General features: G+C 37.9%; 10 protein-coding genes and 3 pseudogenes across 14 annotated transcripts; 4 read left to right on the top strand and 9 right to left on the bottom strand.

Moving 5' to 3' along the window:
* Positions 1-10,795: 10,795 nt before the first annotated feature.
* On the bottom strand, positions 10,796-20,841 carry UGLYAH (ureidoglycine aminohydrolase). Its single transcript, XM_089159162.1, has 13 exons — positions 20,609-20,841; positions 20,394-20,519; positions 20,146-20,233; positions 18,771-18,847; positions 17,557-17,596; positions 17,321-17,387; positions 16,095-16,180; positions 14,870-14,951; positions 13,748-13,804; positions 12,997-13,035; positions 12,787-12,857; positions 11,252-11,305; positions 10,796-11,136 (listed from the first exon to the last, which is right to left on the bottom strand). The coding sequence occupies exons 1-13, from the start codon at positions 20,664-20,666 to the stop codon at positions 11,067-11,069; spliced, it is 915 nt and encodes a 304-aa protein (XP_089015288.1). The 5' UTR covers positions 20,667-20,841; the 3' UTR covers positions 10,796-11,066.
* A 2,806-nt stretch (positions 20,842-23,647) lies between these two features.
* LOC149013125 (tRNA/rRNA methyltransferase (SpoU) family protein) lies at positions 23,648-118,377 on the top strand. Its single transcript, XM_089158767.1, has 35 exons — positions 23,648-24,025; positions 24,124-24,223; positions 25,986-26,077; positions 26,184-26,689; positions 26,776-26,953; positions 27,064-27,375; positions 34,351-34,504; positions 34,599-34,736; positions 43,315-43,396; positions 46,999-47,288; positions 47,402-47,515; positions 48,532-48,794; positions 64,475-64,717; positions 64,820-64,975; positions 67,039-67,173; positions 67,341-67,583; positions 68,199-68,326; positions 68,956-69,079; positions 72,821-72,985; positions 73,738-73,885; positions 74,001-74,101; positions 75,452-75,613; positions 94,756-94,803; positions 94,906-95,013; positions 96,007-96,081; positions 101,822-101,872; positions 101,993-102,139; positions 102,273-102,403; positions 108,284-108,371; positions 108,466-108,525; positions 108,593-108,845; positions 112,119-112,270; positions 112,384-112,454; positions 113,483-113,639; positions 118,050-118,377. The coding sequence occupies exons 1-35, from the start codon at positions 23,849-23,851 to the stop codon at positions 118,212-118,214; spliced, it is 5,517 nt and encodes a 1,838-aa protein (XP_089014893.1). The 5' UTR covers positions 23,648-23,848; the 3' UTR covers positions 118,215-118,377.
* Positions 118,378-120,199: 1,822 nt separating this feature from the next.
* On the top strand, positions 120,200-121,820 carry LOC149013124 (ankyrin repeat-containing protein BDA1-like; annotated as a pseudogene).
* On the bottom strand, positions 120,455-128,146 carry MED31 (SOH1 family protein). Its single transcript, XM_089159469.1, has 7 exons — positions 127,972-128,146; positions 127,344-127,472; positions 124,067-124,164; positions 123,742-123,838; positions 123,522-123,600; positions 122,241-122,512; positions 120,455-122,159 (listed from the first exon to the last, which is right to left on the bottom strand). Exons 2-7 carry the CDS (start codon positions 127,388-127,390, stop codon positions 122,147-122,149), a joined length of 606 nt encoding a protein of 201 aa, XP_089015595.1. The 5' UTR covers positions 127,391-127,472; positions 127,972-128,146; the 3' UTR covers positions 120,455-122,146.
* A 4,414-nt stretch (positions 128,147-132,560) lies between these two features.
* LOC149013122 (glutamate dehydrogenase 2) lies at positions 132,561-138,488 on the top strand. The gene is made up of 9 exons (XM_089158468.1): positions 132,561-132,993; positions 133,090-133,203; positions 136,405-136,626; positions 136,729-136,803; positions 136,882-136,998; positions 137,101-137,351; positions 137,635-137,710; positions 137,797-137,883; positions 138,015-138,488. Exons 1-9 carry the CDS (start codon positions 132,886-132,888, stop codon positions 138,198-138,200), a joined length of 1,236 nt encoding a protein of 411 aa, XP_089014594.1. The 5' UTR covers positions 132,561-132,885; the 3' UTR covers positions 138,201-138,488.
* Positions 138,489-138,676: 188 nt separating this feature from the next.
* Positions 138,677-142,748, bottom strand: LOC149013121 (uncharacterized). Of its 3 annotated transcripts, none has more exons than XM_089158469.1 (3): positions 142,455-142,748; positions 141,647-141,830; positions 138,677-141,083 (listed from the first exon to the last, which is right to left on the bottom strand). In XM_089158469.1, exons 2-3 carry the CDS (start codon positions 141,782-141,784, stop codon positions 140,034-140,036), a joined length of 1,188 nt encoding a protein of 395 aa, XP_089014595.1. In that variant the 5' UTR covers positions 141,785-141,830; positions 142,455-142,748; the 3' UTR covers positions 138,677-140,033. The 3 variants fall into 3 exon arrangements, with proteins under 3 accessions (XP_089014595.1, XP_089014597.1, XP_089014596.1); XM_089158471.1 differs by having other exon boundaries at positions 141,647-141,815; XM_089158470.1 differs by having other exon boundaries at positions 142,459-142,748.
* An 8,155-nt stretch (positions 142,749-150,903) lies between these two features.
* Positions 150,904-164,037, top strand: LOC149013120 (Mitochondrial import inner membrane translocase subunit Tim17/Tim22/Tim23 family protein). Its single transcript, XM_089158557.1, has 8 exons — positions 150,904-151,348; positions 153,032-153,171; positions 153,326-153,425; positions 153,531-153,629; positions 154,154-154,501; positions 161,104-161,196; positions 161,276-161,482; positions 162,591-164,037. Exons 1-8 carry the CDS (start codon positions 151,010-151,012, stop codon positions 162,846-162,848), a joined length of 1,584 nt encoding a protein of 527 aa, XP_089014683.1. The 5' UTR covers positions 150,904-151,009; the 3' UTR covers positions 162,849-164,037.
* Positions 164,038-166,175: 2,138 nt separating this feature from the next.
* Positions 166,176-167,680, bottom strand: LOC149013119 (ankyrin repeat-containing protein BDA1-like). The gene is made up of 2 exons (XM_089160063.1): positions 167,062-167,680; positions 166,176-166,943 (listed from the first exon to the last, which is right to left on the bottom strand). The coding sequence occupies exons 1-2, from the start codon at positions 167,647-167,649 to the stop codon at positions 166,251-166,253; spliced, it is 1,281 nt and encodes a 426-aa protein (XP_089016189.1). The 5' UTR covers positions 167,650-167,680; the 3' UTR covers positions 166,176-166,250.
* A 1,843-nt stretch (positions 167,681-169,523) lies between these two features.
* Positions 169,524-171,199, bottom strand: LOC149013118 (uncharacterized). Of its 2 annotated transcripts, none has more exons than XM_089160148.1 (2): positions 170,577-171,199; positions 169,524-170,465 (listed from the first exon to the last, which is right to left on the bottom strand). In XM_089160148.1, the coding sequence occupies exons 1-2, from the start codon at positions 171,197-171,199 to the stop codon at positions 169,826-169,828; spliced, it is 1,263 nt and encodes a 420-aa protein (XP_089016274.1). In that variant the 3' UTR covers positions 169,524-169,825. The 2 variants fall into 2 exon arrangements, with proteins under 2 accessions (XP_089016274.1, XP_089016275.1); XM_089160149.1 differs by having other exon boundaries at positions 169,524-170,419; positions 170,612-170,923.
* A 1,823-nt stretch (positions 171,200-173,022) lies between these two features.
* LOC149013117 (uncharacterized) lies at positions 173,023-174,621 on the bottom strand (annotated as a pseudogene).
* A 1,394-nt stretch (positions 174,622-176,015) lies between these two features.
* LOC149013116 (uncharacterized) lies at positions 176,016-178,843 on the bottom strand (annotated as a pseudogene).
* Positions 178,844-181,371: 2,528 nt separating this feature from the next.
* LOC149013115 (transcriptional repressor ILP1-like) lies at positions 181,372-199,626 on the bottom strand. Its single transcript, XM_089158424.1, has 6 exons — positions 198,298-199,626; positions 197,770-197,937; positions 188,178-188,857; positions 187,523-187,805; positions 187,135-187,424; positions 181,372-182,373 (listed from the first exon to the last, which is right to left on the bottom strand). The coding sequence occupies exons 1-6, from the start codon at positions 199,516-199,518 to the stop codon at positions 182,181-182,183; spliced, it is 2,835 nt and encodes a 944-aa protein (XP_089014550.1). The 5' UTR covers positions 199,519-199,626; the 3' UTR covers positions 181,372-182,180.
* A 1,892-nt stretch (positions 199,627-201,518) lies between these two features.
* LOC149013114 (protein ORANGE, chloroplastic-like) lies at positions 201,519-213,065 on the bottom strand. 2 transcript variants are annotated; one of them, XR_016173974.1, is made up of 9 exons: positions 212,670-213,065; positions 210,553-210,667; positions 208,427-208,543; positions 208,171-208,257; positions 207,143-207,219; positions 206,651-206,778; positions 203,331-203,467; positions 202,658-202,881; positions 201,519-202,167 (listed from the first exon to the last, which is right to left on the bottom strand). XR_016173974.1 is itself a non-coding variant. In XM_089158823.1 (8 exons), the coding sequence occupies exons 1-8, from the start codon at positions 212,870-212,872 to the stop codon at positions 202,804-202,806; spliced, it is 942 nt and encodes a 313-aa protein (XP_089014949.1). In that variant the 5' UTR covers positions 212,873-213,065; the 3' UTR covers positions 202,174-202,803. The 2 variants fall into 2 exon arrangements, 1 of the variants encoding a protein (XP_089014949.1); XM_089158823.1 differs by lacking the exon at positions 201,519-202,167 and having other exon boundaries at positions 202,174-202,881.
* Positions 213,066-213,267: the final 202 nt, after the last annotated feature.

Genomic DNA, 213,267 nt, shown 5'->3' with positions numbered 1-213,267 from the left:
TCTTTGTAGCACTGTAAACGAACGTTCTTCCTCCAAAGAAACAAAGGGCATCAAACATTCATGGATAAGCTCATAAGAAGAATAAACATGGAGATCAAAGAGGACCACTGACCAAATTCTTTTGGTATTATACCTTTTAAAAAAACAAAAAAAAAACACAAGAAGAATTAGGTACTTTGTTAAATACAATTAGAATAATTTCTTTCTTCCAATCTTCCAAGAATAGTTGGACTTGAATCTTTGACTGAGAATATCATATTTCTAGTATGGTTTACCAGAAAAAAATGAAGTTCAGGGAAGAGAACCAATTAAAAGTTTTTGAAATTATAGTAAGTCCATTACATTATTCTTGAGAGTATCAATCCAAGGGTCCTCATCCTGTAATCCTGTGTCTTTTAAATTCTCAAGATCTCCAAGGATTTCTTTTGAGCCTTATACTTTGAAATCCTAGGGATCTCCAAATTTTCTAGAAATTTGAACATAATTTGGATGTAGCTACTGTCATGACCCTATACTTGGGCAGATTCTAAGCAGAAAGGTTACAACTCTCATTCCCTAACTTTAGGAACCACAACTTTGCACATAGGGGTCTGTGGATTTTGAAGTTCAACTTTCTCAAAGCCTAGTCCAGCCATTAATGATACAAGCTTTCAGAAGTTAATAATTTGATCATTCATTACACAGTAGACTATGTTTTTCTCTTTCCTAAGTGAGACAGTGGAAATGTTTAATTGAGCTAATCATCTAGTTTCATAATGGGTATTTTAGTTGCTTGAATCATGAGCTTCTATTATAAAGTGATCAAAAACATAAAAGGGTTGGTTGATTATTCATCAAATGTCTTGTCAATCACTTGATTTCCATTGTCTTAATAATTTCAGTAATTATTTATCTTATTTTGATTGACACTGGCCTTCTACAATCTTAAAGACAAACCACAATTGTCTCTTTTCATCATTTCACTTAATATTGTAAGGTCACTAAATCATGTGTGATTTATTTTACTTTTGGTAAATAATGTATGTCCCCTTTGCTTTAGTAGCATCAGTATATAATTATCTTGTATTTCACTCTATTATCTTGGCAATATACATATATCTGCCTTGCAATTTCATAACATAAGGCTTAATTTCTAGTGGCTTACTGTGGGAAATCCTCTAGCTCCCTCTACACCATTTTGATAAAGTGAATGATGATTTAACACAACTATCAGGGAATCAAATTAAGTTGCTTAAGATGCATTTGGTAATGAATCTATGAAGCATCTCTAAATCAAATCATTTCGTGGGTATCTATCTACTAGCAACTGGTGCTTGAGAATGATATATACCTTGCTTGTTTATACTTATCAAGACCAGTTCGATGAAGCTAATCAAGTTTCGATTTTCTTTTCTATAATAATTATGCTTACATGCTTTGCTCATCCATATTCCTAATGCAAAGAGGATCCCAGGAGATCCTTTAGTTAACATTGGGCGGGTTGTTTACCTTTTAAGGGTGGCCATTGAGAATACTGAACCTTAAAACAGTGTGACAAGGCCTAAAAACTGTTCAATGTTGTTGGGAGTAATTGAATTATTCTGTTTTGGTCAGCACATTCAATAAAGGAATTCAATGTTCTTCCCAACTAGCTAGGCCAAATGAATCTTCAGTATTTTTTTTTTCCAGTAACTTATGGCACAAGATAAGCTCATCTCTTTACACAATTAGGTTACTGAAAGTCCACACATTCATGTGCCTTTACTTTTTTTCTTTCTTCATTATTTTTTCTTTTCACTCCCCCCCCCCCCCAAAAAAAAAAACAAACAAACAGACAAAAAAAAAAAAGAATATAAATATAGTGAAATGTGCTATTACAAACCAAAAGAATAAAAACTATGAAAAAAGGTTGAAATCTAGTGGTCCATGTTGCATATATGACCCCCAAAGAGTATCCAATGGTTTGCTTTTTGCCTGGTTGAACAGCTTGGCTTTGGATCAATGCGCATCTAAATACTAACAATGCATGATTTCAAAATGGAATCTTGAATGTTGAAACAAAGTGAAACCTGGACTTACCCAATAACGATGTGAAGGGAACTCAATTCTGTTTTTTTAGGAACTTTGGTTGAAATAGTGGAGATTAAAAAAACTAAAGTCCGAGTAAGATTCTGACTCAATATGTTTGATTTGAGGTCAAATACTGGTAAAGTTTCTGACTTCACAGCTTGTGCCATTTTAATGGGAAAACCAAATTAACCATGATATCCTACTTTAGAATACAGCAGTACTAGCTGCACTAAGATACAACTTTAGATGATTGAGGTAGGGTCACTACTATCATTAAGATTCAGTTAGTTAAAGATATTAACATAAATCATTGAGCATAGTCACAGTTTCATACTTCAAGAATAAGAAAAGCAAAAGACATGCAGTGGAAACTTATATATATATGCCTTGCAGTATAATTGGTAGCAGTGGGTGACTTATGTTTTGGGTATCTTAATCAATGGGAAGCCCAAAATTTCTTAGACCTCAGTTTCCCCCTACTCTTCTCCTCGCCTTACCTTCATGGTTCAATGCTGATTCTGCTAGGAGGTTGTACCGGCCCATTTAATTATGTTTTCTTTTGCCAAAGCAGTGAGTCCATTGGAAAAGGGATGTTATCATATCATATCATGTCATCAGTTGAAAAGTGCTTTGCTTTGTTGTATATTATTGAAGGATGAAAGACAGGGAACAATCAAATGGAAAGACTTATCACCTGAGAAGGAGCTAAGGCCTTTGTTTTGGTCCGGAAGAGAATAAGCTGGACAAACCAAACAAACCCTGTTAACCTCCAAAAGGGCAGAATAGGATCATGGACAAACCTTAAATTATGGAAGAAATAAACTAATGAGATGTATACCAAACCTTCCTAATTGACTAAAGTAGCCTCATTGATATATCAGGTGTCTTCTATCATCAGTTTGTCATGTAAACCCTTTGTATAGATTCTAATCTCCTTTTACAACCCAGTCCATGTTTTTAAGTTGTTGGTGATTATGCAAGCAATCCATGCAAAGCTCCACTTATAACGGTCCAACCTTTCTAATCGCTCTCTCAGTATAACCATTTATAAAACCATTAACAAAGAGCCCAGCTTCATTTGCCCTTGAACTTGGACACCTGTTAGTGCAAATGAATCTCTCTTTCCAATCCCAACTGGTAATCTTTCTAAGCCTAATATACCTGCACCCCAAATCCATTATAGCTTCCAACTAAAAGTGTGGCTACAATAATATATAAGACAACCAGTTGTCTTTATTTTTATTCTTTTATATTTAATTATAACAACTTTGAACGCCAAAGAAAGGCCTCTCGCAACAATGAAAGAGAAACTTTTGTTCTTCAAATAGAATAGGTGATTTGGAATAATTATGCAAAAAAGGATGATTACCAAAGAAAGTAATGGCAGGTTGGATGCAAATCAACATGCGAAACTAGGTTCAGCTGCTTTCAGATGAAAAAAATAATAGAATGAGTTCAAACAAATAGTCATTGGTTTAACTGCAGTGTTAATAAACATATTAAATCCAAGAAAGTGTCATCAAAAGCAGTTTGATGGCCATATCAGTGATCATTATCCCACAAGAGCAAAAGAAAAACTACCAATAATAAGAATAGGGTTAGGCTTTTTGTCCTCAATGAATGGCCTATAGATGCATGAAGAGCTGCAACTTTTAAGAATTTAATAATAATGATTGATAAAGATGATATGTTAGGGTCTTTTTGGCATCAATTTTCATTCTCTATTTTACCTATACTTAAAGGAAATGATCGAATACAAGAATTCATTTTTGCTGAAAAATAAAATTGATTTGGTAACTTTTGTCTGGAATAAGTTATGGAATGAAAAAACAGTTTGTTATGTCAAAATGAAAGACCAATAAAAAATAATAATCATTAGGGTTTGGGAGTGAGAAAAAGGAGAACGCATAAATTTTTTATAAAAAAATGTATCTTTATTATTGTACCCTGAATTTATATTTAAATTTTAAGTGTCTTGTGCAAAAATAAATAAAACGAGTTTTTTACCTAGAATCTACAATAGACAAAGAGTCTAATATGGATTTTGGAGGGTTTTCTAGTTTTTTAAACAAAAATAGGATTTAAAATAGATACCAACTACATCAAAAAATGAAAAATGTTAGAAAGGGAGAATAAAAATTGATGCGAAAAAGATTCTTTAAGAAGAAGTGATGTCTATCATACTTGCCAACTTTACCACTGTTGCTAACAAAATTCCTCACTTGCTTATAATTTCCAATTGAAATAATTAATTATGCATTTGGCAAGTTATGCTAATCCTCCAATAATGCATGAAATGATAACTACTTCATATTGCAAGTTATCTCACAATCATTGACAGAAATATCATTTTCAGGCTTCTAAATGCTAACAGTCCTAAGTTTTATTTTATTTTTCAGTGAATAAAAACTTATTAGCAAAGAAAGAAGGGATCAATCAAAAAATGAGAGCATGCCTCATGAACAAGGAAATTCAAGGAACCCACAAAACAAAGTAGAGCAACCACTCAAATAACAGCAAACAAAAGAAGCCAAGGGAAGGGACTGGAAAAATACCATCAGACTCCATATGTAAGACCAAGGTAAACTGTATACTAGAAGGTCCCAAAATGAAACAATGTGCCTGTTCACTTTTTTTTTTTTTTTTCTCTGCAAGGGGAGAGAAAAGACTGTACTTACTGCCAAACCAAAGACTGTGGCCTTAGTTAAATATATCATATGGAAGCAGGGAAGAGGATAATTATGGGGGTTACCAAAAAAAAAAGAGGATAATTATGGGATATTTCATATTTAATTAAATGGGTGCATCTTGATGTCATCAAGTATGTAAGCTAAGAAGTAATAATTTTACTTTCTTCCCCTCTGTCTTATATGTAATTAATATAAGAGCAATGTTGTCATTTCATTTAGATAATAACAGTTTTTTAAAAACATAAATGACAACTGCTTTCAAGTTTCAACTGATTTGAAATTCTGATTACATATGATTAAAATACTTGTAGAAATACAATGGAATAAGAGCAATGTTGTCATTTCATTTAGATAATATCAGTTCTTAAAAAAACATAAATGACAACTACTTTCAAGTTTCAACTGATTTGAAATTCTGATTACATATGATTAAAATACTTATAGAAATACAATGCAAAGCAAAGAAAAAGAGAATTCAAACCATTGTTTGCCCAATTCTATAAAATCTTTTTAGATTTATTATGGAATCTCCATGCCATTATAGGATATTCAACAACCATCTACAAAGTTTCACCTTTTTTTTTTTTTCATTAGAGATGAGGTCTCAATTTTAACTTTGTAAAATTCACTCTTTTCATGTTTGTCATGTTTGATATTTAAATTGTTTAACATTTAAACCTTTAATCTTACCAATTACCCCCTCCCCCAAAAAAAAATTCAAAAGAAATTGATTTTACCATCACACTTACATATAAACATAATGTGATCCTCATGCAACCATTTTGTGCATCTTAAATCAGTATATTTCGTGAATCTTAACAAAAGAGGATGTATGTTTAATCATTTTCACTCCTACATTGAATGGAAAATGACTCATTGCTTTAGGGACGTGAACATTGTTGCTACTTTGCTTATTAAGAAGACTATCGTATTGCATATGTCTCTTCTTTTTATCTTCTCATTGTCGACTGTCCTATGATAATATTTTATGAGATGTTCTAGAGAGAAATTGAGATTTTGGTTTGTACGTTTTTGTTTGATATGTAATATTGTATAGAGCTTCTAATTGATGACAATATAAAAGGTAGATTATCCAATTAATTAATGGTGTTTAAGTACCTTACTGATGACAATGCCGAAGGTGGAGCATCAAGATTTATTTTGTATTTATATCCATCCAAGTATACTTGGACTCTAGTATTATACATCCTTTTGGTTTTTAGATTATTCTTTTATTAACCTTTAAAAAAAACACATTAAATCCGAGAAATATGCAATATGAAAATGCCATGAAAAAAGAAGTTCCAGTAATGTTCTTTTGCTCAGTAATGCACAAGACCAAAGGTATAGCTGCCAATAGAATAGGGTTTGGCCTTTTTTGTCCTTAATGAATGGGCTTTTAGGTTCCTGGAGAGGTGCAATTTTCAAGAAATCAAGAATGATTGATAAACATGCTTAATCAAAAGATAAGGAAAAGAGTAATCTACAACTGTTAATTACTAACAAAAGGCTACATCAGATCATTTAATAAAACAATTCATAGGCTACTTTTGACGATTTTGATCATACCTTCCACTCTTATGATAACCAATAAAAAGTAAATCAGTCTCTGCACTCGGCTCGGAACTTTGATCCTCGAGTAATGCATGCGAGGATAATTATTGCATGCTTCCAATTAATATTTACATGCCTTTTTTTTGTCTAGCTTCTAAATATGCTTACAAGCTTTATTGATCTTTATCAGTTACAGCAGAAGAAAGTTTATAGGCTTAATAATATTATATGGTAGCTTATGGGCAATTCATGAGCGGCGGCTCTTACGTTGAAATAGAGAGTTTCGAACCCAGAACAAGTGTGTCTCAACTCCAACTCAACAATCATCTTCAAAGTTTCAGTATTACTAGAGATCAACGAGACTAAATGAACCAGATTCTACTGCAAATTTCCTCCATGTTTGATGTTAAACCTTTGAAAACCTAAATCTCAAACTCTATCCCTTAACCAAGATTTTTCTCACGCCAAACTGATTCATGATCTTTTTATTGTTACAGAAAAAGAAAGAAACCACACCTTCTCCGTTCATAACATGTCCAGGAATTATTAGGTAAGCAAAGTTGATTGCTAACATAACTAACAGTCATTAGGGTTTGGGTGGTAATTAAGTAGCTAAATTTATTACTAACTGGCAGATACTAAATCCAAGAGAAGTGATATGAAAAAGTAGTTTCATAAATATTTGAGTGCTTAGTATCCCAGAAGACTAAAATTACAGCTAACTAATCAGAATGGATTTTGTCTTCTTTTCCTTGATGAATGGCTTATAGATTCATGAAGAGATAAAACTTTTAAGAATTTAATTATGATTGATTAACATGGCCTCTGAAAAGACAACGGAAACCTATCATTACTACTAACCTAATACTGCATTGACACATGAAACTCCATGATTAATGGGCTGCTTGTGCTCGTAGCTATCATCTCCCCCTTGTGATTACCAATATAGAAAATAATCAATTTTGTCCTCAAATAACACATCGCATGATAATTTAACCTGATTTAGATTAGCTTACAATCATTTACATTCATAATATTTTCAGTTTTGGGTTACCAAAAAATATTAATTTTCAACAGTGGCTCTTTGTTATTCTACATCTGTTTTTATATTTCATGGAAGATAGCTCATTGTTACAGAAAAGCTATCCAGCTGCGGAGTCTTATCATTATTCTTTCAGTCTGATCTTTCATCCTTTTGTCAGATGTGAAACCTCCTCTAGGTCAATATTCTGCTTGTGGGGTTTCATTGTTAAAATGCTTGATAAAGTGCAGAGATCGAATAGCATCAAATCTCTACAGTACCACTTTTAGGTAGAGTTTTTATTCTTTCTATTTTTCTTATTCTTTTGGCAAAGCTGAAGAAGTACCACTTTAGTTAGGCTTCTCTCTAAGAATAAGTACTGGGTTTCAACCCGATATGTTTTAACATTTAATGGAAAGCTATGAACTTACAGAAAGGTTGTAAAGATAGCCTATTACGACAAAAACAAGTGATTCAATTGGGGTTTTTCTTTGAACTAAATTAATGCTTTTTTAATCTAAATGTAACAATAGGTCATGGAAGAAGAAAACCTATGAAACAGTGTACTTAAAATAGTATCTTTTGTTGGTGAATAAGTACCAGAGGCTCCATTAATTTTCTCCTTTTCAAAAGATGATGAAGCTGCACTGGGTTGTTTCTATAAACCAATGCTGGTGTTTAATTTATACTGCAAATGAAGCCAAAATAACTTCAACTAGTTTTTTCATATCTAGTTTTTTTTCCTAGTAATGGACCGTGAATTGGAGCCATGACTCAAAGCAACTTGCTTCACATTTTCTCTAGGGTTCAAGGTATTAGTGATGTATAATCTCAAGTGCTAAGCACACTTGTAGAATGTGGCAAATGGAGTGTTAAAGCCTATCCGACAAAGGATCTTCTGGGTTCAAGCCACTTGTTAACATTTTTTCTTCCTCCTCATAGATTAAAATAGAATAAGAAGTATAAAAAAATAAAATAAAAAATCTCCCCTTATAAGAAGATAAGAGTAGGATTTTTGAAAAGAATTCAAATATACAATGTTGATCTCAGTGCCTACCCCATTAATGGATCAGTCAAGTCCCAACAATCTCAACCTTTTCCTACTATTACAATGCAACAGTATATAATATGAGCTTCTCATCAGAATATTGATTAAAATTATGACTTTATGGATTAGATTAAGACTGGGTTCCAAAATTATTAACAAGGTCAATGTAGATTATATCATCCAAACATGATTCATAAATTTTTGAATTCTAAACTTGGAAAATTGTTATACAGCAAAGCTAGCTCAATCAAGTTGACGCAATTACCTGACCTAGAACTTTCTTATTGGCTGCTTTAAATGAAAAGTAGGAAAAAGATTTGGCTGGTAGGAGCATAGAGATGATTCTAGCTTAGGGAGAAAAGATAGGTACCCAAGCAAGGCAAGATGGTGCCTAATACGTGTAATACTATATATTGTCTGCAAGCAGTTTTTATTGTAGCAATGGGAGGTTGATTAAAAGGAAGTCAAAATCTTTAGTAAGGGAATTTAGCTGACCTGTTCTTAATGGCACACTGATTAGCTTTAAAGAAACTGGATTAATGTCTATCTCATCATTATTTCCAATCAGATTTTGGGTTAGAGGAAGTCCAAAGGGAAAATATGAAATGCATCACAGAAAGCAAAATAGTAGATGCAGAAAGGGTTGATATTGCCTTTAATGGTGCTCTCTTCCTTAGTTCCTTGTATTTTATACATGTTGCTTCATCATCTTTAGCGTTGGCCACTACCCACAGGTACTCTATAATAAGAAAACTCTTACACGTTTCACAATTTATAGAGCTGAGGTGAGCTTGTGGCGTCAGGAGTCTCTTTTTCTGCTAAGATCTGGAGAACAACTTAATGGGTTTCTATCCATTTCATACAGATTTTCAAGTCATTTTCTGAGGCACGCGTGGTCATGGAAGTTTACATAAGAGATTGATTAGACTCCATTTGATAGAGTAAGTTAAGAGAAGTTAAATCAACTAAGATCTCATGAGAGTAATGTGAAGTGACCTGGGTGGAATGATCTAATATCTTGTATTGACATGGCAGTGGAAGCATAGAATAAAAAGTTTTATGGTCTAATGGAAATGTTCAAGGGGCAAATTGTATTAAAAGATTGCATTTGGTACCATTTCTATGATAATATATACGTTTAATTTCTTTTGATATATATTGCAACGGAAAAACTTTTCCATGATGTCACATTTTATAAGTTGATATGATTCTGAAAACTAAAAGAAAAACTAAAAAGTTGATCTTAATTCTAGTTTTACATCTTAGTGTCTAACTCTTTGTGGAATTGGTCATTTAGTAGTGCGGTGACATTTTCTTTTTCGTTTTCCTTATCCAGATTTCAGTGAATTAGAAAATGTCTAACACGCAATTTATCTCTTGTAACTTTTTTTTTTTTTTTTTTTGAGCGGGGAGAGGTGTAGGAATTGGAGTTTTTCTGTGACCAATTTAAGCGAACCTTGACTAATCCTGACGGATAACTTTATATATAGAATGTCAAATTTTTTTATATACATAGCTTCACTTCATCCCCAATGAGACTTGAGTCTTGTAATCTGATTGTCCAAGGTGAAGGTGTGGATAGCTCCACTTTTCTTGAGGTTATTTACAAATCTAGTCTTTCCTGGAAAAAGATGATTTTCGAGTCTACAGTTGATGGAGCAAGTGGCCTTGCTGCCCAAGTCCATCCAGTTGCAAAAGAGGCTGTCTTGCGAATCCAAATCCTCTCCGCCCAAAGACAGTATCGGCCCAGGCCTCTAGATGGACAATACGTCGTTATTTGGTATTTGCACATGCCACACATTGCCCATCCAGAGTCCTGGATGGATGGGCAGACACCATCCTTGGCCGGAGAGAATAATTATTGGCTACGCTGAGGTATCTTGGTGTTTAGGACAGGTCAACGTTGTGTACTTCCAATACTAAGGGTTAGGCACCAAGGCTTAATTCTCTAGATCGAAGCAGTCCAGGATGGAGCCCTATTTGCCTCATGTTGGACCTATAAAAGGTTATCGTTTTTTCTGATTGTTGTACAGCAGTTGCAACTCGGATTAATATCCAGTCCATTTGACCATCAATCTCCTTGTAGATGTGAAACATGTCCCAATATCACATCAGAAGGTTGAAGTCCATTTACAAGCCACATCATTTTTTTTTTTAATTTAATCACAACTCTTTGATTTAACTTATAAATGGATTTTAACCATTTGATATGATGTTGGGACACATGTCATACATCTACAAGAACAGGATAAATTTTGGTTGCAGCTCACCATGACATTTATACCTCTATGGACTGGGAGGCTATTGATTATGACAAGTGCAAAGGCCTTAGTCCTTTTTACTCAGTGATCTGCTCCTATAGAAATAGAATAGATAAAAACCCAACCCCGAAAAGGAAGAAGCCAATAGAAGAGGGGAAGTAAACAAAAAGCGAGAGCCACAAGGATGCAGTAAAGCAAATTTTCACATCGATCTGAGAAAATTATACACATTGGATGGTAGAGTTATTCACTGGTTAACTTAAAAGGTAATTTGGCAATGGAATTCCAGTTCAGGAGAAAGGATATACTCAGAGCAACCTTTTCCTGGAAATTGCACTTCTATGGTTGTACAAGTTCATAATTTTTTTGAACACAAGTTGGGGTTGTCCTAAGAATTATATCACGAAATAAAACTGTCTTGCAATTTGCGGATTTTGCAAGCTTTACAGTGGGTTCCTGTTTACATCCTTGTATATCATATATCGGGACCTAGTTTTCCCAAGTGCTGCATACCTGAAAACATAAGCAGAAATTATGAATTTCTCCCCGAAAACAACAAAAGTGCAGATATCATGGTTTGCAATTTAACCATTCCATAGACTTTACAGACTGTAAGGTTGCTACTTACCACTGTGGAACAAATGGTGCCATCCAAATTACATCACCCGTTTGTACAGGGTACCTGTATCAAAACAAATAGAGAACTGTTAGGGATGAAAGCAACAACCATATCAATACAATTAAGTAGAAGAGTCAATTTCAAATGTAAACAAAGATTTCCCTCGGCAGATATATCAATCGATGAATGGGATTAGGAATTAAGAAGAAACAGAGAACTTTTAGTAAGAGGAGCAGGATAAAACAGATATATGAACACAAAAAGATAAATTGCATGAAGATTAGCCTACATCCTTTAATTTACATGAAATTTTATCAAGGATGAGTAAAATAGGGTCTTCTTTTGTCAGTTTGGCGTGCAATAACACAAGATCTTTAAATGTGCAAGGAGACAGGGTGAAGAGGAGTCTAAAGATGTGATATCCCACCCCCACACCGATAGCACACAAAGATGCCTTACTGATGTGCCCATTGGTAAATCTTCTCTAGCCTCCTCAATTGCAATTCCACCACTCAATTGGCTATGGGTCCAACAAGAACAAGGTCATTGTCCATTCCCCAGCATGGTCAGGTGCATGTTTCAGTGTATTGGACATTCTAGACATTTCCATAGAGCATCAGAAATGCTTGTCCAAATGGAAATAATGAACACTGAAACATTTGCTTGGCCACAACAACGTGGCCATTCCCCGGAGCTTCCATATTATATTATTAGGACTGAATTTTGGCTGGAAGATCCTTGTGTAAAAATTAACGGAGATATATAACATGGCCAACCAGAACAAAAATCTAGTAGTACCTTTTGATTAACAAGACAAACTTTTATATCACTCATCCAGAATAACTAGTATGATGAGAAGGAAACTATCATCAAATCTGTTAACAAAGTTGGCAGTGCAATTCCAAATCTGAGATCAAGATATACTAACTGGACATATTGGAATGAGATCTTGCTTCCTATTTCATAATTGCCTCTCTTAATCAATTTTCAGAAATGACTCCATTTTGGTAAATTAAGTAACCTACCCAGCAGAAGGGACTCAGGAACTAGAAGAAGATGAGAAACATGAAAATGGCTGCTGCTCCATTGTCACCAAGTGGTTGTGAGTTCAAGTATGGAAACAGCCTCTTTGCCTTATAAGGGTAAGAATGTCTACTTTGTGACCCTCCCAAGTCCTGCAGTCACAGAAGTCTTGCGCACCGGATACACTTTTTTTTCTCTTTTCTTTTAATGGGACAGGAACTAGGAGAGGCCATTGGCAATATATTCTCAATGATTGCATGTTTTTCCATCAGGTTCAATTATTGGCTCCTAAATCCCCCATTGTAGAAGATTAATGTGACGGATTAGTTTTTCCTTCAGGCTCCATCATTGGCTGATATAAGTATTTCTTAAAGTAATAAGGTAAGGGACCCCTTTCTTCCACCCTCCTAGGTAAGGATTAAACCAGTTAGACATTTGACTGCCAAAGAATTTGCAATGTAGAAACAGATAGTTGTACATCATTATCACAACTAGTGCCCTCTCTCGGATGACAATCTTACCAGGAATCACCCAAGCGGTAGATGCCTTGTCCCTCCAAAAGCAACAAGCCATGCTGATTATAATGGACCTCCTGCAAAGAATTAGAAAACCAAAGTCATAATATCTATTTTAGTTCCTCTTCCTGGCAAACATAAATATTAATGATGTGGAAATGAATTCAGAAAAAACCATTCAAAAAGCATCTCATCTAGCCAGAAAGAAAAGCATACCTTCACATTAAGATACTCTCCAGGTTGAAAATCCATGATCTGGGCACAAACAGAGAATTTTCAGGGGCATAAAAGGAGTCATGAGGTTCTGATGAGGTGTAATCTTCAATTTATTCAGTCAAAGCAAGTCTAATCTTACTGAGTATACAGCAGAAACTTGCAACAAGAAATTGATTTCTCAGAGTCACAGTATAATGCTGACCAGCACCCCCAAAAAAACATGGAGAACATCCCACTAAAATTTTGTACCCAGCCGCTGTTGTCACTCTCTTTTCTCTTACAGTTATTTGGCCAACTAACTGGTATCTGATAGTAGCCATGCTGTCACTACTTCAAATCACCCACTATCCACCACAGTTCCAGAATATCTATCTACATTTTTAAGGCACTGAACAGAACTTATATTCCTGCATCTAATTTCATCATTCAGATTGGGGGACACAAATGACCTCCAGAATAATACCATTGTCATTGGTAATAACTTTTCCAAAACCAAACAGGATTTCTGATTAGCCACAAATAAAATTTGAATCAGGCCAATTACTCGCTAAAACAATATATGATTCAATTTTTTTTATTTTATTTTTTTAAGTTTCTTGTCTTGTGTAGTGTTTAAGCTAGATGAGCAAACAAAGACCTAAAAGTTACATGTTGAAGGATTTGATATTAAGATAGCCAACCATGATTGTACAAAATGCAGAAAAATTAAAATATCTAAGGAAATAATCATGTTAGGAATAAAGTAGCTTACATGGATATTGAAGTCATAAGGAGCTGACATAGGCAGTAGTTTCCTGAGCTCAAAGACCTGAGGCAGTCAATGTCAAGAGCAAACAATAGCATATTATAACTGACAAAAAAGGTAATTATCTGGGCAAAAATTTGGAAGGAAAGAAAAAAAAGATTCTAAAAAAGATGAGATTCTAAAAAAGATGCTCAAACAAAAAATCAGGGTTTGAAATGTTGAATTGTTAGTTGATATGAAACTTTCACAATATTATTACTTCTTTTTTTTTAATTGGTAGGACAATATTATTACTCGATTCAGGAAAAAGTAGATATGAAAGAGGGGATTTCAAAATCTCATACAGAAATATCTATGAATGAAACCTACTCTCCAAGTTTTTTTTATTAATTTCCAGTCCATAAAAGAGGTAACCTACTGCATTTTGTGGATAAAATCAACACCTGAGCTTCCAATCTAGGTGTAGTTGACAAAGTCCACCATCCATGTTTTGGCGCATACAATTGTAAGTTGCTTCATAATTGAGCCAACACAGCCCTCGAAGATGGGGAATTACCCCTTGACAACGTAATTAATTGGTCAAGCAGATACCTATTCCCAATCCAGACATAAACTGATGAAGTCCAATCATCGAATCAGGGCATGATCCTATAATCCACCATACACTGACTCACCATGGATCTGTATATGTTTCTAGCTTTTAGCATAAGAAACATAGAATTTTCTTCAGAAAATTGGATTCAATTTATCCAAGTCTTCTGACTGTATGAGATCTACTAACATTACAACATGTAGCCCTTATGAAGTCCACATCTTTCTTGTGCAAAATGAGGGCCCACCTCTGTACAGTCTAGTAAAGACCACAATAGATGGTGTAGACATCAATTTTGTTGCAGCATTTTCTTATTTATGGAGGAAGTTCTCAAGAAATCCAAATGGGAAACCTTTTAGTATGACAGACAGAAAGCTGGCCAATGCAAGAGAATGATCCACTCTCTTGCTAATTTTTTTAGTAAGCACTTTCTCTCTAATCAAGCATGTGCAAAGGGGACATTTCTTACAAGTACAACGCCTCAGATAAACCTCATGTTAACAGAATGAAGTCTAAAAGCAAAGGAGAAATCATACCTCTCCTGGAGTCTCCAGAAGTGGCTGCGTGTCCGTTGAACCAACAACAGGCTCAGGGGTAAAACTTTCCAGATAAGCATACCTAAGTGTACGACAGACTAACATGTCACTCCATGTCAACAAACATAATAGTAGAACAGCAAAACAGAAAAGTGATGAAATGGAAACCACTGACAAAAGATGCACTGAATAAATCCAAAAGACAGTAAATACACAAGGAAAGTAAGGGCTAATAAACTTCACAGTGAGGGATGAGGAGACTGTCTGTCCCACCAAAGTTGGAAGAGAAACAGCAGCCATATCTGAATCAGACTTACCTAGAACCAAACTTCCACCCAGGTAAGCCCTGCCATACCTTATGGTGTTTTAAGTTTGAAAACAAACTAACTTTGGCACAAGGCAAAGCAAACTAGCAAAACATGTGAAACCAGTGGGAAACGATACTGTTCTGAAAACACACAACAGATGAAAATGGAAGGGGAAAATGCCCCAAAACTTTGGGGATTTTGGTTCAGATGTTACAGTAAATTTGACAAGTTGCCAATCCTGGGTACCTTATCTGATAAAGGTTCAGCATGTCCATATGACCCTTAATAAGGCTCAAGTCACATTGTCAGGCCTACTAAATCTTGAACGAAATAATCCTGTGTTCATACCATATTACAACATCTTCATAAACCGGGCAGCATATTAAGCAACAAACATGCTTTCAAAAAAAAACAAAAAATCAAAAAAGAAGGGGAAAGAAAACACTAGTTTCATTAACAATCGTTGAAGTATATGCAAGCGGACTATTTTATTGTTCATGTTACTTCACGTGAAAGTAACAACTGCATAGTTTCTACTTCTAATGTAGGAGTCTTGCTACGTAAGTTTTGGGAGTTTTTAGAAAGCATAGTTTCTATTTTGGTGGTAGTTTCTATTTTCAGAATTTTCTATTTTAGAAGCTAGGAAGTTACTAAAGTTGTAATTTTTTGTTTCCTTTTCTAGAAAACAATTAGTTTTTTTTTTTTTTTTTTTTTTTTTTTAAAAAGATAAAAAAAAAAGGGCTCTGTGATTCTAGACTTGCATATACTTCAACAATAATTAAGGAGCACAAAGGCCAAAGAGGACCATTTAATCCAAGTGAAAAATAACTTTTGCTCCCCACAGGAACATTACCAGATGTGTCAACTTCAGCAATGATGAAAGTACATTTAGAATAATAAGAGAAAAGAAACAAAACCTTCGCTCATATACCACCAGGGTGGCTGATGTGTCACAGATAAGAGAATGCTCAAAACCAGCAGGAAGGTATGCATATGAATCCACCTAGATTGAAACATATAACATCAGATATCTTTGGATCTTTATTCTGAAAAATAAGAGAACATCTGAAAATTGTTTAAATTGACAATTCAATGCATAAGAAACTCTTAACAGAATGTGCTAATTCACAAGAACATCTACTGATGCTTTCCATGCCTTGAGACTTGTGGAGCCTGGAGACATTAATTGATTTCAGACGAATGAAGAATTTATTTCACACTCTGACCATGAAGCCTTCAAATTTCACAATGCCCAAAAGAAGTTGAAAGCAGACATGCAAAATGGTTTCATTTTAGCCAAAGTATAAGAATCATACTTAGCGCCCCCCCCCCCCCCCCCCCCCCCCGCCCCCCCAAAAAAAAAAAAAAAAAAAGAAAGAAAAAAAAGAAAGGAAGAAGGAACAAAAGGCTGATGCACTAAGCAGAAGGCTTTTCACTTTTAGGATCTGCATCCTTACCAACTGATATTGACTGGCCAGTTTTCTTTTGAAAATGGCTTACTGTCAACTGGTACTTAGGCTTTAAGGTAAAGGCTTCCCGGACACATATACTATAGAATCTTCAGAAGGTCCAACTTGTTGAGGCATGTAGAAGGTTAATGGTAAGGTGCAGTTGCATATTTAGGAATGTGGCCATACATAACATATTTACCCAAATTCAGCTATATACCCCCCCCAATACTGGCATTTCCTCCCAGTGTTTTCAGTTGTTCATTTCTTTCCAATACATAGAAGGTTGATTTGTCAATGGATTGAAACTTGACAAATGAGGAGTTGACATTGTGGTCTACCTTCCACAAAATTTCTGACCCCACACAACTTGGTATGTGATGGATATTTATGCTGTCAATGGATTCATATTGTCCAAGAAAACATCTTCCAAAGAATTCATGAAGAAATATGAAACAGTTTTCCATGTCAGCTATCAGAAAAAACATGCTGCAGCACATAGATAAGTTTGAAAGATCCCCAAATTCAGAAATCTGACAAGTGTTGTACACAAGCCAGTTAGGTCCCTTTAAACATTCAGATCATCACTGAAGATAATTTATCTCGTAAGGCATACAGTATTTGACACAGGGTTACAGGTAAGACTCCACAAGAAAGATCTGCATAAAAGAAACAAACCAATCAAGAAATCTCACCACCAGCTTGTGGACCAAGCCTGACATATTTGTGAATGTCACCACACCCTGAACCACGAATATGAACCTGAATTATTCATTTACAGTACCGATAATCAAAGTTAGGCTATAGAGAATAAGAAGATACAAAATACTGATGATCTGAAAATAATAGTTAACCACCTAAAACATTTTATGACAAGTATAGTAAGCAAATGAACAGGCATTCTGCAAATATGAATTGTGGAAAGTGTTACCTCTCAACATCTTTTGGAGGTAGTCCTGATTTTGAATTTGCTGCATGGTTGAAGATATAAATTCAAATCATACAATAGGGGGAAGGAACAACTTCATTTTGTATAACTAAGAGAATGACACAACATTTACCCAGAAAAACAAAAAGAATGATAAAACATTCATATTTTCAACCGTCACATACTGAACTGTCTTGGAGGCGACCAAAAAGACATTAACCACAATTAGGGATTCTTGTCATGGAATTATAAATGCTTAAACACAGAAGATGCTCAAGATCTTCTGAGGGCAATTTAATTTCCATTGGATTCTCTTAGTTTCTAATAAAAACAAAACAAAATCAAGTGTCAACCCTTGACTGCAGTGCTGTACTTAAGAGGTCTTCTTGTTCAGCATGGAAAAGATGCCAATGATCTTATATTCAATCTTTAATAGTCATTTTGGATGCACACAGATATACACTGAACAATCTTAGATGGTGTGAACAAAAAGTGCTTTCTTAGAAGTTCTAAGAGGTTATTGTCCAGTATAGGGGGAAAAGATGCAAATGATCTTGCATGCAATCTTTAATAGTCACTTTGGATAGCCACAGATGTATACTGAACAATCTAGGAAGGAGTGGACAGAAGTGCTTCATTAGAAGTTGGGACAACAAGAGTCCTAGAACTTTTCCCTGGAAAGACCTAAGACCATCTGGTGCTGCATCCTGCCACCAAACACAACCTTCATATCACTGAAACACACCTTCATGAAGAAGAATGAAAGAGGAAGAAAACCAAAATTTTGAAAAGAAGGTAATTATTGAAAAATAATAATAAAGAAAACCACAATGAAGGAGAAACAGGAATAAGCATTCATTTTGTGAGGAGCCAAGGGCAATGAAAAAGGTATCTAGATATATAAAGTCGAACATAGCGATATGCAGTCTGGATTGCGTCAGTTTCAGCAGAAAGCCTGCACTTCATGACACAAGCTCACATTTCAAGAATTATTAAAGTGAAGAGACATCACTCCAGAAATTCAGTTTTTTGGAACACTGAGAGCAATTATGTCTCATGAAAAATGTATAGAATATATATAGTCTACAGATACATTTAATTGTATGAATTTATTTGATAATTCTCAGGATGATCACCTACTGAACATCCATCCAACAGACCAGATAACACAGAACATTTGTGACAGAAATAACTAGCAGAGAGAGGCAATACAAAACCTTGCATGTTTGCTAAGTACATGACAAATTGTGAGCCCATGGCTGGGGTGATCAGATATGCTCCTAGTGTATTAGTCCTGCCAAAGCCATGATGACAAGATAATGTCGGAAACAAGTGCATCAAATCCATATTTATATTGTTTATTATTATTATTGATTCAAAAGCAAATCAAGTGAGCATATTTTTCTCCTTGGAACCTAAAAATGTTCACAACTAGGGATAGAATTGGACATTTTATTCACATGACATTGATCTCAGGAATGGTCATTCTCAGACAAAAGTGTAGGTATACATATAAGTGTGCATCTAAATGGATAACTGCTAACAATGCAAGATTCTCATTAATAGATGTTAATTGGTAGCTAAACCAAACGGTCCTTATTTTTAGTTGACCACTATGGTTCCAATTATTGATTCCTCTTGGGCTCTATCAATGATCTTGAGTCATGGTATTCGTATGTGAAACAATAGATATGTTCAACATCGAATACACTTCCTGCACAGGATGACTATCAAGAAAGAGAATGCCTGGCTATGATTGGACAAAATATCGAACCAAGTGGCATGCTTTGTAAAATAACTTAAGAAAGAATGGAAACTTTTATATTACTGATTAATTTTTAAATGTTCAAGAAAATATGTGTTCAATCAATGGTTCGGATTCTCTCTGTGAGAAACTCCAACACTCTAGGTCATGACAACAATAATTTCCATGCTTGTAAGTTTCACACGTGATATTGCTAAGTCGAGGGACTTGATTGTATTCAATATACTTTGATTGGGAGCATATGTGTTATATTTACTAAGAAGCAGGATTGGACTCCTCTTCTCACCAACTCTCTCCAACCTCACGGAGGATGGGCAGCCTTTGTCTAGGGTGGGGTCTATCCATTCGTGGGAGAGGTTGGACGGAGTTGAGAAGTGCAGGAAGTTTGAGAAGAGTCGGATATAGAGTAAGGTAAACCATGCATAGACACACTTTCTTCCCATGGTGCAACCTAGGACCTCTCCTTCCTCCCAAAATCACAGGCAACTTCTCTCTTTTTTGCTCTTTCTTATAGGGTTTTGGCTCCTTCTTATAGGGTTGTGAACCCCAAGATTTGTGGAAGATAGTCCTATTCATTGTTTTGCACAAGGGGTTTCTACAAGGAAAGTTGTGATCCCAAGTTAACCTACCCCCTTCCATGTGATGGATCAATGGAAAATTAAGCGTGCATGAAAGTGATCAGGGTATCCATTAAAGGAAGATTTTTGTTTCCTTTTTTTTTTCTCCCCCAGAAGAACATAATATCAAAGATAAATCCAGAAATAAGTGATCCACTATACAAGATACGCATATAAGACCAAACTTAATCCTCTTATCAAAGGAATTACCAGTCAGGTAGAGGGCTGAAGACATGACTTTCAGGAGTAATAACAGCATGATCCCTCTTATACACGCTACGAGTAAAACCCGGTAAGTCTGATCAGCAACAAAGCAAATTACACATACGTTCAGTTTACGATAGGATGAACGTTAATTAAGATGAAACTATATCCACAAACGTTAATTAGACTCATCAGATTTTAATGAACATAAATGCACAACTCAAAAGTAGAAAGCATTGAAACGAGGAAGTGACCTTGAAGATGAACAGGGGAAAGTGTAGGATTGGTAACTTTCCAATAGAGAGGTCGCGAGCTAGAATCGGTGTATGCAGCAGAGTCAGAACAGAATCCTTCTTCACCAACAACGCATTTTAGCATGCCTGCAGGAGTATTACAGCGAAAAAGGAATTGACCAACCATCCCATTCCCAAATAATGATTAATAAACAAACAGGAAGGAAAAATGTTACCCAAGGAAAGAACCAGAGCGTGAAGAACATAAATTGAAACTATTAACGGTTTCTGCATTCTGTAATCTGCGTTTAAGCTCTTCGTCTTCTTTTCCCTCTGAACCTTCCCTTCTCGAGTATATTGGGAATCTGGAACCTGTGAAGCACTTCCTTTTTCGATTGGCGCAGGAAGGGGAGGGAAGTAGTGAAAGAGCTCGAGTGAAGACAACAAGTGGTGACTCGGACTATTCCGGTGACTGCTGACCTGGCGACACACAATGAGCTTTAAGAATTATATATTAAAAAAAATATATATATATATATATATATATAACAATAAAAAATAATAAAGATAAAATATATATATTGGAGGTGAAGTTTCTTTAGCTGGTGCTTACTCAACGTCGAACGTGGGATGAGGAAAGGCGGGCGTGAGTAGGCATCCACCAACACAAACCCTAGCTTTGACACGGACCAAATGAAGAAAATTGCTTGGGTGCTGCGCAATTAGCATTTGCAGCGAATGGTGGAGATCTTGGTTTCAATCGAAATTTTGATTTGGACTGTTGATTTTTGAAAATTTCATTTTTAAAAAATCATGTTTTCTCACTTTTTTCAGTACAAAAAGCGCTTTTATATACAAAGAAATTAAGAATATTATATATGCTGTCAGTAATGGTAGGATTAAATCCACAACCTTTCCACTAAGAAGCCACGTCTTAACCATTATACTAACCCTCCATTGGTTGTTTTCCCACTTTTGAGAAATGGACGGTCGAGATCAAGATCCGTCCGCACATTAATTGTGTTGCATTGAAGCGAACCCCAAAATGAGAATCTTAAATTGCAATGGGGTTCACTTTCTCCCTCCCCAAACTTGGAACACACCTAACTTTGAAAAAAAAAAAAATCTATGATATTGTGAATGAGGCAAATAAGAATAAATCCTATGATATATTTTTAGGAAAATCAATCTTGTGGTTGATTTCCTTGGCCGGAAATTGTTTTCTTGGTAAAAGTATTTGGCAAAATTCCAATACACATTGAAGTCAGACTTTTTAGCTTTGCGAATGAATTGAAAAATTAAATCCTCCAGTCATAATGTTTTAATTATTTTTATTTTTATTTTGGAGAGATTTTGTTGAGTTGGAAATTATTTTTCTGAGTGATAGACATGGTTCACAAAATTTTGGCTGCATTCAACATGCATGGAACATGCTAGATATTTTGTAGCATCTATCATTTGATTACAATTATCAAATATTATAGTAAATAGTATTTACATAAAGAGCTAGGAATATCTATCTATTTTGCCTTCTTTTTAAATCGGAGAAGAGTCATCTCAATATAGAAAAAACCTGTTATTTGGTTACAATTATCAAATATTCCAATGGACAATGTTTACATAAACAGCTAGGAATATTTATTTCTTTTGCCTTATTTTTAAAATGGAAATGAGCCATCTTAATAAGGAAAAGCATGTCAAACTTATAGGGCGCTAACTTATTACACAGTTGGCTTTCACGTATTTTTTTTTTTTATAATCAACGTAGAATAAGATATCGATATTTTCTATACATGATAATCTCACCCACTCTTGTAAACATAATTGTTGAGTCTCAACAATTATTTATGGAATTTCATCTACCCCCGAGGTTTGATCCGTCCTTTTAGTTAGTTTTCTCTTGGCTCCCCTTTTTAGATATTAATCACCTTACAAATAGCTATTTATATTTTTGCAGTCCCTTCTTTCCTTTGGCTTCTTTTTTTATTTTAATTTTATTTTTATAGATATTCCAAATACCCTTCCCCTCTTCCCTCTCTCTTCTCCTCTTCCCCTCCTTCCCCACCACCATCACTTGCAACTCCAATTGATGAACTGACAACACCAAAATCACCTTCATGGTTCCTAGAAGCAGTAGCACCACTTGAATTCCCTGACGAATCAGAAATCATCTTTTGTTCGTCCTTCTTCCCCCGAAGTTATAAAACCCTCATAATTTGATTTGCAAAACGGGTCGTATCTAATTTTGTTGCGGAAATCGTTTATTTAATCTCGGACGTGTGGTCTTTAGCGAGCCTATTCTTCCCCTCGTATGGATGCAAAGAATATTCTCCGCCTAAAACCCCTTTCTCGCATCTTAGGAGAAGAGACCTCGTTCATAGAAAGACTATCGGAGGCCCGTGGCATTTCTCGGGAGTTTTTTTTCTTCTTTGCCTTCTTGGCCGTTTTAACTTTATTAGGGTTCTTGAATTATAGGTTCATGCACTTATAGGTGGTTTGGCGCCATGCCTCCGATCAACAACGTTCGTTCTCTCGACGGACAAAGAAAAGGCAAGAATTATTAACGAGTTCCTCTTGAGTTTTGATTTAGGTTTTACCTATGCCGAATTATGGTTTTTCGCTAAATGTATGGCTTCGGATGGTTTTGAACGGGGGGCTTGTTGGGGAAAACTAAAATTAAAAGAATAAAAGAATTCCAAAGGATAAGGGGTATTTTGTCATAAAATTTATTAAACTACCTATTTTTGTTAGTGTGTCATTATTTAATCATTTCTTAAACCACGGGGCCATATGCAAAGAAAACTTCTGCTAAGTGACATTGACCAAACCTCAGGGGGTCCAGATGAAAATTACCCATTATTTATTATTTGAACAACATAGCAAATAAATAGTTTTTTTTTTTTAACAATACAACGTGACTTTTGTTGACAAATTTCGCAGCATGTATTTTTAGCACAATAGTGATAACTTATTATATAGAGACAGTAAATTCAAAGAGGTCATGGATCTTTGTCCCTCATATTAAGACATGTAAACCTCTAACCACTATGACCGACAAAATTTGGAGGTGTGCCATGGTAGTTGGTGCATTGGTATCGAATAAATATATATTTTATATATATATATATATATATATATATATATATATATATATATATATATATATATATATATATATATATACACCCAGCTAGGGTTAATTGGGAAAGAAGAGAGAGAGATAAATAGTTGGCGCCTTGGCGGTGTAGCCTTCGTTGGCGGTCCGAAAGAAACCAAAGAACGAACCGGGACCAGGTTCACTCGAAGACCATTCCCTCTAGGGTTTAGGGGCAGTCGCTTGAACACAAACTCCCGGGCTTTTTAGTTTTATTTCGAAAATCCTTTTTTTTTTACGTTGTGCGCGTTGTTCAGTTACCAAGAAAAGTTGCTCGTTCTTCATCTCTGGGGCGCTCATCGATTCTGCAACTCTGCTGAAGATGATAGCCTCAGATGGTGATTCCATAGCTACACATGTTGCTTCACTAACGAAGAGCTTCGCTGTAGTTCCGCCGGCATCAATCCCTGCCGTTATCGACTGTGTTTTAGCTTCCACTGGAGTGTGTTCTTCATCACTCTTCTACTCGCTTCTTGATGCCGTATCGAATCTCATTAAGGTATTCGTGATATCGGAATTCATTCTTCCTTCTCCTCTGTTTGGACATACTCCTCATTTCTGCACTTATATCTTGCAAATGAAATTCTGATCGAGTAGGATAATGCCAAGGGGGAGAGTGATAAGCCAGATGCTATTCATTCAGGTCATACTGTATCCTTCGCTAGCGCTCTCTGTTATCTCTTACGGAAGTCGATCGGTGAGTTACTATCCCAGTTACAAGGACCTGGGTTATGCTTCCTTATGTTCATTTTGCAAGAAATGTGTTGTGATCTCAAATGCTTCTTCAGTTGTGAGGTTCTCATAGTACCAGGAATTTTCAACATTTTCCCTGGCGAACAAAATGCGAGAGGGTATTTCTGTTGGCTTGCCTTAACCGTCCACGAATCTAGGCCACGTGGGATTTCATCTCCCCAATTCCAACCATTCAATTGGTAGAATATCTCCTAGTTTGTTGGCCATGTGAACAAGTTGTGGGCTTCACCTCAATCATAGTTTACACTTTGTATTGAATTTTTTCCTTATATAATCTGTAATAATTAATCGTGATATCCAAAGCTGAGTTTTCAATCGTTGTCTAAATTTTAATATTATATCTTCATGTAGACTTAGTTTCTGGGCTGCAACTTTCTCGATGATAGATCCATCATGTGGAAAATGTCCACAACATCTGAGCACCAACCTGCTGCTGTATGTAGACAGGTGTATCATCATGGAGTAGAAGTATTCTTACCTATAATGCCAGGCGTAGTACTGAGTCCCCTCCCCCCTTTATTTCATTGCTCATATTGATTGAAAGGCTCTTCAGGATTGGTCAAGCACTTACTTGAACACGAAGGGCATGATTTAAAATAGAAAAGAAGGCAATAGGTGAACCTTTAACTTAAAAGAAAAGAAACAAGGTGGGTTACCCCTTGGTTGCCTCTTCTAGTACATGGAACATATATGTGCACACTACTTTCCCTTTGGAGGAAGTGCTGGTTTTTCTTTTTCCTTTACCACCAATGATAACTCATCAGGGAAGGATGAGTGCTATTCACGTTCCTATGGGATCGGAAGGATATGGTATTCAAATCTCGACCAGATTCATTTTCTCAAAAAAGAAGGGTCTGACCGCAGAATGATAACGTTTGATGCTATTCAGAAAAGAAGACTTCATTTGTAGGACTTTCCACTTGCTTGCATGATGCTTCTAGCATCAGGTACTTGCAAGTTGCAAATGCCATTTGCCTCTGCACCGTCACATAGCATTGTCTACTTCCAATGGTGACACAATGACATTCGAAGTTGTGAAGAACAATTTTTAATATATTATTATTTTACTTTGAAATAAGAGAACTGCATTTTGCATCCTAGGCATCTGCCTCTTAAAAACACTTACTAATTTTTATTTTTTAGGAAATAACAAAATGTGATTGGTCAATTGCTAAAGAGAGCTGTAAAATTAAACAATATGTGTAACACCCATAGCCTGTCTCTGCTGTCCTTGGATATGGCACTCTCTACCACCTCCTTTCTAGTCAGGGCATCTGCTTGAAGTAGTGGATATGACCTCTAGAGAATGAGAACCTCCCCTGTTTGCAAGAGGATTTACTCTCCTGATTATTAGCATTTATATTATGTGTGACATCTCCTATAGATGAACTGATTATTAGCATTTATACAACATTTGATGTCTCCTATAGATGAACTCAAAAGAAATGCTGAGATCTGCCCAAGAAGATCTATAGCCTTCCATGAAATTCTAGCCTCCTTTTTCTTTTGGGGGGAGGGGGTGGTTTTGTGTGGGGATGGGAGTTTGGTTGGGACCCTCTCAATTGGACTTTGACAGTCACACATATCACAGATTTCATTTTTTCCATTTTGCAGCAAACTTTTGTCTTAGGGTTCTCTGTTCTCTTTATATGTAGCACATGCAGGAGTGCCTCCAATTTGGAATATTCACAAGCTTGTCTTTGCAGGGACTAACCCTGATCTGTTAGAGTCATTTATTTGGAGAGCTTTTTTTCCTCTAATGAAGATAAATGCAGATGATTATGAATCACTTAACAAGGTAAATTTCATATTTTGCGTGTTTATAAAGTTTGTTTTTCTTATTCCTAACTGATTGCTGCTTTCTTCTTGTCACCATTGTTGTTTATTACATGCCTTTGGTTTAGATTGTGGAGCTGTTCTGTAATGTTGTGGTGGAAACAAACAGTTGGAGGCCCATAGAAGCAAGCTTGGTTCCTTTTTCACTAAGGTCTGTTGGCGTTTTCATGGGCATGTCTCAGAGTGAGGATTCAGCCATATACCAGTGGGACACATACTCGATCATTCATGGGCCAAAAGAACTGATGAGTTTGGATCCAGGGCAGGAGTTCATGTTGTCGTTGCCATTGCCTATCTCATGCCATATTTTGGCTTCACTATTATATGCAGCCCTAAGATATTGTGAACAGACTCAAAGCACATTAGAACCAATGACAAGTGAGTATTATTTTGCAGAAAGATTTGCTGGAAATTTGCTTTGGGATCTATGTGAGATGACGACTCAAGTGGCTTCACAATGTTCGGAAAACCGGTCTTGTCTGATTCGCTTACTCCTTCCATTCATTTTCAAGGCATTTGTTTCTTGTAGTTCTTTTGATATCTCAGTCAATGGGTATGCACATATATTGTCCAGGTAAACCAGGAGCATGCTTTTCTTACTAGCATAACGTGATTTATTTTCTCTTCTGGTGCTATGTCATGTGCTTCTCTTGTTTTTAGGGAATACTTCTTTAGGAAAGTATGGAAATTCTGTAGAAGACTCTTTTCTCTTGGACCTCTGGAGCGAAAGGATGCATATAACGTGCTATCTCTGTATTTCTCTTTCCATACTGAAAGGTGTGAAGAATTTGACGTCAGATCTGAGCAAGAATTTTGGGATGAAATCAAAAGAGGCTTGGTACATACTCTATTTATTTTTTCAATAAAAATTTTCAGATCAACTATGGTGTTGTAATGAAGCAGTAATTTCAGGCAATTGTATTTTGTTGTTCCCTGTTTGCGTTTTAGGTTGATGAGGAGGGTTTTGTGAGGAAACAATCATTACATATACTGAAAATATCATTAGGAAGAACTGATGGACAGCCGTGTGACTTTGGCATTTCAGAGAGAAATTTGCATGAGAAAAAACCAGCCTCCCATGGTTTGACAAAAAAGGGGAGGTGGTTTGAAAAAGAAGCCAAGTCTTTGGGTGTAGGGAAAATTTGGGGTCCTGCTGATCCCTTTTTAACTGGTCAACAGAGATGGGAAGCATTCCTACTTCTATATGAAATGCTTGAGGAGTACGGAACACACTTAGTCGAAGCAGCTTGGACCCATCAGGTGAGTATCATGTTTTATTCTTTAATTAAATAAATTATTCTACATGATTTCTTATGGAACATTGTGTTGGAATTCTATAGAGATTGTTTCTGTTGGGAAATGATTTTAACTTTTAAGTAACTAATAAGAGCTATTGGAGATCCAGAGAGGTTTAAGGATGGTAAAAGACTTAATTAACTACTGGAGAATTCGGTGAGTAGCTCAGTGTGTTCTGGAATGGTTGTTTGTTGGGATAGGATGCAGGCTTCTTTATGATGGAGTTGGTAGAACTTTGCTGGGGATTAGTTAGTCAACATGTTTTGTCCATTTTGTGGATATAGCCTCAGGGAACCCTATTAGTTTTGGTGTACTGATTGCATATGCTTGTGAAAAAGAAACATGAGGTGTTCATGTCATGTGTTGCCTTCTAGTGAATATTTTTTCTTCTGGCTGCCTGCCCAGAAAGTGAGAAAAGGTGAAGTCAATTTCTCCATCCTGGATATTAAAATAACTGGCCAAGTTCCTCCACTTTCAATTGGATATTACTATGAACCATGGAGAGAAGTAACATAATCACCTTTGTCACTTCTTCTAACAATTGTTGCTGAGACCAGTAATGAATTCTTGAAAATGCAAAATTTACCCAAACAGAACTGTAGACCTATCATGTTGCAGTATCAGAAGCTTGATTAGAAGCCAGCACATTGAGTCCAGGAGGTTAAGGGTCTCTGAGAAGAAGTCTGTGTTTTATTTATTTATTTGGGTAAATCCTTATTTGTTATTATAATATTCTTTGCTTTTATGTGCTGATATTAGCAGGGTAAGAGATGGAGTTCAAGTTGGTTCCAGCTTCTGTTTCAGGATACTATTTTTTTTTTCTCTTCTCTCTTTCTCTCTCTTTTCTTTTTCTTCTACTTTTTTTTCTTCTCCCAACTGTAAGCACCCACTCCATTGAATAGACGATTTTATGAAATACTGAGTTTTCTCATGGTTGAATGCTCTGACTGTTGAAGACCAAACTTGGTTTCTTCTTCTTCCTACCTGTTTGATTCAGATTTGTTCCCCTATCTCTTCAAAGCTGTAATGGTGTCTAGGTAACTTGATGCATGGGAGGGGGAAGAGGTGGGGGGAATGGATGCAGGTGATGCTAAGAGCTGACTGACGCTCCTAGACATCTGTTCTTCTTAATTACTCTTTCCTCTATTTTTGTTAATGTTTAATCTTATTTCTTCCTCCCATTTTTCTGTTTGTGACTCAAAACTTTACCTGCATTGCCCTGGTTCTGGTAGTACTCTCAGCCCCCAAAATTCACTTCAAACTTCTTTTATTCTTAATGATTCAGGTCAAAATTTAAGAGACATTCCCATGCTAGAAACAATTTCAAATTTTGTAGCTCGAGTTGGTTTGAGACTTGTCTAGTTCTGTTTTTCCTCTCTAGATTCAGTTTCAATAATATTCTTTCCTCATTTGTTGTATTAGGTGTCCATTAGCAGTTTGTGAGTCTACCTGTATGTGATTTCATTATGGGATTATACCTTTAAAGTTTCGGTTTGAATGCAGTTAACTTGATTGAGATGCTTCTCCTTAAATCTGCAGTTGTCTACCTGTATGTGATTTCAATTGAGAATTATGAGGACAGTCTTGAAATCTCACTTCAGTACAGATTCTTCCTGTTATTGTTATTATTATAATTATTCCCACTTCTAATTGTTTCTGCTTTAACCTTGAGTATTTTTGAAATTGTACAAAAGTGTGTTCCCTTCAAATTTTATTTATTTTTTGGTCAGATTCTATTTACCTTACTTAAATGGGCCCTGAACTGCTATGAAAGCTACAAAAGTATCACTGTTCACTTTATTTTCTCTTCTGTGGGTAGTGTCCCATACTGTTAGTGACCTAATAAGGGTTGTGGAGGTTGTGCCAACTCTCTGCCCCCTCAAACCAATCTTTAAATAGTGGCTGCAAAGTTATAATATAACGATAAAATAGTTGGCTAAGGACTTACGGTATTCTTCTTGAGGGGGAGTGGGGTAAGCAACAAGAGAACCTTTTTACTAATGAAATGAAGTGCAATGGCTAAGTGAGGTATAAGTGATTATTTCACTTCTCCTTAAGTGTCCTAGTAATTTATTTCCGAGTGATGGAGGTTTAGTCAACTAAATTCTTATGATGGAGATACAGGCTGTTTTCCCACCAAGATAGTAAAGAAGGTGGGAAGGGATTGGGTGATAATTTTTCCAAACTGTAGTTTTTTGTTGTATAGAAATTGCTGAAGAGGAATAGAGTGAGGTTGGTGGCTGCAAATTTTATTTTGAATAGATAGAGCTTTATAAAATGGAATATTGGAGGAAAGACGGAGCTGCTGATCTCCACGAATTGTTTCTTTGTACTCTTGGACTCGAAATTGGTGAGCCCAAATTATCTTTGGTTTAAAAAATTGATGAGTTGTTTGCTTAGTGGATGTTCAGATGTGGGATGGTGTGAAGTTATGGAATTGTTTACTCTTAGTGAGCAGATGTTCACCATCTAGAGAAAATGAACTTTTGGATCTTGCGAGATCTTTTTTTGGATGAATGAAGAATTCATTACCAAAGCCCCAAAGGGGAAGAAAGAGAGGGACATACAAGATAGGGGAAAGAGTGTGGGGGGAGGTTACAACCAATGAGGAGGCTGTAAGGAGGAACCTAAACCAGGAAACAACAATATGCCTATTCCTTGGGGTGTCCAAAACTAGGGGATAGGGGGTGGGGAAGTGCTTGTAGCCTAGCAGATACATAAAAGCAGATGGCTTTCCAAATCAAGTCTGGGGATCTAAAGTTTGAGGTCCATCTACTAAGGTTCCGCTCCCACCATAAGTGAGAGAGATCATGATACCAAAAAACAACTTGCCAGCCAAATCACAAATAGAGGTGCCAGAGTAGGATCTCAGAAGCCATAACCAATCTAAAGAGAACCCAAAGGAGTGTCTACAGTGGGGCCAAATGGAAGCAATGGCTTTCCCCCAAAGGGAGCGAACTTGCTAGATTCATTTGCCTTGATCTGTGTCAATATCTATCAACGAAGTTTGAGCTGCATAAAGGTCCTAATATTCTTTTTGTTTTGTCCTTCCTTCCCACAAACAGACAAAAAAATGGGAAGGCAGATTAAAAAAGGAGCACCTATTAACTATAACTTCAGTGATTGCTTGAAAAAGAGCTTCTGTGAAGACATTAAGAATCTGAACATAATTCAGGTTCTCCTTTTCCTATTCAGTTGAGCTGAGCTCTAGGTGTTGTTTTTATGGGCAGCATTTTAATTTTGTAATTTGTAAATTCTAGAAATGTTGGAGGGCATTGCACTTTTGGCCAAGCTCCAAGAAAGTGAAAGCTGCCCTTGAGTTAGTGAGAAAAACCAGATCCTAAAGAACCCCATGGCTGATGAGTCAATGACATATGCTACCAACCTCAAGCTCCACTCTTCCCAACCCCTCCTCTCTCTCTCTCTCTTCTCTCCATACAGAACACATCAGCCCAGCCCTCTTTTTTTAATTCCATCCCCCGATGTGGCAACGATAGCCTACACCACGATTATAGCATGCAATGAGACTTTTCTTATCTTCAAGGAGAAATGTTCACTATTATGGTGACTGTCAAAGAGAGAAAATAAAGCATGAAAGAGAAGGAAAAAACAAAGTGATAAAGGACATGGTGTGTTAGGGGACCCTAAGGGTGACATGCATGTTGATATCTCCTCCAGAGTGAAGCTATGTAGCTCAGAATATTGTCTCCTTGTACAGTTGACTGGATGTGGTTCCAGAATTATGGTATTTGCTAGATTCTTAAAGAACGGGCAACTTCCAGGTTAATCTTGCTGGAGGTGAAAGAAGTGACGTGTTTGCACTGACCTGTAAGGACTGATATGTATTTGGGAAACTCATGATGTACTTACTCTGGGTCAGTATCTTGATGTCCCTTTTTCTGATAATATAAACTTTCTTAATCTTCCCCTACTCCATTTAATTTGCACAGGGGGCTTCTAAGTTTTGAACTCTAAGCTGAAAACAGCCAGTTGGATGTACAGTATTTTGTTGTCATAGATAACAGGTGTTTTGGAACACTTGGACCTCTTGGAGCCACAAGATCTGACTATTGCAAAAGGGATAGATCAAGCTTATCAGTTGAAGCATGAATTTAAGGAAATCTGGTGTAGTGGCAGTGATATCCTTGACCTACTTCTAAGTTCTAACGTCTTCCTTAACTGCTTGGACATGGAATAACTCGAAGGGATTTCCTTGTCTATGATCTGGGACACAAGACATCTGAACTTTTTCAGCTACCTGTCTAATCACTTTTTGTTTAGTGGAAATACTTACTAATATACATGTCTGTAATGTCACAAACCTTCTTAATTTAATATAATTTTTGGTTCCACGTAGAAGAAAAACTTAGTAACCAGTTGAGGGCATCAAATAACTCATTGTCCAATACTCCACTGGGACTGAAAGTTTAATACAATAAGAAATTACATCCTTATATGTTTGCAGTAACTTGGGAAGATGAAGAAAGAAAGAAGAAAGAAAATAAGGGTGTGACTTTGGGATCACCACCAAAGCCTGTGGGATTTGCATTACCACCAATGGCTGTAGCTTCATCACCTCAGTCCAAGGACAACCAGATCACTAACAAAAGAGTGAAAAACCCAATTTCTTAATAAATCATTCAGCAGGAGGCTTTGCAAAGCCTCCTTGCTTTATTTAAAATATGTGCTGCATTACTGAATACTAATTTCTTCCTACTTGGCTGCTAAGTATCAAGAATAATGAACCCTAAAGATGGTATCTCTACTGAGAAGAAGATTTAATTGCTATTACACAGAAATAAACTGAAATAGCAACTTCTAGATTGCTATTTTTCCTTGAGTGAATGTTACTACTATTATTAACTGAAAAAAGAAACCAATTAATATTTCCCAAGATTGGCACTATCAACTTTAACAAATAAAAGAGCTTCACAAGCCGCACCAGTCTTTACGTTCCTGATCCCTTACATTTGTCAAAGACAAACCACTATGCATTCTTAGCCGACATTTGATCTCAAAAGAAATATTCTCCCAGATCTGGTCACAAGTTCTAGACTTTGCAACCCATTTTCTCATATTCCTTTCTCTCCAAATATGATAAACTACAATAGAAAAAGCCAACTTCCCACCTTATCACTTTTCAGCAAAAGCGTTTCCTAGGAACTCCCATTTCTATTTACTTAACAATCAAATCTATTACTAATTAGAATTTAGAAACTAGAATAAAGGAACTATCACAAAATAGAAAACTAAAAGAATATTCCAACCAGCAATATTCAAGATTAATTCCTCTCCATGCACATGGGGTCCTCTCAAATCTTCATTCACATTTCCAGAAGATTATCAAAGTGTTGGTTATGGGGCATACTAGAACCAAAACTAGGTCTGATTTTAGGTTTTTCTTTGTCCTCCCACATTGGTATTGCGTGAAGTCTGTGTCAACTCTTCTGGACTTGAAGAAACTTGTGCTCAAGTTTTAATAAATTCTAGCATTCTACTTCTTGTGGTGTAAGCCCAGTTTCATCCTTTAAGGATTTTCTGGTCACTAATGATAAGTAGGAATGGGATCTTCAAGGAATGACTCTCCTTGAAGAACTTTAGCGTCATGATGAACATTACATGTTCAATATCTGGATCAATCTCAGTTGTCTATCATACCGTCATACTACTTTTTCCACCTCAGCTTCAGTTGCAGTGCCACGTTCCTTATCGTGACCTCTTTGTCCACTGTTTTGACCTCTTATGGTAGGCTTCTACAGTGGAATCTTCAACCGCTCTCTTCCTTGGTATTGTCATTTGTTGGATTCTCCTTCAGCTTTAACCTTGGCCATCGGTTCCTGTTCTTTGATTGGTGGGCTCTTCTCTTCTTGTGGATGTGCAAAGTGTAGTATGTAACTTAGAGGTGATTCTTGTATACTATTTCTATGCTGGAATAGCTGAATTAGAGTGAATTGGTCTTCCAGTTTCCCTGGGTCCCCATCTCCTCAAGAACTTGGTTATTTTTCATTTGGATGTTGGCAATGTGGGACAAAATTCACTGTGCCTCATTGTTTTACTTATTTGTGTACTGTATTACAAAATCAGTAACTTTCCCTCCTTGGTACTGAATATCTTAAGAAATAGAAACTCTAAAAAATAGCTACTCTTTTTGAAAGAAGATCTAATTGGTATTACCCAAATATAAAACCCAAAATATCAATTCCTAGACTGCTATTGACTTACTTTAAAAATGAACTACTAACAAGAAACTAAAGTAGTTGTAGATCTAGCAGAATCTTCTGGCCAGCTATCTTGTAGATATCTCATTATTCAAATCATACATGGCCCCTCACATCTTTATTCAATCTTCTGAAAGAACAATCTCAAGTGTCGGTTGTGGGGCTTACTAGAATTAGAACCAGGTCTAGTTTCAGCACTGTTTCTTTGTGCTCCTAAGGTGGATTGTTTACACTCTGCACAAGGAAGACTTTTACATGCACGAGCTAACTCAGACTTCAATGCATATAGAGTGGCTTCCTATTTGGCTTGTCCGGCACATTTAAATGCCTTAAGACTCAATGATTTAGTCTCAACTTCTGGGGATGAAGGTCCCAGCTGCTTTCCAACATCATTAGCTGAAATAATGCCATTTCCTCGCAGCTGAGAAGTTGTTTCTGTTTCCTCCTGATGAGCATCCTTGTCTTTCTCTGGTGCTGGATGCCATTGTCAAAGATGAAGAATAGGATCCTTATCTGGAGAACCTATGGTGTCTGCAATCTTTCTCTGCACAACCATCACCTATTTTAATGTTTCACTGTTGATGGGAGATACATCTTAGTAATCGAACTCAACACTTGTTTCAAGTTCTTCAATTTAGTAATTTTATTCTCGTGTCACTATGGTCTTCTTTCTGTTTGTTGTTTGCTGAACATGATGAATTGACCTAGTCATTTCTTTCAGGTAACATTTCTGCTTCAGCTTCCTTCCCCACAAGATTTTTCTCTGAATACTGTTGGTGGACGAGCTGATCAAATTCAAATGGAAACTTTAGAAGGAATCTTTAGCTGGCTAGCAATTTTATGGGAACGGGGATTTTTTCATGAAAACCCTCAAGGTATTTCAGTCAATTAGTTCGTAACACCATGGTATGATGATTATGATCTTTGTCATTTTTGACATTCTTCTTGGGTTGTATCTCAATTTTGCAGTTAGGTGCTTGATCATGCAGTCATTTTTAGGTATTGATTGGACAAATCATCATGATTGGGCTAAGCAAGTGCCGAAAAGTTTTGTACTTGGTCCTTTAATAAAAGGGCTGAATGACACAGTGCACCACAGAGATTTTGGTTTGTTCTTGACTGAACTTCTTATCCTATTAGCCAGTGCTTTCCCAAATCTTCCATCATTGTGTGGTAATTTAGGCTTACCATTTAATCTACTACTAGTATGTCTGAATGACTTCTCATTGCTTTTTTGCTGGTAATTGCATAATCATTGCGCTGTCCATGACAACACCGTGATTGCTATTGTGCCAATTGCTGCCAAAGACCAATAATATTGTAGGTGCCACGGTCAATGCTGTGACAACAAACGAGGCAATGCCATTGTTGCATAGCTAGTCACTGATTGTTGTTTCTGTGCATCATAAAATATATGATATGCTAGCTGAAGGAAATTCAGACTGGTTATATATGGGTTCACTGCTGGTGCAAACACAAGTTAATGCCTTTGAGGCCCATTAATTTTGGGACTGCCGGTGCAAATGACCACAACTAATTCTTCTGTTGCTGCTTTGACCGATGATTATGGTCTCTGATAAGACCCCGATCTCAAAAACGATGAATAAATTCACTCACAACGATAATAGCAACATTGAATCAAATGATCTCCAGACAAAACACACTACTAGCAGTAGGTGAATCCTATGACTACCCAAGAGCAATAGCTCTCACCTAATCTTCCCCAATAACTCCAAAAAACTGTCCCCTCTACTATTCCTTCCCCCTATTTATAGCAATTACGTTCCTACAGTATTAATTAACAGAATCATCCCAATTCGAATAGGACTCTTCAATTCTAATCCTAAAAAGTAATTCGAATAGGACTCTTCGAATCTAATCCTATTTGTAATATGACTCTTTCCTTCCCTAGATTTTAGGGATTTGCTTTCCACGCTGTCGAGTGTAGACTCGTGATACAAGGGGCTTATCAGTCTCTTAGAAACTTTTTCATACAAACTATTAATCCAGTCAATGGCCTATGTTTATTCAAAAGGCCTGGGACTAGAGCAAAACAGACTGCTGTTGGGAGAACTGGGAATACTTGTGTTAGTTTATGTGGCTGTCAACCTATTGGAAGTTTTTATACAAAATCAATGTTAGACTTGATAAAAGAGGAAAACCTGAGCAACTGTTAGAAATCAAGCTCTTGAGAACCTAAACAGTGGCTAAATCAATGAAGAGAACAGGAGAGAAGAAGAAGATAGGAGAAGAACCCAGCAGCAAGAGCCTGTGATTCTATATAGAACTCCTAGAATCGCAGGCTGTCTCTATTTATAGATTCCAAGGATCATGATACAACTTGAGAGACAAGAATACTTGTCCTCTGAAAAGGAAAGAAAAATACAACTCATGGACATAATATACTACTCATGAATCTGTCCAAAATAGAAAGAACCAAGAAAGGAAAGTATATGAAATTAGAAAGAAACTAGAAAATAGAAACTGTGCAATCCAACTCTCCCAAACCTTGTGGCACCAAGGAATCTTCTCCAAGAAAGGAAACGATATAACTCATGAACACACCAAGCTAGATGTCCTAGGCTTGTGCACCAAGGCAGCAGCCTTGGACCATGCGCACTAAGCTTATGCAACTCTCAACACTCCCCTGCAAGTTTGAGCATACAAGTCTCTCATGCCAAGCTTGCAACAGATAGATTGAAAACTAGGCTTGAACAGAGCTTTAGTCAACAAGTTAGCTAGCTAATCAGCAGAACCCACAAAGGTAGTCTCGATAATTCTCTTCTTGACCGCATCACGAACAAAGTGATAGTCCACCTCTATATGATTTGTCCTCTCATGGAACACTAGGTTGTTGACAATATAAGTTGCAGCCTAATTATCACAAAACATCTTCATAAGGGTGGGGATTTGAGAACCCATCTCCTCCAATAAGGAATGGGGTTAGATCAACTTGGCAGTCGTGTGGGCCATAGCTCCACTAAATTGGGCAACAATGGACTGTTTGTTACTCCTCCAAGTCACAAGATTCCCACCAAGGAAGGTACAATAACCTGTAGTAGATCAGCGATTAGCTGCAGATCCTGCCCAATCTGCCTTAGAAAAGGCCACCAAATATATTCTCCGATTTGGTCGATAAACAAGCCCTTTACCATACACACTCTTGAATTACTGAAGTACTCCCATTACTGCATCCCAATGAGCCTTTCTAGGAGATTGCATAGATTGACTTAACACACCTATAGAATAGGAAATATTAGGACGAGTAACAATGAGATAAATAAACTTTCCAATAAGACTCCTGTAGCAATGGACATCATCCAACAAGTCACCATCATCCAGTCCCAACTTCAACTAAGGATCCATGGGAATGTCAGTATGTTTAGTGACAATTTATGTCAAAAGATCCAAAATGTATTTTCTTCGTGACTAACTAACTCCTTTCTTATTGTGAATTACCTCAATGCCCAAGAAATACGGTAGCTTACTCAAGTCCTTGGTACAAAAATATTTATGTAAGTGTGCCTTGACTATATTGATAGCTGCAACATCCCTGCTTGAAAGAACAATATCATCAATGTAAACTGCCATAATGACAACTCTGCCATCCTGTCATCTAATAAAAATAGAATGATTAGAATAGCACTGGACAAATCCAAAAGATTCCATAGTTTTGCTAAATTTCTCAAACTAAGTCCGCGGAGATTGTTTTGAGTCCATAAATTGCTCTAATGGAGCTTACAAACATGGGCACTGTCCTCCTCCCGAGCAACATATCTTGGAGGTTGCTCCATATAAACCTCTTTATTGAGATCACCATACAAAAAGGAATTTTTGATATCAGTCTGAAAAAGAGACCTATTCCCAGGATAAAAAGAGGACTCTCATTTATAGTATTTATGAAAAGTTATTTTAGTTTCAGTAGGCTGACAAATCTTTGCAGGTCATTTGATTAACTTAATGCCTATGGCTTTGCTTTCTGACAAATCTCTGTTTTCAATTATTTTTTCCAAATGGAGTCCCGTTTTTAGTTACCATATTAGAAATCAAGCTCTTGAGAACCTAAATAGTGGCTGAATTGGTGAAGAGAACAGGAGAGAAGAAGAGAAGAAGAAGAAAGGAGAAGAACCAGCAGCAGGAGCTTGCAGTTCTAGATAGAACTCCTAGGATTGCAGGCTGTCTCTATATATAGATTCCAAGGATCATGATACAACTTGAGAGACAAGAATACTTGTCCTCTAAAAAGGAGACAAAAATACAATTCATGTACAAAATATACAACTCATGAATCTGTCCAAAATAGAAAGAATGAAAGAAAGTAAGTATATGAAATTAAAAAGAAACTAGAAAATAGAAACTATGCAATCCAACTCTCCCAAACCTTGTGCACCGAGGAATCTTCTCCAAGAAAGGAAACAATGTAAGTCATGAACACACCAAGCCAGCTGTCCAAGGCTTGCATACCAAGGCAGCAGCCTTGGACCATGCACACTAAGCCTTCGCAACTCTCTACAAATACAGTGGCCATTTTTGCAGGCACTTGTCAGTTTGGCACATCTCTCATGTACATGAGTAATCTGAGCTCCATACAGCTTAGGTCTTGAGAATGAAAAAGACTTTGTTCCTAATACTTAATGATAAGTTGTACAACAAGCCTTGGAAAATCATTCTCGTCACCCAATACTCTCGCCAAGTGGGACAACAGAAAATTTCCTCTAACAAATTTTATCTAGTGAAAGTGAATGAGTACTGTAACGCCAAGCCCAGGATAAGGATGCAGTTACTGCCCTCACAGATCACTATCAAATTAGGTTGAAGAAGATTATAAATATTCTGTGTACAGAACTTTGATAATTCATCAATATACTTGAGCATCAGAGATATCAAACTATTACAGTGGAAGACCATACAATGTCTGGTATTGAAGACTGCACTAAATCATTGACTTTTTTAAAATTACAATAACTGCTATTCAAAAATCGAAGATCATTTATAGGAGTACATCCCATAATGTAATTCTCCAAAAGGACAAATGAGTATTAGATACATCTGAACCTTTTCTCTGGTTTGCCTTTCTCTAGAAGGACTACAACCTTTTCCTTTGTGATCTACACACTCACATTTGATGTGGTCATGCTCCATAAAGTTAGTTGTAATCTCTTGGGTCAGCCCAAGTAGCCCATGGAGAAAGAATGTAAACATTTCAAGCTAATAGCATGCTGTGAAATTCACTAAGGACATGCTACTATTTGATCAAACTATGTTGTGTGTTGTTTTCTGACTTTACTTTGGTTGTGTCATTCTTTGTCTTTGCTTTTTCTATTATTCTTTGACTCTATTTCGCTTTTTATGTGGTCTACTTTGTTTGAGCTTTGGGTCGTATGCCACCTAGCTTATATGGAGGATCAAAGAACTCTACCGTGGGGATCTGGGAAGGTCCAACTATGGGACTAGGGAGGATCCATACTATATGTATATGCAAGAGTCAGCACCACTACAGAATTTTGGACATGCTCTCATGGGAACACTGAATATTCATGTGTCTGCTACATGCCTACATCAATAAAGATTCAACTATGGGAATCAGTGTAGATTTGGCTATGTTTGTGTATTTTAGCCAACACCTAGACCCTTTGGTGAAAGGGTGGATAGTAGTCAAGTTCTTTACTCAGCTTTTCTGTGTTTTTTAGTGCTCCCTTGATTTGTCTTTAATGATCTTTACCTCAATTCTTGGACAAGCTGGACAATGATGGAATCCTTAAAAAATTGGGAAACAGTAGTATCTCTGTCATTCTCTTTTGTTGAACTAGCCACTGTCCAAACCTTCAGCGTTGATTGTGCTTTGTCTTGTACTCTTCTTTTGCTGTGCTTTACTATATTATACTGATCTGTGCAGTGGTTTTCTTTTCTTTTTCTCTGTGCTATATTGTTCTTTACTATGCTTTACTTTTCTGTACTTGTTTTGTCTTATCATGCCTTACTTTGTGTGCAATCATTTATAAAACATCATAAAGGCAATGATTGTATGTTTCGTGGATGAGAAATCATGCAAAAATATGATAGAATTCCCCTCTTTTTTCTTTACTGAGTCTATGTTGTGCCTAACAGTAACTTTGCTACCTCTCTACTGCACTTTACCAGTGTATTTGGTGCTTCACAGTGAATTGTGGGCTGGCTGGATCCCTGCGTAACCATTTCAACATCAATAGTCTCCTATTTGATACTCTTGGAATGGTGGGATTGATTACCAACCAAACATAACTAAACTTGTCCTAATAGTGACTTGGGCATCTAAGCGACACTTGATGATCCAAAGTTGAACAAATAGCCAATTTGGCAAAACCTAAACCCCAAATTAGTGTTTTTTCTTGTTTTCCCGTACAACTTTGTGGAAATTCATCCACTTGCTATTTTTGTTTGTATGGCATCATCACAACAATATGGATCTTTCCAACCAATCGATTTCTCCAAAAACAAGAAATAAACCAAAAAAGAAGAAGTTATATTTCATCTTTTCCATGCTTGAAACATTAAGAAATCTCAAACCTTTGATCCTCAAAGCCCAAGGAGCGATTCCCCCTAGTTTGCAACTCAATCCCATGTCCAAGAAGTGTTCTTACTTCAATCCTCCTCGTTCCCCTTTCATTCCTCTCTCTTTCCTTTCTTTCTAATTTTGGGTGAGAATTGAACATTTGAAGCCTGTACCTTTAAAGTCATTCTTGCAGTTACTGTCAACCTCATTCAAACTTGCTGGATGGGATCCGAGACCTCTGGATGCTTTATGGAGTTTGGTTGAAAGCAAACCATATAATCTGCACTCGCCTGTTGGGGCAAATTCAGACTTAGTTGCCTTTCTGTAGTTAATCTTTGTCTCCTGCTTTGACCACTACTTGGCCGATACTTATTGAGATAGCATTCATTTTGTGTTGGAAACTAGACTTAATGGCTACGTTTCATGTGAACCAATTGAAGTCTTTTTCTCTATATTTGGTTCAAATCTGACTGATGTCCATAGACAGCTTACTCACTTACTGTATGCCATCTTGTAATTTTCTCGCCTTAACTTAGTTTTACCTGATTCTTTTTTCACAATACATGCAACTCAAGTATATTACATTTTTCATGTTTTGGGATTCCCCTAGGGCTCACTTAAGTCCTTTAGGGCATTCCCTATTCCCTTTTTGGCCCCCACTCAGTTTATGATACCCGCATCCCCAAATCCACCCCCTTGTCCGCCTTCATTTCCGATGGTTCTTGGACACCCGTTCTCACATAGGTTTGATACTCCCTTCCCACCCTCTCCAACTCCCCCAATGACTAACCATTTGGCTTTCATCCCCTACCAAAACCTTCTCCATGCCCATAACCCAAAACCTTGTTGGCCTCCACTGGTTTGGTTCAAAGGCCACATTCCCCGGCACTCCCTTACCTTTTGGAGGGACCTTAACCTTGCCCTCCCCATCCAATCCTTCCTTATTGGCTGCCATATCCCTATAAACCCAAATTGTATCCTTTGTTGGAATGGATCGGAGGACCTTGATCACCTATTCTTTTCATGCCCTTTTTTCAGATCTATCTGGGAGAAAGCCCTATCTTTCATTTGGCCTTGCTCGAGGTCCTCCTTTGGTTTTGCTAGTGATTGGTATTGGATTCCGAGAAACTTTACAGGTTCTACCATTTGTGATCGGGTTGGTAAGCTCGTGTTCTGTGCCACTATCTATCATCTTTGGTGGGAGCACAATCTCAGAAGATGGACTTCCAAATCCCACTCCAAAGATATGATTTGTAATGCCATCTTCTTTGATGTTTCTTCTAAACTTGTAATTTCTCCCCACCCCCTGATTGATGATACCCCAAGGAACATGTTTGTTGTTGCCTCTTGGGGTCTTAACTCTTCTTTTTGGTCTTCCTCTTAAAGGCCGCTTTGTTTTCCTCTTTCGTGATTTAATTATTTATTCATCCAAAAAAAAAAGAAGACAATTTCTACTTTTGGTATTTGTCCATATGGTCCACACCCAATTTTGGGTCCTTCTAAATTATAAACAAATCTCATTCAACTTTGCTTTGTGATATCCTTTTGTTGGGATAATTCTCACAGGAATTTTTGAAGACGAACCCTGTTTTATACCTTATAGACAACAATGATCATATTAATTTTCCTTTTGTGGGTATTCTTTCGCAAACAGGGGAAAAAAATACAATGAAGTTTCATTTATCCGATTTTTTCCTCCATATTGTGTTGATCTTGGCTGCAAAAGATCTCACTGGTTCTTCCCTAGTTTGATGCCATTTTTCACATTATTTGGTGTCAAAGTTAAGAAATTTAAGAAGAGGTGGTTCAACATTAACGGTGGTTCTGTTCTACTTGAAGATTCATTATGCAAGTTGCATTTGGCATCGTACCTAACTCAAGAAAGACCTTTTTTCTTTTCAAGATCAGAAGTGTTGATGTAGATTGAAACTCGAAGAGAAAACTCCAAATACCATCGATGTTACTGTTCACATAAACAGTGTCACAGACCATATGTGCCTTGTCTGGGGAAGCTTTTTAGAATTTCTTGTGGGCCCATTAAGTGCAGATAGCTTATATTCTAATGCTGCCAAAGTTTAATTTCATTTTAATATTTTCATAGTAGGCTTTAAGTTTCTATTCTTAGTTTATTTCCTTTTGTTGTTAAGTTTCTAATTTTCACCTACTCGTAAGGGAAGCATAGCTGCCCATAAATATGTACAAGCTCTTAGGAGCACCCCACTGATTTCATAAATGAAAGATTGAATGTTGCTTTTATGCAAGAATCCTTGTCCTTGGGTTCCTTGTTGGGATGCAAGGCTGACAAACCTGGATGGTGAGAGCTTAATTCACTTATCCTCCTTTATTTGCTTCCTCCCCTGCTCTACTCTATCTCCCCATGAAAGTGCACATCTGAGACCACAATCCATCCTCAACACTTCTTGAAGTCTGCTGTTGACTGCTATTTGCTACAATATGGATTGAAGGCTGTTGCACTCTTGTGAGTTCTTTTACTGCTGCAATTTGTGAATGTCATAATTTGACAACCCTTGGTCAGAATTGGTGGAGATGGAGGGTTGAATCACCTAACCAAGGGCTACACTTTATCACTGGATTAGATCTCAACAGACTTGCTAAGTTTCTAGTTTGTTCCATTTTTGAGTTGTTAGCCATTGTAAATGACTAATTTTTGGATCACATATTCCCCTCAATTCCCTCTGCTGGTTGTATGAACTTGTCTAGTTTCTATTTTGATGTTCTGGCAGTTCTGCTGCATCCTATTATTGATCCTACTGTAGAGTGGTTCTTTGTGAGCTAGTACATTATGTGATTATGTCAACTTTGCAATTGGCACAGTTTTGAAGCTTGTCCTTAATTTGGAATTACAAATTTGAATGTGCCCATTGCAAAATTTGATCGACTTTTTGGTTTTTGCAAAAGCAGTTAAGTCGCAGTGTTTGTATTTATGTCATTGACCAAATTAAAATATTGTCAATATTTTGATAGGGAATATCTTGCTTAAGTTACTTTTCCTTGGATGATATGATTGTCCCAGAAATGGTGTATTGCATATTCTGATTTATGCATTACAAAATTGCTTATTTCATGTAATCTGTTTTCAAAGAAGTAATATTTGTTTAAAGTTATATATCTGAAGAGTGTATTATTTTCTAGGTGTCAAAGGAGTATACTCTTCAAAAACAATTGAAGGTGCATCCAATTTTTTTGGCCAGTTCTCCACTTATTTCTCTGGGGGGTAAGCTGTCATCTTATTTCATGATTATGATACTTGTGAAATTTGGTCGAGTTTCAAATTCTCAACAAAGCATAGCAGAGTTCACTTTTGGCAACTCAGTACCATCTTGGACATTTTGTTTCGGATGTTTATCATTGTTAGTGTTTCAACTAATAACATAATTCAGTATGTTGGTTTTTTAGTGAAGCTAAACTGTATATACTGCACTTTATGTCTTTATCCTTGCTATTTGCGATTGGCTGCATCTCCCCTTTTGAGATGATACCTAATTTATCCACTAATGCAATCAAATATCCAATTTTGAGAGCTTCATGGTAGGAAGATTCAACTAGCAAACACTCCAATATTATTGGGGAGTTCTTTGACCTTTGCCTCCCAATCCAATCATTTTTTATCCATAGACACTTTACTATCAACCTCAACTGTATCCTTAGTGGGAATGGCCCTAAAGATGTGAACCATCTCTCGTTCTCTTGCTCTATATGGGGGAAAGGCACCCCAGTTCAGGCCTGCTCTAGATGCTCTTTTGTGTTCTTGAGGGATTGGTTGTGGCTCTTTTGGGACCCTTTTCTGGCACATCTATTTGTGATAGGGTTGGTGAGTTGGTGCTTGGTACTAGAATATCTCACTTATGGTGGGAACGTAACCTCAGAAAATGGGCCTCTAACTCTAGATTGCTGGACTTGATTTGGAAAGGCTGAAAGGCATATGCTTTGATATCTTTGCTAGACTTCAGTTGTTTCCGCAGTCACCAGTTTTGGATACCCCAAGAAACAGGCTGGTTGTTGTTACTTGGGTTTTTGTTCCCCCCTTATTGCTGCCTAGTTGCTGGTAGTGCCCCCTTTTTTCCTTGTACATTCTTTTCCTCTCCCCCCTTTCCGAGCTTCTTTGGTAATGATAATTTCATCCATAAAAGAAAAGAATATTACTAGGGAGTTGATTATGAAATCATTGACGAAGATGTTAAAAATGGATATGAACTTTGTATATAGACAACAATGTTGCTGAAAGGTCTTCTTAGGTAAAGACTTCCAACTGGACTATGATTTTTATCTGGCAAGGCATCTTCATGTATGCGGTTTCAGCCTTATGCATATTAGAATTTGACCTTGGTAATCTTTGATGGTGGAAGATGGAGATTCTTTAGGTTGGGATTACTGGCTTACGGTCCAACTGTCTCTCCTAGAGTAGAGCAGGAATGAGTCTTCAATCATGGTTGAGAAGTGACCTCTATGCGTGAGCTTTGTTTCTTCTCTTATAAACTTGATGCAATTGTATCAAAGGTCTAATTAGGGATAATAATGTAAATGTTCCTTTTCTCCTCTGGTTAAAGTTGCCAGTAGCATTTTTAGGGTCCAAAATGTGTTTCGGGTTTTCAGTTCATGATATAGTCAAAACCTATTCTTGTTTCAAGATAGAATTAGGATTAGGTGCTCAATTCCATTTAATTTCTTGGCTGTACCCAATGATGGAGAATCGGAGATTTAGTGTTTTGGGAATGAAATTTTGCTTGGTTAGTCAGTTACACTGAGTCACTGATGGCTTCCATGAGCTGTGTGTACCTCCCTCCCTTCTGATTCTTGTTCTTTGAGTGTCTTCCCCTTATGGTACTCTGTCCACTGCTACTATCTTCCCTCTGTCCAATCTCAGGTGGGGGGGGGGTGTTTATACTTGCCTACCGGATGTAACTTCAACTCCAGGAGTTCATGTCTTCAAGCCCTTGTTGAAGAAAGAATCAGGTCTGGTTCATCTACTAGAATTGTCATCAATATGAGACCCTGATTTCAGATTTCACTGATTGATTGCAAGCAGAATGTTGAGACTAGTTCTTGGGATCAGCTGACCTTGGCACTGCTGATTTTGTTTCCGAAATTGCAAGGAGAATTATCTTCATGTGAGGGAGTTCCCCATCTCTCTTCTATTGAAATCTGCACTTGCACCATGTGTAGTTCGAAGCTTGTATGAGGATTGAGATAAAGGAGAATTTTTTTCATTCAGGGGGGGGGGGGGTTTCTTTCCAACCAAACGAAAAACAAATTCTTTCGAAAAATGGTATAATTAGTATGGACTTTACTGCTTCTCACCCGATATATTAGCGAAACAAATCCTGTTACTGAAATTGTACTGAGATTTCACCAATGAAACCTTTACTATGTTTATGGGCCTCCCTTGAGGTGTCGGATTCAAAAGAAATGTTGCACTCTTAACTGCAAACACCAATATTGTGTTAGACTAAAGTACTTAAGGCTCTGTTGATGTGATTTTTGGAATTACAGCAGATGCTCCCCCCCCCCCCCCTTTTTTTTTTTTTTAATGGGGGACAGAATATGGAGAAGAAAGAAGGATAAAAAGATGGGGAAGAAGGAGAAAACCTAAGAAGATTCAGAGTTGTAGCAGCGGAAGAGGGAGAAGAGGACTCATAAGAAGAGAAAAAAGGGGGTGGGGTGTCAGGGAGGGGTTTAACGCACAAAGTTCAAGCTTTAATTCATGTTTTAAGCTGATACAAGCATTTAAATGATAAAGAAACATATTCCAATCAAATTAGGATTCTTACTGATTTAAGTTAACTAAATTTATGTTGAAAGTATGGGCTGAGGTTTTTCTAATTAGGGTAGGATTCCGTTTCCTAACAAGTCTAGAGTTAGTTTCTTATTTCTATTTGTTTTGTATTTTCTTTTCCTACTCAGAGTGGGACTCAAGTCACTCAACTAGATTTTAACTATAAATGCCCTATTGGAGCCTAGGAATCAAATAACTTTGAGCAATATCTCTCCAAATTACATCAATTTATTCCTAGATAACCTACCCAAACTGAAACTTTGGTTACATAATTATCCCAATAAATAAATAATAAATCCCAAATATCTTTATAACTCTCATGCAAGCCAACATCTCCTTTTTTCTTGTAAGCTGGACTTGGGGCCCACCAAATCTGAAGAATATCTCGTAGGTTAGCTATGCACGTTGCATGTTACGGTAGGGTGAACAGTGACTTATGATGGTTGTCCTGCATCAATTATCCTAGAGTTCGAAAAAACTCGACGATTAGTTCCATTTAAAAAAGATCTGCATCTCTGGAGTGGCATCTACAAAATTCTATTTTGGTGAGTTTTCGTGTTTATTATAAACTATCAGATCTGGTTGTGTACACATGTCAAAGAGGGAAAGATTAAGGTGAGACCAAGAAGGCACCAATTTAGGCAAAGCCATCCGGACACCTTGATAATTATGTTGGATACAAATGCCTTAGCTGGATCGTATCCTCGCTCTACCAATTCTGTCTTTACTTGTACTGTTTTATCATAATATGTTAGCACAGATAATGTTTTGCTTAATGTAATTCTATGTTCTTTCATCTTTTTAACAAAAGGAACATATTGTTGTTGTATGTTAGTGTAGGAACATTCTACTGGGATTTGAGTATATTTTAAGTTTTTAACTGCCATTTTTCCTTGATCAACTGGTAGACTATGCTGTCTTTAAGCTGAGTGGATTTTAATTGGCGTAGTTGCCAGAGTAGCCCTAGCCAATCAATAGACTAGTTGCTTGAAAAAATAATTTTGGAAATGGATGCGGATAAACCACGTCATATGTCTGTACAGGGAACGGATTGCATTCCTCTGCAATCTAGCATCTGTTGCTAAACAAGAATCTTTTTGCCGAGCGGGATTGATGGCTTTTACTGTCTGCATTGCTTCAGCTGCTGTTGCAGCTGAACCACCTTGGGAAAGTGAAGCACAATGTCATGGAGGTGGTGGTTTTTGTGAGATGCCTCAAGCAGAATCCTCTCAAGAAAATCTTCTCTGCAATAGCAAGGCAGAACTATTGGATATTCTGAGACTTATTATAGAAGACAGCAAACAGCATTTCAATCCTAATTATCGTCTTCAAGGTTTTTGATTTGTGAGCTGATTATATATTGGTGTATCACACAATTCTTCTTTTTATCAAATTGAACTTCCATTCTTTGATAATAAAATTGTCTCTACTTATTATGACTTTCAGTTTCTAAGGAAATCTTCAAGGCTGCTTCTTCAGTGATGTGCCCCACTGATGTGACCCTTGAGATGCTTCTACACTTCTTTTCAATGCTGCCACGAGAATTTTCTGATTATGGTGGTATGTGAAATTATTGGGCATATATTAATAAATTGTTTTATTTATTTGCCTGTACCCTATTATTGGGATTTAGATTTGAAAAAGGATTTGAGTTGATTTTGTTTATTTGAAGCCTGTGTGGCCCAGGTAGATTGGCTCATCCTTGTTTTCCACCCTCTTTCTTTGCTCTTCTCCTATGAGACCTCTTTTCTTGTTAATATTTCCTTGCAGTCCTACTCTTTTTGGGTGGTACTTGTAGCCCATCTGATTTGAAGAGGACTCCTTTAATTCTGTCCCTTTTGATATGATATTGTTGGTTTTGCTCACAAACTCATAGGTGACCAAGCTACCAAATTTGGATGCCACCTGGATTGTGAAGAACAACTTTAGACTTGGCTCTTCTTGTACTGACAGGTTGTGATTTTAGATTAACCACTATATAGCAAGTTGATTTATGGGGCTATTTCTTGCTGGAATTAAAAGGTTGATCCGTTGATGTTGAGGTACTGTACTTGGAAATTTCAGTTTGGACCATTACCGTATGGAGAGCTTCCTCTATAGGAATATCTTTGGTTTACTGCTTGATTCTGATGTTGTAGACAACCTCATTTTCTTCTCTTCTATCTCTTTGATATATCTTTAAGTATTAACCAATTATTTCTGTTCGCTTTACCACCCTTCTAATTCTTTTATTCTAAGATTTTATTCCTTTTGTTATTTTCTGGAAACCTCAAGTAGTTGTCTCCTTTTGTGTTATACCTCCATTTCTATTTACTTGGTTGCATCTGAAATTCAAGAAGATTACAGTATTGCTGTATATCTTTGATTTGATCTTTCTATGAGTTTGATGGGCCCCATAGAGATTCCAAATAGGGTTTTTGAACACAGGATTGTGCCAGTCTGTTCTCTAGATCTGCATGTCATGTTGAATTAATTTTTTCTTTACTTCCTTACATTTTTTGATTTATTAGCCATCATCTGTCACAGGCAGTTTAGTCTGGATGTTTCAAAATAATGCAATGATGTCTTGTTTCCAGGTTCCCTGAGAGGAAAAGCGCAAGAATGGTTTTCTGGAATTAATAGAAAGTGTTCGATTTCCAATTCCTCCACCACTAAAATGCAGGTTCTGAGTAGTCTTTATGATTTCCCTGAAAAGTTCATAAAGCATCATTACTGCCTTGATGCCTGTGTGACTTATGATGATGAAGATTTGGATGCATGGGGACTAGAAGTTCAGAGATGGATAAGGCTTCTTTTTCTTTTAGTCACAGAGGAGCACCATTTGGAACCTATATTCAGGGTTTGGCTACCTAGCCTTGCTGGCTTTTACTAGTTCATTCAGTTGTCTCTTTATAATTCCTCAACTATCTGATATTTAATCCCTATATATATTATGTTTGTTAATCACGTTGTTATATAGCAAGAAAGCTTAATCACTGGAATACGTGCATGATTGCACTTGCCTGGTCCAACTATTTTGACCAGAATACCATGGACTAATTTATGAATTATCTTCTCTCTTGTGTTGCTCATTGATATAATATCAAGTCTCTCTCCGATCTTTGGATGGTCTGGTGCTGAAAATTATATTCTTTTGATTCATTACATATTGCCATGAAGAAGAGGCAAGGTGTGGTGGAACTGTGGAAGAATCTTAGGCTGAGCATTATGAAACTTCCGTTAGATTCCAAATACTATTCCTCCAGCAGGACTTAATCTGAGCATTATAGAATACCCATTGGTTTTTTTTAGTAAAATTTATCTAACTCCAAATGGGTTAGATTTGTACAAAAGAAAAGTGGAATAGAGTCAATCAACATCAAGTCTATGTTTTGATGTTATCTGTTGGAGGCCAAGGGAAGGAAATTCCCAATTACGATTTGGTTCCACCAAGGCTCAGCTCTAAGCCGTAATCTGTTTCAACTTTTGATGGATGAGTGAACCAAGAGCATCCAAGACAGGCTACTGTGATGTATGCTCTTCTCTGATGATAATATTTTGGTAAGGCTGCATACAAATATTAGGAGACTTTCTGATATCTGAGTTCCATGACATAGTTGTTTTTTTGTCACAAAGAAATAAAGTGGGATGGGTGAGATTCAGAGATGAGACCAGAGTACTGTGTAGCCAACTCATTCCTATAATTTGAAGGAAGTTCTACAGGACTGTTGCCCAACCAGCTTTGATGTATGGGATGGATTGTTTAGCAGTTAAGAAGTGCCTTATAGCAAAGTTATGCATGGTAGGGAGGGAATGTTTAGAAGGATTTGTTGCAAAACCAGGAAGAGGACAGGCATATTAGAGCTGGTGTGGGAGATTCTCCACAATGATTAGCTCCAAGAATGTCATCTGAGATGGTTCAGTCATGTACAATGGAGGCCTGAGGATGTCCTGGACCTCCTGGTAAGGAGGAGTGTCTGGTTCTAATTGAAGGAGCTTAAAGAGCTAGGGCAGGCCTAAAATGATCATAGGAGAGGTTGTTAGGAATGACATGGATAATGGATTACCTGGGTTTTGTACAAAGTATGTCCACAGATAGAGCCTATTAGAGGGCAAGGGTCAATGTTGCCTGTGCAGTGTAGCTTAAACTTAAAGAAGTTTGTTGGGCTATTCTTTTTCCTCTTACCTCCCTGATTTTATTTATATCTTTTTCATTTTTGATTTTCCATTTCACACTTCTCTTATTTCATCCTTTCTTTTTAATCTTCATTCTCTTCCATTTTACTTTCTAAATGCCTTAGCTTTCTACTTAGTTGAATGGATCCTTGTGATCCTTGTAGCTGACCTTATTTATTTGGGACAAGGCTGAGTGTTGTTGCAGAGTTGATCAACACCAAGGGGCTCAAAATAAGATCCTAGGAACTGACTCACAGGAAAAGACGAACTAATTCAATGATTATAGTTTATAATGTCTGCCAATTCTCACCTTTTTATGGACGCTAGCAAAATTTCACGTGTAGACGCACGTGGTTTTAGTTATGTTGGTTGAGTCCTACTAGGAGTCCAACTCTATAAGAGTTTTTTTTCATGTAATTTTTTATTTTCTTGTTACCCAAGTAAGGGTATTTATGTAGCCGTGTTGCAAAAATCTCTCTCGAAGACCTACCTCCACCGCCACTGCAACTGTTCCATCACAGAAACTCATCGCAAACCCGTCAACCAAAATCTTCTTCTTCTTCGGAAACCATCGTAGAAACCCATTGCAAACCCATCTGCTCCATCGCAGAAACCCATCACAAACCCATCAACCAAAATCTTCTTCTTCTGATTTTTTTCTTTCTTTCTTCTTCTTCTGAAACCATTGCAAAAACCTATCTCTCGACCCATCTTTGCTCCTCTTCCTTCCGCCTTCTACTTCTGGTTTTTTTCCTCTTTTCTTCTTCCTGAAATGAAAGCTCAAAACTTTTATAACCCTTGAACCATTGAACTAAAATCATAGACCAAACTAGACCGGGGGTTTAATTGTAATTGCATATATATGAAAGGGTCTCTTTGAGAATTCAAAGATTTGTAGGGATCTATATGGAATTATCAATATTTTTAGGGGGCTATTTGTAATTATCCATATTTTTAGGGGCCTATTTGCAATTATCCATATTTCTAAGGGGCTATCTGCAATTATCCACATTTTTAGGGGCCTATCTATCTATCTATATATATATATATATATATATATATATATATATATTTCCATATGCAATTATACATATCTCTAGGGGTCTAATTGCACTTTTAGTATATCTATTTGTGCTTTCTCATATATTCAAGGGTCTCTTTTGAAAAAAAAATTAATGGTGTTACTTATACTATAGACCCTATTACTCCCTAAATTTGTTTTGGTGGTCCACCTATTCCATTCTGCGACATTCCAATTGTTTTGAAAGGGTGAAGATTGAAGAACTGCAGACATTTTTTAGGCATGGCAACCACCGAAGGTACTACTGCCTCCACTGGCTCTGAACATTACCCCACTCTTCATCCTCTTTCGGTAAGGTTCAATGGAACAAATTATTTTGATTTGATCTCGATCTGCCTACTTAACTATTGCCAGAAGAGGACTTGTTAGACACATTACGGGCGCCACTATCAAACCTACCACCATAGGTGTTTTACATGATAAATAGATCTCGAATGACTCTTTTATTATGTCATTCCTTTTGAATTCAAAAAATCCAAATATTGCTTGTGGATACCTATTACTTGATAATGTAGCCCAAATCGGAAGGCTACTACCTGAAACATAAGGACAATTGGGGAATGATACACAGGTTTATAAGCTATGGAAGAAACTTCACGAGACTACGCAAAAGAAATTGATTGTGGCCCAATATTATGCTTAGTCGCAATCTCTTTGGTCGGAATTGGATCATTATGGGGACTATCACCCCACTTAATCCGGATGATGTGGCTATTTGTAGGAAGCATGTTGATAATATTCGGGTATATGACTTCTTGGCTGGTTTGAATGTAGAATATGATCAGATCAGAGTGCAAATATTGAGTCGTTCTACCTTTCCTATACTAGAACAGTCTTATGCCTTTGTTCAATGTGAGGAAAACCGTCGATTAGCCATGCTTCATGCTCCTATTGTGGAGAAATTTGCCTTATAGTCTGTTAGCATTAAATCTGATTTGGCTAAGGAGATTGTCAAGTGTGAGCACTGTCACAAACCACGTTATACCAAGGCCTATTGTTGGAAGCTGCATGGGAAACCTGCTGATTTTGAGCAAAAAAGGACACAAAGAAAGGGAAAACCGAAGGCTAATCTTTCTAAGATAGTTTCCACAACACCCTCTATAAACGTTTGTTTTTCACAAGAGGAGTTAGCTACTCTGCGACGTATTCTGCAGTCTTCTACTGCTAGTATAGCCTTTACCGCTGCTTCCTTTACTACCCATACCAACTCCTACCTTGCTGCTTCAAATAAAACTTTTACAAGCTTTCATGTTTCTTCAGTTTCTGCTCCTTAGATCATTGATACATGAGCCACAGATTATATGACAGGTTTATCCTCCTTTTTCTTACATTATTCTCCAACTTTTGGAAGGATAAAGTTCGAATTACTGATGGCTCCTATTCTTCCATTGCTTAAAAAGGGACCGTCCAACATTTTCCGTCACTTTCTTTGTCCAAAGTTTTACATGTTCCCTCTTTCTCTACTAACTTGCTCTTTATCGGTAGTCTTACACATGACTTGAATTATAAAGTGACCTTTTTCCCATCTTACTATGTCTTCCAAGAACTGGTCACGGGGAAGGAGATTAGATGTGATAAACTAGACAATGGACTTTATTTGCTCGAGCCAATTGGAGGATCTACTTTTGCTCTAACTGCATCTTCTAATTAGGCCCATTCAGTAACATCAGACCTTCATCAGTGGCATTGTAGGCTAGGTTACCCCCTACAGGAACTCTTAAGAAAGTTATTCCTTATTTAGTTTCTTCTTGTAACAAGGATGAATTTTTTTTTGGAAGGCTGCATTTTGGCGAAGCAGACTCGTTCTACTTATTTACCTTCTCTTCATAATAGAAAATCTATTCATTTTTTGCCAATTCATACTGATGTGTGGGGCCCCTACCGACGTGTCTATTACTAACCATAGGTACTTTCTTACTTATATTGATTGTCACTCTCGTTCTATATGAATTTATCTTTTAAAAAAAAAAGAGGTTTTTTTATGTTTTCGTGATTTTTATAATATGATTAAAACCCAGTTCAATGCCACTAGTGAAGATCCTTTGCAGTGACAATGGCACATAGTATATTGATGGTGAATTTCAAAGATATCTCTCTGACTTTGGCATAATACACCAAATCATTTGTGTTGATATGGTTGCCCAAAATGGGGTTGCCGAAAGGAAGAATCGACATCTTTTGAGATAGCCCGTTCAATTGTGATTGCTATGACTGTCCCTAACCAATACTGGAGTGATGCTATACTTCTTATTACCGTATGAATAGGATGCCCAGTGAGATACTTGGTTTTAAATGTCCTAATGAGATTCTCCAAGGAGCCTCCTTTTTTGTTATTCCCTCAAAGATTTTTGGATGTGTGTTATGCCAGAATCATAACCCACCAGAGTATGTTGGCCCCCCACGGTGTATGATGCATATTTTTGGGGTATTTTGCTACTCATAAAGGGTATAAATTTTATCATCCTCCTTCCAGGAAAACCATTGTGTCCATGGATGTAATATTTAATGAGTCTTGCCCTTACTATACATTTCTCCAGGGGTAGAGTCCTAGAGGAGAGGTGTTCCTTCCAACTCTGGACCCTACCACACACATAGACTCCCACACACCACCAACACAACTTAGAGTTCAGGACGAGATTCCTGACTAGGGGGAGACTTTGGCTAGTATACCTGAGGACTCTAAGTCTCCCCCCTCATTTTTTGTACCATGTGAAGAACCTGGTTAGGGGGAGACCACTCCTGTGAGGCACACTATTGAGGTCTTTCAAAACTAGATTGACCAGAATAAGGAGGTGTAGACTTATCAGAGGAAGAATTACAACCAGCCAAAGCAGGTGGAGAAAGGTGACACGTTTCCACTTCAGTCTCATTGCACTAAAATCAGATTCTACTGTTCTCCCTGAGGTATCTTCTTCTAATCTTCCTATTGCTGTTAGAAAAGGAGTCAGATCTTGTACTCAACATCCCATAGCTAAATATGTTTTTTATGACTCTTTGTCTAACTCTTACCATGCTTTTATATCCTCTTTATTATTTATATCTGTTCCTAAAAGTTGGCAAGAAGCCTATGCTGATAAGAGATGGAAGGCAGCTATGGCAGAGGAAATACAGGCAATGAATAAAAATGATACTTGGGAGCTGGTTATACTTCCTTCAGGAAAAAACCCGTGGGCTATAAATGAGTGTTTGTGATTAAACAAAATATGGATAGATCAGTCAATAGGTTGAAGGCTATATTAGTTGCAAAGGGGTTTACCCAAACCTATGGGATTGGTTATCATGAGGCTTTTGCCTTTGTTGCTAAACTGAACACTGTTAGAGTTTTGTTGTCTGTAGCGGTGAACAAAGACTGGAACTTGCACCAACTAGACGTAAAGAATGCCTTCTTACATGGGGAGTTAGAGGAAGAAGTCTATATGGAAATCCCACATGGTTTCTCCAATGATAATACTACAAGGAAAGTTTGTCGGTTGAAGAGATCAATTTATGGGTGAAAACAATCTCCTTGATGCTGGTTTGGACGCCTCCTGAAGGCAATGACTTCTATTGGGTACATGCAAAGCAATGTTGATCATACACTGTTTGTCAAGAAGTCAGGTATTAATATCACACTTCCCATTGTTTATGTGGATGATATTGTTATCATAGGGAATGATGGTGAGGAAATTCAAAGGTTGAAGGACTTTCTTGGTAGAGAGTTTGAGATTAAAGATCTAGGGAAGTTACAGTACTTTTTAGGGATTGAGGTGGCTCGATCAAAGAAGGGTATATACCTATCCCAAAGAAAGTATGTCCTATTTGTATTATCACAAGTGGTAATGTTGGGGTGTAAAGCAGTTGATACTCTTATTGAAGTTGGAGCTAAACTTAAGGAAAAATATGTATTATCAGAAGTGGGAATGTTGGGGGTGTAAAGCAGTTGATACTCCTATTGAAGTTGGAGCTAAACTTAAGGAAAAAGAGGGAGAACCAGTGGACAAAGAAAGATACCAAAGGCTAGTAGGGAAGCTTATTTAGTTGGCCCACACTGCTAGACATCACTTATGCCATGGGGATAATAAACCAGTTTTATGTATGATCCATATTTAGCTCATATGAAGGCTATTACCAGAATACCGTAATATTTGAAGGGAATTCCTAGAAAAGGAATACTTTTGTCACCCACTAATAATCTAAGAATAGAAGCATACACTAATGCAGACTGGGTTGGATCTCCTGACAGGAAGTAAATTTCAGGTTATTGTATCTTTGTTTGGAGGTAATCTAGTTACTTGGAGAAGTAAAAAACAGAATGTGGTAGCTTTATCTAGTACTAAAGCTAAATATAGAGCTATGGTTCATGGAATTTGTGAGCTATTATGGTTGAACGGCTTGCTAGAAGATATTGGAGTTCAAGTTCCAAACCCTATGATGCTATATTGTGACAAGGCTGCCATTAGTATTGCCAATAATCCTGTACAATATGATCGAACTAAGCATATTGAAATTGACAAGTTTTTTGTCAAAGGAAAGCTAGAACATGGGCTCATCTGCATGCCTTTTGTGAGGTCTGGAGACCAAGTGACAGATATTTTCACTAAGGGTTTGAAGGAAGGAGATTTTTTTCCTATTGTAGGCAAGTTGGACATGACTAACATTTATGCCTCAACTTGAGGGGGAGTGTTGGTTGAGTCCTACTAGGAGTTCAACTATATTAGAGTTTTTGTTCATGTAATTTTCTGTTTTCTTGTTACTCAAGTAAAGGTATTTATGTAATAGTGTTATTTCCACTTTATTATAAATAGAGGGCTTGAGATCACATTAATCAATTCAAGGCATTCTATCAACATTGTGTTTCCTAACAAGTTATTTCCTGAAATAATTTAAATATATAAACCTTTTCTTTTAGGAGAACGGAAAAAGGGTCAATGTTAATTATCACTTTTTCTTTTATGGATTTTAAACTTTTGAACGGTTAGGAGTTATTAACGTTGATTGATCATTGATGTGGTAAGTGGTAATTGTTTAGGGGTTACCTTTTTGTCTTCCTTCTTTAAAGGTTGTAAAGGATAAGCCTCTGAATTCAAATTCAAATTCAATCCACCGTAATCAACCCTATCCTCAATTGATCTTATCTCCAATTGATCAAGAAGAGCTTAAGTTATGGTTAAAGTGTCAACAAGTTGTAGAGTTTGATTGTAAACAAGTTGTAATTCAAATATTCGAATTGTAATTCAAATAATATTAATATACATCTCCCACTCACGAATTTGAGGGTGGAAGAATTCTCTCTTAAACGAAATTCTAACTTGGTATCAGTTTTTCAGCCTCTAACCACCGTCCACACGATCCTCAGGACCAGCTCCACCACTACCATGGTTTCTCCTCTGATTTTACCTACCAACATCGTTTCTCTCCTACCTGGAAAGCTTGATTGAAGCAACTATCTCCTTTGGAAATCGCAAATTTCTCCCTTTACTTCATGCACATGACCTTTATGGCCATGTCGATGGAATCAATCCAGCTCCTCCTCAGACCATACCCAATCCCTCCACCACATCACCCACACCAACCTCCATTCCTAACCTTGCATATTCTCAATGGCGTAAGCAAGATCAGATGATTTTATCTTGGATCATCTCCTCCCTTTCTGAAAGTGCTCTTTCTCAAATCGTTGGTCTCACCACTTCCCACGTTGCTTGGAGTTCCCTTGAATGGACTTATGCCTCCCAATCTCAAGCCTGCATAATGCAACCAAAATACCAACTCTTGCAAATTCGCAAAGGCCACTATTCTATGGCCAAGTATGTTTAGAAGATTAAATCTATTGTTGACCATCTCGCCGCCGTTGGTCACTCAATTTCTGATGCTGATATTATCCTCACAATGCTTCGTGGCCTAGGCCATGAATATGAAACCTTTGCCACCTCTATTACCTCCCGTCTTGACCCTCTTCTCCTTGATGATTTCATAGGCCTTTTATTGAATCAAGAAATCTTCAAAGATCAAACAAGACAACAACTTGACTTGCCTTCATCAAAAGTTAATCTACCCACCAGATCAACCCCCCACCCCCTAATCGAAATCATGGCCCCTCTCACAGCTATGGCAGAGGATGAGCTCGATGTTACTCCAATCATGGTTGACATGCAACGCATCTTCCACCTCTCCTCCTTACCCCTACGGTTGCTTGTCAGATTTGCAACAAAACTAATCATACAGCGGTGCGATGTTATTTTCGCTATGCACCAAGTGCTAATGCCTCCAAGCTGAATTCTTCCGTAGAAGCTTTCTTAGCAGCACCCACGACTTCATTTGATCCTTCTTAGTACCTTGACTTAGGTGCCACTCATCATGTTACATCCAGTGTAACCCACATGGATACATCAATGCCTTACCATGGTACTGATCAACTTCACATTGGTAATGGCTTAAGTTTGCATATAAAAAATATTGGAAGTACTTCTCTATCAACCCCTTGAAAAATTCTTACTTTATCTAAAGTGTTACATGTTCCTTCTATTACTAAAAATTTGCTCTATGTGAGTAAATTTACACTTGATAATGATGTTTATGTGGAATTTCATCCAAGTTCTTGCTTTGTGAAGGATCTCAAAACGGAGACTGTTCTACTTTAAGGATCAATTGAAGCTAGACTCTATCGCTTCCATCTACCATCCGCATGTCCCTCTGTTCATCTCAGCGAACATGTGTCTCAAGAAGTGTGGCATGACCAATTAAGGCATCCGTTGAAGAGAACTTTGGACTCTCTTTCGTAGTTCTGGTCTGCACCAATCTTCATCTACTTCACCAATTTTGTGTGTCCCATGCCAGATGGGGAAATCGCATAAATTACCTTTCAAGTTGAATAAATCAAGGGTTGTATCTTTATTCCAGTTATTGCACTATGATATTTGGGGGGCCTCTCCGTCACCATCTACACAGGGTTATAGTTATTATATTTCTTTCTTGGATGATAACAACATATTTACATGGCTTTTTCCACTTGTACGTCTTTTGGATGCAAAGTATTCAAGCAGTTCTATTATTATGTAGCCAATGTCTTTAATTCCAAGATTCAAGTTTTTCAATTTGATGGTGCCAAGGAATATAAATATTTTGATATTTTTTTGAAGAGAGTGGTATATCTCATCAATACTCATGCCCACACACTTCTGAACAAAATGGGAGAGTGGGATGGAAGCATAAACATACAATAGAAATAGGCCTCACTCTTATGGCTCGTGCTTCAGTCCCCCTTATTTTCTGGTGTTATATCATAAAGATCCAGATCTTTTATTTCTCAAAATCTTCAGATGTGCATGTTTTCCTTAGTTACGGCCTTATAACAAAAACAAGCTGCAATATCGCTCCAGGCAATGTATTTTTCTTGGATACAACAAGTCACATAAGGGGTATGTATGTTATGATCCAACTCTTGGCCGATCCTACATCTCTAGACATGTAATTTTTTATGAAACAAAGTTTCCCTTTGTAACTCAACCTCCCAACCATCCTTCCCGCTCTCACTCTACTCCCACCATAGTTACAACTGATAATCTCTTTTCAAATTCGAATTCAAATTTTGAAATCTCCCATCCCATCCGAAATTCCAAATTTCCAATTCAAATTCAAATTCAAATTTTGAATTTTCCCACCCCACTCGAACTTCTAATACAAATTCAAAATTTTGAACTCTACTTTCCCACTTGAAATTCAAATTTTGAAATTTCTGAAACTTTATCTCAACCTCTCACCCCACCCGAAACCCTAGCCCATAACCCGCCTACACCATCCCATCCAACTCAACCTCAACCTTACCACGTGCAAACTTGATCCAAGACGGGTCATCCCAAACCCATCTCTAAATTGAACCTCCTAGCCACCTCTCTTGTTGATAATCCTGAAAATGAACCCACCTCATATACTATTGCCAGTAAAGACCCCAAATGGAGGCTTGCTATAAGCGACGAATTTGATGCTCTCTTACGTAATGGTACTTGGAGTCTAGTTCCTCATTAGCCCCACATGAATTTGGTTGGAAATAAATGGGTTTATAGAATCAAACAAAACAGTGATGTCTCTGTTTCACATTATAAGGCTCATTTGGTCGCCAAGGGATTTCATCTGCGTGAAGGAATTGATTATTTAGATACTGTTAGTGCCGTTGTCGAACCAACTACCATATGCTTGATTCTATTGCTAGCAGTTGCCCAAAGATGAACTCTTCATCAATTGGATGTTCAAAATGCATTTTTAAATGGTGAATTATTTGAAGAGGTTTACATGGTTCAACCACAAGGTTTCATTGATCCAGAGAGACCTACTTATGTATGTCACCTTCAAAAAGCTTTATATGGTTTAAAACAGGCCCCAAGGGCATGGTCCATCAGCTTTTTAGTTATTTACTCACTCTAAAATTCCCATAGTTCTCATTTGACACGGCAATATATTTTTGTGCTTCAGCACATCAAACATTCTATCTTCTTGTATATGTGGACGACATTGTCCTCATTGGATCTAGTTCTTCCGAGGTTATTTCTATCATTACAACCATTGGCAAGGAATTTTCCATTAAAGATCTCTGTGACGTAAAATACTTTTTACGGGTTGAGGTCACTCAGTCACTTGCTCATCTCACGGTTTACATTTGTGCTAGTCAAAATATTATTTTGATCTTTTCCGAAGGACCAATATACATGAAGCCAAATCAGTAGCAACCCCGACCTTCATCACCAAAGCAACCTCTGAGAAACCTCTCCTCTATGATGATCCGTCCACAATATAAAAGTACAGTGTATGCCCTTCAATATTTGACTCTCACACCGCCCTAATATAGCATTTGTTGGCAATAGGGTTTGTCAATAAATGCATCCGGTTAAATGAATTCTTTGTTATCTAAAAGAGACCCCATCTCATGGGATTTTATTTCGCCCATAACTAATCTTTCTATCACTGCCTTTAGTGATGCGGACTGGGCCGGTTCAGCTACTGATCGATGATCTCAAGTGGCTACTGAGTCTACTTGGGCCCTAACTTGATCTCTTGGAGTTCTTATAAACAACCCACTGTGGCCCACTCCTCTATAGAATCTGAGTACAAAGGGGTTGCTTATGCTAACGCTGAGTTGATATGGTTACGTCAGCTACTGCGTGAACTTGGGGTTGTCACTTTTGCACCAACTCTATATTGCGATAATATTGGAGCTACTTACCTTGTTGCTAATCCAGTCTTCCATGCATGAACCAAAATCTTTCAATCCGATTCGTTCCCATAGGAGACCAAATCGCAGACGTTCTCACCAAAGGCTTATCCGCTTCGAGATTCAAAATTTTAAAATCCAAGCTCACTGTTTGTTCCCAACCAATGACCTTGCGGGGGAATGTAAAGGATAAGCCTGAATTCATATTCAAATTCAAATCCACCGTAACTAAATGTTGAAAACATGGACTGAGGTTTTCTAACTAGAATAGGATTATGTTTCCTAATAAGTCTAGAGTTTTATTTCTATTTGTTTTATATTTCCTTTTCCTACTTAGTATAGGGCTTAACTAGGTTGTAACTATAAATACCCTATTGGGGTCTTGTGAATAATATACTTTTGAGGAGCAATTCTTCACGTTACAACATGGTATCAAGAGCCTAATTTCGATTAGGGAAGAAAGGAAGAAAGAGAGAACTAGAGACTGACCTCGATTTCTCCTTTACTCTCTACTTTGATTCTTTCTTCTGGCGTTTCCGCTCATCTTGAATCGTCGCCACAGCCGCTCCAAGAAGTTCAAGAATTGACTTCTTTTCTCTCCTTAAACGAACGCGGCTGTTCAATTCGGTCAAGGAGGGCAATTTTTGCAAATTTTGCGCTCGATCCTGCGACTTTGATGATTTAGGGCTTTTGGAATCTAATTTTGATATCTGGAATTTAACTCTCATCTCTCTTTACTTCTCCAGCTGCTCTGTTTCAGCCGATTTTGATGAATCTTGGCTTCTATCAGCTGGCTGCAGCGATTCCCTCTCTCTTTTATTTGGCTTTTATCTCCTTTTTTTTCTCTTCTTCAGAGGTTTTGAACCTCTGCTGGTCTACTGCTTTTGCTGCTTTTCGAGAGTGGAAGAGATTATTTTGGTTGTGGTTTTTTGTTTCTTAGATCCAAAACTGCTGGGTTTGTATTTCCCCGCTTTTGATTCTTGGTTTTTTGGATTGCAGGGTCTCTCCTTTGTTCTTCTAAGAGCGTTGCCTTTTTTTTTTTTCAGTTTCTTTTTCCTTTATACATATGCTGAATTATTCCTTCGATTCACAAGGCAGCTTTTGCAAATTTGAATAGTTTAAGGTACTGTTTCGTAATTTTGAAAATATTTTAGGGACTTTTTGTAATTTTGAAAAAGTTCAGGAATTTTCTGCAATTTTCAGTAATTTCAGGGACTTTTTCGTAATTTTGAAAAAGTTCAGGGACTTTTCTGCAATTTTTAACAATTTCAGGGACTTTTTGTAATTTTGAAAAAGTTCATGGGGCAATTTGTAAGTTTGAATGATTTCTCCTTGCGATGGTGACTTTGCCCATAGGAAAGCAGACTGTTGGGTGCAAATGGGTGTTTGTGATCAAGCACAAGGTAGATGGGACTGGTGAAAGGTAGAAGGCAAGATTGGCGGCCAAAGGGTTCACTCAAACTTATGGCATTGACTATCAGGAGACATTTGCCCCTGTTGCCAAGATGAACACAGTTCGTACTATTATTTTATGTGCAATTAATAAAGGGTGGAGTTTACAACAATTAGATGTGAAGAATGCTTTTTTGCATGGAGAACTCCAAGAAGAGGTATATATGGATATACCACTTGGGTATTCTACTACAGAGACTTATAGGAAAGTGTGTAAATTAAAGAGGGCTTTATATGGGTTGAAGCAATCTCCAAGAGCATAGTTTGGAAGGTTCCATAAGGCAATGATATCTAATGGCTATAAGCAGAGCAATGCAAACCACACTTTGTTCATTAAAAGAGATGGTTCCCACACTACTATACTTTTTGTATATGTGGATGATATTGTGATCACAGGCAGTAGTGAGGATGAGATTTCAACATTGAAGACTTTTTTGGGAACTAAATTTGAGATCAAAGACATGGGAAAACTCAGATATTTCTCAGGTTTAGAGTTGGCATATTCTATTTGTGGTGTATCTTTATCCCAGAGGAAGTATACATTGGATCTTCTTGAGGAAACTAGGATGCTAGGATGTAAGCTTGCTGAGACTCCTATTGAGCCTAACATACACTTGAAGGCAAAGGAAGGAGAACCAGTTGACAAGATAAGGTATAAAAAATTAGTGGGAAAGTTGATCTATCTATCTCACACTAAACCTGACATCACATTTGCAGTTAGTCTTGTTAGCCAGTATATGCATGATCCCTACTCCTCACACTTGGATGTCGTATATCGGATTTGAGATACTTAAAGACTACTCCAAGAAAAGGAATCTTAATTTCAGCTCATGGACTTTTGAAGATTGAGGCATATACAAATGCAGATTGAGCATGATTTCCAGATGATAGGAGGTCTACCTCTGGGTATTGTGTGTATATGGGAGGTAACCTTATGACTTGGAGAAGCAAGAAACAGGCTTTGGTTGCGCGGTCTAGTGCCGAGGCCGAGTTTAGGGCAATTGCTTAAGGAATTTGTGAGGTACTATGGCTTAAAGGGCTGCTTCAAGAGATTGGGACATATTTGGAGGTTCCTATATAGTTATACTCAGATAGAAAGTTAGCAATCAGCATAGCTCATAACCCAGTACAGCATGATAAGACTAAGCATGTGGAGATTGACAGACATTTCATCAAAGAGAAGGTTGAGGCTAGGTTGATCCATATCACTTTTGTTACTTCAAACGAGCAACAGGCTGATGTGCTCACAAAGAGTTTGAGCACGAAGATATTCAATTACATTATGAGCAAGTTAGGCATGATAAATATCTATGCTCAAACTTGAGGGGGAGTGTTGAAAACATGGACTGAGGTTTTCTAATTAGAATAGGAATTTGTTTCCTAATAAGTCTAGAGTTTTATTTCTATTTGTTTTATATTTCCTTTTCCTACTTAGTATAGGGCTTAACTAGGTTGTAACTATAAATACCCTATTGGGGTCTTGTGAATAATATACTTTTGAGGAGCAATTCTTCACATTACAACACTAACTCTATCCTCGATTGATCTTATCTCCAACCGATCAAGAAGAGTACTTTATTAAAGTGTCTACAAGTTGTAGAGTTTGATTGAAAACAAATTGTAATTCAAATTCAAATATTTGAATTGTAATTCAAATTCAAATATTTGAATTTTAATTCAAATAATGTTAATATACATCTCCCACTCATGAATTTGAGTGTAGAAGAATTCTCTCTCAAACAAAATTCTAACTAAGGTATTTTTTGAAGATAAAATATTTGGCAGGTTTTTTGGGGTCGGAAGAAATATAGTGAGAATCTTTTTTGTTGTGAATAATATTTATAGGAGACAAATAAGGAGGTGGGCAAAGAGACATAAGGTTTGACGTAAGGGGGTATTAGTTGAAAAGGCGTACCTCTTGAGAGAACCTGTTAAGGATAGGTGGGACGTTTTGTTGGTGGTGTGATTCAACGAATATTACACGTGAAAAGGTATGTTGTTTTGGGGGAAGGGATTTTGATCCAACGAAAGATTTACCATAACTGAGTTGAGGTTTTACATCTATATAGTAATATGATATGATATGATATATACTAGTATCCCACCCAAAAAAAGATACATAGTAGTATGATATGATTTTCTAAAGATGATTTTATGAAAATAAAATATTGGGTGAATTTTTGGGGTGGGATGAATACAGTGAGAAAATCTTGGGTTGTGAATAATATGTACAGGAGAGAAATAAAGAAGGTGGGTGAAGAGACATAAGGTTTGAGGTAAGGGGGTCTTAGTTGAAGAGGTGTACCTCTTGAGAATCTATTAAGGATAGGTTGGATGTTTCGTTGGTAGCGTGATTCAACGAATATTACACAGGGGTGGCTTGAAGGGGTTTGTTCAATGAGGAAAAGTTATGTCGTTTGAGAGAAAGGGTATTTTGGTCCAATGAAAGATTTGCTATAACTGATTTGAGGTTTTACTGTTATTTAGCAGTATGATCAGAGGTTTCCATACATAAAAACTATAAATTCTGTTATATTACATAATTCAACTCATTTTCTTTTCTTTTCGTTCATTTTTTTAATAGGATTTTCAACTGATCTTTATGGTCTGTTTCTTATTCTTATTTCTTGTGTAACTCTCCCTTTTGCAGTTTGTTCAGACTTATGCTGTTGATATCTCTGGGCAAAAAATAGAATGGGTTCCCGTGAAATTTCTCATCCTCACTTTAGGTGTAGTCCAAGAACTTCAAATCATACAGGAGAATTCCATTGACTGTGCTGGAAGAGTTAGTAGTAGCATGGAAGCAGGACCTCTTTACAAGTCTCACAAATTGAGTACAGAAGGAGGATTTGTTGGGTTTGAAAAATTTGCAAGTCCTTTTTTTTCTATACTGGTATTTGGTTACAGAGAACCTAATTTCTTTTTTGTTCACTACATTTAAATTAATTTGATTAGATATGGTGCAAAGACTAATTTTCTTTTATTTGTTATGCAGGGGGATATTGTCTCATTTGCTGAATCAGCTTGTTCGATATTCTGGTCCATCCCCGTGTTTGAGGATGTGCATTTACCTTCTTCTGTTAGAGGAAAGCTAGGAGGTCCTAGTCAACGCCGGTTGGCTTCTTGTATCACTGCTTCAGTGTTGCAGGCTGTAGGTTTCATCAATATCCTTTCTCTTGTATTTGTTTGCTAATCAAATTTATCTGGTTTCTGGAAACAGCTTCTCTGCAAAAGCAGGGATAAGGCTGCATGCTTTATGACCCTTCCCAGGCCCCTGTGTGCTTGGTGTGCCATTTTTCTAAACCAAATTTATTTGGAGTATATTTGTTTCTGATGTTTAGGCTTATACTATCAAACAGTCGGTGAAGGGGATTATCTTCTCTATGTTGGGTTTTTTTTTTTTGGTAGAATTCTCTATGTTGGGTTGTGGTTTCATTATGGGTATGCTATTTTGCTTCTCACTGGAAACTAAACTTGGTCGGTTTGAAGACTTGCCCCCTTAATATTCAGGGTTTCTGGACCCATCTTGAAGGTTATCCTTTGCACACCAAACCACCCCTCCTCCCCCCCACCCCAACCAAAAAAAAAGAAAGAAAGGAAAATGCATCTAAATTTGGCATGGGTTTGATTGAGGTTATTTAAGACTCATCAAGGTTTAGATAAGACATTATGTGATAGTTGATTGATTTGGTGAGGATGAATGGTGAGTTGGGTACACATTTGTATTCCTTTCCTTATCTTTAATAGCATATTGAAGAATAAAGTGTTAGCGTTGTTCGTACATTTTGCCTTTCCTTTTTCTTCTTTCATTTATTCCATTTCTGTGATTTTGGAAAGTTATAAATTTATCCACAAAAGATGAGTGTTGAGTGACTCCAGAAGCTTTTCTGTCAGGTTTGGGTTTCTCTCTCTCTCTCCCCCCCCCCCCCCCCCCCCCCCCCCCCCCCCCCCCCCCCCCCCCCCCCCCCCCCCACAAAAAAAAAAAAAAAAAAAAGAAAAAAAATCTTATGGAGTTATTGTCATCTTTGACATTCTACAGGATAAATCTTGCCGGTTAAATAAGTTCCTTTTGTCTTTGCGCCTACAATTCCACTTGAATGTGGTTCTAGTTCACTATTAAATTATACTTGGTCTGTTTTCTGAAGGTAGTAAATGCATCCTGATTGAGAAAGGTTTAATCTCACTCATTTTTAATTAGTAAATAAGGTCTATGCAGTGCATGAGGTTAGCCTGTTTAACCCCCCCCCCCAACCAAAAAATCCTATTAAAAAAATGAAGCTTTTCTTTAATGTCCCAATATTGGTTAAATCTTTGATTTCTTACATTCATAATCAGTTCTTCAACAAAGATTCTCCACTTGGGCCTTTAGAAGGAATTTTGACATGGCACACTATTTTCTGCCTTATGGAGGATTGTATCTGCATACGTATATTTTATGCCAAGGATGTCCATTCAATTACCCACATTCTGAGTGATCTAAAGTCTTAAGACTCAATCAACTGAATGGCCTCCCATTTATTAGACCTCTTCTCATTATATTTCCAGTGGTTAAACTGTGGATGCTGAGCTGGAGATAGGAGACCATGTGGGTCTTTCATATCTCTAAGTCAAAATCATATGGCCCACTATTGGACCTTTTCTCAACTGTCCAGATGTTGGCTATCATTGACTTGTGGATTTTGTATCATGTGTTACAATACTTTTGGCTTGAATAAACCAGGTGAATATGTCCAAATGTCAACAAGATGCCACAAAATTTTGGTGCAAAATGATCTCCCACATAAAAAAGATAAAAGAATCTCCTAGGGTTCCTGTGTAGGAAAATTCTTCCTAGATTATTGCCCTTCAAATGGATGTGTGATTTTTTATGAGCATTGGAGTTTGTTGTTCCTTTCAACCCTTTTTTTCCTTGGTAATTGTCTTGGTGCTCCATGGTTCATGGATTGTCTCAGGTCAGGCATTGGGCGTGCCCTGACTCAGATAATCTATAGTCATCTATCTGTACTATTTCAACCTCTTGGTTCACTGGCTATTTTGTATGAATGTGTATGTACGTGTGTGTACATGTCACAAAAGTGAGCTTGCGTGTCTGTATTCTAGTATTTTAGCTTATCATATTGCACATTTCTTCTTTTAAAATCAGTTGCAGCGTCATCTTTTAACTGAGTAGAAATTAAAAAGGCTTTTGACTTTATTTTTTCTTGTGGATGATAGATATTGTCCATGAAGACTCTTGCAAGAATCTCATTATGGACTATGCACTTCAACGATGATGCTATGCTTTCTGCTTTGAATTTCTTGTGGAATTTTGTTGAGAAAGTTCTCTCTGCTCCGATTTATGACTCAGAGGTATGTTTTATTGTGTGGCATTGCCTCATGTACAGAGGCAAACAGGCATAGAGAAGAAAATCTACTAGGAATTTCTGTGGATCATTCTGGAATTTCACTTTAAAATATCTTTTGGTTCTTTACAAGCTTGTTCCACCAATTGAATTGCTTGAAATGTCCCAGAATAGACTGGAGGGGAAATTCGTCTAGCGGCATATGAAGCATTAGCTCCTGTTTTTAAAGCCTTGGGTTCTGCTTTCTCTCCATTGGTTTTTAATGTGATCATGGGAAATGATGGGTCATTGGTATCAAAAGAAGCAGGCAAACCTGTGCTGGACTGTTTGGTTCTTAGTTTTCTTCAAAATATCAATGATCTACTTGCTGGTGGAGTTTTGGCACGGAGTCGGCGAGCAATTTTGATGAATTTGAAGGTTGGTAATCAACTAGGGTTGTAGGTATTTTAACTTTTTTATTTCACTGCACCTTAACCCACCCCACATTTCATAATGTTCATAGGCCTCATTGGGTTTGATTGATTAGCTTTGTATGACCATGGAAACAAATCTCGATTTCACAAGCCACCAAGACAAACCTTATGGGAATTGAAAAAGTACTGAATCTCCCTAGGTTTTGACAGTATTCAGACATTTGAATGGTTGTCCAATAATACCAAGTTTGACTTATTTTTACCAATTTTAACTGACACAGTTTCAAAGGTTTCAACCAACCCATCAGATGTCAGGTTTTACCCAAAAAAAACCCTGTTTCGACCAAATTTCAGTTTATGTCTAGCTGAAACCTTGGTTGGCACTGAAATCCTTATCCTTGACTATGCTTAAGGTGCATTGCATATTATCACTTTGTGAGATTACTATTTTTTATTCTTTTTTGATACATATGGGTTATTGTTCATTTGTCTTTAGCATCATTATTGGGTTTCATTGCTTAATTTTCTGATGCCACATACCAGTAGGTATTCTGGACATTGGTATACTTCCGTGTAATATTTTTGGGATTCAAAGGGAGCTTTATTCTTATATATGCAGTGGCTCTGTCTGGATTCTCTGTTGTCAATTCCATACCATGCCATTGAGCGTACATTTCAGCTGTGCAGTGAAGTAACTTTTTTCTCAGATGAAGCACTGAGATTCATTTTTGCTGATCTTGTTGACAGGTAAGTAGAATAATATGCTTTCTACCCAAAACGAAAAAAAAAAAAAAAGAAGAAGCAGCAGAACATTATGCTGCTTTATGCCAAAGTATGATACAGCATTAAATTAACCTGTGCTTGTGTCTTATTTCATCAGTGTGTAGTTGTCAATCATGGCAGAGCTTTATTGTATTTATGCTGTTATTCTTATGTCATTCTTAGAGAATTTAGACTAATTCTTACAAGGTTCCTTGGAGTTTATTCGTACTAATGATTTCTGAGTTCCATTGCACACATCTTTTGGGTAATGATTGGTCTTTGTACAAGTTTAAATAGAAAAACATATCCTACTCTTTCAAACAAAAATTCTAGTTGCCACATCTTGATAGGTGACCAAGGTGCCTGGATGGCTGGATGCCTACGTGACACCTTGACAGCTATTTGTGTTGAAAGCAGAAAAAACATATGGCTATTTTTATTGTCAGATCTAGATCTCTGGTTCTAAAAATGGAAGATCTTCAGATTCCTTGTTGTGTTTGCAGTCGTTTGGAAAGCTTATCTCCTGAGATAGAAGCATGTGCTTATGAAGGCTAGACCCTAATTAATTTATGAATTCTATACTTAGAGCTTCTTTATTCATAAATATTTTGCAGCCTTGAGAATGCTGGAGAAAGTGATGTCCTGCCCATGTTGCATTGTGTTAGATCAGTTTTGGGGATCTTTGCTTCGGCAAAGATGTGTTCTTTTGTTTCTTCAAGTGGTGGTGTGGACACTCAGGTATGTTCTCTTTTTGTAAATTCATAACCTACAGGCTATTAGTGCCTGGAAGGACTTGATTATTGGTACAATATTTATCTAGCTCTGTTATATCTGGTCCTCATGAAGATGGTTCATGAATTCATTCATTCACATGGTTCATCAAGGGTTTCAAATGGCTGATGGACGTTGCATCTATTAATCCTTAATCCTTGACAAATATCCCAAATTTCCCAAAAGCCTTAAGTAAGTTTCTATTTATGAGAGGAGGGCTTTTGTTAGATCTTTCCCAAGTGGGTTTAATCTGTGAAACAGATGATTATCAATCTTTATTACTCATTGTTTATAGTGATGAATCAGTACGTTTAAACAAACACCATGAAATAGGAATAGCAAATCAAAATAGAAACAAAATGAAAACACACAGAAATTTAATGTGTTTCACACACTAATGTGGTATGCTACGTCCACAGGCAAAGAGGAAGAGTTTTTTCCACTACGTAGAAGTACAAAAAGAGATCTCACAACCAATCACCAAGAATGGCGTTACAAGAATTCTCATCCAAAACCCTAACTGAAAATCCCAAATCTCTCAATAATGTGGTAGGCGAACATAAGATACATATATATAGACTCCAATCAGGTAAACGGGTTGACCCATTGGGTCGGGTCGTAGCGTACTGTGGGGGCTAAGCCGCTACGCCCCCGCACCCCCTCCACAAATCGAGATCAATGGTGGGTCCTCCACTTCCACCACAAATCTCCAAAAACAGGTCATTTAAATCCCCTACCAAAATATGTCGATGCGGGTCCATCTTCAAAATTGGGTACAAGATTTTAGGTCACAACATAACACATTCAAATGATGGGAATTGTGAAATTATACATTGTTTAGCTTGAAGAATAATGATCTCAATGGATGAGGGTTCCTAGTGTTTGGATCAACTCTGTATAGATAGATTAGAGGTAAATACTGGTGGAGTTCCTTTTTGGAAATAAGTCCAAGCTGTCCTATTGGATAACCATCAGACAATTTATGATTCAAACTAATAACAAAATTAGCCAAAGTCTCGTAACTAAAATGAGGTCGGCTACATGGATTCTTTCTTAAAAGATGAAATGAGAAATCCAAAATGAAGCTGAAAGATGTTAGTAAAAGGAATGTAAGAGGAAAGAGGATAACCCACAAGATATGGAAAAACTTAGCTACATAGTGTTGGCAATATGGATCTTTTTCCTTCAATATGCTCTAAGAGTAGAGATCTTGACCGTGTTAGATGTATTAAAAGTGAAGATGGTAAACTACTAGTTTGTGATGAGGATATTAAGAAGAGATGGGAAATCTATTTCTCTAGTCTACTAAACGAGCACGCTTCAAGTATCTATGAGTCGGGCAATTACGAAGGCACCAATTTTCGAACATAAATATGGAGAATTTCGATGTTCGAAGTAAAAGAAGCACTAAGGAGAATGAAACTAGGCAAGACACAGGGCCTTGATGAAATCCTGATAGAAGTATGAAAGAGCTTAGGAACCACAAGCTAACTTGGTTGTCTAAGTTATTTAATAAGATTATGAGCACAAGGAAAATGCCAGATGAATGGAGGAGAAGCATCGTGGTTCCAATTTACAAAAATAAAGGAGATATTCAAAGTTGTAATAACTATAGAGGCATTAAACTGATGAGTCATACTATGAAATTATGGGAGAGAGTAATTGAAACCCATTTGAGGTACTGAACCTCAATTACGGAGAAACTATTTGGGTTTATGCCAAGAAGATCTACGATAGAGATTACTTACGTAATTAGGAGACTTACAGAAAGGTGTAGAGATTAAAGAGTGTAAGAAAGATCTGCATATGGTATTTATTGACCTAGAAAAAGCTTATGATAGAGTTCTTAAAGCGTTAATTTGGCAAGTACTAGAGAAAAGAAGGGTGACAAATAAATACGTGTACATAGTTTAGGATATGTATGATGGTTTAGTGACAAGTGTAAGAACAATAGGGGGACAAAGCAATGAATTCCCAATTACAGTTGGACTACATCAATGATCAACTTTAAGCTCATATTTATTTGCACTTATGATATATGAATTAACCAAAGATATTCAAGATAAGGTTCCTTAGTGTATGCTTTTTGTTGATGATAATGTGTTGATAGATGAGATTCCAGTAAGGATTAATGCCAAGTTAGAATCATGAAGAACAACTTTGGAGTTAAGAGGCTTTAAACTAAGTAGAACGAAAAAAAAATATCTAGTTTGTAACTTTAGTCATGATAGGGTAGACAATGAGTTGGTGAAACTTGACGATAAGGAGATTCCTCAAAGTGATTGTTTTAGGTACCTTAGTTCAATCATAAATAAAAGAGGTGATATAGAGGATGATGTTTCCCAAAGAATCAAAATAGGGTGGATGAAGTGGAGAGGTGCGTTCGAGGTTTTGTACGATCGACGTATTCCATTAAAGCTTAAAGGAAAATTCTATAGGATTGTCATTCGACCAGCTATGATGTACAATGCAAAGTGTTGGACTGTTAAAAAGAATTATGTAAATAAGCTTAGTGTAGCAAAAAATGAAGATGCTAAGATGGATGAGTGGCAAAACTATGAAGGATATGATAATGAATGATCATATTAGAGTTGGTCTGGGAGTTGTTCCCATAAGTGATACGTTACGAGAAAGTCGTTTGAGGTGGCACAACCATGTTCAACGGAGGCCTTTAGATGCCCTAGTATAGAGAAGTGATACAATCTAAAATTGAAGGAACTTGGAAAGCTAGGGGCAGACCTAAGATAACCTTAAGAGAAGTGATGAGAAAGGATATGCATAGCTTAGGCTTTGTATCTAACATGACCTCAAACATAACTAATTGGAAGGCAAGAATCCTTGTAGCCGACTGCCGACCCCATTTAGTTGGGAAAAGACTTATTGTTGTTGTTGTTGTATGCTCTCTATGATGTCATACTTGGTACCAGCCTCAAGCTATGCATGTCATTCTTCATAACCTCTACTATGGTCATTTTAGACCTCCTTTAGCTCCTTCAGGTCCTCTAATTGGGATTTTATAGGTCATCCTTACTGGGGCATCCTCAGTCCTCCGTTACATGGCCAAACCACCTCAGATGACATTATCTGAGTTTGTCATTCATGGGGAACTCCCACAACTTCTCTAATATGTCTGTTCCTCACTTATGATTTGATTTTTTCTGCTAGAATTCCATAATGTCCCAACCTATTCAATTATTCTTTTCTTCCATACATCAGAGCTAGTGATCCGGAAAGCCTAGCTTCTTTTCAGATCAATCTTTGTAATAGAAAGAATTTTGACTTTCTAGATATCCATTTGAAAATATTTATGCAACAGCATTATGCCTTGAGATCCATCTAAAAAAAATGATGCCATAAGACATGTAATGTTAATTTCCTTTGTTGTTTTCTTATAAATTGACAACGGCAGTTGTCACTATCCCATTGTGTAGTGGAAACTCTAATGTGCTGATTCAAGTAGATACAAATTTTTTCTTGGGGCTAAAGTCAAAGGCAAAGTATTTTGGGGTGGTATAAAACTCCTTTTTGGAAATGACAATGGTTTAAGAAGAAGAAAACAAAAATCACAACAACTACAAACTCTTATGGACTGTGCTTTTTACTTTTCATCTCTGTGGTATTTTAAGCTATGACATTATGGTGGCTGCTTTATGAATGATCATCCTTAAAAAATTAACAAATTATTCATGGTTGAAATTTTCATAGCAGATGATGTGGCAGTTGGTACAATCTTCATGGATTTTACATGTTAGCTGCAACAAGCGTAGAGTTGCACCTATTGCTGCACTTCTGTCTTCTGTTTTACATACTTCCCTGGTCAGTGATCAGAGCATGCATGAAACAGCTGACAAGGTTCAAGGTCCTTTGAAGTGGGTGAGTCTGATTGTACTCTAGGATCTGTCATTTTTATCCTGGATTTTGTTCTTATATGATGACTTCTTTGTGAACATGAATCTAAACATAGCGTTTCAACCTCATTTGCAATTTCTATGAAATATTCTTTATCATAGAAGGTTTACAGTTGTTCTGACTTCTGAGTCATCTCATTAGCATAGAATCCATATGCTGTCATGAACTTTGAGAAAGCAATGTTGTTTATTACAAGCCTGAACATGTTCTCCAATAAAAATCGCTATTCACTAAAAAAGTACCCCCAGGATAAGTCCCACTCTTTAGGGAAATAAGCCATTCATTAAAATGCTTTTAGGGATAAGAATAGCCTTGTGGTTACCAGGTCACTTTCTTCGGGGAAAAGAATAATCCTCCTGCAGGTAGCCCCTGCCATATACATTTAAAAAAAAAAAAAAGAGACCAAAAAGTACAGCAGCCACACCCAGACCACTGTTAATTTTGTAGGTTTGCTACTTATAAAGATCTTGGTTTTTGTTTTAGTTAACTTCTTGGCATCTTAACTTAAATTCTTTTATCTTGTGATTTTATTGATCTTTATGTTTTACATTTACTTCTTGAATTTTATGAGGTGGGTTAGTGTGAAACTGTTAGCGGCTTTATGTCATGCATTTCATCTTCTTTCTGCTGTATGTTGCCTGGAATTATTTTTCTTTTCTCTTTCCAGATCCTTTTTCTTGTGTGGCTCCACTAATGTTATAATTTTTGCCATGCAGTTTATTGAAAAAATCCTTGATGAAGGCATTAAGAGTCCTCGTACTATTCGTCTTGCTGCCTTACACTTGACAGGATTGTGGCTTTTAAATCCCAGAATAATAAAGTACTACATCAAAGAGCTGAAGTTGCTATCACTATATGGATCAGGTATTGTATCTTTCCACTTTTCCAACCTTTCTTTTTTTCAGTGTGGTTGGATGTTGTATTTCAACCTCTCCATTACTGTTTTTCCATTTCCGTTTAACCCAATATCCTCGATCAGTGGCCTTCGATGAGGATTTTGAAGCTGAGTTAGTCGAAAGTCATGATGCAAAGACAGAAGTTTCACTATTGGCTAGAAGTCCAGATTCTGAGCTCACTGAAGTAAGCAAATCATTTTCTTGTATCAAATATTGACCGATGTGGCTCACCAACTTGTTCTTTGTGCAAAACCTACCCATATAAATCTGTAGTGACAAAGCACTAAAAATGACTCACTATTATTACCAAATGACTAAGTCACTTTTTTTCATGGCACAAATTTCGACCGAAATTTGCGAATTCTCGGTCGAAATCTTGGTCTTTTGGAAAACCGAGACAAAACCTGCAAGATTTCACAGGTTTTGACCGGTTTCACCTGCTTTTGTGGCTTTTTCCAAGGCTGTTTCGACCCCCCCCCCCAACTCCTTTTTTGCTGATATTTTGTGCTTTCAGCATATTTTTCACCCAATTTCTGCCACTCTGCCTTCCATCACACCATTTGCTCCTCCTTTGGGTATTTTGGTAGTTTTTTTTGCAAGGTTTGTTCCAAACTTCTCATTTTTTTATTTTTTCTTGGTTGGTGGCTCAAATGGTTTTGATGGGTACGAGATTAATATATGTTTACTCTAGAACTGCGATCTATGATTGTGTGTTCAGTTTTACAAAGTTTCTATTTCTCGGAACCTCTCTTGTGTTAATGTACTTGAATGATAAATTTTTGTTGGATTTTTTTTTTTAGTAAAATACCAGTTCCATTGTGTTTATTAGCTTTAAATAGGTAGTAAGGAGGAAATCAGATGAAAAAACCATAAAAAGGGCTGAAACTTGCTTTCGAAACTTGCAGGGGAAGTTCCAAGTTTACCACCATATCTCGGTTTTTGGCCTGGTCGAACCGGCCTTGAAACCAAGATTCTGATCCTTGCTTTTTAATCGCATATATTTTTGACTTCTTAACTTTTTCTCGATGAAAAAGTGAAGGGAGGTGAGATAGGAAAAAAAATTAGGAATGTGGAGAAGAATTAGAATTTAGAACCATGAGTAGTACACCTGGAAAACCATAGTTATCAGGGCAACATCATGGCTACAGCCAGAACACTAGGTGTCCAATCATCTTGGTTGCCTTGGGTGCCATGCTGCCTTGTTGGTGTTTGCTTACTTTTTGAACCCTCAAGCACCTGGATAACTATGGCATGAAGTATGAATTTTGAGCTTTATCCTTTTGCTTTTATTGGATCTCTTAGAAATTCGACAAAATAGACGAAAGAAATTTTCTGAAGCTGGTTGAAACCTTACTTGGAGTCTAACACCGAAACTAGGTTCAAGCACCTATATACCTCAAAATTTGCATGTGTGCGTAGATATTTCATCATATTTTTATTTTATTTATCTCATTTTTGCTACTGTATTTTCTAATCTTTCTAATTGGTACATGAGAAAATCTCACTATTAAGAATTTAAGATATGAATCTGCAGGTGTTTATCAACACAGAGTTATATGCACGTGTGTCTGTAGCTACTCTGTTTTACAAATTAGCAGACATGGCTGCAGTGCGGGGACCTTTGAAAAGAAATGATGAATTGTTCGCAGCATTTCAATCTGGGAAGCTGTTTCTTTTGGAACTCCTTGATTCTGTGGTATGGAACATGGGAATGGCATTAAAGTATTTATCTTTTCAGTTTCTTGATTTTGTTTTGAATTATATAATTCTATTACGGAACACTGTAGCGGGTGTCACCTTCTTTGATTTTCCCTTTGTTCTCCATCTCTTATTTCTGTTTTTCTCTGACAAAGATATTAATCTTATTTATCAATGTCACCAAAGCCATAGACTCAAATGGTCTAGGGAAAGCATATTACCTCCATTAAATGCATTAATAATTTACACATACAATGAGCCTACAAGTAGATGCAGAATCTTCTTCAAGAACCTCCAGGAACGAAACAGTCCACAAGGGAAGGTGGCTGTCCAATGGGCTGAAATTGAAGTGTGGTTAGTGACGAAATAGGAATTGAAGTGTTTTATTCTTCTGTATATTATTCAGAACTTTACAATCAATATATACACAGCTGCTATCTATGAAATAGGAAAGAAGCTATACAGGTGCTATCTACAGAATAAGAAGATATCCTATACAGCTACTATCTACAGAATAGGAAAAAATATCCTACGTAGAAGATTAGAATAAATGAGAAATCTACCTAGAATAGAAGATTACAATAAATGAGAAATCTACCTAGAATAGAAGATTACATTAAATGAGAAATCTACCTAGAATAGAAGATTGCAATAAATGAGTAATCTACCTAGAATAGAAAAATACAATAAGAAAAATACCTGTAATAGAATATTACAATCTGATCTACTTAGATTAAAGATAATAATAAAATATTATGATATGATTCTAAGATTTTCCACACTCCCCCTCAAGCTGGTGAATAGGCATTCTCCATTCCCAGCTTGGATATGCATTTTTGAAAGGCTGAGCTGCTCAATCCTTTAGTAAGTACATCAGCAAGTTGACTATGTGTAGACACATACGGCGTACAAATCAGTCCGCTATCTAGCTTCTCTTTGATGAAGTGTTTGTCAATCTCAATGTGCTTGGTTCGGTCATGTTGAACAGGGTTATGTGCTATACTGATTGCTGATTTGTTGTCACAGTAGAGTCTCATTGGTCCACCCCATTCAACCTTTAGGTCTTCTAAGATAATCTTCAACCAAAGTAATTCACATATTCCTTGAGCCATTGCACGAAATTCGGCTTCTGCACTTGACCGGGCCACAACATTCTGCTTCTTGCTCCTCCATGTCACAAGATTGCCACCAAGAAAGGTGCAATATCCTGTGGTTGACCTTCTATCTACTGATGACCTTGCATAATCAGCATCAGTGTATGCTTCTAGTATCATTCCTTTATTCCTTCTAAATAAAAGACCTCTCCCTGGCGTCCCTTTTAAATATTGTAGCACACGGTGAGCTGCATGCAAGTGAATTTCTTTTGGACTGTGCATGAATTGGTTGATTACACTAACTGCATATGCTATGTCTGGCCTTGTGTGAGACAAGTAGATTAGTCTTCCTACTAGTCTTTGATACATCTCTCGGTCCACAACAACATCTTCTTCTACATTCCCAAGTTTACTGTTGGGATCTATTGGAGTGCTTGCTGGTTTACACGCGGCCATTCCTGTTTCTTTAAGGAGATCAGTGATATACTTTTGTTGAGAGATGAAAATGCCTTGTTGAGAGTGAGCAACTTCAATGCCAAGGAAGTATTTTAATCTTCCTAAAGCCTTGATCTCAAATTCCTTAGCCAAGCATTGAGTCAAATTTTGTTTCTCTTTTTCTTCATTTCCTGTCACTATTATGTCATCAACATACACAAGTAGTGCTGTGACTCCCCCTGATGATGAGTGCTTGGTGAACAATGTATGGTCTCCTTGACTTTGCTTGTAACCTATACTAATCATGACTTTAGTAAATCTGCCAAACCATGCCCGCAGTGACTGCTTGAGTCCATATAAGGCCTTTTTTTAACTTGCATACAGTATTAGCAACTAAATCATTCTCATAACCCAGTGGAACCTCCATGTAAATTTCTTCCTTTAGTTCACCATGCAAAAATGCATTTTTAACATCAAACTGTTGCAAGTCCCAACCATAATTTGCCGCCAAGGATAATAAGATTCTGACAGTATTCATTTTTGTAACTGGAGCAAATGTTTCAAGGTAGTCAATCCCGTAAGTTTGGGTGTAGCCCTTGGCTACCAACCTTGCTTTGTACCTTTCTAAAGATCCATCTGCTCGATACTTAAATGTATAGACCCATTTGCACCCACAGGTTTCTTCCTTCTGGTAACCTTACAAGTTCACAGGTTCCATTGCTTTCTAATGCTTCCATCTTCACATTCATAGCTTGCTTCCACTCCTTATTGGATAAAGCCTCAGATAAGTTGTTAGGAATGGCAATGGTGTTTAAACTTACCAGAAAGGCTCTATGAGATGGGGAAAAATGTTTGAAGGACAAGACTTGGGCAAGAGGGTACATGGGTTTCATTGTGCATTCTCTAGTGCCTTTCCTAATGGCAATAGGAAGGTCTAGTTCATTACTATTTGTGGGCACATCAGATTCGGTTTGTAGTGAAGGATTAGTCATTTGTACCTCATTTCCAGAATTTGGATTGGAGTCTTGAACTTGCACTGATTCTAAAACAAGATTCTTCTTCCTTGAGAACACATTTCCTTTGCCAAATCTCACATGCTCAATATCAGAAATAGGCTCTTTCATTTCAAAGTTTGACATATGTTCATGTTGTTCATAGTTTGACACAGGTGAGTCTGACACAAGTTTGACATATGTTCATGTTGTTCACAGTTTGACTCAAGTGACATAGTGAAGTATTTGGGAGTGAACTCTAAGTCAAGTAAGGAATTCCCATGCTTATCTTCCATTATTGAATGCTCCCCCTGAAGATGAGATGTGGAAATATAAGACTTATGTTCATGAAAAGTGACATCAATGGAAACATAGAACCTTTTTGAAGGAGGGTGATAGCACTTATAGCCCTTTTGAGTGGAGGAATATCCTATAAATAAACACTTGAGTGCTCTAGGATCTAATTTACCCCGATGTGGTCCATGAACATGAACAAATGAGACACACCCAAAAATTCGAGGAACAAGGTTATTTGTCGTTTGTAGGTTTGGGTAGAATTGGGAAAGGACATCCATTGGACTCTTGAATCCTAAGACTCTCGAAGGTAGCCAATTTAGGAGATGAGTTGCTGTGAGGACTGCTTCCCCCCAAAATGACTTAGGCGCATTGTATTGGAATAGGGAGCTTCTAGTTACATCAAGAAGGTGGCCATTTTTCCATTCAGCTACTCCGTTTTGTTGTGGGGTATCAACGCACGATGACTCATATATAATTCCCTCCCTTTGAAAGAATGGAGTTAGGATTTGATTGAAATAGTCTCTGGCATTATCAGATCTAAATCTTTTTATACTAACTCCAAATTGGTTTTTAACCATGGAATGGAAGTTGGGAAGAACACAACTAACGTCGGATTTGTTTTTGAGTAGAAAAATCCATGAGACACGAGTGCAATCATCAATGAATGACATGAACCACCTAGCCCCAGACATATTAGGAACTCTAGAAGGACCCCAAATATCACTATGAATAAGATAAAAGGGGATGGAACTTCTTTTCTTGCTTAAAGGAAGTGGTACACACTTGTGTTTAGCAAGCTCACACACATCACAATGAAACTCATCAACATGTATGCCTTGAAACAAAGAAGGAAACAAAAGACTGATTACCCTAAAGGAAGGATGTCCAAGTCTGTGATGGTAAAGCTAGATTTTTCTTTTATTGGTTTTGAGAAGGACTACCATTAGTAGCATGTGATTGGCTTGGTGCCTCAAGGTAGTAGAGTCCATCCCTTTCTCTAGCATGTCCAATCGTCCTCCCCGAGTCCTTGTCCTAAAATACACAATGACTATGGTGAAAGACTACATTACAATGTAAATCTTCCGTGAGTTTCTTCATAGAAATGAGATTTGTAGATAGTCTAGGAACATGTAGGACATTTTTCAAGGTGGAGGGATGAGTTGAGCTCAATATTTCCAGTTCCAGCCACAGTAGTTAACGAGCCATCAGCAGTAGCTATCTTCCTACTACTTGGACAGGGAATATGTGGTGAAAAGATTTGGTGAGTGTCATGTGGTCAGTTGCAGCTGAATCTATGATCCAGGGGCTTGAAAGAGAACATGTACCTGGTTTTTTGTTAAGGTTGCTCAAAAGAGTTTTTACACGTTCTATGTCCTGATTAAGGCTAGCAACCTCTTTATTAGTGGCTTCAGGCATGGTGGGAGATCTCGACCGAGATGGCGAGATCTCGGTCGAGATATGCCAGAAAATTGGCGGTAGTCTCGGTAGCCCATCTCGGTGAGTTTTAGGGCTCTGGTTGGGCTGAAACTTGGTATTTAGCCTATTTAAGGCCTTTTGAACACATTGGTGGCCTTAGATTTGTGAGAAAATAACCCTAACTATGTCTCCTACGTCGACCCTATGTGTAAAACCGAAATTCGTGTAATGAGTTGGAGTCTTAGAGAATAGAGATTATAGATATGAGTTGAGTCTTGAGGTTGGAGACAACATGTAATGTAATTATGTAAAGATATCAAGTAATTCAAGACTTCAAGTTAATGAGTTATCATTTATCAACCATCAAGTATCAAATACAAATATATAATAACATTACACATCAAGTATTCAAGAATCAAGTCAACAAGTGATCAAAGTTCAAACTTCAAACTATCAAAGATTCAAAGTAATAAATTGTTAAACACTTAAATGTCTTCAAAATTTTACAACCATAACTCCATAAGAATTAAGAAGATTACAACTTACAACTTACAAGTTACAACTTACAAGTTACAAAACTAAGAGTATCACTCAACATTCCGCATCAATTGATTCTAACGGTGGCCACATATGACTCCCAAGTCAATTGATCATCAAGTATGTCACATATCGGTTTGTATGATCATTATATGTTTGCATGTCGAATCCTGGAGGAATAGCGTCCGGATAACCGTCAATCGTGGGTGGGTGAAAGAGCCATTGTTGTTGTTGTTGTTCATATAGTTGTTGAGTATTTGGGTACGGGTTTCTAAACCACTCATTTAACAACCCACCTTCACTCCCATATGCATACTCTCCGGTGAGGGTCTTGAGGAATAGTATGACCTCCATAAGAAGAATACCCACCGTAATCCGACCGGTGCCGTGATCCCCGTATTGGTACCCCGATGCGCTCTCGCTGTTGTGAATCACTCGATCTGGGCTCATGCTTCCCATGTTCAATTCAAGATCATGCATGCTCGCATCATCATTCGGTTGCCCCCGCCCTTGCTTTGATCTCGCTCTTCCGACTCCTACTATAAGTCGGAGAGTGGGAACCGTGGCTCACATGTGTCGGATGACTCGGACTGGTGGAGGTGAGTCGTGACTCCCTTTGTTGACGCTAACTTCCACCGTAAACACGACCAGCCCGATCGCCTCCACGCTCGAACTCGATGTCCGATTTGGGCCACTTGGCCGTCTGGTATGAGTGGTATCATCGGCATCATCATCCGAATCCCCACTACTAGTTGTCACCTCGCTTGTTTGAAGTCGACCGTGTGGCTCCACAAATGGTACAGCTGATCCTTCCGATGCCGCTTACATGCAGCCGACCCTCATCGAAGATAGGTGCTCAGCCACAAGCATCTGGGCCCACAAGCAGCAGCAATGGTAGGATCAGGGCTGCCCTTCTGGCCCATCCAAAGATTGGGCCACCTCAATCCCTAACCCACCGATATATGACATCATCTTCCTCATCTTCTCGGGGGCTCGTGGAATATATCGCTCAACTCAATCGGTTCACGATTGTCGTCATCTATATTATCTTGTATGTGCCCTACTCTCAATCTCATGTTGTAATGCACATACACCAAGTTCTCGAGCCTCTTACTCCCCAATTTGTTCCGTACCTTACTATGGATGAGCGAGAAGGTGCGCAACCAGGAGGAGGAGCAAGTCTCCGTGGAGAGTACTTTAATTGCTATGTCCCCGAGATTTGGCGCACTAATTCCATATAAAACCACCACCAGTGCATAACCAAAAATAAGAATGCATTAGGCAAGCAAATCTTTATATTTATATAACTTATCAATTATCATTTATAAAGTTATAGACTTATAGTCTATAGACTTATAGACTTAATGACTTATAGAGTAGTGAACTATTTACCAGGATCAGTTTTTTCCTAATTGCAACCGCAGAAGGCTTTCCAAAACTCCCGAGGCATCCCCGAACTCCCCGATCTCGTACACCAATTCTTCAATTATTGTATTATACTATTATGTATATGCTTAATGGCTAATGCACTAATGCAAGAAGTTGAAGAAACAATTGAATAAGTTCTCACCTCCATTAATTGTCCCTCGCATGATGGGATTTGACACAAGCTTCTCCACCACCTCTTGCACCGCAGTCATCAACTTTACATCAAGCCCCGATCATTCTCGTAATGGTACTTTGGGTGAGGTAGTAAGCTTGCATTGTGGAAATAAAAAATTTGGTTAATGACTTAGTGATTTGGTTGTTTACTAACTTACTTGTTTATAAATTATAAGTTATAAGTTATAACAAATAAAGAATTTAAATTAAAGTATACAACAAAAACTTAAAGACTTAAAAGTGACTCACCAGCCAAGTGCAAAGGATGCATCAAGTGCATCTCCCATCTATTATCGATGATCCTCTCAGTTTGAAGGTGCTAGGGCAGCAGCTCTAACCAACTCTTTCATTTCTGGAGGGCAGCATATATGTGGGGCATTGTGGGCTAATCCACCATCCTTAAAACAAACACAATAGGCTCTATAATGCCCGTGTCCTATTCAGCTGCCTCCAAAAGGAATCATCAGCAATGGTTTGTTGGGCTAGTATCGCATCAGGATGGCTAGATCCACGCCAACCAAACCACTCCTCACTTGCAAACATGTGCCAAGACCCACCACTTTCTTCTGAAGCTTTTCGAGCTACATAGTGGTGGCGAATCTAGTCAATCCAGTCCGACTAGATCACCCTTACAGGGTTCCTCATCATCTTCACAGCATAACCATGGTTATAAATAAAATTACTTACCCTTCTAGCCCTCTCAACCACAGATCGATTGACTTTCTTTTCCCCAAGTCCTTCAACATAAGATCAATCGAATGAGCAGCACATGGTGTCCAAAAGAGGTGGATCCCGCTGCTCTTCTTCCTCATCAACATTTCACCAGCTTTTTTGAAGTTTGCACCATTATCTCAGGACAATTTGGACAACATTCTTTGGCCCTACCTCGAGTACCACCTCCCTAAGAAGCTTGGGTAGTCGCATCTTTGATCTTATCCGAGGCATCCACCGACTTGAGGAAGGATGTCTTTCCATTGCAGCTCACCATGAAATTAATGATGGACTGTCTAGTAGGACCAGTCCATCCATCACCATCACAGAAACACCATATGTACTCCATTGTTCTTTTAATGATTCAATGTATTCATCCACCTCCGCTTACCTCGGGTAAATATTTATTCATTACTTCCCAAGCTGTTGGGCCTTTAACCCTTACACCGCCCTAGCAACTGCATTGATCATCCCCGATAGTATGGTGTTTTGGCTACATTGGTGCATGTTGTTATGGCATGAATTTGCCGATTGATAACCTAGCTTCCTCCTCCCTACCGCCTTCTCTACCTCCAGAAACATATGGGAATGCTTCTTGATGATGTCTTGTTGGTTGAGAGGGAGGGGTCTTGTCAAATGTGGAATCATAATGTGTAGTCTTCCTCCTCCTCCTTTCGGTCCTCTCCCCGCCTCGACTATGTCGGTGGCATGGATGCCCCCGACCCCAACCACCGCTCCCCCTTGTTTGTTCATTTGCCTCACACTATCGCTGTAGGCCGCCTGCTTCCATTGCGCCTTCATCTGCTCCATTCGGCTCGTGACTCAACACCCATAACCCTCCTCTCTTCATCATCGCTGATTCCTCATCAACATCAAGAGTAGGTCTCATAGCACTATATCCTCAAATTCCCTTTGCTTTGTGCCATCTCTTCCTTTTTTGTTCCCTCCCCTTAAAGTTGCTCAATTGTTTTTTGGACTTCATAGGAACCCCGGGACACTTGCACATCTTTATAACCACCACCAAATGTTGCTTTAATCGTTAACCACCATTCAAAGTCTAGCAATACTTGCATCGGATTTCTTCTGTCCTGATCCACATGTTGCCAAGCTGTCCCAGTCCCACTACCTCCACTCCCACTGTTGCCATTTAAGTTCAAATGTACCATTAAGTCTATACTACTGATCATGAATATTCCCAAATAATCATTAATAATTTTTAGATACATAAAACATGTAAAAACAATTTATAAAACAACAAAACACACACTTTGTTCTAAGATAACATATATCACTGCTCAAACAAACTGTTAGTTTTTTAAAATAAACTACATAATATGAGCATCATTTAAAAAACGATAAATTTTTAATAACATATTATTTTTATAATTATTTTATGTAAAAATAATTTATAAAACAACAAAACACACACTTTGTTCTAAGATAACATATATACAATGCTCAATAAGACATGTTTGTATTTTTAAAATAAACTACATAATATAAGCATCATTTAAAAAAAAACAGATAATTTTTTAATAAAATATTATTTTTCATAATTATTTTATTTAATTATTTAAATAAAAAAATACAGCAAGCATGATAATCAAAATATTAATACATGATTGTAGCCCTCAATGTGTTTAACATAAATAATAATCACATTCATATCATGTATTTATTTATAATCTTTAATTTTAATTTTTAGATAATATATTTTTTAAATACGAAAATTCAAAAAAATTAATAACAGAAAATTAAATTTTTTCCATGAAAGTGTGATCTAGCTTGAACATCAACATATATTTATATCACACTCATACAATCATTGTAGACCTGTATTTGAAAAATCTTTGGGGGAAAATCTTACATTTCTTGAAGTCCCTTATATGCTTGAATCACTACAAATATGCTTCAATTTGTTGTTGTAGATGGTTGTGATGTTGCATGTTGACCCCAACAAATTCCCATTCCCCATGGTTTCCCCAATATCTTCCCGATGGGGGCGTGCCTCTCCGGCGAGCCTTGCCCCTGCCAAACCCGTCCCGCGGTCTCGCCGTGCGTCCCGGGTGTGTGGGGCCCCTTGTGCCCCCACTCTCGACTAGGAGGTTTACCATGAAGTTTCCAGAATCTTTCCCGTGTGGGACGAGCTTTCTTGCAGTAGGTACACCATAGATCCGTCTCTGTTTTGCTGTTTGGATTGCCCAGTTTTTCCACTTTCAGCAGCAAATGCCTTGTCGGTTGTGGGAGTTGAATGCTCTCCTCCTTGAGATACCATTGCTGAACTATCAACACTTGTAGGCTCTAACATCAGTCCTCTTCTGCTCTCTTCCCCTCGAACCAATACTACAACTTCATTGAAACACGGCACATCTGGTTTTCCAAGAATCTGAGCCGTTATTTGGTCAAACTCAGGATTTAACCCTACCAAAAAATCATAGACTCTATCTTGCTCAATATACTGCTGCTTTACTACTGTAGCATCGTCAGAGCACTTCGTCTTGATGACTCGGTAATGATCCAACTCTTGCCACAAAGCTTTCAGCTAGTTGGCATATTTTGTAACTGTTTTATTTCCTTGTTTGGCTACTACTGTTTTAACCTTGACCTCATAGACTTGGGCCGCATCTCTCACCTTAGAATACGTCTGTTGGATAGCCTCCCAGATGTCTTTGGCAGTTGCCAAGAACCTGCATGTATCACTGATTTCTGGAATCATAGAATTCCACATCCATGCCATAATCATAAAATCTTCTTCATCCTATGCTTCATATTTTGGATCTCCTGGTTTTGGTCCATCTCCAATCAGGTGGCTCATCTTTCCTTCGCCCTTTAGAATGGTCCGAATGAGTTTAGACCATTTTAAATAATTTCTTCCATCGAGCCTGTAGGCAGATTAAATATTCTGCAATTCTCCATTCTGCAGATTTTTGATTGTCTGATCAAATGCAGTCCCGAAGTAACCTCTCTTGGTTCTGACATACTCTTTGTAGGTGCTTAAAAATAGTATGTGAAACAGTAACCAAAGATGCAGTAGAACGACAAACAAGATGGAGAAAGAAAAAATCAGCTTTTCAGGTAAGGGAAAAAAAAACAGAACATAGCTGAATAAAGAATGGTGATAAAGGCCAAAGGAAGAATAATCTCTCTGTGGCAGAAACACCAAAGATTAAAGGCAATGAAGGCCTAAAAGCTGGATAGCAATCCCAAAATTGGTTGGCTCTGATACCATGACAAAATAGGAATTGAAGTGTTTTATTCTTCTGTATATTATTCAGAACTTTACAATCAATATATACACAGCTGCTATCTATGAAATAGGAAAGAAGCTATACAGGTGCCATCTACAGAATAGGAAGATATCCTATACAACTACTATCTACAGAATAGGAAAAAATATCCTACCTAGAAGATTAGAATAAATAAGAAATCTACCTAGAATAGAAGATTACAATTAATGAGAAATCTACCTAGAATAGAAGATTACAATAAATGAGAAATCTACCTAGAATAGAAGATTGCAATAAATGAGTAATCTACCTAGAATAGAAAATACAATAAGAAAAATACCTGTAATAGAATATTACAATCTAATCTACTTAGATTAAAGATACTAATAAAATATTATGATATGATTCTAAGATTTTCCACAGTTAGAAATATTATAGGTTTGTTCTTTTATTTTCTTCTTTATGACAACAACAACAATAAAAGAGCCCTATCCCACCCGACTAAATAGGGTTGCCACATGGATTCATGACCTCCAACCAGCTATTCGAGGTCATACTCATACATAATACTTTTCTTGATACAAGTCTAAATTATGAGCCTATAAATCAAAGTGAAGTTAATATACGAGATGGATAATTGAGTGTTTCAGTAGGTTAAGACACTTATTAGCTGGGTAGACAACTAGACGGAGGTTTCTGGACACATGGGAGAATTTTCTTTTGCTGATCCTATTTCCATTATGTGATACTGGGTGATTCATAGCATTCCTTCCCCATTCGTTGAATCAAGGCTGGCCTTTGGCCTCCGCTTATCAGAGGTATGAAGGCAGTGATGCAGTTAATGTGAGTTTCACTTAAATACATCTAATGAATGCACTATCCATGTCAATTACTGACTTTTAGAATGTCTTGATCTTCTGATTTTTGTTTCATCATATTCTCCTGTTTTCCTTCTTGTCTATTAGTCTTACCCTCTCTAGTCTCTATTCAACTGTTCTTCACATGTGTACAATATCTTGCTTATATATAGCTTTTAAATTTTAGACCTGAGGTTTTAGTTACTGTTTGGTTTCTTTACTGCTTGTTTTTAGTTCTGAATTTCTGATTATTGGCTTCTTCATTGGATCAAATAATCCTCTGCACCAAGATTTGTGGCCTAACCTTCTTGTTGGATTTGAGCTATTAATCTCTCTTATTTTCCGTCTATTATGTTCTTGAATTGATTCTATCAGCTTAATGAGTGATCCTGGTTGTTTTTGTTGCTTCTAGATTCTTTCTAGACCTTAAACCGTGTTAACAAATGAATCCCTTCACTTTACTTTATAACCTTTCATATTTTTCCATTTTAGCCTTTCACAAACAGACTTCAAAAATCATCACTGTCTGAAAAAACACACATGAATTATAATAATTAATAAAACCAAAATAAGACAACATTTTATTATCTCCATCTTCTTTGTTTAATACCATGTCAGTTTGTTAATCTATTCTATAGTAGTCTCGGTCTTGACCCAAACCTTGGCCAGCGAAAATACTAAAATCTTGCGAGATCTTAGCCAAGATCTGGTAAAAAATTCCCTACTCAACTCGAGTGACCTCGAGGGCTTGCTGGGTTTTAGGGCTCTAGTTGGGTTGAAATTTGGTATTTAACCTATTTTAGGCCTTTCACATAGATGTGACCTTAGATTTGGGGAAAAAACAAGTGTATACATGATTTCAGCTGAACCGTTTTTTGACTAAGCAGCTCCTCCAACTCCTGCTCCACCTCCACCTGCTCCACCAACCCTAGGTCATCTACATCATTCAGCTGACTCCATCAAGTTGTCAAGAATAGCATCCCTTGCATGAGGAGGGGTGGAGGGGCACTTGAGTATATCCACATAGTATCCAACCAAGTGTCTCTTGAACCTTAATTTACCTTCATTGAGAACTCTACTGCAGTTGGTACATGTTATCCTCAATCTTCTTACTTCTATGGGGAGTCTGTGTTGCCAAGCAATATCATTATCTGCCATTATTTAGCAACCTATAAATTGAATTAAAAACTACCATATTCAATGCTACGGTGAAAAAAATAAGATACTTACAAAGTTGTAATATGTTAATCAAAATAAGTGACAAAGTCTATGTTGTGTTCAAAGTTCAAACCTGGTAACTGGTGAGTATCACCCAATTTGCTCCTGAATCTTATTCTAAATGTAGTCTAAAAAGGCTTCCTAATTCAATAAGTTGTTGTATAACTTCCTGCATGCCGCATGCCCTGTATGCCTCAAATATGTGTTGTAATCTACATACTGAAGGTGCAATAACCTGGGGTAACCTTCAATATAGCGTGGTTGAGACTTGAGAGCCAAAATCCGATGGCTGTTTAACAGGTGGGTATGGGTTCCTGAAGATGTCAACATCCCACTGTCACTCCCATAACTAAACTCTCTCAAGTTAAGGTCCTGACTCCTGAGGAATATGATGTCCTCCACTTCTCCATACATAGAGTAGGCACTTATACCCGAAACCCGTGGTGTGATCAGTGTATACATAGTTCAAGGATTGCCATGCCTGATGGTACTAATGGTAACTACCAATACCACTTTTCTCAATGCTAATACTCCCCATACTCTACTAGATCATGCATGCTCATATCACTTATAATGTGAGTCACAGCCATGCCTCCTGTAAGTTATGGGCTGGGCACTGTGGTCAGCATCTTGGGTAGCATGAGTAAATTGAGTCTCACTGGTGAATCTGATTGGTGACATCCTCCTTTGGCTTCCACTACGCTGGTCTTCTCCACCTGCAACACTACCACCTACACCATCACCAACATTGCCTCTATGATTCTAACTCTTAGACTGAGTAAGGGCATCATCATCTTTTTCTATAGAGAATCCACTAGATTTCTTTGATGTAGCAGGTCGACCAGGTGGCTCCTCAAATGGTACAACTAGTTGTGTAGCTGTTTGTGTATGCACTACACGGCTACACCCTTATTTGAAGACATATGGACCTTCACCTTAGTTAGGCCCATGGCAGAACAATTACAAGATCAGGTGCACCTCAATCCCTAACCCACTAGTATATGACATCCTCCTCCTCCTCCTTTGCCTCACTGAAAATATTGGCCAACTCAATTAGTGCTCAAAAAGAGACGTCTCCCTTATCTTCACATATGTGCTTGTTCTCAATCTCATGTTGTCCGCAATCCGCATACCCCAACTACTCAAGTCTCTTACTCACCAATCTGTTGCGCATCTTATTAGATGAGAGAGGTGTTCTTGTTCCTCTCGCAACTAGAGGATGAGCATGTCTATGATAGCACCTGAATGGTAATCGTTCTCAGAGGTAGGGCGCTTGTTCCATATAGCACCCACTAATTAACTGTATCACAAAATTTTAGAATACTTGGTAAGTAAATCCTGGTACTTGGTTGTATACTTTGTTGAATTAGATATACTTACTAAGGTCTCCCTTGTTCCTAGCTGCAATTGCAGTAGCCTTGCCAAAACTCCCAATTGCATCCCTAAAATCCTTATTTATTCATCCATTTTCATCCTTCATCTTTCAATTAGTAAAAGTTTAAGTACAATATAAGAAAGAATAAAGTCAAGAAACCATGAAATAAATTTCTCATCTCTAAATTAAGAGGCCCTTGGTTGGTGGGATTTGGCTCTAACTTCTCTACCACCTCGTGCATTGCATTCATCAAATCAACCTCAAGCCCAAGGTTAAACTTGTATTAGTACTTGGCTTAATATAGTGAGCTGGTGATAAGGAATATAAACTTGGTCAGTGACTTAGTTGTTTAAATTAATGCAATCAACATTCTAAAGTATAAAACAGAAAGTGACTCATCAACTTTGTGCAAAGGATGGTATAAATGCTTCTCCCATCTCTCATCAATGATCTTAAGGTAGGACTTTAAAGCTCTAGGGGCAGCAATGACCATCTCCTCCTTATGTTGGTTATTGGATGACAACGTATATGTGGGTGAAGGTTAGCTTCTTCTCAATGTCCACCATCACAATTGGCTCCAATATACCCACCATTCAGTTCATGTCCCTCCAGAAGCATGCATTAGAAATGGTTTATTGGGCTATTCTTGGTTCAGGCATGTTAGTCCCGGCCACCCAAACCAATCCTTACTTGCAAATATGCACATGAGAACTACCACTATTGGCCAAAATTCAACAACCACAACAACAACAACAATAAGCCTTTTCCCAACTAAATGGGGTCGACTACATGGATTCTTGCCCTTTAATCAGTTCTGTTTTGAGGCCATGCTAGATACAATGCCTAAGCTATGCATATCCTTTCTCACCTCTTCTCTTAAGGTTATCTTAGGTCTGCCCCTTGCTCTCCTAGTTCCTTCAATTTGGATTATATCACTTCTCTGTACAGGGCATTTATAGGCCTCCATTGAACTTGGCCGTGCCACCTCAAATGACTTTCTCATCACTTATCACTTATGGGAGCAACTCCCAGACCAACCCTAATGTGATCATTCTTTATCTTATCTTTCCTAGTTTTGCCATTCACCCATCTTAGCATCCTCATTTTTGCTACACTGAGTTTATCTACATGATTCTTTTTAACAGCTTAACACTTTGCACCATACATCATAGCTGGTCGAATGAAGGTCCTATAGAATTTTCCTTTAAGCTTTAATGGAATACGTTGATCACACAAGACCCTGAACGCACCTCTCCACTTCATCCACCCCATTTTGATTCTTTGGTAAATATCATCTCTATCTCCCCTCTTCAATGCAACATAATTGGTGTCAAATCTACATCTGGCCTCACTAGATCACCACCACACTTACTCCTCATTAGTTGCGGGGCATACCCATGGTTATTGGTCACTTGCCTTGCTCTTTCAACCACATTTCTCATGGACTTTCTCTTGTCAAGTCCTTCAATGTCAAATCAATGGAATGGGCCGCACACAATGTCCAAAAGAGATGAATCATGCTGCTTTTCTTTGTCATTAGCATCCCCCTAGCATGCTTATAATTTGCACCTTTATCTGTGACAACTTCGATAGTGGCTTGCCCCGGCCTCTAGCACCACCTTCCTTAACAACTTGTAGATGTAATCTGCATCCTTCACCTCCTTGAATGTGTCCATAAACTTTAGAAACACAGTTTTGCCATTACAATTCACCATGAAGTTAATAATATACTATCTAGTAGGTCCAATCCATCCATCAGCCATCACAATGACCCCATATGGCTTAAGGGTATCGATGTACTCCTCTAGTTCCTTAATTCTACTTTGACAAGTAGACATCCATCAATTCCCATGGTGAGGGTCCTTTCATCCTTGGACCTGCCCTAATAGTTGCACAATCATCCCTCAGTAATTGGGACCCAGGGCTACATTAGGTGCAATGTTATTGTAGAACATGAACTTGCTGATTACATCTCTAGCATGATCTTCCCTACTATTACCAAACATTTGAGGAATGGTTGGTTGGTAGTAGTTTTGTAACTTTTGTTGCCTAAAGGTGGTGGGTCTTACTAAAGTATAGGACCCGGGGATGACACCCTCTTGTATGTTGGGTCCTCCCTATGTCTAGTCTTCCTCTTTTCACCTTCCTCTTGAAATGTAGATGGAGCAGTTGAGCCTGATGCAGCGGCTTCTCTAGCTTGCTCATATTGCCTCACATTCTCAAAATGTAAAGAGTGACTACAAATAGTAAAGGCAGCCTTCATTGGTCTCCACTCAACTTGTGACTTTACTCCCATACTTTTTTTGGCATCCTCATCATCATTTGATTCCTCATCCACATCCATAAACAGCCTCTATAATACTACCTCTTCAAACTTCCTTTGATGCCTTTCTTTCTCTCCCCTCTTCAGCCTCCCTGCTTTCAGGCTAGCAGCAATTGCTTGTTTTACTTTTGTTAAAACAAACACCACAAAATAGAAAATTGAAATAGAAACAAAACAAAAGCACAGAGATTTAACGTGGTTCATACACCAATATGTTATGCTATGTCCATGGGAGAAGGAGAAGTTTTTCACTATGTAGAAGAAGAACAGAAGGAGATCACACAACCAATTGCCAAAAACGGCATTACAAGAACTCTCACCCAAAACCCTAATCGAAAATCCAAATATCTCAATAATGTGGTAGGCCGACATAAGATACATATATATAGACTCTAATCGGGCAAATAGGTCGACCCATCAGGTCTGGTCGTACCGTACCATTGGGACGGAGCCCCCCCCCCCCATAGACCAAGATCAATGGTGGGCTCGAGCCCTCCACTTCCACCACAAAATCTCCGCAAACGGGTCACTCGGGTCCGCCCACCAAAATATGTCGGTGCGGGTCCATCTTCCAAATCGGATACAAGAATTTGGGTCAAAACATAACAACTTTATATGGTACTTTAAGACACTTGGGCACATCCTTGTATCCCCTTGCCAAGTGTTGTTTCAATCTTGTGGCCATGGTGGGAGATCTCGCTCTCGAGCGAGATCTCGACCATCTTGGCGAGATCTCGGTCGAGATATGCCATTTTTGCGCACTTGGTAGCCCATCTCGGTGGGTTTTAGGTCCAGTTAGGCTAAAACTTGGTATTTAGCCTTTTGATGCCTTTTGAACACCTAGTGGCCTTGGTTTGTGAGAACAGCCCTAAGTATGATTTCAAAGTCTACCCATATTGTGACCGAATCGTGTTGGATCGGTTATATAACATATATATAAACCATTAATGCTGTAGGATTGAGATGCGGTTATATAACATGTATATAAAACCTTAGGCATATAAATGAATCATGTGTATCATCTCTAACTTAAATGTCATCAGATAACATTCATATGAGTATTACAATCTTAACTTTCAAGAATAGAATGATAAAGTATACAACCGTTAAAGTTTTATATAAGTCATTAACGATAGTTCATAAGCGTGAGGATGATTGAGTTTTCTTTGATGTTGTAGATGTGCTAAGAGTAGTTGCAAGTGAAACTTTGGCTGAAATCTACAAAAAATTTGGTAAAAATTGAGAGTTCAAGAGATATGGCGAGATTTGGGGCGAGATATGGCGAGATATGGCGAGATATAGCGAGATATGGCGAGATCTCGAGCGAGATATCCCATCTCGCAGATCTCGCCCTTGATCTCGTCTCGGTTTATGAAAAAACCGAGATATCTCGCGAGATCTCGCGAGATCTCCCACCATGCTTGTGGCACCCCCGGAATTTTGCACCTTCAAACAATACTTGCATTTCAACTTTTTTTTATCAGCAATTTGGGCCTCACCATGTTGCCAAGCTATGTCAAAAGCACCAGTGCCACTACTAGCTCCATGTTGAGCCATTTAAAGTGATCAATAACATAAATACATTCATAATATCATCAAATACAAACTTGCGTTAAAAAAACATAATCCAAGTAAACTACTATGCCATTCACAACCACAAATTTATTCAAGTCTAAACTATTACACTAATACACTAGCATATTAACAACTTAAAACACTTAACTAATGAAAAATTATTTTAGGATAGTTAAAAAATATAAAAATAATTTTTAATACACGAAACACACACTTTATAGTAAAACATGAGCATGCTTGTACTAACATGAAAAAATATGACATAAGAATCATTTAGAAGAAAAAAAAGATAATTTTCCATAAATATAAATGTTATTTGTAATTTTTTATTTTAATTTAAATCTCCAATTCAAAAATAAATAGCTACAAAATCATGAAAAAAAGTTTGACTTTTATGAGGTTGTAGCCCTCCCAATGAAGCCTAACATATATTGCAGTCATTTTCAAAACATAAGTATTTTCATTATTTTTAAATTTTAATAATAATTTTTTACAAAATATATTTTTTTTTAGTTTCAAAAATTTTTAAAATAAAATACTAGCAAGAAAAACATTTTTTTCCCATGAAATTGTAGATTAGGCTAAGGTATTCAACATACATTTAATCTACACTCAAACACCTAGTCCAGAACATATTATTTGAAAAGAAATGAACTTGGAGAAGAAAATTCACTTTCCTTGAAGAATAGCTTGAAAATCCCTTGATTCTTGTTGATTAGTTGTTGTAGATGAGCTTATTAGGATATTGAGGCAATGTTGGTGAAAATCTGGTGATTTTCTGGCAAAATTCCAGCCAAAAAGCAAGAAACAACAAGTAGGGGAAGAGCCGGGGTTGAGAGGAACCGAGAGGAGTTGAGTTGAAACTGCGAGATCTTGTCTCGACTTGATGTGAGAGTTCATTTGTAGAGGAACTTGAACCAAGATCTCAGCCGAGATTTTGGAGTCTTCAGATTTTGCAGCCTATCTCGTCTCTAGATTTCAATTTTCTGAGATCTCGTGAGACCTTGAACCATTATAGAACCAATGGAGATGCTTATACCCTTAGTAGTTTGCTTGCATACTGAAGATATTCTGACTGTTGTAAATGTTTGTCTCCTAGGTCTCTCAAGCCTTGATAGACAATGTGGTTGTCCCTTTAAGTGGCTCCATGAATGTACATCCTCACTATATTATGTTTTACTTTTACATGATGCATAAACTGTATAGGCATATGGAATGTCTTAAATATGGATGTGCATGCATGGCTTATCATCACAAGGAGTTGGAGGCTGCAAATAAGGGTTTTGTTTTTATTTGTAGCTTCGTGCAGTTTATGTTTTAAATAAACATGCTTCTGTAATGGTTTCACTAATCAATTGTCTAAACATATGGATGACTCTTATATACGGTTCTTATTCTTTTCAGAACTCCTATTTTATTGAGCTTGACTTTTTTGATGCAGTATCCTTGAGTTGATGAAGTATATTTAATCCATAATGCAGGTCAATGATAAAGATCTTGCAAAAGAATTATATAAAAAATATAGCGGGGTGAGTAACTCCTATCATTTGATCTCTGCTTATTCAGTTTTCTAGTCCAGTTTTTGAATTTGTGTTTGTTCCAGGATGCTAATAATTGTTTGCTCTTCTAAGGTTCATAGGCGCAAAGTCCGTGCTTGGCAAATGATTTGTATATTATCAAAATTTGTTGATGAGGATATAGTTCAACAAGTTACTTCAAGCTTGCACATATGCCTATATGTAAGAACTTTGATGATTCTCTTCTTGGCTTTCTTGGGTAGCAAACTAGAAATACCATGATCATCAGTCTTTCTTGCATATTTTCTTGTGTTGCTTTTAAGATATGCATATTTCTGACACAACCACATCTAATTTGCATGCTCCCATGTAGAGTTAACTAGTGGGTTGTCTTTTTGCTTGTATATAGAAACTCCCATTGATTTGGTCCTGATTGAAATGCAAGCCAGATTGAGAACTGCCAAGTGCCAACATTATTGAACCTAATCTGAAGCCTGTTTAGAAATCTCCAACTTGTATACAATTTAAGTTTGTCCAAAATTTGGCGGATCCCTGAGTCTTGCTCTTTCTAATCAGGGTTGCATAATGAGCTTGGTTTGTTTATAGACTGCATGATATTGAAATTTAGAGAAACTGGCTGAAGATTCAGCTTAAACTTTGACCTTTTTGCTTACTAGAATGGCATAAAATTGAATGGTGAAGATGTATCAGAAGAAAGATATTGTTAGGGCCTTTTTAGTTACACGAGTCTGGAGATTTCAAATATCTAGAAATTTCAAATCTATGGAGTCATAATTCATAAAATTAACTGTTTGGTTAACCTGAATTTGTGGAAATTTCATTATGAAAAATTGGTTGGTCGACGTAATTTTTATGAATGCTCAAATGTTTAGTGCTTTTATAGTAGGGATGAAATCTATGGATTTCACCCCATACCCATAAATCTATAGATTCACATTTTTAGTGTAAAAAGATGAATTTCTAAATTTCATGAATCCATAGATTTTCACAACCAAACGGATATGAATCTCGCATTCATGAATCCATAGATTTGAAATCTCTAGATTCATGTAACCAAACAGGCCCTTAAATAATACCCTTTGAGTTTCTAATTTTACTTTTTCCTTGGAATTGTTCTTGTGATTGCTTTGATTATCATCTTGTTCTTAATCATTTGGAGTTTAAATAATTTTCAAACCTATTCTTTCCTTGTAGAGAAATAATTTACCAGCTGTTCGGCAATACTTGGAAACGTTTGCAGTTCAAGTTTACTTGAAATTTCCATCATTGGTAAGGAATCTTGTTATTTTCTGGTCAGTAGATTTGAGGCGAGCTTTTTCATGGTTATTTTGAAAGATGTGCTCTTTCTATGGCTTTCCTGATGTTCGTAAATCCGCACACATATGCAGTTGAAGGAAACTGATTTAAATTCTGGTTTTCGGGCTTACCACAGATAATTACATCATAATTTCTTAGTTGTTGTGGTATGGAAGCTCTCTTTTGCGCCTTCATTTGAAAAGGCCGAGAATCCTCCTGATTGCTCCAGCCTATCAGTTGGTTGAATATTTGCCAGCCAAAGTCCGAGGGGTCCCTTGGGATCTACTACATCCAAGATGTCAATGTGGCTTGCCTTTTGAAACTTATCTAGAAGATTGCTTCTAAGCATGACTCCATTTTGATTAAGTGGGTTTATTCATATCTCCTCAAGTCTAATTCCATCTAGACTACCCGATGGGTTGGAGGAAACTCTTCCTCTTGAGACCACTTGCGCTATCCACTATCGCCACCCATTTATCCACTTGTTCTTCCATATCCTTTTAGCTTGACCCGTGGCATCTGATGGGCATTCTCTACCTCCTTTTGGGGCCCCACATAGTGTATGAGTCCCACATCCCCAAATCCACCGCCCCCTCTCTTGCTTCATTTTGGATGGTTCTTGCCCCCCCCCCCCCCCCTGTCTCACATAAGTGCTCCCTCCCCAGCCCCCGTTCAAGACATTCCCCAGGACCTCACAATTTGGTACCCTTCACCCACTAACACCTTCTCAACCTCCTTGGCCTGGATCCTTTTCCGCCCTCCTTCTCCCCCTGCCCCTTGGGCCCCCTTAGTTTGGTTCAAAGGGCATATCCTCCGCCACTCTCTCACCTTTAGGAGAGCCCTCAACCTTGGCCTTCCCACCTAGGCCTTCCTTATTAGCCGCCACATCCCTGTCAATCCCAGCTACCCTTTGCTAGAATGATTCAAAGGACTTGGAGCAACTTTTCTTCACCTACCCTTTGCCTACCCCCTTAGGAGAAATCAATTGCCTCTATTTGGCCCTGTTTGAGATGTTCCTACGGATTCGCTCATTATTGGTCTTGGATCTTGAGAACCTTCTTAGGCTCTTCTATTTTTGACTGAGTTGGCAAGCTAGTATTCAGTGCTAACATCCACCACTTGTGGTGGAAGTGTAACCTTAGTAGATGGACCTCCAAGTCTCGCTCCTTGGAAATGATTTGGAGGGCCATCTACTTTGATGTCTCTTCTAGGCTTCAGTCTATCCCCCATCCCCCTGTCGATGTCACCCCAAGGAATAGACTCATTGTTTTCTTGTAGGGTCTAGGCTCCCCCATCCGGCCTTCCTCTTGAAGGTTGGCTTGTCCCCCCCCCCTTTGTACATTCCTTCTTCTTTTTGTTTAGTGAAGTATTTATTTATCCAAAAAACAAAAAAATTCTAAGTTGTAGTCATTGTATAAAGGATGTATCATTTTTTCATATCATCAATGAAGACAATTTTAGTAGAGGAAGTGGTTGCCTCTGACCAATCCACCATTCTAAGGGTAACCGAGAGGTACCCAGTGGCTTTGATGACATGACTCACAAATGCTCCCAACGCTTTGAGCGTTTGGATGAATAGAGTGACGACTGACCCCAAAAGCCTGCACCAGCCAACGAAGATTGAAAATTACAAACAGGGCTGATGAGAGGCCAAAAACTCAACCACCTAAGCCTAGAACCCGTCCATAATGGGGCAAACTCCTAAACACCATAGATGCATTTTTCCCCTTGTTGGTTTTGTCTGTGTTGTCATATATGGCGCTTCTATTTCTAAAGATTAGTAAACCAATAAACCCATAGATTGAAAAGATTAGATATTTGGTAATCCAAGTATCCAACTTCTTTGTTTCTCCAAAGGCCTAGGGGCCATGGGTTGCCTCTTTAGCTAATAGTTGTCTTTTCTTGGGTGCTGATGTTTGATTGGTTGGAAAACAACACCAGGAAATTTCGTTCACAGGAACTCGGACTCTTTGATGGAGAATGAATGCACAAACCAGAATCTATGGCAAGGATTTCATTGGTCTGAAATGGATAGAGAGTAAAACTCAGATATGGATAGCATTTGGAGAAAAGAAGCAGAAAAGGATAGGGACTCGTCTCAGTTTAGGGTATTTCACATTGTTGCATCTTGCCAATTCTATTTGCACAAAGCAGGCAAATTTTCATTCGTTAAAAGTGTGGGGATGGCTCTTGGCTCATACAACTGTACATAGTTCTGGAATTACCAAAAAAAATAAATACTGGAGGCAGCCTCTAACAGGGAATTTCCGACGACTTGTGCACTAAGCAAACCAAGTCCCTGACAAGGTAAAGAAAGGGTGAAACTAACTTAGGAAATATATGACAAAAGATATCAAAAAGTCTTTAGCCAGCTGTCCCCCATGAACCCCCCCCCCCCCTCATTTATTTCATTCTATCCTGTTTGCACGGTTGCACCAGTTCGAAAACATATCGGATCTCTGTGTTAACCAAGCCAAAGCTCTCCTCTCCTAGTTGGTGTCCCTGAGGTAGTTCAGAATGATTGGGTAGTTAGATCTGGGTTCTCTTTGGGCTTTCTCCTTAGATTAGTATTTGCGCTAATCTTTGATTCCTTCCAGGTTGACCACTCAGCATTGCTTTTTTTTGTAGGAGGTGCTTTGGAAAGGCAAACTGCTTTGCTATGCCATCTCAAGTTAGTCCATGTTACCTTTAATCTTGAAGTTCCTCTCCCCAATCAGTTGGTCCTCAGTTTGCCTTCCTACTTTTGAAGGAGGCCTTGGTTTGAAAAGGATTCAAGGAGTCAATGGTGCTGCCATTCTCAGACTAATTTGGAAGATTACAGCTAGGAGGAAGAGCATTTGGATTGAGTCTGTTTACTCCTGCCTCCTCGGCAATGATTTCATTCGTACAGTTTCTCCTGTAGTCTTATCTTGGATTGTCTTGTGCCTTGTGAAAGTCTCAGCAAATTTGGCTTTTCACAATTGTGGCCATCTTTTCCCTTGATTGATGATGGTTCCTGTACTTTTTTCTGACCAGACAATTTGCACCCCTCTGGAGTCCTTCATTTAGTTGGTTATGGTATTATTTAGAGGTCTTGTTTCACTGAGTCTGATCTTGTCTTAGACACATTCAGTTTGAAGAGTGGCCCCCTTTGATGTGAACTCGATTTTAGGGTTAGGTTTCTAAGATGAATTCCTTAAAATTTGGGGTTTGCCCAAAATCTTCCAACAAATAATCCAACATTTTTTAGGGGGAACCTATGGGTAGATGGGAATTGGAAGGAAAGATAAGGAAACACAATTGGGATCGTAAGGGTTGTTAGGGTTTTAACAAAAATTGATATGTGTTGGTTTGAGACAAATAATCAAATCCCTAATGGGTGGAAATTTTGGAGGGAAAAAATTCAATTTATGGGATGGGATAAGGGTTTGAAGATCTTGGGCAATCTTTCTTTCTTGCTTTCTTTTCTCTTTCTTTTCTTTCTTCCTTTTTCTGTTTTTCTATTTGCCGCAAGTCAAAGAGGGGAGGGAAAGAGAATCCGAGAGAGGGGAGGGTGTGGGGGCTATTGCAAGGGCTGGGGACTGGGGAGGGTTGTAGGGGGTAGGGGAGTCGCACGGGCTGAGGAATGCTGCTGCTGTGATGCGGCAGCAAGGGGAAGGGGTCCAGGGTGGTGTGCATGGCAGGGGAGGAGAAGGCGAGGGCTTGCGGGGGTCTAGGGGAGGCGGGAGAGGGGTATGGGGCTGCTGTAACTGCAGGGAATGGGAAAGGGTGGGCTGCACCATGGGGGAAGGGTTTCCTAGGGCTACGACGGGAGGGAAGTAAGGGGGAGGGGCTGCGATGGAGGTAAGACAGGGGGAAGTGGTTGGGTTGTGTGTACATGAAGGCTGCTGGTTGTTGAAGAAGGTTGCTGCACTTGAATGTTTAAGAGCTGTAAAACCGCCTTGGCCCTCCCAAAGAGAAGCGTGACCCAAATACTCACAAAGACATTTTATTCAATAGCAGACTTGACTTACAATGACAGAGTAAGCTTAATGTATAGCCTACTAGAAGATCTTGACTCTAAGTGAGATTCCTTTATAGATTAGGATCCCACCACATTCATCAAGACCATTGAGATAAAATTAAATAACTAATGGACCTTAATTGACACATGCAGAAATAAAATTCTAAGTAACTAAAGACGCTAATTAGCATATGCTAAATTGTATGTATTTAATTAAAACTCTAATTGACACGTGCTGGACTAAAGATTCTTACTCAACTACTAGCTCAAATTAAGATTTCTTAACACTGATCTCCTTTCGCCGCCGCCTCTCGTCAAACTGATGTTGCCGCCGGATCCTGATATCCCTCGCGCGATTATGACTTGACGTTATCTGTTCCTGCTGCTGCCGGAGTTTCTCCGTCAATCTCTTCTCCCGCCGGTAGCCTCGGTATCGCCTCCGTCCTCTGCTCTTCTTCGCTGCCGTCGCTCCGCTGGTTTGTGCTCTTTGCTCCTGCCGTGCCGTCGTTCGTGGCTTTGCTTGTGCTCCCCCTTCTCGATGTTGCCTCGTGTTCGGGTCCTCCCCTTGCTCCCCGTCGTGTGCCCTCCGTTTTCCCTTCTCTGCTGCCTTGGTTTTGAGCTCCGCCTCCCCCCTCCTTCGGCCTTCCCTCTCCCCTCGCTTCCTCTCCCTTCCTCCGGCCTCCCTCCTTTTCCGCCGTCGTCCCGCTTCGTTTTCTCCCCTTCTTTCCTTCTCCCCGCCTCTTTGCTTCCCTCTTGCTCTGGGCCTTCTCCCTGCCCGGCCCTCCTCTCTTCCTCTTTTGCCTCCTTTTATTCCTCTCTACCCTCTTTTGCCCCCCTTTTAATTCCCACTTGCCTTTCTCTTGTGCCCCGCCCACCTGCCCCCCTGGTTTGCCACTACCAACCTTGCTCTGCCTTCTCCCCCTCATCCCCCCTCCCCTCCCCTCTCCCCCCTCTTTTGCTCCTTGGCCCTGATCTTGGCTATCCTCCTCTCTTTCCGTCCTAAACCCGACCAACCGCTGCTCTATTTGGGCCCCTCGCCCATAATGCACTTGTCCCTCAACCCAAGTACCTCTAGTGATCCAAACCCTGCCATTCTCTCCCAGGATCCTCCCCACTCCACCCCACCTAGTTCTCTGATCGTCTTGCCGAGAAGGAGCAACCGCTCGGCTAAGGGGCATAATCCTTTTGGCGAAGATTTTTTGGTGGACTTCAAGCCCATCAAGAAAAAGAAGAATAAGAAAAAATCCGCAAAATAGGCTTGCTGATCTGGTTCGGCCCATCTCCTTTGGCCCGCTCGGCTTTTGGATCTATGTTGCTGTGTTGGTGCTTTTTATCCTGCTCTAATGTGCGATGTATTTTGCTTTATTGCGTGTTGTTGTAAGTGCGTTGCCTTCTTTTAATACATTTAATTATTCATCCAAAAAAAAAAGATTTCTTAACACAACTGAACTCTAAAAGTAGGACTAAATTTCTGGAATTAAATTCCAGAAACTAAATAATGCTGAAAAAAATGCCCAAAATACCCCCGTAGGAATTCAGCCAGCCTAGGGAGGCTTCTTAGGTGCATTTTGTGGGGCCCACTTAGGGTTTCAGCCAAGGGGAAAATTCTGGTTCACATCATCCTTCCCCTCTTCCTTCTCCCTGTCACTTTTGGGTTTTGTTGCTTCCTTTTGGATTCCACAAATTTTATCACCATTATTCAATCATTCTTCTCTGGTGCTTCTTTCACAGGTTGCAGAACAATTAAATCCTATTTTCCATGATTATAATATGAGGCCTCAGGTATGGGTGATGTTTCCATGGTTTGACTCCTTTCTTATTTATTGATAGATAACTTGGTGAGTATTCTTTTTCATTGCTTTTATCTCTTTTGCCCTGTTAACTTTTGAACTTCCAATGCAGGCACTTGCTTCCTATGTTTTCATAGCAGCTAACATTATCCTCCATGCAAGTGAAGTGCATATCCAGATGAGACATTTGGATGAGTTGCTTCCACCTTTAATCCCATTACTTACCTCTCATCACCATAGTTTACGTGGTTTTACTCAGGTTATTTTGTTCTTTGACATTTAAGCTGAATAGAAGTAGCTGTGTATCAATCTTTTTGTAATCATTAGGTGTGAATGATTTTATTCCTAATATATGTTTCTTTCTTTTCCTGTTTTACTGTCTTCTCTTACAGTTACTACTCCATCGAGTTCTTTGCAAATTGGTGCCTACCCTGGACTCAAATGCTTCTGAAGTTGTTCCTTTGGAGAAAAAATGCTTTCAGGACTTGAAATCATTTTTGATGAACAATCCTGATTGCATGAGGTATACTACTCAGTTGCAATGAAATTTCATTTGTAATTTATAATCTCACCAATGGGCAGCTGATGATTATGCTGGGAAAATGGAACTTTGTGGATGTTCTATTTTTCAAGCATTCCCTGTCACTTGGTTAATGCAAAACTTGATCTTGAACTAGGTAAACCAGCAGAAGATGGAATCTCCCAGGATCATACAATAGGGATGAACAAATTGAATAACTGAAACTTCTATTGTCTTCCCCCCCCCCCCCCCCAACCTGTTCACATATGAAAGAAGAACAAAGAAAAGGATAAGTAGAAAATAAAGGGGGATAAGGTGCCTCTCCATGACTAACTTTAGGCCAATCTCCTTGTACAATCTTCTATACTAATTTATTGCCAAGATTGTTGTCAATCGACTTCATCTGGCCACTAATGGTTAGCTAAAATTGAATGACCATCTCTTGTCGTAAGTTTTATAAAAATCTCACTCTCCATCTACTCTTGAAAATTGACACCCACAGAACTTCTATTTCTGGCAAATGAGACTTTATTGCTAGAATCTTCCTAAAAAGGTCCTTCCATTACATTTTTTCCATTGGATCCATACTTGCATCTCCTCCCCCCGTTTCTAGGCCCTTGTAGATGACAGCCTGACTGGTTATTTTCTTTACTCATGGGTATTTGCCATGGTTGCACCCCTCTTCACCCCCCCCCTTCTTTCTCTTTTATCCCGTGCCCTAAAGATCCTCTCCCATAGCTTCAAATCCAAGTTCAGTTCCTCACCTGCACCATCCCTTAATGCAATGCCTAAAGTTTGCCCATCCTACTTTACCTGGAAATCTCATGATTTTTACTGACTTCTCTCTCATTCGGCTCCTTTTCAAATATTTGGAGCTTCCTTTGATTCCCACTAGATTGTCAAGCCATAACTATACCCTGTATTTGACAACTAAAAGACTTCAGCCTTGGAAGGGAAAACTCATATGTTGGCAATCTTGAACTGATCAGATTAGTTCTCCAATCCTACTAAAATTGTTGGTTCAATGTATTTGGGTTTTGCCAATCTACCATTAAGGCTTTAGAATGTTTGATGTTCTCTTTTTTCTGGAAAGTTCTGACTTCTCCATTTGCTCCACACTCTTAGCTGGGATTCTGTTTGCCTCCCAAGAAAAGGATGGTAGCCTTGGCTTGAGAAGAATAAAAAACTCCAACTCTACGAGTTTCCACAAGATTATGTTGAAGACTGTGTCTAAGCTAGACAGTATCTAGGACAATTGGATGTACTTGAGTCCTCTAAAGCAGGATTTGCATTTGATTATTTCCTGCCCTCTGGTGCTTCTTGGGTGTGGCATATAATCCTCTTCCTCGGACCATTTCCCTGAGGACAATCTCCTCGAAAATTGGGGGTGGAGCCCCCCCCCCCCCTCCCCCCTCTTCTCTTCTTCTTCTTATTGAGTGTTTTTTGCCTTCTTCCTCTTTTTCAAGTCTAGTTCTTCCCATATTTCCCCTTTTTCCCCTATCTTTAATCCTTCTGTCTTCTCTATTTAGTCCCTCATTAGTTGATATTAGAGCCCAAACCTGGGTAACTCTCTTTGTATTGGATTCTTCACTCTATCAAGCTTGCTCTTGATTTTTCTTTCTTGCTAATTTCCTTGTTATGATCTATCTTCCCTACTAAGTCTTCTTCTCTCTTTGGTTTGTCTTCTATATTTCTTGTTCTTTTTGTGGTCTTCCTTCCCATTCTATTCTCCACATATTCACTACTGTTGTGATTAATATCACTTCTGCAAACCTTTTCTCTCTTTATTCTGCACTCTTAAAAAAAATATATCCATAATTCCTTCTTGAACAAACGCTTTCTATACAACATCAGTTCTTATTTCACTAGAACTTGAGGATGAGTTTTTTTTTTTTTTTTTAATAGGGAGAAATTGATGCAAGACAACCATTATGGAACCAGGACCAAGTGAACCTACAATGGACCAAGCTAGCTCAAGCCAACATGTTCAATTCAGATGGTCTTTAAGCCAAAAAGAAGCCAAAACACTGCACGTGAACAGTGTCACAGTCCATTATTTGGTATATTAGGAATATTTCATAGAGGATTGGTGGGGCCCAGATTGCATGAAGATTTTACTCTTAGGAGATTTAGGACTTTAGTTTAGTTTCTATTTTGGTAGTTTCTAATTTTAATTAGTTTCTATTTCCATAAGATTCTCTTGTCACTAGTTGCTAGGATATTAGTTTTCTATTTTCAGTCTACTAAGTTTTCCATTTCTTGTAAAGCTATAGCCAAGCTATAAATAGGCCCTTACATTGCAAGGAAAAAAAAAAGACTCTTGGGAAGAAAAAAACGATGAATTGAAGCTTTTGCATCATTCATTCCCCCCCCCCCCCCATCTCTTCTTCTTCTTATGAGAAGCTCTTCTTCAAGTCTAATTCTTCTCATATTTCTCCTTCATTACCCTGTCTTCTTTATCCTTCTTTCTTCTCTATTCCGTCCCTCATTACCTAATCTTCTAATTTATTCCAAAGGAACCAAACTGAGTTCTTCTCCCCATTTTTATTTGGACTTTTACTAGGGCTTTCAGATTGCCATGCATCAGGTGATAAGAAGGTTTGTTACATTTTCTAGGAAAATTATGAGGAAGTTTAACATATCCACAGGTTAAAGCACAAGGAAAGCTTCAGCAAAGATTTCATAATTTGTGCAAACATGTGATAGAAATGATCTCTGATGTAGACCTATATTCATGAGTATACTGCTTCATCTTTAATATTTGGTTTGTTCATGTTGGTAAGAACTAAGAACTGAAGTCCAATTACTATCAGAGTGAACTCTGTTGGAAACAGGAATGAAAGCTCAACCTGTGCCAGAACAGTATATGAAACCAGGGAATAGGTCAAGGAATGCTACAGTTGAATTGTGCCAGGGTTGCTGCACTGAGTAGTGTTTACGGGAATGGGCAGGTTTAGGAATATGAAAATATGATGCAACTCAGGATGATGGAGGGGAACATAGGTAATTAGAAGTAGACTGAAATGGGATAGGGCCTATGATTAAAGAAAGTAATGAGAAAACAATACAACAAAACAACATGGCAGCTTCACATTGCGAAGGTGGATCAATCGGATCAAACACCAACCTACCTTGATCAAATTCAAGGGGATTCCATGAGAACAGCTTGCAAATAGCTACTTTAAATTTCATTGTGATTGAGGTTATGAACCCTCTCATGCAAGTTTTATATAGTAAATCTAAAGGCATAAAAATTAAATACATTATACATCAACTTACAACTACCTGGCCCACCAACATGATTATTAACTCTTACCTAACATTTTTTTGTTTGGGGAATGAATACATAAAGGGGGGGGGGAGGGGGCAAAAACACTTAAATCAACTAAGGGGCTGAAAAGAAGAGCCAAGACCCCAGCCAACGACAATACGCCTATTCCTTGGGGTATCCAGAATAAGGGTTGAATTGAAATCTCAAACATCCATCAAAGTGGATGGCTTTCCAAATTGAGACCATAAACCTAGAGTTGGAGGGCGGAAACTGTTTGAGAAAATTCGAAGAGCAAGGTGGACTTTGGGGACATAAGAGGCATAGAAAAAATGAGGACCTAGGTGGTTATAGAGGATATCTAGAGGATGCCAAGGGTCAAGCCAGAAAGAGGTGGTAGAGCGATCAAAGATCAATGTAGAGCTTGTAATTAAGGCCAGGGATCTACGGAGGAGAATTTTCCTCCAATTCTAAGATGGGTTGGCAAGAGAGAGACAGTCCATATGGAGTTAGTTTTCAAGTGGTAAGAGTAGACGTAGTTGACCCAGATGGAGTCATGCTTAGTGGAGATTTTCTAGTTAAATTTCATTAAGCTGGCCTTTTTGTAGTCCTGGATCCTTTGAATATCAAGGCCCTCTTTAGCTTTTAGAAGGCAAACTGTCAGCCAACGATGGGGTGAGGAAAGCAAGACGATTCATGGCCCTTCCATAAAAAGGCACAAAAGAAGGCCTTTATAGCTAATAGACCTGTATAGCTAATAGACCTTTCAGGATGGAAATATGAGAGGATTGAAGGACCAGTTTGATTAGGACAACTCTACCCACAAAAGAGAGAAATTTACCCTTCCAGAGTTGGAGCTTCGGGAGACACACGGCAGCGGAGTGGCCCCCGGGGCGCCCGGGCAAGGGACCAGGCTCGGGTGCGGGGGCCGCGTCCGCCCGCTGTAGGTGAGCTCCCGGGCCTCCCTGGGGGTTTCCTTCCGTTGGGCTTCTGGGGGTCCCTTGGCGTGCTGGTGGCTCTGGGAAGCAGCTCCTGCTCGGCGGCCAGAGAGAACCTCGTAAGGTGCAAGAGGGTGGCCTTGATTTGACTCCAAGACACCAGCTAAAAACAGGTGAGATTTCTCCGGCTGATGTGAGACCAAAGAGGGATTTGAAGAGGGAGAGAGGAAATAATAGAGGAAATGGAGGGACAAAGTTTTGAGAAGACCATAAGATCATTAGCCTAGTTGAGTTAGACATAAGAGACATGTAAATAAGGGAGATGAGGTGTTGATCAATTTTGGATTGGATAATTCTGAAGGACTTCCAAAGCATAGGAGAAGAGAAAGGGAGAGAGGGGACAGCCTTAGCATATGCCAACTCTACGGGTGGTTGAAACCTGCAGGGGAACCATTGGTGATGACTAGAAGTGAGGGATGGAAATACAATCTTCAACCTGGTGGTCAAAGGTAGGAGGGAAGCCCATCTAGAAGAGGACATCAAAGATGAAATCCTATCTGAAGGAATCGAACACTTTGTGGATGTCAATTATCACTCTTACATGACATTAACTCAACTACTGCCAACTCTTCACAAAGAAAAACTTCTTTTGACAGTGGAATTTCTTATTTTCACACTATAGCCCCTTTGTTGACTTTGAGACATCTCCCAGATCTCCTTTGATATTAGGCTTCCAAAGCATAGGAGAAGAGAAAGGCTGAGGGGACAGCCTTGGCATATGCCAACTCTAGGGGTTTTGATTATTCAAAAAGAATAATCTACTTCAACTGATATGCCCTTAGGCACGGCCATATATAACGTAGAAATCACACTTGGAAAGGGTGGACAATTAGCTAGAGCAGCAGGTCTTGTAGCAAAACTGATTGCAAAAGAGAGTAAATTGGCTACATTAAAATTACCTTCTGGGGAGGTCCATTTGATATCCAAAAACTGTTTAGCAACATTTGGTCAGGTGGCTAATGGTGGGTAAACCAGAGAAGTTTGGGTAGAGCCGGATTTAAGTGTTACAAATCCAAATCTGCTGAATCACTCATGTTATGATCTTCCATAATTCTCCCTGCTACATCATCTGGTTTATGTTCTTCATGTAGCATTTAGACCAAATGACTATGAAATTACATTGATATTTCCACATTATGGGTAATGTAGGAGACATCTCTATTTTTCACCCGGGGGATCTTTACAATTACCACTGCTTAGCTTTCAGTTCGCCTTTGACCATCAAATGAAACATATGGAATAAATAAGCTACCATCGAAAGCCAATCTATCGTAGGTGCTAAGCCCTCGAGGATCTCTCCATATGAGGCTTACTGCGCCATAATAGGGCTTTTCTGATCTGGGGGATAGAAAGACAAATCTCTGGGCAGGACCCTTGCAAAGGGCTGATTGTAGTCCTACACGGATAGTTCTGGCCCATTGATAAATCTACTTTACTGAGGCTTATCCAATTTTTCTCAACATCTGTCAGCAGTATGAGTAATTTTATTAAAGTGAGTACACTGACAAATACCAGGGGTTGGTAGGTCAGTCTCTTTCATGACTTATCCCTGAACTTAACCTTGACCCTGAAAGGCATCTCCTTTACCATGATTGGAATTAATTCTTATTTTTCCAGGTTAAGATCATCAATGGAAGGGCTTCTTGAAGTTTTTAATCCAAAGACCTCTTCAACACCAGCTGGAATTTTTGCTGCTCGGCCTGAGGTTAATATATATATATTGTTCTAGCATTTTTTCTGCTTTGTCAGTGGCTTTAATGCTTTACTAGGTCTCTGAATCCTTGTCTCTATTATTGAAGGAATCTGCATTTGAATGTGCACCGCCATCTCTCATGGAGCAAGTTATTGGTTTCTTGAATGTAAGCACATGCAGTTCTTACTTTCTTCAAATTTTATGGTCCATCTCTCATTGTTTCAGCATTGCAGGATGTCAGAGGAGACCTTAGATGTTCTATGGCAAAGGATGCTGTTACCATAAAAAATGAGGGTTTAACAAATGGGGGTAATTGTAGTGATATGATATCATCCCATAATGCTGATGAAGAAATATTACATGCCCCAGTTCCTGGAGATTTGAACTTGGATTTCCAAAAGAAAATTACTCTCTCTAAACATGAGAAGCAGGATACCGATGATTCTTACTTCTCAGGCAACTCTGAATTCTACAAGCCACTAGAAGGTATGTACTTGCCTGGAAGTTTTGTATGGGATAGTAAGATAAAGAATGGTTAAGTAGAAACGGCAATCTGTTAGCTAAATATTTTCTGGTTTTTCAACTAGTTTTGTGACGTCAAATTTTTTGTTCCTCTCTCTGGGGTGGCAGGACAAGAAGTAGATTACAATTCAGTAATTTAGACAGGAGACAGGCGTTGAGCCTAAGTATTCTAGTAACCACAAGTTTACCTGGAGCCTTTTAACTCTTTAGCAGTAGTTAAGCATGAAACTCTAAAGTTGGGAACTTGGGAGGTGACCTTCACAAGTCAGATACCTGGCATGTTGGAATTGTATAATACCATTCACAGAAGTGTGCTGTTAAAACACTTTCTATTGTTTAGGGTTCTTCCATATTTTAGGATGGAGGAATTTCGTGAATTTAGGGAAATTGAATGTTGATAGCTTTCTTGTGCTTACTTGCTTGAAGAGAAAAGTCAAGTATAGCCCAATGAAAAGGGTAGGGCTGGTTTAGACTCGTATTTAGAAATGAAGGTATACTTAAGGTCTATATCTTGTTCTGTTTCAGTGTTTCATTCATATCAAAATTTCTCTGAAATGTTGTACTTTTCTGCGAAGTTTTAATGGGTCTTTTTGTTACTTTTAAGGCCAAATTAAGGATTAGAACTTAATGGAAACCTTATATTAGGCTATATAAACGCATTTAGATGACCATATTGCAAAAAAATAGTTACCCAAATTGGTGTTTTGAATTTGCACCCTTGACTGGCAGTATATGGTCAAATCCTGATGTATAATCACAAGTACTAAGGACATAAATAATAAGCAATCTAAAAAAATACTGAAATAAATCATTCAAATGTATTGTCAAAGTCTCATAATAATTAATTACATAATTTCTAGGACATCCTCACGTCAAAATCCTCCTATAGATAGTCCTTTCCTTCACAAATTTGTAGTAAACCCGGCAAACCATCTTTTTAGGGGGCAAAGCTCAATATACAACACTTAAAACACAGTTCTGTGTTTGCTTGTCAGTTCATCAATTCCAACCCTTATATGCAAGAGAAGAGATTATCCAACTTAGGATGATTTGATCTTGCTTTTGCGACTGTAGGTAAGCTGGGTTGGGAGTTGGTGATACATTAGCAGAGGAATTTGGGGAAGAAGGTAAGGTTGCAGGAGGAGGAGGGACACTGCCATCAACGTAGCCAATTAGATCATGCGCATGAAGCAGTGGCATGAACTGTAATTTCCAAACTAGGTTGTTACCCCGATCCAGCTTGACAGGCGCAAAGAGATAATATTGGAAGGAGAAAGCAGAGGCAAGGAAGCAGCAGAGGTGGTTTGGGTGGAAGTTTCTAAAGAAGAAGACATTATTTCGGTGACGTATGTCGGCGGTAACTGATACCATATAAGAGCTCAAATAAAAGTTCTCTGAGAGAATTTTCTTCACTATCATTCTCACAACGGGAAGCGTTTAATTTATTGAAATTCGAAGAGAGTTACAAGTGTAATACAATTCTATAGTTGGAATTACAAGGGGAATACAGTTGAGTTTGAGTGAGACTCATGTTTGTGAATCCTGTGTTTGAGTTTCTACTGTTTCTAACTCTATCAATAGAACATTCAAATTTTGAAGTTTTGAATGTTCCGTTACATATTCCATTTCCTTTCTTCTTCTTTACTGCTTTTCTTCCAAGTACAAAATCCATTTCCTCCTTTCCCTATTTCTTCAGCAACTCCTAGGATTCCAGTAGAAGCACATAGTTCAACTGAGCTTTATATATGGGATAACCGTCTTAGATTCTTGTCCATGCCACCACCAGCTTCAAAGCCAGCAGCAGCTTAGGCCACCACCTCCTTTGGATTTTAGCATGTGGCTGCTTCTTTTGAATCTCCATTTCTCAAAAAAACTGTGGCTATCCATTTATGAACCACTCAGTTTGGTCAAACTGAGCCAGTCCAGGCCAGAATAAACAGCTACCTGTTGCTTGACTATTCACACATACTTAATTGTTCAGTTAATATAACAAACTATTAATGTCATATACATGCAATACTTTATCTAATTAAACTTGACGTGTAAACCTACTATGAAAATCCTATAATTTGCAAGACAACATTGATATGCTATAAAAAATTATAAAATAATATGCCCTATTGATATGCTATAAAATATCGCATAAACAACAAAACATTTTTCAAATAACAATAACCTTCACCATCACGATGCAATTATTATTATAATCTTCACACAATAACATGAAAATATTCATGGACATCTATGCATACTGGATGTTACTTCTGAAATAGGCTGTCCTAATTATGTCATATGGCCAATGAAACCAAGGACCATGTTTTGACCTAAAAATGCTCCAACTTGGCTGAGATCTCACCTAGTTACTTGGACAACTCAGATTTTGGCTGGCCGAAACCAGCTGAGATACTCAGACAGTCAGACCTTCAACCTTGCTTGAGACAGTCAACATCATCAATTGTTCTCATTATTGGATAGTTCTTTTGATATGAAGAATTAATGTTTTTTTTAAGTTAATGTTGATTATCTTCTGGGTGAAGTTTTCTCCATGTTTATCAACGTCTGCTATTTCTACACCATTCAAGATTGGTGCTACCTTTCAAGTTTATTCTTATTGTGCGAGCTGAAGTTTTCTTTGTGTATACTCTAGGTTGAGGGGTAGTGTTGAAGTTTGGGTTGTTACTGTTCATGTGAACAATAACGTGAACGGTGTTATGCCATTATTCCTTATTTCCTTTTTAGATATGCTACTCTTTCTAATGAAGGAATCTTGCTACACAAGTTTTGATAGTTTCTAGAAAGCTTAGTTTCTATTTTCTATTAGTTACTAATTTCAGAACTTTCTTTTTCAGTACTTTCTATTTTGGACAGGTTTTAGGAGTAAGAAGACTAGAAAATCATGTCCATAAGTTGTACTCTTTAATTCCTTTTTTAGAGGGAAAGATGGCTTGCTTCTCAAGTTGTAATATAGACCATTGATATCTATAAATAAGAGGCTGCTATTCTAGGAGTACCAAGCTAGAATCGCAGGCTTATATGATTCCTATCAATTCTTCTTCTTTCTTCTTCTCTTCTCTTCTTCTTTTTCTTCTTCTTAGTTCTTCTTGTTATTGCATTGTTTTGGTTGCTTAAAGTTTATTTTCTAACAATATTTGATTTGTACATCAGTCAATACTCTAGACCTTATGGACAGTGTTGATCAATGTCACTGAAATACACTGACATAAGTTTTGATGGCAGAAATGGAGATAGAAGATCAGCTTCTGAATCAAGTTTTGTACTCAAGGAGTATAGCTATTGAAAGGATTAGAAAAAGTCGACAACAGTTTATCCTTGTGGCATCACTAATTGATCGCATACCAAACCTTGCTGGGTTAGCTAGGACTTGTGAGGTCAGTTCTAATAGTGAATTAGATAGACTATGATGAATTCTTGCATATATCAATCATTGTTTAACCTGCTTTCTTTCTTAAATTGAATTTATTTAACCTGTTTATTCTATCAGGTATTTAAAGCAGCGGGGTTAGTAATCTCTGATGCAAGTATTGTACAGGATAAACAGTTTCAACTCATCAGGTTAGACCTGTTCAGTCACCACCTTCAGTTGCAACTCCATATATTCTATGCTTATTTGGGTCCTAGTCACAACTTGAATTGGTTGATTGATGTTCTGCCTAAATAGTTATGTAGTCAGGTGCTCATGTGGTTTGGCATCATTTTGTTGCCATGGGCCTTATTTGACATGCTAGCATGTTGTTTTCCTGACCAGGTGATGCAGCTAAGGGTGTTCAATTGGGCTAATTAGGCATTAGAGTACTTTATTTTGGCCCTGGGTTGGGTTCTATGAGCATTGGACCTGTTATATTTGTGTTTATAAATGTAATAATCTAAGCCAAGAAGTTGGGATTCAAGGGGTTCGTTAGCAGATTTTTAGTTTCAGGTATTCCTTTATTACTATCAAAATTCAATGGTTTTATTACTGATGGGAAGTACATGCTAGGTACAAGTCTCTGTCATTTTTTATTTAGAGAGCTGTAATCAAATTGGAGTGGATGGATTGGTTTGGAAATCATCTTCTGTAACTGAGCTCTCTTTGTTAGAATTCATTTATTAAGGGTCTTATGGGTACATTACCAAATAAGTTTTCTTGTTTTACCTCTCTAGATATCCTTATGTTTGTGTGGAGGTATTGATGTAATATTACATGTTATTTCGAGTAAGTAAACATAGGGGAGGAATGGACTCTCTCTTACTCTCCTACCCATCCCACACACGAACACACGCACAGATATATATTGGAAGTATAATATAGGATGCACTACTTTAAATGGTAATTGTGATTCCATAGGTTTCTTGATTGAGGTGGAGTTTACCTGCCAATTTGATGTATGTGCTTGACTTCTAAACGATTGCAGAATGTTGAGTAAACCACTTTCCTGTCAGTTAATGGAAGTTAGACATTTGCAACTTCTATGTTCTATCTACCTTCGATAATCTGTTAGTTTGTCCTCTGTTGTGACACATTTTGGTGATCTTCAACATCTGACTTTGTTGGTTAGCAAGTTATTACATTGTTCATTCATGGGTGCTGGTCTGTTTGATAGTGTGACAGCGGAGAAGTGGGTCCCCATGATAGAGGTGCCTGTAAGCAGCATGAGAATTTTCTTAGAAAAAAAGAAGCGAGAGGGTTTCTCAATCCTAGGTCTGGAGCAGACTGCAAATAGCATCCCTCTTGACCAGTACAAGTTTCCCAAGAAGATGGTATGTTGTAAATTAGTAGTACTTTTGCATTGCCTATTGTCTACATGATAGGTACTCTTATTAACGCTTAATGTGTATATCTAAGGAGTAACAAATTGTTGGAATGTTCCCTGATAATCCCATCTCTAAATTGGATTATAGAAAGATAATTTACAAAGTCATTGTTTAAAGGCTGAATAGAAAAAATAATTTACAGAAGTATAAGTTAGTTTCTCGTCAAGGTTGTTCACCTGAAAAATAGTAGTTTTCTCACTATTACATGCATATTTTGGCTGCTTTTTTGCCTAATATTAATGGGTTCCCTTAGAAAGAAATTTGCAGAAATACTTGAAATTCTGTATTTTGTACTAGACCAAGTAATGACATTTTGCATGTAATTTGTACTTTTTGACAAGTGTAACAAGTTGAGAAAAATAGAAGTCATGCAATTTTACTTTGCTTCAATTGCTGTTATTGGTGGATCTTGTATGGGTTTTATGGTTAGTTCTTACCATGACAATGGTCCTGTTAGTCCCTGTTTGTCGGTGGTTGACTATTGAGGTCAAAAGCTACATTACCTGAACCATCTTGTAAGCGATTGAAATACATTATAATTGCATAAAAAGTCATGTGAAATCTTTGGGTTGATCTGACATTGACCCCAATATTAAGCATCCAACCTCTTTGTAGCCATATCTAGTAAGTAGGAGGGTAAAAAATTGGGAACTCGTGGTCGAGGATTGTCATCTCAAATGACAGTGTATTTGCACTCTGTTTTAGTGGTTAAAGCCATAATTAGAAACACTAACCCCAAAGGATACCCACAATCTTATAACAAACAAACCAGCCATCAGAATGGTGTCAAAGCTGGACAGTGGCTCTGTGCAAGAGAAGGTTTTGCTCCAAGTTGCTTTGCAAATCAGGTAAGCTGCAGAGATCTTGAGGTCTGACCTGCTGGAGAAATTGGACAGAGAACAGAGCCGCACAGGATTTGAGGTCTTCTTGGCTGTGCAGCAGCAACAGTATGTGAAGGTGATTTGGAGTTGATTCAGGGCTTTACAATGGTTCCAACAGCAATTTAAGTTAGCAGCAGCAGGGGACCTCTATTTGCAGTCCTCTTGGCTGCACAGCAGCAACAATATATGAAAGTGATTGGGAGTTGATTCAGGACTTTAAGAGTTCTAATAGCAATTTACTATAGTTTCAAGTTAGCTGCAGAAGGGGATCTCTATTGGGATGTAAGTGACAAAATAGAGGAGAGACAGGTTTGCTTCCCTTCATCCTCTCACCAAGACACAAAGTTGCAAGACACAACGAGCTCGGATTTTTATCTGCTGCAGTTCTGACACCCTCAAGTTTCCTCCTGTTAACCGTTGGATGATGAACACCTGTTTTATTCTAATCCAATGATTGATAATTTTACAACACTTAACAATTTCATCCCTAAATAACCTCTCTCTTCTCCGGCTCTCTCTCTGCCTTTTCCCTCTTCTACTCCGGCAACCCTGCCGACGTATACGGAGATGCCCTTGAGGAAAAACCTTTGGACATCTCCTAAATTTTCGATCTACCCTTCCGTTCACCGGTTCCTCCTCCGATCCCTCACCCAAATCCTTCGATTTGGGCGAGGCGAATTCAGGCCTTCTTGTCGCCGAACCCTCGCCGCCCCCCCATCTTCCCCGGTGGAGGATTCCACCGTTGCAACGCCGCCACCTTGATCTTACTCATCGGATCGTCTGCCTTAGTTTCTTGACCTGGTTTGCGATCAATTATTTCACCGGTAAGTGAGAAAATAGAACATTGCTTTGGCTTGGGCGGCCGTTTGCCACCGGGATTCCATTTTTTAAAAGAACTTCAGTTTATTGGGGACTGGTGATGGAATGGATCCGCCATTGTTGTTGAAGGAAGGGCTGAATGTATTTAAGTTTTAGGCGAGCGGGGTACTGTCAGGGTATGTTGGCCACCATGGAGCTTAAGAATCGGCATGATTTGATTTTGAGAATTTATTACTTGATTGTGCCTTCTAAGGATGAGATTAGCTTTGAGGTTTATATGAATGATGATGCCATGAATCATGTGGTTTTTGCACTTACTAAAAGGAAGGCTGCTAAACTGCAACCAACGCAAGACTGAGTTACGTGCATCCGTTGCTTCCTTCCATTTACCCTCTTGGGTCAGCTTCACAGCCTGAGCTTGAATCTCTTCTAGCTAGGTTCTCTGTCTCTGGTTAATCAAGCTAGAGTTGTAAGCAGATGCAGCATGGTAGCAACCTGGTGCTGGGTGAGTCAATCCATTCCCTATGCACTCCCCTTAGTTCAGATCAGAATTCTGTTGCAGTATGTAGTACCCAATAGCTGGAACATATTTTCCTCCATAGCTCTCTCCAGTGATGTAAAGTGGGTCTGAGAAGATAAACCATTTGAGGGCAAAAATAAGGTGATTGGCCACTGTTTCTTGGTCTCTTGGAATCTCTGCAGGGGAGGATGCAACACTGAAACCAACTCAAATGGGGTTATCAATAAAAGAAGACCAAATTGGCGATTCCAAGCACCTGGGTTAGGCTCAAGAACAAGGTTATTGCTGTCATTCTGCTTGGTATTCAAACGCCAGGGACCAAGTTCAAAGAAGTTACAAAGCAGGGAAGAGCAACCAGGGCCGCCTTGGAGCCAAACCAGGAGGGGTGTTTCAGATAAATTAGAAATGGGTTTTTGAGCTTCATAGAAGGTGAAGTGAAGCTATGAACTTGCAGAGGATTTAGCTGGCATCTGGCCTTGGATCCCAGATATCGAAATGAAATGAGACAGGTCGCCGGAGGGAAAAGGCAGAGAGAGAGCCGGAGAAGAGGAGAAGAGACAGGATATTTAGAGATGAAATGGTTAAGAGTTGTAAAATTATCAACCATTGGATTAAATTAAAACAGATGTTCATCATCTAACGGTTAACAGGAGGAACATGGGGTGTCGACGCAGCTGATAATCCCAACGAGCTCATACATACTTATCTGCAGCTATTCCTTGCCTTACAACTATGGGAAATTTTGGAACCCACAAGAATAGGACAAACTTTAGAATAGAAACTTGAGAAATAGAATCTTAAGTATAATAACCTCAAAAGGTCTAATAGAATAGTTCTGAACTAGAAATGAAACTAGAATCCCAATCCCACACGTATGGAAAAATTGACACTTCTACTAAATTCTTAATGTAATCTGGTTTTGGGCTCATAGGTTCTCCCAGTAATTTTCCCACCAAATCAAATATGGGGCTGCGACACTTCACTTCTCTTTTGCATGTTTCTTTTTAACCAGAAGGGGAAGAGGGAAGAAAAAGGTTGTTTGGGGGGGGGGGGGGAGGGATTGCGTCGTGGTAAGGGAATGAAGGCACCATGAAGACCTATGAGGAAGACAAAACAAACAAACTCAAACCTAGGTAACAACAATATGTCTATTCCTTGAGGCATCTCTGATACGGAGTGGGGTAAATCTAGTATGGGAATTAATATCAAAACAGATGGCTTTCCAAATGAAGTCCATGGTCTTACTCGTAAAGGTTGATCTCTTGAACTCTAACTTGGTATGAATCCCTACTTTTGTCTTATACAAAAAAACTATATAATCAGCAAAAGTCACACGAAGGAACCTCATTTAACCACCAAGGGCTTGAAGCTGATCCTTGATGTAACCACTCTTGCTTGGCAATCCACTTTCTTGACCTTCCAAGGTTCTCACATTTGTTACTAAACCATCATAAATACCTGTATTTATTTTTAACTTAACAGTCTTCTCTTCTTTACTACGTGTCAAATTAATTCTTGCGACTATGTCATAGGCTTTTTCTAGGTGAAAAACAACAATGTGGATCGATGTTACATAAAACCAAATTAATTCTATGGGATGGTAATTTCTCTTCTCTAAAGGGCTTCAATAGCTTTCTTCCATGATTTCATAGTATTGCTCATCAGTTTCCTGCCCGTATAATTACAGCTTTAAATATCATATTTATTTTTTGGAGATTGAAACTACAATGCTTCTCCATCAATCTGGTGTCTTCATTGTGCTTGTAATCTTATTAAACAACTTTGTTAGTCAAGGTAAACCACATATTCATAAGCTCTTCTAAACTTTTATTGGAGCCTCAGCCAAATCCAGGAAACGCCAGCAGTTCATGTAGTGGCAAAGAAAATTAATACTCTTTATCGGAATCACTTACCAGCAGTCCACATATTGCTCCCTGCAAAAGAAGGATATTTGCGTGGCTCTGTAGAATTAAAGATAAATTTTCTGCTGACTACAATTTGCAAGAAACTAGTCTCACTTGCTTTTTTTTATTACTCTCTCTCCTTGGAGATGTATTTACCCTTTTGGAAGATGGTTCCGAAATTCCTGTGTTTGTTTATCCATTGGAAGTTTTACTTAATCCTATCTTTCTACAGGTTCTTGTTCTGGGACGTGAAAAGGAAGGCATCCCTGTAGATATAATCCATGTTCTAGATGCTTGCATTGAGATTCCTCAGTTGGGAGTTGTTAGATCATTGAATGTTCATGTCAGCGGTGCCATTGCTCTCTGGGAGTATACTCGTCAACATAGATCATCATAATCCTAATCTCGTGGTAGAGATTGTATTCCAATTTTGGAGCATGATTCAGATTTCCATCAAATTTTTCATTAAAAACGAAATCTAAAGATGTTCTTGTATCAACACTGACAATTTTCCATGTTTGATGATATTTCTTTTATTGTATATAATTCATTTGGGTACAAATTTATTCCTCTCTGAACTTTTGAATCAGGTCTCTTAACTCTCTCTCTCTCTCACTCTCCTCACTCTCTCATATGAATTGGACGTTGTGTAGGGAGCCAGTATCAGGTTGATGGGTAAGATTATTGCAACCTAGTTTGTTCTGTATATATTGAATTTGGAGAAGTATACTACACAGGCCTGTCAAAAAGTTACGGATGGGCCCGATACACCTCACTTACATGTTGGGTTTTGGATCATTTGGAAGTAGCCAAGTGACAAAAGACAAATAAAGCTTTCAAAATCCCGGATCACAAAGAAGGTACATGGCTGCAAATTGAAAGGTATATGATTGAATCAAATATGAAATTTAACTAGATCGTTCTGTACATAGTCAAGTGATCAGGGTTGTGTCATTAAATATTTTGGATGAGACTGTCCTGCCAAATGACTAATTAAATATGATGTGCACATCATAGGTGATAAATATGTGCCCTAGTTATCTTCCCTCACCCTCCCTTAAGAGAGATTGCTTGATCATGGAGAATACCAACCCAATAATATATGTGCTTGATTGTTTATAATTTATACTTAAATATTCAGTAAGATGGTATCCCTTTACGCATAATCTGGTTTCTCCTCCCTTCTTTGTTTGTGAAAATAAGATTTGAAGTTTTGTGAGGTTTTGATTTCTTCATAAAGGTGGTAACAGAGATTGCACATACTTGCAGGGACCACGAGAATTAGGGAAGATCTGTCCAACTTTCGCCCAGATTCTATACTCATATCAAACTTCCTGAAAATGAAAACCCAGAAGCACAAAAGAACCCAGATACATTCTAACATTTAATAGGTCCAGGTCTACTATGAATATGAAATGGGCGTGGGCGAAATCCAGTGGATGAGTCTGGAACAGGAAACGCAATGATTTTTTTGACATGCCTTAAATCTGGGTATTATTTTGGAGACCGGATCATCTCCCCTGGGGAGCTCTGAGTGCTCCTCAACAGTTAACCACAAATTATAGGGAACCCACAAGATTAGGGTGATGGTTTTTTTGTTTTAAATATTTTATTATTTTCTACGGTTGTAAAGCCGTCAGGGAGTGCTCCCCACAGGGAGATGATCCACATTCATTGTTGTGCCCTCTCCCTCCCCTTCAAAAGGTCAGATCTGCATGGGCCCAAATGCCCCTATTTCTTCTAACAGTAATGTTGCGTGAAAGCCATTCCACTCAATGGAACTTGTAATTGAACTTTTTATAAAGGGGTGATAGCTCTTGATAGAACAAGAGATGAACCATAATAAATAATGGATAAGCTTTAGTATATACATTAGAAGGTCTCGGATACGAATGATTTTTCTTTTCCTTCTAAAAAGAAGGGAAAAAGAACACTAACCACGCGACTGTTGGCATATACTTAGGGTGATTTCAGTTTCTTACACAAACCAATACCCATTTACAGACAAAAGACAATTGATCCTTTGGAACGATAGAACTCCATCCAAGCTAATACGTTTATACACATTTCCATTAGTTATTACGTTTTTGTTGCAGGTAGCATGCAGCAGGGAGAATAACTCTGCTTTCACGAGTTTCCAATATACTTGCCGTGGCTCCTTAATCATGATAGCCATATGGATTAGTGCTTTTTAATTTTGTATTCACAAGAACAAATGCTTAATTACTCCATTTGGGTCAGAACACTAAAAGTGGATGTGGTCACTTTGGTTTTTTTTCCTCTCTTTAGCCTGTTTCTCAATGCCAAGATTTGATGTTCAGCAACCTTCCAGCAAGACTTGTGCGTATCTTCCTGAAGCGGCTATTGCCCCACTAGTCCATAACAAATTTATATAAGTATACCCATAAACATGAGAGGGATTATAACCACAGAGATCAAGAAACTAATCTGATCCAAAAGACAGACAAGAGTCAAGCCAATGGCGACTTTGCTTCACCAGAGATTGAGTGAGGCAGCCAAGGCAGGAGATATTGAAGAATTGTATGTCATCCTCCAAGAAGATTCATATATTCTTGATGTCATTGATGAAAACCCCTTCATCAACACTCCATTACATGTTGCTGTAGCTTCTGGGCAAGTGCGTTTTGTGGAGGAGATCACAAACCTCAAGCCTTCCTTTGCTAGAAAGCTAAACCCAATTGGGTATAGCCCATTGCACTTAGCTGCTGCTGATGGGCAAATAGAGATAGTGAATATACTCTTGAAGGTAGATTCTTCTCTGGGTGAACTCCAGGGAAGAGAGAAACAAACTCCACTTCATTGTGCAGCCATAGCAGGGAGGATTGAAGCGTTGGATGAAATCATCTTCAAACGCAGCACTTCTCTGCGGATGAAGACGATTCGAAAGGAAACAGCTCTTCACTTGGCTGTGAAACATGGCCAAGTGGAAACTGTCAAAGCCTTGCTGAGATGGATTGAAGAGCTTAAACTGGAAAGGCTTCTAAGAAGGATGGATCAGGAAGGCAACACAATATTGCACCTAGCAACCTTCTCAAGACAACATCAGGTAATCCCAAAATTTCATTTCCTCCTTTACAATCAGATAAAGCGACAGAAAACTGGAAAACTAAGTAACATCTGGCTTTGTGCACGCAGATAGTGAAAATGTTGTGCGATGGCTGCAAGATTAGAAGGCAAATAAACGTAAATGCCAGAAACAAGAGTGGTCAGACCGCCTTAGATTTGGATGAGTCAGTGAGACACCCAGATGAACCGGTTGAAGTACAGAATATATCAAACATTCTCCACAAAGCTGGATCCATGCGAGCTTGTTCTGACGTGAACATCCACAAGCTTGTTCCTTCATTACCAACCGAACAACCGAGACTTACTCTTCATCGTCGTCGAAGGATCTTCAGCTACTTCAATTTCAGGGTCCATGAAGATACCTCACTCGACGTCCGTGACACAATGATGGTGATTCTTACTCTCATCGCCACCATCACCTTTGACGTTGGAATCAACCCTCCTGGTGGTAGTTGGCAGGACGGTGACAGTGCAGGAGATCCAATTTGGATGAGTAGAGATAGAGCTGGATACATCATATTTGCAACAGCAAACTGTGCAGGGTTCGTGTTGTCTTCCATGATGATCTTTAGACTGGTCGAAGGATACTCTTACAGTGGTCCAGTCCAACTGGCCCAATCCTTACTGGTTTTCACTTATGTTTGGTCTGTTCCTTGGCTACCTTATACCAAAGAACGTAAATACATAACCCTAGTAGTGTTGGTTCCCCTAGTAGTACTGGCACTCCATTGGATCAACAGGAAGCCAAGGCGGTTTCTGTAGAAGCGTTTCATGGAACCTCGATGGGTTGAAGGTTGATTTGGCGAACCAAAACCAACCCGCTCTTCATTTGGTCTTCGAGATCTCTCTGCTGATTTCACATGCTCTTGACTTGGCTATAATCTTAGTATCAAATTACCAAATGAGTCATGCATAGTAATAAGTGTAATAAGATTATTATCATTATCTACGACAAAGTAGTCTCAGGCTGCTCTAGAAATAATTTTCTTCTTCCTGCATATAACTGCATGCACTCAAAGAACATAGACAATAATCAAGCCTCGTTTTCTTCTTCAGAACACACTTGTAAATCTACAAATGCTAAAATCTACATTTAACTTTTAATCATGAGTCCAATAACATGAATTAGTTTCCTTGTGCTACATCAATATCTAAAACATGTGGATGAGGACATGGTTATCAACTCAACCAGCATACGTCGTGTATCATCTGTCTTGCAGAGAAAATATCCGAAAAACGGATTCAACCTTCTTTCCTGTAATGAACAGAAAAGCTTGCATAAAAATAAATATGAGTTGCACACCATACAAAACCAGATAAAGATAAAGGAGTTTACTTTCTCTTTCTTCCAGCCGCATTATTCCTCATGTCATTCTTCGGAAGAGCAGAGCCAGGCGGAGGCGGCAAGGTGTATTGCATGGGAGAAAGGGCTGGCACAGAAACAGAGGCAGCAGGAGGAGGTACGGCAACAGTTGTGGCTGGCACTGGAGGTGGAGCTGAGGTTGGGGGTGCTGTAGTGGTTTCAGGAAGAGACCGTGGTAAGATGTGCTTCAACCGATTATTCCTGTAGTTTTTCCAGAAAAAGAATTGCTGTCTATGCGCCAATTCCTGAGAGCTCCAAAAGGAAAACCCCCTCTTAGGATCACAAACATCACAGAAATAGTAAAACACTAAAGCATAATTGCTTAACTCTTTCCGCACACAAATCTATGCTCAAAGGAAAATGAAGTTTATTTTCATTTGTGCTGGTCTTGATTTTAGCTTCCCAGATTCGAAAGTGGCAGATATTTTTTAAAAGAATCTGGATTCCAGAGTGTATTTTCACTGTAGGCTAGTTCATCGCCTTATTGCTATTTAGTTTATTCCACGCTTTGAGATTTGGTTCAATTTGGTCTGAAATTCATGTTGATGTATCACATATAGCTACAGATCAGCATTAAAAAATGAAAATTTTAACACTTTCTTTAACATATAAAAGGAAATAAAAGGTATACAACCTTGGATTCGCCAAACACCTATTTTTTCTCATACATAGCAGAGGAAATAGAAGGGATCTGCCCACGGATATACCAGCAAATACCTACAGAAATGGTAACATCACCACAGTGGGTAACCCCTACCAATCAGACTCTTGGTAACCCAAGGCAGGGAAATTTTTCCCTATTGTCACCTCTATAACAGTTGTTCGTTGTATAAACAATTAAGAAAATTTTAAAAATAAATAAATAAATAATATATATCAAAGACCTAAATAGAAACTAGAAAACAGCTCTACTCCACCAAAAAATAAATAAATAATAAAACAAGAAGAAGAAGGAAATAACAAAAAATTTAACACATGAAGCTATTAATTTAAACAAGGGTTTGGACTTTTTCCAGAATTTATTTACTGAACCAAACAAACTATTATGTCTAATGTTCAGCAAACAGTTTTTATTCTTTGATTAAAGATGGGTTTCCTTAATAATTTTTTACAAATAGGTCTAATAAACCAAAATGGAAAATAATACCAAAGAAAGCCCAAGCAAAACCAGCTCAATTGCATAATTAAGTATTTAAAAGCAACTTGAAAATTGTGCCTGCAAGACAGGACAGAAATCTGGAAAAAAAATATCACCTTGCTGCCTGGATGTGCCATTGCATTGCGGAAACTTGCATTTTGGAGAAGTTCAAGAAAGAAAAGGCAATGAGGGTACCTAAATCACCCAAACAGGTATGTGTAAGGAATAGGAGATGAAAAATCCAAACTCAATAAACATGCAAATAATGAATTGGAGAAGAAAACTTAACCATTGTACCATACAGATCCCAATTCAAGCACATAACAAGCAACTCACATTATATATTTTATGTACTCCGGCCGCTGCCAATACTGAAGGTACTTCAAATAACCAATGAAAGCTTCATCTTCAAAATAACGATTCTGAGCCAAATCTGCAGTAGAATTCAAACCATAAACATCAAGGGCTAGAGGAAAAACATTGATAAGCTACCTATTAAAAACTAATATTTAATTTCTGAATCTAACAGCACTGAAAGACAGGAAGGCAGAAGCATGTATCCAATGATTCTAAGTGACACTATTTTTTTGAACTGAAAACACCCAAATTAAGTGCTCAACGCACAACCAAAGTTAACACAGCCACAATTTAAAAAACATACAGTTGATATAGATTGGATTAGCCAGACACTGTACAAACTCCAACTCAAGCAAGAACCTTTGGCGCCCATCATCGGGATCCTTGTATTTGTTTTTTGACCTGCAAAAGGACAAGGTATACATGTTTGACCTATGTTAAATGGTGAGAGAAGCTGGCAATAGCTTTAAATTTTGTAGATGCGAAACCAAAAACCTTGTAACAAAAAGAGTGGGGGGAGGGGAACAGCTCAGCCTTATTCCAACTAAATGGGCTTGTCATACTAGTTACAAGACCAAGTTATGCATATCTTTCCTCAGCACTTCTCTTGAGGTCGCCTTAAGTCTGCCCCAAGTTCCTTTAGTTCCTCCAATCTGAACACAATTACTTCTCCATGATGGACCATCCAACATAATTACTTCTCCATGATGGACCATCTGCTTAACATGGTCATGCCACCTCAAATAACTTTCACGTAGCTCATCTTATAGCAGAGCCACACCCAAACCAGCTCTAATATGAACATTCCTTACTTTATACTTCCTACATTAGCCAGTCATCTGTATTACACTGAGACAATCCCCCGAAATACCCGAGCACAAATAGCCAAATAGCAGCCAAAACATTGCAATTGCAACAGAAGTTTAACACTAGAACCAGTAATTTCCCAATTTGTATGGGACAGACATCCCTGAAGAGTAAAGATCCAACAGGGGTGATGAAACCCAAAAACCTTGGCTTCAATTGATAACTGAAGATGGAGATACAGCAAGCCAGTCCCACTAAGATAGAAGGTTAAACTCAGATTTAGTAACTTAATGAGTAGAGATCAAATCAGTCAGCAAAATCTCTTCAAACTTGAATCAAGTGGAATAAAGTGGAGGTATTGAGGGTGTTGTATACTTCAAAGTCTGATGGTTGGTTGCAGAGTCATGATCTTCACAATTACCAAGCAAACTAAAACTTAGCTTTCTTTTGATGATTAAGGATGGGTACCTTCAAAAAGGTAGCAACAAGCCAACAACAGCAGGTTCCGCTATCTCAGTCAAGGAGAAGCTGAGTGATTGGAAGAAGGGAAAATAGAAGTTAGGGTCAAGGAGATTTCGCTATCTCAGTCACAGGGGGCTTTGGCTCTCAGCAGCGGGGCTCTCAGCCTTCATCCACACAATGAATAATAGTATTTTTTTCACCAAAGGCAATTCTTATTCATCTCATAAAATCAATTGATGGACCACTAACAGCAGTACATATTTATGGGTAGTCACATGAACAATGTTTTGGCCTCTTTTTCCTCATATTTTGATCTGCAACATGATGATTCATAATTACGCAATATTCTACACCATATATCATAGCTTGTCATATGATTGTCCTAAAAATTTTTCCTTTCAAGTTTTAAATTCTCACCACGCCATAAAACTATGTCGACATATTTACTTGAAATACCCTTCTTCTATAGTACTTGCAAAAATGCTCAAATGGCTCTGCCATAAGCTTTTTCTAAGTCAATAGACCATATGGAGATCATATCTTGCACTCTGTAAACCTTTAACAAATATGTTAATTAGGTAAATAGCTTCCATCATCAATTTTACTGGCATAAAGCCAAGTTGGCTCTCCATAATAGTAATTTATTGCCCCAAGTGGGTTTTTAATAACCCTCCTCCATATTTTCACCATTGACTCATTAGTCCTATGCTTCTATTCCATTCATTTGACATCTTCCTTGTGCTCAAACCCTTATTTTAAACCTTAGTTAACCAAGATAAGACATAGATTCTTAATTTGTTCCACATTTCTACTGGACCTCATTTGTGCTTGTGTCTTGCTTACTTTCATCCGCCTTAAGTCTTCTTTTAGTCCAGTCATCATAATTTTTCATCTGTACCTAAGACACGTGAGGTCTTGATGGGACTGCAGTCTTCTATAATATTATATCTTGAAGTATCTATATTAAGTATCCTAAAGAACGAACTTTCAAATTAATTCTTAGTGTCCTCATTCCCTATTAGTACTTTCAAATTAATTCTTAGTGTCCTCATTCCCTATTAATTCTTAGTGTCCTCATTCACTTCTAATACATTTGACATGATCAAGATCTCTACTCTTACTTCCCTCACTTTGGCTATCTTGTAGATAGCTTATTTCCCTTCCTTTATGCTCAGACTATAATGACTATTGTAAAGACCTTCATATTTCGTCAGCCTTGCTTTCCCTACAATCTTTTTAGCTTCATGGCTGCTTGATCCTCATCATCCACCACCAAGTCTCTCTAGAAGAATGACATTTTCCTTTTATTTACCAAAGACATTTTTAACAACCTTCTTAAAACAAGCAATTACATCATTCCACATAGCATCAGTGTCTCCCTCAAAGTCTTGTATTCTTACTTCACCAATTCATCAGTAAATGATTTCAAAATATTCCTTTTAAGCTCCACCACCTTATCTAACAACCAATAGGCTAACATTTCTAATGATTATGCATTATAAGGCCCATAGACACAGAATCTATGTTATGTAGTTAGGTTCTACCTTGGAATAACCTTACAATCCTTACATAGCAATCTATCAGACCTTACAGTAAGGAAGACATCTTTCTGGCTACTGCAATTCCCACTTTTGAGGATAAATAAATGCGCCTCTCTGTTTACAAAGTAAGGGTTTACAAGGAAGCTAAAACAAAATCTGAAACTAAGATGCCTTCCACATTCTCTCTCAGCAACCATGTCCTCAATGTACACCTTCGTAACCTCTACAACCTACGTTGTGTCCATTCATACCATTCCATGTAAAAAAATTTCCACGTTGACTAAAACCTTGCACTAATCCATCCATGCATTCCCAAATACTTTTTGTGTTGTCCATCATTCTTCAAATCTTTATCCACAACCATGTCTCCTCCACTCAATTACTTTTATCTTTGTATACCAAAGTTTAAAGTCATCAACTCCTTATATTTTTTAACTCACCATCAAATCTCCCAAATACAAGGTATGTTAATCAATCTTCTACTCATAACATCTATTAATTCTAGACTCCTAATGTTAAAGATTCAATGATCCAAGATGATAATCTAAAACCTATGCTTTTGGACTAGTTTCTTCACACGTAGTTGTTGAAAGTATGAGAACCCTTGCCTATCTGTCAATGCATCTGGACACCGATGTCAGTGTGTCACTTAGAGTAGAAGCCCTAGCTAAGTAGGAGCAGGGAAACAGATACTCTTATGATAAGAAGCAGAAGCTGCATTTCTACCCAAGAGAGATAAAAATAAAAAATAAAAAAATATTGGTTACTAACATCGAAGGAGTTTGAGCTACATCATCACTGTCTTTAGCAGAAGTCATGACACCTTCACTACAGTATCAAAATTGAGGCCACAATTTTTCAGTGGTTCTTAGTCTCCTACGTAGTAGACCAATCTTCAACCTGTAAATCAGTGAACACACCAAATATAAAAATGAGGACTCAAGAGAAACGACACATATATGTACATACATATACGCAGGTGTTAACATATTCTGATTCAAGCATAATAGGAAGGCCTAAAATTCTCAAATAAAAGTAAACGATTCTATTAAAAAAATCAGATTCAGATAATGTGGGAATCATTTGTTTAGCTGTAACAAATTTTGGTCAAATGTTTCCATTCTTTTTTTTTTAGTTATTTTCACATTACCAATTTAATAACTTGCAGTTACAAAATTGGGATAACATCGATCCGTTATTAATATTTGCAATACCTGATACAGTCGACCTAAGTGTCTGAAATTAAAAGCATAACACGAATCATATGAATAATAAGTCAAAACAAGTTATGCATTAATCCGTTTCAGAGAGAAGGGAAAGTGTATGAAATTTGAAACCTTATCGACATGAAATAGATCAACGTTTGAACAGGAAAAACTAGTGTATCAGATTTATCTACCTGAGAGAGTTGGACACGGAAGGGAGAAAATACAAAGGAAGCTCAAATGCTCGCCGGAAACACTCGTCGACACCACAAGACCGGAGTGACTGTGGTTTCTGAGTCGCTCACTCGCATCTCTAATGTTTGTCTGACAAGGGACCGGGGGACACGAAGAAGGGGAAGTTCGGTTCTCAGAAAGGGTTTGTTAACCGGGTTCAAGGAAAGAGCTTCCCACGACGCCAGCGTGTTATCTCCAACAAAATTATTCTTTTACTAATTACCTTTATGTCCCTCAAGGACTGGGGTGTTAACCAGTCACATTGGGTCAAGTCAGTCTAAACCCAACCTTACCTTAGGGACCTAAACCCCCAAATGCAAACCTGGAAATTGAGACTGTCAAGTGAAATTTCATATCAACGAAACCAAAATTTCGATCTAGATTTCAATCTAATGGCTGAAAATGTTTTGCTTGACAGTCCTGCACATTAAATGCTCAGGATTGAAGCAAGATCCAACAAACCTTACCCAACATGCTAGGGTCTTTACCCTGTCAAGGTTGTTTTAAGTCCAATTCGTCCTTTTATCCTATTAGGGTTAGGTTGGCCTTTTTATAGGCCATGATTTTGACCTAGAAAACAAAAATGCATACCCTATTGTACCAAGGACATTTGAACTCTTTACCACTTTATTATGAATTATGAAGTATTAATGTTGTTTAACCAAAAAAAATGAAGTGTTAATATTTGCCAACTAAACTAACTTATTGAGATAATAAGTTAAATGATTAGTTAAATAATTATTCAAACTCAATTTATATAAAGTGTTGATAACCTAAAAAAAAATTATATGAAGTATTAATGTTTACCGACTAAACTAATCCATTGAGATAATTAGTTGAATACTTAACTAAATAATTATTCAAATTTAATTTCTATATAATTTTAATTTAACTAAATTAAAATTTATTGAAAAAAATTGACCAAATTAACATAGGGTTAGGTTGGTTGAATGGCTAAATTCGTATCCTACACAATTCTACTAGGGGTCAGTTAAAAACCCCTTTTGGCCCTTTCGGTTAATAAAAGTTGAGTTAGGCTCAAGTTGAGTTCAAGGCGAATTGGGACAATTCAAGCTAACAGGGTTTAATTAACGCCCCTAATCACTAAATTCACTTTCACATGTCAACTTTCACTAGTTAAAGAAACTACTTATGTTAAGTTGAACTGATGAAAAGAAAAGTTTATTGTTGACCACCAAAATAATGAAACTCATGCTTAAGAGGGGAGGAGGAGAAAATGAAGTACTGATATCAATGCCAATCATTAAAAGAAAAGGATATAATTCTACCAAAAATTAAAAAAGAAAAGAAAAGGTTACTAAATTAGTAATATTCGGTGGATAAATTAGAAATATATATATATATATATCTTTTTTAAACTGGTGCTTTTTTTTAATACTAAAAACGTCATCTGCAAGGGTGAAATCCACGATCTCTCCACTGAGAATTATGGATCTTACCACTCAACCAACCCTACATTCCACACATTCATTTTAGGAAGAACCAAGCTTTGGACTCTTACGTTGTATTGGCCTTTTTCCCCCAAAAAAAATTATATTATTTACAAGATACCAATCAATATAAATTTTATTAGAATAATTTTAGATGGACAAAGAAAAATAATGAGAACACGAGAGTTCAAATGTTATTTATATGGATAATATTGATCCATTACAAACCTTGAAAATAAATTTCATACTTCTCACCCAAAAAAAGAGAAGAAATTTCATACTGGAAAGTGTCCTGTACCAAGGATGCCCCAACTTGATACTTGTTTTTAGTAGAAAACTTGATACTTAGTGTGCACAAAAGTGATACAATCTCAATATCTCTTTCTCTCTCTGCCTCTCTCTCTTTTTTAATTGAACTATAATTAAACAATTTTCTCCTTATGGACATACAAAAGAGATTTGTTGCCAACAAAGAAACAATGCATTACTGCTTCCCTCATCAGTCATAAACATTTTTCATAAACTATGATGGTTTCCATTTTGTTGTAGATGATGGATTTGGTGGTTTTTGTACCATATATCATGACCATAATGGATCAGTTGTCTTTGCCACTGCCAGTGGGAGAAGTAACATCACCATTCTACAAGCTCAAATGACCGCTATCAAAATAGGTCTCTTGTTCGCGAGTCCAAAAAGGCCTCCACAATATTATTGCTCAGTCGGACTCCATGGTTGTAGTTCACACCATAATGGGCTCCTATCACATGTCTAGACCATTATGGACACTCTTGAAAAAATTGATGACCTTCAGAAAAGATTCTCTAAATATAAGTTCCGACATGAAATAAAGGAGACTAATCAATGTGTTGATTACTTAGCTAGCTTGTCTACTATGGATCATGTAATTTCTTATATCTTGATTGCCTCACTCTTCTCTTTCATCTAGATAGATAAGGCCTTCAAATTCTAATCTTTTTCCCTTATTTAATGTGAGTCTTCTTTTTTCTCCAACACACTCTTCCCAAAAAAAAAAAGTTATTTTTTAAAGGAATCTTTCATTATTGCACTAAAAGCATAATCAAAATTGAAGACTTTCATGAGTTTCGTCTAATAATAATATTATCCAAGGAACCATTATTTTGGGGTGGAAGGAGGTGTGTTTTTTTTTTCTTGGGCCAATGGGGGAAGAAGTCATTTTTAAATTTATTTATGTTTTTTTGGCAATGGAGCCCATAGATGTTTGATACTTTGATGGGATCATTATTATTTTTAAATAAGAAAATGACAAAATTAGCCTTTTATTATACTAATAAACTTGACTCAAGTCCAACTCACTTTTCCCAAAGAAACTCCGCCAACCCCACGTTTTTTAGATGTTCCAGATAAGAACGTAATCTGCCACGTGGCAACACGCAAACCGTCGCCCTCGTGTAACTTGCCTTCCTCAATCCCCAACAGCCGCCCATTTTGTTTGTTCAAGATCTCACGGTGACACGTCATATCCGAATGTCAACGAAGGCTTCAGAAAAGTTTAAAAAGCTCTCCACTTTCGGATCGGCGCGGCGCCTTGTGTAGCCAACTTATTGATGGCGTCATCAGCCGACTAAGATGCGTCTTCGTTGTGAAACTAAATATTCATCATTTCTTTCCCTTTGAATCAGAAAAAAGATTTCAGATCACTGCCACGTCGGAGTTACGTAGGTTGCAGATCAACCTTCAGATGAAAATGAAATCGGTCGTTACATTATGCACGTGTGCAATAACAGTTGCACACCACAATCCCCCGATTTTTCGCAGCGCAGGAAGGTGTCTTCCAGCTTCCAGTTTTCCTGACTGGGATCAATCGTGTTTATCAAATGCCCCTCTTGTTCTTTCAAATTACATTTTTACCTTTCGCTTCCGGGAACCAAAATAAATACGAAAAATATTATTTTTCTGTTTAATAATCTCGACATCTGATCACTCCTTGCGAATCTCCAGGGCGGAATAGTCTATTTATTTATTTATTTATTTATTCTTTTATATGATAAATGATTAATAGTATACAGTTATAAATTGAGGGATTTTAAGATAATGATTCTATGTTCTTATTTTATTTTATTTTCAAGAAAAATAGCCCAAAATATGTATGTGTAGTCTAGTTTGTTTAGCATTTTTAAAACAAATTAATATTTTAATACATTTTTAAGTACATTTAAAAAAAAAACTTTTTTTCATTAAGGAAGAGGGATATTCTTGTGTTTTTGTACCTCTTATTTTGAAAGTCTAAAAACTCAAAATTTCTTCCTAATGTCATTTGTTTTTTTTAATATAAATATTCTTTTTTCCTTATATAATCATACATAATTATTTAGGTATATTAATATATATGATTTTAACATCCAAGAACAATGAAAAGTAGTAAAAATATATAGAAACAAGAAAATTTTTGTCTTACCTAAAATCAAAGAAATGAAACAGAAAACTTGACATACAACCTCTAATCCTTTCATTTGCACTAAAAAAATACATACAACTTCTAATAAAATACTTTAGGGCCTATTTGGTTACATGAATCCAGAGATTTCAAATCTCTGGATTCGTAAATCTAAGATTTATACCCGTTTGGTTGTGAAAATCTTTGGACTCATGAAATCTAGAGATTCATCTTTTTACACTAAAAACGTGAATCTATAGATTTATGGGTATGTGATGAAATCTAGAAATTTGAGAGCTATTATAAAAAAATATAAATATTTGCAATCAAATAATTTTTTAGGATGAATCCACATATTTTATTCCAGTTAATTTTATGAATTATGACTCTATAAATTTGAGATCTATAGATTTAAAATCTCGAGACTCACGTTTTTTTTGCTTTTTTGATAAAATACATGGAGCCATAGGCTAATGTCTCTGAGCACTCTTTTCACTTAAAAATGAATCTCTTTTTTCTATTCTTACCCAAAAAAAAATATAATTTTCTTTTAGTTTTTTCAATATCTCTTAAGGGTTTCTATAAAATACGTTACCAAATGAAGGGTACGTTTGGAAATATTGATATAAATAGTAATAAAAGAATGGCTATGGTTGAACTTCGAAGTCCGTGTCGATCTTTTTCCAGGAAAGTGACAGCAATTTGGAGTTAGCGTATTCAATTCGTCCAACTGGACTGGCTTATGCTCAACGCTGCTCTCTGCACTCCATCCTCCTCAGTGAAATTCTATCTCAGTTTGAGCATCTGGCATTATTGATCTTTATCATATCCTATATATATACCAGCTTCTCATCGTCTCCCTGTCATTTATTTAGTTCTTCCGTTGTCTCCTCGTTCATTGCGTCTCTGATAATCACTCTTTGATTATTACTATTTTATTGTCTTCTTCCTTTCGGTTTTTGGGTTTCTGGGTATTGTTTGTTTCGTAGGTTTGCAGAACAGAACCATGAACGCTCTTGCTGCAACTAACCGTAATTTTCGCCATGCTGCTCGTATCCTTGGACTGGATTCGAAGCTCGAAAAGAGTCTTCTGATCCCATTCAGAGAAATCAAGGCAAGATTATATATTAGAAGACAATGAGATTTTTTCTGTTGTGGGGTTTTTCAACTTTTTTTGATTTTAGAATATTGGGTTTTGCAGGTTTTGCAGGTGGAATGTACAATCCCTAAAGATGATGGAACCCTGGTTTCATATGTTGGATTTAGAGTTCAACATGATAATGCACGTGGGCCGATGAAAGGAGGGATCCGATACCATCCCGAGGTGGATCTCCTATCTCCTTCCCTTATATAGAATCGGTTCTTTTTTTGATGTGGGTATTGTTTGGATGATAGGTGACTTGGGTTTGAAAATTCTTACCTGAAACTGTCTACCTTTCCAGATTTAGTCTCTGGTGTGATTTTCTGACCTACTTTCCTTGTGATTCACGGCGATAGTGAGCTTGTTTCTCTGTGCTAATTTGTGTTAATGTTTTCTAATGATCTAGAGATATATGCAACCATTACTGGATACAGTGGTTTGATTCTGAGATTTTTGGCCCAAAAAATAAAAAATAACAAAATAAAATTGATTCTGAGATGCCCCAGGAAACACGATCGTCTTCTTCTAGAGTTAGGATTAGGTTTCTTGGTAGTGGAATGTATAACACCTTCATCCTATGAAAATTTACTATCAAGATCTTGCTGAAACAAACAGCCTAGTTGGCAATTTTCCACAAATTTGAGAATATGGTGATTTACTCTATGTGATTAGCTCTTAATTTTTTGTCATCAATATTTAGCTATCTCCTTTTTAATTTTTATTTTTTTTTTCTTTTTCATATTTGAGTATGATGTGAGCACAGAGAAAAAAGATGCACTGTGCTGCTTTTGGCTGTTGTATTAGTTTAATAGGGCTTGTGATTGTCCATTGAATATAATGCTTTCTGTTGCAGTGCGTATAAATTCCTAAAATACTAGAGTTAACTGCATTAACATGATTAGTATAAGGGAAAACTATATGATTAACAGTTTTTGGGCCTTCTTTACAAAATTATCCATTCTATCTTTAAGCTAATAAAAAGGAGGGAAATCAGGATTGAATTGATAAAACTATACAAAAAAGTTATCTCCTTCATCTTCCACATACAACTTCCTCTGCCGCTGCAGCTGCAGACGTCACCACCACCGCTGCAGCACCCATAATACTGTCTCCCCCACAGCCTCCTATCATAGGGTGGCCACCTGCTGCTTTGCCACCACAACCATGGCAACCCCGCCAGAACCACTGTGTTGTGCATGACTATCAACTTCTTCTACTGCTCTGTGCTTTTTCAATTCCCACTTGACTATGCAGCCCAAGTTCCCATTTCATGGTTAAGCAGCGCCTTAAGGAATGCACACAATTATAGGATAGGATTTTTAATGCGGCCCTTGCATCTTTTGTTAGTCTTAGATGATAGTTTGATGTGAACATTGCATTTGAGGTTTTCTGATTTATATTATGGTCTAGGACATTGCATTTGACGTTTTCTCTCTCCTTCATAACCTGGCAAAGGGATTTTCTGCCAACGGCTAAGTGGACCATCAATTGCTGATGTTATCCTCTTGGCATTTAAAGAAATTCTGGCCCTTTCACTATATCCCAAGTTTCCTTTTGTGTTACCTCCTCTTCACTGCCATTTCCCTGTTTTCCTATTGTTTATCTAGGCCCCTAGATGCATTACACCTGTTTATTTAATAGAATTGTTGGATTAAACAGAAATTAGAAAATAAAGGTAATATAAGAAGCGGGGAAAAACAAATATACACTGAATTCACCATTCACCAAGAGAGAATGCAAGCCCTAGGTCCAAATTAATCCTAATACAGAAGAAACTATGGGAAGCACTGAAACAGGGGGCAGAGAAGGAGATCGAATGACACTCACAGAAGGAAATATCTGGTCCTCAAGTTTGAATCTCATTGGGAAATCATGTGTCTTTTAACTAGTTTCAGAGCTTTTAGTTCCATATGTGACTCATTGAACCAAGCTGGGTTCCTTACCCGCAAAGTGTGCCTCCGCTTACTCCCCCCCACGAGCTCACCTTGTTTCTTAATCCTTCAATTTTGACAACCTCTTCTCTTTTTCTTTCTGAAAAATCCACCACTGCTTTTTGTCTATGTGGTAGACTCTGTTGAGTTCAGGCTGCGGAGAGGATGATTACTAGGAAGGGAGAGGGATGGGGTGTTTTGCAGTTGTTGAGATATGAGTCTGGATATTTACTGTCAGTTACTATTCACGTGCGAACTGCTCTATTTCTGGGGTCTCCATAAGTTTTGATAAATGGCTTCCTCTCGATGGCTTGGTTTTTGTGAGATCTTTGTCTTCTTATGGCTTCACACATATCTTACCTTCTTTATAGATATAGTGATACCTTCTCTTGGTGATATAGTAGTACCTTATGCTTGCTTTTGCTTCCTTGTAGAGCTCCCTTGTGCTTGCGTTTTGCGTTAACTGAGGAACGCCTGGGTGAGAATGCAGGGTGAGTTAGATAAGAATGTCCAAAATTGTGAGCAAGGGAGGGAGGGACCATTTTGTCTAGTTTTGTAACACCACCTGATTTTGCTTGGTGTTGTAAAGGAAAACCTAAAATTGACCATTTAATTTTTCCTTAATATATCGTGCTGTCATTACCTTGCAGCAGCATCTCTGTTGCTATGGTATGTTCAACAGGTATTACCTCATAAATTTTAAATTGTAGAAAAGCAAGAACATAGGATAATGCAGGAAATGGTCGGAAATTGTAAAAAAGAATAGATAATGCAAAGATTTACGTGACCCAGCAAGATTGCCTAGGGCCACAATCAAATGAGATCTTCCTCATTATCAATGGGAAGTATGTTTCAGCCAGTTGTTCTCACAAATCTCTCGAATTACAGAGAAAACTGTATCACTACACATATAGTGAACCCCTATATAGGCTGATGTTACTGTAACGCTCCATATAGCCCTAAAATAACTTTTCCTTGAGGCCTCAAGTCCGTTGGGCCCTGCAGCCTCTTAACAGACATTCAGAATCAGCCCACAAATGGAAGGGATAGAATACAAGACTACAGACTTCCTACATTAATTTTCTGTAGTTGGCTATGTAATTCCACTTTCAGTTCTCATAGTTGAAATTTATAAATAACATATTATCAAGAAACTTTGATACTAAGAATTTTCTACGTCAGATTGTAGAAAATTACGTGTTCAACAGAGAGTTACTAACCTTACATGCTGTTACATCAGTAGGATAGGCAGTCTTGTTTTGGTGATTCCAATGATTGGTCACCTCTCCACTCTACCTGTGCATATCTGTCAAATTCTGATTATCTCTTTCTCAGTTTCTTGTCATAGTTCCATGTTAAGTCTTTAAACTTTAAAAGGAACTTCACATCTAAACATTTAAAGCTACCCCTGGTTCATTTTTTTTTTCTAAAAGGAAGGTGTATTGATCAACAGGTTGATCCTGATGAGGTAAATGCTCTCGCTCAACTGATGACCTGGAAGACTGCTGTAGCAAACATTCCATATGGTGGAGCAAAAGGTGGAATTGGGTGCTCCCCAAGGGACTTAAGTATGAGTGAATTGGAACGCCTCACTCGTGTCTTCACTCAGAAGATCCATGATCTTATTGGAATTCATACTGATGTTCCTGCTCCAGACATGGGAACTAATGCACAGGTACTGCATTCCATGTTTCTTGATACGAGATCTTTGCCTTCATGTATCATTCTATCACTTGTAGAACTAGTTATTCATGTAGCTTATATTGGAATTGGACAGACAATGGCTTGGATTTTGGATGAATATTCAAAGTTTCATGGTCACTCACCAGCTGTTGTTACAGGGAAGCCTATAGTAAGTACATTTATATGCCACTGAATATAGAGCCACTGGAGTGTAGAGAAGCTCATGTTATATTATTTTGGCATGCAGGATCTTGGCGGATCACTGGGTAGGGAGGCTGCAACTGGAAGAGGTGTTGTCTTTGCTACTGAGGCTCTGCTTGCTGAATATGGGAAATCCATTCCAGAGATGACATTTGTTATCCAGGTATGTTCCATGTTATTTTCAACTTGACCAAAATAATCCATTGGTATGCATTCCAGCATGTTATATCTATAAAAGATTCAACAGAGATGTGTATTGTCTCAGGGTTTTGGTAATGTGGGCTCATGGGCAGCAAAACTCATTCATGAGAGAGGTGGCAAGGTTGTAGCAGTGAGTGACATTTCTGGTGCAGTAAAAAACCCAAATGGACTTGATATTCCGGAATTGCTCAAACACAAAAATGATGGTGGAAGTTTAAAGGATTTCCAAGGTGGAGATGCCATGGATATGAATGAACTGCTTGTGCATGACTGTGATGTTCTCATCCCATGTGCTTTAGGTGGAGTACTCAACAGGTTTGTCCCTTTCTTTTTTTCCTCTCCATTAAATAATTCTAAGAAATGCATTGCAAAACTATCTTCATCTGTTTGCATCATTGAATCCTACCAGTTTATCCACTTGACAGTAACAGTAGACAAACATACCACAAAACTTCTTCTGATAGGTTATTGAGAACTAACAAAAGGTTGTGATAGAAACTGAGGGCTTGGTCTGACAAATTTTTTTCAACTGATTGGTTATATAATTCCAGAGTGTCTACCATCACTCTTGCTTGGCAACTTATGCTTTACTTGGCAGGGAAAATGCAGCAGATGTGAAGGCCAAGTTCATAGTTGAAGCTGCAAATCACCCAACTGATCCTGACGCAGATGAGGTGACTGAGCCACTTGGTTAGCAGTTATGAAATTGTAATCTTCTGAGTACATAAACATACTGAAATATTGCCTGTTTCTGCTGCAGATTCTTTCCAAGAAAGGAGTCATCATACTCCCTGATATATATGCCAATTCTGGGGGTGTGACTGTCAGCTATTTCGAGTGGGTTCAGGTAATCAAAGTTGAAGATGAAACAACCTGAAAAATTAAAAAAAAACAAGTTCAGCTTTTCTTTTTCCCCTTAATTTTCCATGTAACAGAAGTAGAGGAAGATATAAAGTTGTTTTCTGTTAACTTTTGTAGAATATTCAAGGTTTCCTGTGGGATGAAGAGAAGGTAAACAATGAACTGCAAAGGTACATGTCAAAAGCATTCCTTGACATCAAGGGGATGTGCAAGACCAATGACTGCAACCTCCGCATGGGTGCCTTCACATTAGGAGTCAACCGAGTTGCTCGAGCCACACTTCTTAGAGGTTGGGAAGCATAATCCCTGCCGCAGCTGAAGAAGGGATATTCATAGTTGTGTTTTTCTTTTCTATTCTGTCAAGCTTTACAAATTATTGTTAGGGTTTTCTTTCTGGATTGGGGAAGGGGGTTGACTAAAGATTAGTCTTCTCATTTCTTATTGTTTCCTCCTTGAGATACATGAGCCTCAACATAGATTAATTTGATGTAAAATGGGGGCATTTTATACAATTCAAGCTCAGGCGAGACCTGATAAATGAATGAACAGCTAGCTTTCCAAAGTAGATATTGCGCTTATCATCTTCTGTTAGATTGACGAGTTCACTTTTCTGGAAGATCTGAAATGTGAGATTTGCTCCCTGGGTCACTTGCTGTGAAGAAAACCAAGCCGTGAGTACAGTATATTTCTCTTCAGCACCTCTCTTGTACGCTTTGATATCAAACGAGGCATAAGAAAAAATAGTTACAAATATTGCAGGACACCACACTAATAAATCTTAACAAAACCTAAACGATCTAGCATGTGGTAATAACGGCCCCTGTGACAATTTCGCTTGGTCAATTCTGCACGCGTCCATAGTCCCCATGCAGTTTTTTCAAACTTGATTCCTCAAGTGATTCTTCTTGCCACTGAATTGTTCCATTTGATCTCCTTTGACATGTGAGAAGGAAGCTTAGAGTAACCTTGCACTCAGACTTGCACCACTGTAGGCCTGCCACACTCAATTGCCTACTTATAGAGAGATTGTGGTTGTGCCCAGTCCACCCACTAATCTCTCGACTTTTCAGCAAGCTGCAATCATCATTAAAGCCCATCATTGTTTCAATCAGAACAATGATTGTTGCATGAAACTGTCCTGAAACCTGTTGTCTGTTGTCAATTTCCATTCCAACAGTGGGATATCACACAAATTTTAACATGGAATTGCGTATATTTCATTTCAAAAGACAAATACAAAATTTTTAAACATAAATTTCTATAGAGAAGACAAGAAAAGAAAATACAGACTTGAAAATTATATTCAGCTCTGCTCTTGTTAATGCATTTTTGCTCTCCACACTCAGACCAGTCCTCCACCCTTCCCACATTATTATTTTGATGCTGTGTAGATCGGTATACGGCTGCCGACAGAAGACGCAAGACCGACCAATGTAGACTCTAGTCTGCCTCCGCACAATGACTTCCAATGGACGAGCAGCACCACATACAAAAGAACGCAAACCAGCGGGGTTGATGGCAAGGAGAAAAGGAGCTGATGATTTAGGAAGGAAAAGTTATCATCCACCAGACTGCACAAACATTTTTTATGCAGCTGTAAATCAGTATACTGCTGCTGATGCAAACCAGAGGGGTTGAAGACAAGGAGGAAAGGACTCAACAACACATTACTATTTCAGTCATTCACTTGTCTCGACTCTTGAGGAATACCTCCAGGTCATAGAAATAATCTACTTCAATTTTACAAATAAAAGTCCAACAGTAAATATTCAGCCTCAATTCAGTATATTGGACATCAAAATGAAGCCATTCGCAAAGTTTGCATTCTTGAAAACCTTTGTCGATGTCTGCCTTCCCCTTACTGTCTGATCCTTTGCCTCACATCAGACCCAAAACTGATATACTCTGCCACACAAAATTTCATAGGCTAGAAATTGATACTTGGTATATATAAATATAATACAAGTATTTCCTTAAGTGTTACTTGACAATAAAATGTGTACAGAATCTATAACCCAGAGTACATGAACCAAGTGGCAGAAATTGTACCAAAATTTAGGCACATTACTGGAGAGGAACCATCAGATTACTTCTTTCAACCAATTCATTAAATTGAATTCAGAATCTTGAAATGAACTATCTCCTCTTCCGTTTGAAATCTTTAGGACCTACAAGACTTTCAGCACAAGAGCGCATTTCCTCCGATAAACTCATCGCCAACTCCAACTTCCCAACTCTCCTCAAATTACTAATCAGTGACCTGTAGTTATAGATGGAAGGAAAAATCTGCTTTTTTCTCATATCATCAAAGAGTCTTAATGCCTCCTCAACATTCCCTGATAGGCCAAAGCTGTCAATTAATGCAGTGTAGGTTCTCAAATCCGGTTTAATTCCTCTCTCACCCATTTCCTGAAAGAAAACCAAACACAAATCCAACCTTCCCATCTTCCGCAGGCAGTTTATTAAAGTATTGTAAGAAACAATATCAGGGATCAAGCTTGCCTCTTTCATGGATTCAAACTCATGAAGCATTTCATCCAAATGTCCTGCTCGACCCAAGATCACTAACACTGTATTATACGTGAACAAGTCTGGCTTGCATTCTAGACTCTTCATATGATTAAATATAAGTAAGGCTTCGTGGACCAGCTTGTATTCAGAAAAGGCAACAAGAATCCTATTAATGACTGTTGCACTTTTTGGAAATATAAGTTCTGAAACTTCACCTACAAATTTAAGTAGCAAAGAAGTATCTGTTGCCTTAGAAAAGGCATTGGCTAGACAATAATAAGTATCCCAACAAATGGGTTTCCTGGAGAGTAATTGATCTTTAAATATCTCAGATAGAAGGTCAAAGTCATTCTTCTCACTTGCTGTCTTCAAAAGGAGATCATATGTGTTTGGGCCCAATAAAATCTTTTTAATACGTAGATGCTGCAGCACTTTAGCAGCATCTGATAGATTTCCAGCTCTACACAGCTTCTCTAAGTAAATGTTACAGCTCTCAGTTGTCTGGAAGGAATCAGTTTCTGAGACAGAGAGAACTTGGTTCAAACCTTCAACTCTCGCTTTGGGTTCAGAAGATGCCTGAGTTGCCACAAATCGGAAACTTATGGCAGATTTACTTAAAATACTGAACAATGGCCATAGTTTGTCAAGCCCGCATATGACTGAAGGAAAAGTACTCTGGGAATAAAACCATAGTCAGAAAATACAGGAAGGCAAATGAAAATTTAATCTAAATTTTAGAAAGCAAAAAAAACTGAACAACTGATTCAGGCCATGCAGAAATATTTACTACGTTCTGCAAGAAAAGATCCATTTCTCAAGAAACAAAAAATAACAGGAAATAGGTTATAGGAAACATGAAACTGTGTTCCAGAAATACCAAAAAATAATAGACAGAGACTGTTAATTAGCTGAATATTACCAATTCAACTTTTTTTCTTATCTTCTGTTCCAACAAGCTATAATAGAAAAAGTAAAATGAGGATGACAGCACCAAAGCATTGCAGTGGCACTAGGTATATCCTCCCCCCCGGGGGCCGGGGGTAAACAGCACTAAGTATATCTGCTGCTTTATACTTAAAGCAACATGTGTCAACAGCTTAACCACAACAGATACACTCGAACTTGAAGCTCAGTTCAAGACAAAGTTAATTTTATATTCTATACAAACATGAAATGAGAGGAATTTTCAAGATAGGTAAACATTGTATAAACAGAAAGTAAAGGAGCATCTCAATTACCTGTGAGACTTTGTTGCTTGTATCTCTGGCAAACTTTGTATGCAGCGATTTTTTCCCAATGAAGAAATAGCTTGAAAAGATTATATTGATTGATCGTTGTGGAACCAAAATTCGAAGGATAGTTCTCACATTACTCATCAAATCACGTATCCTTTTACCATCTAAACAACTATATGCACAAAGCCTGGTCAAGAAACAAAAATAAGATTAATTTAAAATGTTTTACTCAAAATTCCAGTTTCCCTGTCTCAGCTAATAAAACTGTATCTTTCACCAGTCAGGGTAGATTCAGATTGCAGCTCATGGGTGACATAAGAATGCATTAAGCCATTTGAAGCCTGCTCAAAAACCATTAAAATTTTTTGAATGTTTGGCAACACCACCGATTTTAAAATAAAAACCAACTCCAAAATCTAGAATCTCTATAATCTATATACAACTGTTATCTCCAAAAACTGACCTAATAGAGTTAAAAAAACTGGAAATAGACAAATATTACGTTGAAACGTATGTTTAAAAGTTCCAAGTGACATAAAGAAAAATCATCACTAGCAACCGTAACAAAGTGAAGTAATGACAGTACTGAGATGACGAGTTGGTCATGGAGGGAAGAATTTGAGAACGACGAATTGCAAGTTTTTAATTTTATTAGCAGATTAAAAAACATCCAAATAACTGAAAAGGCGACGTTTTTCAAACAAGAAGCGGAAAAACATCATTTGAGCAGACGAAAGAAATTATATGAATTCGATAAAAAAACTTTAGCTTGAGAAAGCAATTGAAGATATGAATGTGACCGAGATATTACCTACTTTAGAGAAATAATCTCCACTATTTATCACTCGGCGTCATCATCATTTGCCACCGGAGCTCAAGGGCTAGAAGAATCCATGGATACAGAATTAAAAGGCTGCTTCATTCTCGTTATCAGAAAAGAGAAGCTAAACGGGAAATGATAATGAACGACCGACTCATTAAAATTTAGGAGACCAGCAGGTCTGAGCAATGGAGAAGAAGTTCATAGTCGAAGTAATCATTGAAGAGCAAATAGTGAAGGGTTTAGGGTTCGGGAATTGCAGGGAGAGCGGATGACCACAGTCGATTTGGGTTGCCGGGTTATAAGAAACGAACCAGGTCCGCATTCATTTGAACCGATTGAGGTGGAGAATATATTCGTATGTAGACGAAACGTAGCAGCTGCGTTGGACACAGAAAGGTACACAATCACGTGGATATATTTCTCCTCTCTCCCTTGTAACCAGCTTCTATATTTAGGGGTGCAAGTTTGGCCCTGACGGCCCTAATCCGTCCCAAGTCACCCTGAGCCCTCATAGGGCTTGGGATGAAGATTTTGGCCCTAAGGGCAAATTAGAGCAAAAATATTTTTGCGAGCCTGTCCTAACCATCTCTAATTTTTTGCCTTGACCTTACCCCTAATTTCGGAGCTCTGATCCTGACCCCAATTTTGACCTTGATATTTGATCTCAATGAATTAGGAACAATAACAATGATAGGATCAATCAGAGTCAGGACTAAAGATAAGGCCAATCAGTGAGAGGAACATGACCAAGTATAAGACCAATCAAGACGGGAATGGGCTTGGTTTGGCCTTATAGGGCTTAAGGTCAATGATAATAATCCGACCCTACATTTGCATCAGAGCAAAAATGGGCTTAGATTAGAATATATAGGCTGAGCTTGGGATTACAAAAGCCCGGCCCAGCCCGACCCTATTGCAACCATATTCCCTCTCAAAAATTCCACCATTGATTCCTTAAGGGCCTAGTTGGTTACATGAATCAAGAATTTTCAAATCTCTAGATTGATAAACGGAAAATCTATACCCGTTTGGTTGTATGAATCCCTATATTTATAAAATCTAGGGATTCACCTTTTTATACAAAAAACATGAATCTATAGATTTATAGGTACGAGGTGAAATTAAAAGATTTCACCCCTATTATAAAAATGCTAAACATTTGTGCATTCACAAAATCACCTTGACATAACTCTCCCAACCACCTTCAGGTTAACCAAACAGTTAATTTTATGAACCATGACTCCATAGATTTAAAATCTCTATATATTTGAAATCTCCAAACTCTAAGTAACCAAATAGGTCCTAAAATAGTGAACTTTTACCGGTTTTTTCTTTCCAAATATTCTAAAATGGCCAAATTATTCTTTGTTTTTATCTCAATTATGTTGGATTTTCCGCATCTGCATTTAGTCTAAATATAAAACAATACAATACAATTTTACTGGTAAACAATCTTAAATTTTAATTATTATTATTATTTTACAAATATAAACTTCAAAGAATTCTAAAATGAGGCGTATTTTTTAACAAACAAGAGAGGTAATTGATCCACATCCTCTAATTCCTTTCCCTGCAATTTCTTGTAATTCCTTCATAGGATTGTGCCATGTAGAATTTAAGTAATCCAATGGTTATCCAATTTAAGTTAAATTTAAATTTTATTTAAACCCACCCATATATTTGAATTTTATTTAAACTCTAGTTTGTTGGGTAACTTTCTATGGATTAATTAAATGCCACATGGCACAATCCTATGAGGAAATTCCAAGGAATTGTAAGGAAAGGAATTATAAAGGATGTGGATTCGAGAGGTAATGCAATAAAAATAGAGTTTTTTTTTTTATTTTAATAAAGTGTTCTTATAATTTGAATTATATATATAATGTAAAAATGAGGTTTATTTTATTTTGTTTCATTTGAAAAATAATGTTTCTTTTAGGGAAAAGATTCTAGAATTTTTTTATAGGTAATTTAAAATTAATTTTAATAAATTTTGTTTAGGAAACAAATTTATTTTATTTTCCCCTTATGGAGTACATTCAAAAATTCTTTTTTCTTAAAACTTTCTTTTGCCCTCATGGAAAAGTAGTAGGTGTCACATGTCGTGAAATTTTTTTTAATGAAAGATAAAATATTTTGACTAATGACTGTAAATACATATATCATTTAACTAGTCATATTAACTCATATCATCAAAACCATCAAATCCAATACTATCAATCGGATCCACCCAAATAAAGTACTGCTAAGAAAATAGTTCTACAACTGATAGATACCATTGTTCTTCACATGGGCATGTATGTCCAATCCATTTTGACTGCCAAAGATAAAGAGGCCACAGTAAAATGCATAATCCAAGCTTTCCCTTTCTAAAATAATAAACTCAAGAATTATCAATTTTAGAGACAATCCTCTCCAGATCCAATTTCCTGACTTACAGGAAATTCATAGGTTGAAAGGAAACCATCCAAGCAATGTCCGATGTGTCGCCTGGTGTCGTCATGTCGGTGCCTGTAGCATGTCGCCCGACATATCACACGATTTTTCCTTAACAATTATCTGTTATATATATTTAATAACATCTATTTTTCTTCTTTTACAAGTTACAAGGTACATGAGTACATGATGTACATCTCTTTTTCTTCTCTTCGTTATTTCTTCTCTCACAGTTACAGGACGCTCTTTTTCTTCTCCTACAAGCTACAGGTCTGCTATCAACTATGAATGCGAGATGATGACGTTGTTCGGTGTTTGAAGCTTTTGTAACAATCGGGTGAACTAGGTCGAAGAGACGGAAGATTTAAAGAGCTCGAGACCATTGAATCCTATGCGCTTGTTGTAAGCTCTCGTACCGTCCCAAGCCACTCTTGCGCTTTCTTTGCCGGATCTTTGATCACCGCCACAAATTTCCCCATAGCGTTGCCTTCACCTTTGTGATGCTTCTTCACGGTTCTGCGCTGGGCCGTGGTTGAATCATCCTCCGGCGATGCTATGGTTGATGCCATCTTCGTCTCCTGTGGTTCTAGTTTAACATCACCAACCGGACTTCTGCTGCTGCTATTATGTGATGATTGATCTTGAGAGAGTGAAGGAATCCATCCAATGCTGACGGTGGACCACCATATCCTCGGAATCGTGGACATTTACGGCGGATCTCCCGGTCTCGTCGGCGCGTAAAATGTACTTGTCGTGTTGTTTGGGGGGTTTAATCGCCGTGTATCGGCGATTTATCGTCGACACACGGTACACTGCATCCAAGTAATATATTGATAAATTAGCAATCAAATGTCCAAAGCTATAATAAGCATGAACCTGATAAAGATAAAAGGACAATGACATTAGTAATTGATGAAAAAGAAGAAAACTTGGTCCAAGAACATTAACACATTAAAAAGCGACAATCAAATGAACACTAATCAGAAAAGGCAATTACTTCCCATATAAGGAAAAATTAATCGTTTAGTTTAGAAGGGGGTTAGAAGTAGGAACCCTGGTATGAGAGAAAAAATTGAAATCGATACCAATGACACATGAGAATATAATTAAAACAGAAAAGAAGACCAGCTTCATAATAATGCAAACGAAAATGAAGAGACGGAAGAATCCAAACCAATATGCAAAAAGTGTTCTACCATTTAATGGAGCCAAATCTATTTAAGAAGCTTTTGTTGCTGATTAAATTAATATCTAACAGCATATGAGATTTCAAGTTACCAGGACATTCAACTTTAAGATATAAGTTCTCAATTTTACATAGTCAAATCACAATGCTGTGATTGTTAGTGAGAGGGAACCATAAAACCTGTGCGACTTGTGATCCTATCACCCGTATCTTTGTAGAATCCGTGACCAAAAAAGAGCTTATCAAGTTAAATTTTTGAGAAACAAATCAAAATATAAAGAAAGAAGTAGAATAAAACGGAAAATTAAGCAAGTACCTATGCAGGTTCAAGAGAATCAATTTACATGAATCCTCCGTTATTTCTCCATCCATTGGTAGTTTTAAGAAGGATGGAATAATAAGATATTGTATAAGCCAAAAGGTGGTATGTTAAAGCGGTTAAAGACCCAATTTTCCTAGGGGAGGTATTGGGTTTGCACCCACTCGGCGGCATTAACATAAAGCTCCCCCCTGAGGAAGTAAATCGTGGTGCGCACAAGCTGGCCTGGATGAACCTCAGTTCCAAAAAAAAAATACTGTATAAACCAAGTAACATTGCTTGCAACATTAATCAAACTAAAGGAAGCAAAACCCTAGCTCAGCTTCCGGCGCTGCTTTGAGGTGGAGAGCTCGTCGCATCTTCCACCTCCTCCTTGCATCTCATATCTATTTTTCTCCTAGCCTCTTTTCCCTCTCTCCGCTTCTTTGTTTCTCTAGTTTTTCTATTCCTTGCTACTCCGTTCCCTCTCCCCGACTCTCCATTTCTCTAGTTTTTATCCCTGTTTATTAGGTTTAGTTTTTTTAACTCTTTTTTTCTGGCTGTTTTTTTAACCTCCTCTCGGCGCTCTTTCCTCTGGGTGTTTTTTTAACCTCCCTCTCTCCGACGCTCTCTTTTCTCGGTTTTTTTTGTTTCTCTCCGAATCTCTCATTTCTCGTTTCCTGCTCTCTCCGATTCTCTCTTTCTCTGTTTTCCCTACTTCTGCCTTCTCCATTTCCTTGATTCAAAGCTTCTACATCTCCCGTGACGGATTCTCGGTTTTCACTTCTCTGATTCAAAGCTTCAGAGTATTAAAAAAAAAAAGAAAAATGAAAAGCTAAGGAGCCGATGGTTGCCGCCTTGGGCTAATTTTCTCTTTCTGAGTTTTTTGGGTTCGTCTTCTGCTGCTAGTGGTATTTACGGTTTCAAGCTGGAGTTCAAAGACAAGATCAGGTGCTTTTTGCCTCGACAACTGAGTTGGTGCCTTTGTGGCGTGTTATGTCTTCGTCTTTGTGGCGTACGCTGATGTGGCCCTTGTGGCGTGTGGTATGTAAGCCCTTAGGGCGTGAGTTTTGTGTGCCCTTGTGGCATGTGTTTTGTTTGCCCTTGTGGCATGTGGAATGTAAGCCTTTGGGGTGTTTGGTTTGTCTGCCCTTGTGGCATTTTTAGTTTTTGCCCTTGAGGCATGTGATATGTAAGCCTTGGGGCGTAGTTATGTCTGCGTCGGTGTCCGCCTTTGTGGTGTGTCCCCGCAGGAGGTGGTGGTTATGTTTATCATATCCATTTTGTTTTTCTAGCTATGTGGTTGTCACAACCAGATTTCTGAGGACTTATTGGGCTCAACCCATACCTTAGTTCTTGTTTTTTCCTTTTTGTTCGGTGTTTGTATTTTATTTCAATTATAAATGAAATGTTTGACCTTTTGACCCAAAAAAATCAAACTAAAATTTAAGATTTACAAAAACACAACAATATCAATACAGGAAACATAAAAATATATGACTCTTCATCTTCCGAAGAAGAGGACGACTCAATCACCTTAGTCCTTATCAACCCTTCTTCTTAGGCCACACAACCAATTAAGGGAATTGAAATTAGATGTCTAAAAACCTGTTACAGTAATCGTAGTGAAGAATTTTGTCGACGTGAATTTTTGCAGAGAAAATCCTCAAACATGGATAATCTCGATATTCCACTATCAATATGTACCAAACAAATACATAAATAAATGGAACCGAAAATCAAAATAAAAAATTGTCTCATACTTGGGCTGCAATAAGAAATTAGGGTTTTAACTGAGGGTTTATGTGCTCTGGGGATACTCATGATTAATTGTTAGAAAAATCTCTTTAGAGTTGTAATCCTTGAGGGAAAGCTTTAGAATCATAATCATTCTATACTTTCAGTATGTTTATTCAACTAAAACATAGAATAACAAAGGCCGGTGTCTCCAACCACCGGCAATTTCATAAGGAATCAGAAAGAAAGGTGGATGGAGGAAGAATTTTTTTTTTTGAACTAGGCTTCGCTCCTCATAGGCTCATACCTTGATCGATTGAGGGACATCAATCGGAAACTTCACCCCACTTTTACGCTTTGGAATCAATGACGAAAAAATGACGATCAATCTCAAAAAGATATATCAAAATAAAGCAAAATCAATATCACAAACCGAACAAAGATAAAAATTTGAGGACGTTCAAACATCATTATAGCTTAACTTTAGACTACTACATCCATTCACTTAGACTATCGACAGAGAGAGAACGAGAAGAGATAAATTAGGTTTTAAGCCATTTGAAAAATTTTCGGGAGGGGGAAAAGACCCTACTTGTAAATTTGTTGCTTACCATATGGTCGGAGAACGCGAAGGTGAATAATAGCTTGAGAAGTTCGATTTGATGGTTACAAAATATATATATATATATATATATATATATATATGGTAATTAAATTGACAACTTTATCCTACAAAACAATTAGAAAAAAACAAAACAGTTATTAATAGTTTTATAAGAAGTTTTTTTACTTAAAAAATGAGACAATTATATCTTAGTACAGACTTCAAGAAGTCAAGGAGTGGAAATAGACTAAATAGTCGTACTTGCCACGGACTGGGCCTTCCTAGCTAGATTATCGGCTATAGAATGAGTCCATCTAGAAATAAAATAAACCGACCATGACAAATTTTGACCTTATAAGAAAGTTAAATTCTTTATGTATAATAACTTTATAGACAGCTTTTGTAAATAAAAAATAGGATCATATTATAAAGATGTGTCACAAATTAAAGTAAATCGACAATTTCAACCTTACAAGAATTTTTTTATTTATTTTTATTTTTAATAGCTTTGTCGGTAGTCTTTATAGATAGAAAATGTGATTATTTTGTCCAATGGAAGATTTGTCATTTTTGAAAATAAGTACTTTTAGATAATGGTATGACAATTCTGAAAGTACCTCTTTTTAGATAGTAGTATGATATATAAATATAGATAATAGTATAATATGATTTTTTGAATTTGGTTTTTTTTTTAATAAGTTCATAAAATATGATTAGATAGATGTATATTTAAAATTTCTCCCCCTTTTATCAGAATTCATCAAATTAAAAAAAAAAAAATCTATTAAAGAGCGGTAAAAATTAAAAACACATCCATTTGTATATAATGATTTTTTATAGAAAAACAGAATAAAATATTTAATCCATAGAAGAAAAAAAAAATGGTTTAACAAAAATAGAGGATAATTTGACTATTTTAAAATACAGTTAACAAGGAGAGGTAAGAATTTTTTTTTTTTTTAGAGAATTAATGGTTAAACTTTTCATGAAAAAAATAAGAATAAACAAAAAGAGTAAGTACTAGGAAGTGATTAAGGGTGTTAATACGGTATCGAAACCGTTTGACAATACCGTATTATACCATTTAAATTTGTACCGTACCAATTCAAATTTGGTACAGTATGTACTAAAACCATTTTATGAAATTCGGTACGGTACGGTTTAGGTTTTAGACGGTATATCGTACTAGATTACCGAATATTGAACCTTACCGAATACCATTTTTAAGGTTAATTTTGTAATTTTAGTTTAACCTTTAAACCCTAATAGGTGAATAACCAAGATGTATTTATATTATTTGTTTCCCCACCAAACAGGTTGCTTACTTGTCTAATAACCATTAACCTCCCAGCAGCAAGAGCCAAAAAAACATATCATTTCATTTGTATTTGTAATTTTCCAAGCATTTCAAGTATAAAATTTACATAAGTGTTTCGTTATATTGGAAGCCTAAAAAATGTTGTCTTGCATAGGAGATAATAGACAAACATATAGGCAAATTTGAATTCCAGAATAGTTAATGTTGTCTCCATTTTTTTGTTTCATCTATGTCCTTCAGGCTGTCTTAAGGATATGTTTCCCTTGGCTAGTTATTTGGCTTAATCAATCTCTTCTCTTTCTCATCTATAATTCTTACTTGTGTTCTTCTCATGTGCTCTCAACTGGGTGAACATATCGTGTTTGAGTATGCCAATGAGAGGCCAATTATCTTCTCAAGCTTTCAATCCGACGCAACGAGGTTTATTAGCAAAGTGATATGATTTTATAATGAATTCATACCGTACCATATACCGAACCGTTCCGTTTTTGTTGTACCGATTTCATACCAAAAGTTTTAATATACCGTTTTTAAAATACCATACCGAATTTATATGGTATGGTACGATTTAGGTTGGATGGCTTGAAATGCGGTACCGTATCGTACTGAATTATTGATGATACCCTTTCAAATTATATAAAATTTGAAACAAATTGAAACTGAAATTCCACGTGGCAATGAATTACCAATAAGATACCGAAAAGCCATTGTTAATACCACGTGGCAAAGGATTGCCAATAAGATTTCGAAAAGCCACCTGTCAACCCCACATGGAGAGTGCTATTTCGCGATTGTGAAATCGATTGGCTGTAGGAGCCTCACTATTTCTATTTCGGTTTTTTCTTTTTCTTTCAAATCTATTTCCTTTCTCTGTTTCCCCTGAGAGAGTCTTGAGTTGGAGCGTGTGAATTGGTTTAGATTTTGATTTAACAGATGCGGAAAGGCTTGTCGAGTTGTGGCGACGATGGCTATCCTGTCGAAGCCCTCCGTTAATTTATCTGCAGATCCTCCATCTCCGCCGCCGGCACAAGACAATTCCGACGGCGCAGCGGAACGCCGACTCAGAGAAGCTGAGGAGAGGCTTAGGGAGGCGATAGAGGAATTGCAGAGACGACAGCGCCACCGTGCTAGGAGTGTCCAACCACCCTGTGACCATGCGGGCGAGTCTTGTGTCGCACACGCCATTGGTAACCTCTGCCAGACCTTCCTCCTCTCATACGGTGTTCGTGTTGGAATCGGTATCCTTCTTCGTGCTTTCAAGCTTGTTCGGGGCCAGTCCTATGCTTCCCTTCTGGATCTCAAGGTAGGATTTTGTCTGAATTGATCGGTTTTGGATTGTTACATGTGTAAATGCATTAGTTGGACCAGTTAAACTTTGAATGCTATTGTAATGAAGGGATGAGACAAATGTGTATGGTTAGACCGTGCCATTGTGGTGCCAACCTCCAAGATTTTATTTTTCTAAGTATTATATATTGTTCGAAAAACTGAAACTCGTAGTATAGGAATTATACGTAAATGTTCAGTTAGAAGAGGGAATCAACACAATGTTCAATCTGCCTTACCTAAGCTTTTACCCTTTCATCGGGTAGGTTAGGTGATGTCAGCTTCTCCAAAGCTCGTACACACTTTAATCCTGGATTTTGTAGGTTAGATTATGTAAGCGTGTCTCAATTTCATAGTAACATCAGGATGCTGTAAATTAATAGGATCCATGGATGATTGCTGAAAATGACACTCAGCAGTGTCAATTGTAGGCACTAAGAGGTCAAAACAGCTTGGAGGGAGGGCAAAAGTTGAAAAAATGAGGTTGAGTTTAATGCCATAATTGTCCTTTCCTTTGCCGTCCCTCCCCTCCTAGAAGAATCCCGAACTTACTCTTTTCTCTCAATTTACTTGAATAGTAACTAATTTCAATTTTTATTCAGTGGTATATGTTGTAATTTAATTTCTCCCCTTTTAAAAAGATAACTATCGCGCAGTCGAATGTTGATTAATATTGGCAGCATTGTCCATGTTGCCTCTTTTATTTTGGTGTGATTCAACTTTTGAGTTGCCCATGTGTTGAGCTGATAAGGAACTCGCTTCAACTTATGGGAATATTATGAATCCAGGTGGTCGTCATGTGCCTAAATTTCTAAACAGCCATGTATACAAACCTAGTGCCGTGCTAGTTTAATGTTTCCAGATTTTTCTGGTTGATTTATTTTCTGACTTCTGACTTCAAGATATTAGAATCAAATCTTAAGAATCAATGTAACAGAGTTTTTTTTTAAAACACACAGTAAAGCCACTTAACCTTTACAGTAAATTGATTGCCCTGATCACTTAGCAGTCTCGCTCCACTATTGGAGCCCTTTCTGAAGATGACATGGAAAGTGGAGGAAATGTGTGTTCAAAACTTGAAATAATGTTGGATTTCGTGGGATTTATATTGAGGAACTGATAAATTGCTACATAGGCATGCATTCATTACATTGGTGAGACTCCAAAGCTCCTGTTTGGAATCTTGAATCCCAATCTATAACCGAGAGAAACTACATCAAATTGAGTTATTGAGTTATAGATTATCTACTTCTTCGCACAATCTAGTCCTAGAATTCAAATGACTTAACGTGTGTCTATATTCACTATTCCACACAACTAAGTGTCCACTTATAAGAGTTTGTATTAGTTCCTTAACATCGAAAACTTTTGGTATTCAATGATAAAGAAGCCTTGTGATGTATTCCTCTTGAACTTTCCATGTTGATCGGTGGTAGGATCACTTGATGGTTATCTTCTGAGAGGAGTTGATCGCAATAATTCTGCTATTTCCTTTCCCATCAGTTATATTTCCCTAATTGCTTATTGGTAACTATGAGTATTGAGAGAATCTGATTCATGTTTATTAGTTATCTCAAAACTAGAGTATTTGTTGAAAGGCTTTGAGAGATATTTGAAGGTTTGTCGTTCTGACATTCTTCATTTTGCTTCACAATCACAGCAACTTGTGTCAGAAAAAGATTTAATAGTGAGAGAAGAAGCTTGCCGCATTGGGCTACTTTTTGGGGGTTTTACTGGATCTTATCATGCCCTCAGATGTTTGTTGAGAAAGTGTAGAAAGAAAGAGACACCAGCAAATGCGTAAGTTTTGCTGCCCAATATGGTTTTTTGGTTTAATTGAGTTTTGATTTCTAACATTTTATTGCCTTTGATGTTCTTCGATTTCTTTTTTCTTTTCTAGTGCATAATGGCTATTCCATATTTATAACCTAGTTTAAGGGCCATGATGGAGCAGAATTTTAGCAGGTTCAGTTGCAGGACTGTCTATTTTAGCACTAGATGATTCAAACAGGAGGCGTACACTTGCTTTGTATCTTTTGGCTAGGCTTTCCCAGGTAAAAGAATGGTTTGTTACTTTCCAGATTAGTTTTATCAAGCTATTCGAGATGACTGGAATTGGACCCCTGCTTCTCTGTGCTTATGACTCATTGTTTTTCCAGTGTGCCTATAATTCTGCCAAGTCAAAGAACAAGTTTCATTTCTGGGGAAGCCATTGGAAACATGGCGATTCTTTGTTGTTTGCTATATCGTGTGCCCAGGTAACACAAGGCTCAGACACATTATTTTGGTTTTAGGTGAAAATACATCTAGAATAAAGCATATCTTCCAGTTGTGCCCCCTTGTGCATTTTCTTCCACTTCATTTTGCTTTATATTTTCTGCCATTATAGGTTTCCTTCTTCCTTCCCTAAAGTGATTATTCATTTTTATGAAGTTTGTTTTAGTCTCCGTACTTAATCACTATTCACTAGCAGTCTGGAGGAAGATATCCTTCTGCAACTTCTGTCTGATTTGTTGTTTTCTGTTATTTGGATTTTGGAGAGTATTTAAATAGACCTAGAACTAATATCTACTGGCTTCCCTTTTTTTTTTCTTTTTCCCTGCTTCTCCTGCTTTCACTAGAGAAGACTTCTGTTTTCACCCTAAAATCTACCTCTTTTCAGTAGCTTAGCTATCAATGCACAGGGGTGAAGACCTCTAAACATATAACTTAGCTTTTATACTTTTTTAGTAAATTCCATCTCTTCCTTCAAATGAATATTGTTTGTTATTTTATTTTGAAGGTTATGTATTCCTTCGTAATGCGTCCTGAGAGCTTGCCAAAGTCATACCAAGATTTTATTCAGAAGACTGGGCCAGTTGCAGCACCTATTTACAGGGCTGTAAGGGATAGCTGTCGGGGTGGTCCTGTCGATATTGTTGCTCTGTCAGCCTACTTATCGAAAAGAAAGGGATCTAGTTCAGCAAAGCTGGAGGAGTTTCCGTCTATAATCCCTTGTTCTATAATACATCCAGACTCAAATTCGTGCTTAGCTCACAATGCTACAGCAGCATCTGCGACCTTCAGAAAAACATTTCCTCTATACTTCTCATTGACTTTTGTACCATTTGTTGTTCTTCACTTGCAAAAGGTACTCCATTTCTCATGGCTGGGCATTTTCTTTATTTTATTTTTCTTCATTTACAATGCCTTTTATTTGATTTGGGAAAATACACCAAATGTCTAATACCCCCTGGCGAACAGAATACTTGGATATTGATATGTATATTTTCTAATCAACTGATCCTAATTCCAAGTACTTTGATATGTCAGTTGCTGTCTACATATGATGTCTATCCATTCATACGTTAGTTGGACTGGTCCTGGCTTCCTTCGTTGACTGTATTGTGGTCAATTAGGAATAAGCTCCCTTGTGCCGAAGCCGTCTATTCCTTTTTGAAGTGCATGAAGAAGGTTCCAGTAGAAGGCAAATATGAGCACTGAGCAGAAAGAAGACGATGGTTCAGAAAAAACACCATAAAAGATATCTGGATTTTTTAGCTACTTAAGGAGTTTCGTATTGGATGAGAAACAATAGCGTGTGGGATTTGGACGTTGGATTGCGTAATTCATAGGGCTTAGGTTTGGCCCTAGACTTAGAAGCATGTATGAACTTTATGCTTCTTTTAGTACAAATGCTAGGATGGAAGCAGAAATTAGAACTTTAAAAATAGAACTGTACAGGTTCGCTATACTTTTACAAACCCTAGAGTCTAGACATACATTTTCTGCTAAACTTTTTTACAAAACTCTCAAGGTAGGTTCTATAAATAAAACTGCTATGGCAGAAGCAGAAATTGGAACCTTAAAACAGAACTGTTAGGGTTGCTAAACTATCTTCAAACCCTAGACATAGGTTCACATTGAGAAGTAGACAAGAGTCACAAGACTAGGTGTCATTGAGCTGCTATGATTCTGAGTGTAAAAACATGTCAAGTGGTGACTGTAGCTAGGGAGTTCTTTGTAGTATTATATAGTGCTTCCTTTTTCTTTCTTGTGCATGCCTCTGCATCCAGAGATGAAGGTTCCTGCTAAGATAGCCAATTTGAGGATTTTAAAAGGAAAAGGAAAGAGAGTATATTATATGATTGGGTTTGTTCTGCTCGGGATTTCCAAGACAACTTGGGGTTTTAAAAGCTGGTAATCCCAGTAAGTCCTTATTGTACAGTGAGGTATAGCAGGTTATATGCTAAAGCTATAAGTGTAAGTGATGTTGATGTAACGCAGGGTTAGGGTTGGATATCCAGGATCTTCTAGTAAGGTTTCAGATCTGTATAGGGCTCTTAGAGGTTTTGGCTAGGGTTTTAAAGGGCCTAAAAGGTTTTTGGAATGCTGAAAACAGTTCTGAAATTTAGTAGAATCCAAAATTCAAACTTGAATTTCAAATCCTAGTTTAACTGGGATTCGGTTAAGGTTAGGGTTTGGGGAATGGGGCTGTTGTTCTGCAGTCTAGAAGTGGTAATGCCTCTAATCTGTAGTTTGGAACTGATCTAGGGAAAGAGGGATTAAGGTGAGAAGGTATCATGGCTATCTGGAATTTTAATAATTCTGCAACTTTCTCAACAAAGAAGATGAAATGCAGAATTTCTGGAAGTCACTAACCACAGTAGGTTTGCAGAAAATAAGGTTAGATCTTTGTTCAGTAGGCTTGGGCAATCCTAAAGAGGGTATAATGGGATGTTTTGAGGCTGGCACGGGGAGTCCTAGTTGGGGTCGGATCTGAAAATGTGGAATAAGAAGGAGATGGGGAATGGCTTCTAGGGTTTGGGATAGGAGGCTCTAACTTACTTGGGCTGTTGGAAACTTGAAGGATGCTGCTGGACTTGATGATGGAGACTTCAAACTTGATTGCTGGTCTCACGTGAATGTTGGAATAAATGCTTGAGTGCTTGAAGAAGAAGAAGGAATCTGAAAATTGCAACAGAAGCTCAAACCCAACCGCAGGTCACCCGCCCAGGGATCCCACGACTATATCAAGTCTTTCTTCAAACTCAATCAGTTCATTAATCATCAAATTTGCCAAATTACCATAAGACTAGGCTATTTATAGCCTTCTACAATCGACTTCTATTGCTTGTCGAACAAGACTTCCTATAACTGACTCCAAACTCAAAACAAACTCCTTTCAAGATAAGACTCCTAAAAATTAGGAGCCATATCTTAACAACTCCAACTAATACCCAAATACCAACATAACTCAACATCTAAGACTTCAAATAAAAAAATTAAAACAGAATTAAAAATCAGAAATTATTCTGAACTCAACCCTACTGACATGGACTCGATCCAAGGAGTGAAAATACCATTTTGCCCCTTGGTCAGAATCGGACCCCCTTGGTTTGGGCCTTATTCCGGATGGGCTTTGGCCCCTTCTAGGCTCTGGACTGCCTAGGGGCTGGTTACATCAGTAGGTCAAAGATACACACAATCTGGTCGATGAAAGCTGGGGAAGAGAGAGATGGATGGTGTTATATACTTATATTAATACTTGGAGCAATCAATTTGAAAAGATGATTGTGCACTGATATTAGAAATTTAGGCCTATCAAGGTTTTAACTAGGGGAAGGAGATCTAGTGTTATGTTTATGTTGGCTAGTTACTGCAGTAGTGTTCTCAGGATCATTTATTTTTCCCTCCTGGGAAGGGGGGGTGTTAAATAATGAAAGGAATTATGGAGTTATGTTGCTGAAATAGTTTAGTGCCCCTCAGAAATTTTGAGATGATTACATTAAGATAAGAAACTATAGAATTGAAAAAACAGAAGGTGACAGAGAATCAGAATTGTTATGAAGACACAAGGTTGCTAATCCAAGATCCTGTCAGACCCACTCTGATTATTTGTGTAATTGTGTTGGATCCTTTTGAATAAATTCACTTCTCAAAAGAGTTTAGCTGAAAGAGGAATCTGAATTATTGGAGTTGATACACCCCAGTTTACGTTGTTTTATCCGTAGTCCTTTAATAGTCATCCTATGTGCTACTGACCTGCCTATAGTGATGCAGTCCAAGGCCTTTGATTTAACTCCTAAGGCCCACACTTGGCCCTTATATGGCTTGTGGTCTAGCCTATATCCTGGCCCCTGTTTTGTTCCCATATAGTCATTGGTCAGCAGCCTGAATGGGATACTTTAGACAAATTTAGTGGGGGTCCATGTGACTGATTTTGGGTTGTGTAGCAATTAGAAATAGGCCCAGCCTGGACAGCTACGTGGTAGATTGAGGAAGGGCTTTGGTATTGCTTTGAGTTTCTTTGTAATTTGCATTTTGTAGAACCTTTATTCATTACTTTCCAATTTCAGTTAGTAGCTGGAACCTTAGTTTGGTGTACAAGTCTCAATATCTTGCTTCTAAGAAACTTTCTACTTTTGCAAATTTTCTTTATGCTCGTAGCTATAGTTTTATATGTATTGAAACTTACAGTGCCACCCCAATGACTTAAGATTTGTTGATAACCATGTTGCTGTGTGAGGCAATGTGAATTGAGAGGGCCTTGAAGTGATATGGCTTAGGTTGAGTGGAAGGCTTTAACATCTTTCTCATCTCCATTGATCCTACTTCCTGTCCCTTGCTAAACTGCAACTTCTCACATCAGTGAGACAATCAAAGGTACCACTAACAAGATCAGTGCATCGAAAACCAGTTGAGAAGCAGTTCTGAAGATTAGATATTATGCTTGCTCTCCCTGTTGTTGAATATTTCTGCAGAGATTTTTGCGACTGTGACTCCTAATCCAGCCCACCAATCTAAGCCTGCCAATCGTGTATCTTTCCAAAGAGCCTTCGATGGTAATCCGAGAACAATCCATTGGCTAGGTTGTCAAGACCATTGAGTTTCTAATACTGAGCTGTTGATATCTCCGCTTCCAGCCATTAGTTCTGGCTGCAATCTTGAGGAGCTAATGAAACGTAGAAGCCCTACTTTCAATTAATCTATCAGCCCCATCTGAGGTGCCAAGTTGCTAAATCTGTTGTCTGCTGATAGATCAGTTCTAATCTGGTTTTGTTCCTCTGAGATTAGATTGTAATATAGTGCAGTGTTAACCTTGTTGAGGGCTTAAATGTTCATATATTCTGATGTTCATCTGCTCTTACTGTTCTGTCAGTTCTGGTTGCTGGGTTTATTGCTGTAACGAACTGATATTGTAGTGGTCCTACTATGAGACTAGTGCCTAGTTAATGCATGGCTATTTATAAATTGATTTCACATTGTATAGCTAATCAACATGTGAAAGTGCTGCCATTATGTTGGATTTCTGGGATATATTATATTGGAGTTCATTTATGTAAAAACATTCTGAACAATAGTGAAAATTAGGCTTGCCATGGAAGGTTCAGAGGATGCGAATTTGGAATGAGATCAGTCTCCGTGCCACAGTACCTTCTTTTGTTATGTGATGTCTGTACTTCAATTTGTGTGTTGCACACTGCATAGGATTTACATGTGTTTTGTGGTTTAGCAAGATAGAATCTTGAGTTTTTTGCATGGCACCCCCTTAAGTGGGGCCCAAAATTTGTGACTGCCCCCTTATATGGTCTAACTAACACGGCGCCCCCCTTGCTTAAGTTCATATTGCAAGTTACCCCTCTTAACGGTCAAGCCTTTTGACTGTTAAGTTTGGGTTGTAAAATGATTAATATACCTTCTGCATCGTGTAAAGACGAAATTACCCTTTCACTCACTCAACTGACCTAACACTCCCCCTTCACCCATCTTCCCATACCTTGCCGGAAACCCCACATCGCTGGCAACCACAGCCCCTCCCTTGCCGGAAACCCCACTTACCCTGAAACCTGCTTTATGATACATCATAGATCTGTCCCTTGATGGCCATGAGCAGAGGCCTTGGTGCGTCTATACTCTGATCCCTAAATTCCAGATTGGCGAAACTTCGGAGACAATTACCAGCACCGCCAAATCCTTCATGCCCTGAAGTATTTGACAAGGAACAGTCACCAAACTCAGCAACTCTCTTATGTTGATTTGGAATATTGTCTGCGCCATGTTCTCTATACAAGAAATTGCAACAATAAGGCAAGAAATCTCAGAGCCTGCAATCTGAAGTTAGGGAAAATGGCAAAAATTAGAGAACACAGCAAAAAACCCTAGATTTGTAGAGGTTACGGGGGTGGCGTAAGAAATCTCAAAATCAGAGTGGATCTTTCTAGCGAGGGAATCATACATTTTGGTAGCGATCCTTAAGACCTTCTCAGAGAGATCCAAAGCTTTGCATCAGCTTTAGAGTGTCTTTAATGGTGGACTCCAGATTTTCTGGCAACAAGAGTTTGCCAAATAACAAATACTGGTTTGCTAGTGCTTTGTAATTCTCAGGAGCACCAAACAAAAGGACCTTGGAGTGATTTAGTAAGGGGTTAATCCAAGCATTCCATGGTGAAACGAACTTATATAAAAAAAACCCTTGAAAGGAGATGAAACAGTAAGTTAACATTTTGATGAGCAACCCAACCCACCTTGGCATCATCTGATAATAGTGCGAGAGCAGTTGTTAAAAGAGAATAACCAGTAAAAACCCCGAGTTTCAATGTGTTTTTGGGATTTATGATCTTCAGAACCATGGATAAGAACTGAACTTCATCAGCTGGAACTAGCATATCACCTCCTATTATAGGATTCAGAAAAACAGAGTACCATCAACAAGAATCTAACTAAGTTGCAGGTTTTAATCTAGTTACAGAAACTTACAGAGGGCCATATTTCTGAATGGTTCCCTGTCTGATCTCCTTCAGTAGCTCATGCTCTCTGGGGTAAGCACTTGTCTCTAAGACATTGCATGCTCTCTGAAACTCAATGAGGGTGGGGTGGTTGTTGCCGGCAGGGGAGGGGTGGTGGTTGCTGGCAAGGTGGGGGTTTTTGGCGGGGTATGGGAAGAAGATGGGTGAAGGGATTATCCCTTCACCCACCCAGGGTTGGGTCAGTTAGGTGAGTGAAAGGGTAATTTCGTCTTTACATAGTGTGGAGGGTATATTAGACATTTTACAACCCAAATTTAACGGTCAAAAGGCTTGACCGTTAAGAGGGGTAACTTGCAATATTTGAACTTAAGAAAGGGGGGCGCTGTGCAATTTAGACAATATAAGGGGGCAGTCACAAATTTGGGCCCCACTTAAAGGGGCACCATGCAAAAAACTCTAGAATCTTTTGTATTTCCTCAGTACCTTATAGCTTATTACTTGATGATTGCTATGCGTATCATGTATTTCCATCTCTTGATTCATATTCATAATTCGTTAACATCTAAGGGTACATAACCGTGGTTGTGCACAAGGGTTATGATTCACAGTTTTGACCCATGTGTCTTTCACACGTCTCTTCTATCCCTTCTATTTTTGTTTGTTTCCTTTTCCTTGTAGCTTGAGTATCATGCAACACATAGGAAGATTAGTTTCTATTTATAATGTATTGAGTGTAACAACCAGATTTAGGAAGTATCCTAGTTCTGGATTTCCTTTAGTTATTAATAAAGCAGCCACTGAAGAGGGACAGCTGCATTCCATGCAACTCTCCCTCCTCATGTCTTCTTCTCTTCATCTTCTCTCCTTCATCTCTGCTTTTGATTTTCTTCATTGGCCTGGTTTCCTAAAATTGACAGTATTGTTTGTAGTCAGTAAAAATATTAACTTCCATTTCAGGTAGCTATACCCTGAATCTGATTCTTTTTAGTCTGGTTCCTTTTAGTTTATGGAATCTCCTGTTCGTACTTGTTGGAATGCTGTTAAAGGTGCTGTTCGATCAACAACGTTTTTGTCTGCTTTTGTTGGACTGTTTCAGGTAAGTACGTTTTTGTCTTTATGGAGTTCTTTGTCTTGATGAATTCATTGTCTCAACATTAAATCTTTTGGTGATGCAGGCGGTCATATGCTTACACAGAAAGGTGGCATCGAAGGACCACAAACTTGTGTATTGGGTGGCTGGTGGAATTGCTGCCCTTTCCGTCCTATTGGAGAAGAAAGCCAGGCGTGCTGAATTGGCTCTATATGTTCTTCCACGAGCTGGAGATTCTTTGTGGTATATATTAGTGAATCGGCATTTGCTGCCACATATAAAAAATGCCGAGGTATAAATCCTTCCGGTTGCAACCTTGTCTAGAAATGTTGCTTGCTAGTCTGCTTGCTTAAATGCTCAGTCAAATTGATTGATTTCCTCTGGGGGGAAAATTATACAGGAGAAATCAAATAAACAGCTGAACCAATTGAATTGGGTTTGAGTGAGTAGTAGGTTATTGTTATCAGGGTTGTTGCTGATAGTTCCTCTGCTTAAATTAACTGCCACGCTTGATTTTCATTGGTCCACACAACTGCATGATGAAATGGTAATTCTATTGTTTAATTTTTGTTTTGCATGTCTTTACCAGAAGGTTTTGGAATAAACAGCTGTTTAGCATGCATGTCCTGGTAGAGTTGTTTGAAAGAAGGGAAATTTTCAGTGCCACCCCCTTAGTTACCCCCTAAAATTAATGTCATCCCTTGAGTTATCAAATTTATCAATTAGAACCCCTATTGGGGGGGGGGGGAGATATATATATATATATCTGTGACACCCCCTACTGGTAGGATATCAAAGTTAAGTGCTGATGCAATGTAAGCATGTTAAACTTTTCAAAAAGGCAAGAATAACCTTGAACAGAAAACCCTACTCTCGACTTGTCTTGTTTTGTCTGCGATCACTCTTCTTCCATTCTTGCAATTTCATGATCTTTATTCTCACATAAATATATATATGTATATTTCCTCTCCTTGACCATCTTTTTCCCTTAGAATGTGGGGCTACCATTGGAAAAATGATAAATAAAAACTGAGACTAACGGTGTTAGTAATAGGGGGTCTGATTGATAATTTGGATAACTCAGGGGGTGACATAATATTAGGGTGTAAGTCAGGGGGTGGTGCTGAAAATTTCCATTAAAGGAATGGGATCCTCAAAGAATATGCGAATAAATAGTCTGCTCCATGGGGAAAACAGATTAAATTGTTGATCAACAGCCTGGGATGAAAATTTATGTTGTATCTTAGCTTTATTACCAGCACTGTTTATAACTCCCAACTAGTTTACAAATCTATAGAATTGAATGGTGAAATTGCCTTCTGATTTAGATTGAACAAGAAGAAACAGTCTCATGTCAAACTTTGGTACTTCTCTGATTTATGGCTTCCAACTTTTGACAGGTGGCTTTATTCTGCATGTGCATGGGAGGAATCATGTATTTTCTAGAGCATGAGCCAGATACCATGGCCCCACTCCTCAGGGGTCTGATACGTCGCTTCCTAGCCAGTAGAATGAGCAATCCAGGCCCATCCCCCAGCACTAATGCTCCATATTCATATCTACAAACTCTTGATGCCATTAAGAAACCAAAATTAGGGGAAAACGCTGGTACTTCAGCTTCTGAGAAGTATAATCTTGAAGCCATACCTGGACTTTAAGCTTGCCATCAGAGCCATCAAACGGGTGTGGAGCGGATTTACTCTTTACTCATTTGATTTGTTATCGCATATCAGGGCAAGAAATTTTGCTCCATTTGTTGAAACCCCTAGTTTGGGATTGTCACTGGTCAAGGGTTTGGTTTTGTATTTTTTTATTTTTTTCACCAAAAACATACCCTATTTGAAGTTCTTTTTATACTTCAATAGATTAATTGTCTCTTCTTGCCCTGGATGTACCATACTAGAGGAGATTATGAGAGCTCAAATATTCAAGTCAATAAATTTGCTGAATATTGAATGGGCGAGGTTTCTTATTATATTATGGTACCAGTAATGTTTGGGGCTTGTATGGTTTATACGCAAGTAAAGCTCATATAGTAGTGTACACAATGATTCTTCCAGGTTGAGTCTTTCTTGTGGCAGCTCTGATGCAATGTTACTGGAGTACTATATTTGTTTGGTTACAGTAAGAAAGAAATTCTTGTTACAAGGTTCATTTAAGCCAAACTCGCGTTCCATGGGATGTTTCTAGGAGAACTGACTTGGCTTCTTATGAAACCAAAGGAGTCCCAAATGTCACAGCAGGAGTCACTGTAGTGAGGAGTACACAGTTGTATGCGCATTTGGCAGCAGAGTTGATCAAGCATAGGTAAAGAAAGACCAGCAACGATTGAGGCATTGAGCCACTTCAACAGGTCCGCTCAAGGGTATCCCTCAACAAGTCTAAAGGTCATAACCGAAGACATAATGTTCTCTTCTAATTGGCTCTCTACGGCAGGGCAATCTTGCCAATTACCTCCTGGCCGGGGGATTCCGACATTGAAAGTGACAGTGACAATAAGAACAAGAACGCCATTAGTGTGTTATGGACTTCAAGTGAAGTATTTACACGGACCCTGACATTGAAGTAATGCAAGAATCCTTTGACGACAATGAAGGCCTAGTCGTGGTTGTTTGGTTGGTGGAGAAGGAATTAAACTGTTCACCTTTTCCTCATTACAAGCTCTCATGGATCCAGCTTTGTGGAGGTCCTGGAGGATGTTTGATATATTCTGTAACATCAAGTGGCTCATTTGAATCATTTGGGTGCCTCATTGACTCATCCAAGTCCAATTCTGTCAACCCATCCTTGTTTCTGGCATTCACCTTTAAAGTATTCTAACCTTAAAGCCACCACATTGCATTTGTACGATTTGAAAATCAAAGAGAGACGAGATAAACATGATGTCATCCCGTCTTTAGTAGTGATGCATGTAATAATCAGATGTTCTGGGGGTAGAATCAGGTCTTCTGGGGGGTTGCAGACGAAGTGTATAAGATTCCTCCCAAGTTAGCCTCTCTTTTTTTCCCGCTAAAACTCCCAGAGAGGGTTTGCATGGGGGAGCTGATAACTCTTAAACACCCGTTAAAGTGAGAAATCCTGGAGAATGGGGGAAAACCGGAAAATATATGGGATTTAATTTCAACCGATAAAATATTAGAACAATAATAAATATTTAGATAAAATGGTCTTGCATCTTTCGGACGGATCCACATCCTCTGTAATTCCTTTCCCTACAATTCCCTATAATCCCTCATAGGATTGTGCCACGTGGCATTTAAGTAATTCAAAGGTTAATTAATTTAAACTAAATTTGAATTTTATTTAAACCCACCTATAAATTTGAATGTTATTTAAATTATAGTTTGTTGGGTAATCTTTGGATTACTTAAATGTCACATGGCACAATCCTATGAGGGAATCACAGGGAATTGTAGGAAAAAGAATTACAGAGGATGTGGATCCCTTTCCGACTCGGTCCAAAATTTTTGGATCTTAGAGCCGATGCCCAAGGGAGACCACATCATTTCCCATAATAGGTGTGCTCTCCTTGTACTTTTCAGTCACAAAATCAAGTGAAATCTACAAATAAAAAATATAAGAGAGGTGAGACCTACAATGGTATCCTTAGGCCCCGAACTCAAATGACCTTCTTGATGGGCCGGATGGTTTATGAATAGAGACTACTCCCACTTCTAAAATTTTTCATTGTTTTTTTTCTGTGAGCGTCTCGTATTTTTGTGATCATAAAATGTTGAACAAAAACCTTTGTGGTATCCGTAAGGAAAGGTGGCCGGGAATTCAACATGAGTTGTGGACCACGGCAGCTACAAGCAACTGAAAATCAAAACCAAAATCAAAATAAAAATAAAAACCAAAATCAAAATCAAAATGGCAAAACGAAGATATAATCCTACCCAAATTTGAACTAAATTTCTAAAATGTACATTTGAATACACTAGTCGCTTCAAGTTTTTGTATCTAAATTGCTAGGTTTTGAAATTTCAGTTGAAATTTTAAAAGTTTGTTAATAAGAACACATTATATTGAAATGTCCATCTATTGAATTGTGCCTGTTGACCAAATTTAACTAATTAATTCATCATTACATCCATAACTAACTTCTGTATTTTAAAGAGTTCCCTAAATATTAAGGTTTCATATGCCAATTCATATATTACAATGTTGTGACTAGATATTTTTTTTGTGGAAATCAACAATTACCTGAATAAGGAGATAAAAAATTAAAAAAAAATAGTATCTTTAAATCATTGTGATGTATGATGAGTAAGCACGGCTAAATAGAGAAACCAAGTGGTGATTTATAGGAATCATATCTTCTTAATCAGGTGAATGATGGAATACAATCTCTTGAATCCATCTCTTCAATTAGCATCTGAAAGGCAGGTTGGTTAATCAATGGGGACAATATAACCAAAATTTTATCTATTTCTTTATTATGAACGAGCGACATATCTCTATAGGTCAGATTTTGGAAGATAGAAAATTTCTTATCTTAATTTAATCTCAACCCTTAGTCTACTTTAACCTATAGACATCTGTCACTCATTTATATGGGAATGGAGAGATGATGAAAATCCCTATGTAACAAGTGGCTGCTATTATTATTATTATTTTTTGGCTAGAAGGTCATTTGGTATTAATAATTGGAAATGAAGAATTACAACTATAAAATTAGAGTTACAAACTATTTTGAACCTCTCAAACTTCTAACATTTAGTAATTCTAAACAAATCCATAGAGATTTTGGACTCTCTTCTCAAATCTGCCTTTTAGAAACGAAAACATGGTACTTTTTTTTGTTTTTTTGGTAAAACATGATACTTGTTTGTAAGCCACCAAACTAACATTTCAAAAGAGACACCTATTAGCCATTTAAGAAAAAATCCAACAACTCACAAAATGAGATTTTGATTTTAAAGTAAATCCATAAGAACTACAACATAATATGGCAGCTTGTGATACGATGTTACATGAGTGGTAGACTTGTTTGGTTACAGTAGGAAAGAGATATTTGTTGTTAGCTCATTTAAACCAGGCTTAAGTTCCTTGAGATCTTTCTAGGAAAACTGACTTGGCTTCTTATGAAACCAAAGGAGTCCCAATGTCACAATGGGAATCACTGTAGTGAGGAGTATATAGTTTGTTGTGTGCGTATTTGGCAACAGAGGAGTCGACCAAACATAAGTAAAGACCAACAAGGATTGAGCCACTTGAACAGGTCCACTATAAGGGTATCCTTCAACCAGTCTAAAGATCATCACCGAAGACATTATGAACCCAGCAAAGTTGACTGCTGTGAATATGAAGTAACCAACTTTGTCTGTGCTCTTCCAAATCGGATCTCCGGCAGCTGGGCCATCTTGCCAATTACCTCCCGGTGGGTTGATTCCAACATCGAAAGTGACAGTGGCAATGAGAACAAGAATCACCATTAGTGTGTTACGGACTTCCAGTGAAGTATCTGCACGGACCCTAAAATTGAAGTAATGGTGGATCCTTAGACGACGATGAAGGGCTAGTCGTGGTTGTATGGTTGTTGGAGAAGGAATTAGATTGTTGATCTTCACGTCATTACAAGCTCTCATGGATCCAGCTTTGTGGAGGATGTTTGATACATTCTGAACATCAAGTGGTTCATTTGGGTGCCTCACTAACTCATCCAAATCCAAAGCTGTCAACCCATCCTTGTTTGTGGCATTCACGTTTACAGCCCTTCTAACCTTAAAGCCACTGCACAGCATTTTTACCATCTGAAAGAGAGACAGGATAAGAGTATATGAAATTGCATCAACGGGGGAGCGGCTTCTGCTTCGCGTGGGTTTCGTGGCGACTTAAAAAGTATACTAGAGTGTGTCGAGTTGGGATTACCTGAGGTTGTCTCAAGGAGGTTGCTAGGTGCAATGCGGTGTTGCCTTCTAGATCTGTCCAGCCTAGAATTCTCTCCATTTCAAGCTCTTCAATCCATCTCAGCAAGGCTTTAACAGTTTCCAGTTGGCCATGTTTTATGGCCAAGTGAAGAGCTGTCTCCTTTCGAATCGTCTTTTTCGGAAGAGAATCATTGCAGTTGAAGATCAGCTCATCCAACGCTTCAATGCTTCCTGTCATGGCTGCACAATGAAGTGGAGTTCTCTTCTCCCTTCCTTGGAGTTTACCCAAAGAAGAGTCTAACTTCAAGAGTTGCTTCACTATCTCTGCGTGCCCATTAGTCGCAGCCAAGTGTAACGGGCTATACCCACTTGGGTTTAGCTTTCTGACAAAGGAAGGCTTCAAGTTTGCGATCTCCTCCGCAAAACAGGCTTGCCCAGCATCCACAGCAACATGTAATGGAGTGTTTGTGAAGGGGTTGGGATCAATGCCCTCAAGAATATTAGAATCTTCTTGGAGCAAATTGTACAACTCCTCAATATCTCCTGCCTTCGCCGCGTCACTCAGTCTCTGATGAAGCAGGGTTGCCATTGTCTTATTCTCCAGTGTCTTTTGGACTCGAAAGTTGTTTCTTCTTCTTAATGTTAAATCTCCTCCATGGTTGCGAGTCAGGGAAGAGCTTAAATATAAATTAAGGTGTAATGGGTGGGGCTAGCTGTAGCCGCTCGAGGAAGCTAAGCATAAATCTTGGCACAAGACCGAAGTCATCAGATCTTGGAAATTGAAATCTAAAGAAAGCATTCCATTAAAGAAATCTGTAAGCAAATGTGGTCCTTAAAAACTACAAAATCAAAAGTTAATCCACACATGGCCATGCATGAGGGATGAAGACAATGGAAGCAAGCCATTCAAGCACAGTTTGCAAGTGCCTTACCGACCAAATCATCTAAACCAAAGTTGTTTTACAAAGAAAAGATGAACAATTATGACTATACAATGTTAATTTTGATGGTGTGTTGTTGTCTGCAACAACTGTTACCACTTTTTATAAAGTAGGATTATAGAATTCCTCAAGGGTATAGTGTCTCAAGCAAGAGCCCATGCTGCGAAATTTTCTTGTTCAAATCTGGTGCATACAACAATAACTATAACTTAACTCAGCTTTATTCCAACTAGATGGAATTGGCCACATGGATCCTTATCTTCCAATCAACTCTATTCAAGGTCACTAAATATAAGACTTAAGTCATTGATGTATTTACTCATTATCTGTCCTAAGTTTAATTTAACTCTGGTCCTTACCTTTTTAGAATGCATTTGATAAGAATCTGGATCATTTCCTTGACGGAGAGCACTTTCCCCTTATACAAGCCACCCATGGGGATTATCTTTTTTGGATGTTGTGCTTGTTCATTCAATCTCCTACCACACGATTACCTCACTCAATTTAACCCCCCATATCATTACGTCACTCCGTTTTTTGGGTGGCATCATTAGGTCATTCCACTTTTTCAAAATCTTTGTTTTGGGGTTCCATTTCTTTTTCTTGAATGTAAGGAAGCCAAGCTTCCACTGCTAATTTTGTTTCAAACAGCAGAAGGCACCGGACTAAAACAATATTGTCTCCACCTCCTCCAACCTTCTTGGCAAAATCTTTTGTAGTTTTTATGGATTTATTTTAAAATTCAAAATTTCAATTGTGAATAGTTATGTCTTTCCCTAAAAGACACCTAAATGGCCAATAAATATCTCTTTTGGAAGGCAAGTTTTAATGGAGAGACATGTCTTTTGGAGACAACCCTAAGTGATGTCTATTACTCTCCAATATAAAGGTGCATGGGATGGTTTGTTTGCTCTAAGGCGAGTATTGTTTCAAAATATTATTTTCTTTAACTTGTGTAGTTAAAACAGATTGGTGAATATAGCTTTATGGATCTCTTAGTCTATCAGTTTTGAAGTGCACTGTTTATGATGGAGCAGTTGATTGATCTTACAGGTGAAAATGCACTTAAAACCCAAGTGCACTATTTAGGGCATTTAAATATGTTAAAATTGCCACTTTCAACTCTGCTAATTCTTGTTCATGTATAATCAGATAGATGTGCGTAATTATACTTTTGACAAAGAGATCGTTCATCCGATTTGAAATAAGATAAGATCTTGTACTTGTAACTTGATTTTATTATTCTAGTTTATTTATCTTATACGATTGCCCATGTAACATATTTCCAACAAAATCATTCTCAAAATATGCATAGGCCAGATGCATGGGACTAGAAAAAGAGTCCTGTTGTGCCTCAAGGATCAAAGCATCCTTAGATAAGCATTTTTGCTAGCTTTTGGATTAACTTGTTTCTCAATTCTCTATTTGCCCTCATGGATTGGAATACAAGCAAATAACTACATTTCTCGATCAAAGTTTCTGTACTTGTATAATCAACCAACAGTTTTATTCTTATCCGGATAAAGAGTTCATACAAGAAAGAAGGAGATGATAGCATCAGCATGCAACAGGGTCCATGTTTCAATAGCTTGCTCTCTTCCTTGCATAACCTGTTCTATTAAAGTTACACTTATAATCAGTAATAATAATGACCTCATCATTGTACTTATTAGTAAAGTAATATATAGGGTAGGACTCATTAGTGATCTGATACCAGCCCAATTAAAATGATCGAGAGATCTTAAATTAAGACCAAATGAAGACCGGTTTGGTCTGATTCATCAATTTAGCTTCAACCCATCTATGTTCCACGGGAGAATGCTTCTAGAATAAGTTCTTTGGCTTCCTGTGAATCCAATGCAGAGCCACCACTCCTATGGGAACCACAAATCCCAAGAAAATGCTCAAGTAGATGGAGTTGCCTTTACCATGAATAGAGAGCCAAGGATTTGTCAAAACATAAGTATAAACCAGGAATGACTGGGCCAGTTGGACCGGACCACTATAAGGATATCCTTCAACCAGTCTAAAGATCATTACCGACGACAAGAGGAACCCAGAACAGTTAATCGCCGTGAAAATGAAGTAACCAACTGGGTCTTTATCCTTCCAAATTGGATCTCCGGCAGTGTGATTGTTCTTATTAGAATCGGTTAAATCATCCTGCCAGTTACCACCTGGTGGAGTGATTCCGATCTGGAAAGTGGCAGCTGCAATGAGAACAAGAATCACCAAAAGTGTGTTACGGACCTCAGTTGAGGTATCTGCATTGACCCTGAAATTGAAGTAGCGAACGATCTTCTGACGATGGTGGATGGCTAGTGCTGGTTGGTTGGTTGGTGTGTGACCACAAAGATTGTTGATCTTCAAATTCAAACCTCCCATGGATTCTGCTTTGCGGAGGATTTCTGACATATTCTGAACGAGAGAGTGTGTGTTCGTGCAAGCATTCAATGTTAAAGTACTTATCAATGTGCCAAAACTTCGAAAGTTGATGGAATAATTCTATCTCATAGGAGGCTTGCCCAATTCGACACATTACATGCAAACCCATCTAAATTTTCAAAAACAGTACGTACGCAGGTAAGGGAAGAAAAGTTTGGGGATCACCTGATCTTGCCTAAAGGAAGTCGCAAGGTCCAATGGAGTGTTCCCTTCCAAATCTTTCAGGATTAGAAGGTTCTTCATGTTAAGCTCTCCAATCCATCTCAGCAAGGCTTCAACAGTTTCCAATTGGCCATGTTTCACGGCCAAGTGAAGAGCGGTCTCCTTCCGAATGGTCTTTTTCAGAAGAGATTTAGGACATTGGAAGATTAATGCATCCACAGCTCCAATGCTCCCTGCCATGGCTGCACAATGAAGTGGAGTTCTCTTCTCCCTTCCTCTGAGTACACTCAGACAAGAGTCTACCTTCAAGAGCTGCTTCACTATCTCTACGTGCCCATTAGCCGCAGCTAAGTGTAAAGGGCTATACCCACTTGGGTCCAGCTTTCTTGCAAAGGAAAGCTTCAGATTTGTGATCTCTTGCACGAAACATATTTGCCCGGCGCATACGGCAACATGTAATGGAGTGTGTGCGAAGGGGATCTGATCAATGCCATCAAGAATGTATGGATCTTCTTGGAGCACGTTATATAACTCGTCGATATCTCCTGCCTTCGCCGCTTCACTCAATCTCTGATGAAGCTGAGTCGCCATTGCCTTATTCTCGTATCAGTCGTTTGGAACCAAAGCAGTTTTCTCCTTCACTTATAACTAACATCCTTTCGTGGTGTATGTATATAGATCTCTTGGAGCCAGACCAAAGTCATCATCTTGTAATGGAGAACTTAAGAGAGAATTCGTTTTCTCTCTGCGTCTCTCTTTTCTGTTCCTTGGGGAATTGAAGAGAGCATTCTATTCCTTGAAAGCGTGAAGCATAAAGATTCTATACCGTTCAAAATAGAAAGTTCGGACCACAAAAAAATAAAAATGAAGGATTGCAACTTAATCCACATCCACAAATGGCATGAAGACGAAGACAAGGCAAGCAAGGGATTATGCGTGCCTTACCAAATAATATTGACTCAGAAAGAAAAAGATGAACATTTATGACTAGACGAGGTTAATATTAATGCTATATTTTCAGCAATTATTGTTGTACTCTTCCTCATGCATGTAGATTTTTCATGCAAAACCCTTCTCTAAAAGCTGATGGAAAATAAAAAAATATTCGTAAAAATCTGATTCGATCTAGTGCCTAAGAGCATAGCACTTGGTTCTCGATATAACTTAATCGTACAAGCAAAAATGGGTTCTACTCAAATTCAAATCCTTTTTTCTCATGTTCTTCATTTCGGCAGTTCTGTTTACACCTATTTCAACTATTGGCCTACTTACAGAAGTCCATTTCTGGAAGCAAATGAAAATAAGATTTATCCTCCACATGGAGACAGAGAACCACTAAAAAAATTGAAGATTTTCTGGTGAACATGTTGACAAAATATGCATATAGAGTTACAATTCAGTTGCCTTCACATATGGCAATACTGAATTGATGTACTTCAATGGTTATGTAACCTCCCCAACTTAGTCTGATTTTACTACTGTAGCAGAGTTGCAGGGGAATGCAATCTAGCAATGCCAAATAATATGAGTACTTACTGTAGTGGCTAGTTTTGAAAGCCTAAACTCGTTGTTTTCGATTGTGATAAGTTTGCTCTTAGTAGATCCAAGAAATGTCTGAGCCCTTTTAAATATCCAGAATAAATAGTTAATTCTCTCATCAATAGATAGAAATAGGTGATTTCCCCTTATTATTTTCCTTCTCTATTCTTTCCCACTCTTTCGATCTATCAGAACGAATCAGGATATCTATCAATCCATTTAAAGATTATTGCATGCTCATATTGCTTTTCCTTCATTTCCGCCACGCGAACATAGCTGTAATAAGAAGTGAGGAAAAAGTCTAACCTATCAAGCAAGTCCTTTCGCCTTTGCCCCAAATTTTTTTCTCTTTTAATCTAAACTTATTTTGGGTTTTATTTATTTTTGGAAAAATTTCTATCACTCCCTAATACTAAGACTCTTGCTTTTTTGAAGCACTTCTTAGAAGCATTTATGCTAGTTTTTGGATTAACTTGTTCCTCAATTCTCTATTTGCCCTCATGAATTGGAATACAAACAAATAACTACATTTCTCGATCTAAGTTTCCGTACTTGTATAATCAACCAACAATTTTATTCTTATCTGGGTAAGGATTTCATACAAGAAAGAAGGAGATGATAGCATCGGCATGCAACAGGGTCCATAATTTCAATAGCTTGCTCTCTTCCTTGCATAAGCTGTTCTATTAAAGTTACTATTATCATCAATAATAATGACCTCATCATTGTACTTCTTAATAATATATAAAGTAGGATTCGTTCGTAATCTGGTACTAGCGAATTACAAATGATCGAGAGAGCTTAAACATGAAGACCGGTTTGGTCTGGTTCAACAATTTAGCTTCAAGCCATCTATGTTCCACGGGAGAATGCTTCTAGAATAAGTTCTTTGGCTTCCTGTGAATCCAATGCAGAGCCACCACCCCTATGGGAACCACAAATCCGAAGATAAAGTAGTTGCCAACTTCACTGTTAATAGAGAGCCAAGGATTTGACAAAACATAAGTATAAACCAGGAAGGATTGGGCCAGTTGGACCGGACCACTATAAGGATATCCTTCCACCAGTCTAAAGATCATTACCGACGACAAGAGGAACCCAGAACAGTTAATCGCCGTGAAAATGTAGTAACCAACTCGGTCTTGATCCTTCCAAATTGGATCTCCAGCAATGTGACCTTCATCATTATCCTGCCAGTTACCACCTGGTGGGGTGATTCCGATCTGGAAAGTGGCTGCTGCAATGAGAACAAGAATCACCAAAAGTGTGTTACGGACTTCAATTGAGGTATCTGCATTGACCCTGAAATTGAAGTAGCGAAAGATCTTTTGACGACGGTGGATGGCTAGTGCTGGTTGGGTGGTTGGTGTGTGACAAAAAGGGTTGTTGATCTTCAGATTTAAACCTCCCATGGATTCTGCTTTGCGGAGGATTTCTGATATATTCTGAACGAGAGTGTGAAGCATTCAATTTAAGTACTTATCAGTGTACCAAAAGTTTTAAAGTTCTACACATATCATGCAAGCCCACCTCTATTTTCTCAAAAACAGTACGTAGTACGTAGGCATGTAGGGAAGAGAAGTTAGGGGATCACCTGATCTTGCCTAGAGGTCGCAAGGTCCAATGGAGTGTTCGCTTCCAAATCTTTAAGGATTAGAAGGCTCTTCATGTTAAGCTCTCCAATCCATCTCAGCAAGGCGTCAACAGTTTCCAATTGGTCATGTTTCACGGCCAAGTGAAGAGCTGTCTCCTTCCGAATAGTCTTTTTGAGAAGAGATTTATGACATTGGAAGATTAAGGCATCCACAGCTCCAATGCTCCCTGCCATGGCTGCACAATGAAGTGGAGTTCTCTTCTCCCTTCCTCTGAGTACACTCAGAGTAGAGTCTACCTTCAAGAGCTGCTTCACTATCTCTACGTGCCCATTAGCCGCAGCTAAGTGTAAAGGGCTATACCCACTTGAGTCCAGCTTTCTTGAAAAGGAAAGCTTCAGATTTGTGATCTCTTGCACGAAACATGCTTGCCCGGCGCATACGGCAACATGTAATGGAGTGTGTGCGAAGGGGATCTGATCAATGCCATCAAGAATGTATGGATCTTCTTGGAGCACGTTATATAACTCGTCGATATCTCCTGCCTTCGCCGCTTCACTCAATCTCTGATGAAGCTGAGTCAGAGTCGCCATTGCCTTACTCTCGTATCAGTCGTTCCTGCTTCACTTGTAGCTAACATCGTTTCGTAGTGTATATATATAGGCCTAATAGGTGGACATAAAGGATCTGGAGATCTCTCGATGCCAGACCAAAGTCATCATCTTTTGGTAACGGAGAACAAAAGAGAGAATTCGTTTTCTCCTCTCTCTTTTTGAAGAGAGCATTCTATTCCTGGAAAGCCTGAAGCAAGGATCCTATACTATTTAAAATAGAAAGTTTGGACGAAAAAAATAGAAAACAAGAAGGATTGCAAATTAATCCACATTTGAGATCAATGCCGTCAAGAATATAAGAATCTTCTTGAAGCGAATTGTACAACTCCTCAATAACTCCTGCCTTTGCCGCGTCACTCAATCTCTGATGAAGCAGGGTTGCCATTGTCTTACTCTCCTGTGTCTGTTGGACTCGAAAGCTGTTTCTTCTTCTCTAACGTTAGATCTCCTTCATGGTTGCGAGTCAGGGAAGAGCTCAAATATAAATTAAGGCGTAATGGGTGGGGCTGTAGCCGCTCGAGGAAGCTAAGCATAAATCTTGGCACAAGACCGAAGTCATTAGATCTTGGTAATTGAATACTAAAGAGAGCATTCCATTAAAGAAGTCTATAAGCAAATGTGGTCCTTAAAACTACAAAATCGATAGTTAATCTACACATGGCCATGAGGATAAAGACAGTGGAAGCAAGGTATTCAAGCATAGTTCGTATGGGTCTCACCAACCGAATCAGCTAACCAAAGTTGTTTTACAATAAAAAGATGAACAATTATGATTATACAATGTTAATTTTAATGGTGTGTTGATCTATGCAACAGCTGTTTCCACTTTTTATAAAGTTGGAATATAGAATTCCTCAGTATCTAAAGCAAGAGCCCATGCTGCAAATTTATCTTGAAGTCGATGAAAACTCAAATCGTGGTCAATTCTCGTTTCATACAACAATAACTATAACGTTTCTCAGCTTTATTCCAAATAGATGGAATTGCTACCTCATCCTGATCCTTATCGTCCAATCAACTCTATTTAAAGACACACCAAATGTAAGACTTAAGTCATTGATGTATTTACTCATTGTCTGTCTTAAGTTTATTTTAAGTCTGATCCTTACATTTTAAGAATGCATTTGATAAAAATTCGGATCATCTCCCCTGACAGAAAGCACTTCTTCCCTTATATGAGCCACCCCTTGGGATTATCTTTTTCAGGATGTTGTGTTTGCTCATCTAATCTTCTACCATACGATTACCTCACTCAATTTAACTTCCAAGGTGACCCCATATCATTACACACTCCGATTTTTGGTCGGCGGTCATTAGGTCATTCTACTTTTTCAAAATCTTTGTTTTTGGGTTCCATTTCTTCATGCTGAATGTAAGGAAGCCAAGCTTCTACTGCGAATTTTGTTTTAAACAGCAAATGACACCAGACTAAAACAACATTGTCTCCACCTCCTCCAACCTCCTTGGCAAAATCATCCTCTACATATGCACGAGACAGATGCATATGGGACTAGAAGAATAGTCCTGTTTTGCCTCAAGGATTCAAAGCAACCTTAGAAGCATTTCTGCTAGCTTTTGGATTAAATTGTTTCTCAATTCTCTATTTGCCCTCATGGATTGGAATACAAACAACTACATTTCTTGATCAAAGTTTCCGTACTTCTATAATCGACCAACAGTTATATTTTTGTCTTGGTAAAGTCGTAAAGAGTTCACACAAGTCAATGCAGGGTTGGTAGAGTAGTAAGACCCATACTTTTCAGTGGAGAGGTCATGGGTTCGACTCTTGCAAACAACAAAGATCCCTCTGAGGATGTAATCAAGATGCGCGAAAGCTGGCCTGGATGTGAACATGGGGTTGTTTCTAGAATTGATAGATAGCCAAGGATTTGTCAAAACGTAAGTATAAACTAGGAATGATTGAGCTATTTGGACCGGACCATTATAAGAATATCCTTCCACCAGTCTAAGGATCATCACTGACGACATAAGGAACCCAGAACAGTTGATCGCCGTGAAAATGAAGTAACCAACTTGGTCCTTATCCTTCCAAATTGGATCTCCAGCAATGTGACCGTGTCCATCATCCTGCTAGCTAGTTACCACCTGGTGGTTCATTTCTATCTGGAAAGTGGCAGCTGCAATGAGAACAAGAATTACCAAAAGTGTGTTACGGACCTCAGGTGAGGTATCTGCATCGACCCTGAAATCGAAGTAGCAGATGATCTTTCGACAACGAAGGATGGCTAGTCCCTGGTTGGTAGGTTGGTGTGCAAGGAAAAAGCTTGTTCATCTTCAGATCGGAACTTCCCACAGTTCTGCTTTGCGGAGGATTTCTGATATATTCTGAACGTCAGCTGCTTCATCTGGGTGCCTCACTGATTCGTCCAATTCTAAGGCGATCAAACCATCATTGTTTCTGGCATGCACTTTCACAGCCTTTCTGAACGTATAATCACTGCATAGCATCTTCACAATCTGAAGAGAGAGAGAATGTGTTAGTGCATGCATGCAATGTTAGGTATTTGATCAATGCGCCTAAAGCTTCGAGATTGATGGAACGATCCTATTTCATACTAGGCTAGCCCAATTTAGTGTACATATAAACCAAACTGATCAAGCCCTATCAAGTAGGTAGCTCCGTAACTTTCACCGAGTAGCTGCACTCTACCCCCATTAAACCTTTCTTTTTTAGTTAGGGAGTCCTTCGGATTTGGAGGGAAAACTCTAATACCAAATGTGAGGTATTTCATTAGTGTGCCAAAAGCGCTGAAGCTCATGAAACTAGTTTAGTCAAGTCATTTAACTTATCTCATTCTAGACTGGTCCAATCTTGTGGCTATGCATTAAATTGAACCCCACACAGGGGCGGACCCATTAAGGGGCCAGGGGGCCATGGCCCCCTAGATTTTTAAATTTTTTTTTTTATTTTCTTATTTTTTTTATATTAATTTCCTTCATTTTTTTCAGCTTTTTTCTCTTCTCACATGTGAAATATCCCCCCAATTTGAAAACAAAATTTTAACGTAAAATCATGGATATAACTATCATCTCTATTTAAAAAATAAATCATCAATCCCTATTTATTCTCCCCTCTCTTCTCTCTCACATCTTTTCTTCCTATTTATTCTCCTTATATAAACGTGGGTTAAAGGAAATTTTTGAAAAAGCCATTTCTAATGGAAACTAACTCCTCGATTCCTAATAATTCTCCTCTCTCTTCTCTCACATCTTTTATTCCTATATGTTCTCCTTTTATAAACATGGGTTAAGGTAAATTTTAAAAAAATATATATTATTAAATATTCAAAGTGTCATTTCTAATGGAAATTAACTCCTCAATCCCTATTTATTCTCTCATATCTCCTATTTTCTCTCTCCTCTTTTCTTCTTATTTATTCTCTTTGATTTCTTTCTTTTTATTTATTCTATAAGTGCGGATTAAGGAAATTTTGAAAAAAAATCTTCTGCACAATTAGGTTCTCTTTCTCTTTTTTAATTAATTTATTTTTTTCTCTTTTACTTATTTTTATGCTATTCTTTATTTGATTTTATATTATTTGTTTTTGTATATCTTTTGCAATTTTTATTATTTGATTTTATATTGTAAATAAAATGTCTACCATTGGTTTGCATTTCTTACCTAAAATTTTTTTTTGTTTGCAAATGTTTTAGGGTTAAAGTCACGTGTATTTTTTTTAACTGATGCTTTAATTTACCTTGTGAAAAAAAAATATCATTATTAATAATTTACCTATTTTTGTCAAATATATATGGGCCCACACAATATGTGTGGCGAAAAAGCATTGTGCGCCCCTCCCCCCACCATTGAATCCGGTTTCCGCTCATAGAAGCCCATCTGTATTTTTGAAAAGACTAAGTACGTAATTAGAAGAGAAGATAGGGGATAGGGGATCACCTGGTGTTGCCTGAAGGTCGGAATGTGCAATGGAGTGTTCCCTTCCGAATCTAAGGGTCTTCATTTTAAGCTCTTCAATCCATCTCAGCAAGGCTTCAGCAGATTTCAATTGGCCATGTTTCACGGCCAAGTGAAGAGATGTCTCCTTCCGAATAGTCATTTTCAGAAGAGATTTATGACATTGGAAGATTAATGCATCCAGAGCTCCAATGCTCCCAGCAATGGCTGCACAAGAAGTGGGGGTTCTCTTCTCCCTTCCTTGGAGTTAAGAGTCTACCTTCAATAGTTGCTTGGCTATCTCTACGTGCCCATTAGCCGCAGCCAAGTGCAAGGGGCTATACCCTCTTGTGTCCAGCTTTCTTGTAAAAGAAAGCTTCATGTTTATGATCTCCTCCACAAAACAGGCTTGCCCAGCGCATACAGCAACATGTAATGGAGTGTATACCAAGGGTATCTGATCATGATCAGTGCCATCAAGAATGTATGGATCTTCTTGGAGCACGTTATATAACTCGTGGATATCTCGTGCCTTCGCAGCTTCACTCAATCTCTAATGAAGCTGAGTCGCCATTGCCTTACTCTCGTATCAGCCGTTTGGAACCAAAGCAGTTTCTGCTTCACTTGTAGTTAACATCCTTTCGTGGGGTGTGTATATATATAGGCCCAATAGGTGGACATAAAGGATCTGGATCTCTTGGTGCCCGAACAAAGTCATCATTTTCGGTCGATTCGGCGATAGAGAACTAAAGAGAGAATTCGTTCTCTTTTTTCTGTTCCTTGTGAATTGAAGAAAGCATTCTCTATTTCTGGAAAGTGTACGTGAAGCAGAGATCCTATATTATTTAATGAAAAGGAATACAAGACGAAGACAAGGCAAGCAAGGGATTATATGTGCCTTACCATTAGGGACTCTTAGGGAGTATGGTGGGCATGTGGGATTACATAATATGAAGAGAATCTCTATTCCCTAATACTTACCAACCAATTTATCCAACTGGGGTTAATTGACTTAGAAATAAAAAGATGAACATTTATGACTTGACGAGGTTAATGTTAATGTTATATTCTCTGCAATTACTGTTACCATTTTCCGTAAAGTTGGACTCTTCCTAATGCATCTAGATTTTTCATGCAAAATCCTTCTCTAAAACCTGATGGAAAATCGAAAATCTTCATCAAAATCTGAATCGATCTAGAGCTTGCCTAAGCGCATAGGACATGGTTCCCGATATAACGTAATCGTACAATAGATCTGTGAAGACTTAGAAAAATGTGTGGAGTGTTTTTCATTGATTTCCAACTACAACTATTACAGTATTGATGGTAATTACAAATGTCTACAAGCACAACCCGTGTCAAGCACAACAGGTGTCACTATATCTCAACGTCCCCTCAAATGAGGCTGAGGTACAAGGCCTAGTTTGCAACATAAAATCTGAGACGGGTAGAGGTTCCATAAAAATATCTGTCAATTGACAATTTGAAGAGACAAATCGAGTCACCAAATATCCGAGTGTCACCTTCTTCCTAACAATGTGATATTCAGCTCAATGTGTTTAGTACGGGCGTGAAAAACTGGATTATAGTCATATGTAAACCACTTATATTATCATAATAAAGAATGGCCGGTGATGTCTAAGATATCCCAATGTCCCGAAGCAAGAAACTTAGCCATGTTAGTTCAGCAGTAGTAGTAGCCATAGCTCTATATTTGGCTTCAGTGCTGGATCTAGAAACGATTGGCTGTTTCTTTGCCCCCACGATATACAATTGCTACCTAGCTAAGAAGGTACAAATCCTATTGTAGAATGATGGGTAGTGGGACAGTTGGCCCAATCGGCATCAGAAAAACTATATAACTGGAAAGAGCTATTTTGATGAATACAAAGACCATAGTGAAGAGTCCCCTTAACATAGCGAAGTATACGCTCATTAATACATAATTAGTTTGTGAAGGGCCATGCATAACTTGGCACGTAGAATTAACAGCATATGACAAGTCTGGCCTTGTCAAGGTGAGATATTGAAGACCTTTGACTAGGCTTCGAAATAAAGTAACATCTGAAAATGTAGTTGTGCTACTTGAAATGAAGAGCAAACCACCATCGTGTGGCCATAGGCTTGGCATCTTCTAACTTGGCCCAGTGCAACAAATCCCTTGCATATTTTCTTGTGACAATACAATTCCATAAGAGGTCATGGATACTTGAACCCCAAGAAAATAATGTAAATTGCTCAAATCTATTATTGCAAAGGGATCTCCATGACGAGCAACAAAATCCATAAGAAAGAGCGAGTCATTCCCTGTTAAAACTCTACATAGAGAAAAAGTAGCAAAACCTTCCCATTTGCACAAGTCAATGAACAGTGATGTATCAAAAGCATAGCAAACAAAACCAAAGTCTAACAAGAAATTGCTAAATCTATCAAACCAAGCCTATGGTGCTTGATGAAGCCCATATAATGACTTGTGAAGCTAACGAACAACTTTGGGTTGTGTTAATAAACCCCTGTGGTCAAGTCATATAAATTAATATAGTCAAAAACCATGTAAAAGCACATTTTGGACATCAAGTTGGCGAATCATCCATTTCAACATTGTTGCAATACTCAACACAAGACAAATTGAACCGGGTTTTATAATGGGGTTAAATGTCTCAAAGAAATCAATCCCTTCTCGTTGTGAAAAATCTCTTGCCACCAAACGAGCTTTAAGCCTTTTCCAACGATCCATAAGCTTTTAGCTTGGACTTAAAAATCCATTTACAGCTGACAATATTCATATCAGGGTTCGCACAACTAAAGACCCAAGTTTTATTTGTCTCTAAAGAAGCCATCTCCTCCTTCATAGTTGCAAACCATCACAAAGGAACCAATGCTTCTTTCACACTACAAGGCTTGCTAGGAATGGAGGAAATCGTTAGAGCATACTTAGGGTTTGGTTTAGTAACTCCAGATTGGCTCGAGTAAGCAATGGAGTGAGTGGTACCTACTGATACAGAAGAACTTCCTGACAAAGGGACAATGTTTGATTCATCAGTATTAAGTTGACCTACAGTAAAAGAAACTGGATCATTGGAATCGGTTGGCAATTCGGGCAGTTCCATTTACACCTCTTTTTATTATTATAGCCTACTTGGAAAAGTCCTTTCATGGTGGTTATAAGCTTTCCCGTAATTATCTAAATTCACTGTTGTTTGTTTGATTTTGCTACGTGGTTATAGTGATTCATTTCGAGAATTATCCCCATGATTCTTTTTCCCAAGTCTAGACATCCATTTGCCAGGTATGCATTGATTGCCAGTAAGATTTAAAGTATCTCATGATACCATAAATACTAGTCACTACGTATTCATATTTGACCCATCTGATACGATACATCTCAATACATCTCTCCATTAAATTACATTAAAATACATTAATCAAACCGATACAATACTCAATACAGGACGATATGTCTCTTAAAATCATCTAATCAGTACAATACTCGATACTGATACTTTAAGCCTAAACTACCCCAACCCAAGATAATTGAATCTGTCAAATTAGGAGGGCCTAAATGAACTGCACCATTTAAAAGCTCCGAGCTGTGAATGCAACAACATTCTAAGCATGGAAATATATGAATCCACCTCGACGTTAAATCCCAATCTTCTACGTCTACCCAACCCTAGTCACCAAATGTAGGATTGCCTCCAAGAAGTATTGAGTTACCACCTAAAGTAGCAAAACCGTTTAAGCTAAATAAGATTTTAAAAACGATTTGGTTAGGACTTAGGAGAGCCCAAAATGCCCACAAGATCTTTTGACCGATGAACATCATCATACTACAAAGCCATGATGGGGCTGGGTTAGCTACTCTTGAATACAGCCGATGGTTCCATGATTCTAAAATTTATGAAGGGTATCTACAGTGCCTCTTTGAGCTGGAAGGTCCTAGAGATGGCCCTGGCCTTATCATATTCATTGAGTTCAACCAGCATTTTCTTTAACCGGCGAGCAAGCCCACTCGTCTCATTCTGACTCACACCTGCAGCTTGCTTCCTCTCAAGCGTCTTCCCCAGTGTGAGCACAAAATCCACCAATGGTTGCAACTTAGAGCTGCACAAAAGAAAGGGGAAAGGGAAGAATGACTGTCAGGGAGTTCTGCGGAAACTCAAGACTACACTAAATAAAGCAAGCGAACATTTAAATGACAATGAAAGACAGCATGGAAGAAATACGCAGAGAACTAAAGTAACATTAGACAATACAAATTGAAATTTGACAAATATCAAGAAGAAATATTACTTTTAACAAACAAAAGCCATAGGCAATTATGTGCTATATCACCCTATACCAAGCATCCTGTGCATCATGATTCAAATCTTATGCCTTTTCTCCTTTTTGCCCAGAACGTTTTTGCTGTAAAATAGTAGTTTTGGAGCTAATGTAACAATAAAATGCAGGTGATTAATGGAAAGGGGTGAATCCTGTGCCAAAGGCTTCCACCCTAGCACAGTCCGAGGGGCAGTTTTCCTATGCGGCCTTGCCCCAACAATTTTTTGCTAAGAGGCTGTTTCAATTCCTTGACGTCGGCCTACAAGTATAGTCCACCAACCATTGCACCAAAGCCCGCCCCTTGCAGGGTGACTAACAAACATAAGGGTAATCTGGCTAACAAAAAATAATCATGTTTTCAATTAATCATAGGGTAGTTTCACACCAAGACATAAAATGGCAGATGTGGTGGATATTATATTTTAGATGGAGTGCATGGAAGTGTTGAGCGATGCTTTAGAGGATTGGCATCCCAAATCTGATTTTCCTGCCAAGAAAACTGATCTCACTTCTCTTCCCTCTCCTTTCATCAATCTGATTTCTTCCATACCAACACAGTAGCAACCCCTTCTTACCATTAGAACCCTAGATTCCAGCAAAATTCTAACCATTAAAACTTAACAACCTTCACTGATACCAAACCTTAGGTCCTACCCAACTCTAACCTTACTGTGACCAAGCCAACTCACCTGTTCATAGCAGATCCTGGTTGCTGGCTTCTAGTTGGATTCCTCCTATCTATAACTACATTAAACATGGGTCCAACAATTTCACTTTACAATCAGAAACCAAGAATCCAAGATCCCAAACCTACCAACAGATTACAGGGACTTCAGCATGAAAATAATAATAATAAAAATAAACGCTTCAAAGAACAAAAAGGCTCTAACCCCCATACACTTATCTTTAGTATGGCAGTTGTCTAATCATGAGGGTAGTATTTTATCATGGTGTCGGATCGATCATGCAACTCATTCTGGTGTGAGTTATTATTCAAGGTTCAACCCAGTCATTTCTTTTGTATGATCAACTCTTCTCCAGCACAATAGATGCTTCCTAAATACTGAATGTGATGATAAACATGCAGTGTGATTATTATGCTTCAAAACTCTATTAGTGCCATTTATGTGCATTAAATGTACCCGAGGACACATAAGTAGAAAATAGTAAGATAAGAAATTGAAAGATTTTGTTGGGGGAAATTGAATCAATCCAACAATAAGGCAGAGAAACAGGATGGGTAAGTAATACTAATGTCAAACCAACTTGTAAAAGACCTGATTCAAGAACTCCTAAAAGAAAGTCATTTATCTGCACTCATGCGTTTTCATGTGTTAGAATTTCGGTCCCTGTAATCAGCCTAGGGACTGAAACGAAATTCAAAAAGAAGAAAAAAAAATAGAAGAAACCTGAAGAAGGAAAAGAAGAGAATATGGAGAGAGCTTGCATGTATGTGTCTTTTGGCTCTCCCCTAGTACTTTATCTATAATGTAAAATCAAGTCTTATTTTAGGAAAATTTTCCTAAACTAAGTTACAACAAAAAAAAAATTACATATTTTATAAAATCTCCCAAATCTACTAAAAATGAAACTATCTAGGAAGATTACTTGTGAACTAAGCAATAGGAAAATTAGAAGTAACCAAAATAGAAAAAAATATTCTAACACTCACCCTCAAGCTGGAGTATCCACAAAGAAAGCTCCAACTTGGACAAATAAAAATAAAAATTAAAAGTCAACAGTAGTCTTAAACCGTAAAGCAAGAGCAGCACCGATAAACACTGAAAGAACTTCACTTAGGAGACAATTAAAATCAACTTAAAAATTAAAAAAATAATGATAATAATAATAAAATCTTTAATTCTCACGTCAAATGAACCATCCAATCAATATTAAAGATGAACAAAATCCATAAGTAAAGCAACATCAAAGGCACTATCCAAACAATGCCAGTAGTAAGGAGGAATCTCCACACTAGCAGATAAAAAATTATAACTTCATTGTCCACACATAACCTCTAGCAAGAAGACAAAGTAGTAGGCAAAGATATGGGTAGGTAAAAGGCAATATTGGTTATTGACTTACTGTGGACCAAGTATGTAGTTAAAATGCTATATAGGTTACTACGGACCAAGTAGTTAAGATAGTATGGGTTACTACGGATTAAGTAGGTAAATTAAGGTAGTATAGGTTATTACAGACCAAATAGGTAGGTAAAGTATTATAGGTCATTACGAATCAAGTAGGTAGATAAACGTAGTATAGGTTACCACAGACCAAGTATGTACATAAAAGGCAACATGGCTTATTGTAGACCAAGTAGGTAGATAAAGGTAGTGTGGGTCACTACGAACCAAGTAGGTAGACAAAAGGCTCTAATCTCCCCCTCACATGTAGCATTACATGTGGATGAAAAATGACAACCAATAATGTAAGTCCGCAACGTTAGTAGGCAATAACTGTAGTTGATTTTGATAAATAGGACAAAGCAGCGGAAAACAAGCGGGAAAAAAGTTGTCATAACAACAGTTTTAACGCTAGTAAAAGATGACCCTGACATTACCACAAAGAGGCAGTAAAAGTGTAAAACATAATCCAGATGAACCCAAAAATTGTTGAAGGTTAATGACGCAGTCCCAAATATCCAAAACGGAGCATATGCATCTTTATTAAACCATTGTACAGTCTTACATATGAATCTTCATTAAAATTCCACAAGCTCTGGATCTGAAGTCATAACAAAATCTCTAGGCCTTTAGTAATTGTAGTAGCAAATATAAATCACTTCATAAGGGCGGCAACAGTAGCAGTAAAAAATAGTAGTAGTAGTATGTTTTCTATTTACTAGAAGATAAGAATTTGAGGTCGATTCTAGTAAATAGATAACAAAAGCAGCTAAAAATACCAATCAAAACCCCTATTTACCAGAAGATAAAAGGATGAAATCGATTACGGTAAATAGAATATTAACCAGCAAGGGTAGTAATAATCACAATAAGAAGGCCAAGAAAAATAGAGTATGTTGCAGATACAGAAACATGAAAACTAATAGTGTAACCTATCATGCCAAGCAGTACAGTAAATTTCCGACAATGATAATAGAAGATCGGATAAAACACAGTTTTTCTAGATCCATAAAGGAGTTCAGTATGAGTGGATCTAACCATCAACAAGAGACCAAACTTGCATTGAAGTCTGCATCTGATATGAAGAATTCTTCCTTAAACAAAATAGCTTCATCTAATGAAAAAACCAGCTACAACTAGTTGAAACCAGTAATAGATGCAATAGGAACACAATACAGAATCAATAGAATTTTTCATAGCAGAAAATTCCAATAAATCAGGGGCAGCAATTGTATATCTTGCAGCAGAATTCGATACAGCACCAAGAGAGAAAAAAAAAATTCTCCCTCCAGACCATAAAGACTCAATGAAGCAACTGCAGATCACTTCATGAATTGTGAAAAAAAGATCTAATATATCACTAATGCAGCAAGGGGAGGTTGTGTACCAGACTACCAAGTACAAAGAAAAAACAAAGAAAATTGATCAAAATTGAGAGAGAAGTAGTCCCTAGGCTGATTAAACCCACTCTGATACCACATTAGTATTTTAGCACCTGTAATCAGTCTAGGGACTGAAAGGAAATTCAAAAAGAAAAAAAAAAAGAACAGAAGAAGGAAAAGAAGAGAAGAGGGAGAGAACTTGCATGTATGTGTCTGTTGGCTCTCCCCTGGTACTCAAGTCTTATAATGTAATCAAGTCTTAATTTAGGAAAACTTTCCTAAACTGAGTTACAGCAAAAAAGGGAAAAAACATATTGCATAAAATCTCCAAAATCTACTAAAAAGGGAACCTATCATAGGGAGATTAATAGTCAACCAAGCAATAAAAATTAGAAGTAACCAAAATAGAAAGTGATATCTAACATCATGCTTTTTATGTTGCAACTTGCAATGCTAATGAAACTCACAAAAGCTGCATAATTTATTGGAATACCAAACTAAACTCTCCCTTTTTACAATGGTTTCAGTTGGTTGGCCCATGTATTCAATTCTCTAACACAAATACAAAACAGCAAATTTTCAGGATCCACATTTGAAGGGTTCAGTGAAGGCTTTCTAATGCTGGCTGTCAACTTGGCACATCAACCAAATGTCCAGAAAACGAGGCGCACCAAACTCCCAAGCATAGTTATGTAAATTGAGGTTTCACCACCTTCCTAATGTTTGGTTGTAATCAAGATCAAACAAATTCCCACAAGACTACTGACTACAGGTTGAAAAAATGAAAATAAGGCAACCCTGTAAGAACCTAAGAAGCCAGATGTTTCGCCATTGTCTTGGAGCATGCATGTCTCAAGCTCAAGAATAGCATGACTTAACCTCACTAATCTCATAAAGGTAACGTGAAGATACTCCCAACTTCAAGTGAAAACATTGTTAATTCTAAATAATGGAAATTGAAGACAACAGCAAACTGAAAAACTGTAAGCAGGAAGAAATAGTTAAGCATCCTGAATGTGAGATACTGTAACTACCTGCGATCTCCTGTGACACTGGAACCTGCCCAGCTGCCAGCTAATGATGCAACGACCCTCTCAGTTCGTGTAACTGCATCATGAATATTCTCCTTGATGTTTTGCACATGAGGCAGAATTTTTCCATTCAATAACTGATCAAGAGCGAGATTCTCTAAAACTGGTAATGCAAGGATATCTTTCCACACACAAATATTTCTCAGCAAACGAACAGACATGCCAAACCGATATGCTGCAAGTCGTGCTGCACTTGGGACAGCCTTAATCACTGAAGCAGTCCATGTTGGAACCTAAGAAATGGAAACAACGGAAAGAATGAATAAGGGTAATCCAAAAACTAAGTGATTTATGCATATGTGTGGCCACAGTACACAGTTTGAGAGCATACAATAAGCTCTGTAACAGCTTCAGATAGACGGGAGCGAATGGCAGCTAATAACTCCCGAAGAGCCTCACTAGTAGCTGGTACATAATTAATAATCAAGTTTGTAGCAGCAACAGCATTTTTGGTCCCTCTGGTACTAAGCATGTCCCAGCAATGAGCAATTTCATGGTGTAAAATTGGTAGTGCAATCTTCTCCACCAGTTCAGGAATGAGGTTAGCATCAGCATCATCAGGGTTGAAGTCATTTTCATCTTCTGGCAAGCCGTAACTAAATAGTAAAGAATGCCTGCAAGGACAAAGAAACAAAGCATAATCATTGTAAGAATCCCCAAAAAACAAAAGGGAAAAAATAAAAAATAAAAGTAAATCAGATTAAAAAGCATGAGGCCATATTTGTGCAGCAATACAAAGACACAAAGTTTCTAGTGTTCTCCAGATATCTCCTACCTCAAACACACATCCACCTGTAACTATACCCAGATATGGGCTACCTTCATATTATTATGTTTTCATAAAAAAGAGGCAGTATAACAAATTGTTTGGAGAGGAATTTTCAAGATGGAATATAACAAATAAGTCTGAAATTCAGTTTCCAGCCTGATCATCAACACATTTCATATCCCAAAAATAAGGAGGGGAAAACATAACAACCGCATACCATTTCATATCATTGAAATCTGCTTCTTCATGAAGTGGATCCCATTTTAGCAGCTCTACTCTAACATAAGGTGAGAATATAGCAGGTGCACTTAGTGACATATAAGCATCACGGTAGCTTGATGAATAATATTTTTTCCATCTCTCAAACCTGTCTTTAACCATAGAAAGTTGGGAATATTCATCAGATGCATCACTGAAAATTTGCTCAGCAGTTTGAAGTAACAAATCACGGTTTGATTCGTATGCTGAACTCTCAGTATCGCTCTCATCAGTGCTTGATTCTCCTTCTATATGCTGATAGCCCCTATCATCTCCAATATATGACATTCTCTTTGAATCCAAATGAGCATTTTTGCGTTTTCGCGCATCAGCCCTCCTCATCTTATCCATACGTTTCTGCAAATTTGCATCTCTGCCAAATTCATCCAGCTGAACAGGCAAATTTGATTGTTCTCTTGCTGCAGCAAACGCAGCCTGAGCAGCAGTTGTGGCAGCAGCAATCATAGCCGCACTGTCACCACCTTTACTTAAAATGGCCATTGCTGCACTTACGGCTGCTTGTACTTCCACCATTTCATCAGCATTATCAGCTGCTCTTCTTTCTATGATAGCAGACGCACGTTCTTCATGCAGTTTCTGCATTTGCTCTTCTAGTTCCTCAATGAAAGGAGCCTTATCCTGAAAGAAAAACAGTTAGAACGGTCAATGGAACATCCTGGACTCAACCATGTAACTCCATTATTGCAGTGCTAAAATTTTATAAATACCATATCTCAATGTGCATGTTCATGGATCTGATAAAAATATGCAAGATAAGAGGATATACAAAACATGTATCAAAAACCACATAATTAAGAACACCTCAACAGTGCTAAAATGTTGGAAAAGCCTAGGCAGCGAAGTAGAACAGCAGTTTAATGGTGATCCAAACATCCAGGTTGTCAGAACTAACATTTGTTTCTAATGGAATCAAGTGATCTATGAACTCTGGTCCCTGTAAGTTGAAGCCTATGAAGACCATCATTCAGTGAGGTCACCATTCTTTGGTAGAAAATTAAAACATCAATGCATCAAAGGGACTTTGAACATACGATTGATGCCATGTGGAGTCATATTTCCAGTGCACATCAACCTCCTAAGGGGGAAAAAATTTTGCTATGCTGAAATTTTTTTTATTGACAAAATGAAAACAACATTGTCCATGATGATTGAATGTTCACGGCTAACTCTATGTAATATCAGCAAATCAAATAACAACGCATAAAGAATCCAGGGGGAATCAAGTTTAGTGTTATCAGGATTCTAGGTACAACAATTCATACATTGAAAACCTAGATTCAACACAATGGGTTTTTAACAACTTTGGAGATAATTAAAAGCACCCTAATAAGGTCCCAGGGAAATTTTAAGTATTTTGGCTCCAGGGCCAGGAATGTTTTCCCCCCTGATAATGGTTGTTCAAACATTATAGGTGGGTGGTTTTTATTTTTATTATGTATTGTAATGGGTCATAGCGTACAAAGCTAGTTCCCCAATTCCACAACTGGGTCCAAATTTGAAAAGTTTAATTCAAGTAAGAAGTTATCCTCGACCGCTAATTTCTAGATCAGTTCTCTACCTCATAATTCCAAAAACCCTCAACCCTGAATTGACATAATTAAGACTTCATCAAATGCTGTATTACATCTTATATAGATGATAATCAACCATATATTACCAAAGTGGTTACACTAAAGGGTTATAGGGTATTAGGGTGTTTGTGTAACATCCGCACCCCAAACTACAATAGGAACTTTCTTGTTTCAGTTAATGAATTGGTTAGAGCCAAGGGAATGTGGGTCAATATCCCTGAACCGGCAAGAACTTTTGGGCTGAAATCATATTTTCACCAGAGGGCCCCATATACCTCTGAAGTCTGAACTGGATCAAACTGAAAACAAGGAAATGATCAGCGTAGTTTCCTTATTAGAAAATGAGCCTTAGGACAGGCAGTCCATTAGCCAAATGCCTTATAAGTCATTGCAAATTGAGATAAAATGCAGTAATTTCATTTGATATTTACCTACCATCAGTAACCTAGCATAACGTGGGAGTTAGGAAAATGAGAAGGCAGGAGAATCAAAAGGAAGGAACAGGAGGAGATGAATATAGATTAGAGAGAGACTCTATAAGTGAGAAAGGAAGGGCATATGCTTGGATTTTGGGCTTCCAACAAGTCGTTGAATCCTTTCTTTTTCTATCTGACTTCTTGATAAGTAATCTATAATGGGACGGATCTGTTATCTGTTAAGGAACCTGGCTCTAGTTTGAACCTTGCTTAAAACAAGTTAGGTTGGAGATGAGGAATGAATAAGGAATCCAAAGTTATGCTAGTGTTCAATCAAATTAAATGATGGGACATACACCTAATAAACTCAGATTTCATGTAACCTAAGCTACCATTAGATTATTAGAAAATTTGAGATGAGAACATGTTAACCACTAGTTCAATTTCATTATTTTGGTATGAAAATGTATATAATAGCAACCTGCACTATGTAACACCTAAATGAAACCTGTATTTTGGGTGATTAGTATGGAACCCAATCAAGATAGGGTTATACAATAAAAGCCCTAAACCTGAACTTGAGAAATGAGCTTGAGGAGTTAGGTAGTCTCAATGCAAGCCCACGACACTCACTTGGGACCTTATAAACTGAATTGGAATTGTAACGTGATCAGTGATTAGGTAGTCCAAATCTAAACAAGACTTAAGCATTGACAAATTGTTGCTCTATTGGAAGGAATTCCCATGACAGCAAGATTTACTTAAAGTGACCTCATACCAAGCTAGGGAATGAGTGTAGGATCAGAGTGGCTTATTCAGCAAGACCATCCACACAGACCCTACTTGTCTAGTGAAGTACTTTAATACCTTTGGATTACCAAAACCTTTTTTAATTAACTACAACAAGGAAGGAAATCAAAATAAAGTTTAGTGAACCGCTGACTTAGCTAAGAAAAACAGAGTCAATTCATGAAGAGTGGAATAGCACCTTGAACCTAAGAATAGAAGTAGACAATGAATTGTTTAAATTATTGGTTTAGGTATTTGTGAAATTACTTAAAGAATAAGGAGGCTGAACCTAGTGCAGATAATATAAAAGTAATTTATGAGAGAGAATCTAGAACCCTAATGTATCATTAACTCTTTGCTTTGTTTCCTTGGACGTGTTGGCGTGCATGTTGTAATGCTAATCTTTGATTGTTTAAGGCATGCATGGTATGGCATGAGATTGATGAATTGTATTACCAATAAATGATTCATAGATATGACTGAACTGAATATGACTGAAATGACTATGATTGAGATGAACATGAATGAGATGGATATGAATGATGGTCATGAAAAGTCACGGCCACAAAGTAAGGATTATCCTGTTGGCATACACTTGGTAATGTGCCCATGGCATAGATTGAGGTGATGACAATGATGACATCTGTGTGGAACATGATGATTCCGACTCTATTGCTGCACATGATGATAAGTGATAATGACAGAATTGATGTGGGAATGATAATTAGATAAATCTAAATTAATCGAGAGCATAATTGTGTTGATTGATGTATGCATCTATAATTAGTTGTATGACTCTGTGATGTAACCCAACTCTAGAGTTAGGATTCTTTAAAATAATTCCCTAAAGTTCGGGGTTAGCCCACAATCTTCAATAATAATTACCAAAATTATGGTGGGATAGTTATGGGTTGTAGGGATGGACAAGGAGATAAAATTGGGATGCTAATGGGTTGTTAGGGGAAAGTTAGGGTTTTACCAAATTCCCATGGGATGCTTTTGGAAGGTTAAAAGTTATCCTAGGATTAAAGATATTGATATGGGAACGTTTAGAGAAGATTGTGGGGATGATTCTTGGATGAAACAAAAGATAGAGAAGATTTTAGGGTCCTGGAATGGAACTTAGGTAGGGTTTGAAGATCTTGGGCAACTTTTCTCAATTCTTTCTTTTCTTTCTTTTTCTTTTCTTTTATCTTTTTTTGGTTGCCGCAAGTCAAAAGAGGGAAAGAGAGGGGTGGGAGTGTGCCGCAAGGCTGTCTAGGGGAATTGCAAGGATAGGGGAGGGGCTTAGGATGAATTGCAGGGGGTAGGGGAGGGGATTTAAGGGGATGGGCTTTCCGAGGCTGCACAAGAGAGGGAGAGGAAGGGGGAGGACTGCAATGAGAGTGGGGTGAAGGAGAAGGGGGCTGGGGGTATGTACTTACTTGGAGAAATTGCTGGAGATGGAGAAGGGCTTCTGGTTCTTGAAGAATGTTGCTGCAATTAAAGGCAAGAGCTTAGAATTCCGCCGTGGCCCTCCCAAAGAACCACGACTTGTTTCCCAAAAGAATTATTCAATCTTTATTCAATGTAAACTGCCCTTACAATGAAAAAATGGCCTATTTATAGCCTTACAAGAAGAAAGAAACAAACAATCTAACTCTAACTGGGAAATTGACTTGGACTCAACTAGGAATTAAAAACTAACTCTAATAGGGTTTCCAGTACAAGTTAGGATACCCTTCACAATTATGTAACAGCCACGTAAAATAAAGAGCTTGTCCTGACATAAAAGACCAAGTTATCCATAAAGAGTCCTACTTGAAAGAAAGACTCTCTATGAATCTAGAACTCACCAACTAACTCAAACCAAGACTTCAAGATAGCATTGGACTCAGGAAAACAAAACAGAACTTCATCAAATAAAATCAGCAGCTAATTAGGGCTGGAAAATGACCAAATTGCCCTACAGGGGTTTGGCCAGCTGCAGGTGTGCCACGTTCGACTTGGCCCAAACCAAGGTCTCGGCCAGGGGCAGGGCCCTTGTTCACATTGCTGTGGCATGAGACAGAAGGAATACCTCCGATCATGTCTGTTATTATGATTGGTTGCATGGCTAGGTACATCTCCAAATGCTACCGCCTTTGCCAACAAGGGGTAGGCGTTTTCCAATAAATAGGGTGAGTGGAGACATGGCAGGCAGCATATACAAGGAAGAGAAAAGCCCAATGGTCAAGCCCATCAAAGCCTAAGGATATGATCCAAAACAGCAAATGGCTTGCATGGGCTATGACTATTGTAGTGGGTTAAAATGAGCCCATGGTTTCATGGGCTTGGATTACTTTAGTGGGAGAAGACCAGCCCACATATTTTGAACTAAGCCCAAGTCTAGCTTTGAAAAGCCAATAAAAGGAGCTCGTAGTGGGGTGTAGTAGGTGGATGTTTCCATTATTGTTTTGACTAGTGGTGTTGTGTAGTTGAGTTATTAATAGGTACGTGGTGTTAGATAGTGGTTGGATGTTACTATTAGTGTTTATTTCTCTTTAGAATGCTATATAAAGAGACTTATGTAAGAGGTGAAAAAACAACTTATGAATTGAAATCAAATTGATTGCTAGCATTCTTCCTCTTTGGAGAACCCTTGTGTTTGATCAAGGTAGGTTGGTGTTCGATCCAATCGATCCACCTTGCGGTGTGAAGCCCGGGTTACATGTTACTTTGTTGTCCTTATTGTTCTCTTAATTCTCTCATATTGTTCCATCCATTCTTCTTTATAGCATCTCCTGTTTTGAAGACCTAGTTAGTCCTTGTTCTTAAACCAATATCCTTGTTCGGTTTTCAGCCTTCCATTATATCTGAATTTTATCTATATTAAGTCTATCAAATCTGGTTGATTCCGTGAAGGTCTTTTGGCTCGTTTTGATCATTCAAATACGGACTCTTATTTGGTATTGAGCCATGCGGGTAAACTTGGATTGGTCCTTTGGCACAATGATGGGGATGTTGCCTTGAGCAACCACTCCCGAAGTCCAAGCACGGGAAGAGGGCGCTCGTGGAGGCTGTTGTTACCTCTACTCTGCTCCACCCCTCCACCCATCGGTTACCTAAATTCATGAGCATGTTGGTGATTCTCGGTAGCTTGAACACCGGGAGTTCATTCACACTGCCATCCGGGCTGGTTTGGCTCTGTACGGGTTCCCCTCACCTGGTGACATTCCCTCCACTTATCACGGTTGCCTTCGGTTGCCTTAAGGTGGTTCCTAATGGTTGCCTATGAGCTACCTCTTATGCACGATATTTTGCATGCCACGATTTGGTATCGGTGTGGTGTTACACCTTCCAACCTATCCCTCGCCTGCGAGCCAATGACTTCAAATGCGGGTGGATGAGTTGCCACATAAGGAGTCATTCAAGAGAGCTTAAGTCCATGTGTTACCGTCATTACTCACTCCAGGGCGGCTCTGGCGCACCACTCGATGAGGGAGCCGACTGTTGAGGCTGCCCCACTCAGCCACCAATCACTAACATCATTGAGAGGTTTTGGATGACTCTTACAAACCACTCGTGGCATGAATACCATGCTTTCCTCGTCAAATGGAAGAATCGTCCACGACATGAGGCACTTGGATTCATGCGGCAACTTCGAGACTCGATCCCGTTGGTGTGGCGTTACATATCATTCATCCATTCGTCGGAGGCGGTGTTTTCAGCCGGGAGAGTTGATGCGGAATTGGCGGCATATACAAGGAAGAGAAAGCCCAATGGTCAAGCCCATCAAAGCCTAAGGATATGATCCAAAACAGCAAATGGCTTGCATGGGCTATGACTATTGTAGTGGGTTAAAATGAGCCCATGGTTTCATGGGCTTGGATTACTTTAGTGGGAGAAGACCAGCCCACATTTTTGAACTAAGCCCAAGTCTAGCTTTGAAAAGCCAATAAAAGGAGCTAGTAGGGGGGGGGTGGATGTTTCCATTATTGTTTTGACTAGTGGTGTTGTGTAGTTGAGTTATTAATAGGTACGTGGTGTTAGATAGTGGTTGGATGTTACTATTAGTGTTTATTTCTCTTTAGAATGCTATATAAAGAGACTTATGTAAGAGGTGAAAAAACAACTTATGAATTGAAATCAAATTGATTGCTAGCATTCTTCCTCTTTGGAGAACCCTTGTGTTTGATCAAGGTAGGTTGGTGTTCGATCCAATCGATCCACCTTGCGGTGTGAAGCCCGGGTGTTACATGTTACTTTGTTGTCCTTATTGTTCTCTTAATTCTCTCATATTGTTCCATCCATTCTTCTTTATAGCATACTGCTGTTTTGAAGACCTAGTTAGTCCTTGTTCTTAAACCAATATCCTTGTTCGGTTTTCAGCCTTCCATTATATCTGAATTTTATCTATATTAAGTCTATCAAATCTGAAGTTGATTCCTTGTGAAAGGTCCTATTTGGCTACTGTTTTGATCATTCAAATACAGTACTACATTAGAGACCCAACAGTCTAATTAAAAACAATGGAGTAGGGAGTATGGAGACCCAATAGTTCAATAGTATTTCATGGACTATAAGTGGAGACCCAATGGTCCGATAGTGTTCTGTGGCTAGGATGAGTGGAGATGGTATTCCATGGACAATGGTGAGTCGAGACCCAACAGTTTGATGGTGTTCCATGGAGTCCATGGACTTGAGTGAATGGAGACCCAATGGTTTTATGGTGTTGTATGGAGATGTCTGGTGTTGAGGAAGGCTTGGTGATGTGTGGAGATGCTTAGTGGAGAAGATGCACTGATGTATTGCAAGAAGGCCTAATACTTTTGAAATACAAGATCAACCGAAGTAGCATCTACTTTCATGGGACCCAGTCATACAGTTTCCTTTTTTCTCTCTGTAAATTAGTCATATTGTTTACTTGAGCTTATGTAATATTGCATCAAGTCATCATCATTATATCTATAGTGCATGTTGCATTTTAGTTAATTCTCCTCATTGAACTTTGTGGAGCTCACTCCTATTTTAATACCTTTTAGATCAGACATAGTCTTAAAGATGCCAACCATTCATCCCACCTTTTGGACCCACACTTTAGTTTGTTCCAAATCGAGGGAGTGATGGTGTTCCAATCATTTTGGTTATGGATCTAGTTGTAGTTGCAATCATCATGTTATGTAAGTAAGCATGTACTTCGCGGAGGCTTGGATGTGGTTGAGAACTATAGACTTCATGTAGTGTGAGAGTGTAATGTGAGTATTGAGGGGGTTTGGGTTGTTCTCTTTTTGGGAGTCGTTCACTTAATTTTTGGATTTGTGCACGGTATCTTATTTTTGGGTATTTTCTCATTTTTGAGTTATAAACATGTAAATCACATGGGTTATGAAATAGAAATGGAATAACACAAACTTCCCCTTTTAGCCCTTAGATGTTATTGTGTTTTACACTTTGATCTTATCCAGTTTGGTTGGTTCTTGGGATGAAAGATGCCTATGGTATCTCAGGAGCAAATTGGTAAGTGTTCCCATAATTACATCTTGTTCAGTTTGGGATGGGGCGGGACAGTTTGTCGTTCATATCTTGATGCTATCATTAGCAATTTTCTGTACCAACAACTGATGCAACTGGGCAAACACACTTTCCATAGAAGATATCCCTTAGTTACTACATACTTCTTAGAGACATCACGTTCACTAGAGAAGAGGAAGTGAGAGAATTTTCCATCGACTTGCTAAAGAAAATATGTTCTACCTCTAAATTTTGGTAGTCTTCAAGAGTCAAGACAACCCTGAAATGTGAGACAGGGGCTCCAACCTCCATGTCGTTCACCATTTATATGGCACACCCATACCCCTCCTTAAGCATTTTTATTTGCCAACTAAACCATTAATTAAATGGCAGAATGCAGTATCACTTTGCTGGATGGACCAGCATGCTAGGCCTTGAACCAAATGCAGAAAGATCCAATCCAATGGTTTTTGGTTCATCTGGCTAGAATCAGTTTGTTTATTTTGTAGCTTATTATTACTGTCTTTTATTTGTTTTGAGTTGCCTACATAGTTTGGAATGCAAGTTGTTATTTTCAGTTTCATAGACTTAATATGAATCTTGTCATTTCCCTTTATATATTTGCTCGTAGCACAACAATAGGTGGAAGAATTGACTATTTGACTAGAAGTTTGAGTTTTCTCTTTTCCTTCCCCTCTGAGTTTCCCCTTCTCCCTACGGGCCTGCCATCATGGAAACCATTTCGATCTTTGCCATTCTGCTTAATATATCTAACAAGCTCAAGATTTATAATGTAGAGACCATAATGACAAAAAAGGAAGACGTAAATACAGAAACACCATACTCCATGTTAAGTTACACGACTGGCTGATGTAATTCCAGTTACGGGTCAGAGACCAATTCTATAAATGGAGAGTCAAAATTGCAGAATCCCCAACCAACTATTAGTTGGATTGGCCAGTTCACAGGTTTTGCCTAGATCTATAATAATGCTGGAGCTGCTACAAATCTTAGCTTTATATATTTTTCAAATGGAACTGACCTATGTGTTAGCTTTAGTAAGAAGCCCCCCCCCCCCTCAAACAAAAATAATAATAATAATAATCTTCCTAATCCTTCTTCCCTTTTTTCCTCTTTTGAGAAAAAAAAAATTTGGAGTGGGGGGGGGAGGTGGGGAAGAATGGTCCATACATTCAGTTTATTCACTAAGCATCAAGATAGGGAGGGGGGAAAAGGAAGTAGAAACACATGTAAATGGCCATCTAAAACTTGGATGTTGTACCTGTAAAAAATCACACATAACAGAAACAAAGTCACGAAGCTTTTGCATAAAGAGGAACCTCTCACCGGCAGCTGAAAGAGACTTCTCAAGAGTAGTGATATTCAACAATGACGCAGCCAAATTATCATCAGTCATGGTCATTGAAGACATGATTCTTCCATGTGATTCCTGATAAGAATTTTTAAAATAAAAAAAATATAAAAGAAGGAAAGAAATTCATCAGCCTCTGCAACTATTACATGGAAAAAAAATGAGTTGAAAGATCCAGGAACAATACTTTTACTAGCATAATTTTAAATGCCAAACCAGAAGCTGCTATTGTATCATGCAAGCTTGCTTAGGATAAGAAGCTTCAAGTGCCAAGTTACAGTATTTTGGGGTTCTATAATTATAGTGACCAGACAAAGTTATAATCATGACCATAATCCAAATCCAAAAACATCAGAATTAACCACCCAATAAAAAGGAATCTACCATCTACCAATTATATGCTATTTGAGAAACATAATTTCAACTTCAATTGCATACCTTCAGCCTCCTAACATTTTCCTGAATAGCTTGGCTAGCAATCTCAGCCTGTTGTGTTATAGACATCACCTCCGCACTCCGGGACACTCCAACAGCCCCTTCTATGCTCGGACCAAAAGTCGAGGTTAAGGCCGAGTGGTATGTAGCAATATTGTAGCCAGAAGGTTGCTGCTGACCACTATGACTATGAACCACTGGTATGCTGGTACTCACACGAGAAGAACCGTCATCCATCCTCTTTCCCAGCCCCTTCCGAAACTGCTCTTCTTCCCAAATTTTCTCTTCCTCATCCTCATCATCCTCTACTTCTAAGTCCCCATCTTTCAGTAAGCCTGTTTGCTCCATCGACCTTCCATTCGTAGCCTCAAAGACACCTATCGGTCCTTCTGTCCTGTCACCAAGCATTGCAATCCTCCCTTGAAACTCAGGTTCTTCATCGCTTAAACCTTCAGCTGCCCCATGGTTACTCCCTCCATCTAAAGAAATAAAATCAGGAGCCGCCGCCCGGGATTGCCGAAGTCGTTCCCTCTTAGCCCTAATTGCATTGATGGTTGCTTGATCTGGAATTGAAGAATCAGGGGAATCCCTAGATTTCCCAATACCCATTGAAGCCAAGCGATACTCAGTCTCATCCTTATCCTTCTTAAATGAACTAGAATTACCTCTTCTAGCATTAAGATTTTCTCCAAGTTCCGATTCTTTTTCATCATCCCCATCAATCCCTGCAATATCTTTGTCTTCAATTGCGGAGATAGGCTTGACAAGCCCTTTCAAGACGACCACAGTTTCGGAAGGAGGTTTCGGTTTGGAAGGAGGACGGGAGCCGGCTAGGGTACGTGTATTTTTCTGAAGTTCTTGGAGTTTCTCCTTAGTGTATTCACCAGCTTGAGGCTGAACATTGGAGAGAAGCGAATGAGAAGCAGATGCGGGGCGATCTTTCGAGGAAGTTATCTTGTGAGACGAAGATGATGACTTGCTGAGACGAGAAGCAGACCTGTCTCTATCAGAGGAGGCAGCTTTAGAAACTACGCGAGAAGGGGATTCATCTTCTTCATCAGCAAAGCTTAGGAGCTTTGGAGCTTGTTGATGATGCTTCTTGGGCTTACTGAGGGTATCTTTCGAAGAGGCTTTGGTTGTAGAAGCAGTGATGGTTGTGGCGTCTTCTCCATTAACATCATCATCATCGGCTCGCCGACGGAAGTTTTTTGATCTACTGCCCATCTTTCAGTCTTCTGCGCGTTCACTCAATCTCCCGTAATAGTTAGTTTCAAAAATAAATACATACAAAAAACGGTGCGTTATGAAACGAAGAAAAAATATTAAAGACGATGAAAGAAAATTAAAACAAGGAGAATCAAACTCAAATACTCAATACCTTTTTATGAAGGATTCTTGATTTTTTTTCTAATTAACTAATATTGTAAATTGCATGGTGTCAAGTGTCAACGCAGGATTGTTCTAGTGGTAAGGCCAATACGGACTTTTATTTGCGGCAGCCGCGGTTGGCTGCCGCCAACGGTCTGGATTTCACCTAGATTACAGAAAAGAAATGAACGGTTTGGATTAAAAGTATGAGTGTATAAATGTAAATAATATTTTTCTTTTTAACCTTCAAAGGTTTTCTATTTAGAAATTTACAAACCAAATCCTCATCCCTTTCTCTCCATCGGCCGGACCTTTACCGTCGATAATCTCAAACCTGCAACTTCTACCTTCTTTTGCAGATGGCAGCTCCACTGCTCTCATCCTACAAAAACATCTACTTTAAGCAAAACCTCATCTTCATAGCCCCACACCCATCTGCCCAAAGCAAAGAAAAAGAGAGGAAGCAATTCAGCAAAGTGAAAGAAGCCCCAATCTCATCGCTTCTTGTCTCTCCCCATTTGGGTTTTTTGGATTTCTGTCTTTCTTATTTGGGTTTTTTGGATTTTTGTCTTTCATTGCTTGAATCTCTGTCTTCATATTTAAGTCTCTCGAATCGCCAATGTGGTTACCATGGGTAAAATCTCCGAGTCGAAGTCCATCACACAGAAACCAAAAATTCAGATGGTGGGACTGTTGGTAGCGAAACATCTGGAACAAGAGAAAGTGTGACTTGTAGAAGCTAGTGTTCCGGTGGAGATAAATTCCAGAGAGGCTTGGTTGTTTTTTTCAGATCTCAACATCGGTTATTCGTATAGCCCAAGGCAGGGACTTAATAATGTAAATTTGATAAATATCAGGTTTAAAGAAGTAAAACAAAAATTATTTATTTACATGTAAATTATTTACAACCGTTGGATCTCATATTGTGTACGTGGCAAAATCGGGACCCTTAGCTGCAGGCAGCAGGGTTGCCGCTAATAAAAATCCAGGCCAATACATCTTAGTAAAGAGGTCATAGGTTCATTAGAACATGTGTAATATCTTCATCTTCTATATATATAAAAATCGTCTTTATACTAAAAAACATTGTATTACATATTTATAGTAAAAATATTAGAATTTATCTTATATACTAACTTCTCAAAATTTAAAGTAGGCAATGTTTTAGTAAATAAATATAACAAATTATACTTTCATTTATGAATAAATAGCTTATTTGAAATCTCATTTTCAATGGATTAAATAGTATCTTACATATACATAACAAATAAGTTGATTCCGCATTCATTTGAATAAAATAATTCCATGTGAATAGTACATTGAAGGTATCAAATATATGATTAATATTATTTTAATTCAATGAAAACAATGAAGAACTTATTAGTCTTGAAATACCATATCTAAGTGTAATTGGAGCACCAATATATATTACTAATAATACATGACTAGATATAATATTTTTTGTTAGTATATTAGCAAGATTTAGTTATTCCCTAACATAAAGAGTTGGAATGAAGGCTTGTCTACTGGGCACTGGCGATAAGCAACAAACTCGAACAAACTAAAGCAAACCACATTGATATTCATGAGATTTGGAACAACCAGGAGGGAGTACTCCAACATCTACCAAAGCCACAAAGAACATGGACCTTAGATAGTAATACTGGTTTTAGTTTCTATTTTGATGGACACTTGCGGAGCTTTGCTTCATAACTTTAAATCCCCGACACGACACAGTACAAAGAAAGTGTAACTCTTAACTGTCTTTAACACTAACTATCTTTAATTAAATTTATTCATGCTTTTATTACCCAAAAAAAAAATCCATAGGAACATGATTTAGGAATCAAATAGAAAAATGAATTTTGCATTTGACTCCAACATAGCTTGAATAGAATAAAGATCATCTGCTTGTTATTATGCTCCCTTCACACTTCTTCACCACACACTAAAGAGCAAAACCCACTTTTAAGCATTAATAAAAGGTAAAACCATGGCTACTACTGAAAAGTGCGCGTAAATCTTACCACGCTACGGAAGTCATCATTCAGTTTTTTTGATTCATGGTTGTCAATTTTCAGTTATGGAAATCCAAACTTGACATTCCATTACGAGAACTAGAGAAATGAACAAGCGAAAACGTTAGGGATTGTCTCAGTTAACAAAAGATCTACGCCTCATAATATGAAGTCAAGAATTTATATCTCCTTGGGCGTAAGGCTGTTCCCTATCATATATTAAATTATATGTTAAAAAACGACTCCTTAAAGATGTAGTCAAAGTATTCATCAACAGAATCCGATGAACCTCATTATATATACCTAAAAAATAAAAAGAAAACAAGGGGAAAAACAGAGAGAGCAAACATGTAGGAACCTATGTATGGCAGCATTCAAAAATTTTACAACATTCGTTTTTAGATACCTATCACTACTTCTTGTCACCTAGAGCATCTTTCCTTCGTACAAAATCTTCTCTGCTGGAAGGCCTCCTCATGAAAATACCCTGCGACATTTCAATTATCACTTGGTCAACATGGAGCCTCGATGCTTATCCAAGGTTCTTTTTCAGTCAAAGACGGGGTAAGAAAGAGACTCAGAGCAAGAGACTCAAGAATGGCGTATGTGCCTCACCACCAATCCCAGCATTTGTTTTTCTTTGTCAGGTTGGGTGAATCAAAATGCCCCCCCTGTCTAGAGAGGTTCAGGGCTGATGCAGACCATGGAAGGGAACAGTCAAGTCATCTGGAAGGTTGCAATTACGGATAGATGGCTGACCAGGATATGGTTTTCTAAAGTAAATCTGGAAACTAAAGATTCTCCTTAATTTGTGGCGACATGCTAAGTCTTCAGCTGCCAATTCTTGAACCAGTAGGTAAAATGACTAAGAATGTATCAGAGTTGTATTACATAGTTTACAGCCGTACCAACTAAACAGAAAACTAACCAGATCAAAGGTTTCAGATTGCAAGTGCATGTATGATATTAATATATACCTGTAATTGATCCTGAGCAAAGCTACATATGTACAAGACTGCTTCAGGTTATTCACCTCAAGCAAAGACTGCTTTGGGTTCACCATTTGACACTGAGAAAGATATGGCATCCTGTATTGGGAAACTTCCCAGAGAAAAGCACACATCTAATCAAATGGATCAATTCTTGGATCATGTTCGCTTGCCATTGCCATCCCTGTACATAGGCACGTAGGACACATGACCTGTAAAACACAATAATCAGTTTGGATTAGAAAGACTGAAAATGAGGAAATGGGTAACCCAGCTCCCAGTATTCAACCCACTTGTTAGAGTGGAATACCACACCAGTGTCGCCTGTCGAGGAATTCAGAAAACAAAAGGACTAGACAAACCCCATATCTGAATCAGTGACCAAGGGAATTTGTCACCCAAATCAAGTCTAATGGCTATTAGCAGGCAGTAGACATTAAAAACAGGAAAAAAGTGAGGAACAGATAATTAGGGCTTCAACATAACTAGAAGAAACAGGATAGCTCACTCAAGATACTTCAGTAAGGGATAAGTGGACCCAACCCAGCCATATGCACCATATGGATGTGGAAGGCATAGTGAAGCTTTCCCCATCTGAGTACGAACCCTATACTATGATATGTGAAGAGAAAGATAAAATGATACTTTCCAATTGTCCTACCTTTCCTGAGCCAGAACAGTTGGAACATCTTTCGGTTTTTGGTGGTGATAGAGGCTTATTACTGGCATTAATTGTAGCCACTGGCTCAATAAGAACGAGAGATCCTGTGCTTGAACAACGAGCACAAGCAAGATATCCTGCATCAAAAATTAAATCATACACAACAGCAGTTCACACTCAATCTTATTAACCCAGAGGACACTGATAGTATTAACTTGTGAGTTTACATGTGCCATAAAATAATTCCACTGTCTATTGACACTGGTCGAGACACCAGAGAACTAAGTTTCAACAGTTTAAACATAAGTTTAGGGAAGAACATCCATGTCATTAAACCCACGGGTGTGAAAGAAAAGAAAAAAAAAAGGTGGCTCATATAGCTGGAATGAGGAGCTGTGGTTTTACAATGTTGGAGCACTCCTTTTCTTACAGTTTGTCCTACAAGGCAAATGCAAGCTGAATAGACAATGACACTTAGCATGCATAATGCAGTCAGTAAAGGATTAACATTAGGGCCTGTTTTGATTGTTCTCCATTACAGCCTTTATATTTTAAAGGTCTTTTATCTATGATGGGTTCAATCATAAGGCCCAAATTTAGGTCTATAGGGAGCACACAAGATTAGTGTCCTAAGTGTTTTGAGTTAGATTAGATACCCATTAACTAGATAGAGTTGTTTTCTAGTCTACTTAATTTAGTATATTTCTTTGGGTCATCGTCAACCCAGTCTCAAGGAGGAGAGGCCCATTGTGGTGTGCCCTTGTGTTTTTCCTTCTTTTTTTTTTTTTGGATTGGGTGGCGGGGGGGGGGGTTGTAATGGACGAAGGCTCAAACCTGAGACCTCCTTGGTCTTACTACCTCTTTATAGGAGGCTGCCAACACCGTGCCAGAAGCACATCCACTACTTAATTCAGTTAGTCTAAAAAGTGATAATGAGTCAGAGTTAATGCTCAGGTCCATTACATTAGTTGCTAAGTAATCCTGATAGAATTTCTTTACAGAGATTGAAGTTTACTCAAACACTGGTTTTGAATTTTTAATAGGATGATGTAAAATCCTTATCAAATACACACTTGAATAGAGTAGTTTGTAAGCCGTGAACTCTACCTCCCCCACACCCCCCTCTCTCTATTCTTATTCTGTTCACAGGTCCTGCTCACAGTCCAAACAGCCTCAACCTCTTCTCCTCCAATACTTTGTTCTCTCTTTTCTCATTGCAGATCACTAAAGCCAACAGATGGCAAGCCTCTTCAACCTGTCTTTTTAGTAAATATTCAACTAGGGGCCTGTTGAGCAACCAGTCTGTTCTTGTACAGTATACTCCTAATCTGTGTTAAGCAGTTGCATCAGTTTTAGTATCAGAGCATACTATCATGTAATCATTGATCCCAACTTTACAGAGATTGAAGTTTACTCAAACACTGGTTTTCAATTTTTAAGAGGATGATGTAAAATCCTTATCAAATACGCACTTGAATAGAGTAGATTGTGAGCCATGAACTCTCCCTCCCTCACCCCCCCCCTTTCTATTCTTTTGACTGTTCAGGACCTGCTCACAGTCCCAACAGCCTCAACCTCTTCTCCTCCAATACTTTGTTCTCTCTTTTTTCATTGAAGATTGAACCAACAGATGGCAAGCCTCTCCAACCTGTTTTTTATAAAATATTCATCTAGGGGCCTGTTGAGCAACCAGTCTGTTCTTGTACAGTGTACTCCTAATCTGTGTTAACCAGTTGCATCAGTTTTAGTATCAGAGCATACTATCATATAATCATTGATCCCAAAATCATTTATCTTTTATAGCTCCAAAAAATGAGTTCAAAATCTTCAAATTGGAGTGCAGGGGTCCAAGGGGAACTTCAAAGTCACAGATGAACAAGTCAATGACAAAAGGAAGAAAAAAATAATTGTTCACAAGGAAGTATGACACATGTGGTTCATGGGAGAGAAAATCTTGGACAAGGTAGATTATTTGATCTTTTGATTGTTGAACCAATCAAATCATGCTTCCAAGTTGTGTCTTCAACAACAAACATCGTTTGCTGACTTTGTTCCATTGAATGATGTGGTTGTGTTAGTTAATTGGTTTAGCTTAAGCCTGGTATCGATATGACCTTGAATAGAGCTGACTAAAGAGTAAGGATTCACGTAGCCGATCCCATCTAGTTGATACAAGGCTGAGTTGTTGTTATTATTGATAGTGAACTGTTTTGTAGGCTTTATGAGATCAACGACAACAGTTCATTTGTCTTCATGAACCAGGGGACAATAATACAGCTATGGTACAACATTACTTTCTGTTAGAGAATTTATAGTACTTGGTTACAGGCTTCTTTTTTTTTTTTTTTGGTTGGGGGGGGGTGTAATGGGTTTGATTCTAAGGGCTAAAATTTAGGTCCATTGAAGGTCAAGATTAGTGTCTGATTTGTATGAGTTTATCTAGGACACCTATTAAATAGATAGAGCTATCTTCCAAGTGCACTTAATTAGTGTAGAAGGCAATTAGGCATCCTTTTCAAATCACTGTTAATGTTCAGGAAACTAGATTAGTTGTTATCATTTTACTTCTTTTATAATATTTTTTTGGACAGAAGAAAACTGGAGAAATGCCTCCACCAAGCAATTTTATTTGAAGAGAGATTTCCCAGTGCAAAAAGTGGCACCATTTATGATGAAACTATCTGGTGTAATCCACCAAACTTTGGGCACATAGAAGATAAGCTCCTTTTGCAAGGACATAAACTATAACTTTGACATACAGAGCAAAATCTAGCAATAACAAAGCACCTGCACAAAGTTCTATCACCCACCAAAATGCGGATGCCCAATCCAAACCAGGCAGGTCCATTCAACACAGAAACTAAAACTAGAGCACCCAAAATACTGAGATTCTGGAGGTTGTTATCAGATTCTATCATAATTTTGTTGAATTTTCCAAGTTTACTAAATATTACCCTTTTGAGTCTTTTATGTAACAATTGTAGCCCCTATAAGACTGCACAGCTGCAAAGAATTTTTATCTTGTGAAATATTTGATCCATGAGCCTTCTCCTCTACCATTCATGGGTACCATTCACATCCCCCCTTAGAGCCATTATCTTTCCGCTCTCTTCCCTCATTGCAGGCTGTTGAAATCAATCTTTTTTAGCCCACTTTCATTGGGGAAATAATTAGATATGGACATGTGAAGCAGCCAATCTGATCTTTGATTCCTAATCTGCAATAGGAGCTTGCTCTAAAACAGTGAACAAATAAGAACTATTTTCTAGGAACCAAGGATGTTATGATTCACACTGAAAAGAAAAAATCAAAATGTATACCAGTTCCAAGACAGTATTTGCATCGTTTATGCTCCTGCTGTTTGACATTGTTTGCTTCAACCACCATCAAGGCTGAGATCACACCAACCGCACCCCCTGAGAATGATGCCACTATAGGATCTACCTGACTGCACATTTGTAATCAGATGATTCAAAATGCTGTAATAAACCTCACTTAAATGGTTAAATGTCAAAAAAATTATCACCCTCTCCATACGGCTAGAAGAGAAGTGAAATGTTGCATCTAATGCATGGAGTAGGCATGAAACAAAGCATTAACATAAACTTCATAAACTTCTAAGTATCCTCTTTCTTTTTTTTTTCTTTTTTATATTATTTTATTTTAAATTACAGATATAGTTTACGTATCATAGGATCCCCTCAAGGAAATGGTAGGCCAGGAAATCATTTCTTTTGCAACATGAGGATAGAAGAGTACAAATACAAGTGAGCAAAATATAAAGAAATTATGGGTTGAGATATGAAACATACCTTAATTGCATGGGCAGATGCATATTCACAATAAAATCTGCATAAGATGTGCCCCCAAGCCCCAATTTAAGCTCCAGCTGACACAACAGAAATACCAGCAATATAAGATCAGATCAAAAATTTAGAGCGCCCCAACAGATGAGGTGTTCCACTGTCACCTGAAGTCTCTCCTTATGATCGGCAAAGATCACATTCTTTGATGGAAGAGCAAATTGAAGTACTTTCAGTGTTAGTCACAAAATAAACTGATGCTATTTTAGTAAGAACTTTAGTCATAAATCATCATTACTTTTCCAGGATGAAACTTCATAAGACTAGGAAATATTTAATGATTCCTTATGTAATCTCTCAACATTCAGTGATGTTTCCCACCCCATCACTAATTCTACCTACAACATAGAATACACATCCACAATGCCACTAACTACCCAGTTCCCATAGCAAAAGTTCCCGATTTCCAACTGGAACGCCAAAGCTCCATCCACACTCCCATTTTATCCCTTTGAGCAAAAATAAACCTAAATAGTTTCTCTTTAAATTCCTTGTTTACTTTATCAAAGAACACCAACAGGCAGTTTACAATGCTTGTTTTTAAGGTATATATAATTCTTACATGGTCATACATCCAGAGATGACTGCTTACAATTTAAGGGAACAATAAATTAGGATTACTTGACGACACCAAGTGGTTAGGATAACATCCAGTTGAGTTTAGTTGAGTTAGTGTCTCCACCTGGTCTTGTACCTGACTAAAGTTTGAAAAAACACAGCTAAGAATGGATTGACAAGAAAACCTAATCTAGTTATGGCAGCAAAACTCTAACATCAGGGGTTGCATATTCATGCAGGTTACTCTTCCTAATTACCTATGTCAGTAAACCTTATGTAGTTTACAAGTAATGACAGTTATAAAATATGGATGTTGGAAGTCCTTTATATAGGTAAGTAACATTAACTGCAGTTCATGAACAATTAACATATGAAGGAAGCTAAAAGGGCCAATTTATCGACTGAGCAAGAAGGCTTACAGCAGGTGCAAGAAGGCCACCAAAGAGGATAATTGACACAATTAGGGAGAAACAAGTAGCATAGTACACCTTGAGATTTGCTGAGCTCTGCGTATAGAAACCAAGTTTAGTAACTTTGCTGAAAATTAATTGAAGGACAAAGACAAGCATGGATTTCCTGCCAGACAACTCAGCAATAAATTGCAAGACATCTGAAGGAAACAAGGGTTACTGGGTTATGCACTCCAACAAAAGCATGAGATGCAGAAAGGCTCACCAAGGGAGGCAAAAATGGAATGAACGATGGGAAGTTAGGAAGTTCATTTTCTTGCTCTTCAGTAAAGATTCCAAGTTCAGCATTTTTAATTCTCTGCTGAATCCGTAGCCGGCGAACCTGAAAACATTTATTGAATAACATAATAAAAAAAATAACCAAAAATAGAAACCAACCATGCATACTCATTTATGATAGATCACTTTGACATACAGACATAGATTTTTAATAATATTAATCCCATGATCAACCAATATTTCTATTACAACCTTAGGTTTCCAATCGATGAGAAATTCTTAAAAGTCTAGAATGGAAAGTTAAAATAAATGAAACCAGCGAAGGAGAAGAAAAAAGAGAAGAGGATAGAACACAGAAGAACAACCCAATTGGAGGAAAATAGAGAGCATTCCAATCAATAGGTATGCCCTGAAATGAAGCAAATATGATGAAGTCCCTGATTTATGTGTATTTTACACATAAGACCAAGATATATGAAACCACTCTAAAATACCCCTTATGGTATTAATATAAACCTTTATTTCTGTACAATATCTGTCAAGCGACACCATTTATATGTTCTACACTCCAGCTTGAAACAACTATAACTTAAATAATCATAAGAACCAGACTGAATAAATATATCAGGAAAAGGAAAATCACTAGCAATCACACCCAGATATGTAGTAAATAAAAAACAAGAAGAAGAATCTTCCAGTCTTGACACCAGGTGAAATTTAAACACAACAGACCAAATCAGCAAATAGAATATATCAAGAATGAGAGTCAAGCACAATAGTACTAGAATTCAGATTGAAATAACAGAACAGCTTTCTGGATTCCTGAGTTGGATATGGAAACCAAAACAGCAGCATATCATAATGATGCATTGACCATCAGCTACATGCTGATCATATCAATGAGCCAAGAAAATTATATCAGGGAAGGAAAGTGAGCATAGAGGAACAATTGAACATCAGCAAAGTAAGAGCTCACATCAACTCACTGCTCGGGTTGAGTATAGACCTCGAATGAGAGAAAACATTCTCAATACTTGACATAAATCCAATAAACAGATGGGGCTCAGAAGACACAAACTGGAAATAGAAACCTTATATCCTAAGAAATAGGAACCAAAATAGCAACATATCAGTAGACTATGAAAGCCGAACTCTTGTTGATCTCTCTCTCTTTGGAAAGAAAACATAGTCCAAAACATCTTTCTGATTCAATGGTTGTAAAGGAACTTGAAAAACAGAAAGTCACTGATCTAGTTTGTTTGACTGGAGGAGTTACCAACCATATCTGAACATCCTTCGGCAGCATATAAAAACCCCTTATTGTATATGTGATTAAACAAGGGAAACCACCAGACCAGACAAAAGAAGCCTATTACAAAAGTTACCCCTATGGGATAACATATAGCTTTATTTCTTTAACACATACTAAAAAAGTATTAAAATCAAGTTTTTTTTTTGTATATGTATCCCTGAAGGCTGCAAGAAGCTGTTATTTTCACAATAACAAAGTACATACTATTGCTACCATATTAGCTCACAAGCTTGACTAGTCAGGGTAATTAGCATAGATTACATGAAAATGATCCGCTGTATTTAAAGGTGACTAATTGAAAGTTCTGGTTTTTTCTTAACCACAGTAGACACATTGATTTAGAATATTGACAAGATGATTTGACAACACTAGGTGTAGTTCAGAAAACAGGCTAATCATTGATGCTGAGACAACAGATGCTCCAGATACTTTTTGAATCTGAGCATCATTCTTCAGGTCCCCCAAAACATCTTGATTGGGTGTGGTGGAAAATTAGTCTACCTCCAACAGGAATGTGCAAAAGCCTTCTGTTCCGATAGTGATATGGTTAACTCCAGCAAGTTCTTCATAATTTTAAAGAAAAGATTTTGGCGTATGTTGTTCGCACAGAAACTTCATATCCAGAGAATTCCAGCATGTACCATGTACTTACTGCTCGTTAATAAATGCATCCATGAACTAAAGGAATTCTACTTGTCAATGGGGACCAAATTAAACTGTAAACTGGGAAAAAAAGAAGAAGAAGAAGAAGCAATTCTCACTGCCAAAGCAAACTGATGAAAGTGCATAATGAAACACACCTCCTCCATGTGTAGAAAGATTTTATTTCGACGACTTCGAATATTGTCCTCAATTTCTTGCAGTTCCATTTTGGCGAAATCTTGCACTGTCTCAGGCCCTTCTATGATACAAAAGCTGTAAATACAAGCACATGACAAGATAAGTGGATGGAATCTTGAAAGATAGTACATGACTTCAGTTATACTTGAGATCATCCGTAATTATATTTTAGCCTCTTGAGTCTTGACAGCCAAATTCCTACCCCCTTCTTTCCTTCCATCAAGGTGTAATTAAATTTGAGACTTAAAACTTTCATTTAAGTCCTCCTAGCTACAAAGTTCCAAAACTGTACCACCATTTCAGATTTTGAACTCAACTTCTAAAAATTTTATTGATAAGGGGACATGTGGAGCTCAAGGCATCTCGTATACAAATATCAAGAAGCCAGGGATTGGAAGATCAATTGTCGCTCTTTTGACTATATATATAAATATATATAATTCCAACTTCCAATAAGCGAAAACAAGTTAAACCATTTTAGTGTTTTGACCACGAAAATAGAAATTGCATATCATTTACAAAAATTTGGACATTGGAAAGTTGACTCTTTCATAAATCATAAGCCAGTAGGTGGCTACTCCAGAATTAAAAGTAAATAGACACATGTTTCAAAAAAATTCAAGCTTTTGGGTGAATAACAATAAATTATAACAGCACAAAAGGGAGACAGGAGGGGGGGGGGGACACTAGGTTAACACTGCCTGGCATAAAAGGTTCAAGTTTTCTCCTGCACAAAGGTTATGAAAGGCTTCCTAATGAATTATGTGTCTTTTTCTCATAGCCACCTCAGCCACTTTTGAGTGCTTATTATGGATGAAATCCAACCCCACCAGCCAACACCCCCCCCCGGCGAGGCGCTCCTTGTAATCTTATACAGAACCATAGATTTCTGATATAGAGTGAAATTCAAAGTTTTAACCCAGTTAGCTGACAAAGAGGAGGGCTATGTTACATTGTAAAGGCCTTACATACAGGTACAAACATAGTGCCCTCCGAATTCCAAGGCCACCATTGCTGTACAGTGAGTATTTGGGCCTATACATGCATTAATAGGGTCACTAATCTTTCTCACTTTTATTGTTAAATTTACCTGTTTTCTTTTTGTTTCATCTAAATACCTTTTATTGGAGGAGCGCTATCTTATATCCTAAAAGCCTAGGATACTGGTACCAACATTGTGTCTTCTGAATGCCAAGGCAACCACTGCCGTACAGTGAGTATTTGAGCCTATACATGCATCCATTAGGTCTTTAATCCTTCTCATTTTAATTGTTAAATTTACCTTCTTCTTTTCCTTTTTTTTTCGTCTCTCTTATACTAGATACCTTTTATTTACTCCCCTAATAGAGTTTTTACAGAATAAATCAAAAAGATGGACTTGGAAAAGGAAAAATAACTTTGACCTGTCGATTTCCAAGTTACTGTTCTTCCTGATTGTTGATACACACTTATCTTAATGTTAAGTTAAAGATACAATTCCGTGTCGGTTGTGATTCAGTTGCCTTAGGGATTTGACTCAGTCCTTAGAATGCTGTCATACAGAGCATATGGAAAGGGCATGTGTCTAGCATAAAGCTCTTAAATTTACCTTTTACATCAAATCTGAGGACATAAGTAGACTAGCTTTCAAAATCCTCCTATGATCAAAAGAAATAACAATAACAAGAAGCAAACTTTGATAGCAAACGCAACACCGTAGAGTTGCCGGCATAATAACAGTTACATATAAACAATTTTTTCAAATTCTTTATCAACAGCCCAGAATATCCTCAGTTCTTCCAACCCCTCCCCTCCCCCCCCCCCCTTTTTTAGCATCTCCTCTTCTTAACTTACAGCACTTCCTTACCAAGCTAGTACAGAAACAACTTGCAACCAGCCAGCTTTTCGAAAGTGTAAATTTTAAATATCAAAGATTCAGTAATCAGTCCATTCCAAGCATTTCACCACCAATACTATCATGAAAAGTTCTCGACTCACATTTGCCAGGATATCTAAAGAACTCAACCGAGCTGAAATATTTCCTACTTGACAGAGAAACTAATAACAAAGCATGGAAAAACAAACATAGTGGGATTACCTAGCAGCGTTCTTGTCAGCAGTACTGGAATCCATAGAAGTAGCAAAAGAAGATGATTCAGGATCAGCACCGACCGATATGCGTCTGAGGTCTAACTTAATTTTTCCATGAGAAAATCTTGGATAGCTCCAAAACGGAGTATTGGATGGTATCTGAGGTTTCAAAGCAGGTGAAATTGCCAAAATTCGACCTGAACAAATCATCTCTGAAAGACCCCCCAGAATCCTGTTCTGCTCCTAAACTACGAGACGGGAAAACACGATACTACAATTTACAGAAGCAGAAATCTCCCTGCCTCTGAATCAGATCGGCCATCGAATGGGGATGAATAGCAGTGAGACTGCGAGAAACCAGTTTGTCACATCTGTACATTTTTCCAAAAATTAATATGATGGCACTGTTTTAAAAAGCCATTGAGCACCAGTAACGGAGAGCTTTTGCCACGTGGATTATGTTTTATTAACATCTTTGTGTTTCAATAAATTGAATGGAGGCAGAGAGGTGAGCTGTGAGACGCTTAGACCTTAAAGTGAAGGTTGTCATCAGGGAGATCTGAGGCTGTGTAGTCGCGCTGTTGAGTGTTGTGGAAGACCGTCTC

This window comes from Hakea prostrata, chromosome 6 (genome assembly GCF_041222555.1).
Source record: "Hakea prostrata isolate BN-2017 chromosome 6, UWA_Hpros_2, whole genome shotgun sequence".
Classification (NCBI taxonomy): domain Eukaryota; kingdom Viridiplantae; phylum Streptophyta; class Magnoliopsida; order Proteales; family Proteaceae; genus Hakea; species Hakea prostrata.
The sequence above is the reverse complement of the archived record's forward strand: the minus strand, read 5'-3'. Positions and strand labels throughout refer to the sequence as shown.

What these genes read in the sequence shown, in the direction of transcription:
- LOC149013121 (XM_089158469.1), bottom strand. Translation starts at nt 141,784, where the DNA reads ATGAGTAATGTGAGAACTATCCTTCGAATTTTGGTTCCACAACGATCA. An exon ending in CAAGCAACAAAGTCTCACAG is followed by an intron (nt 141,084 to 141,646) that starts GTAATTGAGATG and finishes TTTTATTCCCAG; the next exon opens with AGTACTTTTCCTTCAGTCAT.
- LOC149013125 (XM_089158767.1), top strand. Translation starts at nt 23,849, where the DNA reads ATGATAGCCTCAGATGGTGATTCCATAGCTACACATGTTGCTTCACTA. An exon ending in AAGCAGCTTGGACCCATCAG is followed by an intron (nt 27,376 to 34,350) that starts GTGAGTATCATG and finishes CATTTCTTTCAG; the next exon opens with GTAACATTTCTGCTTCAGCT. An exon ending in TATATAAAAAATATAGCGGG is followed by an intron (nt 94,804 to 94,905) that starts GTGAGTAACTCC and finishes TGCTCTTCTAAG; the next exon opens with GTTCATAGGCGCAAAGTCCG.
- LOC149013119 (XM_089160063.1), bottom strand. Translation starts at nt 167,649, where the DNA reads ATGGCAACCCTGCTTCATCAGAGACTGAGTGACGCGGCGAAGGCAGGA. An exon ending in CCTCCTTGAGACAACCTCAG is followed by an intron (nt 166,944 to 167,061) that starts GTAATCCCAACT and finishes TCTCTCTTTCAG; the next exon opens with ATGGTAAAAATGCTGTGCAG.
- UGLYAH (XM_089159162.1), bottom strand. Translation starts at nt 20,666, where the DNA reads ATGCAGAAACCGTTAATAGTTTCAATTTATGTTCTTCACGCTCTGGTT. An exon ending in TTCCCCTGTTCATCTTCAAG is followed by an intron (nt 20,234 to 20,393) that starts GTCACTTCCTCG and finishes GTTGCTGATCAG; the next exon opens with ACTTACCGGGTTTTACTCGT. An exon ending in CTGGTGGTATATGAGCGAAG is followed by an intron (nt 14,952 to 16,094) that starts GTTTTGTTTCTT and finishes TCGTACACTTAG; the next exon opens with GTATGCTTATCTGGAAAGTT.
- LOC149013122 (XM_089158468.1), top strand. Translation starts at nt 132,886, where the DNA reads ATGAACGCTCTTGCTGCAACTAACCGTAATTTTCGCCATGCTGCTCGT. An exon ending in TTGTTACAGGGAAGCCTATA is followed by an intron (nt 136,804 to 136,881) that starts GTAAGTACATTT and finishes TTTGGCATGCAG; the next exon opens with GATCTTGGCGGATCACTGGG. An exon ending in AGATGACATTTGTTATCCAG is followed by an intron (nt 136,999 to 137,100) that starts GTATGTTCCATG and finishes GTATTGTCTCAG; the next exon opens with GGTTTTGGTAATGTGGGCTC.
- LOC149013120 (XM_089158557.1), top strand. Translation starts at nt 151,010, where the DNA reads ATGGCTATCCTGTCGAAGCCCTCCGTTAATTTATCTGCAGATCCTCCA. An exon ending in AAAGAGACACCAGCAAATGC is followed by an intron (nt 153,172 to 153,325) that starts GTAAGTTTTGCT and finishes ATGATGGAGCAG; the next exon opens with AATTTTAGCAGGTTCAGTTG. An exon ending in TTGCTATATCGTGTGCCCAG is followed by an intron (nt 153,630 to 154,153) that starts GTAACACAAGGC and finishes TTTATTTTGAAG; the next exon opens with GTTATGTATTCCTTCGTAAT.
- LOC149013115 (XM_089158424.1), bottom strand. Translation starts at nt 199,518, where the DNA reads ATGGGCAGTAGATCAAAAAACTTCCGTCGGCGAGCCGATGATGATGAT. An exon ending in TTATGTGTGATTTTTTACAG is followed by an intron (nt 188,858 to 197,769) that starts GTACAACATCCA and finishes TTTTTCTTTCAG; the next exon opens with GATAAGGCTCCTTTCATTGA. An exon ending in AGTGTCACAGGAGATCGCAG is followed by an intron (nt 182,374 to 187,134) that starts GTAGTTACAGTA and finishes TCTTTTGTGCAG; the next exon opens with CTCTAAGTTGCAACCATTGG.
- LOC149013118 (XM_089160148.1), bottom strand. Translation starts at nt 171,199, where the DNA reads ATGGCGACTCAGCTTCATCAGAGATTGAGTGAAGCGGCGAAGGCAGGA. An exon ending in TTCTTCCCTTACCTGCGTAC is followed by an intron (nt 170,466 to 170,576) that starts GTACTGTTTTTG and finishes CACATTGATAAG; the next exon opens with TACTTTAACATTGAATGCTT.
- LOC149013114 (XM_089158823.1), bottom strand. Translation starts at nt 212,872, where the DNA reads ATGATTTGTTCAGGTCGAATTTTGGCAATTTCACCTGCTTTGAAACCT. An exon ending in TCTTTCTACACATGGAGGAG is followed by an intron (nt 208,544 to 210,552) that starts GTGTGTTTCATT and finishes AAATGTTTTCAG; the next exon opens with GTTCGCCGGCTACGGATTCA. An exon ending in CATCTGCCCATGCAATTAAG is followed by an intron (nt 206,779 to 207,142) that starts GTATGTTTCATA and finishes ACAAATGTGCAG; the next exon opens with TCAGGTAGATCCTATAGTGG.
- MED31 (XM_089159469.1), bottom strand. Translation starts at nt 127,390, where the DNA reads ATGACTTCTGCTAAAGACAGTGATGATGTAGCTCAAACTCCTTCGAT. An exon ending in GAGTACATAAAATATATAAT is followed by an intron (nt 123,601 to 123,741) that starts GTGAGTTGCTTG and finishes TGGGTGATTTAG; the next exon opens with GTACCCTCATTGCCTTTTCT. An exon ending in TGGCACATCCAGGCAGCAAG is followed by an intron (nt 122,513 to 123,521) that starts GTGATATTTTTT and finishes TGGAGCTCTCAG; the next exon opens with GAATTGGCGCATAGACAGCA.